Source organism: Lithobates pipiens, unplaced genomic scaffold, assembly GCF_037356315.1.
Source record: "Lithobates pipiens isolate NorthernLeopardFrog02 unplaced genomic scaffold, aLitPip1_a1.2 Scaffold_23, whole genome shotgun sequence".
NCBI lineage: Eukaryota > Metazoa > Chordata > Amphibia > Anura > Ranidae > Lithobates > Lithobates pipiens.
The window spans coordinates 97050882-97339239 of NW_027507785.1; the positions used below are offsets into that span (position 1 = coordinate 97050882).

Below are 288358 nucleotides of genomic sequence, written 5' to 3' on the forward strand. Positions count from 1 at the left end.
GTTTCGGGATGAGCCTAGTTAACCTGGTCGCCAAGACCTTCGCCAAAATTTTTACATCCGTACTCAGTAAGGAAATGGTTCTAATAGAGAATGTATACAACTCGGGTAGTAACACCTTTCCATAGTGTCTATAGGTCTCTTTCCTGGAAGAACGTCAGGACCAGGAGACTTCTAGCCTGCCATCTCCCTTGTGGCCTGCTGCAAGTCCTCTAATGTTATTGGCAGGTCCAGTTCATCTCTGTTCACCCTTTCCCCCTCCCCAAAGGATTTCTGCCTCTGAAAAAGTTGTGTATTCTCTGCTTTCCTAATCATTAATGTCCTGTAGATCTGTTTTTCCTCTGCCCAAACCCTAAGAGTTTCAAGGGTCGGATTATTCACATTATGCTCTTCCATGATTACTACCCTCTCTCCGACCACCCCTTTCCCAATCCTTGGCTAGTTTAATTTTTGACACTTGTTGTATCAGTATTCCACAAAGGAAGGCCTTCAAGGTGTCCCAGATTACTTTTACCAGGGCAGTTCCTCTATTCAAGTCAGCAAACTCTCTCAAATCTGCTAACACTTCATCTGGGTCACCCATAAATTCCATCCAAAAAGGGCATATTTTCCACTCCCTGGGTCGAGAACTCTCCCTCACCTCTATTGATACTTTCACCGGGGAGTGGTCAGAAAGACCTCTCTGCATGTAAATTACATTTTTTACCACCTGTAGTGCCTCCTCGTTCCCCAGAACCATATCAAGAGGGGAGTGTGTCCTGGATCATCAACTGTAACACCCGTCAGTGTCCCATGGGGAAACCTATCCATCTTCCGGTTCAAAACCGTATTAAAATCACCCATGGCAATAACTGGCACACCAGAACAAACTCCACTAACCTGAACAAAATTAAAGTGTCAAAAGGATGAGGAACATATACAGCATCTCAAAAAGTGAGTACATCCCTCACATTTTGTAAATATTTTATTATATCTTTTCATGTGACAACACTGAAGAATTGATACTTTGCTACAATGTAAAGTAGTGAGTCTACAGCTTGTATAATAGTGTAAATTTGCTGTCCCCTCAAAATAACTCAACACACTTTAATGTCTAAACCGCTGGAAACAAAAGTGAGTACACCCCTAAGTGAAAATGTCCAAATTAGGCCCAAAGTGTCAATAATTTGTGTGGCCACCAATATTTTCCAGCACTACCTTAACCCTCTTGGGCATGGATTTCACCAGAGCTTCACAAATTGCCACTGGAGTCCTCTCCCACTGCTCCATGACAACATCACAGAGCTGGTGGATGTTAGAGACCTTGTGCTCCTCCACCTTCCATTTGAGGATGCCCCACAGATGCTTAATAGGGTTTAGGTCTGAAGACATGCTTGGCCAGTCCATCACCTTTACCCTCAGCTTCTTTAGCAAGGCAGTGGTCAACTTGGAGGTGTGTTTGGGGTTGTTATCATGTTGGAATACTGCCCTGCGGGCCCAGTCTCTGAAGGGAGGGGATCATGCTCTGCTTCAGTATGTCACAGTACATGTTTGCATTCATGGTTCCCTCAATGAACTGTAGCTCCCCAGTGCTGGCAGCACTCATGCATCCCCAGGCTATGATACTCCCAGCACCATGATTGACTGTAGGCAAGACACACTCGTCTTTGTAATCCTCACCTGGTTGCCGCCACACACGCTTGACACCATCTGAATCAAATAAGTTTATCTTGGTCTCATCAGACCACAGGTCATGGTTCCAGTAATCCATGTCCTTAGTCTGCTTGTCTTCAGCAAACTGTTTGCGGGCTTTCTTGTGCATCATCTTTAGAAGAGTCTTCCTTCTGGGACAACAGTCATGCAGACCAGTTTGATAGTGTGCAGCGTTTGGTCTAAGCACTGACAGGCTGATCCCCCCCCCCCCCCATCAACCTCTGCAGCAATGCTGGCAGTACTCATACATCTATTTCCCAAAGACAACCTCTGGATATGATGCTGAGCACGTGCACTCAACTTAATTGGTCAACCATGGCGAGGCCTGTTCAGAGTGGAACCTGTCCTGGTAAACCACTGTATGGTCTTGGCTACCATGCTGCAACTCAGTTTCAGGGTCTTAACAATCTTCTTATAGCCTAGGCCAGTGATGGCAAACCTTGGCACCCCAGATGTTTTGGAACTACATTTCCCATGATGCTCCACTACACTGCAGAGTGCCAGAGCATCATGGGAAATGTAGTTCCAAAACATCTGGAGTGCCAAGGTTCGCCATCACTGGCCTAGGCCATCTTTATTGTAGAGCAACAATTCTTTTTTTTCAGATCCCCAGGGAGTTATTTGCCATGAGGTGCCATGTTGAACTTCCAGTGACCAGTATGAGAGAGTGAGAGTGATGACACCAAACTTAACACACCTGCTCCCCATTCACACCTGAGACCTTATAACACTAATCACTAGTCACATGACACCGGGGAGGGAAAATGGCTAATTGGACAATTTGGACATTTTCACTTAGGGGTGTACTCATTTTTGTTGCCAGCAGTTTAGACATTTATGGCAGTGTGTTGAATTATTTTGAGGGGACAGTAAATTTACACTGTTATACAAGCTGTACACTCACTACTTTACATTGTAGCAAAGTGTTATTTCTTCAGTATTGACACATGAAGAGATATAATAAAATATTTACAAAAATGTGAGGGGTGTACTCACTTTTGTGAGATACTGTAAATTGGCTAGCACGTAGGTTCTGTTCTCTATAGTGCAATGCAAAAAACTATATAGCGTCCCAGTTCATCAGTCTTAATTTGCTTGCAGGTGAACATACCAGACCTGATCAGAATACTCACCTCCCTGGAGTAGGAGGTGTGAACTGAGTGGTACTGGGTTCAAAATTCACCCCATCCAGTTGTGGTATAGAAACATGGGTAAGGTGCATCCCCTCTAGGCAGAGTAATCCCACCCCATATATTTTTGCTACGGAAAGAACTGCTGTCCTTTTGGTGGGATCTCCCAACCCCCAGACATTCCAAGAACATATAATACATTTTTTTACCTGCATGGGATTAACAATTTAACCACTTGACCACTGGGCTCTTAAACCCCCTTAATAACCAGACCAATTTTCAGCTTTCGGTGCTCTCACATTTTGAATGACAATTACTCAGTCATGCAACACTGTACCTATATTCACACAAATAGAGCTTTCGTTTGGTGGTATTTAATCACCGCTGGGTTTTATATTTTTTGTGCTATAAAAGAAAAAAGAACGGAAATTCTGTAAAAAAAAAAGAATTTTCTTTGTTTCTGTTATAACATTTAGCAGATTACCGGTAGTAATTTTTCTTCATAAATTTTTGCCAAAATTTATACTACTACATATCTTTGGCAAAAATAAGTACAAATTGGTGGATATTATTTGGTCTTTGTGAAAGTTATAGAGTCCACAAGCTATGGTACCAATATCTGAAAATGTATCACCCCTGAAGTACTGCTGGCCTATCTCATTTCTTGAGACCCTAACATGCCAGAAAAGTACAAATACCCCCCAAATGACCCATTTTTGGAAAGGAGACATTCCAAGGTATTTAGTAAGAGGCATGATGAGTTTTTTGAAGTTTCCCACAATTCTTTGCAATATCAAGATTTTTTTTTTCCTTTTTTTCCCCCACAGAATTGTCATATTATAAGGTTATTTCTCACACACAGCATATGCATACCACAAATTACACCCCAAAATACATTCTGCTATTACTCCCGAGTATGGCGATACCACATGTGTGAGACTTTTACACAGTGTGGCCACATACAGAGACCCAACATGCAGGGAGCACCATCAGACGTTCTGGAGCACCCAGGCCAATTCTGACATTTCTATCCTACATGTAAAAATCATAATTTATTTGCTAGAAAATTACATAGAACATTATATATGTTTTTTTAGCAAAGACCATAGAGAATACAATGGTGGCTGTTGCAACTTTATATCTTGCACGATATTTGCGCAGCAATTTTTCGAACGCGTTTATTTTGTAAAAAAAAATGTTTTGTGCTTTAAAAAAAAACCAGTAAAGATAGCCCAATGTTTTTGCATAATGTAAAAGATGAAGTTACGCCGAGTAAATAGATACCTAACATGTCACCCTTCAAAATTGCGCACGCACGTGGAATGGTGCCAAATGTCGCTACTTAAAAATTCCTATAGGCGACGCTTTCACTTTTTTTTACTGGTTACATATTTTGAGTTACAGAGAAGGTCTAGGGCCAAAATTATTGCTCTCGCTCTAACGTTCACAGCAATACCTCACATGTGTGGTTTGAACACCGTTTTCATATGTGGGTGGGACTTACGTATGCGTTCGCTTCTGCATGCAAGCACATGGGGACAGGGGCGCTTTAAAAAAAAAAAATTATTGTTCATTTTACTTTATTTATTTTTGTTTGACACTTTTTACCCCAAAAATAGAATGCAAACATCCCTTGTAAGAGGAATATGGCATGACAGGCCCGCTTTACAGTGAGATATAGGGTCAATAAGACCCCACATCTCACCTCTAGACTGGGAAGCCTGAAATAAAATTTTTTTTTAAAAATGATTCTGGCTTCGATTGTATTGGCGAGTCGGTAGATGCACCGAAGGGTGGCGGGAGGGGGGGATGTCCCCTCTCGCCTCCCTTAAGAACGATCAAGCAGCAGAACAGCCGCTGTGATCATTCTTATGGTGTAGGGAATAGCTGGCTGAAAAAGCTGATATCTGAATGATGCCTGTAGCTACCTACTAGTGCTACCCCTGGTGCTGTCGCCTGTCCTTGACCTTGGCTTTTCCTCACTGCTCCAGCCCCGGCATGTGTCTTAGGTTGCACCTATGGGTTATGGCAAATCTCTCTAGTTTGGATGCCGCCTGGTTCCCCTTCACACTTCGGTGTGGCTGGGTACTAGAGCTGGTACTGTCCTGTTGTGCAGGGTCTTCCCCCCGCCTCTTCATCATTGCTATGTATCAGCAGAGGCTTAGGAGGAGAGCAGTATTCATACTCAAGAAAAAGGTGGGAGAGAAAACAAAACCGTCAGTAACACCCAAGAGTAATCCAGGTGGAGCCCCCTTAATTCCCCCCTCAAATACAGAAGGGAACAGAAATATCCTGGAAACCATTAACTAGATATCCACTAAATGTCCACGGGTGTCATTGTAGACCAGTCCCACCTCTTCTAGTAAGTAATTTATGAATGCTGGACTCATGTTTAGCCTTGAGGACTCTCCCCTCGTTGGTCAGCGTCCTGGCTGTGCAAGCTCCACCTTCCACGCTGCACCGGGGTATCTGTGGTGTCCCAACAATGTTGGTAGAGGGTACTGCGGGTACTGTGGGTGCATCGGCAGCTCTCCTCTCTCTCTGGTTCTTCGATCCTACTGTGAGTAACGGTTCCCCTAGCAGAACAGCTGAGTGTCAGGGCTGCTAAGCCGAGGGTAAGCCGCCCTTCATCTCTAAATGGGCACCAGCAGCTGACAGGATCTCTTCTGGAGCTATGGCGGGGCTGAATCACACACGGCTGCCCTCTAGAGCATCCAATCACACCCCCCACATCCCTCAACTTAGTTTGTTTTTGACCAGACTTCTACTTTAAAGCTTGTAGCTCAAAAAAAGGACCTGCAATTTTTTAAGTTTCAAGACTTCCTGTGTTCAGTAAGCAGTAGTGCAGCCCCTTGGCAGGAAAACTGTAAAGCTAGCAGCGATCACTGTAGTAGCAGTGTCTATTACAGTGATTTCCAGCTTGCACTGGGGTTTTGCCAAGCATGGCCCATACATACTTACACTGGTTCAAGCTGAACCAATGTAACTATGCAAAAGATCCTGTCCACCTGTGGATACCACTGATATTTACTCTTCTACAGAGAAAAGTTGGTTGAAAAGCTTCAAAACTTCAGGGTGCGTCAACTACCTAGTCACCCTCTGTGCACTGTGGTTCTTCTCGCCAGCTGCTATGTTGCTACTGCACACAGTAATATCTTAGGGTCAAGTTGTGGGCAGGGTCTACCGCGGTTGTGCACGAAGGGTAACACCTTGCCCGAAGGTGTCCTCACTAAAGCCTGGGACCGTAGAGAATTGAACAGTAAGGCAGTCCCTGATTCAGAGATAAGCCACTTGTGAGAGTTCTCCCTGTATGATGCCACGTCCCAAGTAACTACACACTTAAAGCTGTAGTATGTTTTGCATTAGGAGGGATGTGCCTTCGCCCACTACCCCAGTCCAGCATACCTCCGTTACCTTCTTGCACAACACCCAGTAACAGAATGGAGTCCCACTGAGCACATAATGGGTCCCATGCCTGCTCATTAATCCTTTCCTTCCTGTACCTAGTGATCGGGCCTTAGATCTCCGTAATCCTAGTCTGCTCCCGGTGACCAGAGGAGATGGACAGCTAGGGAGAGAGTCAGTGCACCGGCCTTCTACCCAGCTACCACGCCAAACAGCTGGTTGCTGTAGCTGTTATTCCTTTTGGTTATCCATGACAACTATCCTCCTCTTCTCTGCCTTGCGGGTTAACCTTTGGTAGTGATATCACACATATGCCATAGTGCTTTTATAGACCCAGGTTCTTTATGAATACGCCAAGACCCAACATGCACCCCTTGAATAACTTCAGGCCAGGCTCATGGCAGTTGAAACAACTTTACTGTAAATTCTGCATGTGGCATGCAACAGGATAAGGCTTCCTTTCCCTAACTAACTCTGAATGTGGCTGCCCCAGCATACCTGCACAGGTAAAGTCCTTGTGGGTGAAGTCCATAATTGGAGAGTCCAGAATGAAAGTGCCCATTGTTAGGGGGTCCCAAAGAGTCAGTGTTCCTGTAGGTGGATCACAGGTCCCATCGATCTTCTTCAATTGATCCCGTCCTGTCCACTCTCCTGGGACCTGAACCTTTCCCCTTTTATATTGTAAAGGAGGGAGGCCAAATACCAAAAAGCCTATAGACTTACCCAGGGATTGCGGCAAAACATTTACCTCTTCCCCCTGGCTTTGGCAGGCAAACTGGCTAACTAAAGACAGTAGGCAATCTGCCTACAAACAGACGAAACCAGAGCGGGCACTAATGAACCAGGCATCCAACGCACCTGGAAGTGTGTTAGATGCAGAAGATCTTACAGCCAGCTTTCTTTTGTAAGAGAATGAAGGTTGGCTGCATGGATGGTGGTGCAGGTAACTAACAATTTAATTCACAGGGAGCACTTATTTTAACAAATCCAACAGGTCTCCATAAACCTTACACAAACTACAGTCAGTAAAAAATTATTTGATTGCCACGACATGGTTGCAAATTTTAATATTTGATTTTGGGATGGATGGAAGTGAATGTGATTCTGAACAGGAATCAAGTTCACAGTTAGACTTTCAATCAGATAAGAAATGAGAAAACATTTCCATCTTCCTCTTTCCTTTTTTCTCGTCACTGCTGTCGGAAACCCACAAAATGCAGTTGAAAATAAAGAATTATAGCTACATATATTTTCCCTGTAACAAAGCCAAAAGTGTGAATTAAAAGAGACTTGCTAGTCTGATACTTGATCATTGTTCTATATCTTTTCTCAGTTTTCAAGTGGATGTGAACATTGTCAGTTTTCAGAGGCATGCCTTCAAGGTCATAGCAATAAATATTCTTTGTGATATATAAGGATACTGTACAGGATTTTGTATTCACTATAACAAACAAAGAGTGTGTTCTCATTTGTCTTGACTCATGGAGAAATAACTAAAATAAAAGACAAATGATAAATGCAGTTACCCAGAAAAATGTATGTCTATTGGCAAGTAACTGATAACACAACCCTCGGGCGCAACATGCCAGGGCAGGCTTTTGTGAAGAACCCTATTCTGCCCATGTTTGCATGGTGCACTCCCTGGACACAGATTGGTTGGTCGTGATGTTTGCAGTGAACTTCTGGCACTTTTAATTCGTATTTGATCTGACTACAACAGGATTACTACTTATTTTACAGACAGCTACTACTATGATGGTCTATGTAGGCTTTTCTTTTACTTTAGATCAGCCTTTCTCAACCTTTTCAACACAGGGGAACCCAATAAAATAACTTTCGGGTCGCAAGGAACCCCTGCCTAAAAGTTACTATACTGTATCTACTCATGATACATTAGTGTGATTGTCAGTAGGAAGAATGCTCCTCACACTTGTGGTCATTGGGCAGAATTACCCCCTTACAGACAGCTAAAAAGATAGCTAAAAAAGACTGAAGTCTAATGCCGCGTACACACGACCAGACTTTTCGAGGGACTAAGTCTGACAGACTTTCGACGGAGTTCTGACGGAGTTCTGACAGAGTTCTGACGGACTTTCCGAATGAACGGACTTGGCCACACACAATCACACCAAAGTCCGACGGATTCGAACGTGATGACGTATGACTGGACTAGAATAAGGAAGTTCATAGCCAGTAGCCAATAGCTGCCCTAGCGTCGGTTTTAGTCTGTCAGACTAGCACACACACGAGCGGATTTCTCAGTAGGAACTGGGTCCGGCAGAGTTCTGTCGGAAAAATTTGAAACATGTTCCATTTCTAAAGTCTGTCAGACTTTTGCAAATCAAAAGTCCGCTGCAGCCCACACACGTTCGAATAGTCTGCCGGAATCATTCCGTCAGACTTTTGATGTTGAAAAGTCTGGTCGTGTGTACTCGGCATAAGAAATCTTTTTGCTTTTGGATACTTTGCACCTCCAAAGACTGGACCTTATACCTTGCTATTACTACACCATGTATCTCATCATCGTTCCATACACTACTTTTTCAGTAATGTTTAACATCACTGTTTAAAAGGCAAGAATGCGTGGCAGCCAATCAGATGTGATCTCAGGGAAGCATAAAGCTGGCCATACATTATACAATTTCTGTACAATCTCTTTTAGATATACCTTCAACAATGTAGTGCAAGGGCCTGCCTAATTGGATACAAACTGTTGTTTAGGTCTAACCTTATATTTTATGTTTTTTGGTAAATCAAAAGGAAAACTGTAAAAAAAAAAAGATTATATAATGTATGGCCAGCTTTACTTCAGGCCTAAGTTATTGAATGATAAATCAGTGCGGTTGTGATAAAATCTTATCTCCGTGTAGGCCTTTGTTGCTTGTCACTCTGTCACTTGCACTGTCTGGCTCTATATTTCTGTCTAGGTAGCTTCTCCTTACTGGTGGTAGCGTGCCTGGGTGAAAGGGAAGCCCTGAGCAGGTAGAATCTTGGATGGGGGACTTTGCTGCTTTTTCTCACTTGTGATGGGGCAACAAAGTGCTTCTGGGGAGGGATCGATTCCATAGAGCCTAGCAGAGCCTTTCTCAGGCTGCCTACTATGTGGCTAGTGATCCTACTGCTGAAGATTTGAGGAAATCTAAGAGGTTGCCTGTTTGTGCCTATGGAATGACTTCCAAGATGTTGCTCCTATCACTAGAAATCGGGATTCAGAAGCGTTTGGCTCCCTGGTGCCCAGCCTGCTGCCCTGGGGCTACACACGGCCCTGTGGTACTCTTTGTTTGGCCCTCAGGGCCGCTGCAGACACAGATCTGTGTTTCCTTATTGTGCTGCTATAGTGGTGAATTCTTTCAGTCTAATGTAATATGTCTCCTGTCCATGACTATTTACTGAAGCATATCCCCAGTCTCCAACAACTTCTACAGCAGTAGCAGTAGTAGCAGTAGTATGTCCTTAGTCCCTGACCATCTCTTGTATCATGTTCTCAGTCCCTGACCATCTCTTGTATCATGTCCACAGTCTCTGACCAACTCTTGTATCATGTCCTCAATCTCTGACCATCTCTTCTGTCATGTCTGCAGTCTCTGAACATCTCTTTTTGATAATGTGTGCAGTCTCCGACCATCTCTTGTATAATGTTTGTAGTCTCTGACCTTCATTTATATAATGTTTGTCTCTGAACATCTTTCATATCACGTCTGCAGTCTCTTATTATCTCTTGTTTTATGTCTGCAGTCTCTGATCATCTCTTGTATCATGTCTGCAGTCTCAGACCATCTCTTGCATCATGTCCTCAGTCCCTGACCATCTCTTGTATCATGTCCTCAGTCCCTGACCATCTCTTGTATCATGTCCACAGTCTCTGACCAACTCTTGTATCATATCCTCAGTCTCTTCTGTCATGTCTGTAGTCTCTGAACATCTCTTTTTGATCATGTCTGCAGTCTCCGACCATCTCTTGTATAATTTTTGTATTCTCTGACCATCTCTTGTATAATGTTTGCAGTCTCTGACCATCTCCTGTATCATGTCTGCAGTCTCTTACCTTCTCTTGTATCATGTCTTCAATTTATGCCCATCTCTTGTATCACGTCTGGAGTCTCTGCCCATCTCTTGTATCATGTCTGCAGTCTCTAAGGATCTCTTGTATCACGTGTACAGTGTCTGACCATCTCTTATATCATGTCTGCAGTCTCTAACCATCTCTTGTATCATGTCTGCAGTCTCTGACCATCTCTTGTATCATGTCCACAGTCTCTGACTATCTCTTGTATGATATCATAAAACAGTGAAAACACAGGGCTTCCTCCACTATCTCAGTGATATGGAGCTTTTAAATCTTCAAATAATAAAAACACTTCAGAAATGTCAGTAATTTCAATAACCATAGTAATTCAATTAACCTCGCTGGTGGTATTATTATTTCAGATTTTTGATGCTCAAAGCAGTACAATGTTTTTCATGGAAATTTGGTGTTTTATATTGTAGGCATGTAATTCTTAGGAATCTAGCAAGAAAAAACACCTATATGGGAGTCTGAAAAAGCTGTACACCTTGATACAAGTAATGGAAAGATTCGAACAAATTCCCCATGGGGCTTTTTAGCAGCAATGAGAAACAGATGCAGTGGTAAAAAATAATTGATGATTTTATTATCAACCAGATGATCAAACTTCAAAGGTACAAGAGTTTAAAATATGAGCTCTGGTGTACATATAAGCGAACAACGTGGTGCTATTATTTTATGCAACCAATTGTTTTATATATGATTCCCTGTCATCATAGACTAAACATCCATTTGATGTATGGAAATGCCACAGTGCATTTCGACCTTGGGAAATTATGGTCTTCTTCAGGGGATTTCTCACATTTCTGTGGATACATCAAGGGGACAAATTTCAGCAATTCAATAAACTAATACATTCTAATACTGATACATTACGGGTGTCAAACATAAGCTATATTTACCCTTTCCACCAAGTAAATTCGCTTGAACCAGAGACTTCCCTTAAAAGCCAAACCTTCTCCCTGAAGGTAGTCCCAGACACCGGGTCACAGGCTTGCAAGTGGTAACAAGTCATTGGGCCCCCACAAATTTCCATGCAAAACATTATACCACTTTGAGCATCAAAAATCTGAAATAATCATACCGCCAGGGAGGTTAATTGAATTAACTGGGGTTATAGAAATTACTGAATTTTCTGAAGTGTTTATATTATTTTAAGATTTATAAGCTCCATAGCGCTGAAATAGTGGAGGAAGCCCTGTGTTTTCACATGTGATTGCACTTGTTTGTATGATTTGTTTGTTTGACTTGCTCATTACTTCCGTAATGTTATCGAGATTGGCAATCTGTGCTCTGAGGATGCTGCACATGCGCCCTGTGTTTATGGGGCTTTAGACTACCTCAGCTCCCAGGACAGACAACCCTTCTGGCCCTGGTCCCACACATAGCATATACCATCGTAATTTGTCTTATGTAAGTACCCAGGACTGGAACTCCTGTCCTCTCCTGCTGTTCTCAGCTTAACATTAGACTTAATTATATTAAGTTTTTTATAGATAACTTATAGCATCCGCCCCTGAGGAAGTGTTTATACATGAAATGCGTCAGCCATTCAGGATATAGCTATATGCCCTAATAAGATTCATTAAGATACCATCCTTTATCATCTTTATACAATTTATATTTTTTTCATTGAATAATGCTATGTGCTGCCAAGCTGACGTGTATATACATGAATTTATACAATTTTAAATTTATGCATCATCGGAGAGAGATATATTGCAACATCGGAGAGAGAGGACAGGCCACATCCCGTGACAAACAGGTGATGTCAGAGTCACCTATATGGTCTTGTGGATGTTGAACCATATGTACAGTTTGAAAGATTGTATCACTGATCATCTGATGTGTTGCCACCTATAGAAATGGGAGGACAGGCCAAAAGATATTTAGATCGGAGTAGAGCAACTTCTACAATCCACAGTCAGAGCCAGCACATTCCAGTCCTGTTCGCCCTGACTAGGGGCAAAATAGAGCTTCTGTCCTCCTCTGATACATATAGCGTGATATATCTTTGATCAATGTCAGGATATTTGGATGCATGGTGAACAGCCCTGAAGAAGCAGTAAGCTAGTCTGCGAAACACGTCGGCATCTGTTCAAGTTTCTTAAAAATGAGTATTAATCTTGGTCATCGGTTTTATGACTAAATATTGTTACCATTTTAAGTTGTATCCTTTGTAATAAATTATCTATTTTTTACATTTTCCCTTGTGGTTGTGCTTACCTTATGACAGAAATACGCATCCTCAAAAATCCCATTAATCCATGAGGAACAGATTCTGATCTGGAATTACACTATATATCTTATTGCTGCCATCTGTTACCAACTACCTGAACACACTTTGAGGACATCTCAAGCTGCCAATGGAGTTCCAGCCTGTAGGAAAACAAAGCCCAGGCATCAGTACAAGCGCTTGAGACTTCTGTCATGGAAGTCCGTGATATCTGGTAAGTGTAGCATCAATAAACGAAGACTCCGATCTTTGTAAAAAGAGAGGCAGGTTAACTGGGTGAGTGTCCGTCTATCAGAGTGATGGAGGGACACAGGATTTTAGGATTACACAAAGATATCAAGGTGTTGTATAAAGAAGCATTTTTAAATGTTAGTTGTCTGTTCGTTTTCAATGCATTGGAACTTTTATATTGGAGATAGTTCATTTATAAAGAAGTGACTCTCACATTTGATAGCTGAAACTTTGGTTCATTTAAGTGGAACTTCACTCACTCAATCAACATTGACAACTTTTATTATTGGAAAGTACCGTATATACTCGAGTATAGGCCGACCCGAATATAAGCCGAGGCCCCCAATTTACCCCCAAAAAACTGGAAAAAATTATTGACTCGTGTATAAGCCGAGGGTGAGACATGCCTGTCCATCCCTGTGTGTCCGTCCATCCCTGTGGGTCCATCCATCCCTGTGTGTGTGTCCATCCATCCGTGTGTGTGTGTGTGTGTGTGTGTGTGTGTGTCCATGCATCCGTGTGTGTGTGTGTGTGTGTGTCCATGCATCCGTGTGTGTGTGTGTGTGTGTCCATGCATCCGTGTGTGTGTGTGTGTGTGTCCATGCATCCGTGTGTGTGTGTGTGTGTGTGTGTGTGTGTGTGTGTGTGTGTGTGTGTGTGTCCGTGCAGCCTACCTGTGTCCAGCCTGCCTGTGTCCGTCCAGCCTGTGTCCGTCCAGCCTGCGTCCCGTCCAGCCTGCGTCCCGTCCAGCCTGCGTCCCGTCCAGCCTGCGTCCCGTCCCGGCCCGGCCCGTCCCGTCCCGTCCCGAGCCGAGCCTCCGTCCTTCAGCTCTTCGTCGGCGGCCATTCTAGGATTCAAAAGCCGCGCCTCCGTCGGTGATAGGGGGAACACTCAATTTCCCACTGACTGCTGTTCCGCCTATCGGATGTCCGTGATAGGCAGAACACTGAATTTCCCAGCAGCCTGTGTTCCGCCTATCACGGACATCGTCTCATCCTCGTCCGTAGTACGAGGATGAGACGATGTCCGTGATAGGCGGAACACAGGCTGCTGGGAAATTCAGTGTTCCGCCTATCACAGGCGAAGGCGGAGGCGGAGGCGCGGCGTTTGAATGTTAGAATGGCCGCTGTCTGTCTGCTCGATACGCTGATCGAGCAGGCAGACAGCGATGACTCGAGTATAAGCCGAGGGGGGCACTTTCAGCCTCAAAAAAGAGGCTGAAAATCTCGGCTTATACTCGAGTATATACGGTATATCATATTTACTTTTTTTTTTACATTTCTTCAGTTACTTCCTGGTTTCCAGGCCTAGGTCAAATGATGTTATACATCCTAGGACTTATGCCTTTTTGTCCCATGTAATAGATGGAGGATTCCATACAAGCTGATGTGGAATTAGGTGTCTAGATCCAGAGTCTGAGGGGAACGATTGAAGGTCTGCTGCCTTTGGAATTGAAATCAGCTTTAGGACACAGATGAGCGTGTTTTGAGTGTGTTGGAGGTGAGCAGGTTATTTCACCTGGTGGGGGATGAGCACAAGTCACAAGCACACCTACCTGCCTTTATGCTTGAGCTAAGGTCAGATGGATTCCAGGAAGTAAATGCTTGATGAAACATATTGAGTATTGCATATTAAAAATTAATTAAATAGTGTTTTCGGTTTGTGGTGCTCAGATATAGTTTAGTTCCACTTTAAAGTTAGTGTACTGTGAGCTGTAGATATGTCGATTAATTACATTTTCTGAAAATTAAACAAAGGTTTGGATAGGCTACTCTAGATGCAAAGAAGAAAACCAGAGAGAAATCTCATGCAAATATAATGGGATTTTAAACTGAGTCTGTGAATAAGGCGAGCACCAACAACATCAGATTTAAAAAAAATTTATAGTTTATTACATAGTATCAAAAATTCATAATAAAAAACCCATAATTGTATTACATAATAAATAATAAATAGACATCCATAGGAACAAGATCAAACATCCATAGGAACAAGAGAATACAATAATATTTTATTGTATTCTCTTGTTCCTATGGATGTTTGATAATATATAATAATGGCCTATTCATATATATTTATATATTTAATATTTTATAAAATATAGATGAAATCAATGATATGTGCATAAACCCCGATGAAGCAATCGGCGAAACATGTCGGTTTCCCTGCCTGTCAACGATTCTTTGAGTTCAGATGTTAAGCATCATTGTATTGTCTATTTATTATTTATTATGTAAAACAATTATGTGTTTTTTATTATGAATTTTATGTAATTAATGTAATAAACTATACATTTTTTTAAAATCTGATGTTGTTGGTGCTCGCCTTATTCACAGACTTATTGTCTAAATTTAAAATCCCATTATATTTGCATGAGATTTCTCTCTTATTTTCTTCTTTGAATTTGATACCAGGGATGTAAGACTTTGTCTGTACCAGAAATTATCCAATTTTTTATATATTTACATAGGCTACTCTAGATGATTATTTAAGATATGGAACTGTTTCTTTTGAACGGAGACACTACACTGCCCTTATGGAGGATGGCCACAGCTAGAAATGCTTGGGGTAGGGAGGGGGAGCTTAAAGTAATTTCTTAACAAAATAAAGCATGGAGAAATGGATGGATGGGGGAGTTTACTTTGAATATTGAGGCCTCGTGCCCACGGACGTTTTTACAGCCGCTTTTTTGAGCGTTTTTTGCAGCTTAAAAATGCCTCTCCATGTTAGCCTATGGCCCCATGCCCACCATGGCGTTTTTGAGCTGTAAATACTCCAGGACTAGTGTGTTCTGAGACATCAGACGCCGGCAAAAAGTGTTAAATGCGATTTAACAAGGATTAGCGCTTTGTTAAGCCTCATCCGGCGTTTCTGTCTCTATTCAAAATCAATGGTTCCCTATGGGAGCCCTTTGATTTGAATAGAGGTCGCACTAGAAGTCGGATCAAGAGGATTCAACTTGCGGTGCGACTTGTGTGCTGAGAATCTTTAGGGGGGAACCCAACTAAAATTTTTTAAATATTTGCATGAGGTTCCCCTCCTCAAGACGATACCAGACCCTTCGGTATGCAGCTTAAGGGGAACCCCCCCCCGCACCAAATAAAAAATGGAATGGGGGTCCCCCCAAGATTCATACCACACCCTTATCCAAACATGCTGCCTGGCAGGTCAGGAAAGGGGGGGCGAGCCCTCAACATGGGGGGGTTGTTGCTTTGGGGCAGGGGGGCCATGCGCCCCCCAACCCAAAGCACCTTGTCCCTATGTTGATGATTTTTTTTTCAGAATGATACTTGCCTAGGTGGATACAGTATTGGTCCGATGCTCTAATTGTCCCCCGCTGGGTCTAGCAGTGAGAATCGAGCGATAGAAAAAACACATGTTATATACCATTGTAATGTATTTTACATATATTTATTCCATTAAAACATCCTAACATATAATCAAAACTCAACTAGTCAAATGCCTCATTTAAAGTCCCAAACTTCCTTTTTGTTTACTTGAACCAGGGATGGAGGCATATATATATATATATATATATGTGCTTCATATAAAATACCAAAACTCCCCATATTCTATGTGTTTGTATGGTTTGTTTACAAGGCTGATGATGGAGAAGCGAGTTTACATGTGGGGTATTGCTTGGTAAATCCCGCCATGTGTAGGCAAGTGTGGTCGTTTTTTGGGGGGTTTTTTGGTGTGTTTTTTTTTGGTGTGTGATTGTTTTTCAGGGGTTGGGTTTGGCCCCTTAGTTCCAGTGAGGGAAACTATTTAGGTTTCAGCATACCAGGACATTTTGGACAATTTCATGCTCCCAACTTTGTGGGAACAATTTGGGGATGACCCCTTCCTGTTCCAACATGACTGCGCACCAGTGCACAAAGCAAGGTCCATAAAGACATGGCTGAACGACTTTGGGGTGGAGGAACTTGACTGGCCTGCACAGAGTCCTAACCTCAAACCCATAGAACACCTTTGGGATGAATTAGAGTGGAGACTGTGAGTCAGGCCTTTTCCTCCATCATCAGTGTGGACAGCCTTCCCAGAAGAATTGTTGTTATAGCTGCAAGAGGTGGGCCAACTCAATATTGAACCCTACAGACTAATAGGGGATGCCATTATAGTTCATGTGCATGTAAGCCAGGTGCCCCTATACTTTTGGTAATATAGTGTAGTTTAGTTCCACTTCAGCTAAGGGCAGATGGATTCCAGGACATAAATGTTACATGAATGATCTGCCCTTAAGATGGTTGCCGTTAGAAATGCGTGGGGTTAATTTCTCTGCACAATAAAGCATAGAGACATGTATGGATCAAGGAGTAGTTTGCTTTGAGTATTAAAATTAATTGCAAATCGATGTGTGCAGGATCAGCACAATGGGGAGATGCCCTTGTAAACAAGGCATTTCCCCATTCTGCATAGTGACATGACAGCGATCACTGCTCCCTGTCATCGGTAGCAGTGATCGCTGTCAGATCAGTGGTAGCCCATCCCCCCCACAGTTAGAATCACTCCCTAGGACACACTTAACTCCTTGATCACCCCCTTGTGTTAAATCCCTTCCCTGCCAGTGTAATTTACACAGTAATCAGTGCATTTTTATAACACTGATAACTGTATAAATGACAATGGTTCCAAAATAGTGTCAAAAGTGTCCGATATGTCCGCTATAACATCACAGTCATGATAAAAATCGTAGATCGCTGCCATTACTAATAAAAAAAATGGCAAAAATCTATCCCCTATTTTCTAGATACTATAACTTTTGCACAAACCAATTAATATATGCTTATTGTGATTTTTTTTTACACAAAAATATGTAGAAGAATACATATTGGCCTAAACTTAGAAAGAAATTCGTTTTTTATATATATTTTTGGGGGATATTTATTATAGCAAAAAGTTAAAAATATTGCTTTTTTTCCAAAATTGACGCTCGTTTTTTGTTTTTTTAGCGCAAAAAATAAAAATTGCAGAGGTGATCAAATACCACCAAAAGAAAGCTTTATTTGTGGGAAAAAAAACGACCGCGCAATTGTCAGTTTAAGCTCTGCACTGCCGTATCGCAAAAAAGTGCTCTGGTTGGGAATCCTTCTGGGGCTGAAGTGGTTAAAACAACAAGGGCAGGAGATTTAATAGATGGAAAGATGAAAAAATGCCTGAAGGTCTGCTTTAAAGCGGGTGTTCTGCCATTTTTTTTTTTTTAAGTCAGCAGCTACAAATACTGCAGCTGCTGACTTTTAAAATATGGACACTCGCCTGTCCAGCGTGCCTGCGAGGTCTGCGAAGCTGATCTATCGATTGGCTCTCGGGTGCTGCCGCCGCCATCTTCGGTATGGGAATCAGGAAGTGAAGCTGGTTCCCTACTGTGCATGCGTGAGTCGCGTTGCACAATACGGACAGTACCTGCTGTCTCTGGGATCCGTGTGTTTCCCAGCAGACAGCAGGGAAGGGACAGGAAGTAGCGTAAATACCCGCAGATTCTGTGGCTACCTATGCCCGGAAGTGGGTGCAAATACCTGTATTATACAGGTATCTGCACCCCCCTGAAAGGTGCCAACTGTGGCACCGGAGGGAGGGAGGTTTCCGATGAGCGGAAGTTCCACTTTAGGGTGGAGCTCCGCTTTAATTACATCAACTCCACTGTACTACATCAACACTGTAGCTGCTGACTTTTAATAAGGACACTTACCTGTCCAGCGAGCCCATGATGTTGGGCGCCCCGATCCATCCATCGGATTGGGTGCCGGTGGCAAAGTTCTTAATGAAGGGAAACAGGTAGTGGAGCTTTGCGGCTTTACTGCCCGTTACCTACTGCACATGTGTGAGCTGTGCGGCGTTTTGTGAATGGCCCCCGTTGTTTTCTGGGACACACACATGTCCCAGAAGACAACGGGGCAGCTCGCCGAAGAGGAGGAAGCGCTGTGGAATAGGAAGAGGCAGATTAGGAAGACTAGTCTAGCAACAGGGGTTTCTGGTAAGTAAATTTTTTAAAATTTTTTTCAAATTTTTTTTTATATATTTTTTTGTGAATGTTAATGTCATTTTTGTTTTGTTTAGGGTGGCCTTCCACTTCAAAGCGGTTGTATAGTCTTTTTTTTTACTTTTACCTACAGGTAAGCCTATAATAAGGTTTACCTGTAGGTAAAAAAAATATCTCCTACACCTATATGGTTTAGGAGATATTTCCCCTCGCAATGAACCACGGTACCCGGAAGACACGCCGAGGGAACATGTCAGCTCCCTCGGCTTGGATCGGGTGAGATGTCGGGGCCTCGTTCTAAGGTAAGTATTTCATAATGAGCTAGAATGCGGTACATACTAGCTCATTATGCCTTTTGCCTTACAGGTCTGGAAAAAAAAATGTCAGTGGGTTTACTCCCGCTTTAACTTTATTTTGTAAACACATTCCTATCATTTAAAATGGAGTTCCAGGCTTTTTATGTTTATTAAAAGTCAGCCGCTACAAAAAGTGTAGTTGCTGACTTTTAATAAACAGACACTTACCTGTTCCACGGTCCAGCGATGTGGGCGAACGGTGCTTCGCTCCTCTCCCCTCCATTGCCACTCTGGGCACTCGGCCATAACAGCTTTTGGCTTCACGGCTGGGCACGCACGGAGCATGCACGAGTCAAGCTGCTCTCCTGGAGTGGACAGGCGATCTCCTGGGACCTGTCACGTGTCCCAGGAGATTGTTTAGAAGGAGGGGCTGCCTAAGGCTAAAGGAGGAGTCGCCTTGGCGGTCCCTGGGCGGAAGGAGGACATGGGACAGGAAGTTCTCCTCCTAATAAAGCCCCCACTCCCCCCCAAACAAATGACATGCCAAATGTGGCATGTAAGAGGGCGAGGAGTGCTTAAAGCGGAAGTTCCATTTTTGGGTGGAACTCCGCTTTAAAGAGGAAGTAAACCCTGATGGGTTTACTTCCTCTTTGTCTCCCTGCAAAGGTAAAGCACAATTGACTTCTATGCATTGCATACTAGTCCATTATGTGTCACTTGCCTGACACAGGAGCCAGCGATGTCACCACTGTCCCCTGTAGCACGAAGCATCCATCTTCTTCCGGGTATTGCTGCTCCGGCGCTGTGAGTGGCCGGAGCAGCGATGACATCACTCCCGCGCATTTGCGCACGGGACCCGCCACTAACGGCATATCGCCGTTAGCAGCGGCATTCTCAGTGGGCCTGCACGCCGCTGTCTACGGTGCATGTGCCGTAGACAACAGTGCCTGTCTTTTTGCAAATATCTCCTAAACCGTGTGGGTTTAGGAGATATTTCATGGACCTACAGGTAAACCTTAATCTAGGCTTACATGTAGGTCAAAGTGGTCTGTAAGGGTTTACAACTACTTTAATGGTAGGGCTCAGTTTCAGGTATCCTTATTTACCATAAGGACCGATGTGAGTGCAGGGCCGATGCTACCACTAGGCAAACTAGGCAGCTGCCTAGGGCGCACTGCTGCCTAGGGGCGCCCGACCACTGGTTTTCCTCTGTGTCTGCAGGCTGCAGCTTGTAACTAACTCAGTCTCAGGCAGCTGCTTCGTCTGACTGGTAGTGTAATTTGAGGTGCAGCACTAGAGCCAGCACTAGAGGAAGCAGAGCCGATGCTTCCGGTATAGCGCCACCTCCTGTCACACGAGCACGGCAAAGGGAGTGGAGTGAGGGGTGGAGCCAATGGGGGGCAGTAAAATGAGGTTTCGCCTAGGGTGTCAAAAATCCTTGCACCAGCCCTGTGTGAGTGTGTGATGTACAATGTACAGGGATAGGGACAATTGTAGACAATCACTCAGGTTGAACTGGATAGACTTGTGTCTTTATTCAACCTTATTAACTATGTAACCATAAAGGTATTCAGCTCACAGCATGCTTGACCCCCTACCCATGATCATCACTCACAGGCTGCTGATGAATTGCCTTCTTATTACCCACCCAGCAAACCTGTGCTGGAGACTGGCAACCTTTTATTGTTCCCTATACAGCTTGATAAATGAGAACCTCTCCACTTGTGTAATGAAAGAGAGTAAAGAGTCTTCTCCATCTGTAAAGCCAGTCTGAGTCTCAGGATCCTCCGATGAAGGATGTTTGATTTACACAAAAGGGGTCCCCCCAAGGCAGAAGATGATGAAGCATCAGAAGCCAGTCCAGCGTGCCTTCTTCTAATTGGCCTGTAGAGGGCACCCGCGAGCAGCGGCTCCCTGCAGCACATATAATACAGCGCACACTCACAGCTCTTCGCTTCCAGCCGCTCAGACTTGAGCAAATATTTCACTCCTTTAACTGTTTCTGTCCGCTGCAGATTAGAGATTAATGAGATAGCAGGAGGAGATCTGGGCCAGCTTGTCATTATGCGTTCAGAAGATTGATGCTTCATTAAACCTCTTGCAGGAGAAGAGGAAGCCCAGGGGCAAGGCAGACAGGCATCTCCACTCATTCTTACCTGCTTGCTCCCCTTCCTATGTGTGCCTGCCATTGAATGAGGACATGCAGCCAGCAACAGCCTCAGTACTGGATCTGTCAAGGACTGTTCTGATCACAGAGGAGAAAAACAATTCCTACAACAGCACAGGTAAGGCTTGTCACCCATGCCTTGCCTTGTCCCCCCCCCACCAACCCTCCTCTATTGGAATCTGTGCACCATATGGCTAATCAGACCCCCAAATAAGTGACACTTGTTAGTTTGCCTGGCCTGGTACAGTTTGTGCATCCAGTAGAATAATGAGTTACATTGTAGCTTTAATCCCTTTAATAAGGAGTGCATGTACTGGAGGTGTTAATAATATAATTAGCGCTTAAGCTTTTAATGCTGCTCCAGTCTTTTAATTAGATACAGTAGTGTGCACTTATTTGCTAGGGTTGCACTTTAGTCTCATGATTGCAATCTTATACAGGTATTTGCTGAGCAATAAAAAGACTTGATTTTTGGTAGTGCGGTCCCAGAAGTCCTCAATCCGGCAGTCTTGTTAAAAGAGACTTTTGTCTGGGAAATAGTGAAAGTGATATATTTCCCTGTGGGGTTGATAGGATCTATTCCATCCCCATACTGACAGCTTGGTTCTGGGCTTTTAAATAACAATGGAAAGGGGGGGGGGGGGGGGGGGCGCGAGTGCAATGAGACTCCGTTGGTAATTATCCCATGCTTTTTAGAGATGAGGTTAATGAAAGATTTGTGCGGAGTAATTAGGAGAAGTTATACTGTCTAGAAAATAAAGGCTTTATTGAAATGAGAGTTGAGATTTTGACATTGTGAACCTGAATTGTACTTGCTGACAATAGATGGTTGCTATAGTTACCGGTTACAAATTTGTATATTGATACATACAAATATTTTTAGGTGGTAAGTGCAGCTTTTTAAAACAGTTTGATGGTACTTTTATTAGCCAAGACTAATGCCGCGCACACACGACCGGACTTTCCGGCAGACTAGGTCCGACGGTCTTCCCGATGGACTTTCGGTGGAGTTCCGACGGACTTTCCGAACGGACTTGCCCACACACGAAAGTCCTTTTGTTTTGAACGTAATGGCGTAAGATGGGACTAAAAAAGGAAGTTCAATATTCAGTAGCCAATGGCTTCGCTCGTATTTGGTCCGTTAGACCAGCATACAGACGAACGGTTTTCCCGATAGGAATTGAGTCCATCGGACAGATTTGAAACATGTTCTATTTCTAGGTCCATCGGATTTTTTAAACAAACAATTAGATTAGCCCACACACGATCGGATTGTCCGACGGACTGATTCCGTCGGACCTAGTCTGCCGGAAAGACCGATCGTGTGTATGCGGCATTAGACTTTAGGTGGAAAAGTGCTTCACTGATGGTGAAAGAACTAACATATTTTTTTAATTGAAAGGGGGGTTTACTCTTGGTATGGGAAACGAACCCCCATTTGAGAACTCTGAGTGCATTGATACAAAGGCAAACCATTGGGTACAACACACTAGAAGCAGTATTAGTACTAATACCTCACCGCTTTAAAGGGGTCAGTTGTCCAAAACTTCAAAAGAAACTTTTCTTTTTCCCCTGTACAATTTTTTCTTTCCCCTTTTACATTGTCCACTGGGTTGTCCTCAAAAAAACGTACTCGTAGGACCAGCAAACCCATTGTTGGCTGGTGTAATCAGCCAATCCAACACAGCATGCTAGCCCTGCTCCAACATCTTCTCTTCTTACGCCATCAGGGTGCCAGTTGTCTCTTCCTGGTTTTTGCAGCTGGCCCCCTGATGATATGGCACGGTGCATGCCTTGAGTGTCCCAGATAGCTTTGGTTCAGGGGGAACATCATTCCTGCTTGGCCAGAATGTATAAAGTATAGTGCTAGGTCCCATAATTGAAGGTAAATAAGAATATTAATTAAAAAATATATATGCTTGTTTAACAGGAGGGGAGGAGATTATGTAGAGTCCCCAAATAGGTTGAGGTCCACTTTCAGGTTTTGCCAAATTCTGGAGAGTTAAACTCCAGTTTAATGCTTCTGTTTTACTGGTAAGGTCTCAGTGCTTCAGTTTCTTGGTCTGCACACCTGCTGTAGCCTTTCTCAGGGAGTCCTAGTCTCCCTGTTGGATTTGTTATTTATTACATGATGGAAAATTTATCAGGAGGAGCTGGAACACAATGTAAGGATGGGTTGCAACAACCCCAACTCACAGTATTCAAGACACATTAGAAGCCAGGGGCTGACTCAGCCCACCCTACTAAAAATTTTAATATCAATTTCGGGTAGACCGACCCTTTACATTTTTATTTGTAGTGGTCTAAAGATACAACTACCTAAAAGATGATTGTTGCAGGTATGTTCAAATAGCCAACCTGACCTCTGGATATTCCACTAGGCAGACTGGGAGGGTAACTCCACTGTTGTGGGAAATTTTTTTTTGCAAATAAATGAAAATGAATATATCATATACAATTGCAACACAAGTCATATTGTAATTGAATGTTATTAAAAAAATAACTTTGCTTTTCAATCTACAACTCTGTAATTTTCTATTAAAATTCAATGAAGTATGGCTACCTGGAGGAGTTCTTTACAAAAAATGTGTACAGAACGCCCCCCAGATATAATTTCCTGTTTTTTTGATTGGCCTACTAAGTTTTCCAGAAGTCTGCATTACGATTCAAATCAGATTTTGGCATCACCTTCAACAAAAATTGTATTTTTTATGAGATACTCCCAAAGAGAAATCACATCTAAAGGGATGCAGACCCTGCAATTTGTCTCATTAGAGCCCTGCAGGTGAAGCAGGTCATTGACAGTTATTATTATTATTATTATTATTATTATTAATAACAAATTCAATTCAATTAAATACAAAAGTACAGTTACTCCTTAACCGTTTGACTTTGACCAATTGCTGTTATTCCTCAGAGATCCCGAAGCTAGAAGTGTATGCGTTGGACATGAAATGGACATGCAGCCATTAATAGTCATCTTTTTGTGATCATAAATCATTAAAGCTTAGATGCCCAGCCCATATGTAGTAGCATCAGTATTCATCTCTTCACTTGTTGATAATTCAATGATTAATTGTTCAAATTGAGAGCAATGTCTGAGAACTAGAAGCACATACACGTACCCATTCCTAGTTCTCTGGTGCAAAATTAATTAATGATTTTATTGCACAGCACAAATTGCATGAGAGCTGAAAGGTGTATTGTGGTAATGAAGTGGTTATGCTACAAAATTATTGTACTGCTAACTCCTATCTTGTGTCTATGGCTACCTTATGTTCATACTACTTGATCAACTCTATGACTTGTTTAAAAATGTGACTTTCCAGAGACTTCATCAACTGGGGTTAACTATTTAGAAAAAAGAGAGAGAAAAAAAAAGGCTTTAGATAAAATAGAACATTAAACTCCATCTAGGTCTCATCATGATTACTCTATGTCAAGAATATGCCATGTTGCAATATTGTAGTATTGGTAAAATTGGGCAATTCTTAATTATGTGGCACAGTTCTTATTTGGTTACTTTCCTTTATAAAACATTCAGGGTAGTTACTGCCCAAAATAGCTTTGAATGGTTTCATGTGACAATTTCAATTAATAAGTTGTCCACAAGTAATTATGAGACTAGGCATCTAATACTTTCAAATTGGAACTTCAGATGATACATTGAAATGAAATTCTGACTGTAATATTGGTTACACTGCTGCCGAGTGCTTTCAATGTCGAGGATGATTTTTGAATTGACTATAGCATTGACCTAATGCATATTCTTCTCATGGCTCATCAAGCTTTCTTTAAGGGTTGATTGCTTCCTAAGCAAAGAAACCATAGTAAGTGACCCAAGTAATTTTAATTTCCAATGGTAAATGAATTTGAATGCCCAGTTTTGGTGCTATGTATAGGGAGAACTGCTTTATGTTGATCTTTAAGGCTGGATTCACATATGAACCGCATCCGTCTCACAGCAGTGGTCTGGTGTGTCCTGGTTCACAGTTTCAGGTCCAATTTCAGCCTGAATTTTGGGCTGAATTCGGACCTAAAACAGACCAAAAGACACACAGCGTTTTTGTGCAAAACGCACCGGACCCGCTGCAGAGATATGTGAACCGGCTCCGAAGAGAGGCGATCAAAATCCCCTGCTATTGCGAAAAGGATGCGTTAAAAAAGGGAAGTTTTAAGGGTATATGTAAATGCTATATTGTTTTACTGTATGTATAATTTTGCTTACTTTTAAATAAAAAATCTTTATTTTAAAAATAAGCATGTATTACAGGGTGCACCCAGATCACTGGAGTCACACACAACATTATAGATGTTCTATTTGCTTTCTGACTCTCTGCCTTTAATTGAAACCCTGCATGACACTGTAAAGAGCAGGGAGAAATATTGAACAAAGGAGGGATACATCATTTATTGGACTTATTCAGCTATGTGTAAATGTGAGCTTGAGCTATTGGGGTGTGTAAAGCAGTTTTTTTCATTAGTTAAGATTAGTCTGGTAAACATTTGGAAAAGGGTACACAGGTCCAGCTGCTGTCTGACAATAAATATGAGATATCCATGTGCAATTACACTACTTTTAGAAATTCCATTAATGAAAAAATAGCTCTGAACATAATAAAAATGTATACAGTATGCCTCGAAAAACACTATATATTCCATTTAGGGTGTGATTTGCTAATTTATACAACTCAACTGTGTATCCAGGAATATTGAAGTTGGACTCCCAGATAGTTCTGTAGACATAAGGTTCAATTTACAAAGCTTACACACCAGGATAAGGATACAAATATAAAATATATGTACCGGTATATATTTTAAGCTGAGTCCAATGAGATTTGAAATTAACAGTCATGTGGCTGAAATGTATATCCTTATCCTTGTGTTGAAGCTTGGTTAATTGAGCCTATAGTAAGGTAATGAACAAAATGCACAGTTAAGTGAGCCAAATCGGTCAATCTATTGATCAGTCAATCAATCCATTAGTCAGCCAAACAAAATTGATCCACTACCTATTTGTCTACAGGAAACTTGATCTGGTTGGTTAACATGGATTTTTATTTTGTACACATTATCCTTGTTTTTTTAATTGCCTTAATAAACAAGTTATTTTTCATTGAGAGGACTCTAGAGGAGAATTTGTGATATGTTAAAGGTATAAAAGAAGGTTTTGTATGAATGTCCTTGTATATTCACGACCTTCTAATATGCCTTCATTAGTATCTATTCAGGCGGCAGCACTAGGGGAATGTTATTTGTAATTTACTAGTTGTTGAGAGAAAATGATTACATATTTTTATTATATGAAATAATGTTTTTTGCCTTTAAAGGTACACTTTCCTATACATGGAGATATCTCACTTGATATTTTTAGTAGTTGATATATAGAGGTTGATTTGTTAAAACTGTAGAGTACAAAATATGGTGCAGCTGTACATGGTAACTTTAGCTTGTTCAATTAAGCTTTGAAAAAAAACATGGAAGCTGATTGGCTACCATGCACAGCTGCACCAGATTTTGCACTCTCCGGTTTTAGTAAATCAACCCCATAGTGTACCAAATAACTGGCAGTGTAAAATATGTGACCAAATATCCAATACTCAGGAGAGTGGGTAGACAATTTTGGTGGACAGCCCTGCCCTGCAAAATTACGCGCTTTCCTGATACACACAGAAACGTGTTACCCTTTGGCAGACATTTGGTGGGGCCATCAATTCATAATGGGACCCACACAACGGCTAACACGAGTTTTCACGCAAAAAAAACAAAAACAAAAAATGGTGCCAAATTTTTGCAAAAGGGTGGACTTTTGCATGTTTCCCATGTGAATTGCGGCTCTTTGAAGTTAATTGGCTGCCCTACACATGATACATGGGAACGCATGCGCACTTTATCGCACATACATGTTGTGAACTGCTCTTTGAACAGACAAGTAATATTGTGCAAACTCAAGTTACAGAAATTTATTTTAAACATTTTGATTTTCAAATATGTACACTTTACACATATTAATTTCACTCTAACATTATTATTAGATCCAGAAAACATAGGCAAGCATAAATTGGGGGGGTCGCTGTATTCCCAGAGTTCCCCCTTGCCCAGCATTGCTATTTCTAGCATTGCTCATTGATTCACAAAGTGTTGTGATCTTCACAGGTTCCAGAGCTGATGACGTGTGTCACATAGATTTTATATGCTATACGCTGATATATTGCATATAAATGTATACATGGAAATCCCCCTGTGAACATACTATTGTCACCAGAGATATGACAGAATATTTTTGTATAATATAGAGGTACCTTTGATAAGCAGCATGGGGAGGCTTTTCTATAACTAGACCATGAAAACACCTTTGTCATTGAGCTATGTTTAAAATTCTCACGTTTCATATCTCATGTGGGAAATGCATGTCAGCAACCAGCTGGACCCTATAGATAAGTACAGCTGTGAACAGATACATATGATATACTAGCACACCCAAGAACTGTGAGTGGGAGCTCTGGATTATTGAAATCTGTTATAACCACAGTCTTTATTTACGTGTTATTGGTGATAATCCAACCATGTCACTTCCACCCAGTCAAGCTTTGCTATTCTATAACATGGTGCAATCCATCCTGTTTCTCATTACAGTGCTATGTAAAACAGAGCTTTCAGAACTGTTGTTTCCTTCAGGCTTCCCATTGTATCTAACTATCTAGAAAGATTTAAAGAGTAAGTATATATTTACACATATTTCCCATAAAGGTCTCTATGCACCACAATGTTGCCAATGTATTAAAAAGCTGTGCTCCATTGCCAAAACCAGGGGTCTCCAGTCTTTCTAAACAAAGGGCCAGTTCACTGTCCTTCAGGCTTAAGGGAAGCCAGAACGTGGCCAGTGTTTTTATGGAAAATTACACTTTATCTGTGGCAGCAACCAATGTTCCATTTTAGTGGGAGGAAGAGTGCCTTATTGTTGGTGTCAAGGGAAGAATGGTGCCCCATCATTGGTGTTAATGGAAGGAAGAGTGTCCCATCATTGGTATTAGTGGCAAGAATAGTGCTCCTTCATTGGTGTCAGTAGGAGGAAGGGTGCCTCCTATCTGTGGGAAAAATAGTGCCCCATTGTTGGTTTCAGAAAAATGCCCAACTCTTCACCTCTTGACACTATTGTCCTCTACGCCCATCCTGCATATAGAAGGGTGCACCCAGCGTAAGATGCATGGCCCTGAAAATCCACGAATGAGCACTCCCATCCTCTCTTCCCCACCTGCACAGCGCAGTTTTTTCTGATTTACTCTCACAAAAAAAACCATAGCTGCAAGAGAGCAAAGGCTGCACATATATGAGTGGGGAGGAAGGCCGGGAGTGCTTGTTTGTGGATTTTCGGGACTATGTATCTGGCGCTGAGTGTGTCCTGCCCTCTGCAAAACAGATGAAGAGGACAATGGTATCAGCAGCTGAAGAGGTGGGCATTTTTCACAGCGTTTTATATATTTTAATATAATTCAGACACTGTGGTGCATGAGGACCTTTTTGGGGAAATGTATGTATAAGTGAAATAACTCTTTAGGGTCGGCTCACACCAGAGCTGCTGTGGTTCATTGGGTTGTGTTGGCCAGCATAACCACAATGTAATAGCAAGGGAAATAACTTTTGGATTAGTTCCGTTTTTTTCACATCTATGCCCTGCATTGGCTGGCTTGTGCTAAACTGGAACATGCATCATTTTTGTGCAACGCAAAGGCAATGCTATACAGTGCATCCAACTGAAACGCAATGTGACTGCACATGATTGCGCAGTACAAATACAATTTAAAAAAAGTATATACAAATAAAGTTTAATAAAGTATTTCCCTTTCTGGCCGCCATCTTTCTGAGGTGATATGATGTCTCATGAGGACATAATTACGAAGCTCAAAAATTGCATTCAAACAGGTAAACGCATCCCAAACCCATCAGGAGTGCACATCAATACTTTACAGTAATGCACTTTTACACGTCTCAGCACTGATGCCGTAATGCTTGCACAGCAGTGTGAACCGGCCCTTAATGTTTGCATTTGATATTGTAGAGAAGAGAAGTAATATTTTAAACTTAGTAAATGCAGCAAAATGTACTATTTTTTAACAAGTTTGTAAAGTATCCTCTATGGAAAGTTCATATTTTGCCTGTGGTCATGGTTGAACTGTAGAAACCTGTTTCACGCTGCATCCATTGGAATGCTGACCTTATCTCTAATATAGTTTGGTCTAATAGGTGGGAACCAGCAAGGAAGGCTGTCGGGTAGAGTGGATGCTGAGAGGTGAACAAAGTGGAAGCATTTAAAAGGATACTAAAGTGATTTTTCGGAAAGTACATATTCTCAGTTAATGTAAAATTTACCTGAAAGGTGAACAGCAATGCTTTACATTTATCATGCAGACATATAGAACTTTTTATATAAATCTGTCCACTTTATTTGTGAAAGCAGTACAAGATAAATGGACGAGGTAGAGTGCATGCTACATAGATACATAGTTAATCTGGTTGAAAAAAGTCCATCTAGTTCAACCAATAAAAGAGAGAAAAAAAAAAAAGAAGATTTTAAAATACTACATCTATAAAATCCCATACCTGCAGTTGATCCAGAGGAAGGCAAAAAAACAAACAGCAAAGTTTAATCCAATCTCCTACAGCAGGGTAAAAAAATCCTTCCTGATTCCACAAGAGACAATCGGATATTCCCTGGATCAACTTTACCGATAAATGTTAGTATCCCGTTATATTATATACATTTAGGAAACAATCCAGTCCTTTTTAAAGCAATCTACTGAGCTGGACAGAACCAGCTCTTGAGGCAGTCTATTCCACATTTTCACAGCCTACACTTGCTTCAAAACAAGGCTTAGGACAGGCTTTGTTGAAGCTCTCTGAATGCCAGTCAAAGCTCCTGTCACTCAAAAAAAATGGTTAGTTTACACCTCCTTTTGCCTGGCACTTTGATGAGGCTTCGGTGGGGCTTCAGTGAGGCTTGGTGGAGCTTTGATGGGGCTTTGGTGAGGCTTCGTGATGCTTTGTGGGGCTTCGATGAGGCTTTAATGGGGCTTCAGTGGGGCTTCAAGTAAGCTTTACCATAGACATCTATGGATGCTTTGAAGACACTTTGAAGCACCACTGAAGCTACATGGGGTAAATTTTTGAAGCAATGCCGAAGCAAAGCAAAAGCAGGTGTAAACAAGACTGTAAGCTAGCCATTTTATTTAGTGACAGCATTCAGAGAGCTTTAACAAAGCCTGTCCGATGCCTTGTTTTGAGGCAAGTGTAAACTAGCCGTTCATGTGTGTTGAAGCCAAAGTTAGTGGAAATGAGCCCTTACTGTGAAGAAACCTTTCCGTATTTGGAGATTAAATCTCTTCTCCTCCAGACATAAAGTGTGCCCTCTTGTCCTCTGTGATGACGTTAAAGTGAATAACCCAACATCAAGTTTACTATATGGACTACTTATGTAATTTATACATGTTGATCATATCCCCCTTAAAGAGGAAGTAAACCCTGATGAGTTTACTTCCTCTTTCATTCCCTGCAAAGGCAAAGCATAATGGACTACTATGCATCGCATAGTAGTCCATTATGTGTCACTTACCTGACACAGGAGCCAGCGATGTCACCGCTGTCCCCTGTAGTCCGGCGCATCCATCTTCTCGGTGGGGTCTCGCAGCTCCGCCGCTGTCATTCGGCGAAGCCGCGATGACGTCACTCCTGCGCATGCGCACGGGACCCAACACGTGCGGCAGCTCTGTCGCTGAAAATGCCGCGCTCAGTGCGCCTGCGCGCCGATGTCTACGGCGCATGTACCGTAGACAGCGGTGGCTGTCTTTGGGCAAATATCTCCAAAACCGTATAGGTTTTAGGAGATATTTCCTGGACCTACAGTTAAGCCTTAATCTAGGCTTACCTGTAGGTCAAAGTGTGTTGTAAGGGTTTACAACCACTTTAATCTCCTCTTCTCAAGAGAGAATAAATTCAGTCGCTCTAACTGCGAATCGCTATCCTTTACTGTATGCACCATATGAGAGCCAGAACTGTAAATTGCAGTGCTGGAGATTTGGCACTCACTGTACTGTTGGTGATGAGGGAAACTAATGCCGCATACACACGATCGGAATTCCGGCCAGAAAAAGACCGTTGAGAGCTTTTTGCATTGGAAAATGCGACCGTGTGTATGCTCCATCGGAATTTAGCTGTCCGAATTTCCGCCAGCCAAAAATTGATAGCATTTACCCAATTTTCCCGACGGAAAAACTTTCTATCGGTAATTCCGATCGTGTGTATGCATTTACGACACGCCAAAAGTCACGCATGCTCAGATTCAACTACGAGACAGAAGCTATTGGCTACTGGCTATTGAACTTCCTTTTTCTAGTCCCGTCGTACGTGTTGTACGTCACCGCGTTATAAACGATCGGAATTTGATGTGACCGTGTGTAGGCAAGACAGCTTGAGCCGAATTCCGTCGGGAAAACCATCAGAGCTTTTTCCGACGAGAATTCCAATTGTGTGTACGCGGCATAAGAGTTCTAACTAATGCAGAGCCACCATCCAAACATGGGACACACATAATTAGAGGTTATTTGTTGGTACATAGAAAATGTGCAAAAATAATCTTTTTTCCCAAAGTTCAGCTTCAAGGGCCCATTCACACGAGTGCAAAGGACCATACATTGGCATAAACTGAGTGTCCAGGGTCTGCTCATTCGTCCCCTGTATGAATAAAACCAAGCTTTACCCTGTGTTGAGGTGCACTGTTGAATGCTGGTTCACCTGTGTGCCGGAGGTCCATTCCTTCAGTTCAGATGAGTTTCCATGCGTGAAGGTGTGCAGCAGGCCTAAAACCAAACACTAGGCAGATATATGAAAAAATGTTTTTTAGCACAGATATGTGTTCAATAATACATTATTAAATATATATTTATATCAAATGAATATACTATAAGTATCAGTTTCTGTCTTCATAGACAATGGGGTTGATTTACTAAAACTGGAGAGTGCAAAATCTGGTGCAGCTGTGCTAGTAGCCAATCAGCTTCTAACGTCAGTTTGTGCAGTTAAGCTTTGACAGAAAAACCTGGGAGCTGATTAGTTTCTATGCAGAGCTGCACTCTCCAGATTTTGCGCTCTCCAATTTTAGTAAATCAAACCCCATTATATAGTATCTACAGACATTAGATGCCTGTTGTCTGATACTTGCAGTTCCAGCAGTTTTGGACAACAATGTATCTGTCTACAGCAGGGGTCTCCAAACTTTATAAACCCATTTTACTGTCCTTTAGACTTTAGGGGGACCGGACTGTGGCCATTGGCTGTAGAAATGGACCTAGCGTCAGTCGGAGTAAACGGTGCATCTTCAGTATTTGGGGGAGGAATAGTGCCCCATTGTTGGTTTCAGTTGGAAGAATAGTGCCCCATTGTTGGTGTCAGTGCAGGAATAGTGCTTGTTGTTGATGTCAGTAGCAAGAATTATGCTATGTTGGTGTCAGTGGGAGGAAAAATGCCTCAAGGACCAGATAAAGGCAAGCAAAGGGCTGCATCCGGCCACCCGAGCTGAAGTTTGGAGACCACTGATATACAAGATAAAAGTTTATCTAGGACCATTGCCTCTAGAGAAAACCAAGAGTCCTTCACGTCTGACATTTTAGGTTAATACCATATTCTTTTGTATTTGGTTTATTGTAAAGGTTTGTATGAACATTAGATTATTAGATTATCTTTATAATTGCGTTGTGGTAATGCAAGTGGGTTTAGGCTCAATTCACATCTATACATGTTGCTTTTGAGCATTTCTGCTTTTTTGCTTTGTTCTCCACGTTTCTTTACCACCATTTTGCCATTATTTTGGTATTGTGCTTTTTATGCTTTTTTTTTGGGGGAAAATTTGTTGTTGGGCAGATTTAAAACCTCAAATCGGGTTAAAAATAGCACTACTTGCTTTTCTTCAGCTTCTCCATTGAAGTCTATTGAGCAAAAAAAAAAATAATTGTGCGTTCCAAAAAGTCCCTGACCCTTTACAAATATGCAGAGGCACAAAATGCATTGATGTAAACGTGTTCCATAGGAACCCATGTTAAAAGAAATGTCCTGCATTTCTGCAAAAAGCATGGAAAAACAAATTGGTGTGAATGGAGCCTTAAAGCGGAATTCCAGCCATGTTTGTGTTTATTAAAATTCAGCAGCTGCAAAAAGTGTATCCTCTGACTTTTAATAAACAAACATTCCCCTGTCCCATGATCCAGCGATCCATCTCCCCAGTTCCAACATTACAAGTGTGGGCACCCGGCTGTGACAGCTTGCAGCTTCACAGCCGGGTGCGCGCTGTGCATGCATGAGTCACGCTGCGCCTCCTCAATGGCCGGGCAGTCTTCTGGGACCTGTGATGTATCTCAGAAGATTGCAGGGAGGGAGGGAGAGAGGAGAACTTCCACTCGAGCTGCCTAGCAGAAGTGTGAGCTGTGTAGTTGTGAAAACTAGGTACCTGCTCCCCCTACCCCCCCCCCCCCCTTCCCAAAAAAAAATGACATGCCAAATGTGGCATGTAAGGGGGTGAGGAGTGCATAAAGTGGAACTTCCACTTTTGGGTCGAACTCTGCTTTAATGTGTATTGTGTTATGCAGCCCATTTATATTGAATAGCCTGCCAAAGCTCTGTAACACATTTATACCGGACTTGCAACATTTAAAACAACTGATGGTTCGCAACTCTGCTTTTTTTGTGTGCTATAACACAAGTGTGTTACGTTGTATTAGATGCATTGTCGTGCCATTTGAAATGAATACTGAAAGGAATATTTTTACTGATACGTTTTTTGGTCTCCCTGGAATATAAGCAATCTTGGATGTATACCAGGATTCCTAGGCGCCAGGTCGCCAGGGCGACTAGAAACTGCATCCTGATGCCTGGGATTCTGTGAGCCCATTCGCTGTTGGCACCAGGCACAGGAATGTACAATTCCTATCACCTGATGCCTGGGACATTTAGTTCTGGGTGCCAGGCAGGTAGTATTTTTTAACATTTAGCCCTGCTGCAGGAAAGCAACAGGCTTTACTTGTCGGATGAAAGCATTCGGGTGGCTGTGCTGCGGACCCAAATGCTTCCACACACCCCGCGCGCCCCCTCTGCTATGTATCCCAGGCTCTGCTTGCCCATCTGAGTGCCTAGGACTGGCATAGAAGGTGCCGCCAGGTCTCTTCCCCTTCTTGCTTCCTCCCCATTGACAGCTTCCCTGGCCATTATGGCTGGGAAAGAATGTAATGCAGTACGATATGCAAGTTACATCCAAGCACATAAAATGCCCCCCCCCCCCAAATAAATTGAGGCCCCCACCACATTATATATATATATATATATATATATATATATATATATATATATACGCACGTACAAAAGTAAACTCACGCATTGGAGCACCTATACCTAAAACTGTTAATTGAGATCCACGTTACATATCGCCATGCATGCTGGATTGAGGAAATAATGCTAGCACCAGACCTCCTTCATAATGCTAAATAAAGCTTTGATAGTTAAAAAAAAAAACCCACCCAACTTTTTTAGCTGGCCCCTAGATTCAAAGCAAATTTGTCAAGCCCTGGTGCATAGAGTAGTCACATACAGTACATATACAAGGTGTATTTAGTGCTATGGATGCTATTGCTGGGTCAGAACCACATTTGAAGTAACGGACTTCCTGCTGGTGCTCTAAGACACTGAGTTGTGTTACATATCCTTGTGAAGGTCATACTTTTGTTTATGTGTTACAGATGAAAAGCCAAGCATATCTTCTGTTCAGACAGGTCGTGTTATTTTGTAACTCTTCACAGTTATAGTTTAAACTTTACAGAGAAAAAAAATCATTAAATCAGTGTTTTCTATCACTTCTGAAAGTGGGAAAGCATTTTACCCTTGAAAAGATTAAGTGTATGTAAACCTTACAATGCATTTCTGTTATTTGATGCCTGCAGTGCATCCTGGTGTGAACAAGCTCTTAGCATTGTTCCCAGATATTTTGTACCCCGATATGTTATGGAGAAGAGGAGAGAGAGAGTTGTTCTGTAGTTCTGTCTTGGGAAATGTGTTACTTCTTGGATCACCAGGTGGAAATGAAGGCAAAGCCTGAAAAATAAAAAATAATGCAGCCACTACATCTATAAACTGGTAGACTGGTACAGCTGCATTATTTTTATTTTATTTAATACATTTTTTGTTCTTGAAATTAGTTACACTTACACTGGACTAGTTTACACTTGCTTTAAAACAAGGCTTAGGACACACTTTATTAAAGCTCTCTGAATGCCAGTCAAAGCTCCTGTCACTAAATAAAATGGTTAGCTTACAGTCCTGTTTACATTTTGCTTTTGCTTGGTGCTTCGGTGGGGCTTCGATGAGGCTTCGGTGGGGCTTCGATGAGGCTTCGGTGGGGCTTCAATGAGGCTTCGGTGGGGCTTCAATGAGGTTTCGGTGGGGCTTCGATGGGGCTTTGGTGGGGGTTAAGTGGGGCATCAAGCAAGCTTCACCATAGACTTTTATAGAGGCTTTGAAGACATTTTGAAGCACCACTAAAGCTACATGGGGTATAATTTTTGAAGCGAAGTCGAAGCAAACCAAACCAAAAGCAAGGTGTAAACAGGACTGTAAGCTAACCATTTTAGTTAGTGACAGGAGCTTTGACTAGCGTTCAGAGAGCTTTAACAAAGCCTGTCCTAAGCCTTGTTTTGAAGCAAGTGTAAACTAGCCGTTAGGCCCTATTCACACCTGAGCATTTTGTAGCGTGAAGCCTGAAGCTACAAAACGCAGGAGGGGGGCAAAAAATCTATTGTTATCTATGGAGATGGTTCACATCTCCACTCCAAAATGCCGGAAGCCAGAAGCTCCAAAACACCTGAAGCTCTGGAACTTTTTTTTAAGCAGATTTGGTTGTTTTTCTGCTTTTTATATTGGTGATCTTTTGACATGTACAAAATCACGGCAAAAACGTGTCAAATTGTGGCAAATCATGGTATAATCTGGCGACTTTCTGCCTGAAAACGCTACACTCAGGTGTGAATGGGGCATAAATATGTGTTGAAGCCAAAGCAAGTGTAATTTTTATAGATATTTTTATAGATATTAACAAATGAAGAGCTGAGTAGACAACAAAGGGCACATTAAAAGGATTGCCCCAATTTTTTTCTCCTCAATGCAGTGACCCTAACGTTTGTCCCAATGCCTGCTACACACTATGAAAATTATCGGACGAGTGATCGTCGTTTTTTTTTTCATGCTAGTCTCATATCAAAAATGAAGAGTTTACTAAAGTGACAAGCATTCTAATATGACAGAATAAAAATATGGAAGTGATGTAATTTATTGTATTTAACAACAACTGTACTGATTAAATGAACGTTGTATGATCTGGTATCCAACAAGAAAAAAAGTTTTTTGTCCTTGTCCCATCGGATAATATCGGATGAACTGTCATGATTGGCTCTTGAAAGCTATGTACTAACAATCATATTATCATATGATTGCTTTGAAAGCGGTATTTTTCGTACGATTTTTTGATCATGTGTACGGTCCATAAGACTATTCCTAACCGTAGCTTAAAGTGTGAGTCAAGGCAAAATTATAAAAAATACATTATCGGTACATCTGATACACAAGCACATTTCCTCATGTTGTATACCTTTAAAAATGCTTAAACCAGTGTTTCTCAAAATCTTCAGTCAAGGCACCCTTTAAAATTATGCACAATCTTGAAGCACCCCATTCTAAAATGTAAGAAACAAAACTAATAGTTTTACATAATGCAGCAAGAACCACACATTTAGGACACCCAAAGTTAGAGGTGATTTCTTCTTCCAAAGCAAATACAGCTTTGCGCACTGGTACTGACTAGTATTCCAATGTTTCTCCCCTCCCTCAGTTTCTCTCCCTCATTCTGCTAATGTGACCCCCAGTGCTGATGGAGTAGGGCAGGGGATGGGCAAACAAGGATGCTGTGCAAGCAAGGGTGCTGTAGAGTAGGGCAGGGATGGGCAAACAAGGATGCTGTTTGCCCATCCCCTGAGCCCAGTGTCATCCTTAGCAACCGATGATGTCATTGCTTGTTAGGACTCTGGCGGCTGGAAGGTTGTAATGGTGCACAATGGAAATCTGTAGCTTTGTGTAACTAAAAAGGCCTCATCTTTACAATTTTTGGGCAGTTTTTATGCTTTTGCATAAAAACTGCCCAAAAAGATGAAGAATCCTGAAGGCACCCCATGAAAAAGGGTGGCTTAAAGTACAGAAAAATTCTTGTTGTTCTGTAGCCCTGCCCGGTGAAGGACAAAACTTCACCTGTCCTTGTTCACATGCAAATATCTATTTCTCTCCCAGGAAAATCATACTTGCCGGTACTTTGACTTTAAAAAACCTGGTCAAACACTGTAGGCAGGGAAGGGACTCTTGGGAGATGTAGTTCTGGGGGGGGGGGGCTTGTGCCTATGTAAAATGGAAATTTACTCCCCTGTGGTACATTTACAAGCCCCATGAGTGGCAGCTGTTTTTGTAACTTTTTTACTTTAAGTTTAATCCTACCTCTCCTGAACAAGTGAAAATCTGCAAACGTTTGAAACATTGGACAGCAGCACCCCACCCATCCATATAATACATTTTCCAGCCCAAGCATTACCCCATACCTACAATAAGGAATGTGGGAGGAAGAGAGCAAGAGAGCCACACCGTTTAAAAGTAAATTAAGCAGGTTTTTTTGAATGTCAACAAATTTAAAATGTTTTTTTAAAGGCACAAGGTTTTTACCTTCATGCACTCTATGCATGAAGGTAAAAAAACCTTCTGTGTGCAGCAGCCCCGCCAGCCCTCCCTATTACTCACCTGAACCCCCTCTTGATCCAGTGATATCCACAGAAACCTTGGCTCTCTGGGGACTCACACTCTTAAATGGCTTTTGGCAGCAGCAGAGCCATTGGCTCCTGCTGCTGTCAATCACAGCCAGTGAGCCAATCAGGAGATGGAGGGGGCAGGGCCAAACCACAGCTCAGTGTGTGAATGGACACAGAAACCCCTGATTCGGGAGGGCGTCTGCTTGGGTTCCCTCAGAAAGCTTCTTGCTCTGGGGGCACTGGCAGCAAGGAGAGGCCAGGAGTGCTGGCATGGGACTCAAGAAAAGGAGGACCTGGGCTGCTCTTTGCATAACCACTGCACAGAGCAGCTAAGTATTACATGTTTGTTATTTTAATGCAAAAACAAAAAACAAAAAAAAAACAAGGGTTTAGTAACACTTTAAATGTAAGTAGCCAATGTGCTTCTGTGTTTGCTGGTCCCTTTCATCGGGGCTTGTGGCAGTGAAGAACCCTTGACCCAGAAAGGAAGGTAACTGGACCCGAAAAGGCGGATGTAGTTATTGTGAAGCATGTGTGCATGGCTTACTCTGGTCACAGTTTGATAGCCTCCAGGCCCCAAAATTTTGAGGACAAGAGTTTTAACTAACGTTCAGTGCTTCCTCAACACCTTTATCTTTGGAACTACATGCTTGGAAACCTACATTGCAACTTTTATATAGAAATTATTTGGGGATCAGAACTATATGTAGATATTAAAGATAATAAACAAAAAATATTAGTGAAGTGACCTCTATGATTTATGAACTTTTGTTGGGCATATATACAGAACTTCGGTGCTCAATTAGTGCAAGGTTTTGTAAAAGCCAACTTACTGTTTCTTCATTACTTATTTCTATCCTGTCACGTTACCGCCAGCTTCTTCTTTATTTTAGTGCAGATCGATCAGTTCTGGCACCCAACCAGAGGAAATAGCATGAGGCAAGTTAAGCCTGACAATAAACTGAACACATGAAATAGCAGCGGCGCCGGGTGGCCTTTACGATGTCTGTTAAATTTTTCACCAGCTAAAGATGCTTTTGTCACTCTCTCAGCTGAGGTTTTAATCTAATATTCATTAGGAGTAACTGCCTTATTGTATAAAGATATTTATGCCAATATCTTGTTATCTCGGAAACAGCCATTGTCAAAGTAAGGTCAGCGAGGGAATGAGCTACTACAACATTACTCCGGTAATTTTATTATGCTAAAATTGACCTTTTTAGGTGGCGCGCATGAACAGTATTATTGCTGTGTATTCCACTTGTTACAGTTTCTGCATGGACATGGTGAAAAATTAATGATGGAATAGATTGGAGAGTGCATTGGTCAGCATGATAAAGGTTTACAAAGATATTTCCAGTTTCAGTGCTAATCAGGTTCACTATCAGCCATGCAAAAAATATTTACAACTCACCGTTAAAAGAGAAGTATGGGATTTCCAAATAACGCACATACCTTCTCACTTAGGTGGATGCAACATTGGTCTGATGTTGCATCTATCCCCTGCCACCTCCAAGACCGAGAACTGAACGATAAAATTCTCGGATTGCAAAGAGCAGAGAGACGGTGACTGTCAGTCACTGGCTCGCTGCTCTGCCCCTTCAAGGCTCACTGGAGTGCCGGACTGTGCAGCGGGCGGGAGCAGCTGGCTCAAGCTCTCAGAGGCATGCCGAGAGGCTAAAACAGCTACTGGCCAGGCACCTGGGTAAATCCTGACATTTAAGTCGGAATCCCTCCAGAGCCTGGAGCAGCTGAGTGAAGTCAGCTGACAGTTGACTTTAGCCCGCTGTCAGCTGAATCTGGGTCACAGGAATGCAGAACTATGTGCACTCCTGTGACCCACAGAAGAAGTAGGGTGTCCCTAATCCTTAGCCTAATCCTGCCTTCAATTTGGTTGCTAAATGCAATGTTTTGGCATGGATTGGTTGTTTAGGGCTCAAGGATTCGGTTGTTTAGGGCCCAGCGTTTATCGCACATGGAGATTTTCCATCTTGTCTGGGTGATTCTTCCCTCTTCTTGACAAGAACAAGGAAGGAAGAACTTTACCATGTGTGTGCTGCTTACACCCATTAGCCATGTCACTCAGTTTACTGTGGCAGATAACAGCACTTTTGAGGGCAAGCAAATATTTCCTTACCTTAAAGTGGTTGTACATCTCTGAAATAAAAAATGAAAAAGCATATCCTTCCATAGTGTGTACTTGCCTTAATCCAAAGCAGTGATGTCTGGCTGCTCTCTCCTTCCTCTACTATCTGCATAAATCGCTTCTGACAGTTAATACTGACACCAGGCAATCCCAGCGTATACAGCCCACCCCCTCCAGCACACAGTAGATGATTGACAGCCTCGGATTTGCAGGTTTACCTATGACACTGTTTGGGGAGGGCGAGTCCATTTAGATTACACTCAGATCCTTGTACCATGCTATGCAGCATGTGACATCAGAGCAAAGACATGCTGTCTAAATTCTGTACTTTGAATGGCTGTAGAGGAGAGAGGGCTGCAGATTAACATGTGCAGCTATGTGCAAGGTTTTGTTTCATCTGAGGCTAGTCACGTCAATGTGTATATGTAGGAGTTTACAACCACTTTAAATTCTAAGTGAGATATCTACCTGTCTGTGGCAAGCCTTACTGTTGTAGAACATCTTTCAAAGTAGTTTAAAGTTTAAATCTGGCCATAGACGTTTCGAATCATGTATGCAGGCTGATTGTATCCAGGTCAATCCATCGATTGACTTAGGTACATCCAGTATGTCAGATTTTTGCATGAACTTGCAACTTTGCATGGAGCTACCCTGTTTCCCCTAAAATAAGACCTAGTGTGATTGTCGGTGATAGCTGCAATAAAAGCCCTACCCCCCAAATAAGCCCTAGTTAAAGTCCTTGTAGGTCTTCTTTTCAGGGTAGGGCTTATTTTTGAGGAAACAGAGTAGGGCTTATTTGGGTGGTAGGGCTTATATTGCAGCCAACACCGACAATCACGCTAGGTCTTATTTTAGGGGAAACAGGGTAGCTCCCTGGGAGGGATTCCCCATCAACACTAAATGTGCTAGTAAAGGAAATCAAGCGATTTTCTTTCCTGCAATCCATAAACTATGGCCTGCTTTTGTTAAAGGTGGTCTGGAAAATAGCTAATTGGTTTACTAAATATACAAATTGAGGTCTATTTCCTTCCACCAATATAGATTCACAAGTACATTCATTCCATAGATCCAACAACCAGGGGAGCACCTTTACCAAAAAAAAACGAATCAATAAAAAACAGAATGACTTGATAATTTTGGTCCTGATGATGACATTGTATTTGTGCAATGGAATCATCACTCATTGTTCTTGTGCATGTGGACATTTCTGGGGACCCCTGCTAAGCCTTTACAGCTGCTATTTAAGGTCCCTCTCAGTGCTGATAGGAGTTGAAGCTTAAGCCTTGTGTATTGCCAGGGGCTGAAGTACTTCTACACTACCTATAGCAGGGTTTCCCAACCAGGGTTCCATGGATCCCTAGGGATCCCCCAGAGGTTGCTAGGGGTTCCTTGAGCAATTTCTGCCTCTCAGATACGTTCCTACTGATACCATTGATCTTTTTAGCTACCTAAAAGTGGGTGATTCTTCCCAATGACCCCCCAGTGTAAGGAGCATTCTTCCCACTGACCATCACACTAATGTATCATGAGTTGTAGATATAGTCATTTTTAGTAGGTGTTTCCCGAGACTGGAAAGTAATTTCAATGGTTCCTCAGTGTTGGAAAGGTTGAGAAAGGCTGACCTATAGCCAGCATAGTTATCCATTGCCAAACGATATTGAAAAAGTTCATAACAGTTTATGAATTGGGTTTGGGTTGGCAGCACCAGAGCTGCCAAATAGATTGTCTTTTTTTTTTTTTTGCCTGTTCATTTATGGTCATTTTTGGCTAAATACAGCAAAGCAGCTGAGGTTGAGAGGGCTGTTGTTTGGGTACAGTACAGAGGAAGGGGAAGGGTCTCTGTAGCTTGTAACTGATGAACTTACAGTCCAGTGGACACCCTTCATGTAAACTATATATGGTGCCTACAGCAGTGCCTTCATTTAAGGATTTAACATCACTATAGCAATGCCACGAAGGCATAGAAAAGTAGGTGGGACCTGTAAAATAGGGTCAGAATCACCAATGTGTGATTATGGCAGACATGTCCCTCAGGCCGCGTACACACGGGCAGACTGTTCGCCCAACTTTGTCCGCTGAACAGTGTTTCAGCGGACAGTCCGCTCGTGTGTGGGCTTCAGCGGACAGTTTCAGCGGACAGTCTGACGAACAAAGTTTTTCGGAATTCCCGTAAGACAGTCCGCTGAAACTTGGTTTCAGCGGACAGTCCGCTCGTGTGTAGGCTTGTTCGACAAACTAAGTTTCGCGCATGCTCAGAAAGGATTTACACGGCGAAGGTTGCATTGCAGTGTATTGGACGTCGAATTTCTCGTCCCGTCGTACGTGCCGTTCACGTCATCGCGCACGCTTTCAGCGGACTGTTCGTTCATCGTGTGTGGTCAAGTCCGTTCATGCAAATTTTGAGCGGACTGTTTGTCGGATTGTTTGACAAACAAAGTTGGGCGAACAGTCCGCCCGTGTGTATGCGGCCTCAGTTTTATTAATAAACCAATTTTCTTTTTCATTTTATTATGGATTTTGGTTTTGTGTCTCAAATCTGTGCTACATAAAGTTTGCCTCCCCACACTCCCTCCACTCATCATCACAATGCCTTGTTTTATGTGATAACTTTACTTCTTGTAGAAAACATACTGCATATCCATTGCTATTCACCTGGAATGTTATTTTGCTTTTCCTATTTACGACATCCCATTTTGGTAGTTTAGTAGTGACAGCTTGTCCCATGCCTGGGTCATAAACCAAAAATATGGGTAATGATTTGTATACATGATCACTTTCATGTCTCCCTGGAGATACAAAGAAAGCCACGCTTTGCAGTTGTGTACAGAGCTGAGCTTCTGCGGCACATAGAGAAATGAGCCTCAGAAGTACGTGGAGAAATGAGCCTCAGAAGTACGTGGAGAAATGAGCCTCAGAAGTACATAGAGAAATGAGCCTTGAAGACAAACGGAGAAATGAGCCTTGGATGTACATAGAGAAATGGTCCTCAGGGGTACACAAAAAATGAACCACGGAGGTACCTAGAAAAATGAGCCTTGGAGGAGCTTAGATAAGTGAACCTGGAACGTATATAAAGAAGTGAGCTTCAAAAGTTCATGAAGACATGCTGCGAAAACCCTACTCTTATAAAATCAACAGTTGTATAGTCCTAAAGATACATAGAGAAATGTACCTCAGGCACAGAACATCATAATCCAATAGTCAAATAGAGAAAATAAATATGTTGCTTCATGGAAATGTAGAGTAAATCTTTGCTTTTCCCATGCAAGGTGTAGCAACAGGTTCATATTAAAAGAGATGTAACAAACATTTATACTTACCTAGGTGGATGCAGTGATCCGATGTTGCATCTGTCCCCCACCAGCTCTGCAGTGAGAATTGAGCAATCAAACACCACTGATGGTTCAGTTCTCCCCCTCTGCTCTGAACAGAGAGTGATGACTGTCAGTCACCGGCTCTCCGCTCTCCCCTCCAGTGCTCATTGGAGCGCTGGGCTGTGAAGGGGAAGGGATGGGCTGGCTCAGGCTCTCGGCAGATTGCTGAGAGGCTGAGCCAGGTGCCGGTCCAGGCTTTTTTCCAGGATATTTCCTGAGCCTGGACTGGCTGAGTGACGTCAGCCGACAGCAGGCTTCAACCCACTGGTAGATGAAAACCTGTCACAGGAGTGCAGAACAAAGGATCCAAAAAAAGTTATGGCTTTTAATGAGGGCCAAAAAGCAACTTTTGCTTGCCTTACCCTTGTTTCCCTGCTCTGCCATGAAAAACTGAGAACTGGATGTCTTCTCTTCTATATTTGTGTACAGTGCTGGGTGCTGCAACAGTTGGTCACCAAGCACCAGGGCTGTTAAATGAAATGGAGCAGAGGGAGTGATGCTTTCTGTACCTGGAAGTAATGGCTAATTTTTCATCACTTACATTGGCTCAATGCAGTGGTACAGCAGCAACGAGAAGGCAAATACAGTAGGAAAAATAATTGTTTGATCCCCTGCAGATTTTGTAAGTTTGCCCACTTACAAAAAAGTGAAGGGTCTATAATTTTTTTTATCATAGGTGTATTTTAAATGATAGATGTGATGGGAGTCACTTTGGACGGGGGGGTTCATGGAACCCAGCTTACCTTAGAGAGGTTGGGAAACCCCTGTCTCAGCTCCCCAAGTCTCTCTTATGTGTAAGGCGCCCTGTGTCTATTAGGGGCACAGGGTGACCTGAGAAACCCAGGCTGGTCTGACCTGAACGGGGAAATGCTTGTTTACATCAACATTTCCCCGTTATTCCTCTCTGTGAGATGATCACAGGTATCCCCGCGGACATCGAGTCAGCGGGACCCACAATCACACTCATGGAACTCGAGGCAGGGTCGCGCACGTGACCACACGACAAATCTAAAGGGACGTACCTGTACGCCCATTTGCCTGTCCGTGCCATTCTGCCGACGTAAATGTTTGTGTGGCTGTCGGCAAGCGATTAAGAAAAACTCTACTAAATTTACATTTAAAGAAGAAACCCAGGTGTGGCATTTTTTACATCGTTACATGCTTGGGCCAATGTAACTATGCATATACTATACCTGTTGGATCCCTCCAGAAGCTGGAGAAACTCTGAGGTGGGTATTAAGGAGCGCTCAGTACATACGTTTATATCACTCTGAGGCCTTTAGGAAATGTTTATTAGTTAAGAACATCAAATACAGTCAATGTGTTTTTAGCGAAAGGCCTCCCCCTTCCTTAGGGATTAAACAGTGAATGTTATTAGAGTCATGATGAGATAATATAAGAGACCTATGTTAGGTATTGATAAAGACTGTGAAATCTTAATAGCACTATGAACTGCTATTATGAACTGTACTATGAACAGGATTTCCTGCCAGCAGTTCAGATTTGACAGTCTTTATTAAGATATACCATAGGTCTTCCAATGCATCTTATTGTTATTCTAATAACATTCATTGCTCAAGCCCTGAGGATGGGAGAGGCCTTACCCCTAAAATATTTGGCTGTATATGATGTTTTTACCAATAAACATTTCAAAAAGGCCTCTGTTGCACTGTTGTATTAGGTGCTCCCCTATTCCCGCCTCAGTGTTTATCATCTGCTGAGTGCTCTTTTTGTCGGGATCAGAAAAGTAACAGCCTAAAACCAGAACAAGGTCAACCTACACTATATCTGTGTTACATATCAGGCTTCTTTGCCCTTGTACACATGTTCGGAGATTCCGACAACCAAATCCGTCGGATCCGACAGATTTTGTCCGAAACTGTTGCCTACACATGGTCGGACAAAGTTGTTGGAAAATCCAACGTGATGACGTTATTTCGTTACGACAGGACTACGTTCACACTAGTAGCCAATAGCTTTGGTGTAGGAATTTGATCTGAGCATGCGTGGCACTTTGTCCGATCGGAATTCACTACACATGATCGGAGTATGTCCGATCGGAGCATTTTGTCTGAAAAGTTTACCAACAAGTTGGAAAACTTGGTCCATCGGATACTCCGACGGAAACAGTCCGATGTAGACCTCACACAGTCGGAATATCCGACAAAACGGTCCGATCGGACACATTCCGTCGGAATCTCCGACCGCGTGTACAAGGGCTTAGAAGGAAGACGCACTCCATTGTTCCATCCATCCAAAAGAAGCTTCACTTCTATTGGTCCAGCATGATCACACACACAGTAGATATTTACAAGCTGGAAATCACTGTATTAGACCCCCCGCTACTCTTGTGATCTCCACTTGCTTTTAGGTCCCATGCCGAACCCTGTATTCTGAACATAGGAGGTTGGCTACTTGGCACAGATGCCATTCAGAGATCGGCTTGCATTTCCTCAATGAATGCAAAGCATTCTCTGGTTGGATTATGTGGAAAGGGGGGCGGTGACATCACGTCAACTAGGGACATTTTTTTGCCAGCAGCCACACAAAGCAAAGTATACATTTTAGGTGGAGTTGGCCTTCAAAATGTAAAACATCCAAATGTGTTCATCAATGAATATATAGGGTTATATATAATCAGTGTGCGGCCTTACTAAAAGATAATTTAGTTAACAGTTAACTGTAATAATAGCATGAGAAAACGACAGAAGGTACATTGAGTAAACTTGTTTATGAGAGAAAAACCTCATCTGACTGAATCCTAAAAAAAATCCTTGTTAAAACGTGTTTCCAATGTCTGAAGCCAGCAATAGCAATCATGATTAGTTAAAAGCCTTCCAATAATTTATATTTGTCAAGGCTTGTAAAAAAAATATGCCTAACTTTACTCCTGAACACTTCTGTAGGAGGGATAATTGTAACATTTATCAGTTCCCAACAGAGGATTCATTTGCTTAGTCATGTCTTGTTTTGAATGTTGGTGATGTATCTTGTGTGACAGATGCTTGTGCATTTAACTGTTTAAGCATTAAGTAATATAGTAGCAAAAACAATGGCATAATAAATTAAAAGTATAATGGATTTTTTAGTAAGACTGAGGCGTTTTTCATGAGCTTTTGGGCTACAAATAGCACCTGAAAAACAGCTCCCCTGCAGTCTCAGTGTGAAAGCCTGAGTGCTTTCATACTGAGGCGATGCGCTGGCAGGACATTCAAAAAACGACTGCAAGCAGCATCTTTAGAGCGGTGAAGGAGCCCTTTTTTTTTTACACCGCTCCTAAACCGCCCCTACCCATTGAAATGAATGAGCAGCGCCACAGAACCCTGACACTTTGCGGATCATCTTAACTCTTTTTTGGCTGCTAGTGGGGGGTTAAAACCTCAGCAAAAACTATGGTAAAGTGTCACTTAAAATGGCGGCGTTTTACAGTCAATGCCCGCCCGCTCCAGTGTGAAAGAAGCCTAAGTCCTGGTTCACACATATGCGATGCGGGAACCAGTGCAATTCCAGTGCGGCAGTGGCAGCTGGTGCTCAATATTTTGGCTGGCAAACCCACACAGTATTGACTCCCTGGCCAATTGGGGCTTCTTGATTGGCCCGGGAGGTGAATCAGAAAGACAATAGCGAATATCTGTCACACAAGTGAGTGGGCTCTGGGCACAGTGCTCTGCGCCCAGAGTCCACCCTTTTTTGATGCCAATTAGAGCCTCAGGCTCTAATTATGTGCTTCAAAAAAAGAAAAACCCCAATAAATAATAAATAAATTGTGCAGCCTTTACCAAAGTTAAATAATGCCTGTAGGTCTAGGCCATTTATGTACCTCCTGAAGCCTGGCCGAACAACTCTCAGAAATGGCATCATCCTGTCCTTCCTTGTTACTAGGAGGTTGCTAAGACACTCTCAGCTGATTTAAACCCTCTTAAATTGGCTCTTTTTCCCCTGTTGCAGTAGCTCTGAGCTCAGCATAGCTGTGATGGGGGAAGATAGGGAACCACACATGTGCGGGGGGTTTGAAAGCTCTCTCCTGTGATGGTGGGGGTTAGCAGTAACGGCTGGGAATGTCTTAGCAAAGTCCTAACAACAAGGCAGGAGAGGATGATGCCATATCTGGGAATTTTTCAGCCTGACTTTGGGAGGTACGTAAATGGCCTACACCTATGGCAAGTCCATTATCCAACAAGCTGCACAGTTTGGTTTTATCTACAGATGTCCTTAATCTGCATAGGTAGTTTTTTGGTAAAGGCAAATTAACCCTTTAAGGAAACCTGTGCTAACAGAACGTTGCAGGCTGTGCCTACTGATGTGCTTCTGATAATGCTAGATAGCTTTCTGTTAGGCTGCATAACAAGTCCATGTAGTGCCCAGCCATACGTGCACAATCCAGCAACCAAGCAATCTTAATATAAAAGATTGTTTTACAAATATACACACATTGAACACATGTGCATGCTTATTCCTTTTGGCCGGAAGCATCCTGCAAACATTACTGGCGCCAGCCTTACGTGAAAGAATACAATAGCAGTCAGGAAATCCAGCCCAGCCAATCAACTGTCCCCATAGGAAGTCCCTCCTGAGGGATTCCTGCAGTGCTTGAAAGGACTTTCAGATGTGTTATCACTATGAAAAGGTAATAGTCTAGATAGATTATGAAAATATTACCTTGGATCTAAGGGCACTTGTCATTGTTGAGGGGGGCAGAGTCAGGAACTGGTGGGTCACTTTTAGTGTTCCTGTAAATAGTAGACAATGGGAAAATAGATGCCGTTGGAAAAGAGAGACACCAATGTTTTGGGAGTCAGAATCAAGAACTGGCATGGCACATATTTTACTAAAGATCCTCACAATATATAAAATCAATGCCTGATCCAATGGTATAAGGCCAGAGCTTCTGGTCTGTAGGCATCTTCAGCATTTATTTTGGACATAATAGATAATGGTAAAACAGGTACTGCATTAAGGCATAGAATTTCATTGTTTGATCCAAGGCCAGATTGGGAAACTGTTCTCTGGGTCTATAGGAACCTTTAGTATTTCTGTTGAACATAATAACAATAAAAAGGTACTACATCCTCTTAACCCAAGAATTATAACACATCAGTAGGTGATTCAGACTAGTAGCATCCTATCATTGCAGACAACTTTGGGTATGTTTGGCATCTTGCCTTACTCTATACAGTTTTCTTAATCCAAATTCTTACTTGGGCTCTTTAGCTAAAAAAAGGATCCCCTGGCAATGGCTAGAAATTACAAAAACAATAACGGTTGTTATATCTACTTGATTTCACAAGCTACCTCCTTCCCCCAAACACACCTACCCGGGGAACCAACTGCAGTGTGTTTCCAGGTTGAACAGCACCCAGCACCATTCAACTAAATTCCTGTGAGCCCAGGGTGCCTTGGCAGGCTTGGGTTTACATACACTTTAAAGGAAACTAGTACTGAGAAAGTACAAGGCCATTGCTGACCTCTTCTTCTGAAAATACTTGTTCCCCTGGCTGGCATACTGATCCCATTGACTTCCATAATTTCTTTGTCTAGACTTTGGCTGGCCATAGATCAGAGGTGTCACTAAAAACTTGAAAATCTTGAAAAATCTCGGGCTAGAACCCATAGCAGTGAAGTAAAGAAAGGCATAAGCTTGGGCGGGCATACACATGTATTTTATATATATATATATATATATATATATACAGTATACAGAGAGAGAGATCCTCCACTTAAATCAGGGTCCCCAGAGCCCCCCTCATTGCATCAGGGTCCTCAGAGAGCCTCTCCTTACATCAGGGTCACCAGAGAGCCTCCCCTTACATCAGGGTCCCCAGAGAGCCTCCCCTTACATCAGGGTCCCCGGAGAGCCCCCCTTACATCAGGGCTCCTGGAGATCCCCCCTTACATCAGGGGGCCCCTATAGAGCCCCCCTTACATCAGAGTGCCCCCGTAGAGCCCCCCTTACATCAGGGTGCCCCGTAGAGCCCCCCTTAAATCAGGGTCCCCAGAGAGCCCCTCCTTACATCAGGGTCCCCAGAGAGCCTCCCTGCTTACATCAGGGTCCCCAGATCCCCCTCATTACATCAGGGTCCCCAGAGAGCCCCCCCTTACATTGGGGTCCCCAGAGAGTCCCCTTACATCAGGGTCCCCAGAGAGTCTCCCCTTATATTGAGGGCCCACAGAGAGCCCCCCCTTACATCAGGGTCACCAGAGAGCCCCCCTTACATCAGGATCCCCAGAAAGCCTCCCCTTAGATCATGGCCCCCAGATAGCCCCTCCTTACAACAGGGTCCCCAGAGAGCCTCCCCTTACATCAGGGTCCCCAGATAGCCCCCCCTTACAACAGGGTCCCCAGAGAGCCCCCCTTACAACAGGGTCCCCAGAGAGCCCCCCCTACATCAGGGTCCCCAGAGAGACCCCCTACATCAGGGTCCCCAGATAGCCCCCAACTTACATCAGGGTCCCCATATAGACCCTCCTTACATCAGGGTCCCCAGAGAGCCCCAGTGTATATGCTCTTTCGCATAGGTAGCCAGGGGGTTAGTAAAAAACAGGCCATGGAGCTGCAGATTTAAAGCCCCCTGACCACCCCAATAAATTCCACCATTACAGCTGGACAGGGCTGTAAACATGATGCAGCTGCAGCTATTTTACCATGGCTAGCAGAGTCTGACAGATGGCAGTGCCTGACAAACACCCAATGAAGTCAAAGAGAGCATGTCACAACCACAAGCCAAACAATCGGCTTGTGATTGAGGTGCAGTTTTTATTTTATACAAGAATATAAAAACAAAAAAGACAAACATTCAGGAGGCAGCGGGATCACCTCATATATGCCTGGCTCACAAGCTGGAAATAAATACTGGCAGTGGCAGTAATTTGGGGGGGAGGAGGGGGGCTAAGAGGATACTGTATGTCCTAGGGGGCGTTTTGAGAGGATAGAGGACTTGTGCTTGGGGGGGGGGGGGGTGGATACTTTGTGCCATGCCCACAGTCTCTGCCCACCTCTTGTGCCATGCCTGCGGTCTCTACCAACCTCTTTTGCCATGCCTGCAGTCTCTGCCCACCTTTTGTGCCATTCCCGCAGTCTCTGTCCATCTCTTGTGCCATTCCCACAGTCTCTGGCCATCTCTCTCTCTTGTGACATGCCTGCAGTCTGTGCTCAGCTCTTGTGACATGCCCGCAGTCTCTGCCCACCTCATGTGCCATGCCCACAGTCTCTGCTTACCTCTTGTGCCATGCCCACCATCTCTGCCCACCTCTTGTGCAATGCCCAAAGTCTGTGCCCACCTCTTGTGCCATGCATGCAGTCTCTGCCCATCTCTTGTGCCGTGTCTGTGGTTTCTGACCGTCTGTCTCTTGTGCCATGCCCACAGTCTCTGCCCACCTCTTGTGCCATGCCTACAGTCTCTGCCCACCTCTTGTGCCATGCACGCAGTCTCTGCTCATCTCTTGTGCCATGTCTTTAGTCTCGGACTGTCTCTCTCTTATGCCATGCTCACAGTCTCTGCCCACCTCTTGTGCCATGCCGGAAGTCTCTGCCCATCTCTTGTGCCATGTGGGGAAGGGGGTTTGTATTTTGGAGGGGGGGTGGCAGGAGGACGGTTGGTGGGGGGGGGGGGCATCAAAATGCATCTTCGCCTAAATAGATAAAATTCCTTACACCGGCCCTGTCTGGCTGCTGTACTGCTTTCTGATCCACCGAAGATTGCTTTTCAGAGGGTGGTACATGCTGCTGTCCATTTAAAAGAGCCCTACGGCATAGGTCATAATTATGTTACCATCCAAAAGTGGAATTTCTGCAAGGAATTTATGGAGAGTCAACACCTGATGGAGAAGCAGGAAGATTGGCATGCGTTTTCTGTGTTGTTCTTTGGATTCCATTAAATAGGTTCATCCATATGTGTCACATTTTTACCACCTGTGTGTGGCCCTGCATTGGCCGCACTCGTTTTTAGCAGGCAGCAGCTGTTGCTGAACAGTGATTGTGTACACGTATGAATTGTCAGCTGCTGCAAAAGTTGTTGAATTTTATTATTGACACAGTCAGCCCAAGCAGACAGAGGGATTACTCTGAGCAATAAACTCATTAGCCAAATTCCACTCTGATTTCACTGAGGTTTCCAAGGAGGAATTGGAGGAATTATATCGGGTCTGTCAAAACTACCAAACTTTCCTCCAGAAACTCTGAGACAATGTTGTTTTCTACAGGACGTGACATGATATTATTGTTTTACCATAAAGCCGTATGCATATGGCAAAAAAAAAAAAAACAGCCTTTAGAAACAGTTTGTATTTTTTATGATAAACGCATCTTAGAAGCCCGTTCACACCAGAAACCCATGTTCCGTGTGTGTTTCCTGCACAAAAACGCACTACACTTGCAATTGGCAGTGGGTGTCAGTGTTAACAACAACACCCCATAGGCAGTTCACCAGCACAGTGCGTTTGCCTGCAGCAGCAGGTCACATTGTACAGTAGTGCTATACAATCCAGTTGCTGTGTGTTTTTTAAAGTAGCATGCACTTCTTTTGGTTTGGCCAGGCGCTATTTCAGCCAATTCTGATGAATGAGCTAAAATTGCACTGCACTCGGATCGCATGTGTATTGCGCAAGAATGAACTGTGCTTTCCTGCTGGATTCTGAGCACCACAAACCAAAAACACTATTTAATACATTTTTAATATTCAGAACAAACTCACCCATCTATCCATTCATCTATGTCTCTGTGTTTTATTTTGACAACTATCTGTGCCTATCCATGCCACCTATCAGTGCCCATCAGTGCTACCTATCAATGCCCACCAGTGCTACCTATCAATGCCCATCAGTGCTCCCTATCAGTGTCCATCAGTGCTGCCTATCAATGCCCATCAGTGCTGCCTATCAATGCCCATCAGTGCTGCCTATCAGTGCCCATCAGTGCTGCATATCAGTGCAGCCTATCCATGCCCATCAGTGCAGCCTATCAGTTCCCATCAGTACCGTCTATCAGAACTCATCAGTGCAGCCTATCAGTGCCTCATAGCAGTGCAGCATATCAGTGCAGCCTCACCAGTGCCACCTCATCAGTGATGCCTCATCAGTGCCCAACAATGCAGCATCCTCAGTGCACATCAGTGAAGTAGAAAATTTACTTATGTGCAAAATTGTATAGTAGAAACTAAGAAAAAAATCATAATGATAACAATTTCATATGGGTAAAGTGTTACATGAACAAAGCAATTGTTATTTAAAGTGCGACAGCGCTGAAAGCTGAAGATTGGCCCGAGCAAGAATAGGGTGAAAGTGCCCAGTAGGAAAGTGGTTAATATGCCGTGTGCATGAAGCCTAAAACAGACACTGCAGAAGACAAATATGAATGTAAGTATTTGGACTTTAATATTTTTTCAATTTAAAGGGCCAGGTCACACGGCAGTGATATTTTATTTACAGGTGGGCCCCGTCAGCCCTTGCCATCTTATGTGTCCTGGTTACTCCAACAGTAAGATCTCACTTTCTGGCCACCTGTGTGTTCCAGTTCCTACTGGTAATGTAAGAAGGCTTGGGTTCTGCTCCCCAGCCACGGGAGAGGCGTGTTTCACCCCCTAGTTGGCCTAATCGCTGAGGCTAGTCAGGGTCCTGTGTCTGATAGGTTGCCATTTTTCAATAGAATATTGCAGCCTAACAAGCTGTTTTATACGATCTGCACCAGCTCATTACCTATCATGTTGGCTGGTATCAGTAATAGGAGCATTAGAGCGGTACTTTTTTTGTTTGTCTACATTTCAGCTCCTTCTGTTACATTTTACATAAAAATGAAATTAACCATGGAGAGTAGAACCCCTCATAATGGGCAAACCCAGGAATTAAAGCAGTATTAAGCCCCCATTCTCACTAATGCGTTTTTTCATATGTTTCCTGTCATACTGCTCGATAATGGAAATTCCATTATTCCCTTTAGTGGCCAATTGTCTTCAATGGGGAGCAGCTGCAGTGAATTTTTTGAAAAGGTGGCGGCGTTTCTTTGGACATAAGAATTGGTAAGCTGCAATATAAAACCCAATGGTTTTTGGTTTAATACCACTTTCAGTGGAGACTGGAGAGATCTCACCAATAGCGCCCCAGAGAGATAATTGGCAGTTTTCTCTTCACCAGCTACTAAAAAAATAAATTTGACCGTAGATGGTAGAAACCTTCAGAATGAGCGGACTCATTAGAAAATAAAGTGAAGAGATCTCATTGACAGAGTCATGCAGAGATAACTTCCAGTGCCACACTATGTAAATATTCACCTCCTCAGTGATATCATGTATAGGCCATGAAATGGAAGAAGGCAAAAACACAAAGCATAATCAAGTAAAAGTATGGGTTTATTATTAAAACAGATGGATACTTACAAAAGGAAGAAAAAGTAATGGAAACTCAGCTGACATCAGCCTGCTAAGCCCCAACCGATGCGTTTCGTTACTAAAAGAAGTCAGGGGCCGGTGCGTCACTTTGACTGAATTGATGATCTAGACCAGCCTTTCTCAACCTTTTCAACACAGAGGAACCCTTGAAATAGTTCTCCAGTCTCTGGGAACCCCTGATAAAAATGAGAAATCTGCAACTTATGATACATTAGTGTGATGGTCAGTGGAAATAATGGTCCCTACACTTGTGGTCATTGGGAAGAATTGCCTCCTTACAGATAGCTAAAAAGATCAATGGTGTCAGTGGGAACTTATCCAAAAGGCAGAAATGGACCAATGCTGAAGGAACCCCTACCAACCTCTGGAGAAACCCAGGGTTCCACGGAAGTCTTTTTGAGAATCACTGATCTAGAGGGTAAGGATAGATATTGAAGGACTAATGCCGTGTACACACAATCTGAGTTTTCGTCTGAAAAATCTTGCATGGTTTTTCCGATGGAATTCCGCTCAAGCTTGTCTTGCATACACACGGTCACACAAAAGTTCTCTGAACTTTCAACCATCAAGAACATGGTGACCTACAACACTATGATGAGCCGAGGAAATTAAGTTCAATGCTTCCGAGCATGCGTCGAATTGTTTCCGAGCATGCACAGGAATTTTGCGTGTCGGAATTGCTACAGTCGATCGGAATTTCCGATCAGAACTTTGTCCATTGGAAAAAATAGAGAACATGCTCTCAGTCTTTTTCTGCAAGCAATTCTGCCAGCAAAAGTCCGATGGAGCATACACAAGGTCGCAATTTCCGACCAAAACCTCACATCAGACTTTTTTGCTGGCGGAATTTCCGATTGTGTGTACAGGCCATTAGAGTTGTCGCAGGAGGACCTACATTTTGGTGCTGCATGGCACTCTATTACACAATTGAAATGTGAGCACATTGACTAGCTTTATAGTGAGTTTTGTTTGGACATACTACACTATATGTTTTGCTTTTTGGTCATTTTTTGAGTGTCTCCAGCGGGTATAGAAGGATGAGGATTAATCTGCAGAATTATATTGCACTTATGGAAGAAAGGAGAAACGGAGACAGGACGCATTCTATCTTTCAGGCATGCACTTTATTCTGATTCATAAATGAAGAGACTCTCATTTTATTTGGTGAAGACCATTGTGAGAGCATTTTGATTAATTTTTAAGGACATTTTCAAAGGCTGGTTGTTGAATATACAGTATATATATTCCTGCTATGGAGCAGAGGTAATCCAGCAGCAAATTTTTAGTCCTAGTGTTCTGATATTTTGTAAATATATTCTTTAGCCTTTATTTGCCGATTCAATAATTTTGATCGATTCGTACATCAGTCAGATGATAAACTCGAAGCATGCAAGGTGACCATTAGAAGAGGAAGTTAAAGCAGTTCTTCTCCGTGTTTGAAATAATTAAAAATCGGCAGCTACAAAGTACTGTTGCTGTTGAATTTCAATAAAAGGACATTCCCTATCCATGGGATCCAACTCCATCCTCACCTAAACCAATTTTTTTGCCATTCTTCAGGTAGCCAGAGTCTTTGCAGCTTGTCAGGCATCTTCCCACTGCACATACATGAGCCACACTGTGCTTTGTGAATGGTCTTGCAGCCTTCTGGGACCTGTGACGTGTCCCAGAAGGTTGTGGTCGGGGGTGGGGGAGAACTTCCGGTGGATCCCCTTCCAAAAAAGAAGTGGGAGTGGGTACCTGTCAAAACCAGGTAGCCACTCCCACCCCCCAAAAAAAGTGCCAAAAATAGAAGAGTTGGGGGGAGAAGGGCATAAAGCGGAATTTCCCCTTGGGGGGAAGCTTTGCTTTAATAGAGATAGAAAATACAGTAGAAAGTAACAAGAGAAAAGGAAGGAGGGAGAACGGAGGAAGTGAGAAGGGAGGGAAAGGGGTTTTGGGATCGGGATACCCAAAACCCTCTCTGGGGGTGACACCTATACCAAATCTCTTAGCTCAGAGTTGTTAGGAGGTGTCTGTTGAAAGTAGGTAGGAGGAAGGTTAGTATACTTTTCACACATTGGCTTCAATGATATGTCTGAGGACTTTTTGTACATAAGGTTGTCCACCTGCTTTGGAAAATGACAGAGTAAATGTTTGAATAGGGATAATTCATTTTTTTCAGCCAAACATTTTTCTTGCCACAAAAAACAATGCTTGACATACATGTGTATTATCTTTTTTGCAAAAAAAAAAGTATTTTTGCGAAATTCTGCTAGCAGTGATCAGGGGTTTTGCCATATTGTGCAAGTAAGCACCACATACAGCAATTGCACCTGGTGGCAGATTAAGGGCCCGTATCTATGGGCTTTTGTGTCAATGGCATCAATTTGAGACACTTCTAAGATAATACAGAATTCATTGACAGGTGCAGTTCACCTACAACTGACATTCTGACCTACTTCAAGCAGGTCAAATACATTCCCAAAAACCTGTATGAAGGTTTAAAACCCAGTTGAAATCAAACAAAAGCCTGTTGACACAGTTCTTTACTTGCCACAGTGCCCCCTCCAGGGATGCAACAGCCTCAATCTCCCTCATCGCTCCATTAACGTTGCTGATGTCTTCGACCAATCTACATTTGGGTTGATGATCTAACTCACATGCCTGTACACAAAAATTAACGTTATTGTGATGTCTCGTTTTTTGTTTTTAAATAACAAACATGTTAAACTTACCTGCTCTGTGCAGTGGGTTTGCACAGAGCAGCCCAGATCCTCTTCTCAGGTGCCTCTTCTGTGCTCATTTCCCCTCCCTCCTGTCCAGTGCCCTCACAGCAAGCAGCTTGCTATGGTGGCACCCGAGCCAAGCTGCAGCTCCCTGTGTTCTTTCAGACACAGAGCTGCGGTTCCTCCTCCCCCCTCTCCTGATTGGCTAACTGACTTGGATTGACAACAGCGGGAGTCATTGATGCCGCTGCTGTGGCTCAGCCAATCAGGAGGGAGAGGGACTCACAGACGTCGCTGGACAGAGATGGTGCTCAGGTAAGTATTAGGTGGGCTGAAGGGGGCTGCTGCACACAGAAGGCTTTGTATCATAATGCATAAAATACTTCTGACTTCACAACCCCTTTATTTATTCTGAGAATGTACACTAGGCATGCTAACAATGTACTCTGAGCTGCACATGCATGGCTCAGTGTACATTTGTTAGAAAAATTGTTGGCTGGTATAAGGGACATTTTTTTTGCAGAAAAGATAAACATAGGGGGGAATTGGCAAAGAGTTATGGAAACACACGCAAGCCCCTTTGCTGTCTAGGAGCGTTCAGTTCTCTGTTTTGCTGTGTCTGTGACAGTCAGCATAGAGAACAGAGAGCTCAGAACGGAAGGAGAAAGGTTGTTAACTCTGCAAGCTCTGCTCGTGTAGTGTAATCACTGCATGAGCAGAGAGGGGGTTTGTCAGCTGTCTGTAGGAATCTGCGGCAGTTTTCTATATGGAAAACCGCTGCTTTCCCTCTGTTAAATAGGTACAGACCTGTGCTAGTTGCTATTTCATTCTGAAAGCTGGCGTGGGTGGCACAGATGGATCTGAAACAGGTCTATCTGCTTAGTTATTACATTTAAAAAAAATCCCAACCAGCAGCAGTGTTTGTGTTTGAAGTCTTTAGCACCACTTTAAAAAGTACATAATAGATAATGCCAGTTAGTATTGTGCTAAAGCTTGTGTGCGAACCATTGTTCAGTTATTTTAAGATGGATAAGTTGACATGTGAAAAGATTGTTTGCCTACTGAAAACTGATAAAACATTCCAGCTCTTCCGATCAATTTTTATGGTGATGTCTATTTCGAATGAGCCAGCATTGTTAGAGCAACCTTTATCTTGAAATGGTTCATTTCATTATTTGGAATAAAATAAACCTGAATTGACATAAAATGTAAGTTAACAGTACTGAAATATGTCACTTTACAGTGTTCATTAAATCCTATGCTAGGTTTCAAAGGACTGTCCCATTCCTATTGCATCCCAAGCCCTTTGTACTGTGAAGTCTGAAATAAAGCCCTTCTTTTTCCAGCACTTAACCTCACCTTCTGTCAATAAGGTGTATTACTTGAACTCCACAGGGACCCAAGAATTGAGATAAAGCTAAATCTCGCTAATTTTCTAAATGAATGTACAAAAATTCTTAGTGCATTCGATGACTTAAAGGGGTAGTAAAGGCAGAAGTTTTTTTATCGTAATGCATTCTATGCTTTAAGTTAAAAAGCCTTCTTGTGTGCAGCAGCTTCCCCAGCACCCCCTAATACTTACCTGAGGTCCATCTCTGTCCAGCGATGTCCACGAGTATCTCAGTCATCTGAGAGTCTCCTTCCTGATTGGCTGAGAAACAGGACTGGCGCCATTAGCTCCTGCTGCCAATCAAAGTCAGCTAGCCAATCAGGGGAGAGAAGGGGCAGGACTGGGTTGGGAGTCTGTGTCTGAATGGACACAGGGAGCTGTGACTCAGCTTGGGTGCACCCATAGCAAGCTGCTTGCTGTGTGGACACTCAACAGGAGGGAGGGGCCAGGATTACAGAAGAGGAACCTGGGAAGAGGAGGATCCGGCCTGCTCTGTCCACTGCAACAGAGCAGGTAAGTATGACATGTTTCTTATTTTTATAGGAAAAAAAGAGACTTTACAATCACTTTAACAAATGTAGGTTGAAAGTACTTTAAAAGTTGCTTTCTTTTAACATTTGATTTTAATGGACTTTCTGAAATGGAAACCACATACGCTGTTAGGGCTCATTTACACCTGAAGTTGGGGGTGGTAAAACCAGGTGGTTGAGCCGTGGTTTTACAAATCCCAGCTGCCCACCTAACAAACAACCGTTCATGGATGTACACATACCTCCTCAACAACCCTTCCCCCTCGGAGAAGGAAATGATCACCAGGTGAGGCACTGTGGAATGATGAGTGCTGGCAATTAACCAACAGCTGAGCACTGAAAAGGGAGGGCTGAGCCCAGCCCTGACAATAGCATATTATAATGTACATATAGGACTATGTAATGTACAGTATTGTAAATAGCAGTGATGGTGAACATTGGCACCCCAGATGTTATGGAACTACATTTCCCATGATGCTCAACTACACTGCAGAGTGCAAGAGCATCATGGGAAATGTAGTTCCAAAACATCTGGGGTGCCAGTACTCAGAGCAGACCCTGTCCAAATTAGCTATGCCCCTATGGGGCATCCAAGCAGGCTCATTCCCAAGCCATTGCTCTGTATGTCCATTCACGCACAGAGCGTGGCTTGGCCCCATCGCCTCTCTCTCTCCTCATTGGTTAGCTAGCTGTGATTGACAGTAGCGGGAGCCAAAGGCTACTGCTGCTGTCTCAGCCAATGAGGAGTGAGAGACCTGGGAGAGCCGAGGCTCTCGTGCACAATGCTGGATCGAGATCAGGCTCTGTGTATAAAGTGTGGCAGCTCCGGTGGTTGGGGAGGGAGGTTAGGATTCAGTACACTGAAAAAGGAATGTCCAATGTGGACACTCCTTCCCCAGGCATACATGGACAAATTCATGTGTGTGTGTGTGTCTGGGTACATGAATTGGGTGCAAGCACTTTTGGTGCTGCTTTACAAAGGAATTCTACAACACCCTTTATGATTTGCCTCGAGTACCTCATGCATTGCTGGTCGATGCCAGTAAAAAGGTCAATGGCAATACTCTGTTTCCCTGAAAATAAGAACTAGCGTGATTGTCGGTGATGACTGCAATATAAGCCCTACCTCCCAAATAAGCCCTAGTTAAGGCCCTTCTAGGTCTTATTTTCAGGGTAGGGCTTATTTTCGGGGAAACAGGGTAGGATTCCTTCCCCTAAAGGTTGTGGTTATCAGTGGAGAACCTTATACAAGAATTAGTAGTCAGTGCAATATGTTTTTTATTAAAATCAGCTGTTCATTTTTAAAAAGCATCTATTCTGTGATAGAATGCAATCTTGCCTACATTTACAGATAATTTCTGTTTCTAATCACAGAAAATAATGTCTCAAAAGAAAACTTAATACTAAATGAAATATCTTTTTGTGACGTTTATTAAATTGGGAAATAAACATAAGTTTGTATTCTAAATGTTGTTCCTCAATAAACAGTAATATATGAGGCCCACAAAAAACATTAATAGACAATAAAAACTGAAATAACTTTTATGCAAAGAAAGAATTTATGGTGCAGCTGGCATGTGCTGAAAGCCTGGGACAAATATTTCAAACCTGGAAATGTCCATTGAAATCAGGGACTGCTGGTAACAATGGGCATTAGCATCTCTTTATGTGACTAGACCAGGATGACTAGAGGAACAAAGAAGCTCATTGTGCACCAAATCAGTGTCCACATTGGACATTCCTTTTTCAGTGTACTCAATCCTAACCTCCCTCCCCAACCACTGGAGCTGCCACACTTTATACACAGAGCCCAGTCCAGCATTGTGCACGAGAGCCTTGGCTCTGTCACGTCTCTCCCTCCTATTGAGCATCTGTGGGGCATCCTCAAAGAAGGTGGTGGAGCGCAAGGTCTCTAACATCCACCAGCTCCGTGATGTCATCATAGAGGAGTGGAAGAGGACTCCAGTGGCAACCTGTGAAGCTCTGGTGAACTCCATGCCCAAGAGGGTTAAAGCAGTGCTTGAAAATAATGGTGGTCACACAAAATATTGACACTTTGGGCCCAATTTGGACATTTTCACTTAGGGGTGTACTCACTTTTGTTGCCAGCGGTTTAGACATTAATGGCTGTGTGTTGAGTTATTTTGAGGGGACAGCAAATTTACACTGTTATACAAGCTGTACACTCACTAGGTTACATTGTAGCAAAGTGTCATTTCTTCAGTGTTGTCACATGAAAAGATATAACAAAAATGTGAGGGGTGTACTCACTTTTGTGAGATACTGTATTTCAGTCAGTTCTTCATAATGAAATTAAATCTAGAGAAATATGCTCAACAAGGACACAGAGCTGTAAAAAGTGGCAAATTGTTCCCAATGTCCACTATTCAAAAAAAAAAAAAAATGGTGGTTGGAGATACACTTTAAACACTTCAATACCAGGCACTTAAACACCTTCCTGCCCAGACCAATTTTGAGCTTTCAGCGCTGTCGCACTTTGAGTGACAATTGCGCGGTCGTGCTACACTTTAATCCCCTCTGCGGTTTTTATTTTATTTTATTTTTATTTTTTGCTAAACAAATAAAAAAATACCGAAAATGTTGAAAAAAAAAATTATTTTTTGTTTCAGTTTCAAAACTTTGTAAATAAGTAAGTTTTCTCCTTCACTGATGGGCACTGATGGGGTTACACTGATGGGCAATGATAAGGTGGCACTGATGGGCACCGATGAGGTGGCACCAATGAAGTGGCACTGATGAGGTGGCATTGATGGACACTGATATGTGGCACTGATAGGCGGCACTGATGGGCACTGATAGGCGGCACTGATGGGTGGCACTGATGGGTGACACAGATGGGCACTGATAGGTGGCACAAATTGGCACTGATAGCTGGCACGGATTGGCATGGATGGGCGGCACGGATGGGCATGGGTAGGCGGCACAGGTGGGCATGGGTAGGCGGCACAGATGGGCATGGGTAGGCGGCACAGATGGGCATGGGTAGGCAGCATAGATGGGCATGGATGGGCACTGATAGGTGGCACAGATGGGAACTGATAGGCATACTAGCTCATTATGCCTTAGTCTTGCAGGTTGTTTTTTTTTACAACCATTTTAACAGCCCTTACTTGACTTTACCCTTATGCCCTGTACACACGATTGGACATTCTGACGACAAAATCCATCGGAATTCTCAAACTTTCTGTGTCGGAAATTCCAACAGAAATAGTCCGATGGAGCCTATACACGATCGGAATTTCTGACATCACAATCCGATCGCACATTTTCTGTCGGAAATTCTGACTGTGTGTACAGGGCATTAGGGCCTGTTCACACCATAGAAATGCAGTCTGGATGTGCTCTAGATGATTTTTTGCATGCGTGTTTTTGATGCGTTCCAGTGCATTTTTGATGTGTTTTTGGTGCGTTTTTGATGCAGTCCAGTGCATTTCCTCCCCCCCTTTTTTTTCCTTAACCGTAAGGGCCAGTTCACACCATAGAAATGCAGTCCGGGTGCGCTCCAGATGCTTTTTTGCATGTGCGTTTTTGATGCATTCCAGTGCGTTTTTGATGCAGTCCAGTGCATTCCCCCCCCCTTTTTTTTTCTTTAACGTTAAATAAGAACATGGGTGTTCCAGTGCGTTTTTGGTGCATTTAGTTGCGTTCCGGTGCATTCCGTGAGTTTTTGATGCTTTTTACATCGTTCCAGTACAGTCCAGTGCAGGAAAAATGCAGCATGTTCTACTTTTTTTTTCTGGAACTGGAATGCACTGATACTACAAGCACTGGTGTGTCATTGAAAACCATATAACCTACTTTCTATGTGTTTTTGATACAGAAAAAAATCATATGGTGTGAACTGGCCCTTAGGGTGATAACCTGACTGCAGAACTGCTTTTTCAATAACCTGCAATACTATACAAATACTTTTCAAAAAACATACCATACTGTACAGTAAGAGGCAACATGCTGTTTGTAAAGTGCACAAAGTAAAAAAAAAGTGCACGCTAACCGAGTTGCAGAGAGTCTTGTCACTCTTCTCATGAGCATACGTTCTTTCGCTGGATTTCCTGGTTTCCACACAGCCAGACACGGGATCAAAATAACGATTTAAGAAACTGCAATTTGCAAGTTTAGTGATTTGGAGCTGCCCCCCCCCAACAGTGCTTCGCTAGGTAATAGCCGACAAGTATCCTATAGTGGATCTGGCCCTTGGATGAATAGGTAGGCGAGTCTGTATAGACTGGACAAACAGGTATCTCCTATGTCAAGGATGATGAAAAGCCTAGCTGTGCCAACTGTAACTACAATCATCAGAGCTGCTTTTTGAAGCACAGAATCGATCAACTGTCCTGCTGTGTTTTATTTTGATGAATGGATCGCACATAGGTTTACCGCTTTAAAATGCTGCTACTGACACCAAGAAATGTTGTTTCATATAAGCGCTTTATATAAGTGTTTTATATTTTTTATCCAGCTACAAGCAGCAAATAATCACGGTTACTAAAATGCTAGTGAAGTTGCATAGTGTATGGCCAGGCTAGGATTACATGTATTTCCTTTTGTCTTCCTCCTTTGAAATCATATAGCTATCAGTCCAGAGAGAAAGTTAGATGCTGCGATACCCATTAAAGTGGACCTTTAATTACTGTGCAAGTCTGTATTAATATATTATAACAACAATCAACATATTTATTTAAAAAAAATTGGAACTGGCCAGAAAGGGATTTTTTTGACGCAATTGTCCAGCTTAACAACTTCAGCCCCGGACCAATTTGCTGGGCAAAGACCAGACCACTTTTTGGGATTCGGCACTGCGCCGCTTTAACTGACAATTGCGCGGTCATGCGACATGGCTCCCAAAGAAAACTGACATCCTTTTTTTCCCACAAATAGAGCTTTCTTTTGGTGGTATTTGATCACCTCTGCGTTTTTTATTTCTTGCGCTATAAACAAAAAAAGAGCGACAATTGTGAAAAAATGCATTATTTTTAAAATTTTTCTATAATAAATATCCCCCAAAAATATATAAAAAAAACATTTTTTTTCCTCAGTTTAGGCTGATACGTTTTCCCCTACATATTTTTAGTAAACAAAAAAAATCACAATAAGTGTTTATTGATTGGTTTGTGCAAAAGTTATAGCGTTTACAAAAAAGGGGATAGTTTTATGGCATTTTTATTAATATTTTTTTTTTACTGGTAATAGCAGCGATCAGCGATTTTTATCATGACTGCGACATTATGGCGGACACATCGGACATTTTTGGGACTATTGTCATTTATACAGAAATCAGTGCTATACAAATGCACTGATTCCTGTGTAAATGACACTGGCAGTGAATGGGTTAACCACTAGGTGGCAGTGTAGGGGTTAAGAGTGTCCTGGGGCGTGTTTATAACTGTGAGGGGGGGGGGCGTGGCTGTGTGTGACACATCACTGATCTCTGCTCTGATAACAGGGAGCTGTGATCAGTGTACTGTCACTAGGCAGAACGGGGAGATGCTTGTTTACATTAGCATCTACCCGTTCTTCCTCCCTGTGAGACGATCGTGGGTATCCCCGCGGCGATCGAGTCCACGGGACCCGCAATCGGACTCACGGAGGCCCCGACTGGCGCGCACGCGAAAGCACGTGGTAAATTTAAAGGGATGTGCAGTTACACCCATTCTGCTGGCGCACATCCCGGTTATTGTCAAATAACGTCCGCAGGAGGGATCTCTCATCCTCGGCAGGCGTCATATGAGATTCTGGGCTTTCCGGTCGTCTAGGGGGCACGTGCACGTGAGGCCACCACGTCACTCGGGAGCCGGTGTGTGTGCCCGCCGGGCACCTGCGATTGCCGGTAACAGAGCCAGGAAGTGGATCTGTGTGTTTTGCTGTCAGGGGAGAGGAGACTGATCATGTGTTCCCAGTACAGAGGAACACTGATCGGTCTCCTCCCCTTGTGAGTCCCCTCCCCCTACAGTTAGAATCACACCCTAGGTAACACAGTAACCCCTTGATCGCCCCCTAATGTTAACCCCTTCCCTGCCAGTGACATTTTTACAGTAATTAGTGCATTTTTACAGCACTGATCACTATATAAATTAAATGATAAGTGAATGGTCCCAAAAAAGTGTCAAAAGTGTCTGATGTGTCTGCCCAATGTCACAGTCACAAATAAAAACGCAGATGGCTGCCATTACTAGAAAAAAAAGAAGAAAGCGCAAACCAATCAATATGCACTTATTGCGATTTTTTTTTTGGACCAAAAATATGTAGAAGAATATATATTGGCCTAAACTGAGGAGAAATTATTATAATTTTTTGTATTTTTTTTTCAAATTGGGATATTTATTATAGGAAAAGGTAAAAAAAAGTTGTTGTTTTTTTCAAACTTGTCACTCTTCTTTTGTTTATAGCACAAGAAATAAAAACCACAGATGTTATCAAATACCACCAAAAGAAAGCACCATTTGTGGGAGAAAAATGATAAACATTTCATTTGGATACAGTGTTGCATGACCGCGCAATTGTAATTTAAAACTGAAAATGGGCCTGGGTAGGAAGGGGGTGAAAATGCCCTGTATTGAAGTGGTTAAACATGTACTGCAATGCATGTGAACTAAAAATCCCTGTTTTTGTGCAGTTTGTTAAAACAGAATTTTTAGTGTTAACATGTGGTCACACCCCTTTAGCAGCTGATGGGTTATATATGTATAAGCTACTGACATTTAAACACAGTTATCTTATTTCTATAACTTTAAGTAAAGGGCCTTACATATGAGTGGTCCAATCAGATCCTCCTGTCAGTGTTTCAGGTGGATCTGATCAGAACATCACTTCCGCCCATAGGTCTTAAAGGGACATTTTTTTTTTTCAAATGGCATTACATTTTTTTTTTCACTATATTGCATTTTAGTGTAAATATGAGATCGGAGGTCTTTTTGACCCCAGATCTCACATTTAAAAGGTCCTGTCACGCTTTGTTTCTATTATAAGGGATGTTTACATTCCTTGTAATAGGAATAAAAGTAACACTTTTTTTTTTAAAGAACAGTGTAAAAATTAGGGCTCATACTGATTAAAATTTTTGGGTTCGATTAATCAATTTTTTTAAATTGATTAATCGACTCATTTATATTAATTATAACGCACATACAGATCCAAATACTTTTAGCTGATCTCTTTGCATTGCAACTCTGCATTAGTCAGTGATAAATGTGGTATACACTATATACAATCACACGACACTAGTTAGTTTCCACAATCCATGACTTAAAGTGGTGTTGCCACCAAAAAAATAAAACTACTTAAAATTCTTAAAAAAATAAAATAAAAAAAATAATTGGCAAAAAAAAATATTTTTACTCACCTCTAAATACCGGTTGCTAGGGGGTCCCTCGTAGTCTGCCTTCTTCATTGCCCGGGCTGGTGACATCACTTCCCCTCGCGCCGCACATTCACCTGGGACCTGTCATGTGTCCCAGGTGACTGTACGGCGTATCACGGCGCCCTTCGCCGCTCGCGCATGCGCAGTGGGTGCCCGGCTGTGAAGCCACAGCCGGGTGCCCACAGTATGCATGACGGCGCCGCGAGCGGAGCGGGGAGCGAGGGGGGGCTTCGTTCCCCCGCATCGCTGGACCCTGGGGCAGGTAAGTGTCCGATTATTAAAAGCCAGCAGCTGCAGTATTTGTAGCTGCTGACTTTTAATTTTTTTTTTTTAGGGGGTACCCCACTTTAACTTCACAGTTCACACAAATACGTTTTAAATTCAAACTGTAGCACTGACGTAAGTCATTTTTTTCCCACAGTAGCGTGACAATCCCTCCACCTCCGGTCTAACTAATCACTCTCACCTTTTGGCATGGACCCCTGAGCAAACAGGTGGTCATGCAAGCGGGTATCAAAAGGGTTAACACGGAGCATAAACTTCTCTCATGTCTCCTTAGATCTCAGCAAGGACGCCAGGTCATGGGTAGAAAGAAAAGATCTAAGTGCTCACCGCTTAAGTATAAGATTTAATTTTTGTGTTCAAACACAAACTACTCACATAAAGATGATAAAAACACAGCATGTAAAGCCGACAATCGTGTTAGTTCCGTAGGGCAGCAGCGGGTGACGTTGTGAGTAGCTCTTCCCCCGTACGCGTTACGTTCAATCAGAACTTTGACATCACCGGACTCCTCCCCTCTTCCCTTCCTAAGCAGACGGAGGCACTTGGGGAAGGGGAGAGGAGCCCGGTGACGTCAATCTCCGACGGAACTCCCTGTAGACCCGGAAGCCAGCGGAGAGGTGAGTACCGATCAAAAGAATTTTGATCCATCAAAAAAAAAAAATAACGATTAATTGAGGAATTAATTTTTAATTTCCACAGCCCTAGTAAAAATAAAAGGTAAAATAAATAAGAATAATAAAAAAAATATTTTAAACGCACCCTGTCCCGCCGAGTTTGTGTGCAAATGCGAACACACACGTGAGTAGCACCTGTATATGAAAACGGTGTTTAAACCACATATTTGAGGTATCGCCACGATCGTTAGAGCAAGAGCAACAATTCTAGCCCTAGACCTTCTCTGTAACTCAAAACATGCAACCTGTAGAATTTTTTAAACGTCGCCTATGGAGATTTTTAAGGGTAAAAGTTTGTCGCCATTCCACGAGCAGGCAAAATTTTGAAGCGTGACATGTTGAGTATCAATATACGCAGCATAACATTATCTTTCACCATATAAAATTTTTTTACTGTCGTCTTATTTTTTTAAATAAAGAAAAAATCCCCAAAAAGTGCGCTTGTAAGACCGCTGCTCAAATACGGTGTGACAGAAAGTATTGCAACGACTGCCATTTTATTCTCTAGGGTGTTAGAAAAAAATATATGTAATGTTTGGGGGTTCTAAGTAATTTTCTAGCAAAACGTTTTTAACTTGTAAACACCAAATGTCAGAAAGAGGCTCGGTCCTAAAGTGGTTAAAAGAGTCAGCAGCATGCAAAATATGGTGTGACTTTTCTCGAAGCGTAAGATTAAAAGAGAGCTTTTCACACTAACATTTAATGTCTGCTATGCTATCATCCAAAGGATCTTATCCTAAAAACACTGCATGTGTGACAGGATCTGAGCATTCCCTGTTGACTTCCACACTGTGGTGATGCCATGTTCATTGGCTTAAGAGTTGGCATGCTGTGATTTTCAATTAAAAAAGAGCACAAGCATGAAAACTGCTTGTGTGGCTTTGCCTTTGGCTAGGATCAGATGAGACATTTAAATTCTGGGAAATATTTAAATACGAAATTGTGTACAAGTTTTACATGGAGCTGATCTCTGCATCATCTCAGTATGGAAATTAGGAATTGCTTGGATCCTGTCAGTCAAATGGACTGTAGTTTAGTAGTGTCGTTTTTAATGTGGTTGTAAATGCAGAAGGTTTTTTTTTAATTCTATGCAGTAAGGTAAAAAAAATCTTCTGCATGCAGCTTCCCCTGCAGCCCCTCCTAAATACATACCTGAGTCCGATCTTGATCCAGCGATATGCTCAGAGCCAATGACAAGGGAGCGTGGGTGGGGGCCGAGCCCAGCTCTGTCTCTCTTAAGAACATACAGGGCAGGGCAAGCAAGCAGCTTTTTATAAGGGTTCCGGTGTCCTATCACATTGTGTCCGCTGTGTACTGCACAGATTCCGAAAATAGCCGAAGATGAACGGCGCCTGCACCGTGAGTCCAGGTTCTAGCCCCACCATCCAAGTGGACATAGAGTTGGAATAAAAAGAGCCGAGCGCAGCAAGGCCGTGCCTGAAGCGTGGCGAGCGGCCCTCTAATATTTGCAGCCCTATGTCCACGTGGATGGTGGGGCTAGCACCTCCACTCACGGTGCAGGCGCCGTTCATCTTCAGAGATTTTCCCAATCTCCTTCTGCTCCGTACAGCGCAGGACCCAAAAAGAGGTGGATCAGGTCTGCTTTGTACAAAACAATTGCACAGAGCAGGTATGTATAACATGTTGCTCCACAGTATTTCTGAATATTTCTGAACATATTTTGAATATTTCTGAATGTTATTGAATATTTCTGAATATTCTTGAAAGTTCAAAAAATAAACTCTGATAAAAAAAAAAAAAAGTATAGCATGTTTGCTCTTTTAACTGCTTAACCGATATACGTCGGAATGGCACGGCTGGGCACAGGCACGTACAGGTAATTTGCCCTTTAAGTGTCCAGCTGTGGGTCGTGTGCACGCCGCCGGCGGCGCACTAGCGACCCGGTCCTGAGCTCCGTGACCGTGGCCATGGGACCCACAATCGGGTCACAGAGCTGAAGAACGAGGAGAGGTAAGTGTAAACAAACCTCTCCTCGTGCTTCCTACTGAGGCTGTCACTGATCGCCTGTTCCCTGTCATAGGGAAAGACTATCAGTGACGTCAAACACCAAGCCACGCCCCCCCTACAGTAAAAAACACACACACACTCTTAACCCCTACACTGCCCCCTAGTGGTTAACCCCTTCACCGCCAGTGACATTTTTACAGTAATCAGTGCATTTTCAATTGTACTGATCGCTGTAATAATGACAATGGTCCCAAAAATTGTCCGATGTGTCCACCATAATGTCGCAGTCACAATAAAAATCGCTGATCGCCGCCATAACTAGTAAAAAAAAAATATTAAAATGCCATAAAACTATCCCCTATTTTGTAGACGCTATAATTTTTGTGCAAACCAATCAATAAACGCTTATTGCGATTTTTTTTTTACCAAAAATATGTAGAAGAATACGTATCGGCCTAAACTGATGAAAAAAAATTTTTTTTTGTTTTTTTTATATATTTTGAGGGATATTTATATTTATTATAGCAAAAAGTAAAAAATATTGCATTTTTTTCAAAATTGTCACTCTATTTTTGTTTATAGCGCAAAAAATAAAAACCGCAGAGGTGATCAAATACCACCAAACGAAAGCTGTATTTGTGGGAAAAAATGGATGCCAATTTTGTTTGGGAGCCACGTCGCAAAACCGCGCAATTGTCAGTTAAAGCGACGCAGTGCCGAACCGCAAAAAGGGGCTTGGTCCTTTAGCTGCAAAATGGTCCAGGGCTTAAGTGGAAAAGAAAAAAAAGGTTAAGGCTGGATTCACATATGAGCATGCAGCGTCTCACAGCAGGAGTCCAGTGCGTCCTCAGTCACCGTTTCATGTCTGATTGAAGACCGAATTTTTGGCTGAATTCAGACCTGAAAGAGGCGGACAGGGCTCCTGTGCAATAGCACTGGAGCTGCATAGAGAGCCGGTCACAATCTCCTGCTGTGTGCATGGGATGCGGGCAAACCCACATTCAATTCACACTAGTGTAAACCCAGCCTTAATATTACGTTAATTATAGTATATTTCCAGCCCAAACTATTTTTTTGTTCTGGATAGTGGCTAGGGATTTGAACCTTTGTTAGGCCCCTTTCACACTAACGTTCCGTTCAGGCCCGCCTGTCAGTTTTTCAGGCGGACCTGAACGGATGCTCCATAGAGCTCTATGGAGTGTCGGATGTCAGCGGTGTCATGTCTGCTGACATCCGACCCACTCCGATTCGAAAAAGTGTGACGGAGGAAAAAGCTATTTTTCCATCCGTCATCGGATCAGATCGGGTGATGACGGACACTGCGGTCCATCGTCACCCGATCTCCCATAGGGGAGAGCGGCGCTGTGACAGGTTCGTCCCTGCGCAGTGTGCAGAGACGAACCTGTCATCTTCCTGCTCAGCGGGGATCGGCGGAGCGATCCCCGCTGAGCAAGCGGATATCCATGGGGCGGATCACCACTGATCCGCCCCATGTGAAAGGACCCTTAGACTCTTACTGCTAAGACCGGGGCGCAGCTAGATTGGTTTACTCTCACTAAGGCCTCATGCCTACAGGCGTCTGGGTCATGCAACTTCATTTTGGATGTATTTCCTTGCCGGTGACTCACAGGTACTACATACAGCAGCCAATAAAAATGTGTGGCTGTAAGCCCTTGTACACACGGTTGGAGATTCCGTTGGAATCTTTCCTATTGGACCATTTTGTCGGATATTCCGACTGTGTGTGGTCTGCATCGGACTGTTTCCATCGGAATATCCGACGGACCAACTTTTCCAACTTGCCGGTAAAATTTTCCGACAAAATGCTCCGATCGGACATACTCCGATCGTGTGTAGCCTACTCCGACGGACAAAGTGCCACGCATGCTCAGATCAAATTCCTAGACCAAAGCTATTGGCTACTAGCCTGAACGTAGTCCCGTTGTAACGAAATAACGTCATCCCGTTATGTACAATCGGATTTTCCGACAACTTGGTCTGACCGCGTGTATGCAACATCACTTCCGGACCTCTTCCGGAATTAATCTGTCTGAATAACTCCGACGGATTTGGTTGTCGGAATCTCCGACCGTGTGTACAAGGGCTAAGTGTGTATATACCGGTGCATGCATTTAGGGTCATACTTACATATGCAGACGCATGTTTATACCCACATACAGTAAGGCTCCCAGGTTGGGAAAAATGCCTGAATTTCATGTTGTATGGCCGCAGGCATCCGAGTGCATAAGGCCTTACCGTCACAGTTACAATGTTTTCATAAGACAGAAAGTAAAAAAAAAAAAAATTATAACAGGGACAGAGATGGTAAAAAAAAAAGAAGACTGGGATTTTAGTCTTTCCCTAATCTACAAAAACACAAAAACAAAAACAAAATCATCTTTTATTGTTGTCTGTGCTGCTGTTGAATATTTTCTCTTACTTGTCAAGAGAAAGGGAAATCTCTCTAACAAAGCCTCGGATTTCAGCGAAACCTGGCAGGGGATCTAATCCTTCCTCACTTTATCCAAAGCTTAAAAAAATAACTGGCTGGATAAACACTTTTTTAAAAAGTTGTCAATTTCAACTCAATTGTAGAAGAAGAAATATCCACCTCTAGCCAACTTTTACCCCATCCTTCAAGAAGTTTTTACACATCTGTCACCCCTCCAGCTGAAGTAGCTTTACCACTACAAGATGGGATACTATAATAAATTGTTCCCTATTAGCAATTCTGATAGACACACCAGTGTAGTTTCTTTATTTCCCTTCTATTTAGGTAGATGGGAAAATCACGACTTTACTCCAAAAAAATAAAAAATGTTGAGTCATGAAATAAGGGAGCCGAGAACATCTAACATCTGGTGTAGAACTAATTAAGAAAGGGAATTTTCACAGACAGAGCTGTTTATTTTATGGAATGAACCTCTTGTGGCTCTGGAGGGTTTTCTAGGTGGTAACTCAATTTACCTTGAAATGTAATGCAAGTTGAATGAGCAAATCAGCTGTTTACTGGGGTCCGTAGCTTGGGTGGGAAGAAGATATTTGTCACGCTTTACAAACACGAGCCTGTTTCCCGGAGTTTACTTTGTTTTTTAACACTTGAGAAGAAATGCAGTACTTTACATGAAGCTAAATGTGGTCCTTGTATGATGAGAGAGGGTTAAAGGCTGGTCTGTGTAGCCTACAGCTATCAGATTCTTTCTTCAAATTTTCTAGTATGTAAACTAGAAAAGAGAAAATTTGATTGAGATGTGATGCATATTAAATCAAATTCATTGAACTACACTTAAGGGATAATTAAAGCAACACCATTTAAAAGTTTGGTCTGTCAACACTGAAATAGCGGTGTTGTTAGAAGCTGTTGTGTTAACACAAAAAACATCATATGCTAACTAACTAACTAGATATATTGGTAGTTGTTATCTTACCACCCCACCACGAGTTAAGTCACATCCATCTTTTCACTTTTTTCCAATAGCCACCTCCTGAATTCTCTTCCAAGGTGTGGATGACGGAACGTCAAAGCTGAGAACCTTAAAGTGGTTGTAAACCCTCCCCTACAACTTTGTCCCATGTGAATCAGCATAAAAACCCCTAATGAAACACTGTGTGTAGATATCTCCTTACTTGCTTAGTATTGTTGTAATCCTTTTTGTTCTTTAGAATGACGTCACTGAGCATGCCCAGATCTCCCCTGATTTACGGCACACTCTCTATAGCCGCGTACACACGGGCGGATTGTATGGCCTACTTAGTCTGCCGAAACACATTTCAGCGGACAGCCCGCTCGTGTGTGGGCTTCAGCTGACTTTTTCAGCGTGCAGTCTGGCGTACTAAGTATTTCGGTATTTCCGTAATATTGTCCGTCATACTTTGGTTTCAGCGGACAATCCGCTCGTGAGTAGGCTAGTTCGACGGACTAAGAATGGCGCATGCTCAGAAAGGATTTACATGGCGGAAGGTTGCATTGCTGTGTATTGGACTTCCTATTTTTAGTCCCGTCGTACGTGCTGTACACGTCATCGCGCAAGCTTTCAATGGACTGTTTGGCTATCCGTGTGTGGTCAAGTCCGTTCATTCGAAAGTATGACGGACTGTCCGTCGGATTGTATGACGGACTAAGTAGGCCATACATTCCGCCCGTGTGTACGTGGCCTATGTCTTATCTATCAGTTATCAGGACTTCCTACGGCACAGCACTGAACTCCCAGGCGGCTGCTAATCACTCAGAGCTTCCTGCTACACACCATGTGACCATGTGACCTCACATACAGTGTAAAGCAGGGAATGGGACAGCAGTACTGCAGTCTTATCAGCTGAAGCTGATAGGACTCATACAGGCAAACACTAGGTAATCAGCACAAGTAAATACTATGAAATAAACAAATCAGCTATGAACAGGGAAGCAGGGCTGCCATAGAAACGTTGGATTGAGAAGGAGGCTTGGTTAACAGTACAGGAAGTGCTCAATGTAAGGGCGGAAATACACTCCAATGTGGACTCAGAAAACAATACTTAAGATCGAGCTGCCTAACCCCTGGAAACAAGTTTTTTTAAAGTTTCTTTAAACGGTAAGTAATATGCGATTTGGGCTGGATTACAGTGGCTATAGTTTGATAATTACTTATTATAATGGACTAAATTAAAAGATGCATCAGAGTGGGAGAGTTTACTTCCTCTATAATTACCATGTTGACACTTCATAGTTCTGGAGTCCCTGTGGTAACTAAACAACAGGGTCATTATCATCTTTACTATACTGGATTTCCCCCATTACAGAGTTATTAATGATAGGGGGAAAACATTTTTAAAAACCTTTCTAATCTAGGACCAAGAGGTCCTCCTAAAGAATTTATATACACTGCCTTTTAGAATACCTGTTTATCTAAAGGCAAAGCTTTTTCTTAAAGTGAATGTAAACCTCATAAAGTAGAGTATAATTCCTATAATTTTATATCATTTGAGCCCAATCTTGCCACAAAGAGTTAATCCAGCTCTCAGCAATCGTCTTTTATTGTTCAGTGAGATAAATCTTGACAAACAGAGAAAAACTTTGTCAAATCCTCCCCCTTGCTGTGAGTGACAGGTGATTTACATATCTCATGCACTAGCCTAAGAGACATGCATTATTTTTTAATTCCCTCCCACCCCTTTCTTCTGCTGCTCTGCCAGGATTGGATGTTCCCCACCTCAGCATAATCTCGTGCTTCCTGGTCTGCACATGCGCAGGAGTAACATGAGCGCGCTCTCCTTTCATCACAGAACGCGCTCTGTCACTCCTGCACATGCACGCGAGTCTCCCCTGGTGCGAGGACCTAATTGTGGTTTAAAAGCATGCTTGAACTGAAGATAGCAAAATACTGTAAGTGGGAGTTAGGCAGCTGCAGGGGCAGACTGACAACTCATGGGGCCCCTGGGCAATAGGAGTTTATGGGGCCCCCAGGCAATCAGAGATTATGGGGCCACACAGTATACACACACAGTCTACAATCACACAGTATACACATACATGTACACACAGAATACACAGACATGTTTCTATTGGCTGAGAAGGTACTGGAGAGGTGAGGCAGCTATAATCTCAAAATTTTTAGACCAAAAGGATGTCGGTAAGGGACATTTCAGAGACAGCTGTAAAAAAAAAACACAGATTTTTATATACTGTCCCTGGTTTTACTGAGGCTGGCAACCCTGATGGGGCCCCCTTTGGCTTGGGCAGTGCCCGAGTGGCCAAATGGTCAGTCCGCCCCTGGGCAGCTGGTATATAGATTTCAACCCATCAAAGAACATCAGAACTCCATTACGCACAACAACTTGTGAATACCAAATCTGGTCCTTAAGAAATGATCTGGATAGTTGCATATGTGGAGATTTCAGGCCCCTATAAACTAAATGAATTACAGCTTCATAGGAGCCACTATTCGCTGCCTTCAAAGACAGTGCCACGTTGTCAAACAAAGTGATTAGCAAACAATGAGCAAAACCAGTTGACCAGCTAAAAAAGTAAAAAAGTATATATATATATATATATATATATAAGTTTGGCACTGCTAGTCCTCCTTCCATCCAAGGCTGGTGCAGGGCTGTGAGTTTAATCCTTGGGGTACCCCCTGGCAGAAAAATGAGCTATAAGCCTATTTAAGTTCTTAAAGAAAACAAAATATTTCAGTGGGAACTCCTGACCTGCTGACAACTGTCTCAATTGGCCTTTCCCCTCACTTTGGAGAAAGCTGGCCATGTCAATTTTTTCCATACAGGTTGAACAAAAAAAAAAAATACTAACACATTCCACCCACCAGGACATTGAATTCTGATAGTGGCACCTGATACTGTCAGAATAAACTGATCAGCAGCTGCTCATTGAGGAAAATTTTGTAACATGTTCCTTTGACAGAAGTCGAACAAGCGATCAACTTTTGTCAAGCAGGTTCTGTCACACACTGATATTTGGCTGGACCCTGCTGAACTGGCCAAATTTTGATTTGTTTATAGTCAACTTTGCTTTCACTTTCTGCTGTGTCCAGGGGCGGACTGGCCATTCAGCTACTCGGGCACTGCCCGAGGGCCCCAGGCCACTAGGGGGCCCCATCAGGGTTGCCAGCCTCAGTAAAACCAGGGACGGTATATAAAAATCTGTGGGTTTTTTTTACATCTGTCTCTGAAATGTCCCTTACCGACATCATTTTCATCTAAAAATCCCAAGATTATAGCTGCCCCACCCCTCCAGTACCTTCTCAGCCAATAGAAACATGTCTGTGTATACTGTGTGTACATGTATGTAGGGCTGCAACTAACGATTATTTTCATAATCGATTAGTTGACCGATTATTGTGTCGATTAATCGATTAATCGGTTAATGACCTTAAAAAAAAAAAGTGTGGTGTATAATTTAGTTAATATGTAAAGTTTAAAAAAAAGGCAATTTATTTTTAAATATCTCTATATGCAGTGGTAAATATAAATAACCAACTATATGGTTAGGGAGCAAAATATCTAATCCACTCTGAGAATGACAGAAGAGATATACTGTATATATTAGAGGGGATATATACTGTATCTAATATTAGAGGAGATATACCGTATATACTATTGAAGATATACTGTATATACTATTAGAGGATATATACTGTATATACTATTAGAGGATATATACTTTATATACTATTAGAGGATATATACTGTATATACTATTAGAGGAGAGATATACTGTATATACTATTAGAGGAGAGATATAATGTATATACTATATATACTATTATAGGCTATATACTGTATATACTTTTAGAGGAGAGGTACTGTATATACTATTAGAGGAGAGATATACTATATATACCATTAGAAGAGATATACTATATATACCATTAGAGGAGAGATATAGTGTATATACTATTAGAGGAGAGATATAGTGTATATACTATTAGAGGAGAGATATAGTGTATATACTATTAAAGGGTCAATCTGGTAAATATCATCAGACTCATTAACTTTAACCCCATTTTGTTACTGGCCGATTAATCAATTATGAAAATAGTAATCGATTAATTTCATAATCGATTAGTTGTCGATTAATCGATTAGTTGTTTCAGCCCTACATATATGTGTATACTGTGTGATTGTATACTGTGTGTGTGTGTGTGTGTGTTTTTGTATACTGTGTGGCCCCATAATCTCTGATTGCTTGGGGGGCCCCATAATCTCCTATTGCCCGGGGGGGCCCCATGAGTTGTCAGTCCGCCCCTGGCTGTGTCATTGGGACAAAAACTTACAAAGAAAATAACTGACAGATGTATTTCCTACTCTATTAAATAATGTGGTTAGATATATTCTTTTTGCGAGATATGTGAGAATAGGGTCAGTGGGTGGTGCTAGTACATGAATCAAGCTCCCTGATTTTGCGCATACAGGACCCAGGGCTCCTTGTTTGATCCTTGAAAATGTTAGAATAAGTTACAGCCCAGCAATTTCATTTCCCATCAGCTCACAAAAGCTGAGTTGACATGAAGAACAAAAAAAATAAAAAATCTAAATCAAAAAGTGTGGTTATTTTTCTGTTTGACTGGTTTTTTTTTATTTTCTCTTCAGCTATTCAGCTTCAGCACGTTCAATTTCAAAGCTGTCATCATCACAAATCAAGTGTGTTTTCCTGTATCTTATTTTTGTATTTCATTTATGCTTCAATTGTCATCTTGAGTGCTTCTGATTAGTTTGCACAGTACTCTATTTACTTAAAAATGCATTTTTTTTTTCTATTCTGCACTGCTGGTATATTCATGGTATTTTTTTTTTCAAAGAAAGCATAACATATTTTGCCCTACTTTACATTCCATATGAAAGTCGGAATACCCCATAGATGAAAGATTTTGAAAGTATAAATTGTATTGATTATTTTGTGCCTTTGTATGTTGTGAGACATTCCTTTGGTCAGCATATCTGCTATTGTTCCACACATGTAATGAATCAATTGACAAAACTATGTCACATCATTCTACCTGCAAGAGTGGAGATTGTTACTATAGAAACTACAATCAGGCTTAGAATAAAGTGATTGAGTGTGCGTCGTCTGACTGGGAACTTGTTGGAAAAGCCCACAGCGTTGCCCTTAGAACACCTCTGTCCAAACAACAAGAGCTATAAATATGAATGCGCATGGCGAGCGTTGTTTAACCACTTAGGCCCCGGACCGATTTGCAGCCAAAGGACCAGGCCCCTTTTTGCGATTCGGCACTGCGTCACTTTAACTGACAATTGCGTGGTCGTGGCTCCCAAACAAAATTGGCGTCCTTTTTTCACTACAAATAGAGCTTTCTTTTGGTGGTATTTGATCACCTCTGCGGTTTTTATTTTTTGCGCTATAAACAAAAATAGAGCGACAATTTTAAAAAAAATTCAATATTTTTTACTTTTTGCTATAATAAATATCCCCCCAAAAATATATACCAAAAACATTTTTTCCCTCAGTTTAGGCCGATACGTATTCTTCTACATATTTTTGGTTAAAAAAAAATCACAATTAGCGATTATTGATTGGTTTGTGCAAAAGTTATAGCATTTACAAAATAGGGGATAGTTTTATAGTATTTTTATAATTTTTTTTTTTTACTAGTAATATCGGCGATCGGCGATTTTTATTGTGACTGCGACATTATGGAGGACACATCGGACATTTTTGACACATTTTTGGGACCATTGTCATTTATACAGAAATCAGTGCTATTTAAATGCACTGATTCCTGTGTAAATGACACTAGCAGTGAAGGAGTTAACCACTAGGGGGCGGGGAGGGGCTAAGTGTGTGTGTGTTTTTTAACTGTAGGGGGCGTGGCTTGGCATCTGACATCACTGATCATCTTTCCCTATAACAGTGAACAGACGATCAGTGGCAGGCTTAGTAGGAAGGACAAGGAGAGGTTTGTTTACACAGACCTCTCCTCGTTCTTCAGCTCTGTGACCCGATCGTGGCACACCAGCGGCGATCGGTCCTGTTGCCAGGTCATTACTGGAATATTTAAAAAAGATCATCATTATAATTTGTTGTTAAAGTGCAGTCCTCTGTGGGACAAAATCTAGTACCTTTCCCATGTTGCAAAATGCTTTCTAACCATAGTTATAAGGTCACACCGGCCCCCTTCCCCTCTTGCCATGGCCAATCCAACAACAACTTTGAAGGAGAAGGCTGATTCATATGTGTAGAGTGCCTCGTCTGAACATTTTCCACAGGGAAGCAGCGGCAGGAGAAATGCAGAAGCAGGGGAACGTGTCAGTCTCTGCATTCCTTTTGCCATTGCTTGTCTGAGGAAAGTGTTGACAGCAGGGACAAACTGTATTTGTAAATCATCCGTGTCCTTCAAAACTGTTGTAGAATCAACCATAGCAGGGGAGGAGGATAGGATGCACCTTATAACTAGGTTATAAAGCAAAGTGCCACATGTACGTTGTCCCATAGGGTAGTGGTCATCAACGCTGTCCTCAGGGCCAACTAGCAGGCCAGGTTTTATGTATGACCTTGGGGAGATGCAGACTAGAATACTGAAATCACTCAGCAGCAAATTATATCACCTTTGCTATATTTCCGTTATTCTGTAAACCTGGCCTGTTAGTGGGCCCTGAGGACAGGGTTGATGATCACTGCCATAGGGGACAGAAGTCTTCTTTAGCACCTATCTCTGGGGAAAGTAAAAATCTTCCCCATTTGCCCCTACACTGCAAGGGTTAAAGAGGAAGTAAAGAGAAAGTAAACCCTGATGATGACCTCTTTAATTCCCTGCAAAGGTAAAGCATGATGGACTACTATGCATCACAGACACAGGAGCCAGCGAAGTCACCGCTATCCCCTTGTGTACGGAGCCTCCATCTTCTTGGTGGGTCTCGCTGCTCCGGCACTGTCATTCGACGGAGCCGCAATGACGTCACTCCCACGCATGGGAGCCGCCACTCACGGCATATCGCTGTTAACAGTGGTGCCTGTCTTTTGGCAAATATCTCCTAAACCGTGTAGGTTTAGGAGATATTTCTTGGACCTACAGGTAAGCCTTAATCTAGGATTACCTGTAGGTCAAAGTGGTTTGTAAGGGTTTACAACCACTTTAAATGCTCGTTTAGGAAAAAGCAGTTTTACTTACCTGATACCGGTGTGAACCAGCCACCCAGGAGACATGACATTTTGCCTTGTCTTGCAGTGGAGGTACGATGGGACTGCACTGGAATAGTTGCCCAACGCAGTCCCACCACACCTGGTGTGAAAGGACCCTCAATGAAGGCGTTTACGTTCCTTACCAACCATTAGACCAGCCTTTGTCAACCTTTTCAACACAGAGGAAGCCTTGAAATAATTCTCTGGTCTCAAAGAACCCCTGCTAAAAATGAGAAACCTACACATCATGATACATTAGTGTGATGGTCAGGGGGAAGAATGGTCCTTACTCTTGTGGTCATTGGGAAGAAATACCTCCTTACAGTTAGCTAAAAAGATCAATAGTGTCAGTGGGAACTTATCTTATCTGAAATTGCCCATTACTGAAGGAACCCCTAGCAACCTCTGGAGGAACCCTGGTTGAGAGTCACTGCATTAGACAATATGGTCCTAAGTCAGATGCTCACTGTGTGTTAGTGGCCACATCCCTGTGGTCAGCAATTGGAACCTCAAGAGAGTTCGAGAATTAGAAGGCAATAATGAATGCAAAAACATAAGCAAGTGTCTCATCAGATGTTAAAAAGACAGACTGCTTAACGGCTTTCCCTGAGCCATTTAAGTAAATTGTGCCATGCGTTTGGGGACAGGTAAATCTGTTTTATTGTCTCTAAATTGCTTTCAAGGCGGTTAATCTGGAGTTGGATTTCTTTGCAAGATTTTCTATACACAATAAAAAGCAGACACCGAAAAATATTTAGTAAAAATTTTGACTTGTACATGTCGTACCCATTCTTCCTAATATTACATTGTGATTATATCGTGCTATCGTATATTATGTGTAACATATTTAACTGTCTTCTAATTCTAGTCTTGTCAACTAATACCTGTCTTGAGTTCTGTAAATTCTTTGATTGTCAAATTTAAACCCATAACTTATTACGAAATAAAGTTTTAACAATTTTTGTAAGCCTCCCATATCATTGGAGATAAAGACGTGTTGAACTGAGCAATATCTTTTTTTTTGTAGCAATCTGCTGCCACTCTTACAGTCGCCCTAAAGCTGAACTAAAGCTTCAGCTAAAGCTACTCTTATAGTAGCCCTAAAGCTGAACTAAAGCTTTATATCCTTTATAGCAAAGGAAGCTTCCATCATAGCCTTTGATCTGCACTTTCAATGGTGCTACAGTACATATATGATCAGTTATGATACCAGCTGTTTGATGGCTTGACAGTTCAGTTGAGAGCACAAACAGTTGTGACTGTTATTTATTCATGGCTTTCCTTGAATGTAACTGTTTTGGAAAACTGTTAAATCGATGGGTTTAGTTCTGCTTTGATCTCAATTTTGTCTCATCTTGTCTCATGGATTCTGTACTTAGCCAGTATATGAGAGTATTCTAAATGCTTAAAAAAAACTCCCGTCCTTTTCAGCCAAGGAAGCTGCCATCTTAGCCTCTGCTTGATCTGCAACTGCCAAGTTGCTGCACATGTGATCAGTTATAACTCCAGCCATTTAATTGTTTGACAGTTTGGTTGAAAGCACAAGCAAATGTGACAATTAGCATTCCGGGAATGTCACCGTTTTTTGAAACTGTTAAATTAATTGGTTTAGTTCATCTTTAAAGTGATTCCTAGGCAGAGATTAAAGAAGGCATGGCAACTATAAAATTGCATGCAGTTATTCTAACCTGCCAATTTAACAAATACATCTGTAATGAGATCATTGCTCTTAAAATCATAATCTGTGTATCCATATAGGAAATATTCCTGTCATGTCTATTCTATCTCCTTATAACAGAGAGAATACCGTACTTCTCTCAGACACCTGTTATTACAGCTATAGAGCTTTTTAGGATTCAGCTGCAACTGGCAGGTTATTTTACTTATACAGTCAGATATAATAATGATCAATGGATATATTGGGCTTAATTTTTGATCCTCCAGAGCTGAATGGTAAGGATTTTACTACTTTTTACAAGGAGGTTGTGGACATCCTCCTATTACATGAAGAAATCAAAAGCTGATGGCAAATTTCATTTTTAAATGAAAATTCATTATTTGCAATTCAGAGGATGGTTATTCTGTTTTACCACTTTATCTCTATGATTATGTCTGAAATCTACAACCCGCTGGCTCCTTCCTCACTGTGTTTTTTTTTTAGTTTAGTCATTGCTATTGTCTATTCTATTGTGGACGGTGTTTAGCAAGAACACCTTTACTGGTTCCTCTTGATTAGAGCACAGCAGGATCCTTTGCCCTTCCGCAGCATATTCTACACAATACAATCCATATTTGCAGCAGGTCCGTGGTACAGCAGGGTTCCTCCTAACTAAAATGAAATGTTTGTGTACAGTAGGGTTATGCTTTCTTTGTGAGCAGTGTTAATTAAATCATACTTGTACATTCCGTAGGCAGTATCCATCAGTATCTTCTGGCACCAAAAATGTTTTATTAGGATAATGTGTACATTAATACATGTACAGGTTGCTCAAGTGTACAGCAATATTGAGCAAAGTGCAAAAAAGTATTTATGCAAACAATCACAGCAATTATAGAAGAAAGAAACATCATATATTCAACATCACCCAGATACACATGCATATACAGTGAGGGAAAAAAGTATTTGATCCCCTGCTGATTTTGTACGTTTGCTCACTGAGAAAGAAATGATCAGTCTATAATTTTAATGGTAGATTTATTTTAACAGTGAGAGACAGAACAACAACAAAAAAATCCATAAAAATGCATTTAAAAAAAATGTATAAATTGATTTGTATATTAATGAATGAAATAAGTATTTGACCCCTTTGCAAAACATGACTTAGTACTTGGTGGCAAAACCCTTGTTGGCAATCAAAGAGGTAAGACGTTTCTTGTATTTGGCCACCAGGTTGGCACACATCTCAGGAGGGATTTTGTCCCACTCCTCCTTGCAAATCCTCTACAAGGCATTAAGGTTTTGAGGCTGATGTTTGGTAACTTGAACTTTTAGCTCCCGCCACATACTTTTTATGGGATTAAGCCTCTTTCATACTGGGGCGGTGTGGGAGTTGGCAGTAAAGCGGCGCTATTTTTAGTGCCGCTTTACCTGTCGTTATAGGCCGATAGCGCGGTGGTTTTAACCCCTGCTAGCCGCCGAAAAAGGGTTAAAACCGCCCGCAAAGTGCTGCTGCAGTGGCGCTTTGCCGGTGGTATAGCTGCGCTGCCCCATTGATTTCAATGGGTAGGAGTGGTGAAGGAGCGGTGAATACACCGCTCCTTCACCGCTCCAAAGATGCTTGCTAGCAGGACTTTTTTTACCGTCCTGCTAGCACACTGCTCCAGTGTGAAAGTCCTCCGGCTGTTACACTGGAGTGAAAGGGGCCATTTTTTTTTTCAGATGCTATACAGGCGCTATTTTTAGCACTGTATTGCCTGAAGAACGCTTCAGTGGGAAAGGGGCCTTCAGGTCTGGAGACTGGCTAGGCCACTCCAGGACCTTAATGTACTTCTTTATGAGCCACTCCTTTGTTGCCTTTGTCATGTGTTTTGGGTCATTATTATGCTGGAATACCCATCCGTGACCCACTTTCAATGCCCTGGCTGAGAGAAGGAGGTTCTCATCCAATATTTGATGGTACATGACCATCGTTTCTTTGATGTGGTGAAGTTGTCCTGTCCCTTTAGCAGAAAAACACCCCCAAAGCATAATGTTTTCACCTCCATGTTTGACGGAGGGGATGGTGTTCTTGGGGTCATAAGCAGCATTCCTCCTCCTCCAGACCTGATGCCAAAGAGCTCAATTTTGGTCTCATCTGACCACAATACGTTCACCCAGTTCTCCTCTGACTCATTCAGATGTTCATTAGTAAACTTCAGACGGGCTTGCACATACGTTTTCTTGAGAGGGGGGGGCCTTGTGGCCGCTGCAGGATTTCAGTCTTTTGAGGTCGTAGTGTGTTACCAATTATTTTCTTGGTGAGTATGGTCCCAGCTGCCTTGAGATCATTGACAAGATGTAGTTCTGAGCTGATTCCTCACCGTTTTCATGATCATTGAAACTCCACGAGGTGAGATCTTGCATGAAGTCCCAGACAGAGGGAGATTGACAGTTATTCACCCTTTCACCAAGCTGCTTGGCGATGATCTTGTAGCCCATTCCAGCCTTTTGTAGGTCTACAATCTTGTCCCTGACATCCTTGGACAGCTCTTTAGGCTGAATTCACACCTATGCATTTTTGGTGCTTTTTGCATTTTTCAGATTAGCACTAAAGAACGTGTTCCATAGGAAACCATTTTAAATGGACTGTAGTGCAAATCTTTAAAGTGCAAAAAGCACCAAAAATGCATTGATGTGAATCCAGCCTTAGACCCCATACACACTATTAGATTTTCTGCAGATTGTTGTCTTCAGATTTACCAAAACCATGTAGCGCAAGGGCCTGTCTGATTGCATACAAATTGAAACTCTTATGCCACGTACGCATGATCAGAATTTTGGTTGGAAAAAGCTCTGATGGTTTTCCCGATGGAATTCCGACAGGATTTTGCTCAAGCTGTCTTGAATACACATGGTCACACCAAATTCCAACCGCCAAGAATGTGATGACGTACAACACGTATGACGGGACTAGAAAAAGGAAGTTCAATGGCCAGTAGCCAATAGTTCCATCTCGTAGTTGAATCTGAGCATATGTGAGTTTTTGCTCATCGGAATTGCATACACACGAACGCATTTTCGAATAGGAACTTTTTCCGACTGAAAAATTGAGAGCATCCTCTCAATATTTTGTTGGCTGAAATTCGGCCAGCAAAAGTCAGATGGAGCATACACGATCGCATTTTCCGACCAAAAGCTCTCATCGGTTTTTTGCTGGCTGTATTTCCGATCATGTGTATGTGGCATTAAGGTTTGACCTCATATTATATTCTTTTGGTAAATCTGAAGACAAAAATCTGCAGAAAATATAATAGTGTGTGTGGGGTCTTAGTCATGGTGGAGAGATTGGAATCTGATTGATTGCTTCTGTGGACAGGTGTCTTTTATACCTTTAAGAGAGTGCTCATAATCTCAGCTCATTAACTATACAGAATACAGCTGGGAGACAGAAATCTTACTGATTGATAGGAGGATCAAATACTTATTTAATTTATTAAAATGCATATTATCTTATACGAAATGTATTTCTCTGGATATTTTTGTTGTTATTCTGCCATCCAGTTCGCTAAAATCAGATGTATGGCGATACGTTCAACCCTCCGTCTGGCGGATCAGATCAGATGAGATCTGATGAAAACGGACATGCTGTCCATTTTTGTCTGATGTTCCCATAGGAATCAGCGGGGCTCTGACAGGTCCCTCCCCGCTCAGTGAGACTCTGCAAGGGCATTTGCTCCAGAGCTAAGTAAATGAAAAGCAACAAAAAGAAACCCAATCAAATGCAAGGAAATAAATAAAAAAAAATTTTGCTTGCACGTGATTGGATGCTGGAAGACAGCAAATCTTCCCCTCATTTATGAAATTCCCTTGCAGAATTCACAGTCTATCTGACTTTTGTAAATCAACAACAAAGTGTTCAATATGTCCACCTCGTATTACATGTAGGTAACCTGTAAACCTTGGGGGCAGTAACCTTTATGGAAACTATGAAGACATCAGTATCTTTTTTAGGAAGGAGTCCTACAATCATACCAAAAGTAATGAGGACCAGAGGGATCACCAGATACGTCATCTAAAAATAAAAGCAGAACATTAGATGATGCAGGTCAAAACACTTTAATGAGTAAAAAGGATAAAATCGTACTTACAATGAAGTGACTTGATTGGGGCAATGGGCATATCGCCAAGATTAATCAGGTCACACTAAGATACCAAAACACCACCGATAAGTTGCAGGCAATAAGATGAAGTAAGCCATGATGGATATCCTGAGGTGGACACAGGGAGAACCACAAGGAAAAGAAATACAAAAATGTTCTAAGATGGTGCAGGAAGGGCCTGGAATTTGTAACATTGAAGATACAGTTCCTCCACTACACTGAAATGCTTTGGGGCCATGGCCGTCTTCAAAGTAACTCTGAAATTTGGTCCCTTTCCTGCCCCAGTTTGGAACTTTTCATGGTTTTGATGGATCTCCCAGTGTCCACTTCAAAGTATTCATCTTGCCATGCTTCCTCTCCCGCTCGCATCCTAGTATTCTTTTGCATTTGTTGGTGTGACTTGGTGTTCCTCTGGATGATTTGTTTTGATGATATGCACTAATCAAATCACTTCAGTGAAAATGCAATGTTGTCCTTTTTACTCTTTAAAATGGTTTTACCTGCACTATCCAGTACACTCTGTTTCTGCATTTATTTTTGCATGCATATTTGGCCATTGGAGGTATATACAGAGATGCAAGAATACTCTGAGCTGCCTTGGTACCATTGAGGCGCTAGACAGGTAAATGAAGATAAGATACTTAATTTACACTGTCCCCATCTGGATGGGTCCCTCCATGGGATGAGCAATCTTCCAACATCAAGTTCTAAAGACAATTCTTCAATACAGGACCTACCACACAAAGGTCCGCGTTTTCAATTGTCCAGCACCACCTGACACACTGCCTAAATTTCAAAAGTGTCTTCTTGACCAGAGGTGATGATATCGTTGGTGATCTCATACTAGGTTGAATGGTGCCTTGAAATCAGTGGTGTTTTTTTCTTTGGGGCACAAACGAGCTGTTTCTTCAGTGTGCATGGGCAGATGACATCAGCACATGCTGATACAGTGGATATCTCCTAAACTGTGCATGTTTAGGAGATATCCACGGTACCTACAGGTGACCTTTATTATAGGCTTACCTGTAGTGCAAAGTGGTGTGTAAGGGCTTACAACCACTTTAAGCGTTGGCAATAAAACCTGGAAGCTGATTGGTTTCTATGCAGAAGTGAGACTGATTTTGCACTCTCCAAGTTTAGTAAATAAACCCCATTGTGTCTTATAAAACAGACTAAGGGCCACTTTAGAATTGAGCATCAGCTATGAACCGCAGCCTATCTTTGAGGTTTTCTATAGTATTCCCTGTACTCAGTTCATCTAACACCAAAATTGTCCTGTACAGTAAAAACTGATTGCCGCTCTGCTGAACATGAGAATATTTCAGGCATTATACTTTAAACAAGTTACTAAGAGCAACACATGTTATCACAGTTGTTGCCATGGCAACCCATGCCTTTAATATAGTAAAGTAATTGAAACGCTAGTTGGTGTGGAAGAGCAATCAGCATATTTAGGGACTAAAATCTTGAATTGTAATGAACCAATACATTTAAACTGACATTTAGATGTTCTCACTAGTTATTTTATTATAATAATACAGCAGCGCAAGCCATTTTTACTTGCGCTGTCAGGGATGGAGCAGAATCCTATCCTATGTTTTCTATAGAAAAAAACTCCAGGGAGCTTTATCTGTAGTTTAAAATATTTGCAACATTACTCCATTGTAACACAAGAAATACTAAATTGTAGAAGAAAATCGCGCACAAATTGCCACCGTGCCCAGCGGGTGACAACTGCAGGAAAGCGGGTCAGCCCAGAGGAGTGATGGAACAGAATGAGGATTATAATGTAGATATGATACTCTAGGTTCCTTTTAATGCAAAACAACATGACTTCACCATATACTGATTGAGCCATTTGAGTCTATACAAGTTTCTCACAGCAAGCGACCAGGAGCATTTGTGACATGTCAGGAATGCACAGGGAGCAATAGATTGTTGACATTGATCTGTAAGAGACAGCATGGTACCCCTTCCTGGACATGTGCTAGATTTTCATTCCTGCGTTTGGCTACACATGCTACCCAAACAAAACACACAGGATGTCTAAAAGCAGAAAAAAAAAACATGGCTCCCATAATGCCAAGCTCTACTCCTGCATATACTGCACTTATATCAGTCACAGGAATTACCAGGCATTGTAAACATACAGCCCTATTTAATAAGAGGTTGTTTTCTATAGTGCAGTAAACCATTTAGACCACTCACTTTAGACTCTTGAACATAGGCGGCAAAAATGACAGGTTTTAGGCATTTTTTTTTTTTTACTGATCTAAATACAGTCTATTGTTTTTAATGAGCCTGTACACACTGATGCCGCATACACATGACCGGTTTTCCAGTCGGAATAAACTCCGAAGGTTTTTCCGACGGAGTTCCGCTGAAACTGTCTTGCGTACACACGATCACACCAAAATCCGATCGTCAAGAATGCTGTGACGTACAACATGTATGACGGTACTACAAAAAGGAAGTTCAATAGCCTGTAGCCAATAGCCTCCGAGCTTCAGAGCATGCATGGTTTTTGGCCCGTCGGAACAGCATATAGACGAGCGGTTTTCCAGATAAGAATTGGTTCCGTCAGAAATATTAAAACATCCTATTTCTAGGTCCGTCAAAATAAAAAATAAAAAAAGAAGTTAGATGAGGCATACACACGATCGGAATATACAATGAAAAACTTCCGTCTGACTTTTTCTGTAGAAAACATTCGCTCGTGTGTACGCGGCATGATGTGTAAACTTGTGTTGCGTATAGATTAGCAAAAAATAAAAAATAAATTACAAAAGTATGTAAGTCTGTATTGCTGATCAGTATTATACACATGTATACATGCATACATTATACCCCCTTGACAACAAAACAGCTAGAAAAATGTAAGGCCGCGTACACACGGGCGGACTGTTCGCCCAACTTTGTCCGCTGAACAGTGTTTGGGCGGACAGTCCGCTCGTGTGTGGGCTTTCAGCGGACAGTTTCAGCGGACAGTTGGACGGACAAGGTTTTTCGGAATTTCCGAAAAACTGTCCGCTGAAACCTTGTTTGAGCGAACAGTCCGCCCGTGTGTAGGCTTGTTCGTCAAACAAAGTTGCGCGCATGCTCAGAAAGGATTTTCACGCCGAAAGCTATAATGCAGTGTATAGGACGTCGTATTTTTCGTCCCGTCGTACGTGCTGTTCACGTCATCGCGCACGGTTTCAGCAAACTGTTCGTTCGTCGTGTGTGGGCATGTCCGTCCATGCTAATTTTGAGCGGACTGTTTGCTGAAACTGTTGGACGGACAAAGTTGGGCGAACAGTCTGCGCGTGTGTACGCGGCCTTATACTTGTGCACACATACATGCAATTAAGGCTACATTCACTCAGATTAAAAAAAAAAAGTTTTTTGTTTACAGATCTGAATGCAGGTGCATTGTTGTCAATGGAGACATACACACAGGTGTATAAACGTGCTGCTTTCAGATCCATAAAAAAAAAAAATCCAAAAATATATGTCTGAGGACATGCAATTTACGCATGTATAGGTGTATACATAGATGGAAAAAGTGCATTCTGGTATTAGAAAAAAAAAAAGCAAGAAGATTTTAACTAACATTTTACTCATTCAAAAACAAAATTAAAAATCCTTACAAATGCATAAAGGTAGTCTAAGTGCATTTATGTGCACGTGAATGCATGTATATACGCATGTACTATACAGCCCATCCTCACGTTTTCACACAGGAACTTTGTACCAGGCATATCTAATGTTCATACATCAGTACTGGGTGCAAAAACCCTAATATGTAAAAGATGGAATCCAATTTGCACAAAAAAATAAGTCTTGAATTTAAAGAAGTGATAGTCAGTGAGAGTGTCATGTATTAGTGAGCTAAAGGTGCAGAGTCACCAGTGCTCCAAAAATAAATAAGTGCTCCTGTGAGGCCCCAAAATATCAGTTTCTTATGCCTTATGTGACAGTGTCTGCACAATAAACATATGAAATATATTGGTTTGGAGTGCTGGTGACTTTGAATGTTTGCATCTAGTTCTGGCTTGGCACCATTCATAGCTTTTTTCTTCAAGCACCCATTATTACAAGGTCAGCACAAGTACTGTGAATGGGATGGCACTGGTCATGCGGTGGGAGTGATTAGATTCTTGCTTAGCAGACAGAGGTAGTGCTGAGTGTTGGGTAGGAGGCTGTGTCATGGCACGCTACATCTTATGGCCTCAGCAAGAAGAAAAGGATGAGAGTGCTGTGGATAATTCCATAGACACCTTACAGAGTTGTCATCCTTTCTCAGGAAGTGGTCCAGAAGCACTTTTTCTGGCAGGATCACCAGGTATGAAAAAGACAATTAAAAGGAAAAAGAACATGGCACTATGTTGCATGGTACTTATAGGCGTGTGCAGGGGGTATGCCGGGTGTGCCTTGGCACACCCTAATTACCCCTGTGCAGCATAGATTCCCCCTGCTGCCTGAGCCCGTGTCATTTATCATCCGCTTCCTTTTTTGAACGAGCACAGTGAGAGATTGGTTTAGATCACTCACTGTGTTCATTCTTAACCAGTGACGTTGGTGTCACCTGGTGCAGTAAAACATGGTGTCACCCCCCACCCCCCAGGGAATGGATGGAGCTGGGATGGAATCTAGGGATTGGATGGAGTCGGGATGGAATCTGGAAAATGGATGGAGCCGGAATGTGATCAGGGGGGTGGATGGAGCTGGAATAGGATCGGTGGGATGGATGGAGCCAGGATGGAATTAAGGGAATGGATGGCGCTGGGATAGGATCGGGTTGTGAATGGAGCCGGGATAGGGTTGGTGGATGAAGCTAGGATGGGACGGGGGATGGATGGAGCTGGGATGGGATGGAGCAGTAGATGTAGCAGGAATGGGATCGGTTTGATGGATGGAGCTGGGATGGGATTGGATAGGGGGTGGGGGGTGTATGGAGCTAGTATGAGGGTTGGATGGAGCAGGGATGGGATCGGGGAGATGGATGAAGCTGGGATGGGATCGGGGGGGTGGATTGGGATGGGATAATGGATGGAGCAGGGATGGGATCGGGGGATGGATGGAGCTGGGATGGGGGAATGGATGGAGCAGGGATGAGATCAGGCGATGGATGATATGGGGATGGCATGGGGGTGAATGGAGCAGGGAGGGGATCAGGGGGATGGATGGATGGAGCTAGGATGGGGGGTGGATGAAGCAGGGATGGGATTGGTGATAGCGGATGGATGGAGCAAGGATGGGGTGAGGCATGGATGGAGTAGGAATAGGATTGGGGGGGTGGATGGAGCAGGGATGGGATTGGGGGGATGGATGGAGCTGGAATGGGGGGTGGATGGAGCAGGGATGGGATCGGGGGATGGATTGAGCTGCGATGGGATGGGGGTGGATGGAGCAGGGATAGGATCAGTGGTATGGATGGAGTTGGGATGGGATGGGGAGTGGATGGAATCGGGGGTGAATGGAGCAGGGATGGGATCGGGGGGTGGATGGATGGATGGGTGGAGCTGGGTTGGGATGGGGGATGGATGGGATTGGGGTGGATGGAGCAGGAATGGGATGGGGAGTGGATGGAGCAGGGATGGAATCAGGGGGTGAATGGAGCAGGGATGGGATTGGGGGATGGATGGAGCTGGGTTAGGATGAGGGTGGATGGAGCAGGGATGGGGGGGTGAGGGATGGATGGGATCGGGGGGTGGATGAAGCTGGGATGGGATTTTGGGGGGTTAGATGATATGAGGTAGGGGGTACTTTCAGAGGGGAGACGAATTATGCTGGGGGGGTTTAAGTTCAAATCTGCCCCCGTCCTTATAACCCAAAACAAAGCACCCCCAGCACATATCTTCAACCTCCCCTCACTAAAATGACTCTTCTGGCAGCATAGATGTCCCCCCTCCTCTGCAATACCTCAGCCTCGGGCAGGTGCTGTAGTGCACTGTCCCTCTTCCCCCTCCTCAGCCGAGCGGCTATAGTCCAGTCTGCGGTGAGTGCAGTCAGCAAGGAGAGGGCACCTCTGTCTTTGCCTCACTCCCTCCTCCACCACTCTCCCTGCTTATCGCATGCAGCTGAGGTGATCTGGAAGGGAAGGAGGGAGCTGCGGTGCTGTCAGCCTGGTGTTACCCTCTGGCGGATGTCACTCGGGTGCAGACCGCACCCCCCTCCTAGAGATGCCACCATTCTTAACTGAAGCCTAGTAAACTGTGTTTACTAGGCTTCGGTTTGTGAATGAAGAGGAAGCCACACAGCAGAGAGCATTTCCCATTCAATCGCTGTCCAGTGCAGCTGACGCTGCATAGAAAGTTTACAAAAGTGAGACATCAGGGGTCTGCTTAGACTCCTGATATTTCACCAAAGCCCCCAGTGGGGCTCCTAAAAAAATTGTAAATAAAAAGCACTGTAAAAAAATAATAAAAATAAAAACTACTGACACTGCCCAGCTGACACCAATTTCTGCCCTGCTGACACAATCCACTGCCCTACTGACACTGTCCACATTTTAAAATGTTTGTTTACATTTTTAAGTGTGGATATATATATATATATATATATATATATATATATATATATATATATATATATATTACACACACACACACACACACAAACAAGCATGTGACACCCTAATGCAATAGTCTGCACCCACCCATGATGGTACTGCAGACATTTCCCAGTTTTCACATTTCTAGTTCATTTGAACTAGACTTTACAAACACTTTTACAGAAGCATGGAAAACACATTTACGTGCTTCAGGTGAGCCTTGAAACAAAGTTAAACAGGATGTTGTGGCAGAAGAGCAGAACCATGACCACGAGCATCCGCTATGAAACTTTTTTTTAACACATACCTATTTACAGGGTAGGAGCTCAACAATGCAGATGCTGCTATTTAGAAAAACTGATGTCCTGGTGCATTTATTTAAATTGTAAGTAAACAATAAACTTCTACTTTTTTGCTCCCTTTTGGTCAGTTATACATCATTGAAAGCATTGTGTTATATCTATTCGCTAAGTATAACTCTTCCTTAGCTTTCCTGAATAAAATTTTTTAAAAAAAATTAACTATATTAATGCTCTAGGGGCACTATGATATCAATACAGAAAGATAGAGTAGATCAGGGGTCTCCAAACTTTCTAAACAAAGGGCCAATTTACTTTCCTTCAGACTTTAGAGGGGCCAGACTGTGGCCATTGGAAATATACATTTTTCTGGTATCAGTGGGAGGAATAGTGCCCCATTGTTGGTGGCAATGGAGAAATAGTACCCCATTGGTGGCAATGTAAAACTAGTATCCCATTGCTGGTGTCAGTGGGAGAAATAGTGCCCCATTGTTGGTGTCAGTGGGAGAATTTAGTGCCCCATTGTTGGTGGCAATGGAGAAATAGTACCCCATTGTTGGTGGCAATGTAGAAATAGTACCCCATTGTTGGTGTCAATGGGAGAAATGGTGCCCCATTGTTGGTGTCAGTGGGAGAAATAGTACCCCATTGCTGGTGTCAGCGGGAAAAATAGTGCCCCATTGTTGGTGTCAGTGGGAGAAATAGTGCCCCATTGTTGGTGTCAGTTGGAGAAATAGTGCCCCACTATTGGTGTAAGTGGGAGAAATAGTGTCCCATTGTTGGTGTGAATAGCAGGTATTATGCCCCATTGTTGGTGTCATTAGGAGGAATAGTGTCTTGTATCAGTAGGAGTAAAAATTCCCCAAGGGCCAGATAAAGGCAAGCAAAGAGCCACATCTGGCCCCCAGGCCGCAGTTTAAAGGCCAGGTGTAGATGATAACAGGAAGCTCCATGTTGCCTATGACGAGGCACAGAAGATGGGATCAATATTGGTAGCATTTAAAAAATGAGTACAATTATAGTGCAGCCTCCAAACTTTTCTAACTTACCCAGTTTTGAAATAAAATATAAATGACTTCCAAAATAAAACACACTATAAAGATTACAAATAGCACAGAAATTGCCCAGGATACGTGGTCTTTTTATAAATGCCCATGTTTTTTTTGTTACCACATGGAGAGAATTGATGCAGGGTCCCTTTTTTTAAGTAAAAAAAATAAACTCTTTAATTCCAAAGAGAACGAATGACCTAGTTATGATCTATCTGCAGCGCTTCATAGAACTGCTGTGCAATGTATTATGGCTCTAGTTTATATTCATGTGGGATGTTTATGGGAGCTGGAGTATAGAACAAGTGCTGCAGACAGTTCTGTCTTATAAAGTGGTACTGTCTCATCCTTTATTAACAGGTCCATTTTTTTTTGTATATATATATATATATTTCATTTCTCTGACCCTATAAACCTTGCAAAATACGCACGTCTTTGGAAAATATTCAGGAGGTCCCAAAAGGGGAAGAAATCAGTGGTTTAATTTATTTGAAATGTAGAAAAAAAAGTGAAAAGACAGTTGCTGCTCGTTGCATTGAGATGATTTAATTCTTTAGCTCCTACCAGAAGATGTACAATGCTTGGTGTAGGCAGCACCCGAATTCATATCTTTTGACAGCCCCCAATAATGGAGTCGTGAAAGGCTTACTGAAACCAAGTATGTGCCGCTTAATATGGATTAATGTAGTGTTTGATTAGATAGGGGCAAGGTTTACAATGGATGTGTGAGGAAAGAAATGTTGGCTGGTGGTGGTCCTGGGTAAATGGTGGTGATGGTTCCGGGTCTTAAATAAAATAAATATGACGCCAACTCAAATAAAGTGCTAATGTAGACAAAGAATAATCAATAATCAATCAAATCCTTATTCGTCCACTCATATATGTGCAAAAAAAATGCAACTACAAAAAAAAAGTAATTCCTTGGTTCTATTACTCAAAAAAAGTACATGTGCAAAACATCTAAAAGGGATAAAAAAAATAAAAAATAAAAGTGTTGATAGTAGATGTGTACCAATCAAGTGCAGGGAAAACATCAATTCTTATAACATGTATTCATATAAGCTTCCACCATCCGCAATCCACCAATAGTGTGCCCCAGACTCTCACCTCAAATGAAGACTCCAGCGGGTCTAGTAGAGCTTCGGGTAAATGAGCTATGAGTAAGCGCTGTTTGTAGCGTGAAACGCGTCAGCAACTTTGTCCAAAAATCCTTTTTTGTTCCCTTTTTGCTGTGATGTTTTGTTCAATGGAGTTTTGCATTTGCACTTGAAGAAATAAAAGCATCTAATTTTTACACAATCCGGAGTGCGGCTATCCAGAGTTTCGTTCTGTTTCTACACACAGAGCTTCGGGTAAATTATAATCCTTAATGGCGATTTCCGCTCCACTCTTCTCCTAAAAGCACCAGACCAGGCAAAAGTATAAGCAGTGGTTGGGGGTAAATACATAAAAGCAGTGTTCCCCCGCTGTGCAAAATAAGTCCTCCTTCATCTCCTCCACTCTTCTCCATTCCAGTCTCATGCATGACGTGTATAGAAATCTCCATACACTTTATACACACTGCAGAAATCTCCCTCATATTATTTCTTCTAATAGAACATTTTAGGCATATAGAGGTTGGCTATTTTCTCTACTGGTCCAATGTTCCTTAACTCTTGTACTCCTATTTTTTCTGGATCGAATGTCACATTTGCCCTCCACACTCGTCCCGTGTGGATGGACGATCATCCACACAGAGATATACATAGACTATGATAACTTCTCTATCTAGATAGATTGGCAGTCCAGATCAATTTAAGGCTTCATCAATTTTTTAAACAAACAGCCGTACTTGTGTAGTGGCTTTATCCACTCCTCCTTTTTCTTGTCCATTATTTGTTACCTATGACGGATAAAGATATACTTACCAATCCCACCTGGATCATTTAAAGTGCTCTCAATTTAGGCAGAGTCTGAATCTGTGTTGGTGACTTACCCCCCACGAGCACCCCAGGCTTTTTCTCCATCAGGCCGACCATTAATGTTTCACAGTATATAGATAATTTGAGGTATAATACGAGGCCCTGATGTAGCGGGTTATCCCACGAAACGCGTAGGCCATCTACCCAGATTTTATAGTCAGGATAATACCCTGGATAACCTTACTGTAACAATGCTTTTAAACTGGTTTTTGGTAATCTTTTAAAATTAATTATATGTATGTATAGAATAAAGATCTGTTTATATTTTTTATATAATATCTCTATGGTTTATGTTTTCATTAGACCCTGCAAGGTACATGTAAAGTCCAACTTTATTTTGTTCTAGTATAGTATTTATTCATTCTGGGATGGTACCTTTGTTGGGTCATAATTGTCTCACACTCATCCCCTGTACCCCTTTATCCTTAATTTGTGGTCATTTGAGAGAATCACCCTAAGCCCTTGTACACACGGTCGGAGATTCTGACGGAATGTTTCCTATCGGACCTTCTTGTCGGATATTCCGACTGTGTGTGGTCTGCATCGGACTGTTTCCGTCGGAATATCCGACGGACCAACTTTTCCAACTTGCCGGTAAAATTTTCAGACAAAATGCTCCGATCGGACATACTCCGATCATGTGTAGCCTATTCCGACAGACAAAGTGCCAAACATGCTCAGATCAAATTCCTAGACCAAAGCTATTGGCTACTAGCCTGAACGTAGGCCCGTCCTAACGAAAAATAACGTCATCACGTTATGCACAATCAGATTTTCCGACAACTGAGTCCGACCGTGTGTATGCAACATCAATTCTGGACCTCTTGCGGAATTAATCCGTCGGAATAACTCAGACTGATTTGGTTGTCGGAATCTCCGACCGTGTGTACAAGGGCTTACAGGTAGTTCCTGATAGAGAGGTACAGGCATCTGCTGACCCAATGAGGCCTGGCTTTTTTGGCAGTGGAGGAGGCGGTGAAGGAACCATAATGTTAGGAAGGGTCCTTGTGCTTTGGGACCCTATGCTATTTGGTTGACTTTTGTTAACTTTATGTACCTTATACTGGATTTATATAATTACAGAGCAGTTTCTCAACCTTTGTAATATCTAGTAACCCTTGAAATAACTTTCAGGCTTAGGGACCCCCTGCTTATAATTATTAAATTGACAGATCATGGTACATGAGTGTGATGGTCAGTGGAAAGAAAGTTCCTTACATTAGTTATTTGGGAGAATCCACCCTTAAGATAGTTAAAAAGATCATTGTTGATAGGGGTTACTCATCTGAGAGGCAGAAAATGTTCATTGCTTAAAAAACCCCAGGCAACCCCTGGAGGAACCCTAGGATTCTGTGGAACACTGGTTGAGAAAGGCTGCTATAGAGCATTCATATTTATTTTATGTATAGCATATATTTTATATACAGTATCTCACAAAAGTGAGTACATCCCTCACATTTTTGTAAATATTTTATTCTATCTTTTCATGTGACAACACTGAAGAAATTACACTTTGCTACAATGTAACGTAGTGAGTGTACAGCTTGTATAACATTGTAAATTTGCTGTCCCCTCAAAATAACTAAACACACAGCCATTAATGTCTAAACCGCTGGCAACAAAAGTGAGTACACCCCTGAAAATGTCCAAATTGGGCCCAAAGTGTCAATATTTTCTGTGGCCACCATTATTTCCCAGCACTGCCTTAACCCTCTTGGCCATCGAGTTCACCAGAGTGCCACAGGTTGCCACTGGAGTCCTCTTCCACTCCTCCATGACGACATCACGGAGCTGGTGGATGTTAGAGACCTTGCGCTCCTCCACCTTCCATTTGAGGATGCCCCACAGATGCTCAATATGGTTTAGGTCAGGAGACATGCTTGGCAAGTCCATCACCTTTACCCTCAGCTTATTTAGCAAGGCAGTGGTCTTCTTGAAGGTGTGTTTGGGGTAGTTATGTTGGAATACTGCCTTGCGGCCCAGTCTCTGAAGGGAAGGGATCATGCTCTGCTTTAGTATTTCACAGTACATGTTGGCATTCATGGTTCCCTCAATGAACTGTATCTCCCCAGTGCTGGCAGCACTGATGCACCCCCAGACCATGATACTCCCACCACCATGCTTGACTGTAGACAACACACACTTGTCTTTGTACTCCTTACCCCGTTGCTGCCACACACGCTTGACACCATCTGAAACAAATAAGTTTATCTTGGTCTAATCAGACCACAGGACACGGTTCAGTAATCCATGTCCTTAGTCTGCTTGTCTTCAGCAAACTGTTTGCTTCCTTCTGGGACGACAGCCATGCAGACCAATTTGATGAAGTGTACGGCGTATGGTCTGAGCACTGACAGGTTGACCCCCCACCCCTTCAACCTCTGCAGCAATGCTGGCAGCACTCATATGTCTATTTCCCAAAGACAACCTCTGGATATGTAGCTGAGCACGTGTTCTCAATTTCTTTGGTTGACCATGGCGAGGCCTGTTCTGTTCTGAGTGGAACCTGTACTGTTAAACTGCTGTATAGTCTTGGCCACCGTGCTGCAGCTCAGTTTCAGGTTCTTGCCAATCTTCTTATAGCCTAGGCCATCTTTATGTAGAGCAACAATTATTTTTTTTTAGATCCTCAGAGAGTTCTTTGCCATGGGGTGCCATGTTGAACTTCCAGTGACCAGTATGAGAAAGTGAGAGGGATAACACCAAATTTAACACACCTGCTCCCCATTCACACCTGAGACCTTGTAACACTAATTAGTCACATGACATTGGGGAGGGAAAATGGGCCCAATTTGGACATTTTCACTTAGGGGTGTTCTCACTTTTGTTGCCAGCGGTTTAGACAACTGTTATATAAGCTGTACACTCACTACTTTATATTGTAGCAAAGTGTAATTTCTTCAGTGTTGTATTTAGTCACATGACATTGGGGAGGGAAAATGGGCCCAATTTGGACATTTTCACTTAGGGGTGTTCTCACTTTTGTTGCCAGCGGTTTAGACAACTGTTATACAAGCTGTACACTCACTACTTTATATTGTAGCAAAGTGTCATTTCTTCAGTGTTGTCACATGAAAAGATATAATAAAATATTTACAAAAATGTGAAGGGTGTACTCACTTTTGTGAGATACTGTACATTGACTAGCCGTATTGTTGTTACTGCAGATTTCCTTTTGTTTTTTGTTTTTTTTGGCATGGAACCTCACTGTTTAAAAGGCCAGCGACAAACTACATGCAGTTGACAGCCTACTTTTGAAATCCAAGAAAGGCAGTCCTCATATTTATATCCTAACATGTTTATTGTAACAAACAATTTTAACATCTAAACCCCATATTTATTTTCATTATTTTGATTAGAATTTTGGGCTTCCAAAACAGTCAATATCACATTGATTTAATATACTGCATATTGGAAGATTTTTTTTTCCAGCCGTTAGAAATATCTTTAAATGACATTAGCGTGTGAGTCAGTCCTCATGTCTGACAATACTTAGTACTCCTAGTGACGCTCAGTTCTTTTAGGGTAGTGTGGGGTCAGTGTTGGAATTGCTGTGCAGAAGCTTAGTACACAACATTATTTGCAAAACTTGCATTCCTGATACTGACAAAAGTCCCAAAATCTTATCAGTATTCATCACATTGTGGTGTGATGTAAAACTCGCAGTGCTGACACAATCAGTTTTCATTACAATGGGGAAAAAACACTATTTACATTTTACTTGTACGGATGTTGACCTTTTAGGTCTTGTCTGAAAAGTCCCTCCTGGAAAAGGAAAGACCACACTAAGTATAGTAATTAAAACAATAAAAGTACTTGCTACTCAAAGTGGAATTCCAAATAAACCCTAACTACTGTTAAAACTGTACTCTCCCCCTTCTAGCATCTATACTTATTAACCTGTGTAGGAAAGATGTATATACTTACCTACTTTCAAGACACTCCGGTCTGGTCATCAAATCCTGCTCCCCTGTGTCAGCCAGCGCTGCTGCAGGGGAGACGAGGGAGCACCAACAGTGGATGAGCCATTGAAGCCTATGGGTGATATCACTGCTTAGAGCTTTACTAGCCATTGACATACAATTTCTCCCCTGCAGCCACCACTGGCTAACACAGGGGCGATCCTGTGACTGAATGGCCTAAAAATAGAAAAGTAGATGCATCTTTCTTACACAGGTTAGTAAGCATAGGAGTTAGAAGGGGGAGGGGACAGTTTTAGGAGTAGTTAATTCCAGAATTCCACTTTAATTTCATTTTGTATTACAGTTAAACCTTGGTTTGAGAGTAACTATATTTTAACCATTTCAGCCCCAGAAGAATTTACCCCCTTCCTGACCAGAGCACTTCTTTAAATTCAGCACTGCTACGCTTTAACTAACAATTGCACGGTCATGCGACGTGTCTCCCAAACAAAATTGATGTCCTTTTTTTCTCACAAATAGAGCTTTCTTTCGGTGGTATTTGATCACACCTGTGATTATTTTTTGCTCTATAAACAAGAAGAGAGCGTCAATTTTGAAAAAAAAAACGCATTATTTTTTACATTTTGCTATAATAAATATCCCCCAAAAATATATAGGAACATTTTTTTTTTCCTCAGTTTAGACCGATACGTATTCTTCTACATATTTTTTGAAAAAAAAAAAAATCGCAATAAGTGATTATTGATTGGTTTGCGCAAAAGTTATAGCGTCTACAAAATAGGGGATAGTTTTATGGCATTTTTATTCATTTCTTTTTTTTAAATGGTGGCGATCAGCAATTTTTATTGTGACTGTGACATTATGGCGGACACTTCGGACATTTTTGAGACCATTGCCATTTATACAGCAATCGGTGCTATACAAATGCACTGATTCCTGCGTAAATGACACTGGCAGTGAAGGGGTTAACCACTAGGTGGCAGTGTAAGGGTTAAGTGTGTCCTGGGGTGTGTTTCTAACTGTGGGGGGTGCAGCTGTGTGTGACACATCACTGATCTTTCAATCACAGGGAGCAGAGATCAGTGACACTGTCACTAGGCAGAACTGGGAGATGCTTGTTTACATTAGCATCTCCCCGTTCTTCCTCCCCGTGAGGCGATCATGGGTATCCCCGCGGTGATCGAGTCTGCGGGACCCGCGACCCGACTCATGGAGCTTACCGCGCGCTGGTCACCTCTTAAAGGTTCGTGATTCTGCCTGTACGAGCCCTTCTGCCAATGTATATCGGCGTGAGGCGGTCGGCAAGCGGTTAAATACATTTTGACTTGATAAACAATCGATGTCTTGATATACAAGTAGCGTCATGTCATAACTGAGTATAAAGGCGAAGAGAGGCGCCTCTAAGCGTAGCAATATGGTTACATTTAATGAAGGTACAACATTGCTACACTTAGAGGTGTCTCTCTTCTCTTTTATACTCTGTAGCTCCTGCTGGATTTTGCTTCTAATCCCCTTGTGGAGGTTTCCATTTGTGGATGGACATTTTATTGAAACAGGAAATTATGGTATTCACAGGATCTCCAGGCAAGAAACTTTGCAACAGATGCCCAAAAATGATTAGCTTAGGAAAGCTGTATACAGTAAAGCAGGGGTGCCCAACCTTTTCACTGTCCTGGGCCACATTGGAAGAAGAGGAATTTTCTTGGGTCATACATAAAATATATTAACAACAAAGCCGGCCATAGACGGTTCCAATCTCAGCTGGTATCGGCCAAGATTCGAACCATGAATGGGCAGGCTGATTGTACCCAAGTCGATCCATTGATCAACTTGGGTACAACCAGCATGTTAGATTTTTCATGCAATTATTGCCAGTGGCTCCCCACACCCCTGTCGGGAGAACACCATAGCCCAGTGGAAGGCATTCTCCCATAAACGCTGACCGTTGAAAAGTTGAAAATAAAGAAAAGTTTTCTAAAAAGTGAAGTACTGCATCTACCACATATAAAGACTAGTAAGCTGTAATAACTTACATTCTTGGTTTAGATCAGGGGTGTCCAACCCATGGCCTGAGAGAGTTCAGCATGCGGCCCGGGCATGTCTGGAGGAATGCCCTGCAAGAACAGAAGCCACGGTTACTGTCAGGGACATACAGGCACAGGCACATATGGAGGGACCCAGGGGGTGCCATATATGCATAGAGGTCACAGCGGCCAGCACAGAGTCCAGGATCAGGCACAGCTGAAGGGATGCCATTGGTGCCGGTTTTGTAAAAGCAGCAGCAACAGCAAATGCAAACAGCAAATGGCAAGGACTCCACATAGCACCGGGCAAGTAAATGCCACATAGCTGTATCAGGGGAGTGTTGGGGTGGGCTGTGCCTCCCCCAGATTTCAGTTACGCCCCCCAAAACCAGCTGCCAACAACCTCCCCTCTACCTTCCAACTGAGCACATACCAGGGTTGCCACCGTCATTAAATTCAAGGACAGTTTGTAAAATCCATGATTTTTATATTTGTCTATAAATGTCAGTCAGCCTGCATGTCAGTAATGTATATTCCCAGACAGATGTAAAAATCATGGATTTTACAAACTGTCTGCGAAGTTAGGTTCACACTACTGCGATTGGTTGTGGGTGAAGGAATCACAGCTGTTCCCGCATCAGCAACCACCCTGTGGCCAAAATGCATTGCTGTTTACAGACACGCGGGGGGTACCAGTCATTCTTAGTGCATCTGAAAACCCAGCGTGTTTTCAGATGCAGGAACTGCGAGGAATCGCATTGGTGCAAAAGTACCATGTGATTTTCCGGCCACTGCATTTTAAAAATGGTGCAAGAACCTTTTTCCTGCATGAAATGCGGGCACAGCTGCCCATTAAAATGAATGTGCTACTGCGCCCGAGCAAATGCAGCCCAAAACAATTCATCTTCTTCCAATGTGGCCCAGGAAGATCAAAAGGTTGGACACAACTGGTTTAGATAAACTTTAAGGAAGTGTGTTATTGCTACATTTTAATGGTTTTACCAAGAAAACCTCTAAGCCGGTGTTGCAATTATTTAAAGCAAGTAAACACTACAGTGCTATGTTGTAACAACCGTAAAGCAGAAGGCTCCTAGGCAGAAGACCCCCACCCCTGCACACCAGAGCATGTGTGAAAGTTCTTGATAATACATCAGTACAGGGCTTATTTAGTAACATAGTTTAAAGATCATTGATGTGCTAATTCCCAGGTTTAATTAATAGTCAGAATTTAGGTTTTAGAATTGTATTGTATTACCTAGTAGCACTGAGTACAGTGAGCACAAAAACATAGAGCACATACTACTGGTAGAGGTTATTGATGGACACAATGTATGATGGATTCTAAGACACATACTGTATGATAACATACATTAGTCATTATCATACCCCAGAAACAGGATGTAGCTGCTGCTGCAGAAGTATGGTGCAACATTTAGCAACAAGGTGTAAAGCAGTGGCTCCTTCTGATCTCCCAGGAGATGGCGGGTCAGCAAACCCATATTGCGGGTTCCCGACCCGCCATCACTGAGCATCACTGTGAAGAATGAAGCTGGCACTAGAGGAAGCAGAGCCGATGCTTCCTGTATAGTGCCAGCCCCAGTCAGAGGCAGAGTGATACCAAATGTACTCCCCCTGTGACAGGAGCGATACAGGAAGCATCGGATCTGCTCTCCACTGCAGCCATATGCTTCTTCCAGCGCCAGCTCCTATCACACTGATGCTTGAGGATGGCGGGTTGGGAACCCATGATCTGGGACAGCAGCCACCAGGGATACCCGCCAGTAGTACCCGCCAGCAGTACCAGCCAGCAGTACCAGCCAGCAGTACCCACCAGTACTACCAGTCAGTAGTACCCGCTGGAGTACCTGCCCTGGAGAACAGGCAGCAGCAGACACCAGCCATGCCTGCCATAGGGCAGCATCAGGCGCCAGTCATAGCCACCTGGGGGACAGCAGCAACCACCAGCCATACCTGCAGGAATCCTGAGGAAGAAGTGAAGATCTAAGTCAGCTGAGGTACATGTAAACCACAGTACATGAGTGTGAAAGCAGCCTTAGGCCCCTTTCACAGGTCCAATCGGGTCCGCCTGTCCGTTTTTCGCGGACCCAAACGGACTATCCATTCACCTCTATAGAGCAGCAGATGTGAACTTACAGGTTAACAGTTTATATTAACTAAAATAATTGCATTTCCATGTTTTGTGTGCTGTGGGAGACAAGATATAGAGAATGCATGGTCCTGGGTTTAGTAACACTTTACGGATGGCTATTAAGTAAACATTAACAACCTCAATACACAAACAGATACAAGTGCAGCTAGGGGATTGGCTAGTAATCACAGTCTCTCCTGATCCAGCTTTACAAAGCTGTATATCCAACGCACATACGGAGCAAAGGATCAAGAGACTTTATTTTAAACAGCACAATACAGCAGAATGAAAGCCTTGGTACATTTTTGAAGCTTAGTGATAAAGGTATGTAGCTTTATTCAGATTCAGAATACTTTATTAATCCAAAGGGAAAGACTAATTCCATAACACAAAACGCATCAAGCTTTCTTCCCGTTATAATGTGCCCATTTATTTAAAGTATGTTCAGGACTTTACACCATTAGCAGACTACTTCTGTATGTTCTAGACCCTGTATTCACTTTTAGGGTCGGTTCACACAGGGGCGACCCGTCAGGTGACTTAGCCGCCTGACAAGTCGCGTCCCGCTCTATGCAATGGCACCGTTCTAATCGGAGCGACTCAAGTCGCTCCGACTTAGAAAAAGGTTCCTGTACGACTTTTGGGGCGACTTGCATTGACTTCTATACAGAAGTCATTTCACAAGCCGCCGCTAAAGTCGGATCCCGGTCGCCTGAGGCAGTCGCGCTGCAAGTCGTGCTGCCTCAGTGTGAACGGGCTCTTAGTGCATTGCTGGAATCTAGAGAAAAAAAATATATATCTACAGTGCATGTCTGAATAGTCTTTAAAGAGGAAGTAAACCCTGATAAGTTTACTTCCTCTTTGTTTCCCTTCCAAGGGAAAACATAATGGGCTACTATGCATCACATTATGTGTCACTTACCTGACATAGGAGCCTGTGATGTCACCGATGTCCCCTCTTCCACGAAGCGTCCATCTTCCTTCCGGGTATCGCTGCTCCGGCGCTGTGAGTGGCCAGCGCAGCGATGACGTCACTCCGGTGCCCGGTTTTTGTAAAATATCTCCTTAACCGTGTAGATTAAGGAGATATTTCTTGCACCTACAACTAAGCCTTGATCTAGGCTTACCTGTAGGTTAAAGTGGTTTACAACCACTTTAAAAGAGAAGTATGGCCAAAGCTTTTTTGGCCATGTTTCTTTTTTTGTCTCAAGGGTATACTTACTTTCATTCTCCTGTGACCCAGAGTTATTTGATAGCGGAATATTACCCACTATCAGCTGACAGGACAGAGATGAGCTAAGCTCTGATAGAATCCCAACAATATTGTCAGTATACATATACATATATATACAGTTGGAATCAGCCACTTCCGCCACCTCTTCAGTTTTGTGCTTCAGTGATTGTTGAAAGCAAAGCGGAGAGCAATGCCTACAGCAGACTGAGACTCCAGCGGTCATGTGATCGTAGCTCAGTTCTTGTAAGTAGGAAGGTTTGTTCTTTACATATCCCAGACTTCTCCTTTATTTTATCATTAAAGCAGTATTAAACCCAAAAGCAAACCTTTATTATACATACCGGTAGTTACATTGTTACATAGTTAGTCAGGTTGAAAAAAGACACAAGTCCATCTAGTTCAACCTTAAAAAAAATAAAAACAATTATAATAAAATAAAAAATATCATACAATCCCTTATACCAAATCCTATACCCACAATTGATCCAGATTATGTTGCAGTTTACCAATTTTTTGATGTGAGGGCTGCTTTTGTTTTTCCGTTTTAGGCTTTATTTATTTTTTATTTTCCTCTGGTATTCCAGCCAGCAAGTCTGTCGTTTTTCAAAGTCTCCAGCAGAATATATCAGTTTACCTGGATGAGACAAACCACTTAACACTTGCAGGGGTTATTAAAATAATCAGCTTTTATTTATTCATGCAAAACCTTTATCCCAAACGGACCAAAACTGCTGTAACTGCTTAAAAAATTTGAGCTTGGGTTTGGATTACATTTGTTAATGGTTCTAAATCTGCAAAAAACATTTAACAGTCCCCTCCCCCCGCAGACTGACAATGATGCTGTCTGCTGTGCCTACTCTTCTCATTCCTCCAGAGCTGTTTTTCACCAATACAGGAGGTGTGTTACTGACAAGATCAGCAAGTGAATACAGAAATCTGATGCAGCCACTGCATCTAATGACTGGTAAACTGCAATATATTATATTTTTGGTTTTTGGATTTATTAGTGCTTTAAGTGGTACTCATGCCCGTGATTATGACTCCCCTGTATGTGATAAACAGATATGTCTATCGTCATAAGGGAATTTTCTTCTTTTTTATAGATTAAAAAAATATCTATAAATAAAATAATGTGGGTGGCGCAGTGGCTGTGTGCCTAATACTGAGTGCCTTGCTTTTATTCCAACAAAAAACAGTAACAGTTTGGAGCTGTATGTTCTATAAAAACCGACTCTCTGGTCTTAACTACAGAAAAACAAAATGCTAAATGCAGATATTACATAGCAGTTGGACAGTTTAAACTAATCTGAATTCTTTTTATTTTTCCACAATAAACTGCCATTTTTACAAGTGTCAGACAACTGATATGCCAGTGAAATGCAATGTAGTTATATATTGTCATAATTTGTTTTCATTTTTTGCACTCAGTTGTACTGATAATGGCAAATTAAACAAATTAGTTAATTGAATAATTGGTGTACACAAAAAACATGCACCTTCAGACTAAATATCAGCCCCCATTCCAGCACCTTCAAATATCAGATCAGTCCCAATTTATGCACTATTAGATGAGCCCCGATGAGTGTACCTTTAGACATCAAATCACTCCCAACACCGGCTCCTTCACACTTCAGATCAACCCCAATTCTTGCACCTTCAGACCTCAGATCAGTTCCGGCTAACGCACCTTCACATATCAGATCAACCCCAAGTCTTGCACCTTCAGACCTCAGATCAGTTCCGGCTAACGCACCTTCACATATCAGATCAACCCCAAGTCTTGCACCTTCAGACCTCAGATCAGTCCTGGCTAACGCACCTTCACATATCAGATCAACCCCAAGTCTTGCACCTTCAGACCTCAGATCAGTCCCAGCTAACGCACCTTCACATATCAGATCAACCCCAAGTCTTGCACCTTCAGACCTCAGATCAGTCCCGGTTAACGCACCTTCACATATCAGATCATTCCCAATCCTTGCACCTTCAGGCCTCAGATCAGTCCCAGCTAACGCACCTTCACACATAAGATCAGCCCCAATTCCAACACCTTCAGATGTCAGATCAGTCCCGGTTTACGCACCTTCAGACGTCAGGTCAGCACCATTTTCTACTCCATCATACTTTAGATAAGTCCTAATTACTGCACCTGCAGACCTCGGATCAGGCTCAATTGATGCACCTTCAGATATCAGATCAGCTCTAACATTTGTACCTTCAGATCTCATATCAATCCCAATGCCTGCACCTTCAGACCTCAGATCAGCCCCAATGCTTGCACATCAATGTCCTTAGCTGGTAGTTGGAAATCACTTTCAGTAACATCAGGGAGATGGTTTTGCCATGGGTTAGGCTTTGTGCTTGACAGCCTAGTCATTTCCTGTCATTTCCTCTCTTATTTATCTTTGCTCACCTCTGTACTCCCCACCCCTTCCCAAACACCTGTACCACTATTGCAGTCCCTCCAGGCCAGTTCCACCACTGCACCCCCTACACCTCTTCCACCACTATACCCCACACTCCTGTTGCACTATTGCAAAACCCTGTACATCTGTTCCACCACCACTGCACCACCCTTGCACCTGTTCTACTGCCACTAAACTGTGCCTGCACACCTGTTCCGCTACCACTGTAACCCCTGGAATACCTTGTTTCACTACCATTACGCTGTCAGCCTACCTCTTCCCCACTCTAACCTCACACACTGGTTGCACAAAACTGTCCCCTCTTCCTTAAAAGGAAAATAGATCCTACCACATAATATGGCCGCGACAAGGGGAAGGGAGGGTGGGAAGTTCCACTGTTGATCCTCTTCAAATGACTGGCCCCGAACCCCACGGACTAACTCTTTATATAGGGACCCCCTGGAATATTCTGGGTCGCATGATCCTAAATGACCTATCCTGAACCCCAATTTGTTCCAGGGGTCGCATGACCCTAGTTGACCTATCCTAGTTCAAAAGGCTCAAGAATTCTAGAAAATTCCAGGTCAGCTGACCTTGGAAAACCAATCACAGTCTTTTCCGCTATTTTACCACAGCAGGGAGCCTGTAAACTGCTCCTACCACAATCCCATAAGGAAAAGGGGGGCCTTAAGACAGGTTTACCCCTTTTTTTCCCATATTCTTTTGAGGGCTGTCAGTCAAAAAAGTGACTAAATTTTAATGGTACCCATAGACCCATAGACCTCCATATCATCTGTTGAGATCCATATGGTTAATAATACAGGCTGTACAATTTTCAAGGGTGAACAGCACTGTAGGTAGAAAAGAGGTCGTAAGCCTTGTAGAAAAAAAATACACTTAAAGTGGGGTCCCCTTGTACTGCAAGGGTTAAATGCTAATTATTTATAGGGTAGAGGAAGATGCTTAATTACTTACCCTGATTCCCCACTCCAGTCAGCTTCAGCACTGTCCTCTTCTTCCTGGTGTTTCGGGTTGTAAGAAGTCCCTCTGCATCATCACGTAAAATGCAGGACTATTAACCCTGCATTGTAAATAGAAGAGGTGAGCACACTATGCGGCTGAGAGCGCCTTAGAGAGGAGAAATTTTTGGTTGCATGGATGAAGGACGCCTGTTGAAACCAGGAATAAGGTAAGTATTACTCTTACTGTATGCCTTGGACTTATCGAGCATTTAACCATTTGCAGTGTGAAAGCCCCACTGCCAGAATATTTTTTCACAGCCTGGGGCTCAGCTTTAAAGATGTACATACAGTATTGTTAAATTCTAGTAAGGCAGAACCTGAATGGAAATTGTTCTTTGGGCACTTCAGAGAGTTGCTGAATATGCCAGAACCAAATAAATAAAATTAACAAATCCTTGGACGGTTTCACCATTCTGCAAAACTTTTAACAGGTGTAGCTTGAGATGTTTAATAAAACATCAGTTTTCTTTGCTGTTATCTGGAAAGGAGCTGGAATTTGTCTGATCACCCAGATTCCAGAGGATTGTTGTACTTTCTTAGGAAACCTATAGAGAGAAATGTTATAGTTCATAAATGTTTCATGTATTTTACTCAAACTGAATGATAAACATATAAATTCTGAATGTTTATGGTATAAATAGTTGGTACATCATAGTGCTACTGTATTAGTAAAAGTGACACACGGGCCAACAAAAAAAAACATAACCAAGGTAAATACATAAATGAATAACTGTAATGGAAATTGTAGGAACTTTAGATGAAATTAAATGCAAAAATAAAAGACACATGTTAATGCAACTCTGTATTTATGGTTTTATTATATTGTAACATACATCAATCAGCTGTGACAGAGGATAGCATAGTCCGGACCAATAGGAGGATCAGATTGATAGAAGCTTCCCCCAGAAAAGCCACTAGTGATGGCCGAACGGTTCGCCCGGCGGTCGCTTCGCGGCGAATTTCCGACATTCGCGGTCCGCACGTTCGAACGCCTTTTTCCGTCGTTCGCCGCGGCGGACTTACGTGTTTAATGTATACAAGAACTTTAACCTTTGGTGACACGTTTATCATGTGATACAGGACAGCCAATTGAGACATGACAGCACATGGACACTTGTACATTCCCCCTAACCTATAAATACACCCGATCCGGTGGCCATTTTACATTCTTTCTTCTGTTACGATAGGGACAGGTTCCTGTGTGGAGTAGGGAGAGATAAACCACTAGCTATTTGGTACACAAAAGTTCTTTTCAGGACTGGTATAGGTGTTAGGTGTTGATAGGTTTGCTGTGCTGCTGATTCTTGCAGCAGCCTGAGTGTCTTTTGTTAGTTTAGAGAAAGGGAAAGGACGGTGTATGCTACAGGGACAGCCAGATTAGTCTTTCATCATCATCATCATCATCATCATCATTAGCTGTTACTATCAAGGTCCACAAAAGAGCTGTTCCAGTAACCACTAATCGTTCTCTTTTTTTGCCAATTTGTATAGGGACAGGAAGGAAGCAGTGTTGTCAGGCAGTGAGGGTAATTTTAAAGACTTGCTGTTATTATTAGTTCCACAAAGGTTCTTTTCAGGACTGGTATCAGTGGTACAGTAATAGGCTTGTACATGTATAATATTCTTTCTTCCAAATATAGAAAGGATATTATACTTGACTGCTGCCCTTCTGCTGCAGTCTGCTAAACATTCACAACTCACTTGTTCCACAAAAGTTCTTATAAGGACTGGTAACTTGGTATAGGGTGCTACGGTACATAGGCTTGAGTGCGGTACAGTCTGCTGTTCTGTAAGGACCGCTATCGGTCCACAATAGATAGGGTTGACGTGCACCACTGCTGACCGCTGCCCTATACTGCAGCAGTCCTTCAGCGGTATAGGGACTGACGTACAGTCTGCTAATCACTAACACACAACCTGCTTGTTCCACAAAAGTTCTTATAAGGACTGGTAACTTGGTATAGGGTGCTACGGTACATAGGCTTGAGTGCGGTACAGTCTGCTGTTCTGTAAGGACCGCTATCGGTCCACAATAGATAGGGTTGACGTGCACCACTGCTGACCGCTGCCCTATACTGCAGCAGTCCTTCAGCGGTATAGGGACTGACGTACAGTCTGCTAAACACTAATACACAACCTGCTTGGTCCACAAAAGTTCTTATAAGGACTGGTAACTTGGTATAGGGTGCTACGGTACATAGGCTTGAGTGCGGTACAGTCTGCTGTTCTGTAAGGACCGCTATAGGTCCACAATAGATAGGGTTGACGTGCACCACTGCTGACCGCTCACCTATACTGCAGCAGTCCTTCAGCGGTATAGGGACTGACGTACAGTCTGCTAATCACTAACACACAACCTGCTTGTTCCACAAAAGTTCTTATAAGGACTGGTAACTTGGTATAGGGTGCTACGGTACATAGGCTTGAGTGCGGTACAGTCTGCTGTTCTGTAAGGACCGCTATCGGTCCACAATAGATAGGGTTGACGTGCACCACTGCTGACCGCTGCCCTATACTGCAGCAGTCCTTCAGCGGTATAGGGACTGACGTACAGTCTGCTAAACACTAATACACAACCTGCTTGGTCCACAAAAGTTCTTATAAGGACTGGTAACTTGGTATAGGGTGCTACGGTACATAGGCTTGAGTGCGGTACAGTCTGCTGTTCTGTAAGGACCGCTATCGGTCCACAATAGATAGGGTTGACGTGCACCACTGCTGACCGCTGCCCTATACTGCAGCAGTCCTTCAGCGGTATAGGGACTGACATACAGTCTGCTAAACACTAATACACAACCTGCTTGGTCCACAAAAGTTCTTATAAGGACTGGTAACTTGGTATAGGGTGCTACGGTACATAGGCTTGAGTGCGGTACAGTCTGCTGTTCTGTAAGGACCGCTATCGGTCCACAATAGATAGGGTTGACGTGCACCACTGCTGACCGCTGCCCTATACTGCAGCAGTCCTTCAGCGGTATAGGGACTGACGTACAGTCTGCTAAACACTAATACACAACCTGCTTGGTCCACAAAAGTTCTTATAAGGACTGGTAACTTGGTATAGGGTGCTACGGTACATAGGCTTGAGTGCGGTACAGTCTGCTGTTCTGTAAGGACCGCTATCGGTCCACAATAGATAGGGTTGACGTGCACCACTGCTGACCGCTGCCCTATACTGCAGCAGTCCTTCAGCGGTATAGGGACTGACGTACAGTCTGCTAAACACGAATACACAACCTGCTTGGTCCACAAAAGTTCTTATAAGGACTGGTAACTTGGTATAGGGTGCTACGGTACATAGGCTTGAGTGCGGTACAGTCTGCTGTTCTGTAAGGACCGCTATCGGTCCACAATAGATAGGGTTGACGTGCACCACTGCTGACCGCTCACCTATACTGCAGCAGTCCTTCAGCGGTATAGGGACTGACGTACAGTCTGCTAATCACTAACACACAACCTGCTTGTTCCACAAAAGTTCTTATAAGGACTGGTAACTTGGTATAGGGTGCTACGGTACATAGGCTTGAGTGCGGTACAGTCTGCTGTTCTGTAAGGACCGCTATCGGTCCACAATAGATAGGGTTGACGTGCACCACTGCTGACCGCTGCCCTATACTGCAGCAGTCCTTCAGCGGTATAGGGACTGACGTACAGTCTGCTAAACACTAATACACAACCTGCTTGGTCCACAAAAGTTCTTATAAGGACTGGTAACTTGGTATAGGGTGCTACGGTACATAGGCTTGAGTGCGGTACAGTCTGCTGTTCTGTAAGGACCGCTATCGGTCCACAATAGATAGGGTTGACGTGCACCACTGCTGACCGCTGCCCTATACTGCAGCAGTCCTTCAGCGGTATAGGGACTGACATACAGTCTGCTAAACACTAATACACAACCTGCTTGGTCCACAAAAGTTCTTATAAGGACTGGTAACTTGGTATAGGGTGCTACGGTACATAGGCTTGAGTGCGGTACAGTCTGCTGTTCTGTAAGGACCGCTATCGGTCCACAATAGATAGGGTTGACGTGCACCACTGCTGACCGCTGCCCTATACTGCAGCAGTCCTTCATCGGTATAGGGACTAAGAGTTTTGTCACAGGGTCATTTAAAAAATGACAGGCAGAGGAAGAGGCAGGCCCTTCCGCAGGGGTGGTAGGGGTAGGGCAGGAGCAACAGGCTTGAGCCAAAGTGGGAAGTTGCAGAAGGTGCGTTCAATTACTTTAAAGGATGCACCAGACTTGGTTGAGTGGCTCGCTCAGCCTTACTCTTCTGCACCCTCCTCATCCTCTCGATCTGCACCCTCTTCTTCACTCTCTGCTATGTGCACCCCCAAAGACACTACCACCAACAACACGACCACCACCACCACCACCACATACCTTCCGCTTGAGTCACTGGAATTATTTTCCGATCCATATCAAGAGGACATTTCTGATGCGCAGCCACTCTTGGTATTGGATCAGGAAGAGGAGGTAGCAACAAGCGCTACTCAGCAGTCTGACGCCAGTACCCAGATCAGCCCAAGGAGGAGGTTGGTCCCCGGTGTTGCTGCCTACTCCGAGATCTCTACTTATAGCGGTGGGGAAGGTGACGTTGATGATGACGTGTCTAGTGATGTCACGTGGGTGCCCACAAGAGAGGAAGAGGAGGGGAGTTCAGAGGGAGATATGGACCAGCAGATAGGGAGGAGAAGCAGCAATGACTTACATTGCACAGCAGGGACAAAGCAGACTGCAAATGTATCAGGAGCGAGTCATCGACCATGTACGGTCACATCTGGCGCTCCCAGGACACCGGCACATGGCTCCGCAGTGTGGGCTTTTTTTAACGTGTCCGCTGCTGACAATAGCGTTGCCATCTGCAATCTTTGCAGTCAACGCGTTAGTCGCGGTAAGCCCAATACTCACCTAGGGACGACCGCCTTAAGAAGGCACATGAGCAGCCATCACCGAGCCCAGTGGGAGCAACGGAACACACAAAGCCACACTGCAGGCTCTCACCGTCCAGCCTCGTCTTCTACTTCTCCTTCTCCTCTCTCCTCACAATTGTCCTCCACTCCACCTTCCATCACGCCAAGCTCACATTTTTCTGCAAAAAGGCAGGCTTCCGTGGGCCTAATGTTTGAGCGTAAAAAAATGATGACGCCGGATAACCCTCTTGCCCAACGGTTGGCGGCTGGCTTGTCAGAACTCATAGCCCGCCAACTACTGCCATATAAACTGGTGGACTCGGAGGCCTTTCGCAAATTTGTGGCCATTGGAACACCACAATGGAAGGTCCCAGGAAGGAAGTATTTCTCAGAGAAGGGCATCCCAGAGCTATATGGCCATGTTCAGCGGCAAGTGAATGTATCTCTGGCACACAGTGTCGGTGCCAAGATACATCTGACCACAGACACGTGGTCTAGCAAACACGGGCAGGGAAGGTATATCAGTTTTACTGCCCACTGGGTGAACCTTCTGACGGCCGTCAAGCATGTAACCCGTGGCACCCGTGTAGATTTGGTTTTACCGCCACGGATTGCATGCAGGCCTGACTCTTCTTCTCCTCCTCCTACTCCATCCTCCTCCCTCTCCTCCTCAGCTGCCTCCTCCTTTTCCGCTGCTAGCGTCTCTTCCACTGCACCGCCCAAGCTCCCCAGAACCTATTCCACATGCCAGGTGAGACGTTGCCATGCCGTGCTGCGTCTGTTGTGCCTGGAAGCAAAGAGCCACACTGGCCCGGCACTCCTTTCAGCTTTGCGTTCACAGGCAGATGAGTGGCTAACACCGCTCAATTTGACAGTTGGTAAAGTGGTGTGTGACAACGGTGCCAATCTGCTTAGCGCATTGAAACAGGGCAAAATCACGCACGTGCCGTGCATGGCACACGTCTTAAACTTGGTCGTGCAGCGATTCCTTGTCAAATACCCTGGGGTCCAGGACATCTTGCGGCAGGCAAGGAAAATCTCGGCCCATTTCAGAAGATCTTACACGGCCATGGCTCGCCTTGCTGACATTCAGCGGCGACACCATCTGCCGGTCAGACGTCTTATTTGCGATTGCCCGACGCGATGGAACTCAACCTTCTATATGCTTGATAGGCTGCTCCAGCAGAAACGTGCAGTTAACGTCTACCTGTATGAACTCTGCGAAAGAAACGGTTCTGGGGAGCTGGGTTTTTTTTCACCGCGCCAGTGGCTGCTCATGCGCGACACATGCAGACTTCTGCGGCCATTTGAGGAGATCACCAAACTGGTCAGTCGCAGCCATGGCGCCATCAGTGACATGGTACCTTATGCCTTCTTTCTGGAGCGTGCATTGCGTCGTGTCATTGATCAGGCTGTGGAGGAGCAGGAGCGGGAAGATGAGGAAGTCGCAATGCTGGATGAATTCCCAGGGGGGGCTACTCTATCTGAGACAAGTCAACAACAGGAGTCTGATGAGGAGTCAGAGGAGGATGGTGCCGGGGCGGATGAGCAGGAGCAAGAAGAGCATGCTTTAAACCTTTCTGGGATCCCTGTTGTGCGAGGATGGGGAGAGGAGAATGAAGAGGACGACATTATCCTGGATGATGAGCAGGAGCCAGGCCACCACACCGCTTCCACTTTAGTGCAAATGGGGGCCTTCATGCTCCAGTGTTTTAATAGGGACCCCCGTATAAAAAGCATGAGGGTCAAGGACCAGTACTGGGTGGCAACGTACTTAGACCCCCGGTACAAACACAAAATGGCGGAAATGTTACCGCCGTCGCAGAGGGCTGTCAGAATGCAGCACTTCCAGGCCTTGCTTCGAGAAATGCTGCATTCTGCTTTTGCGTGCGCTGGCAGAGGAGCAATTCCCACTCCCAGAGAAGGATTTGCGGGTACCAATCCAACAGCGCCTGCAAGAAGAGGCCGGTTTGAAGATGTGTTGGTGACTTCGGATATGAGGTCATTCTTTCAGCCGACCCATCGACAGGTGTCATCCGGATCCAGCATCAGGGAACGCCTAGACCGTCAGGTGTCCGACTACATTGGGTTAACGGCCGATGTGGACGCTCTGAGGAGTGATGAACCCCTAGACTACTGGGTGGGCAGGCTTGACCTCTGGCCAGAGCTTGCCCAATTTGCAATCGAACTGTTGGCTTGCCCCTCATCCAGTGTCCTGTCCGAAAGGACGTTCAGCGCAGCAGGGGGGATTGTGACCGATAAGCGTACTCGCCTAGCTCACCACAGTGTTAACTACCTCACATTTCTAAAAATGAATGAGGCATGGATCTCGGAGGAATTCAACACATGTGACCAGTAGACCATGTATATGTCTATAAACTATTTTTTTAATCAAGCACACAGACCTTCTTAATTCATTTGGCTCACTTCCTTGACCCAAAAAAGCACACCGTACTATATGCCCCTACCCTCCTCTTTGAAGAGGTTGAGCGGTGTCATATTTCTACTGGGGCTGCTTATGATATCCCTGTGCTGTGCTGACTTCCTCCTGGGGGTTCTTATTATGAAGGGATCACACTATCCCTGTGCTGTGCTGACTTCCTCCTGGGGGTTCTTATTATGAGGGGATCACACCATCCCTGTGCTGTGCTGACTTCCTCCTGGGGCTGCTTACGGTGCTGCTGTCAGTGCTGTATGTCACGGTGCTGCTGTCAGCGCTGTATGTCACGGTGCTGCTGTCAGCGCTGTATGTCACGGTGCTGCTGTCAGCGCTGTATGTCACGGTGCTGCTGTCAGCGCTGTATGTCACGGTGCTGCTGTCAGCGCTGTATGTCACGGTGCTGCTGTCAGCGCTGTATGTCACGGTGCTGCTGTCAGCGCTGTATGTCACGGTGCTGCTGTCAGCGCTGTATGTCACGGTGCTGCTGTCAGCGCTGTATGTCACGGTGCTGCTGTCAGCGCTGTATGTCACGGTGCTGCTGTCAGCGCTGTATGTCACGGTGCTGCTGTCAGTGCTCTGTATTACGGTGCTGCTGTCAGATGCCTCTATCACGGTGCATGTGTCATTCCGGTATGTCACGCTGCTGGTGATCATCTCCTGCACCCTCTTCTTTGCCTACCCTGGTCCCTGACCTTCCCTCTCCTCCATTGCCTTCATTAGCTCCATAGTCCTGAATTGTTAGAACAATTTCCCAAATAAAATAAAAATGCTTGTAGTTATCGATCCCAAATTCACCTCATACATGTATTATGTCATTGTCCAGATGGTGGGACTACGTTTTACCCCCTAATAATTACCACGTGGCCGCAAATTCGACATGAAGGTTTGCAAAGTTCGCCTCCCATTGAAGTCAATGGGGCCCGCGGCGAACGTTCGGTTTCGCGAACGTTTGGGTCCGTTCGCATTTCGCGTTCGCGAAACGTCCCGTCGGAAGTTCGTCCATCACTAAAAGCCACTACTAGCTTCAGTTCCTGGACTGCCAAGCCCTTGGCCAGATCTTCTGAGATTCCCTTGAGCACAGAGTCTACATTTTCTGTCCAGGCTTCCATAGCCTTGGATGTAGCCGCGAGGGCCAAGGTGGGTTTGCAAGCCAAAACGGCTAGCCCTTAGATTCTCTTGAGGTCTTGGTCTATTCTCCTCTCAAGCCCGTCCTTGAAGGACACAGTGTCCTCTAAAGGAAGAGTGACGTGTTTGGCCAGTCGCATTAAAGAGGAAGTAAACCCTGATGAGTTTACTTCCTCTTTCATTCACTGCAAAGGCAAAGCATAATGGACTACTATGCATCGCATAGTAGTCCATTATGTGTCACTTACCTGACACAGGAGCGATCGAAGTCACCGCTGTCCCCTGTAGTCTGCCGCATCCATCTTGTTGGTGGGGTCTCGCAGCTCCGCCGCTGTCATTCGGCGAAGCCGCGATGACGTCACTCCCGCGCATGCGCACAGGAGCCGACACGTGCGGCAGCTCCGTCGCTGAGAATGCCGCGCTCAGTGCACCTGCGCGCCACTGTTTACGGCGCATGCGCCGTAGACAGCGCTGCCTGTTTTCGGGCAAATATCTCCTAAACCATTTAGGTTTAGGAGATATTGCTTGGACCTACAGGTAAGCCTTAATCTAGGCTTACCTGTAGGTCAAAGTGGTTTGTAAGGGTTTACAACCACTTTAATGCTGCATCTACAAGACGGGCTTTTTCCAGATATTTCCCTTCCTCTGCCTTGAAGGGGTATAACCTGGAGGTTTTTCTTGACATAGAAGTCTTCTTGTCTATCTTGCTCCACTCCTCGTCAATGATATCCTTCAATTCGGAAAGGAGCGGGAAGTTGGAACATTTCTTCCCCAGGTGCTTAAAGAACTTTCTTTGCTTACCCGGAGGAGTGGAAGGATCTTCCCACTTAAGACCCTCTTTGACCACCTTAATTTGTGGGGAAACAAGGGTGAAGCTGAAGCCATCATTATGTGCCCACAACAGTGTTACCCTAATATGCTCCAGTATTTCTAGCCGTGGCCATCTTGAGTAAGGGCAGAGGATTTATGTAGCATTTATTTCCTGGAATCCATCTGCCCTTAGCTCAAGCATGCAGGCAGGAGGGTGTGCTTAGCTGAGAAAACCCCTCCTCCAGATGAAAAAAGAAAATTCCCATGAAGACTCCTGGGAAGTATGACATCATTTTGGCCTAGGCCGGAAACCTGGAGGCAACTGAAGAAATGTAAAACTCTAAGGACTTATGAGTGTATTTCAAGCAGGTTTCATTTTCTGCAGTTTGTTTCCTTCATCGGAAACATCAGCAACACGCTCAGAAAAATAATCCTCATATGACTTCCTTTTCTATAGTTTATCTGTGTTTTTTTGTGAGCACTTGTTTTAAAAGATTATTGTAATGTTTACCTTTTTGATGTGACATTTTTATATGCCTGCAATTTAAATTTTTTTATTCTTTTGACTCACAATAAATGGTTCACTCATTTCTGCATCTGACAATAATTTAAGTTATAAAGCACTTTATGATTGGGGGGCAATCCTCACGCTGTGCTCCAAGATTTCCATGACCAAATTTCTTGTTCTCCCCCCTGTGATAAAAACTATATTGGGGTCTTTTTTATATACTTTTTGGCATGTTAATAAGGTGGTGTTCATATCTGTATATATGAACTGTACAGATCATATTGTGGTGACTTTAGCAATCCTCACCCAAACCTTAACGCCACAAAAAACAAAAATAAAAAAAACACATGGCAAAGTAATCAGATCCACTTTTGACACTGTAAGCAGATATTTTTTTCTTTTACTAAAGTTTTTACCAAATTAACAGCTTTTTTTTTTAGAACGAAGGGTTCTCATATTTTGTGATTTGGTGATTTCCAGAATAATATCAATTCAAGTAGTAGAATTAGAAGCCACACTCATAGAAAGACCCCTTTTACACTGGAGGCGTTTTTCAGGCGCTTTAGCGCTAAAAATAGCACATGTAAAGCGCCTGAAAAAAGCCTCATCTGCAATCCCAGTGTGAAAGCCTGACTGCTTTCACACTGGGGCACTGGGCTGGCAGGACGTCTAAGTCTTGCAAGCAGCTTGTTTAAGGCTCTTTAAAGCACCCCTGCCCATTGAAATCAATGGGCAGCGCCGCCAAAGTGCCTGCAAAGCAAGGCAGCAGTGGTGCTTTTAACCCTTTATTCAGTCGCTAGCGCCCAACGGTAAAGTACCGCTAAAACTAGCAGCGCTTTTTCCACCAACGCCCCCACACTGGCAGTGCGAAAGGGCTCTTAAGTGAGGGTCGGGCAAGGTTAAAGGGGCTGTAAACCTCAGACATAAAATATGAACAAAGCATATCCCTCTATAAATTGTGTACTTGCCTCAATTAAGAGCACTTCTGCCTGCTGCTTTGTTCCTCTTCTATCGGCATGAATTACTTCTAACAAGTTTTCCTGATACTAAGAGAAATAAAGGTGACAGGGGAGGGATCTCCAGCTGATTGACAGCCTGAGCTCTGTTCCTGTGCAAAGGGAGGTGTGTCCTTTTCCTCCAATCAGCTCTCAAAGCTCTCCTCACCAAACTCTGTAGTGTGTGACTTCAGCTCTCCATCCCCCTTTTTTTTTTCTTAACGCTCAGACAGGCTTTATAAATTCTAGGCTTTGAACAGATGTAGAGATATAAACAGGCACAAAGTATGTAGGAAGATTTGTTTCATCTCTGTGTTCTGAGAGGCCAGTCACTTCACTGTTTATATGTGAGGGTTTACAATCACGTTAAGTGGCAAAAAAGAAAATGTAAAAAAACCAACACTTTTTTTTTACACCCCCTACTTTATATGAAAAAATTGTTTTCAATTATAGTCACAAAATGTAGCAAATAATATTAATGGTGAAAAAAGAAGTAGAGACAATACAGTGATCAGGAGTATGTCATATGCAGGCCAGAAACAATGTTATCTGTAAACTACTAACCCCCTACCTCCCATGAAATGAAGATGAAGACAGGAAGACATATTTAAAGTTCATCCTGGGTGACAAGCATTGCTCTCTCCATATACAGTGGTGTGAAAAAGTGTTTGCCCCCTTCCTCATTTCCTGTTCCTTTGCATGTTTGTCACACTTAAGTGTTTCGGAACATCAAACCAATTTAAACAATAGTCAAGGACAACACAAGTAAACACAAAATGCAATTTGTAAATGAAGGTGTTTATTATTAAAGGTGAAAAAAAATCCAAACCATCAAGGCCCTGTGTGAAAAAGTGATTGCCCCCCTTGTTAAAACATACTATAACTGTGGTTGTCCACACCTGAGTTCAATTTCTCTAGCCACACCCAGGCCTGATTATTGCCACACCTGTTCCCAATCAAGGCATCACTTAAATAGGAGCTGCTTGACACAGTAAGGTCCACCAGAAGATCCTTAAAAGCTACACATCATGCCGAGACCCAAAGAAATTCAGGAACAATTGAGAAAGAAAGTAATTGAGATCTATCAGTCTGGAAAGGGTTATAAAGCCATTTCCAAAGCTTTGGGAATCCAGCGAACCACAGTGAGAGCCATTATCCACAAATGGCGAAGACATGGAACAGTGGTGAACCTTCCCAGGAGTGACCGGCCGCCCAAAATTACCCCAAGAGCGCAGCGACGACTCATCCAAGAGGTCACAAAAGACCCCACAACAACGTCCAAGGAACTGCAGGCCTCACTTGCCTCAGTTAAGGTCAGCGTTCATGCCTCCACCATCAGGAAAAGACTGGGCAAAAATGGCCTGCATGGCAGAGTTCCAAGGAGAAAACCACTGCTGAGCAAAAAGAACATCAAAGCTCGTCTCAATTTCTCCACAACACATCTTGATGATCCCCAAGACTTTTGGGACAACATTCTGTGGACCGATGAGACAAAAGTGGAACTCTTTGGAAGGTGTGTGTCCAAGTATATCTGGCGTAGAAGGAACACTGCATTTCATAAAAAGAACATTATACCAACAGTAAAATATGGTGGTGGTAGTGTGATGGTCTGGGGCTGTTTTGCTGCTTCAGGACCTGGAAGACTTGCCGTGATAAAAGGAACTATGAATTCTGCTGTCTACCAAGAGATCCTGAAGGAGAATGTCCGACCATCTGTTCGTGTACTCAAGCTGAAACGAACTTGGGTTCTGCAGCAGGACAATGATCCTAAACACACCAGCAAGTCCACCACCGAATGGCTGAAGAAAAACAAAATGAAGACTTTGGAGTGGCCTAGACAAAGTCCTGACCTGAATCCTATTGAGATGTTGTGGTATGACCTTAAAAAGGCCGTTCATGCTCGAAAACCCTCTAATGTAACTGAATTAGGACAATTCTGCAAAGATGAGTGGGCCAAAATTCCTCCAGGACGCTGTAAAAGCCTCATTGAACGTTATCGCAAACGCTTGGTTGCAGTTGTTGCTGCTAAGGGTGGCCCAACCAGTTATTAGGTCTAGGGGGCAATCACTTTTTCACACAGGGCCATGATGGTTTGGATTTTTTTTCACCTTTAATAATAAACACCTTCATTTACAAATTGCATTTTGTGTTTACTTGTGTTGTCCTTGACTATTGTTTAAATTGGTTTGATGTTCCGAAACACTTAAGTGTGACAAACATGCAAAGGAACAGGAAATGAGGAAGGGGGCAAACACTTTTTCACACCACTGTATACAGTGTAGGGGTGAGTGTAGCCACACTAGAACAGGAAGTGTGCTATTTGCAGAATTATCAAGTAGTAGTAAGGAGAAAAAAGCATGAAAAAATAAAATGAATGCAGTCACCGCATAAAATCACCGGTAAGCTGCAATATATTACAACTTCGATCCCCCCCCCCCCCCCCCCCCCAAAAAAACTGAGATGCTGTACAAAATCTACATAAAAACAGAATGCAATGTTTTGCAAGTCTCATAAACCCATATTTTGTTCATAATAGAATATAGAAAACATAACAAATGTTTAAACTGAGAAAATTTACCATTTTAATAAAATAAAGAAAGGTCATTTTGAAATTGATGGCAGCAACACATCTCAAAAAAGCTGGGACAGGGCAACAAAAATCTGGCAAAATAAGTGGTACTAACAAGAAAGAGCTGGAAGAACTTTTTGCAACTAATTGGGTTAATTGGCAATAGGCCAGTAGAAATGAAAATGAAGACATATTTGAAGTTCAGCCTGGGTGACAAGCATTGCTCTCTCCATATACACAGTGGAGGGGTGAGTGTAGCCACCCTAGGACAGCAAGTGTGCTATTCACAGAGTTACCAAGTGATAGTAAGAAAAAAAGGAAACAAATGCAGTCACCACATCTAAGGACTGGTAAGCAACAATATATTAAAAATGTGGCTTGGGATTTAGAGATGCTTACCAATAACATCCAATAAGAAACTTATCATAGATATATGTATACATAGTCGGTGGTCTGGCATTACAGTAACTCAGTAACGGGTTCAGGAAGGCTGAGAGCATTCTACCCTGTTTCCCTGAAAATAAGACCTAGCGTGATTGTCGGTGATGGCTGCAATATAAGCCCTACCCCCCAAATAAGTAGCACCAATAGCAGACTCTGCTTGTCTTGCCAAAGTTCGGAAGTTGCTACGTGACCAATAGGATGCACTAAATAGCGAGTACAGGACAGGACCAGTGCCAAGAGGTGCTGGTATGTAGTGCCATTCTGCCACAAACAAAAATGCCAGTATGTGTAAAAAATAAGATCGGAGAGGAGAGAGAGAACAGAAGGAAAACATATAAGAAAGCTAAAATTATTAAATATATTTATTTTAAGTGTTATTAAAATTATATAGAAAAACAAGCCGATTTCATGGACAGGTTTATTTAGATGCAGTTAAAAAAGAAAAGGTTGTCTTGTGATTGTGACTCTTACCAGAGTTTTATGATTGTCACTTCCCCTAAAATTACTTTTATAATTTACAGACAAATGAAAGAGGAACCTCGGTTGTTGTGGTTTACTACAGTTGTGTTGTTTTCATGAAAAGTACATTATGATGGTAACTTACTGAATCTTGCACCCTGTTAAAGTTCAGCTAACCTTGAAATGTGAAAGAAGGCATCAGGTGAGATTTTTTTTTTTTTGATTTGTCCCTGTGCCAAAAAAAACCTTCTTTAGTTTCCTATCAACAATAGTATGAAATGAAACAAATAGTAATAATGGGCAAAAAAAAAAAAAAAAGACAGTGCAGTGGTCTGAAGTATGTAATGTATAGGCCACCGACAATAAAATGGAGATGAAGAGGGGATGACATGTTTAAAGTGGTTGTAAAGGCAGATTTTTTTTTTTTATCTTAATGCATCCTATGCATTAAATAAAAAAAACCTTCTGTGTGCAGCAGCCCCCCTAATACTTACCTGAGCCCCATCTCGATCCAGTGATGTTGCACAAGAGACTTGGCTGTCCGGGACTCTCCCTCCTGATTGGCTCAGACACCCAGCGGGAGCCATTGGTGCTGTCAAAGTCAGTGAACCAATGAGGAGAGAGAGTAGGTGAGGCAGAGCCGCGGCTCTGTGTCTGAATGCACGCACAGAGCAGCGGCTCGGTTCAGGTGCCCCCAGAGTAAGCTGCTTGCTGTTGGGGCACTTGGCAGAATGTAGGGGCCAGGAGCGCCAGCAAGGGACCCAAGAAGAGGAGGATCTGGGCTGCTCTGTGCAAAACCACTGCACAGAGGAGGTAAGTATAACATTATTGTTATTTTTAAACAAAAAACAAAACAAAACAAGACTTTAGTATCACTTTATAGTTCAGACTGGGTAACGATCACTGCTCTCGCTATATGTACAGTGACAAAGTGAGCATAGCCACCCTAGGACAGGAATTGGGTTATTGTCAGGATTACCAGGTGACAGTAAATGAAATAAGGCTGAAAAAAGAAAATTAATGCAGCCACCACATCTAAATAATGGTAAGCTGCAATATATTAGATATTTGTTTGGTTGTTTAGATACGCTTTAACCAATACCATCCAATAAGCAATCTATCATAGATAAATATATGTATATACAGTATGTATGTATACTCTATAGAGACTGGGTGCAGGTAATTGTTGGTGTGGCTAAAAGTGGACATGGCCAATCAAGTGTGAGTTGTTTCATGCATGGGGCTTGTAGTGTTAAACCTTTCCCTCTTTGCTTTGCTATATTTGAGACAGAATGGAGCCTGGGGCTATGCTGAAGGGAACGTGGACATTAATAAGCCCCATCGTTCCTATGAGAGGAAGTAATAATTACCCCTGCATTGGGGTCAGTGACAGTAATAGTAACTTCTAGCATTGGGGTCAGTGGCTGCAATAAAAATCTCCAGTATTGCTGTCAGTGGCATTAGTATTTAACTTGTGGCTCCATTGGTGGTCAGTGGCATTCATAATTTAACCTTTCTATTGGTGGTCACTTGGAGTGCCAAATGCTAGATTTGCTGAGCAACCAATAGAACACTTTGTAGCTCCTACTGAATAGAAAGTACAGGATCTAACCAGTGCCAGGAGGTGCGGGTATGCAGTTAATGGCATGTATTGGTACAAACAAAAGACACCTGTATATATTTGAAATGGTTGTGAAGTTATTATCTTATGACAGTCACTTATCATAACAAATGAGCAGAGAGAAGAGAGGGAAGGAAAACATACAGCAAATGCTTGAATGTGTTATCAAAAAAAAATATTGAAAATACACCAATTTAATTGACAGGATTATATAGATGCAATTAAAAAAGGTTGTCATATGATTCTGACTCTAACCAGAGGCATTGAGCCTTCCCTTAATCTTAGTTTTATGATTTACTGTATATTCAAATGAAAGAGGAACTTTGGTTGCTGCGGTTTACTACATTTTCCATATGTGCTATTTTCATAAAGATATATTTTGATGGTGACTTACTGTATATTGCCAAAGTCAAAGTTGAAATAAACGTGAAATGTAAAAATTGTACCAGGTGAGATTTTTTTGGCAAAAAAAAAACTTTGTCTCTTTCTGAAAAAAACTCTTTGTCTGAAATAAAGAAAAGGAATGCAGCACCAACATCTAGGGAGTGGTAAACTGCAATATGTTAGATTTTTGTTTTTAGGTTTTAATACACTTAAAGTGGATGTAAACCCGATTCATGAAATTTGAGCTGGGCATATATATCTGCAGTGTTTTGTTATCTCTCTACAAAGCCCTAAGTCCCGTGGCTTTCTCCTGCGCCATTCTTCTGTTACCAGCACTGTCTCACAGTGTATGGCAAGAATCCACACCCACAGGTGAATCAAGAAGAAACAATTCTAACACGATGTTCACTTTCTAAACAGTATATAAAGCTGAAGACAGCAAATATAATTGCAAAACTTATGTAAAGAGATTTGTTTAATCCCTGTGTATCATCTGATGATGTTCACTTCACTGGGTATATGTGAGGCATTACATCCACTCTAAATCATAATTTTCTGTTTTTCAATATAGCCAGATTTCCACACATCACCAATTTAACTTTTAGTTTTGATTGGCAGCTACTTTTGAAAGTGCAGTGATCCTTTATACTTAGTGCACCTTTAATAAGTCAGCCATCATCTAGAGGAGGTATATAGCCCTTGTCATTGGCAGAAAGAGATCAATTAAAGTGATTGTAAAGGGAAAAAAATATTAAACAAATGATTACAAACATGTTATACTTATCTGCTCTGTACAATGATTTTGTACAGAGCAGCCCGGTCCTTTTCTTCTTGGGTCCCCCGTCTTTGGGCTCCTCCCCTTTGCCAAATTCCCCTGTAGCAAGCCAGTTGCTGTGGGGGCACTCATGTGTGCTTGCTCCAGAGCCGGCTTTTTATGTTCATAAGACACCGGGATGCCCCCGCCTCTCTGGCTGTGATTGACAGTAGCGGGAGCCAATGGCTTCTGTTCCTGCATCTCAGACAATCAGGAGGGAGAGACCTGGGAGAGCCTCTGGTTTCGTTCACATACCTGGATCGAGATCGGCTAAGGTATGTGTTAGGGGGCGAGGGAGGTAAAAAAACCTTCAGCCTTTAGAACCACTTTAACCATAAAAAATGTCAGCACTTTCCTGGAAAACATCTATCCATCTTTGTATAAATTTCAGAAGCGGAAAATTCCAAAATCTTTCCAGTTTGGCTGATGAGTGCATATGAAGTATGTGCTTTAAAAGCAATGGTGGCTGGTGCTCAATATTTTGGGGGAGGTGCGGCAAACAAACCTGCCCCCTCATTCGCATCACTGCCACAACCGCCCCCTCCCCCCCCCCCCGCAGGAGACAAACGGGAAGGAGGCACCGAACAGAGGCCTTACCTTAGGAGCTTCTCCTCCCAGCCGAACAGGAAGCAGGTCCTGAGACCCGATTGGCCGGGAGTCCTAAGACTCCCTAGCCAATCGGGTCTCAGGACCCACTTCCTGATTGGCTGGGAGGAGAATCAGGAAGACAATAGTGAATAATAATTCACTATTGTCACACAACTGGGGGGTCTAGGGGTCAGGCGCAGTGCTCTGCGCTCTGAACCCACCCTTTTTTTAAGCCAATTAGAGACTCAGGCTCTAATCACGTGCTTCAAAAAAGAAAAGCCTCATTTGAAATCCATGCATCCGGTGCCCTGCATGTAGATTAGGGCCCGGGCGCATGGATTAGGGGGGCAGCGCCTCTGCACCCCTCATGGATGGGCCGCCACTGGTTAAATACTAAAAGAAGAACTTCACTCCCTCTACTTTTTTCTATTTCCCCAGGTTCTTATTAGAAAGCATACTTACCCCCCCCCCCCTCATTAAATCCAGTATGGCCTTCCTGCAGTATGCTGCTTCTGTGCCACAAGCCAGGTCCTGTACCACCATCGTCTTTTCCTACATCATTGGGAGCTGGCTGTCTCTTCCTGCTTCTTGATGCTGACCCTAAAATGAATGGCTATCAGGTCCACCATCCAACACTATGTGTTCCTACTCCTAAAGGCTCCTGGATTATGTAGTTAGAATACCCCAGGAGGCTACAGGAACCTAAGGCAAGCCTGAAGGTGGGGAGGTTGCAGGGGGAAAAAAGTCAATAATGTGTGTGGAAGTCTGCTTTGGTCACATCAGACAGAATACATTTGTTTGCCTTCACAAGCTCTTCAGACAATCCTGTATCACCCTCTTGGGGTCTGCAACATACCTTTATTGTTACTAGGAATTATTGAGTTGTCAGAATTTTTTTTAGCTTTTCTCACTTATTTTCATTAATGGCACTACAGTTTATGTGTGAAGCTTGGAGGCATGCTGGAAAATAGCCAGGATCTGAAATAATCGTGAAATGCAGAACAAATTACAAATTTCCCTATTGGAATGAAACCAGTGGATTAAAGTATATCTGACACAAACCTGGCAAATTCAAGCTGATTGTATGATGAAAAAAATACTTAAAGTGATATTAAACTTAATACTACATACTGTTTAATTTACATTATCCTTTCTATTTCTGTATGTGGATTAATTATTTTAAATAAAAGTACCTTTTTTCTAATTGATATACAGTATGACTCTATAGTAGCATGAGCTGCTCAGGTGTGATAGTGAGGAAATGCTCAGCATAGAAACTCACTGAGAACTGAGCATGTGCAGAATTGGCTCCACAGCTGCAAAATCCCTAGCTGAATTGGGGACATGAACAGAAGGTGGAGATAGAGAGCAGCAGAATCAACCAGGTTTTGTGCAAAATACAGAAAATAAATCTCATAGTGACCGAGTGAGTATGAACAGCATGTAATACAGCATTTATTTACAGTTTTTATGATGTGGGTTTAGTGACACTTTTAGTGTCCAAAAACCCAAATTTATGTATCTCAGAAAATTTGAATATTATATAAGACCAGTAAAAAAAAAAAAGTTTTTTTAATACAGAAATGTTGGCTTACTGAAAAGTAAGTCTATGTATGGTATCGTATGCACTCAATACTTGGTCGGTAGTCCTTTTGCATGAATTACTGCATCAATGCAGTGTGGCATGGAGGCAATCAGCCTGTGGCACTGCTGAGGTGTCATGGAAGCCCAGGTTGCTTTGATAGTGGCCTTCAGCTGGTGTCTCTCATCTTCCTCTTGACAATATCCCACAGGTTCTTTGTGGGGTTTAGGTCAGGCGAGATTTCTGGCAAATCAAGCACCTACCTTTCTTTCCGGAATGATGGAATCCTCTTTTTTTCCAGCAACATTTTGAACCGAGTTGGCCCATTGGCATGACCCATTGTGTAAATCTGATGCAGCCTCTCACCTTATGGTTTGCTACAAAGTTGCAGTGTTGCAGTCTGACTTGTCTGACGTGATGTCAGAGGAAGGCTGGGTCACCCGTTTACATCACTGTGTGGCCCCGCCCTCAGCTATATAACAGCTATCATCGCAAAGAGGCTTCAGTCAGTGGGAGCCTCCCATAGAGGTGGGGTATTTGCGTTTTTTTTTTTATCTGGGTCATTGGACACTGTGATCGAAGATGAATGGACATCGCGGGACAGGTTTGTACCCAATACCCATTCACATGGGGGGGGCGGGATTTGGGGGTCCACTTGTTAAAGTGAATGTAAACCCAAATTTTTTTTTATTATGTCATGAGTATAAGATTTCCTATCATTTGAGCCCAGTCTTGCCACAAAGAGTTAATCCATCTCTGAGCAATCATCCTTTATTGTTCAGCCAGATAAATCTTGACAAATGAGGAAAACTTTGTCAAATCCTCCCCCTTGCTTTGAGTGACAGGTGATTTACATATCTCGTGCACTAGCCAAAGAGACATGCATTATTTTTTAATTCTCTCCCACTCCTTTCTTCTGCTGCTCTGCCAGAATTGGATGTTCCACACCTCCAGCATGATTTGGCATGCTGAAGTCATGTGGTTACTTTCCTGTCTTTTCACTGGGTGTTAGAGATTATAGCAGAAGTTCAGTGTAAGTTCACAGGAGACTATGCATATTGACAAGGGGAGTGTTGAGGTGGGTGGGGAGTCTACTGACATCACAACTCCACCCACTGAGCTCCAGACAACAGACCCACCCACAGAATCTGCAGTTTTTCGGGTCTCATAGCAGACAGAGGGTAGACATTTGACAGGTAAAGATACATGCAGGAGGCATGTATATCCTTATAGATAACCCCTATGGTAGTAGTTTAGAAAGGATGACATTGGGTTTACATCCACTTTAAAGGGGCTTCCAGATTCCGATAAGCCCCCCCATCCACAGACCCCCACAACCACCGGGCAAGGGTTGTGGGGATGAGGCCCTTGTCCCCATCAACATGGGGACAAGGTGCTTTGGGGGATCCCTAAGCATCCTCCCCATGTTGAGGGCATGTGGCCTGGTAGAGTTCAGGAGAGGGGGCACTCTCTTATCCCCCCTTTTCCTGCAGTCTTCCAGGTTGCATGCTCAGATAAGGGTCTGGTATGGATTTTGGGGGGGGACCCATGCCATTTTTATTTTATTTTGATGCAGGGTTCCTTTTAAAATCCATACTACACATGAAGGGCCTGGTATGGATTTTGGGGGGACCCCACCCCATTTGCAGGGTTCCCCTTAATCTCCATACCAGACCTAAAGGGCCTGGTATGAATTTTGGATGCACTGCTTTACAGGCATACTAAGGACATACCCTGGGGCAGGACCCAGGTCCCCATACACTTTTTATGGCAATAACTTGCATATAAGCCTTTAAAAAATCATGTATTTATGTCCCTGGGGCAGTACCTATGTCCCCATGCTTTTTTTTTTTCAATGATTTTTATCTATATTGCCAGGATCCGACAATTTATTACAGCCGCAAGCAGTTTTAAATTAGATTTTTTCCTTTAGAAATGTCATTTTGCTGTGGTATTGTTCTAAACACGGGAAAGATGTGCTACTTTATAAGCATACTAAGAAAACCCCCAGCCACAATATTTAAAGGAATATTTCATTTTTAGTATTTCACTTTAAACATTATTGAAATCACTGGTCCTGAAAAAATGGCAGTTTTAAAAACTTTTTTTGCATTGATACATGTCCCCTGGGGCAGGACCCGAGTCCTCATACACTTTTTATGGCAATAACTTGCATATAAGCCTTTACATTTATCACTTTTGGTTTTTCATGTTAGTGTCCCATAGACTTTAACGGTGGTCTGTGGCTTTCGAATTTGCCGAGAAGACCACATAATGTTCGGCTAACAGGCGAACGAACACCCGATGTTCGAGTCGAACTTACGTTCGTCTCGAACATCGAACTCATCCCTAATTGTGACATGAATGTATTCATACATTCTTGTAAAGTTACTGAATGTTACACTTTCAGTTGTCTATATTCCTGGACTTGTTGTCTGGTTTGTACGTCTTTTTTTATTCATATATTCAGTTTTATCTATTTTACTTTAAAAAAATTATAGTATAATTCTCCAAAGGTTATTTGTTGAGCAAAACAGTGCGTGAAAACTATTTAGAGACTGACAACAACTTTCTGTAAAGGATATTGTTCATCCCTGTTGGAACATGAAGAAAATGAGTGTTAAATGGCAACAAAGCTTTCTAAGTAGGCAAAAATCGAAAGGTAAAATTGATGTTTCCTGCAGGGTGTCCATTTTCTTCAGGGATACGTGTTTCTGTGTATACAGCTCTTTATCCGATTCTTCTCCAACTAATTTTCTTATGTGGTTTACAGCATAATAACTGAGTGTGTCCATATTTATGTGGTTACGGGGTCTGTAGGTGACCCTTTGTGGTTTGGCATGGTGTCTACTCTGGGTTTATTATAGGACAGGACAGAACTATTACATTCAGCTTATGATTTCCTCGTGACCCATTTGTATTTCAATTATTCTTTTGTTCAGCTCTGTTAATGTAGTTAATTGTGATCTTATGTGTAATAACCTGTGACATATCAAAGTGGGAAAAGAGCCCTTGAATCCTTTTAATGATGTAATGGAAAGTAATGTGTCCTTGTAATTAACACCTCTGCACCATTTCACATACCAAGGTTATTTTTGTATAAAGGATTCCCCTCTTGAATTTTGAGATACTTATGGACCATTTCCTTCAGTTTTCAGGTTTTCATGCCATCTCTCAACCTAGATGTGGTCTCTACTTTTGTTTGTCTTTGATCTTGGTGGGCAGGCAGTACGAGCTCCAGGGTCACAACTGTTGTGGATTACAGCACATCGAAAGTCTCAAATCTCAAAAAGCACCCGTTTGGGCTTGTTTGCCTGAAGATATTTAGAAGATAATGCATATTTGTTGTTTTGCCAGTAGATCCATAACATAGTTACATAGTTAGTCAGGTTGAAAAAAGACACAAGTCCATCAAGTTCAACCAAAAAACAAAAATACAATCCCATACACACAAACCTACACCCACAGTTGATGCAAAGGAAGGCAAAAAACCCCAGCAAAGCATGCTCCAATTTGCTATAGCAGGGGAACAAATTCCTTCCCGATCCAATGATGAGCAGTTCTGGTTGAGCTGCTTATTGCAGTATATGGCAACTGTGAAGAGGTTGTTCTTTATCTTTCCCATTTCCATAAAGTAGAGGGAGGAAGAAACAAAAACTATGCACTTTCATCACTGTCAGATATGGCCCAGGTATCGTGGCAATCACCAGTACTCTGCTGACTCCATTGAGAACAGATAAGTGTCTTCAGAGATCTGCACATCACTGGGCAGCCTTATTGATATTTATTTTTTATGTTCTTTTCCTACTTGTGTGCACAATTCCCCACTGGTCTTGTATACAGTTTTTAACTTTGTTTTTGTTCTGAATTAGTTGATGTTCCCCATTTGGTTTCATGCTGGTTACAGCTCAGTTGCATCTTTTAAATAAAATTCCTAATCTCTGTCCTTCCTGCATCCTGTACATCAGGGGTCGCCAACCACCGGTTCACGGCTCACTACTGGCCATGGCTCTTCTGCAGTTTAACCACATTATAATTAGAATTAGAACCACCCCATTAACCACCATAGAATTGTAAAGGGGAGGAATATAGCAGGCCAGAACAAGGTATTGCTTGCCATATAAAGCACAGTGCAGAAAGATGAACCTGCCCTGAGGATCCGTTTGTACTGAGATGATTACAAGTTGGGTTGTTTTAGCTATTAAAATGGATACGCCATGGGAGTATGGAGTGTGGGTGGCATGGTATGTCCACCCTATCCATGGGCGTTTAAGTGCAAGTTGGAGTTGGCCAGTGACATGTGTCTCCACCAAAACTGCAGTATCTTCCCTGTAAGATTTGAGACAGCCAAACACTGCTGGGTAAGGAATTTTGCAGGAGAAATGGTGGATCAGTCCCCAGAGCAAGGTCACCCAGACAATAAAGAGGCGCATACAATCCAAAGTGTCTTAATGACAGAGTGTACCATGCATACTTACATCTGGTGCAGCATATTACATTACAAATAAGTAACAATATCCAAAATGTGTATAGTCTCCTTTCCCCCATCCAGCCCTAAGCTTCCCCAATTTAGCTGGAGCATAATACCCGTAACTTGTGCAGAGCTGTCTTGACAACAAGCTAACTAAAAGAACAGACAGATCCGCATCAGCCATACTATCACCCATGAGGGTCTCCTGAGAGTATGGGTGATAGTCCACTAACTAACTAACTAAGCGGGGCGAACATTCGCTGGAGAAGGACCCAGCGGTAGGACTTGTGTCTTGTGCACAGTTTATCAGTGTTCGTTGCAAGTTGAAAGTGTCTGTGAGCTCACTCACGGTAAAAAGAGAAAAGGGGCGTGGCCTGGACATGGCGGAGTAGAGACGTGCATCGTTAGAGCTCCCGGCCGTCTCCCACCTTATCTGAAGACGTCTGCCTGTTTACCGCATTATGCCCTCCTCGAAAAAGCGGGCCGTGCAGAGGTAGAGCATGCCTACTAAACCGCCTCTTCCCCCGCCGCAAACGGGTGATATTGAGCGTCTTTTTCAGCTCTCCCAGCTCCGCTCTCCGGACCCTGTCATGGCGGCGCCACGTGACTCTGGAAGCGGAGGCCGCGCTGCCTGCGCTTCCCCGGACCTTGACTCAGAGGCCTCCGCTTCGGTCCCCCTGCTGGGCACCCCCTTGGATTTCCACCGGGAAGACACTGACACTCCGAGAGTAGCGGTGCCGACGCTCCGGCTGCTGCTACACTCCCTCCCTACCAAGTCGGACATTACCACACTTATTGGAGCGGTGGAAGCTGCCCACCGCAAGGAGATAGCCCTTGTCCGGGAGGAGGTGAAAGTACTGGCTACCAGAGTGACGGGCGGCGAAACGTCCTTAGCGGCCCTGGAAGACCGGGTGGCAGCTTTGGAGGACGCTCGGAACACACAGGCGGAAGCGCTGCTGGTACAACAATTGAGACTGGAAGAGATTGAGGACCGCAGTCGCAGGAACAATTTGCGGCTGCGGGGCCTCCCGGAGGCGACGGGACCGGAGGACCTGGAGGACACGGTGGCGGCAATATTCCGGGGCATCCCTGGGGTAGATCTGCCGCCTCGCCTGGAGTTTGACAGGGTTCATAGAGCCCTTGGCCCGCAATCGACGGACCCCGACAGACCACGAGATATAGTCTGTCGACTACACCACTACCTGCACAAGGAAGAGGTCCTGCGGAAGTCATGGGAGGCCCCTGCAGTGGAGTTTGACGGCGTGGAACTGAAGATTTTACCGGACATTTCCCGCGCTAGACTGCAGAGGCGAGCCCTGTTGAAGCCTCTTTTGGAGTTGGCTCGTCGCAAGGGAGCGACTTACCAATGGGGCTACCCCCTATCGGTCACGTTCCACAGGGACCAACGTTCCTTCACCCTCCGCCACCCTGGCTCTTTACCGGACTTGTTTGATTTTTTGGAAGTGGACCCCATTACCCTCCCGAACTGGTTGGCCCCTCTGCCCCGTGCCCGAGGTGCGGATGCAGGTCCTGGACGCCGGGGAGGCCTACCACCCAGACAGCAGGGGGCCCGTCGGAGGCCCAGGGCGCCCTCTCCGGAGATCTCCAGGGAACTGTGAGGTAATTTTTTTTTTCTTTTTTGACTCCCCCCCCCCCTTGCTGCAGCTGCTGCCGCTGATACCCTGGACGGCCCGTTTCCCTCTGTCTCCCCGGTAGCTGGCCGGGTCTGGATGGCTCTCCCCTGTTAGCTGGTTGCAGCCGTGTTGGTGGTTATGGCTCTCCCCCCCGTCTCTCCGGACCGCGCGCTGCGGCGGTGGCCCACTGCATATCCCCGAACTACTCTGCGGCTCCCCCTCCACTGATACACAAATTCCTGGACGCTGCCTGTTCTGGGGGGTTGATTGACATTGTTGAGTCCTCCCTGCCCCTGGCTTTGGATCTTGGAGTCCCCTGGGTGCCCCAGACTCTGCTGTTGTTTGGACTTCGGGGGTCCTTCCCCCGCCCCGCCCGCCATCCCGTTATCCCTGGACTGTTTTTGGTTTAATACCCCCGTTACACTGCTCTTTGCTGCCTTCCCTCACCTGTGCAGTGGGTCTTGCGGTGGAGAGGTCTGCTCATCTGCCTGACACCCTCGAGTGAACTGTTTTTTTTTTGTTTTTTGTTTTTTGTGTAGCACCATGGGGGTCGTGCGGAACTGTTGCTCTGTGGGGGATCATGTATTGTTTGGATAAGGGTTCTGGGCCTTGCGGGGGGGGTGGGTGGGGGGCTGACGGATCCCCCCCTGGTGTTGCTGTGGATACGCTTTACCGGGAGTATCTGATGGGCCATGTTACACCCTTGTCTGATGGTTGTGGGGCAGGGACTTCGTGGGGAGGAGGTTGATTGCTATAGACGGGGGGATTGGGGCTGTGTTTTTCATGTGGGGGCGAGACTGAGGATACGCGGCATCCATGCCTATGCCCGGGTTGGCACAGCTGGGGCCTTGTATTTCTCGGGTAGGCTGCACGTTGTGGGCCCTCATGTTTTGTTTTCCTATACTGGGGGGTTGTGGGGGTGCTCATCTGTCGGCGCCTCGCAGGCGCTACACGGCTTTGGTACCTGGATGCGATTTCGTATGGGCTAGGCCGTGTATCGCCTGAGTTTGGTTTACCTTTCTAACCACTGTGGGTATTTCACTGGTTTATGTTCTTACCATCGATCTGTGGGTCTCCTGTGGGTTGTTTACTGTTTTGCCAATTTTTGTTTTCTTGCTTTTAATGTGTTCAACTTTCTTTGGAGTTATGCCTTATGCAATGGTGGTGCTACGAGGTGGGAGGCGGGCTTGGGGGGCTGGATATTGCTTTCCTTGCCCGGTTCGCTCCCCCCCATAGGCTAGCATGTTTTGCTAGAGGGTATGTTTACCCTCGAAGCACTGTATGCACATAACTAATTTAATCTTTGCTGGAGACGTAGGGCGCTAGGCCCGGTTTCCGATAACTGTTCTAATTCTTTGCATTCTTGTCTTTTCTTCCTTTCTTCTTCTCTTTATTTCTCCTTTTGATCCCCCCCCCTCCCCCATTTCCCCTCTGCCTTTCCCTCACCCACCCTTCCCCCCCTCCTTGCCGACTTCTGTCCCTCCGGCATCCTCTCCTGTTCCCCTGGTCTCATCATGGCCTCACCGCGCCTCCGACTTTTATCGCTTAACGCGAAGGGCCTCAATACACCCGAAAAGCGGCGTATCCTACTGGCGGACCTGAAAAGGCTGCACACGGATATCGCCTTTATACAAGAAACGCATTTTAAATCCCAGGCACTACCATACCTCCGCAATAGACACTACCCGTTTGCATACCACTCTGTCAATCCTATGGCCAAGTCAAAAGGGGTCTCCATTCTTCTCTCCCACAAACTTCCGTGGAGGCATCAAGCCTCTCTGATAGACACTGCTGGCCGTTATGTTTTCCTGAAGGGATTCATTGGCTCAATTCAAGTGACTCTGGCAACTATCTATACACCTAATGAACTACAGGCCACTTTTGTGGAGGGAATTATGGAGAAACTACAGGGCTTTAGAGCCGGTCAGTTATTATTGGGTGGAGACTTTAATGTTCCCTTATCGCCATCTGTAGACACCTCGGCTGGTCGTACCTCACTGCCGGTCAGTCAGCTCAAACGGGTTGCGAAAGCGCTCCACAACTCCCAACTGATTGATGTCTGGAGACTCCAGCACTCTAGCGAGCGGGACTATACATTTTACTCCTCTGTACATAAGGTTTACACCCGCATTGACTATTTCATGATCCCTCACTCCCAACTACATGCTGTGGAGCACTCTTCCATCGGAAACAGGACTTGGTCGGACCACGCACCGATTTTTTTGATTTATAGACTATCTGATACCCCGCCTCTGGCGACCAAATTTTGGCGCCTCAATGAAAGTTTACTGCAGATCCCAGAAGTTCTGGAAGATGTGACCACGACACTGAGTCATTATCTCCTGGAGAATGCTCTCCCGGACTGTGATCCGGGGGTGCTCTGGGAAGCCCACAAGACCGTGGTCAGGGGGGTGCTTATTAAACATGGGGCACGGATTAAACGGGAACGCACTAAACTTTTGGACCAACTATTGGAGAAACTACACATAGCAGAAGCCCGACATAAACATGCCCCGGGATGCCCCTTATCCCCTCTTTTGTTTGCGTTATCCCTGGAACCCTTTCTAGCCTTGGTCAGGCTCAACCCTGATATACAAGGGGTGCGAGTTGGACAGTCACAGCATAAGATTTCAGCCTATGCTGATGACATGCTTTTTACGCTGACTAACCCAGGGATATCGTTACCAAACTTGCTCCGGGAATTTGAGAAATATGGGAGGTTCTCCAACATGAAAATAAATTTTACCAAATCGGAAGCGATGGGTCTTCTGTTATCTCCCCGCTTACTGTCTGATCTGCAATCCACTTTCCTATTTAAGTGGACGTCCACCACCCTGACGTATCTCGGGACTAACATCCCCTCGGACTTATCGGACCTCTTTGCACGAAATTTCCCCCCTCTCCTGGCTAGGGTGAGGCTGCTCCTGGACTCATGGCAGAAGGGGTTCCATTCTTGGTTTGGCAGGTGCAATCTGTTGAAAATGTGCATTTTGCCCAAATTTTTGTACCTCTTTCAGGCGTTGCCGATTAAAATCCCGCCCACGTATTTTAAACAAGTACAGGCGTTGTTTACCCGTTTTGTCTGGGCCCAGAGGCGACCTCGGATACCTCGATCCCAACTCTCTCTGCCGAAACATTATGGGGGGTTAGCACTCCCAGATGTTAAACAGTACTACTCTGCTGTCCACTTGGGTAGGATTTTGGACTGGGGTCGCAATCTTGGTGCTAAACTATGGGCGCAAATTGAACAACAACAGAGCTCTATTCCATTGAGGTCGGCTCTCTGGTGCCACAAAGCACTGCCACGAGCGATGAAATCCCACCCCCTAATAGGCAACACGATCTATCAAGGCGCAAAGGCGGCGCTGAAACAGTCCCTGATGACAACAGAGTCACCATTGACTCCGATCCTAGGTAATCCCTGCTTTCCACCGGGTCTATCACAGGCACAATTTCGACCGTTACGGGACAACAATCTCTCTACGGCCTCTCAGTTTGTACTACGGGGTAACTGGACTTCCATCCCGGATCTTATGGACCCTTTCGGTCCGTATCGTCTGGATTTCTGGAACGCCTGTCGCCTCCACCATTTTCTCCATTTTCTCCCGAACCCCCCAGGCTATACCAGACCACTCACCGCTTTTGAGGAATACTGTTCTGACACTGAACCGACCTCCCGAACCCTTTCTAAAATGTACGTTCTACTCAATACACCTGCACAACCACCACATATCGCCGGTCTCACTAAATGGGAAACGGACCTGGGCTGCACCTTTACACAAAAACAAGTTAACAACATACTGCGGTTCACTCTGCGGTCCTCGATTTGCACCAAAATGCAAGAGACAAACTATAAAATTCTGGTCCGGTGGTACTTGATGCCTAGTCGCCTTCACACCATCTACCCTGACACGTCTGAGTGTTGCTGGCGCTGTTGTGAAGGACGGGGCACACTTTTTCATGTTTTCTGGTCCTGCCCTAAACTGTCGGAGTTTTGGGCCGCGGTCCGGTCCATCTCTCAAAAATTTACCGAATGGCGAATCCCTAATGATCCAGCCTTTTTCCTACTGCATGTTTCGGATTTACCCCCTAAGAAATACGCGCGGTCGATACTACGTCACTTAACGAACGCGGCCAAGTCCTGCATCCCCTTGCTCTGGAAACAGCAAACACCGCCTTCGGCGGCGATGTGGATAAAGAAGGTGGAGGATATAAATAAACTGGAAGACCTGGTGCTTACGGCCCAGGATCGACAAGAGACGTATCGAAAGACTTGGTCTCTCTGGAACGCATTTGTGTACTCAGATGAGGGCAAAGCTCTATTGGGCCGTTGATTCTATTGCTACTGGTACCTGGCGGCCGAGTAGGTGATGCCAATCCCACCCCGCCCCCCCCCCATACCCATCGCCCCCTACCCTTGACCTTTCCTCTTCCCCCCCCCCCCCCTCTCTCTCCGCTCTCTCTCTTGGCCGCAGCTCCGAACCTGCTCCTGATGACCTTATGCCGAGGCGCTAGGTTAGGCCTCGGCATGATTGTTTCCTATGAAGAGGCGGGGGCACCCTGATTGGTCCTGGCCAGGGGGGTTCAGCCCCCTGCGGCTAGTAGATAGGACATTTTTTGCTGATCATTTATATGTTCCCGGGCTAATATCTGTACGGCATGTTTGTGAGGCTGCGACCTCTTTTTTCCTTTGTTATATCTGTTACTGTTTGTTTTGGGGCTCTCCCCATGTGTGTCTTTGACGCTCAAAATATTAATAAAGTGATATTTGCAAAAAAAAAAAAAGAGAAAAGGAAAAATAATTTTGGGAGAAGGGAAAAGAAAACAAAATGATTAAAAAAAAGTTCCCTTTCCCTTTTTGTTTCAGTATATTATCACAGGTACAATGTGATAAATAAGTGCGGTAGTAGGAGACTTGTTCACCCGTTGGTAAAGTCATGTATCATGTGCCCAGCATGATGATGATGTCATAGGGCCAGTGGTTCAGACAAATACAGGAGGGGAGAACGGGCCTCAAGATACGTGAGCGAAGTGTACACTGCTGCTAAAGTCTGGGGGGAGCCGTTCAATACAGGGGATAGAGTGCAGGGGGAAAGACCGCGTGTATAGTTCCGAGGCTGTGGCACTGGGTGGGACAAGTAATCGTGGTGGAACCGGGTATGGAAGGGCTTACCCACATTAGGTGTCAGATGGGGGTCTCCATTAGGCGGGACGATTTCTCTACGTGTTTTGCTGATCCAGCCAGGCCAAAGCAAGTGCTAGGTCTTCAAAAAAATGGTCTCGGAGAAGGACAAAGACAAAAATCTGCAGAAAATCTGATAGTGTGTATGGGGCTTAAGTCTTTCTGATAAAGAAACATCTAAACCTGCGTAAAGAGGAGCTCCAGTCTTTTTTGTATTCATTAAAAGTCAGCAGCTATAAAAACTGTAGCTGCTGACTTTTAATAAACACAAACCTGCCCCAGGATCCAGCGATGTGCTCAAATGAGCTGTCGCTTCTCCTCTCCTCTCCTGAGCCGGCATTTCAACATTTCAACTAGACGACCTAAGCGGAAATGGACATGTCAAAACTAGGTATCCGCCCCCCCCCCCCCCCCACACAAAAAAAATTACATGCTAAATGTGGCAGTAGAGGTGGTATTTAAAGCGGAACTTTCCCTTTTGGGTGGAAATCCGGTTTAAAATATATTAACACATAGCTACTATTATTTACATTGGTGTGTCCAATAATTTTGCTGCCAGTTTCATCTGTACTTCTCTGGATCTGTCTTATTAATTCCCCAACTTGCCTTCCTCCTTTGTTGCGGCTCCATTAACTAGCAGGGTAACTATGGAGCCATCGCAAAGTGCACACTCCCCACTGCTGCACAAGAGCCCCTGTGACCTGCCCACTTTTCCATCCACAGACTATGATTGACAGTTAATGCAAGAAGGAAGGCTGCTACAGTCGAAATGCGTTAGCCTGATATGAGTTGTGTGTTAGAAATTATATAGCCAATAAAGGTCTGCATTTTATGGATTATGGAGTGGGTGGTATGAACTTAAAGAGCTAATATACATTTAAATAAAAAGCATACTTTTAATAATAGGATTTAATATTCCTTTAAGGGGTGTTGTTATAAAAACAAAATTTGCATAGTTATTTGTCCAGCGAAACTGCTAGTATACAGTATTTGTTCTGTATAAATGTGACACAATCAAATGTTCTTCCTGTACAGGTCGAACCTCATTCATAAAAAATAAGTTATTTGGGAATGTACTGCAATATGGCCACTAAAGGGAGCTGAGGATCATAGAAAATAAGTATGTATTTCCTGTGATCACCAGCTCCATCTAGTGGATGAATTGTCCCATGAATGAATGAATTGCCCCATTCACATAGAACAAACGTACCAAAAGTTTCGCTGGACAAATAGCTTTGTTCTTTGTTTTTTTTTTTATAAATACACCCCCTACGTTTTTGTATTCATTTCAAATATTTCAGGGTTCAGCCATCCAAGTTTTATTTAAATTCTAATAACAAATGCTGTTCCTAATTACGAGTATTGCTTATCAGGGACATAGGGCCCCATTGGTTAGCGGCAACCTTGCCTGCCAGTGAGTCTGATCCTTCACTCTTTTCTGTAAACGGGTGTACCCCTTTACCCCTGTTTATCTGTCAGGCAGTGACATATATTTAACTTTGTTCTGTGTCACAAAGTAAAAGGCATTAGCTCCCCCTGCTGCTCAAAAGTAGTAGTGCAACAGAATAAAACCTGCCTCTGACCATTTCTTAATTGTATCACTGCATGTAAAATTCTGTCTCATCTTCATAGTTACATAGTTAGTAAGGTTGAATAAAGACACCAGTCCATCCTGAGTGAGTGTCTACAATTGTCCCTATCCCTGTACATTGCACACTCACATAGGTCCCTACCCTCAGGGAGCCCACGATCCAAGGTCCCCATTCATATATTATGGTCAATTTTGGACAGAAGCCAATTAACCTACCTGCATTTCTTTGGAGTGTGGGAGGAAACCGACGCAGGCACAGGGAGAACATGCAAACTCCAGGCAGGTGGTGTCGTGGTTGGGATTTGAACCAGCGACCCTTCTTACTGCTAGGTAAGAGTGCTAACCACACACCACTGTGCTGCCCTCACCTTCATTGCTTATCTGTTACAAACCTGTGAACATCTGTCTGAATTTTCTGCCCAGGATTGCAGGGTCAGGGGTTGCAAATACAGAAAAACTGTCAGATATACTTTGCTAAATGAGGGGCCACATAAGAAACTGGAGGACTGAACCAATAGGCTGACCCTAATTCTGCTTATTTTTAACATTTATAAAAAGCAGTAATTAATACGGTTTTGATTAGCTGCTACTGGTAAGAACACATGCTATAATAAGGCTATGGAAATGGGGAGTAGTTCAAAAATAGCCATCATAAATAGTAAAAAACACCAATCATTATACCCATTTTAAATTTTTATTACCTGTGAAGTGGAGCACGGGACCTGGCAATGTCTCCCTACAAGTCCTCATCTACATCAGATCCTTGTTGCCCACCTACCATGGTCCCACCTACCATGATCCACCCAAGTCATTTAAGGGGTGGCACCACCCCTTCCACATGGACGAAGTCACTCAGAAAGGGCAAAAGTGTAACTGCCACCATCTTGGCGAGTGGTGGACCAACGAGGGTGGAAGCACAGCCTTCATCTTGTTGACTGCCTGGCCTGGATCCAGGGAACCCATACTCCTCCCCCAGAGCCATGGAGCAATGTCACAAGCTCTGGGGGGGCAGAAGTTTGGGCACTGACATTTCTTGTAGACGCCTGTTCTCCAACACATTAGTGTGAAGGTGACACGTTTTCACGTATATAAATTGAAAAAATAAAAAATAACAGTCGCCTTCAAAATAAAAAGCAATGCAGTTATATCGCGTGCATGGTGTACACTTATTTACAAAAGGCTTAATGTGGCCCTAAGGGCCGTAAAATGCCCAGGTCTGTTATAGGTAGAAGTCATTGTTTGATCCAACCATAAATATTCAGATTAGACAATGTTAAGCTTATGGCTGTAGGATCGATATAAGGACCACCTTGTAGAATTTCTGGCAACCAATACACCAACCTGATCTCCATGAGTTGAGGAGAAAATCCGCAAAACTTTTCATTATGTCCTTTGTTTTCTTCGTATGTCATCTGTCTCATTTTTTACTTGGCAAATGGCAAACCTAAAGTAATACAATTAGGAAAACAGCAGGGTGTCTAATATTGTGTTATAGGGATTGTGTTTCAGGGGAACATACGGGCAGATCATCTTTAGAACAACAAAAAAAGTCAAATAAAAATGACCCTGCAGCTATTGCTGTCTCTGTATACAGTCCCTGCTGTGTGATACAAAATTTCTGAACAGTATCCAAGCGCTGTTTAGTAGCGTCATTGAGGCCGGGTTCACACTATTGCTAATTGGATGCGAGATCCCCACATCCAAATCGCAATGGCAGGAGATTGTGACCCGCCCTCTATGGAGCCGGTTCACATATCTCCAATGCGGCTCCGGTGCGAATTTTCACAAGATGAAACGCACCAAAAGATCTTTTGGTGCGTTTCAGGTCCAAATTCAACCCAAAATTCGGGCTGAAATCGGACCGTAAATGGTGAACCAGGATGCACAGGACTCCTGCTGTGGGCCACATCGGCATTAGGTGTGAACTGAGCCTGAGAAATACAATGTAATCACATGATTGTTATATTGTATTTACTGTTTCATTCATGTGCACAGGGTGGTCTTTGATCTGCATAATATGTCATATAATTCAACCTCACAATTTTAAAACAATTAGTTATGCCTAAATAGCCCTTAAGAATACTTTACCCCAACATTTCATATTCCTGATCTGTATCTCTTATACCATGTATTTTTATGAAAAAGTAACCTGTTCTCTTTGTATTGCTTCTGCTGACATGCTACAAACCCCATCCCCCCCCCCCTCCGATTGCACAGCCATTCACAGGGAGGACTAGTGTGATGTTGTTTCTCCTCCCCTGACTCTCTAAGCTCCTTTTGCAACCTTCGAACAGAGTGTATTTGATCACTTATAGAAAAATGAAGGTATTTATAATATTTCTTTTTATATGTATATACACATGTTTGCATTTTATTTCTATTTTAAACCAAATAGTGTGTCTAACAAGATACGGGTTCACATATACTTTAATAACTCCCCCCCCCCCCCCCCCCTTAGATATTTATATTATTTTTTAACCATTAATATTTTAGCTTTTCTCATTCCATTTGTTTGCTAATTTTTTTGTGCTGTATTAAAAAAATGTGCAAAATAAAAGAAAAAAAAAATAAACTTTATTATAATTGTAAAAAAAACTTTCCAATACCTTGTACCCAAAACATAATTTTAAAGCCATTATAAACAGGAGAAATAATAGAATAACATGTGCATTTTATTACACTAACACTGGTTGAAATAGGAAAAAAACTTTTGTTTTATTAGATCTTTTTTGTCTATAGATTGCATAAAGAAAATGTACTGTACTTATCTCTTATCTTTAAAGTGGAAATCTAGTCAAATACTAACTATACTTAAACCTGCTCCCACCTCCATTCTAAGCCTATTCTAACTACTCTGTAGAGAAAATATGTCTACACTTACCTACTCTGAGGGTGCTCCGGTACCGGTCACATGATCTCTCCAGTGGCCGGCAATGACTGCAGAGCCTGGGCAGTGAGGTAGTTATGGGACATCCATTTTTGGCTATCCCTCCTCTACACTGAAGCCACCACTGGATGCCGATAATGTGACTGGATTGGAATAGGTAAGTATACACACCTTTCCTTTACAGGGTATATAGATTAGGCTTAGAATGGGGGTGAGACCAGGTTTAAGTATAGTTAGTATCCAACTGGACTTCAAGTTTAAGTAATGACAAACGTACAGTGCCTTGAAAAAGTATTCATACCCCCTGAAATTTTCCACATTTTGAATTGAATTGCTGTTCACGGACGCTCTCCATCCAATCTGACAGAGCTTGAGCTATTTAGCAAAGAAGAATGGGCAAAAATGTCCTTCTCTCTAGATGTGCAAAGTTGGTAGAGACATCCCCAAAAAGACTTGCAGCTGTAATTGCAGTAAAAGGCGGCTCTACAAAGTATTGACTCAGGGGGGCTGAATACAAACGCACACCACACATATTTATTTGTAAAAAAACAATAAAAACAATCATTTTCCTTCCACTTCACAATTATGTGCCACTTTGTGTTGGTCTATCACATAAAATCCCAATAAAATACATTTACGTTTTTGGTTGTAACATGACCAAATGTGGAAGATTTCAAGGGGCATGAATGTTTTTTCAAGGCACTGTATAACCAAATAAATAGGCTTATACCAGAAATTAAAAAATTGGTTTGGGCCATAAGGATTATTTCTCCCCCCCCCCCCCCCAATATGGATTGTTTCCCCCATTTCAGCCAACCATAGTATGGGTCACGTAGCACGAGCCTCAACATTTGCCCAGCCATGATCACCAGGCTGGTGTGTCCTCTAACATTAGTTGCTGCTGAAAGTGGGGCCAAAAGATGGTTTGAAGCTTATGCGGAGAGGGTGAAAGGGGGTCTAGAAAGCAGGTATAGCAGCCACACTGCTCCTTTTTGGTTGCCATTCTATTGACTATCTCGAAATGGGGGAGAAGAGGGGGTGTACTTTGGTATCTTTGCCTTGGGTGCTAACAGACCTTTTCTTGGTTATCAGTGGCAGCTTCCATATCTCACTCATAGCAGGTTTCCTTTAAAAACAAAAGGATATCTCAGCAATGAAACAGTAGTCACAGCAATGTACTAGTCACAGCACATTGCCTTTTTCTGTAGTAAAAAAAAAAAAAATTTAAGAAAAAAAGGATCAGTGAATTTACAGATTGCTTTATAGACACTTTCTGCTCTGTGTAGCATGAAACTGCGAAGGATTATTTAGGGCTGACCTCTTATTTATGGCCTACATGCTCAGCCTCCTGTCTATTGATTATTTGAAATGCAGGCAATCATTGTAGCTGTTCTTTGTGCTTGTTTCTAGGTCAGTGTAAAAAGATTGTGGCGCCCGAGTCAGGCTCGTACCATATTGTACACGGCAATGGCTCGTCAGTCGGGACTGTTATTATGTTCCAGTGCTCCTCTTCCTATCAGCTGGTCGGAGAAGGGCTCACAACCTGTGTCTGGAAGGGGAATAGTACCTTATGGACATCTGGAGCACCAACCTGTAAACGTAAGAAAAATTTCTTTACTTTCCCATTTTTTTTATAGTAATTATTTTACCAACATGCAGTGAAAAATGAGGATGAGTGGTTAGCAAGGCTGCTTTGCCACTGTAGGGTTTTCGGTTATAGTTAAAGTCCAGGTAGGTGCATAATTTTATGGAGAAACAAAGTGTGGAATGGAGTATGGATTAAACATACAATAATGGACTGATTCAGAGTATCATCCGGGCATACAGTAGCTCACATAAGTGAGTACACCCCTCACATTTATGTAAGTATATTATTATATCTTTTCACGTGACAACACTGAAGAAATTACACTTTTCTACAATGTAAAGTAGTGAGTGTACAGCTTGTATAACAGTGTAAATTTGCTGTCCCCTCAAAATAACATACAGCCATTAATGTCTAAACCGCTGGCAACAAAAGTGAGTACACCCCTAAGTGAAAATTGGGCCCAATTTTCCCTCCCCGGTACCATGTGACTCCTTAGTGTTACAAGGTCTCAGGTGTGAATGGGGAGCAGGTGTGGTAAATTTGGTGGTATTGCTCTCAATCTCTCATACTGGTCACTTGAAGGTCAACATGCCATCTCATGGCAAAGAACTCTCTGAGGATCTTAAAAAAAGAATTGCTGCTCTACATAAAGATAGCCTAGGCTATAAGAAGATTGCCAAGACCCTGAAACTGAGCTGCAGCACTGTGGCCAAGACCATACAGCGGTTTAACAGGACAGGTTCCACTCAGAATAGGCCTCGCCATGGTCGACCAAAGAAGTTAAGTGCACATGCTCAGTGTCATATCCATAGGTTAAGATAAGATAATGCACAAGAAAGCCCGCAAACAGTTTGCTGAAGACAAGCAGACTAAGGACATGGATTACTGGAACCATGTCCTGTGGTCTGATGAGACCAAGTTAAACATGGTTTAGATGATGTGAAGTTTGTGTGGAGGCAACCAGGAGAAGAGTACAAAGGCAAGTGTGTCTTGCCTACAGTCAAGCATGGTGGTGGGAGTGTCATGGTCTGGGGCTGCATGAGTGCTGCCAGCACTGGGGAGCTACAGTTCATTGAGAGAACCATGAATGTCAACATGTACTGTGACACACTGAAGCAGAGCATGATCCCCTCCCTTCAGAAACTGGGCCGCAGGGCAGTATTCTAACCTGATAACGACCCCAAACACACTTTCAAGATGACCACTGCCTTGCTAAAGAAGATGAGACAACGAACATTTTCCTTTGGAAAGTCCAACTGTGTGTACGCAGCACGAGTCACAATACAATATGTATAAAGACTGAATCGTTACCGGTTCTTCATATGGTTTCCCTTATGCCATGTACACATGATCGGAATTTTGGTCGGAAAAAGCTCTCATGGTTTTCCAGACGGAATTCCGACGGGATTTAGCTCAAGCTGTCTTGCATACACACGGTCACACCAAATTCCGACCGTCAAGAACGCAGTGACGTACAACAAGTACGACGGGACTAGAAAAAGGAAGTTCAATAGCCAGTAGCCAATAGCTTCCATCTCGTAGTTGAATCTGAGCATGCGTGAGTTTTTGCGTGTCAGAATTGCATACACACGATCAGAATTTCTGATAGACAGTTTTTCAGTTGGAAAAATTAGAACATGCTCTCAAATTTTTGCTGATGGGAATTTGGCCAGCTAAATTCTGATGGAGCACACATTTTCCGATGAAAAGCTCTCATCTGTCTTTTGCTGGCCGAAATTCCGATCGTGCTTATGCGGCATAATAGTCCAAATGCTTATAGCTAAAAATCTCTACATGGTATATATTTATTTGGAATAAAAATAGATCTTACAGATTGAGCGCAATGGGAAAAAAATCCTATATGACAGGTATCTATGTATAAGCTTCCTTTGTTTAGTGCACAGACATTCCCGTGGATCTCCTGGTAACTGCTTTAGGTAGCTAAAGAGTGTTTTTGCATTTTGTGGACACATTATTATTTCTATATGTTTACCCTGCACACCTACTCCTCATTTTTATCTGATATTTATACTTCATAAACCATGCCCCTAGTGCCTGAAAGATGAGACTGTCAGAGATTTAGTCTCTTAAACCCTAGGAGATATAGTAGACTGACGCTCTTTGCCTTCTCTCTTTTCTCCATTTTATGTGAACAGCAGCCAGTTCAGGTACTTCCATTATTACCCTGACATGAAGTTTCATTTGATGCAAAGGGAATGATGGGAAATAAAAGGTAATGCAACCCAAAATGTCCTGTACTAAGTAGATTACTGTGTACATTGGAGGGAGATTACATTTTCAGTCTAAAGCCTGGTACACACCAGTAGTTTCTTTTTCATTCAACCCGCTGATCCAAAATAAACTGACAGCTCAGATGGAGCCGCTATACTAACTATTTGATGTTAGCACAGCATGCTCCCCTGCTGTTATATTGTGTTCTGACAGGGAGACCACCCCCCGCCAGAACACCCCACCCAATGGCTGAGAGGGATGATCGGAAGCTGATCAGCAGACCTTTTTTGGCTAGTGTGTACTAGGCTTAAAGTGGTTGTAAATCCAAGGAAAGAAAACCTGCAAGACAAAGGCATAATGAGCTAGTATGCATAGCATACTAGCTCATTATGAATTACTTACCTGTGTTCGAAGCCCCCGTAGCTGTCCTCATACATCTCTGCGGTGGCCGACATCGCTCCCGGGGGTTACTTCCGGGTATCACAGGCTCCGGCGCACTGAGATTGGCCGGAGCCATGATGGCGTCACATGCGGTAACGGCAAACACGTCACATGTACGTGCCGTTGCTTTCATTTTCTTCAGTGCGCATGTGCTGATGACGTTGGCACATGCAAATACAGCTGATATCTCCTAAACCGTTAAGGTTTAGGAGATATCCAGGGTAGCTATAATAAGGCTTACCTGTAGCGAAAAGTGTGTTGTAAGGGTTTACAACCACTTTAAGGGTCCTTACACAAGGTACTAATGTATGAATGCCGTATCTTCCTGGCAGAAAGTTCATGCACAAAAAACAGGAGTATGGTCCGTATAGTGCGCCAGTTTACATGCAAATCCAAAAAATTCAAGATATAATATAATCTGTAATTCAAGAGGAAGATTTACAAACATACACACGTGTGTGCCTAAATAACTGACCAGTAACATAATTTTTTCTTTTTTTTTTTTATTGATCTAAACACTTCATTAGTTTGCTGATATTTGGGTGTCTATGTGTATAGGCCCATTAAAAGCAATGAGTTGCATTCAGATTAGTAAAAAAAAATGCCTGAGGCTGGGTTCACATATGAGCTGCAATGCGGCTCACACCAGGGGTCCGGTGCGTCCTGGTTCATTGTTTCAGGTCCGATTTCAGCCAAAATTTTGGGCTCAATTTGGACCTAAAACGGAGCAAAAGACACGCAAATCACACCGGACCTGCTGCAGAGATATGTGAAGCAGCTCCAGAGAGAGCTGGTCAAAATCTCCTTCTATTGTAAATTGGATGTGGTTTGGATGCGGAGAATCCACATCCAATTCGCAATGGTGTCAACCCAGCCTCAGAGTCTAAAAAACATGAAACTTTTGGCTCCCGTGCGCAAGAGTCTTTGCATATTAGATAGATTTTTCTATTGAGGCTGGGTTCACATTGCAGCGATGCGGGAACACCGCAAATCCGCGGCGGGTTCTGGCATCGCATGCCTCCCGGCGGCAGTTCACACTGCCCTATGCGAACTGCTGGGAGTGTCAGTGAAACGTGAATGACACCCCAGATCAGTTCACATATCGCAGTGCGATCTGAAACCTTGGACAGGAATCGGATTGCATGGTGTGAACACCCATGCGATCTGATTCTGCTGCGGACCAAAAAAAGGGTCCTGTGCGAGTTTGGGCCGGGTGCGATACGAATTCAGCCATACTATCTGTATGGCTGAACTCGCATCGCACAGAGATCGGATGTGATTTGTACTGCGGTGCGGTGCGAATCACATCCGGTTCTCGTAACCTCTGCAGTGTGAACCCAGCCTAATATAGTATATACTTGTCATCTTCAAAAATAAACTATGTCATATTCAAATTTAAATTAATGTCAATTTTTTATGTAGCAGTTTAATTAAACATGAGGGGGATCAGAGAGAGATGTTTATTCTAATTTGCTGACTCATCAGCTCTCTTCCATCTGTCTTCGCTGACTCGAGCGCACGACACAGGAAGGTTAAAATAAAAAGCCGTGAATTATAAAGCAGCTCAAATAATCTGCATAACAAACTATACTGCCTACAGTGCCTTGAAAAAGTATTCATACCCCTTGACATTTTCAACATTTTGTTATATTACAACCAAAAACCTAAATGTATTTTATTGGGATTTTATGTGATAGACCAACACAAAGTGGCACATAATTGTGAAATGGAAGGAAATTAATAAATGGTTTTCATTTCTTTTTTTTTTTACAAATAAATGTGAAAAGTGCTGCATGCATTTGTATTCAGGCCCCCTGAGTCAATACTTTATAGAATTACATTTCTCTGCAATTACAGCTGCAAGGATTTTTGGGGATGTCTCTACCAGCTTTGCACATCTAGAGCGTGTTATTTTTGCCCATTCTTCTTTGCAAAATAACTCAAGCTCTGTCAGATTGGATGGAGATAGTCTGTGAACAGCAATTTTCAAGTCTTGCCACAGATTCTCAATGGGATTTAGGTCTGGACTTTGACTGGGCCATTCTAACACATCAATATGCTTTGATCTAAACCATTCCATTGTAGCTCTGGCTGTATGTTTTCCTGCTGGAAGGTGAACCTCTGCCCTGGTCTCAAGTCTTTTACAGACTCTTAACAGGTTTTCTTCTTATGCCGCGTACACACGACCAGACTTTTCAACATCAAAAGTCTGACGGAATGATTCCGGCAGACTATTTGAACTTGTGTGGGCTGCAGCGGACTTTTGATTTGCAAAAGTCTGACAGACTTTAGAAATGGAACATGTTTCAAATTTTTCCGACAGAACTCTGCCAGACCCAGAAATCCGCTCAAGTGTGTGCTAGTCTGACGGACTAAAACCGACGCTAGGGCAGCTATTGGCTACTGGCTATGAACTTCCTAATTCTAGTCCAGTCATACGTCATCACGTTTGAATCCGTCGGACTTTGGTGTGATTGTGTGTGGCCAAGTCCGTTCATTCGGAAAGTCCATCAGAACTCTGTCAGAACTCCGTCAGAACTCCGTCGAAAGTCTGCCGGACTTACGTCTGGTCGTGTGTACGCGGCATAAGATTGCCTTGTATTTGGCTCCATACATCTACCCATCAGCTCTGACCCACTTCCCTGTCCCTGCTGAAGAAAAGCATCCCCATAACATGATGCTGCCATCACCATGTTTCATGAGGGGGATGGTGTGCTCAGAGTGATGTGCAATGTTAGTTTTGCACAACACATGGCTTGTGCTTTTAGGCCACAAAGTTCAATTTTGGTCTCATCTGACCAGAGCACCTTCTTCCACATGTTTTTCTGCGTCCCCCACATGGCTTCTCCCAAACTGCAAACGGGACTTCTTTTGGCTTTTTCTGGAAAACTACACGTAAATGAATTTTAGTGCACACAAACAAAATATAATACTTATTTTTTTTGGTAAAATATAAAAGATGATGTTGCATCCAGTAAATAGATACCAAACATGTAAAGATTAAAAAATTGTGCAGTCTTGAAATAGTGACAAATTGCCTATTATCCATGGGTAACACTTTAAAAGCTTCTACAAGTTACCAGTTTAGAGTGAGCTTAGGCACTAGAATTATTGCTCTCACTCTGATGTTTGCCGCAATACCCCACATGTGTGATACATGATGCTTACATATCTATTTGGGACCTACGTGCACATCTGCATGAACACAGGGGGACGTGGTGCTTTTATTTTACATTTATTTTACATTTATTTTACTTTTATTTTTATTCAGCTTTATTTCTATCACAAGGGGTGCACAAGACCGCTTGTGATAGCTTTGGGCAGCGACAGGTGTTTTTTATGGAGAGATCAGGGGTCCCCGATACCTCCTCTGCCTTCCAAGGCAGCCGATCAAACAGATCTCTGTTTGATCAGCTACTTCCCTGTCTGTACTGTCCATGGAAACATAGCACTGATACTAGAAGTAACGGAATTCTGGTCTCTTCTGGCTTCATTCATCACAGAGGAGGTCAGGAAATGGAAGTGCCTGGGAACAAATGGTGGGGGGGAGGTTGGTCTTTCAAGCCCTGTAAGGGAGATGGGTGGCTGTAGATCTAGCCATGATCCTGGTATAACCACTTCCAGTCCAGGACCATGGGCGTAGCATAAGGGGTTACAGCAGTCACAATCGCAACCCCACCCTTAGCTCCAGGGGGCCCCTGCAGCCTCCGTCATATTATATCCTCCACAAAATCCAGCTCTGATCTGCCCTAGGGCCCCACAGCCACACTATAGTACTGGGCTTCTACTTTGCCTTCCACATTCCACACCCCTCTGTTCCCACTGGCTGGGGAGAAGCTGTGAGTCATTTCCTGAATGGAGAGGAGCATGAGGTGAGAACAGCCAGGGATGGGGAAGTGTCTGTGCTGTGTGTTGGCAACATGGAATGGTAACTGAGCTCAGCGAGGCAAGAGGAGGAGAGTGTCATCCTGTAGCCACGATGGTACCGATGTCACTGGTGAGGTATGACACTGCTCAGTGTCTCCTAGTCACCAGCTGGGATTCTCTGTACCCCCAACACCCCCACCCGGGGATGTCTACTTACACCACTTCCTTGACAACTGGGGAAAAGAGACACACCTCTGGGAGGTGACCTTCCCCCAACACCTGCCAACACTGACAGAGAAACCTTCAGAAATTGCTAAAAGAAATCCCTTAACACCTCCTCGGGCGGCCCCTGAAGGGCTGCAGGCTCCAGATTTTGTGTCACATGGCTTTTCCCTCCCAGATCTAAGTTGCCCCCCCCCAAACCTCCTGATCACCCCCTCCACCCTGCATGCTATGCCCAGCTGCTGAGCTCCTTTCCCATTACAGCACTTTATACTGTTCCTCCTCCGCAAGGCTGAAATCACATTCCTTTACATTACAGCCAGTTAGCCATGATCTGCACAGGGTGTATCTGCCTATTGCAACTACACTGCCATTCCGACCAGAGAATTTCATGGGTCAGAAGGGCAACATAAAAGCCAGATACACCCTGTAAAGACTGGCAGCCTGTTTGTAAAGGAATGTGATTTCAGCCTTATGTAATGTGTGTGTGTGTGTGTGTGTGTGTGTGGGAATGTGATTTCAGCCCTATGTAATGTGTGTGTGTGTGTGTGTGTGTGGGGGGGGGGGTGTATACAGTGCTGGGATGGGAAAGGAGCTCTGCCAAGTGACCTGCCTGGGGTCCCTGTCCTCTGATTCTCCAGCGCTGATGCAGTGATCCCTGTCCTCTGCTTCTCCAGCAGTAATCCCTGTCCTCTGCTGTAAAGAGGAACTCTGGGAACACAAAACCCTTAAGCCACTTTGATGTAGCTGTACGCACGTTGGAAGTAGTGGCGGGGGGCAGGTCAACTTTTGCATTGGGGCCCACAAGCTTCAAGCTACGCCTCTGTCCAGGACTATATACAGTACATATGCTGGATGGGAAGTTGTTAAAGGATTAAAGGGAATAAAAGGTACAATATACATTAACGTAAAATAAATCTCTCTCCCACTCACCCCTTTAAACCTGACCATCTTTTTTAATTACTTAAAGTGGAACTAAACTCCTAAATGTACTCACCTCTACCTTCCAGATATGTGGTGGTTACATCCTCTCCTGGTCGCTGTCATCTTCTTCCTGGGTGCTGGGGTTTCAGCCTCTTGATTGGTCAACAGAGGGTGACTTGGTGATGTGCATGGAAGTCAGTCATTCTGGCACAGCCATAGAAAACTGTGAGCAGGCAGGTAAGTGTGTATTATTGTAGAGAAGACATAGCATGCTCACAGTTTTCATCCAGTTAAGTTTAGCTCCACTTTAAATACAATGACTGACCTCAGATCATTGTAACCCATTTTTAGGCTGAATATATTTTTATTGTTAATTTTCAGCATATAGCAAAATAATTGTGGGTACAGAATAAAGAAGGGGATGAAAGTGAGGTGTAACCTTCTTCAAAAACATACAAAATCAACACAATAAGAAGAGCTCCGTGCATCAATGAAGGACTGGGGTGACACGGTGCTAACCACAGACATAAAAGCAATACATTTGCCGTGAGGGGATGGGGTCCTGATGAATAAGAAGAGGCACAAGGTAAGAGAGAAGGGGGAGTTGTTGGTGAAATATCCTGATTTGGTTACCATGAATGTTTGTCTCGTAGTTTTGCAACCAGTTTTTTTTTTGGCCACATTTAGCCCTTGTACACACGGTCGGACATTCCGACAGAAAATGTCAGATCGGACAGTGTTGTCGGATAATCCGACCGTGTGTGGGCTTTATCTGACTTTTTCTGTCGGAATGTCCGACCAACAAAGTTTGAGAGCTGGATATAAAAAGTTTACGACAACATGATCCGATCGGACTTTGTTCCGATCGTTTGTAGAGAATTCCGATCGGACAAAGTGCCATGCATGCTCAGATCAAATTCCTAGACCAAAGCTATTGGCTACTCGCCTGAACGTAGTCCCGGCGTAACGAAACGATTGGATTTTCCGACAACTTTGTCCGACCGTGTGTATGCAACACCAGTTTCGGACAAAATCCGATGGATTTTGTTGTCGGAATGTTCGACCGTGTGTACAAGGGCTTAGTCCACATAGACATGCAAGATGATGCATGCACACTAGAAGCCATTTGGGAGTTAAACAGCCATTTCACACATTTAAACATACAGCATCTATTGAATGCGGCAAGGTACTTGCATATGAACAAGGCAGTTATCTGTGGGGAAAAAAAAAATGTATTTTCATTATGTAACGAGCAACCTTGATATTTCAAAGAAGAAGATTGCATTATGTTTAGGCCTGTAAGCGGTGCACAATAAAGATGTTTAGTTTTTTTTTAAACAAATTAACTTTTCTAGTTTTATTTGTCTTGCTGTTCATTGGCATGCAAAATCATTTAATAAGGCCTAAATAGGAGACAAGAGGTGTGCATAAGACTAAGTAAGACAGCTGTAGTCTAGGAAACTGAAAATAAGAGAAGAGGAAACAGATGAAGAAGATTGAACCCTCCCAGGGTGCTGCAGGTTCAAGAAAGTTGTTGAGTTAAGCATAATTACCCAGTGATTCCTGGCAGAGAGTGTGAGAGCTCTTATCATACCCAACATTATGGTAGATTTCTGTGTGATTCACCCTCCTCTGAATATGTGACAGCACTAGTGCTTATCTGGAGGCTGCTCAGGGCACTCAATATTACACACTTACATAGCTGGTCGGGTGACTCTATTATTTTGTGGTTCAGCAACTAAGTTATTTTTTTCATCTTTGTGGCTTTTTCTATTATCTTTCCTCCTCCACTCCATCAATTTTAAAGCAGTATAGTACAGATTAGTTGGACAAATGTATAAATCCTTTAGCAGATATAATACAGTAGTAAACATTTATGTATTCTTCCAATTTAAAGTGATTGTAAATGCTTGTTTTTTTTTATTAGAATAACAAACATGTTATACTTACCTGCTTTGTGTAATGTTTTTTCACAAAGCAGCCCCGATCGTCCTCTTCTCAGGTCCTCCGCCAGCACTAATGACTCCTTTCCCCCACCAAGTGCCCCCATAGCAAGCCAATTGTTATAGGGGCACTCGTGCGGGCTCACTTCAAAGCCCCGCTCTGTGTGTCTGTTGCTGGCTCTCTCCCTCCGCACTGGCTGTGATTGACAGCAGCAGAAGCCAATGGTGTCTGCTGCTCTGTCTGAGCCAATGAGGAAGGAGAGAGCCTCTGTTCTTGTGCATATTGCTGCATCAAGATTGGGCTCAGGTAAGTATAAGGGGGTGGGAGGGGGGGGGGGGGCTTGGAGGTAGATGCATGCAGACCTGCTTTATTTTTTTTACCTTAATGCAGAGAATGCATTAAGGTAAAAAAAAAATCTGCCTTTAGAACCAATTTAAAGCCATAGGGTAACCACTTTGAATGTGAGACAGTAATCTCTTACTTGAGTAACATCCACACCCCTTAGCACTTGTACTAAGGGTGTGGCTGTTACTCAGCTCTGCCAGCACAGAACACTGCAGTGTGAGACCAGGAAGCGGCATTTCACAACCAAACAATGCAAGGGTTCAAGATTATGGAAGTCGTGAGTCATTTTTAGTAAAGCTTAAAGGCTAACTTCACTTTCATGGGAAGAAGTATAGCAAATAAAAAAATAATAGAGCATATACAATAGCTGCACAAGCCATGTTGTAATTTAAGGTTATTAAAAATGAAGTTTCCTTTTAAGTCTGAAGCCACTGTCATTTTTAATGCAATATGGCAACTTGGAGGCATTCTGTACGTCTTTGGTGTACGGAATGTCCCCAGAAATGTCATCGCCTGCTTGTGTGATTGGCTCACTGATTTACCCAGATATTTGCACTAAGATACAAGTCAGATTTTAGGCATCCTCTGCCATAAGAATTTCAGAACATTGAGACTTCACCAACTGATTATAAGGAAACAATGGCTTCTTTTCAGAATCTTTAGAGGACATCGAGAAACAAACAGTTTATTCAGATCAAAAAGATAAGATTCTGCACAATGTTTGGTAAAATGCTTCCAATGTACATTGATCACCCAGAAGGGAGTTTTTACCACCATTTTTATAAAGCTTAATTTCCTGATCCTTGTCTGTCTGAGTTCTCATTGGTCCAAAAATTGAGAGTGATGTGCCTGATTTTTATTAAATCGATTGGCTGTGTCCTTTCTGACGTATTTTATGGAGATACTTTAACTTTAACTACTTCCATTCTATTTTCACACCCTTCCTGCCCAGGCCAATTTTCAGCTTTCAGCGCTGTCACATTTTGAATGACCATTGCATGGTCATGCGACAACGTACCCAAATTTATTTTGAACATTTTTTTCCCCACAAATAGAAATTTCTTTTGGCGGTATTTGATCACCTCTGCGGTTTTTATTTTTTGCGCTATAAACAAAAAAAGAGTGACAATTAAAAAAAAAAAAACAATATTTATTTATTTATTTATATTTTATTTATTTTTTTAGCTATTTTTTTCCTCAGTTTAGACCTATATGTATTCTTCTACATATCTTTGGTAAAAAAAAAAAAAAATCGCAATAAGCGTATATTGATTGGATTGTGCAAAAGTTATAGCATCTACAAAATAGGGGATAGAATTATGGCATTTTTATTATTATTTTTTTTACTAGTAATGGCGGTGATCTGCAATTTTTATCATGTCTGCGATATTGCGGCAGACATATCGGACACTTTTGACACTATTTTGGGACCAGTGACATTTATACAGCGATCAGTGCTATAAAATGCATTGATTACTGTATAAATGTGACTGCCACGGAAAGGGTTAACACTAGGGGGTGATCAAAGGGTTAACTGTGTGTCCTAGGGATTGATTCTAACTGTAGGGGGAGGGGACTCACAAGAGGAGGAGACCGATCGGTGTTCCTCTGTAATGGGAACACATGGATAGGTCTCCTCTCACCTGACAGGATGTAGATCTATGTGTTTACACACACAGATCCACGTTCCTGCTCTGTGACGAGCAATCGCAGGTGCCCGGCGGACATCGCGGCCATCGGGCACGCGCATCAGGTCCCAAGTGATGCGGTGGCCCATGCTCTCCACAATGCAGGGAATCCCAGGACGTCATGTGACGCCCGCCTGGAGGGACGGAGGGTTCCTGCGGGCGTCATATGACTATAAAGCGGTGGGGAAGTAGTTAAAGTCTCCAGAAATGCTTTACCATATATAGTATGTATATGTATCAACCGCCCCACATACGATCAGGTACAGAAAGTATCTCCTTTTTAGTGACTGTCATGTAAAACTACGCAGACTGCCAAACTGCAGCAGTGTAAAATTCCTTAAGCCTTCATTATACATTTATATTTATCACCACAGGCTATTTGGCTGACTTCTTCCAATTAATATCCATCAGAGGCAGCCATGAACATAAGAAATATAAAAATAGGACCCTACTTAAGTGGTGCCTTAAATACAATGTCAGCTTTGAATGGCATCCAGACGTTAAAATAATTCCTCACTTTGAAGCTAAACATCAGCTCTGCCAGGGGAAGAAAGAGGACCCTGTACAATAGCTTAATGATGAAATGGCTCTTGCATTTGGAATCCGTGACTATAATTTATTTCCTGTTTTACAGCTCTATCAAAATATGAGACATTTGGATTTAAAGTGGCGGTCATTGCCTCTATTGTGAGCTGCGCCATCATCCTGCTCATGTCGATGGCATTTTTGGTTTGCTGTCTCGTGAAATGTGTGAAGAAAAGTGAAAAGAGAAGATCCAAAAGGTAAGCTAGAGCAACTGCCACGGGCATATGAGGTCAGAGGGCCCCACACATACCTGCCACTCTCCCTATTTACCAGCTGTGCATTAGAATAGCATTTCTCCAAATTGTGTTGTCACCCAAACTTCTGATGGAGACTACATGTGGCTGTATCTACACAGGCATTGCCCACCATTGAGACCTGCCATGCAGCCATTGCTGGAGGCAAGCAAAAGGGGCTGCAGAAGATGCAAAAATGATACAAAAATATATATATATTTTTAAATAAAAAAACACAAGGACATGTTATATGATGCACAGTTATTTAGCAAACTAAATGCAATTCAGGTAGGGTTTACATCTAGTCAGACACAGCATGAAAAGAACCCATCTGACCTTGTCCTTAATCAGGGATACATATGATTTACAGAGCTCCTGGGGCTGGCTGAAGTAAGATCAGGTAAGATGGTAAGGTACAGATGGAGCTGCTGTCAATCAGACCAGTACCTGTGCAAATCACATCTCTGATTAAAGAGATTATCTGAAAAGCCTGATACCAGCTTTGCATTGCCACTCCACAGCTTACCAAAAACATTAACTCTGAAAAATTTGGATGTCACAATATATTTATTTATTTATTTATTTTTGGTGGGATTTCACCTCAATTCCTGTAAAGTCACTAAGACAAGAAATGAGGGAAAACCTCTTCAGTAACTTGTGCACCAAATTCAGGTCGTTTTAAAATGTGCCACTCTTACATTGTGGTGCATTGAATGTGTCAAAATCAAAAGAAATGACCAACAGCGCGTATCTTATGAAAGCAGAGCTAAATAATACCAACTCTCCTATAGTAAACAGAGAGAGAGAAACGGGCGCAGAAAGATTTTGGTTAAGTGTCTCTCAAGCAAGTACATGAATTTGTTGCATCTTGAAACACTTTTAGCCCTTGTACACACAGTCGGAAATTCCGCCGGAAACGGTCCGATCAGATTATATTGTCGGAAAATCCGATCGTGTGTGGGATCTATCGGACTTTTTCCGTCGGTAATTCCGATGGAAAAAAATTTGAGAGCAGGATCTCAAATTTTCCAACAACAAAATCTGATCTGACTTTTTCCCATCGTTTGTAGAGAATTCCGATCGGACAAAGTGCCACGCATGCTCAGATCAAACTACGAGAGCAAAGCTATTGGCTACTAGGCTGAACGTAGTCTCGTTGGAACGAACGAACGAACGCCATCACGTTTCGAATGATCGGATTTTCTGACAACTTTGTCCGACCGTGTGTATGCAACACCAGTTTCCGAATTTTTTCTGAAGGATTTTGTGGTCGGAATTTCCGACCGTTTGTACAAGGGCTAAGAATGCATGAGAGACACTGTTGCAAAATCTGTCTGTGCCAGTCTTTATGAATTCCAGGGATCATACCTTATTTATTGCAAAGTGTTTTTGGCACCCTTTTACACAATATGGAATATACTTTTTCAGATACTTCAATTTAGTTACATTTCAAGAGAAAATTTAGTGCTTTTAGTTGACTTAGATCAGCCGTTCTCAACCTTTTCAACACAGAGGTCATTACACTTGTGGTCATTGGTCATTGGGAAGAATTACCTCCTTACAGATAGCTAAAAATATCAATGGTGCCAGTGGGAACTTATCTAAGAGGCAGAAATTGTCGAATGCTGGAGGAACCCATAGCAACCTTTGGAGGAGCCCTAGTTGAGAATCACTGACTTAGATAGTTAAATTGTTACCAAACTCAGGACCCTGCATTTACTATATCTGGACTCCCACAGAACATGGAAATGCAATTATTTAGTAAATATAAACTGCTAAATATCTTTTTCTCATCAGCAGTTAGAGCTTCTATTAGTGTCTGTTTAAATCTTGTAGGAGGAGTTTTCATTCTCCCCTGATTGTCCTTTGAGAATGCAGGACCCCTGACCCTCTGTCTGGACAGTGCTGATTGGCCCTGTGCTTATCACATGCATTCTCCCAAGAAAAAAAAAACTCTATAAATACACACCAAACTGAGCATGAGCAGAGTGCCTCCAAAGCGCTGTACTATCAGTAGATAGATTGGGGACAGTGGAAGAAGTGGAGGATCAGATAAGACAGGATCAAACAGCCTTTTTTACATGCTGCAGATGATTAACCCATTAGGTTCTACAGTGGGTATAACAAGCATGCTTTACTGCATATAAAGATTGATTTAACTGTTGTGGGTTTAATAATACTTTAAGGCCTCATGCCTTGCAATCAGTATTAAAATGAGTCCAGCTCCTTGGAGTCAGCGTGGCAATTTATAGGATCAGAGTTGACATGCTGAGCCCAGTGTTCCTGTTATACCCTTGGTACCAGAATAGCTTTCATTGTGAAAATCTTTCATTTGAAAGTTACCCAGCGCTGTGAATTAACCATTGCTGAGTCAAGAGTATATCTAGAATAATTTGCATATTCTGCTGGCTTTGTGCCCCTGAAATGCTTACAGCTTCACGTATTCACCTTTTCATCTTTCTCTTCTATTTGCTGGCTGTCAGCATAATTATCTTAAAATAGAAATGCCTCTTATTAAGAATCTCTGGAATATCGTATAACGGAAACATGTGGATTGTGAAACTACTATAATAAGTGGACTTGCCATTATTATTCACACTTCATTTTAATGGAATAGACACACAATCAAAAACCACATTACATTATTATTTTTAGTAAAAATTTAATACTTTTATTGTCATTAGTTAAAAATACTGTTGGATGTATTTTCATGAATTATTGCATATGAATTATTTTACTTATTAAATTATTGTCATTAAACTAAAAAATCTGTTCCTTAGCCTACTCCTGTGAACTACAGCTAAGTCAAAGATCACATAGTCTCTGGTCATCATAAACATTGTGAACTTTTCATGTTAAGCAAGACTGCATAGAGTCCTTTGATTTCAAGCAGATCCTGCAATAGGATGGGTGTCATTGATCAATAAGCAGAGATACAAATAAGGAGGATGAATAACCAAGCTGCATTTTTACAGAAAATGTCAAGATTTTCATGTAACTACCCTAGTAGCTTCCTTTGCCTGAATCTAATAGCAGGTTTGACACGTAGCAGTTAGTGAAGGTAGCCTCTGCTCATGCAATTTTTCATCATAGCTTCAGTTGTCATGTTTGTGATATGTTTAGTAACTATTCCAGTGATGGTCTGAAGTTTTTTGGGGGGGTTCTGAACCACTACCCATCCTGGCCAATTCTGGCACTTCAATCCTATATGTAAAAATCATATATTTTTTTTCTAGGAAATTACTCAGAACCCCCAAACAATATATATGTTTTTTTAGCAGAAACTCTAGGGAATAAAATGCCGGTTGTTGCGATTTTTTATATCACACGGTATTTTGTGCAGCGATTTTTCAAACTTTTTTGGGGGGAAAAAAACTGTTTCATGAATTAAAAAAAAACAGTTAAGTTAGCTAAATTTTTTTGTATAATGTGAAAGATTGTGTTATGCCGAGTAAATAGATACCTTAGGCTACTTTCACACTGGGTGCTGGCAGGCGCTGGCGGTAAAGCGCCGCTATATTTAGCAGCGCTTTACCATCATTTTAGCGGCGGTAACCACAATGACCACTGTGGCAGCCAGTCACAGTAGTCACATGATCGAGAAGTCCACTTTACTTCCCGACATTCAGACCCAGACCCAGTGGGGCTAGAAAAGTAGAAGTACATAGAACACAAACAGCATGCCAACTTCAATAATGTACTCTTGCATTAGTCTTTTCTAAGTTGATCACAGGACAGAGCTCGTACATCATCATCATTTGTGTGCATCCAGGAAAAAATGATCATTTAGTTTACTTCTGGCTACAAGCCAGTGTCCTCAGAAATTCCCAAATAGGAATGAGGTTTGGCTTTTGGCTGAAAAGTTTGCAGGTGTGCCACTAGAAATAAGGAACCACCTATATTGTGTGCCAATAATTTTTAGGAATGGATAACCCAGGGATGAGCTCACAGAAGCCATACTTTCAATGTGTACTGAAACTCTGGAAATTCTGCATAGGGAGAGAGATTTTTATATATATTTTTTTTTAATTCTGGTATTGGTGTATGTCCCCCATGGCAGAACTTTCCATGCCTTTTGTTTGACAATAGCTTACTTATTTGCCTTACCAATAGCCAGAGCTGAATCACAATATCTGTCCTTAGACTTCAATGGGATTCATTAAAAAGTTCTTGAACTTCGAGTGAGATTTGTAAAACTGTTCATGAACCTAGCCGCAGCAGACTCGCTCATCGCTGCTCACAAATACAGTCAAGAGGAAGAGGGCGGTGGTGTTTAATATTGCTTCTTGTTGTTCTGTACAGAAATGGTACATATGAGTTACAAATCCTTCACCCCCAAGTAATTAATTTGTTCTGACACCTGGAAAAGAGACGTCGATTAGACTTCACTTTAATCGGCCCGGGGAACATTATGTTTTCACTCGGCTTAAATTGAAATTGTGTTATAGTTAATTAAGTGGAAAGTATAAACTAAAAATAAATGGAGAAGGCAAAGCAAAGGAGAAGAAAAGACACAGGGAATTATCATCAAAACATAGTTTTCTAACATGTTGGGGAAAATTAAATTCACTCAATACCATTCATATTCAAAGTAAAAAAAAGAAAAAGAAAGCTGTTCAGTGTTTAATTCTGGATTTGTTCAGTTGTTTGATTGTATTAATGCTATAGAATTTTTCATTTATTTTATCATCTTCTACTTTAGAGGAAATTGAATTAGGGAACCTGTGTATATGAAAGGTTATAGAATGACAGTTCACAGATGACACTAATTCCCCAGCAAAAGAAAGCTAATTAATACCCGTTTATAATATTTCATTAAAAATAAAAGTCTTATTTTGCATTCATTTTCCAATATGTGGGAAAGCCAAACTCCAGGGTGCTATTGTATATTGTGATCTCTACTCTAATCTGTTGAGTTGAGCTGTTGTTCAGTGCACACATATATTAGGTTTGCAGCAGTCCTATGACTCTAGACCTTGCATGTTATTGCATCTTGGACAAGTTTCTTGGAACAGAAATATACAAATGCACGCCAAAATTTTCACACATTTGTTTGTAAAAAAAAATTGAAAACCATTTATCATTTTCCTACCACTTCACAATTATGTGCAACTTTGTGTTGGTCTATCACATAAAATCCCAATAAAATAAATATAGGTTTTTGGTTGTAAAATTACAAAATGTGGAAAATTTCAAGGGGTATGAATACTTGTTCAAGGCACTGTAGCAGTAGTTCCTCAACTAGATAATAATATAATATATAGAAGATATCAAATGTAAATAAAAGTTATTAGACCTCATTCACACCCGAGCATTTTCAAAGCTCCTAAATGCTCAACATCCAAAATCCCAAGCTTTTCCATTGTGCCGATGAAGCATATAGCTCAAAAAAAAAAAGTACATGAGCTTAATTTTGAACTTCAAGCCTTGTCCCCAATAGTCTTCAATAGGACAACCTGAAAAAGCATGAAAATGGTGGGGAAACGTTTGTATTGTACATCTTTCCCTAGTAACTAGCTTTCAATAATAAAAAAAAAACACTCAAGACACAGATACCTGCAAAAATGCTTGAAAACCCCTGTACAAGCACTTAAAAAAACATGTAAAAGGATCAAAGATACTGAGCTTTAGAGTGATTTCAGCCTTAGTAAAAAAATAAATAATACAATTAAAAATATGACCTTAAAAGTTGACATCAATAAAAACAAAGTCAAGCTCAGCATTACGTTTTGAGATATGTCTTCATTAGGGTAGTTTCTAATTGATATGAAAGTCTTGTGCAAAACAGAATTTTTTATATTCTGTTTATTACTTCCATTAGCCAGCATAATGAATGTTGTTATAGCAATATTCATAAAACACCATTAGAGAATGTGGCATTCAAATGAACAAGTTGCAGCTGATTAGTTTCTTAATCAGAGTATTATATCCCTCCGTTCCACTGAGCATCCTAAAAAGCCAGTTTAGCATCCCTCATAGGGTAATAATAATAGCCCAAATGATGGCTCAAGGGATGTGTGGACCAGGACTGGGTTTTTCCTTCATACATCAGGTTATGTAAGAGGGGAATTGTGTGATAGAAAAAAATGAAACATGTAAGGAATCAGCATTTGCATGTGAGGCCATTAGAACCTATAAAAGCTGGTTGCCTTCCTCTGCAGTACGTGCAATTAGGCAACATTTGCATTTAAAAGTAACTTCAGCATAATTAATACAAACATTAACTGCCAACCTCTATTTCTCATGCAGTGGAAGAAATTCTAATATGCAGCCGATCGCCTTATGTCATCACAAACTATGTAAAATACAGAATGTCACCAGTCCCCCCAAGAAGTTCCATTCACCATTTATTCTAAATGGTTATGTCACATGGTTCATGCTAATGTTTCAGGGCATCACTGGCTTCCTCTGCCAAGGCAACATGTTGCCTTGACTAAGGGACTTTGCAAGGCCCCAAAACACTCCACATAATATCACTGTAAAATAAAGTTGGGGGGGGGGGGGTGGTTGAGTGTAATGGGATTAACCTTCCTTCTGGACTATCCTTTCCAAAACATGTTCTCCAAAAACTGTCCCTCAGCACTACTGTTGAATCTTTCCAGTTATTTTGAGCTGTACTCCCTGTTCCTGTAATTTTATGAATGGAATTATTTGCTGCAGTGGAAGTCTATGTGGATGGACAATCCAGCATGGCTTACACCTAACTCTGGGTTGCTCACAAGAAACCTAATTTAGGGTGATGCCATCATCCTTCCATTGAGATTGTGGGTAATGCTGAATAGCCTAAATCGCATGAGATGATGCACCAGAACAGGGTAGAAGCATCTTTTTTTTGGGGGGGTTTTTTACTACTTAGCATCTCAGGAGATTTCTTCAAAAAGATTGGGACATCAGGCCCTGCAATACGGAAGCCATGTGTAAGGTAAGTATTTTTTCAAACTTTTTTTCCCACCTGTTTCCCTTTTCTGCAGCATTTTGGCACTGGGGGTGACTTCAGTAAATAGAGTGCAAGGTTCTCTTTAAAAAGTGTCCAGCTACCAGATACTTTAGGGACCATAGAGACTTAATTCCTCTTTTATGGTGCTGCCCAAAGTTACATCTATACTGGACAGGTTGGGAAAAGGTCGCTGCTCACAGGTGCAATCGGTAACACTCCAAGGTTGCTTCTGTGAGGAGAGGTGCATACCCTGCCACTGCAGCTGAAATCGTGAAACAGAGAAACATCAGATCGGCAGCACACCCACACAGGGAGTAAAGTAGAAAGTCTTTATTGAAGCATACATATAATAAAAACACTGGATGGGTACAGGCAGGGGAAATGCAGGTAGGTTGACACTTTTTGTACTATAGCAGTTCTTTGTCAAAACCACAACATTGCAAAAGCTACAATCTCTTTTATAACACACAAATCACATGACAGCACACTGTCATGTACAGGTTAGCATCCAGGTGGATCTTAAACCATGTCTACTGAGTGTTCTAGATTAGCTTCCAATTGAAGATACTTCTAAACAGGCTATTGCTAGAGCTTTCTTTCTGGCAAATTAACCAATTCTCAGGCATTGGAAGGCAGTTGACCCTCCCACACTGACAGAGTGGATTAACCAAATGGGGAATACCCTGCATTTGGAGAGGTATATCTTCCAACATAGAGGGTGCCCAAGCAAATAAAAAAAAAAATATTGCCCCCCAGTGGTTAGATACCCATGGGCTTTTGGACAGACTACGTATTTAAAACTGTTGCTATTGTGGATAAGTACTTTTATACTGGATTTATATTCCGGCACTGTTGTTATTTCTCTGAATGGAATACATATACCTCTCAATGGTGGAAAGTGGAACTATAACATTATTGTTGTTGACTTGTATTATCTGGAACCTGTACTAGTTGTTCTGTTTGCTCTTTTCTCAATAAACGTTTTTGAGATAAAAAAAAAAAGACTCAAAGCATTGTACAACTCATAAAATGCTGTCCCCTACAGCAACCAATGAGACGTATACTTTGCCAGTATGAATATTAAAAACTGAAATTCAGTTGTTTCCCATGGCCTATTGTACTTTGGACTTACAACAGAATCCACAAGAGAGATGAGGAAATGGTAAGGAGCACTAGGGCTTTGTGACACCCAAGGAGTAAATAGTTGACTATACACACAAGTAAATATAAAATCAAGTGTTTATTGGGAAGGTTTAAAAAGTCCCCTCTATACGAAAGTAGCAAAAATGACTGAACATTAAAAACACGTGACATACATGTACAGAATACAATACATCCCAGTAGATATAATGGATAGTACATTTGTCACGTGGCACCAACGCATCGGTCAAGGTGGTCATCTTCAGGGGATTGCCCTTGGATAGCACAGTAAAAGATTCTCTAGAGTAAACATACATGATATGTATACTGTGTATCCTACTGTAAACATATTGAAAAAAGCATATACAGATTCAAATATACATACAAACTTACTTACATGGCTAATAAAATACACAGCATGTAGTTGACTGGTAATGCCAGAGATCTTCCATGGTGGAGATGGAGCATTGGAAACACACAGAGGGAAAGGTTTCCAACATGGTTTCATTTCCACTTCCGATTCCGGCTGTGACGCCATTTCCGGTTTCTGGTCCAGACATCACTTCCAGAAGAATGATCCCGAGACTGAGAGGGCGGGGGATGAGGGAGAGATTGCCTCTCCTACCAGCCAGCTATTCCCACAGCTGTTGAAGATTATGTTTTGGCGCTATTTGACATTCCTTCTGGCTCCAGATCCTGCTTGCTGTTCTACTAAGCTCATCTCTGGCTCCCTGACGTTTTGGCTTGTTTGACTATCCGTTACCGTTCCTGAACTCTGGCTATGTTTTGACTAAGTTTACTCTGTTTATATATATATCACTTTATTTTTATTTCCACAGAAATATGCTTATAATTCTATATGCAAATTCTTTTTAGGTATAATATTCTTACTTTCTGGCTGATATCCCTTGTGCTTGGGATACATGGGCTGACAGTGTTCTCCTTTCCCTCTGTGTCTTTCCAATGCTCCATCTCCACCCTCCGGGAACACCAGTCAACTGCATCCTGTGTATTTAAAGCGGAAGTGAACCCATCCATAAAACAGTTTAATTTTCGGCACGTGCTGGAAATGTAACACACCCATTGCTTGTGCTCTCAACCAAACTGTCAAACCATCCAATGGCTGGTGTCATAACTGATCACATGTGCAGAATCCTGGCAGTTGTAGATTAAATTGAGGCAAAGATGGCAGCTTCCTTGGCTGAAAATGATAGGGTGGTTTACTTACACTTTAATTAGCCATGTAGGTTTGTATATATATATATATATATTTGAATCTGTATATGCTTTTTTCAATATGTTTACAGTTGGATATACAGGATACATATGTTGTATGTTTACTCTAGAGAATTCTTTACTGTGCTATCCAAGGGCAATCCCCTGAAGGTGACCACCTTGGTCGAAATGTGTTGTGCCACTTGGCAAACACACTATCCATTATATATACTGGGATATATTGTATTCTGTACATGATGTTTTTAATGTTCAGTCATTTTTGCTACTTTCATGTAGAGAGGACTTTTTAAACCTTCCGAATAAACACTTGATTTTATATTTACTTGTGTGTATAGTCAACTATTTACTCCTTGGGTGTCACAAAGGCCCGGTGCTCCTCACCATTTCCCTATCTCCCTTGTGGATTCTGTTGTATATCAATTGTGGCTGACACCCACCATTGGCGAATTTTTGGCTGTATGTGGGATATGTATTTATAGCACTTTGGACTTAATTTATTCTCTTTTCATTGCCAACCACATAATGACAAGTGCACTTTAAATTACACCTATTTAGCGGAGTGAGAATGTGTTTCTTTTTCTATGAATCATGTACGCATCGTACAAATCGAACCACAGCACTTATTTTCTATCAAATACATTGTAGCATAGGTGTCTTCTCAAATAATAATGTTGTGACTGGGAAAACAGAAAAAAAGCTTGTACGTGATCAAAATGTCTTCATGTTAATAATCGCAGCCCCAGAAAATCAAAATGTAACATTTGTAGATGTTACCAATAGTGATGGACGAACTTCCGACGGGACGTTTCGCGAACGCGAAACGCGAACGGACACAAACGTTCGCGAAAACGACCGTTCGCCGCGGGCTCCATTGACTTCAATGGGAGGCGAATTTCGCAAACCTTTAGGTCGAATTTGCGGCCACGGGGTAATTATTAGGGGGTAGCACGTAGTCCCACCACCTGGACAATAGCATAATACATGTATGAGGTGAATTTGGGATCGATAACTACAAGCATTTTTTTTTTATTTGGGAAATTGTTCTGACAATTCAGGACTATGGAGCTAATGAAGGCAATGGAGGAGAGGGAAGGTCAGGGACCAGGGTAGGCAAACAAGAGGGTGCAGGAGATACAGAGCACTGACAGCAGCACCGTAATACAGAGCACTGACATCAGCACCGTGACATACAGCGCTGACAGCAGCTCCGTGACATACAGCGCTGACAGCAGCTCCGTGACATACAGCGCTGACAGCAGCTCCGTGACATACAGCGCTGACAGCAGCTCCGTGACATACAGCGCTGACAGCAGCTCCGTGACATACAGCGCTGACAGCAGCACCGTGACATACAGCGCTGACAGCAGCTCCGTGACATACAGCGCTGACAGCAGCTCCGTGACATACAGCGCTGACAGCAGCTCCGTGACATACAGCACTGACAGCAGCTCCGTGACATACAGCGCTGACAGCAGCTCCGTGACATACAGCGCTGACAGCAGCACCGTGACATACAGCGCTGACAGCAGCTCCGTGACATACAGCGCTGACAGCAGCTCCGTGACATACAGCGCTGACAGCAGCTCCGTGACATACAGCGCTGACAGCAGCTCCGTGACATACAGCGCTGACAGCAGCTCCGTGACATACAGCGCTGACAGCAGCTCCGTGACATACAGCGCTGACAGCAGCTCCGTGACATACAGCGCTGACAGCAGCACCGTAAGCAGCCCCAGGAGGAAGTCAGCACAGCACAGGGATGGTGTGATCCCCTCATAATAAGAACCCCCAGGAGGAAGTCAGCACAGCACAGGGATGGTGGGAGCCCCTCATAATAAGAACACCCAGGAGGAAGTCAGCACAGCACAGGGATGGTGGGAACCCCTCATAATAAGCAGCCCCAGTAGAAATATGACACCGCTCAACCTCTTCAAAGAGGAGGGTAGGGGCATATAGTACGGTGTGCTTTTTTGGGTCAGGGAAGTGAGCCAAATGAATTAAGAAGGTCTGTGTGCTTGATTCCAAAAATTGTTTATAGACATATACATGGTCTACTGATCACATGTGTTGAATTCCTCCGAGATCCATGCCTCATTCATTTTTAGAAATGTGAGGTAGTTAACACTGTGGTGAGCTAGGCGAGTACGCTTATCGGTCACAATCCCCCCTGCTGCGCTGAACGTCCTTTCGGACAGGACACTGGATGAGGGGCAAGCCAACAGTTCGATTGCAAATTGGGCAAGCTCTGGCCAGAGGTCAAGCCTGCCCACCCAGTAGTCTAGGGGTTCATCACTCCTCAGAGCGTCCACATCGGCCGTTAACCCAATGTAGTCGGACACCTGACGGTCTAGGCGTTCCCTGATGCTGGATCCGGATGACACCTGTCGATGGGTCGGCTGAAAGAATGACCTCATATCCGAAGTCACCAACACATCTTCAAACCGGCCTCTTCTTGCAGGCGCTGTTGGATTGGTACCCGCAAATCCTTCTCTGGGAGTGGGAATTGCTCCTCTGCCAGCGCACGCAAAAGCAGAATGCAGCATTTCTCGAAGCAAGGCCTGGAAGTGCTGCATTCTGACAGCCCTCTGCGACGGCGGTAACATTTCCGCCATTTTGTGTTTGTACCGGGGGTCTAAGTACGTTGCCACCCAGTACTGGTCCTTGACCCTCATGCTTTTTATACGGGGGTCCCTATTAAAACACTGGAGCATGAAGGCCCCCATTTGCACTAAAGTGGAAGCGGTGTGGTGGCCTGGCTCCTGCTCATCATCCAGGATAATGTCGTCCTCTTCATTCTCCTCTCCCCATCCTCGCACAACAGGGATCCCAGAAAGGTTTAAAGCATGCTCTTCTTGCTCCTGCTCATCCGCCCCGGCACCATCCTCCTCTGACTCCTCATCAGACTCCTGTTGTTGACTTGTCTCAGATAGAGTAGCCCCCCCTGGGAATTCATCCAGCATTGCGACTTCCTCATCTTCCCGCTCCTGCTCCTCCACAGCCTGATCAATGACACGACGCAATGCACGCTCCAGAAAGAAGGCATAAGGTACCATGTCACTGATGGCGCCATGGCTGCGACTGACCAGTTTGGTGATCTCCTCAAATGGCCGCAGAAGTCTGCATGTGTCGCGCATGAGCAGCCACTGGCGCGGTGAAAAAAAACCCAGCTCCCCAGAACCGTTTCTTTCGCAGAGTTCATACAGGTAGACGTTAACTGCACGTTTCTGCTGGAGCAGCCTATCAAGCATATAGAAGGTTGAGTTCCATCGCGTCGGGCAATCGCAAATAAGACGTCTGACCGGCAGATGGTGTCGCCGCTGAATGTCAGCAAGGCGAGCCATGGCCGTGTAAGATCTTCTGAAATGGGCCGAGATTTTCCTTGCCTGCCGCAAGATGTCCTGGACCCCAGGGTATTTGACAAGGAATCGCTGCACGACCAAGTTTAAGACGTGTGCCATGCACGGCACGTGCGTGATTTTGCCCTGTTTCAATGCGCTAAGCAGATTGGCACCGTTGTCACACACCACTTTACCAACTGTCAAATTGAGCGGTGTTAGCCACTCATCTGCCTGTGAACGCAAAGCTGAAAGGAGTGCCGGGCCAGTGTGGCTCTTTGCTTCCAGGCACAACAGACGCAGCACGGCATGGCAACGTCTCACCTGGCATGTGGAATAGGTTCTGGGGAGCTTGGGCGGTGCAGTGGAAGAGACGCTAGCAGCGGAAAAGGAGGAGGCAGCTGAGGAGGAGAGGGAGGAGGATGGAGTAGGAGGAGGAGAAGAAGAGTCAGGCCTGCATGCAATCCGTGGCGGTAAAACCAAATCTACACGGGTGCCACGGGTTACATGCTTGACGGCCGTCAGAAGGTTCACCCAGTGGGCAGTAAAACTGATATACCTTCCCTGCCCGTGTTTGCTAGACCACGTGTCTGTGGTCAGATGTATCTTGGCACCGACACTGTGTGCCAGAGATACATTCACTTGCCGCTGAACATGGCCATATAGCTCTGGGATGCCCTTCTCTGAGAAATACTTCCTTCCTGGGACCTTCCATTGTGGTGTTCCAATGGCCACAAATTTGCGAAAGGCCTCCGAGTCCACCAGTTTATATGGCAGTAGTTGGCGGGCTATGAGTTCTGACAAGCCAGCCGCCAACCGTTGGGCAAGAGGGTTATCCGGCGTCATCATTTTTTTACGCTCAAACATTAGGCCCACGGAAGCCTGCCTTTTTGCAGAAAAATGTGAGCTTGGCGTGATGGAAGGTGGAGTGGAGGACAATTGTGAGGAGAGAGGAGAAGGAGAAGTAGAAGACGAGGCTGGACGGTGAGAGCCTGCAGTGTGGCTTTGTGTGTTCCGTTGCTCCCACTGGGCTCGGTGATGGCTGCTCATGTGCCTTCTTAAGGCGGTCGTCCCTAGGTGAGTATTGGGCTTACCGCGACTAACGCGTTGACTGCAAAGATTGCAGATGGCAACGCTATTGTCAGCAGCGGACACGTTAAAAAAAGCCCACACTGCGGAGCCATGTGCCGGTGTCCTGGGAGCGCCAGATGTGACCGTACATGGTCGATGACTCGCTCCTGATACATTTGCAGTCTGCTTTGTCCCTGCTGTGCAATGTAAGTCATTGCTGCTTCTCCTCCCTATCTGCTGGTCCATATCTCCCTCTGAACTCCCCTCCTCTTCCTCTCTTGTGGGCACCCACGTGACATCACTAGACACGTCATCATCAACGTCACCTTCCCCACCGCTATAAGTAGAGTAGGCAGCAACACCGGGGACCAACCTCCTCCTTGGGCTGATCTGGGTACTGGCGTCAGACTGCTGAGTAGCGCTTGTTGCTACCTCCTCTTCCTGATCCAATACCAAGAGTGGCTGCGCATCAGAAATGTCCTCTTGATATGGATCGGAAAATAATTCCAGTGACTCAAGCGGAAGGTATGTGGTGGTGGTGGTGGTGGTCGTGTTGTTGGTGGTAGTGTCTTTGGGGGTGCACATAGCAGAGAGTGAAGAAGAGGGTGCAGATCGAGAGGATGAGGAGGGTGCAGAAGAGTAAGGCTGAGCGAGCCACTCAACCAAGTCTGGTGCATCCTTTAAAGTAATTGAACGCACCTTCTGCAACTTCCCACTTTGGCTCAAGCCTGTTGCTCCTGCCCTACCCCTACCACCCCTGCGGAAGGGCCTGCCTCTTCCTCTGCATGTCATTTTTTAAATGACCCTGTGACAAAACTCTTAGTCCCTATACCGCTGAAGGACTGCTGCAGTATAGGTGAGCGGTCAGCAGTGGTGCACGTCAACCCTATCTATTGTGGACCTATAGCGGTCCTTACAGAACAGCAGACTGTACCACACTCAAGCCTATGTACCGTAGCACCCTATACCAAGTTACCAGTCCTTATAAGAACTTTTGTGGAACAAGCAGGTTGTGTGTTAGTGATTAGCAGACTGTACGTCAGTCCCTATACCGCTGAAGGACTGCTGCAGTATAGGTGAGCGGTCAGCAGTGGTGCACGTCAACCCTATCTATTGTGGACCGATAGCGGTCCTTACAGAACAGCAGACTGTACCGCACTCAAGCCTATGTACCGTAGCACCCTATACCAAGTTACCAGTCCTTATAAGAACTTTTGTGGACCAAGCAGGTTGTGTATTAGTGTTTAGCAGACTGTACGTCAGTCCCTATACCGCTGAAGGACTGCTGCAGTATAGGGCAGCGGTCAGCAGTGGTGCACGTCAACCCTATCTATTGTGGACCGATAGCGGTCCTTACAGAACAGCAGACTGTACCGCACTCAAGCCTATGTACCGTAGCACCCTATACCAAGTTACCAGTCCTTATAAGAACTTTTGTGGAACAAGCAGGTTGTGTGTTAGTGATTAGCAGACTGTACGTCAGTCCCTATACCGCTGAAGGACTGCTGCAGTATAGGGCAGCGGTCAGCAGTGGTGCACGTCAACCCTATCTATTGTGGACCGATAGCGGTCCTTACAGAACAGCAGACTGTACCGCACTCAAGCCTATGTACCGTAGCACCCTATACCAAGTTACCAGTCCTTATAAGAACTTTTGTGGAACAAGCAGGTTGTGTGTTAGTGTTTAGCAGACTGTACGTCAGTCCCTATACCGCTGAAGGACTGCTGCAGTATAGGGCAGCGGTCAGCAGTGGTGCACGTCAACCCTATCTATTGTGGACCGATAGCGGTCCTTACAGAACAGCAGACTGTACCGCACTCAAGCCTATGTACCGTAGCACCCTATACCAAGTTACCAGTCCTTATAAGAACTTTTGTGGAACAAGCAGGTTGTGTGTTAGTGATTAGCAGACTGTACGTCAGTCCCTATACCGCTGAAGGACTGCTGCAGTATAGGGCAGCGGTCAGCAGTGGTGCACGTCAACCCTATCTATTGTGGACCGATAGCGGTCCTTACAGAACAGCAGACTGTACCGCACTCAAGCCTATGTACCGTAGCACCCTATACCAAGTTACCAGTCCTTATAAGAACTTTTGTGGAACAAGCAGGTTGTGTGTTAGTGTTTAGCAGACTGTACGTCAGTCCCTATACCGCTGAAGGACTGCTGCAGTATAGGTGAGCGGTCAGCAGTGGTGCACGTCAACCCTATCTATTGTGGACCGATAGCGGTCCTTACAGAACAGCAGACTGTACCGCACTCAAGCCTATGTACCGTAGCACCCTATACCAAGTTACCAGTCCTTATAAGAACTTTTGTGGACCAAGCAGGTTGTGTATTAGTGTTTAGCAGACTGTACGTCAGTCCCTATACCGCTGAAGGACTGCTGCAGTATAGGGCAGCGGTCAGCAGTGGTGCACGTCAACCCTATCTATTGTGGACCGATAGCGGTCCTTACAGAACAGCAGACTGTACCGCACTCAAGCCTATGTACCGTAGCACCCTATACCAAGTTACCAGTCCTTATAAGAACTTTTGTGGACCAAGCAGGTTGTGTATTAGTGTTTAGCAGACTGTACGTCAGTCCCTATACCGCTGAAGGACTGCTGCAGTATAGGGCAGCGGTCAGCAGTGGTGCACGTCAACCCTATCTATTGTGGACCGATAGCGGTCCTTACAGAACAGCAGACTGTACCGCACTCAAGCCTATGTACCGTAGCACCCTATACCAAGTTACCAGTCCTTATAAGAACTTTTGTGGACCAAGCAGGTTGTGTATTAGTGTTTAGCAGACTGTACGTCAGTCCCTATACCGCTGAAGGACTGCTGCAGTATAGGGCAGCGGTCAGCAGTGGTGCACGTCAACCCTATCTATTGTGGACCGATAGCGGTCCTTACAGAACAGCAGACTGTACCGCACTCAAGCCTATGTACCGTAGCACCCTATACCAAGTTACCAGTCCTTATAAGAACTTTTGTGGAACAAGCAGGTTGTGTGTTAGTGATTAGCAGACTGTACGTCAGTCCCTATACCGCTGAAGGACTGCTGCAGTATAGGGCAGCGGTCAGCAGTGGTGCACGTCAACCCTATCTATTGTGGACCGATAGCGGTCCTTACAGAACAGCAGACTGTACCGCACTCAAGCCTATGTACCGTAGCACCCTATACCAAGTTACCAGTCCTTATAAGAACTTTTGTGGAACAAGCAGGTTGTGTGTTAGTGATTAGCAGACTGTACGTCAGTCCCTATACCGCTGAAGGACTGCTGCAGTATAGGTGAGCGGTCAGCAGTGGTGCACGTCAACCCTATCTATTGTGGACCGATAGCGGTCCTTACAGAACAGCAGACTGTACCGCACTCAAGCCTATGTACCGTAGCACCCTATACCAAGTTACCAGTCCTTATAAGAACTTTTGTGGACCAAGCAGGTTGTGTATTAGTGTTTAGCAGACTGTACGTCAGTCCCTATACCGCTGAAGGACTGCTGCAGTATAGGGCAGCGGTCAGCAGTGGTGCACGTCAACCCTATCTATTGTGGACCGATAGCGGTCCTTACAGAACAGCAGACTGTACCGCACTCAAGCCTATGTACCGTAGCACCCTATACCAAGTTACCAGTCCTTATAAGAACTTTTGTGGACCAAGCAGGTTGTGTATTAGTGTTTAGCAGACTGTACGTCAGTCCCTATACCGCTGAAGGACTGCTGCAGTATAGGGCAGCGGTCAGCAGTGGTGCACGTCAACCCTATCTATTGTGGACCGATAGCGGTCCTTACAGAACAGCAGACTGTACCGCACTCAAGCCTATGTACCGTAGCACCCTATACCAAGTTACCAGTCCTTATAAGAACTTTTGTGGAACAAGCAGGTTGTGTGTTAGTGATTAGCAGACTGTACGTCAGTCCCTATACCGCTGAAGGACTGCTGCAGTATAGGGCAGCGGTCAGCAGTGGTGCACGTCAACCCTATCTATTGTGGACCGATAGCGGTCCTTACAGAACAGCAGACTGTACCGCACTCAAGCCTATGTACCGTAGCACCCTATACCAAGTTACCAGTCCTTATAAGAACTTTTGTGGAACAAGTGAGTTGTGAATGTTTAGCAGACTGCAGCAGAAGGGCAGCAGTCAAGTATAATATCCTTTCTATATTTGGAAGAAAGAATATTATACATGTACAAGCCTATTACTGTACCACTGATACCAGTCCTGAAAAGAACCTTTGTGGAACTAATAATAACAGCAAGTCTTTAAAATTACCCTCACTGCCTGACAACACTGCTTCCTTCCTGTCCCTATACAAATTGGCAAAAAAAGAGAACGATTAGTGGTTACTGGAACAGCTCTTTTGTGGACCTTGATAGTAACAGCTAATGATGATGATGATGATGATGATGATGAAAGACTAATCTGGCTGTCCCTGTAGCATACACCGTCCTTTCCCTTTCTCTAAACTAACAAAAGACACTCAGGCTGCTGCAAGAATCAGCAGCACAGCAAACCTATCAACACCTAACACCTATACCAGTCCTGAAAAGAACTTTTGTGTACCAAATAGCTAGTGGTTTATCTCTCCCTACTCCACACAGGAACCTGTCCCTATCGTAACAGAAGAAAGAATGTAAAATGGCCACCGGATCGGGTGTATTTATAGGTTAGGGGGAATGTACAAGTGTCCATGTGCTGTCATGTCTCAATTGGCTGTCCTGTATCACATGATAAACGTGTCACCAAAGGTTAAAGTTCTTGTATACATTAAACACGTAAGTCCGCCGCGGCGAACGACGGAAAAAGGCGTTCGAACGTGCGGACCGCGAATGTCGGAAATTCGCCGCGAAACGACCGCCGGGCGAACCGTTCGGCCATCACTAGTTACCAAGAATATGACATGGGAACGAAGCTTGTGCTGTGATGTGTTGGGAAGAGACAGTACATTGAGGATATGCATATTGCGTGGCTGTGCCTCCCTACATTGATCTAATCTTTTGTAATTTCCCATTGTGCAGAGACAAGGTCGTATGGCATCAATTAGAATGCGAGGAACTGGAGAACATGCAGGCGGCATATTTCGCAATGAAAGGGGGAAATAACAACAACAACAAGCCAGCGAGGCGGCCGAGAATCGACGAATGGCTTAATATGGTTTATGAGAACCAAGGGTTTTGTAGGTGAGCTTTAAATAAAACCGTCTATTGTTGTGCAGCTCTTTGTATATTTCCAATGATTTATACACACAAGTCCTTCCTTTTACTAGAAAAGAGGCATATTTAATATGTTGGCGCATAGAATAATTAAAAATTAGAAGTCTAAAGAGCTGTTAGTATATATTAAGAAATATGAAAAACTGCAATCAGAACTGAAGATATTTCAGACAGATAGGATATTAGCACTGTGGGGGTGGGGGGGAACCTCTACATACAGCTGAATTACTTTCTGGTAAGTGAAGTGTGGGCAATATCAAGTATTTCTGGGCATTTTTTACCACTTCAGCCCTGGAAGGATTTACCCCCTTAATGACCAGGCCATTTTTGGCAAAACAGCGCTGCGTCGCTTTAACTGACAATTGCGTGGTTGTGCAACATTGTTTCCAAACAAAATTGATGTCATTTTTTCCCCCCAAAAAATAGAGCTCTCTTTCGGTGGTATTTGATCACCTCAGCGTTTTTTATTTTTTGCGCTATAAACAAAGAGCAACAATTTTGAAAAAAAAAAATTGCATTGCAAGATCCTTCCTTGCCTCTCATCATTCACGTCATTTAATATCTAGTAGACTTGTGCACAACGGAAAATTTTGTTTAGTTTCGGTTCGTTGTCATTCGTAAAATACATCATTTCGTTCTGTTATATTCGTTATGTTACATTAATACGTTTTCGTATTAATAAGTGTCGAATTCATTCATTCGTATTCGTTGAAATTCGCTATTTATGTATGTATAGACATTCGTCATAATGATTCGTAGTTTATTGAATCTTTTAACACACACAATGACAACGTCTCTTTTCCTCGGCTCAAATACAATACAACACCCTTCTCACTCAAAATCAAACTTCGCACAAAATTAATTAGCTGATTGGACTATAAGATTTACTTTGAGCTGACCTTTTGTTTCATTAGATCTTTAAAGAATTACCGAATCATGTTGAATTCATTCGAATTCATTTGTTATATTTCTTTCGTATTCGTTGTTATTCGTTATTTTTTTATTCGGACATTCGGATGCATCCGAATGTCCGAAAGATGCAAGATTCGGGCGAATTTCGATTCGTTACGAAACTAATTGCACAAGCCTAACATCTAGTATGCTGTGACTCCCATCTTGGTACACCTTACACCCAGCCCGAACTATATGGGCTGGGTGTAACAAGATGTCCGCTGCTGGCTTGCAGCAGCCAAGTGCAAGGTGTACCAAGATGGGCGTCGTGACCTTTACCCTCTGACGGAGACACTTTCTGTACCGAATGTAACAGCTCCGGTAAACGCTTTGGACAGAATATGCGGCGGCACCCTGCATCCCTGCCCAGCCAGTTTAGCCCCCTGTTTCACTGCTGCCAGATCGATCTCTGCTCTGCCTTCTCCGCACGTCCACTTCCGGATAGGCATTGGGAACATTTGTACGCGCAAATGCTCGGTACTAGTATCGGTATCGGGACAACCCTATATATATATATATATATATATATATATATATATACACCCATACACCTGCCACTTTATAAGGTACAACTGTTCATTTTCTTGGTAACACAAATTGCTAATCAGCCAATCACATCGCAGCAACTCAATGCATTAAGGCATCTAGACATGGTGAAGATGACTTGCTGAAATTCAAACTTAGCATGAATGAGGAAGAAAGGGGATTTAAGTTACTTTCAACGTGGCTTGGTTGTTGGTGCCAGATGGGCTCCTCTGAGTATTTCAAAAACTGCTCATCTAATGGGATTGTCACGCACAACCATCTCTAAGGTCTACAGAGAACGGTCCGAAAAAAAGAAAATATCCAGTGAACGGCAGTTGTGTGGATGAAAATGCCTTGATGTCGGAAGTCAGAGGAGAATGGGCAGACTGGTTCAAGATAGAAAGGCATCAGTAACTCAAATAACCACTCATTACAGCCAAGGTGTGCAGATATCATCTCTGAATGCACAACACTTCGAACCTTGAAGCAGATGGGCTACAGCAGCATAATATCACACCAGGTGCTGCTCTGTCAGCTAAGAATAGGAAACTGAAGCTACAGTTTGCACAGGCTCACCAAAATTGGACAACAGAAGATTGGAAAAAACGTTGCCTAGTTTGATGATGAGTCTCGATTTCAGCTGTGACATTCAGATGGTAGGGTCAGAATTTGGTGTAAACAACATGAATGGATGGATCCGTCCTGCCTTGTATGAAAGGTTCAGGCTGGTGGTGGTGTAATGGTGTGGGGGATATTTTTTTGGCACACTTTGGGCTACTTAGTACCAATTGAGCATTGTTTAAACGCCACGGCCTACCTGAGTACTGTTTTTGACCATGTCCATCCCTTTAGGACTACAGTGTACCCATCTTCTATATGGCTACTTCCAGCAGGATAATGCACCATGTCACAAAGCTCAGATCATCTCACCACTGGTTTCTTGAACATGACAATGAGTTTACTGTACTCCAATGGCCTTCACAGTCACCAGATCTCAATCCAATAGAGCACCTTTGGGATGTGGTGGAATGGGAGATTCACATCACGGATGTGCAGCCGACAAATCTGCAGCAACTGCGTGAAGCTATCATGTCAATATGGGCCATAATCTCTGAGGAATGTTTCCAACACCTTGTTGAATCTATGCCACGAAGAATTAAGGCAGTTCTTAAGGCAAAAGGGGGTCCAACCCCTTAGGTAGCAGCAAGGTACACCAAATTAGACTATTGTGTTCTGATCCATCACATATAATTCAGATTAAAAAACATTGAACTAAAGGCTGTAATGTAACAAAATAGGTACAAAGCCAAGGGGGTGAATAATTTTGCAAGGCACTGCACAGTATATATACAGGCAATTTTAGTTTTTGTTCAGGTATTTACCAAAACATATTCAAGCTATAGTTATATAATGGATATGGGATGAAAGTGGGATTACAGCTCTTAGCCCCTGTACACACGGTCGGAGATTTCCACAACCAAATCCGTCGGATTTTGCCCGTTGGATTTTGTCCGACGGATCTTGTCTGAAACTGTTGCATACACACGATCGGACAAAGTTGGCGAAAAAATCCGATCTTTCAGAACGTGATGACATAATTTCGTTACGATGGGACTACGTTCAGGCTAGTAGCCAATAGCTTTGATGTAGGAATTTGATCTGAGCATGTGTGGCACTTGGTCCGATCAAAATTCTCTACACATGATCGGAGTATGTCCGACCAGCCGAGTTGGTCGGGAAATATTTCCAACATGTTGAAAAATTGGGTCCGACGGATATTCAGACGGAATCAGTCCGATGCATACCACACACAGTCGGATTATCCGACAACACGGTCCGACAGGACACATTCCGACGGATTCTCCGACCGTGTGTACAAGGGCTAAGGAATAGCCAACCCCCCTTTTTCAAGGGACCAAACGTCCTCCCAGAGTCTTGATCCCGAGCGCCCCCCCCCGGCGCGCACCCGGGAACATCCGTGACCGGACCCAGTGCATCACGGATCATGGCCGCTGATAGCGGCTGTTTACCACGTGATCGCTGCGTCAAATGACGGAGCAGTCACTTATAAACAAACCAGCGTCACGTCATGGTGCCAGTTCCTCCCTCCCCTCTCTGTACTGATCGGTACAGTGAGAGGGGAGAGGGAGAGAGTTGGCAGCAGTGCTGTGGGCTGGATGTGTAGTGCCCACAGCGCTGCTCAGTGACAATAATCTGCAGTACTCTACCCATACTCTGCAACACTGTGCAATACTCTGCAACACTGCAATAATCTGCCAATACTCGCCAATACTCTGCAATAAATTTTAAAAGAAACAAAGAATAGTTTTCTACTGAATTTTTCATCTTTTTTGATTAATAGCGCAAAAAACAAATAAACTGAGCAGTAATTAAATACCATCAAAAGAAAGCTGTGAAAAAAAAAAGAACAAACACGTCATTTGGGTACAGTGTTGCATGACTGAGTAATTGTCATTCAAAGTGTGAGAGCACCGAAAGCTGAAAATTGTTCTGGTTAGGAAGGGGGTTTAAGTGCCCAGTGGTCAAGTGGGTAAGGCTTCAAAAACTAAACAAATCTATTAGAGAGATAGCAGCAACATTAGGAGTGGCCAAAAATCAACAGTTTGGTACATTCTGAGGGAAGAAGAGACAAATAAAGAGACAAAATAAAAAACAGGGGTGAGGGAAAAGAAAATGAAGTCAAGGGTAAGGGAAGGGGGAAATTTAAATGGTGGTGGGGGAAAGAATGAGAAGGAGAAAAGGAGAAGGGTAAAGGAGGGATCGGAAAGGAACTGTGAGGTTCAGTTCCTAAGGGAGTTGGAAATCTTCACTCAATAAATTGTAGCTGTGTTTACATTAAATACTTAATCATGCACAAATGAAATAAACAGGAATTGGCTCTGTACATGATTGAGCATAATGAATGACGATTTTCAGCTCCTTTAGTCAATCAGCCTCACTGTCTGATAGGGGTAGTTAAGGACAGGCGTTGAAAATTACTGGTTTATTAGGGTTTCACTGCACCATTGTGATTAAAGGAACAAGCTTTACTGTTTGCAAATTAGTGGAACACAGATGTGAATGAGTTGACATTTTGGACCTGGCCTAAAGTGATTGTAAACCCTTATTTTAAAAAGAACAAAAAAAAAAACATGTTGTACTTACCTGCTCTATGCAATGGTTTTGCACAGAGCAGCCCTGATCCTCCACTTTTTGGATCCCCTGCTGGCCCTCCTGCCCCCCCCCCCCCCATTAAAGCAAGATGTTTACTATGTGGTCACCTGTGCAGGCTTGCTTATAAGCTGGCTCTGTGCTCCCTCCTCAATGGCTGTAATTGACAGGAGCCAATTGAGAGTAGCTGCTCTCATGCATATCGCTGGATCAGGCTCAGGTAAAGATAAGAGTGGCTGGCAGTGAGAGCTGCACTTAGAATGCAGACGATGCATTAAAGTAAACACCTTCAGCCTTTAGAACTGCTTTGAGTGTTTTTTTTTTTTTTCATTAAGCCAGCAGGACAAATTCCTGCAACTACAGCTGATTGGCTGCAAGCAGTCCAATTCAACAGGAGCCGATCTAACAATCGGCTTCTGTCTAACAGGGAAGGCTACATGCAGATTTCTTGCTGAACCACAAACTTTAATAGACGTATGGAGCAGGGAGAATCACTATGGACATAAATAGCCTGCTTCTCTTACCAGTTCACATGAGTGTGTGTTCTCTTTGAAAGTGATCCCTTAAAGTGGTTGTAAACCATTACAACCAACTTTGACCTACAAGTAAGCCTAGATTAAGGCTTACCTGTAGGTCCAAGAAATATCTTTGCCGAAAGACAGGCACTGCTATCTAGGGTGCATGCGCCGCAGACAGCGGCGCGCAGGCGCACTGAGCGCTCCGCGATAAACGGCGATATGCCGCGAGTGGCGGCTCCCGTGCGCATTCGCCGAATGACAGCGGCGGAGCAGGAGATCCTCCAAGAAGATGGATGCTCCGGACTACAGGGGACAGCGGTGACTTCGCTGGCTCCTGTGTCAGGTAAGTGACACATAATGGACTACTATGCGATGCATAGTAGTCCATTATGCTTTACCTTTGCAGGGAATCAAAGAGGAAGTAAACTCATCAGGGTTTACTTCCTCTTTAAATCAGTGGTTATCAACTCCTGTCCTCAGAACCCACTAACAGGCCAGGTTTGCAAGATAACTGAAATACATCACAGGTGATATCATTTTCTGCTCAGTGATTGCAGTATTCTAGTCTGCATCTCCCCAAGGTAATACATAAAACCTGGCCTGTTAGTGGACCCTGAGGACAGGGTTGATAACCACTGCTTTAAATGATCAGCTAAACGTACACTCCATTTCAGCATGCTGCTTTTGTGCCTTATACAACGTATGTCAAAAATGTGAAATAAGTAACTTGTGTTTTACAATTCCACAAATAAATCAGTTCACTAAAGCATGAAAAGTACTATGCATAGCCCTAAAAACATCTGAGAAAATAACATTTTCATTTTAGGTATGTCACCACTTAGTTGGCAAACATTTAGACACTGGAGCACAAACCACATTTGTAATCGGAGTCTTCAAGTGGGAAATGCAATATTACTTAAGAAACAAGGCCTGAGGTGTGCCATGGCCTGGATGGTCAGTATGCCTGAAAAGAGGGCATACCCTGAATGTAAGAATAAGAAAAATACTATGAGTATGAGTGAATAACCTGGGGGAAACGGGTGGGTGGGCACCTAGAAAACCCCAACCCTGGCCCTGACAGAGGAGGAGGGTTATATAGTCTCCGACTCCTCCCACAAATACAGGCTGGCCTACAGCCAGCCTTCTAACTTTTAATCGGAGTCTTCAAGTGGGAAATGCAATATTACTTAAGAAACAAGGCCTGAGGTGTGCCATGGCCTGGATGGTCAGTATGCCTGAAAAGAGGGCAAAAAGACACCAGTTTAGGTGGGAGAGAGAAGGTAGAGATCCCATCCCTAAAATGACGTATGCCCAAACGCCAACCGTAAGTAACCGGTAAGTATCCGCTGTGAGAGTAGAACCCACCGACTCCAGACCTGGAGATGAGAAGGAACCTCCTTAGAGCCTGCAAGCTACGCAAACCCAATTGAACGTCCCGTGAAGGATAGGATGAGCCTGATGCCCAAGGTGACCCGGACATGAGAATGAACTGCTATGAATGAGAGGATACGTGGGGAAAAGAGAGCAAGGGCTGACCCGAAGAACCCCTACAACACACACCAGAAGAAGCACCGTGAAAACACCCCTTCCCATACCTGGTAGGAGGATGTGAGAGGGTGAGTGGCAAAAATACCAGTGATAGGAGAGGAAACCTGGCTGCCTGATGGATGTGATGGAGTAGATGCCATGGCAAGCATCATCAACATGGCGACACCAAGACAAACTGGTCCCACCGGATGTGAGCAGGTCATGCTACTGCCCGAGACCTCCCAACCGAGACCGAATCCTGAACCGAGGAAGGAGAAACAGACTCCAACCCAGGGGAATAAGTCCCATAGCATGAACCAGCCATGCCCAAAGTGACTAAAGCACCCCCCTCCCCACCTGGAACAAACCGGGGAGGAGCAAAGATGACTGGACCGACGTCCCTGAGCAGTACTCCAGGCAACCTCCTAGACAAGAGATCGGAGCTGAGAGTGGAATCCAGAATGGTGACGACGTCGCCCAACCTACCACCTAAGGACCGTGGCTTGGACACACCCTTAGAGTATGAATCCCAGGGCGGTAACCAGGGCCTCTATGCAACAGGATGTCCACTAAAGAAAATTGTTGTCTGCTTCCAACCTGAGGGTGCGCCCAGTGGCGAAAAGACATCTGTACGTGAGTGCAGGCATGGTTGATATTGGTATGGATGCCAAGACGGCCCAACCTGAAAACGTAACTAGAAGGAAAGACAGACAACCAGACATGAGAACAACAACAACGCCCCTCTGCCGACCTAAGAATGAGAACATGGCAGAAAAGTCAAGACCACAGCGCATGAATGAACCTAATGATGAACCCCCCCCCCCCGTGTGTGAGTTGAGAAATAGTGAGTTAACCCGAGTAACCTGCAGCGCAGAGACAGGTAATTAACAGAAACTCAGGCCTAGAGTACCCACAGACCGTGGTGGGTAGACGTACAGGTGTGGTGAATGAACATGCATCGTATGACGTATGGTATACAGGCGAGAAGATTGTGGTCAACAATCATTAATAACGAAACCTCAGCCCGTATGGATCTGTAGACGTGACAGATCCCGATGTGCGAGCCCTAGCTAACTGACCCCGGTACAAACATGAACACAGATACGATAAGACATGACAATGAATGCAGACAAACCTAACCAGAATATGTCATAAGTGAACGCCCTTCTGCGAACTCTGAAGCCAAACACAGAGGTTGAAACACCATGACAGAACCACTGAACAGAAACACTCTGACAGAAATACTGACAGAAAAATGTCACGACAATGCCATGACAGAAATGCTAAAAGTTAACCTAGGTAGAACAATGACTGAAATCCTGGGGCAGAACGCTATGACAGACATGCTGGCAGGACGCTATGACAGAACTCCAGGGGCAGAACACTGACAGATAACCTGGGGCGGAACACTATGACAGACATGCCGGGCAGAATGATATGACAGGAACCCAGGGGCAAACCACTATGACCGCCATGCTGGACAGAGCGCTATGACGGAAATACTGGACCGAACGCTATGACGGAAATACTGGACCGAACGCTATGACGGAAATACTGGACTAAATGCTGTGACCGAACCTGGACAGAACGCTATGACAGGAAAGCTAGAAAGAATGCTATGACCGAGAATGCTGGACCAATCGCTATGACAGAATTGCTGGGCCGAACATTATGACAGAAAATGCTGGGCCGAACGTATGACAGAAAATGCTGGGCTGAACGTATGACAGAAAATGCTGGGCCGAACGTAATGACAGAAAATGCTGGGCCGAACGTAATGACAGAAAATGCTGGGCCGAACGTAATGACAGAAAATGCTGGGCCGAACGTAATGACAGAAAATGCTGGGCCGAACGTAATGACAGAAAATGCTGAACAGAACGCTGTGACAGAAAACTGGACTAATGCTATAACCAAAACCTGGACAGAACGCTATGACAGGAAAGCTAGATCGAATGCTATGACAGAAATGCTGGACCGAACGCTGTGACAGAAATGCTGGACCGAACGCTGTGACAGAAATGCTGGACCGAACGCTGTGACAGAAATGCTGGACCGAACGCTGTGACAGAAATGCTGGACCGAACGCTGTGACAGAAATGCTGGACCGAACGCTGTGACAGAAATGCTGGACCGAACGCTGTGACAGAAATGCTGGACCGAACACTATGACAGAAAATGCTGAACAGAACGCTGTGACAGAAAAACTGGACTGAATGCTGACCGAAACCTGGACAGAACGCTGTGACAGGAAAGCTAGATGGAACGCTTATGACAGAAATGCTGGGCCGAACGCTATGACAGAAAATGCTGAACAGAACGCTGTGACAAAAACTGGACTGAATGCTATGACCGAAACCTGGACAGAACGCTGTGACAGAAATGCTGGACAGAACGCTATGACAGGAAAGCTAGACGGAACGCTATGACAGAAATGCTGGGCCGAACGCTATGACAGAAAATGCTGAACAGAATGCTGTGACAAAACCTGGACTGAATGCTATGACCGAAACCTGGACAGAACGCTGTGACCGAAATGCTTGACAGAACGCTATGACAGGAAAGCTGGGTCGAATGTTATGACAGAAAATGCTGGGCAGAACGCTGTGACAGAAAATGCTGGGCAGAACGCTGTGACAGAAAATGCTGGGCAGAACGCTGTGACAGAAAATGCTGGGCAGAACGCTGTGACAGAAAATGCTGGGCAGAACGCTGTGACAGAAAATGCTGGGCAGAACGCTGTGACAGAAAATGCTGGGCAGAACGCTGTGACAGAAAATGCTGGGCAGAACGTTGTGACAGAAAATGCTGGGCAGAACGCTGTGACAGAAAATGCTGGGCAGAACGCTGTGACAGAAAATGCTGGGCAGAACGCTGTGACAGAAAATGCTGGGCAGAACGCTGTGACAGAAAATGCTGGGCAGAACGCTGTGACAGAAAAATGCTGGGCAGAACGCTGTGACAGAAAAATGCTGGGCAGAACGCTGTGACAGAAAAATGCTGGGCAGAACGCTGTGACAGAAAAATGCTGGGCAGAACGCTGTGACAGAAAATGCTGGGCAGAAAATGCAGGGCAGAACGCTGTGACAGAACGTTGTGACAGAAATGCTGGATAGCCCGCTGTGACAGAAAATCGCAGGCAGAACGCTGTGACAGAAAATCGCAGGCAGAACGCTGTGACAGAAAATCGCAGGCAGAACGCTGTGACAGAAAATCGCAGGCAGAACGCTGTGACAGAAAATCGCTGGCAGAACGCTGTGACAGAAAAACGCTGGCAGAACGCTGTGACAGAAAAACGCTGGCAGAACGCTGTGACAGAAAAACGCTGGCAGAACGCTGTGACAGAAAAAACGCTGGCAGAACGCTGTGACAGAAAAAACGCTGGCAGAACGCTGTGACAGAAAAAACGCTGGCAGAACGCTATGACAGAAAACGCTGGCAGAACGCTATGACAGAAAACGCTGGCAGAACGCTATGACAGAAAACGCTGGCAGAACGCTATGACAGAAAACGCTGGAAAAAACGCTATAACAGAAAACGCTGGCAAAACACTATAACAGAATGCTATGACAGAAAATTGCTGATGGAAGCTACAATTACCTCCCCCCCCCCCCCCACGGGAAAAACCGGTGGGAAGGGCGGACTGCACGCAGGAGAGCTGAGGGAGGGGAGAATGTGGGCGAAGGACGGCCGATCAACCCCCTCCCCCCGGCATATGTGAGGGGCCGAATACCCCCCCCCCCCCGAGAATCGGCCGATCATCATCATCATTGTCATTTTTTACGTGAGGGGGGAGAGAGCCGGCGCGGCCGATGGCTGGACGCATGGGGAGTGGGCGGGCAGGGAGAGTGCAGCCATTCACCAGGAAGGAAGGACGCATCCCGCTGCCTCCGGCATGAGCGCGCCCAGGTGGAGCTGGGAACTGACTGGGGACATGGCAAGGTGGAAGGATGGCCGAACGTCCCCCGCTCCCCCGGCCTGAGCGCCGGGAAGAGCGGGCGGGCCGCATGCCAGCCCCACGGAGCTATGGGGATATGATAGCAGGCGGATGGATGGCCGGATGAAACCCCCGTTCCCCCGGCATGAGCGCCGGGAACAACGGGCGGGCTGCGCGCCAGCCCCACGGAGCTGTGGGGAGATTTGGAAAGGAGGACGGATGGCCAGATGAACGCCCACTCCCCCCGGCATGAGAGCCGGGAAAAGCGTGCTGGGCGCACGCTGGCCACACGGCACTGAGGGGAGACTGAGAAAAGCAAGCGGGCCCCCCCTTCCCTCCCTAGCATGAGTGCCACGGGAACCGGGTGGGCTGCACGCTAGCCTGATGTAGCAGAGACCGACGGGGCGGGCGGGTGGACGGAGCAACATGTGGGGAGAGAGGAGCTGGGGCGGCCGATCGTCGATCACCCCCCCCCTCGCCCCACACTGGAAGAAACAGGCGGCTGGACATGGCAAATGTGGGGAGAGAGAGGAGCCGACCGATAACACCCCCCCCCTCTCCCCACACTGGAAGAAACAGGCGGCTTGACATGGCAAACGTGGGGAGAGAGAGGAGCCGGGCCGATCGAGCCCCCCCCCCTCCCCACACTGGCAGAAACGGCGGGTGGACAGAGCAAACATGTGGGGAGAGAGGAGCTGGGGCGGCCGAACGCCGCTCACCCCCCCTCTCCCCACACTGGAACAGGACAGGGGAACGCACCCCCTCTCCACCAGCATGAATGTAGCGAAGCGAGTGGTGGGGGATAGATGGACAGCCCTTCCCCCATGAGCTGCCTCCACCTAGAAAACCCCAACCCTGGCCCTGACAGAGGAGGAGGGTTATATAGTCTCCGACTCCTCCCACAAATACAGGCTGGCCTACAGCCAGCCTTCTAACTTGTTAAAGAGGAACTGCGGTCTGCTCACATAATTTGTAAAAAAACAAACATCTTTGACATTCTGAAACTTCCCTCCAACCACTTTGCATATTATTTTATATATACTGTGAATCTGTACTTGCCAAATATACTGCAAATATCTCCCTCCACTGTGTCCGGCTGCAACCATTTTAAAGGTGGGCAACTGAAGCTGCTGCCTGTTCACTTCCTGAATTTACACAGACACACACCTCCAGCTCTGTAGCTCTCATTGGCCCTCTTATGGCAAACTCTCACCAGAGTAAGAGCTGTGCATGATGTCATAAGCCTAGGCTTATTACTAGACAAGAAACAGGAAGTGGGCTGTATAAGGTATTTACTGGCAGAAAAAAAAAATTGTTTTACTATCCAAAGTTAAAACAGGGGCAGAAGATTTAATAGATGGAAAGTTGAAAAAATTACTGAAGTTCCGCTTTAAAGAATAAGCCATATGTACACTATCATTGTTAGACCAATCTCAACCAGCATTACAGAAAATGCTGTAGATGATGCCTTGGTAGTGCGTAAATGGAACAGGTAATGTTAATTTTCCTTAGTAAATTAGACTTTTTATGTAATTCCATAGATGGAAATGCCATTTATACTAGAAGTTTGGTTACAAGGGGACTAATGTGACCAAAAGAACGAGTAATATTTCTGGACAAAGATTGATAGCTATCACGTATTAGTAGGGCTACCACAAACATCTATTCCCTATCTAGGCTTTGGAAAACCCAATCTAAAATCAGTTCATTAGTGTAAGCCACCTACTCTGCTATGTGGTTGGCTCCAGAACTATGAAGATAGTGATACCATCAAATGGGAGGTCAATCAGTTTATAGGAACCCCTAGCAACCTCTGGAGGAATCCTAGTGTTCCCCCGGACCCTGCTTGAGAATGGCTGATCTAAACCAACCAATCAGGTATTGGTAATCTGTTTATCAGTTATAAATTTGGCTCCTGTAGCCAATTTAGACAATATGACTTGCAGCGAGTTTTGTAAACAAGACTTTCTAAATGGCAATGTATTATATATTTAGCGGTGTACTGTAGGTGTGTGACACCTCAAGCTGTCATCTCCTTTGTGAAGTACGACACAAGAAAATGTTGTCTTTAATCTTTGTGCTGAACGCTGACAGTTGTTTCTTTTCGGTTTATTATTTATGTTCCATCCACTGACATACAGTAAGTGCGATTAAATATATAGATTTATTATTCATGCACTGGATTGTGGCAGTTTAACAATTTTCAATGATGTTGCTTTCCTATTAGCAACAAACAAAGTAGTTAACCACTTCAATACCGGGCACTTAAACACCTTCCTGCCCAGACCAATTTTGAGCTTTCAGCGCTGTCGCATTTTGAATGACAATTGCGCAGTCATGCTACACGGTACCCAAATGAAATTTTTATCATTTTTTTCCCATAAATAGAGCTTTCTTTTGGTGGTATTTGATCACCTCTACGGTTTTTATTTTTTGCGCTACAAATAAAAAAATAGGGATAATTTTGAAAAAAAATATGTTTTTTTTGTTTCAGTTTCAAAACTTTGTAAATAAGTACGTTTTCTCCTTCACTAATGGACACTGATAAGGCGGCACTGATGGGCACCAATGATGTGACACCAATGATGTGGCACCAATGAAGTGACACTGATGGACACTGATATGTGGCACTGATAGGTGGCACTGATGGGCACTGATAGGCGGCACTGATGGGCACTGATAGGTGGCACAAATTGGCGCTGATAGCTGGCACAGATTGGCATGGATGGGCGGCACAGATGGGCATGGATAGGCGGCACAGATGGGCATGGGTGGGCACTGATAGGTGGCACGGATGGGCACTGATAGGCGGCACAGGTGGGCACTGATAGGCGGCACAGGTGGGCACTCATAGGCAGCATTGTATTATGTTATACTGTACTAATGGATGCCAATCAGTGCCAAACAATAATGCATGCCAATCAGTGATGCCCATTGTGGGCACTGATTGGCATCCATTATGGGCACTGATTGGCATCCATTGTGGCACTGACTGGCATCCCTGGTGGTCTAGGGAGGATTACCTTTTGCTGGGCATCCCTGGTGGTCTGGTGGCGTCCCTGGTGGTCCAGTGTCGGCATCCTCGGGGGGGCTGTGCTGATAATCGATCAGCACAGACCCCCCCCTTGTCAGAGGAGCAGCCAATCGGCTCTCCTCTACTCGCGTCTGACAGACGCGAATGAGGAAAAGCCGATCACCGGCTCTTCCTATTTACACTGTGATCAGCCGTGATTGGACACGGCTGATCACGTGGTAAAGAGTCTCCGTCGGAGACTCTTTACCGAGATCGTAGTTGCCGGGTGTCAGACTGACACCCCGCAACAACGATCGCCGCGATGCGCGCCCCCCGGGGGCGAGCAGCGGCTCATAATCCTGATCACATCATATGATGTCCCATCGGGATTATGCAACCACTTTGCCACCGTCAATTGGCTATAGGGCGGGCGGCAAGTGGTTAAAGAGGAACTTCAGTCCCCTTTATCTCTGGCCCTGTTCCCCCTCCAGCGCCCGCCATCTTTGCTAGTCTAGCATGTGCACCAATGTACCAAATGGCTCTGCCAGGACCTGCAACCCCATGCACATCTGTGTACACATGAGGTTTGTAGACATGTGCAGACATGCTGAGTGTTGGGATGCACAGAATCTGGGAGGCAAATGTCAAGAAAGAAGTGCTGCTTTGGAAATTTAAGAAAGGAAGATTGGGGGTGGGGCGAAAATTTGGGGTGAAGGTTCCTTTTAAAGATGAACTCCAGGATAAGTAAATGTTGTCAAAATATAAATATATTCTTCCTTAAATCTTGGTGTGCTTTGTGTATTTCTTCCAGATCTGTGCAGTAATCCAGTGTGAAGCTTTGCTTTAAGGTTTAATAACCTTCCCCTCATGTTTAGAGAGATCCTCCCCAATGAGTTTAAAGCGGTGTTGCCACCAAAAAATAAAAAATAGTTTAAAATTCTTAAAAAAATAAATAAATAAATTGGAAATTTTTTTTTTTACTTCACTCTAAATGCCTGTTGCTAGGGTGTCCCTCGTAGTCTGCCTTCTTCAATGCCCGGGCTGGTGACATCACTTCCCCTCGTGCCGCACAGTCACCTGGGACCTGTCATGTGTCTCAGATGAATATGTAGCATATCACGGTGCCCTGCGCCGCTCACACATGCACAGTGGGTGCCCGGCTGTGAAGCCACAGCCGGGGTGTCCGCAGTAAGAATGACGGTGCCGCGAGCGGAGCGGGAAACGAGGGGGGGGGGGCTTTGTTCCCTGATCCTCCAAGTGTTTCCCATTCCTCCTTTTCTGTTAACATTCAAATGATCCTGACAAAGAAGGCTCAGGAGACCACTGTACCTAAATCAGAAGAATGAAGCAGTGAGGAGCAGCACTGACTGATTATTACAATATTGTCCCAGTCATGCTTGCATTTTTCTTGCTTAGTGTATAGCAGTGACATCAGACTGCTGATTCGGCATCTCTTGTCAGAGGCTTTGGTATGTGTTAAAAGCAATGATGAAACAGAGAACACTTGGGGCCTCCGGAGGCATTGAGGAGAGCATTGGGAGATCATAGGGATAAAGTGGAATTTTATTAGGATATACAGGTAAGCTGGCCATACACACATAGATTTCTTTCCTTCAGGCTGCACAAAAGAAATCTAACTCCCTGTACATACGACCGGTTTTTTCCATCGGAATAAACTCTGAAGGTTTTTCCGACGGAGTTACGACAGAATTCCGCTAAAACTGTCTTGCGTACACATGATCACACCAAAGTCCGATTGTCAAGAACGCTGTGACATACAACACGTACGATGGGACTAGAAAAAGGAAGTTCAATAGCCAGTAGCCAATAGCTTCCGTCTCCTACTTGCTTCAGAGCATGCGTCGTTTTTGGTCCGTCGGAACAGCTTACAGACGAGCGGTTTTCCCGATAGGAATTGGTCCCGTCGGAAATATTTAGAACATGTTCTATTTCTAGGTCCATCAGAATTTTCGAAAAAAAAAAAGTCAGATGATACACACGATCGGAATATACGATGAAAAGCTTCCGTTTCCAGACTTTTTCTGTCGGACATTCCGCTCGTGTGTATGCGGCATAACAGATTCTCCCAAACATACTAAAGAACACTGATGGACGAATCTTCCCTACCAGCTATTGTATTGTGACAGCCAGCTCCCAGTGTGCATTAGCTGCGGCCATATGCATTTCTCCATGCACACTACAAATCCCCTAGTCCATAATCTACAGCAGTGGTCATCAACCCTGTCCTCAGGGCCCACTAACAGGCCAGGTTTGGGGAGATGCAGACTAGAATACTGCAATCACTGAGAAGCAATTGCTATCACCTGTGATGTATTTCAGTTATCTTGCAAACCTGGCCTGTTGGTGGGCCCTGAGGACAGGGTTGATGACAACTGATCTATAGTACAGAAGTGAGCAAAAGAGGGTGGCTACTTTCCTACTGTATATACAATGGGACCATGGAGAACAAACGTAGCCACCCTCTAATAGGACTTCAGGTCACAGCAGCTGAAAAAAAATATAGAGATTTGGAGGGGGCTGAGAGAAAAAGAAGGTATTTCATGGGTTAAGTATACATACTTGAACATACTTTTTTTAACCACTTCAGCCCCGAAAGGATTTACCCCCTTCCTGACCAGAGCACTTTTTGCGATTTGGCACTGTGTCGCTTTAACTGACAATTGAGCGGTCATGCGACGTTGCACCCAAACAAAATTGATGTCCCTTTTTCCCCACAACTAGAGATTTCTTTTGGTGGTAATTGATCACCTCTGCGGGTTTTATTTTTTGCGCTATAAACAAAAAAAGAGTGAACATTTTTTTTTATATTTTTTACTTTTTAAAATAGTGAATCTCTAGCGCTTGCCTGGTGTCAATGGTGCATAACTATAGTGGGAACTGTATGTCAAAAACTAGAGCACAAAATATAAATATATATAAAAGCTGAAATTGCAGCTCAATCTATAAAGTGTACAAGTGCACTAAACATGGACAAACAAAATGATGATAAGCACAACCTCTAAAAGTGATAATACAAGTAGCAAGTAAAACACGTGATACGCTAAAAAGATGATGAACAAATAATAACTAATAATGATCCAAAATACAATAAAGCAATAAAATAAAGTGAAAAGTGCTGGATGTTCAAAAATTAAAGTCCAAACACATCAAGCCAGAATGAATCCTGGATAAACAAAAACTTCTTGGAAAACTAATAAAGTGCTTCTTGGAAAGTGCTTCTTAAAGGATCCTCCTTAAACAATGAGCTCACAGAGCGCTTACCTTATCGGTAGCTGAAATGGGCATATAGAACTCCCGGGAGTCCAGATGGCTCAAAGACAATCGTCCAGCCAGCCCTCAATCCGTGGCTCAAACGATGATCCATGGGATAAGTGGCAGTGTCAACAATAGCTCATACACACACAGATTGCACATGTATTAAGGAGAAAAGGAGAAGCCTCTCATAGTCTAACTAGTATAATAATGGATTTATTAAATTAAAAGCCAAATGGGCGCTTACATGCAACGAAAAAATCATGGGGAAATATCAAAACTTATGTTTGTAGGCTTCAGCGTCACTTCCGGTCACACGCAATCGTCCTGCATGTAAAGGCTAACCTTAAAGGCTAACCTTTAAGAAAATAATAATAAATGAACATATTTTTGCTGGAAAGAATTTGCATTTTTTTTCTTTCTGATGAGCTTGCAGAACATTGTACTTCAAGTAGGTGCACGGGTGCAATGTTAGATGCTTGCAGACACTGCATCTAGCTTTCCTGCTTGTACATCCATACACAAGTTACAAAGCTGGAGGGAGCGTCAATGAATTACAAGTGCACTCATCAGCACCCTCGCAGTTCATTGAGAACTACAAGCCATCTGCAATGGTGGTAGATGGGACTTGCAGTTGATTCATTCACAGATCCCTCTGAATGATTGACTCGGCTGTGTGAGCAGAGGCCCGCACAGCCATGCTATTTTTGAAAAGTGACAGCGGGTGCAGAAAGAAGATCCACCACCCACTGTCAATGGGACGAATCAAGGTGGCGCAGGGGCAGACCTGGAGCATGTTATACATTACCTAAATATTGGTGTAATGTGTAACAAGCTTCAAAAGGTGAACCAACCAATCCTTTAAACCAGACTTTAGTGTCACAGTTTGTAAATTGCAAACAATGCATTCTTTTTTGTGCAGTTAATGAACCCAGTTTTCTAAAGGCCAATATGTGTTAGCACAGTTTGTCTACTGCCTATGCCTTCTGAGACTGACAAGGCGTCTAGTCTCCAATTGGGCAGTCAAGCCAAAATGTTTTTCTCTGTTGGCATCCAGTTTCTACAACCAATCCCCATATTATAGAAGAGGTGTAGTTGCAGCGAGGTGGATGCTCATAGTTAATATTATCTTGCTGGATGCAGGGGTGGCTGTTTGAATCTGGAGACCGTGGAGCATCATCAAGGGCTTTAGTCAGTAAATAAATATCAGGACGTATAAAGGCCAGCATTGCTGGCTGTAAAACAAAACCAAGGAAAGTTCCCAGCTCAACTTGCCAGCCAGCCTGCAACAAACTGAATGAACCTGTTCAACAGGGGTTTAGTTAGCACACATTTGTAAATACATGCATAAGCTGTGGAGGCCGTGACAATGCACCCTGTTATTATCCACAGTCCTAACGCTATACATTTTTAGAGCCTCCATAGTAGGCAGAGGGTGGGTGAGCCTGGAAGTAACCCACCCCTCCTTAAAGGCACAGGGGCGCACTGGACACCCAGCATATAGCACAATGGCAGCAAAGGTGTCCAGTGCGTCCCCTCACCCATACTCCAACAGTACAAACAAATGGCCACTGCCCCCACCTATAACTGACCTTAGCAGCAAGGAACACATGGAAGGGCAACGCATGTAAAACAAAACCAAGGAAACTTCCCAGCTCAATTTACCAGCCAGCCTATGATTTTTTTTTGCTTTTGTTTTTAAAAGTGTTGCCCTTCCATGTGTTCCTTGTTGTGAAGGCCAGTTATAGGTGCGGCAGGGGCCATTTGTTTGTACTGTCAGCACTGCTGGCTCATCAAGATCAAGGGTAATAAATTATAATTAGAGTTTTGCAGAAGTCTCCTAATTTCACAGCATGCTTCTTTTTTTTTTTTTCATCTAACTGTACTTAACCTTTGGTCTTGGCTGCTGACAATGACTCTGACATCAGATAAAAGATTTTTGAAACTTAGCAATAGATTGTGCTTGATAATGAGAGGTGGCATTTATGAAACTACTCCACCTTTTCCTGTATCTCAGACACAGACAGATGTAGAGCTTTATGCATCATAAAATTTAGTTTTGAGCTGATATGTTTATAATCATTGAGGAACCACTAACGCAGATGTGCGGATATAATACATATTGCAAATGATACTCTTTATATGATAACAGCAAACATCCTTCATAGCATTTTTTTTTACTTGACACAGTTTGCAATGCTTTTAATCAGAAATGCAGATGAAATCCTGAAAATTCTTAATAGCATACTAGAGGCAGATTTAGAGCGGAAACCAAACAAACAGCAAAATACACCATTGGGATATATACGTGGAAGATTTTACCTGCTAAAGACTTGTAATGCCGTGTACACATGGTCGGACTTTCCGGCAGAAAAAGTCTGACGGAATCTTTTCATCGGATATTCCAATTGTGTGTGGGCCTCATTTAAAAAATTCTGATGGACCTAGAAATAGAACATGTTTTAAATCTTTCCGATGGAACCAATTCCTATCGGGAAAACCGTTCGTCTGTATGCTGTTCCGACGGACCAAAAAACGCATGGGCAGCTATTGGCTACTGGCTATTGAACTTCCTTTTTCTAGTCCCATCGTACGTGTTGTATGTCACTGTGTTCTAGAAAATCGGACTTTGGTGTGATCATGTGTAGGCAAGACCGTTTCAGCGGAACTCCGTCGGAAAAAAACCGAGTTTATTCTGAAGGAAAAACCGGTTGTGTGTATGCGGCATAACTCTAGTCAGCCAATCTTGTGGTTCATGCCCCCTGTCAGAAAATATGGCCTGGTCCCTTTTCTCTTCTGATATTGAAGCTTGATCCTTTTTTACAACCTCCTGATTGGACAATGATAGAGAATCACCACAATAGTTAGATCATCTCTGCTCAATTTGCTCTTTCTGGCTGTCCACAAGCTCCTAATTTAGGTTGCATTCACACCTCAGCAGAAAGATTTACCAGCATTTTTTTTGTATGCATATACAAGCGTTTTAGAAGCCTACTTAAAGCATTTTACTTGTGTGTTCAAGCTTCAAGTGTTTTTGTTTCAGCCAACTAAAAGCAGCTGCAGAAATGAGACCAGTTCACATAAGCTTAAAAATGCCTAAAGACGCTTGCATCTCAGGTTTTCAGGAGTTCCAGTTCAAGTCTATGGGGCAAAAAAAATGCCCAGTTTTGCCTCAAAAGTAGCTCATGTAGCTTTTGGAGGGTCAGTCTTTGAGAGGCAGACAACAGAGCATTCCGTTATGAACAGCCACCATAAAAAATTTTTTATGTGAAATGTTTTTGAGCTTTGAGCTACAAAAAACATAGGTATGAATAACTGTCATGAGCAGTGCAATAGAGGTAATCAGAACATGGCTGGTTCACCCTCTACAAGTCCAAACAAAGGGCCATTCCATGCAAAAGTGATTTTTCATTTATAGGTGGGATCGAATTGGCAGAGTCCCCTGTTGCATCCTATGCCCCATACACACGATCGGATTTTCCGACAACAAATGTTGGATGTGAGCTTGTTGGCTGAAAGTCCGACCATGTGTATGCTCCATCGAACATTTGTTGTCAGACTTTCCGCCACAAAATGTTGGCTAGCAGGTTCTCAAATTTTCCTGCAAAAAAACTTTGTTGTCTGATTTTTTGATCGTGTGTACACAAGTCCGTCGTACAAAAGTTCACGCATGCTCGGAATCAAGTACGAGCTGGAATCGCCCGGTCTTGTAAAACTAGCATTCATAATGGAGATGTCACATACGTCTTGTACATCACTATGTTCGTAATTGTTGGCCAACATTTGTGTGACCGTGTGTATGCAAGACAAGTTGGAGCAAACATCCTTTGAACAAAAATCCACAGTTTTGTTGTCGGAAAATCCGATTGTGTGTACGGGACATTTATTTGGAAATAAAGTATCTAGGTTTCACTCCAAGTCATGAAAAACGAACAACAGTTAGCATTTTATTTTATTTACTTGAACAGAAAGCATCACAAAACAAGTGAAAACCACAATATAACTTTATATACAAATTGAGTGCATAGCCATTCAGCGAGTAAGATATTAGGATACTAGCATATATACAGGGGAATTCCATAAAGCTTTATCAACACTTTCCAGTTATAGTTGCCATTAGCACTACCTGACGCTAATTCAGTCAAGCTCTTGACCAGTTTCTGTAGTGATATCAATGCTAGCACCAAATTCCGGTAGTTCTAACTACTGGCACTTTAAGTACCTGTCCAATATCAGTGACACATTTATACAGAATTACCGCCAGTTTTCAGAGTAATTAATGGAGAAGTACAGCCAAAGCTCATTTGACTGTACCCTTCCTATGGATCACAGGAGTGCAGTTCGTTCTCACTGAAGCTCGCTCTCGACTGATGCCACAGAGCTGGTCCAGACTTGGGAAAGATCGCAACAATGAAGTCGGAAACCGCCCACATATGTGGACCGGTACCCGGCTCAGCCTCTCAGCAATTCACTTAGAGCCTGAGCCAGCTGTTCCCACTCCCTCCACAGCCAGGACAGTAAAAAAATGTCCTGCTAGCAGCATCTTTGGAGCGGTGAAGGAGCGGTGTGTATATCGCTCCCTCACCACTCCTGCCCATTGAAATCAATGGGGCAGTGCGACTATACCGCCGGCAAAGCCCTGCTGCAGCAGCGCTTTTCAGTGGTTTTAACCCTTTCTCATCCACTAGCAGGGGGGTAAAACCGCCCCCACTAGTGGCCGAATACCACCGCTAAAACAACGGTGAATCAGCGCAGTTTTACCACCGCACCACTCCCGCCCTAGTGTGAAAAGGGCCTTAGTTGTATCTGTCTATTTGCAGTCTTCTCTTTTCTACATCCATTTAAAGTTCTGAATTTATAGGCATGTCTGAGAATTCTGAAAAAAAACGGGGCAGAGAGCTGAAGTTACATTCTGCAGAGCTCAGGAAAGAGAGCTCTGAGAGCTGATTGGGGAAAAGAGACACCCTCCCACGCACACACACACAGCTCATAGGAACAGAGCTGAGTCTGTCAATCAGTTGCAGGTTCCTCCCGTCACCATTTTTCTCTTGGTGTCTCTTGCAAAACTTGTCAAAAGTGATTAATGTTCCTTCAAGAATGCAGAACAATTGTAATGCACACACTGTTTGCAGCAAGATTACTTATCATGCGCAAATGGAAAGTCCCAAACATTGCAGATTCAAAATTCAACTTGCTTTAGTCAAAGACTAGCAATATAGTTCCACTCTGAAGAATAATACCGTAACAAACTTCAATACTGCATGGAAACCCTGGCTACAAATTCAAAATTAGAATAAACAACCTGCCCCAAAAGGACAATATTGACTCGATGGATTGTATTCCACTGTTTACTCTTGAATCTACCTTAAGGCAAAAATTTTACTCTGCTGAAGGTCCCCCATCACCATTTTTATTTTGGCATCAGGAGAAATTGTCAGAAGTAATTCATGTGGATAGCAGAAGAATAAAGCAGCAGACAGAAAATGCACTTAGTGCTTTCACTTTCTAATTGTTAAGTTAACACTATTAAGAGATATGCTTTGCTTATATTTCATGTCTGAGGTGTACAACCACTTTACCAATGTTAAATGTGTATTAGTTTCCATTAAACCGCTTCTATTTGTCCTGTTTTTTCTTCACTGCAGGTGCCAAGATGTATGGCGAAAGGACCGCACGCCACACAGTTCTAGAGAAGGGCATTGTGGGTTTTGTGCCAGTAAAGAACGATCCGGCAGACATTTTGTTCCAGGCTGCAGTGTTGCCATACAAACTGTAAGCGGAGTGCATGTTGTAGAAGTTTATGGACATGAAAAAGACCCTCAGAGGAGACTTGAGCCACATGTACCCGAGTAAGGATTATTGAGACTGCCAGCCTATTGGGACTTCTATTTAATGTTACAAGTCTGTGCCTTATTTACAAATGGAATATGGACCTGACAGTGTTTCCTGTAAAATTTCAGCAAGTTTCATCTGATTCATCATAAGGAATATTCTACTCGGGGACACCACCTTCAGCTGCCACAGCCAATGAATGATAACATTTTTATTTTACACTGGCTGGTTACCTGCAATTTAAAATTTTACATTGACATGACTAAAATAGACTTTTACCATTTACAGTTGAGAGGTAAAAGACTACATGGACTTGTTTCTTGCAATGAAGGATTGAAGGCATTAAAAACAGCTCCAACAATGGCGGATACTTCAGTTTTGGGTTATTAGCAGTATGTTGAATCACCCTCTGGCTTCTAGTATCAGAGACTCCAGTGGCCTGCCAAGATTTCTTTGCTATGGTTGTGTGCCTGTCCCTTCTTTCTGATATTAATAAGCCATTATTAGTTTGCCTCTGTGGTCACCATTTTTTTAATTATGGCAAATCCATCACAGAAGTTGGCACAGTTATTTGGCTTTGTATTTCCCAAAACAGTTGGATGTACAGTAACTGAGAATTGTCCACTAGATTCCCTCTTATAAATTGGAAGCCAGTATGTGTTCAAACTTCACAGCAACCTCACCAAAAGGAAGTAAAGTTCAGGCAAATGTTGGCATTTCTTTTTATTATTTTTAGTTTTTCTTGTTATCTTTTTCTAATTATTCTGTGTTAGTTGTCTATATATGTAATGCTGGGCTGTCACAAGGTGCCTCGTGTATGAATGAACTTGAAGGAACAAACGTCAGTTCTCCGCAGCTACATTTTCTCATCTACTACTCTCACAATGTGAATAATTATTTGCAACTAAAAAACTAATTTTTTTATTTGTTTTCATACATGAGGTACAAAAGTATATCTAAAGCCAAAACTTTTATCCTTCACATTCAGTCACAGTGATCGTGGTCACCAGGGCAGCTAGAGAGGGTAAATCTCCCTAATAAGACCACAGACATACAAAAAAAAAAAAAAAAACACAGGAGGTTGACCATTCCATACTTCATCCACAACTAAAGTAAAAGCTTTGGCCTTAGATACACTTTAATAATGTAGTGAAAAGAGCAGTGACTATGTGCAAAGTGCTTTAACCCATAACAGCCAACCAAGATCTTGTTTTCGGAGATTAGCAAAAGATTCTGATTGGCTGCTACAGGCTTAAGCACAGCACTCTGGGCTTGGCTGTATCCCATGTTTGCCAGCTCAGACTCTAGAGTGGTTCCAGCAATTGATCTCCGAATCCAAGAATGCTCCAAAGCCTAAACAGACCTTCAGCTCTTCTGAAACCCCTGCCCTGGCACCAGAGATGTTGAAAAAATTATTATGCCAGCTCTAAACTTCCAAAACAGCAGCTTTGCTACAGCTAAATATTAGTTCTGGAGCTGCTAAAGAAATACAAAAGGAAAGAGATGAATTACTTTCTTCATATTTTTATTTTTAAATAAATTGCTAGTTACGGCATTTGAAAACCATTTCATAAATGTTAATTGTTTTCTTTATGAAAGATGTACATCATTTTTAGATACAAATTTAAAAGTTAAACAAAAAAAAATAAAAAAATTACTATGTTAATAAATCCAGACAGAAAGGTCAAAATTCTAAGTTGTATGAATTATTTTAACTGTGATAGTTATTTTATCTCATGAATTTTTTTCATCAAAATACTCAATTCACATATATATCACATTATAGTGGAATCGTGATTTTTGTCACATGGAATATTTATTTAACCATTTTTAGCCTTTATTTCTCATTAACTTATTTCTTATCTTATGAAGTATCGTTTGTTTTCTTTTATCTCCAGACAGTTAAAATTACCGAATTTCAAGTTGTCCTCAAAGACACATCACAGAACCTCCCAATTAACATCAGTCAGAAGTTATTGTTTTTTTTTTAAAGTGTATGTCCAGGGCAAAAAAAACTTTTTCACCCGATTCATCATAGGGAGCTTTTACTTGGGGGTGCCACCTACCAATCATAAAAATGAACATGCATTAGTGATTTGACCCAATAATCTTTTTTCAGTGATCTGGGTATACATTTGCTTACCAGGGATAATAAATCCTTGTTAATAAATTATAATATATTAATTATTTTCAGATATCGTGCACATAAAATTTGGATAAGTAACTTCTAAAAATTGCAGATGTCTTCATATGGAGATGTTTTGGGAGAATCTTTGCACTAAGATTATAAAGTCAACTATCAAATAAACAAGAGAATACATGCAAGTCTTACAGTTATTTAGAACTTTTAATTTAAATACACAATTTCCCATAAAATAAATTGCTTAGTGGTATATGTTATTTTGAATATATGACAGCCATGTAAGTTGCATTGACAAGAACAGCAGCAGATAGTCTGTTCCAGATTTAATATCCAAAATCAACTCAATTTTTTCATTCCCACTCAAGCTATGGCAATTCTGATTCAGCTCTTGAAGCTCAAATTCAGCTCTGGAGCTAATCTAAATAAAGATGAGCTCTACTTTGGCAGAGTGTATGGGAAGGTTGCTGCCTGTCATTACTTGACATCAGAGCACAGGAGACAGTTTTCAAAGTCAAGCAGCTAACAAATGAGTAACTATAAGACTTCAGGTGAACTCTGACTCTATGAATGCCTTACCGAAGTTTCCACCCTAACAGGTTTAATTTAAAGAGTAACTGCACTGTTACAAATGTGAACAGTATTTACAAAATAATATCAAAAAGAAAATGTTTTACGTGGACTTTTTAGGTGTCCAAAAGAGTAATGCAAAAATACGTAAATATAAAATGTTAGCGGAAACGTTAACGCCCATCTAAAACTAGACAGAGGCCAGCTAAAAAGTGTACAATACACATACCTGTACATCAAGAGTTTTTTTTTTAAATATACTGTAGAGCAGGGGTCTCAAACTGGCAGCCCTCCAGCTGTTGCGAAACTACAAGTCCCATCGTGCCTCTGCCTATGGAAGTCATGGTTGTAACTGTCAGCCCTGCAATGCCTCATGGGACTTGTAGTTTTGCAGCAGCTGGAGGGCCGCCAGTTTGAGACCCCTGCTGTAGAGACTACTATATATCAGAATAGAGTTGAACATTACAACATTATAAAAGTGTAGATAGGAGGGCATGAGCTCTTAACACACTACAATGTTCATTGGGCTCATGACTGTGGTTCCTCAACATGTTTTGCAGGATAAAATACCTGCTTCTTCAGGAGGATAGGTAGTCTCTAAATCAAATAAGTGTAGTTCAAGACTGCTCCCAAATAAAGTACTCCTGTATGATGGCCAGACCTCACACACGGGGAAGGCCTAATGAATTATTTGGGATGGCTAGACACAAGTGCCTAGCATGTACGGATGCCTGGGACACAAGAGATTCCCACCAATCTCACAGCATCAAAGCATAAAGCCAACCTTGAAGGGGCTAGCCAAATATATGGCGAGGCCAAAGGAGCTGAGAAAACCTAGCACAAAAGGATACATTAGTCTAAAACCAATATATGATCTTCCCAAATAATTAGAAGGGCCCCATAAGGGGTAAGTGCTTCCTATATAAATTTGATCAAACAGGGGAGGGGGTGACCAAAGATGATCCTGCCGTGACATCAAATTGGGCAAAATAAGGATGGCCTCCTCTGTGCAGTGTAAACAAAAACCGCTGCTTTACAAAATTATAAAAATTATAATTATTCTAAAAAATGTAAAGCTTAACTCTTTGCGAAAAATGTGTGCCCCAGCAGTTTATGAAAACAAAAATGCAGTTCTGGCAACTCACCTCCTTTCCAGCACTTTGTCCAGAGCCATCCAACCAAAAAGACTGAGCAGATCCCTTAAGTGCAGTATGTAATGGATCAACCTCTGAGAGGGATTCACCCAGCACCCTGTACTTACATACAATGCAATTATGTAGCGTGTGGCACTGATGCCCACCTTGGGCAGGGTCCAAACAGGAAGAGAACCCTCCTGCATGTCACACAACAAGCCTGAAGACATCTAATGATGGTAAGTATAAAAAAAGACATAAAATAGCTGGGATGGCCTTCCGGGGAAGGTCGAAATACTGGGTGTCGGGAAGGGGGAGCGCCGAGTAGGGCTTATCCCAAGTCTCTGTTGTAATCAGTCACCTTTTCTACAGCAGTTCTCTACTGTGCTTTTCGGAGACACAGAGGTGGACTCTGTATTGGTTTCCTAATTTTTCATTGTAAGCCAATAAAACAACATAGTATCTCTCTGAACAGCTCTAGAGGTGAGATAGAGTGTCTCTGCAAAATAGGGAGCTAATGTAAAAACAAATATGACAGTACAAGCTGCAAGGTCTGACAGCATTGGTTGCACTAATTAATGGTATGCATTTCTGTTGACTTTTAAGAGATAATGCATTAACCATTTAAAGTACATTGAAAGCCCAAAACAAACATGTTATATATTGCAGTTTAACAGGCCCTAGATGAGGTGCCTGTATTAGTTTGCTTTTGGTCAGGGTTTTCCCACTTATATATCTAGATAATACTGCAATTCCTGTCCTTGGACTTCAAACTTGTTTTCCTTGGTTAATTTTCGTTACACAGGATTATTGGTTTAGACAAGAAAGATGGCATTGTTTTTACTTCTAGTTCACCTCACAGGAAGTGAAATGGACAGTGCATTCACGGACAGAGCGACAGAAAATTTCTGTACTTTAAAAAAATAATAATAACAATAATAAAAAAAAGGCTGAAAAATGGAAAAAAAAAAAAAAACTATTGTAGCCAACAAATCTAAGGACTGGTAAGCTGTACGCAATATTGCAATTTTAAAAGGTGCAGTTCTTTAAAAAAAAAAAACAGCCTTCATAATTTACAAAACTTTTTCTATCTTCCATGGAAAATTAATAGAATAAAAATAATAATAAAAGTGACTAATTGTTTTACCACAATTGTACCAGCAAACAAGACCATGGCCTGTGCAATAGAGAGGTCGCCAGTAAATACTGCTTAGGGTGTCAAAGCCTGCAAAAATGTAAATCCGGCACCATTCAAGGTATTTCCCCTTTGTGCATTGTTTTTCATTATTGGTACAGGTTTAATACAGTATAATTGTATAAAGTATCCTTCTGCTCTTACAGTTCATTATTGCAGTGGATGCAAAGGGAAATGTTTAATCATTACAAATTTCAACCTAAACTGGTTGCTATGACATGTTACAAACAGTTCTTATTTTTAGATATTTCACAGTTCAGGAGGAAAAAAATGAGTAATTCATGGTCAAGGGAAGAAAGAAGGAATCTTTATGTGCAAATCACTGCACCATTCTAAATTCTGGATATGTAGAAACTTCTAACATTTTTTTTGTTCTTTTGAATACTGGACTTATTTAACAAGAGAAGTGATGATGTGCGAATGACAGTAGCCCACAGCAATCAGATTTTGTCTTTCATCAGATTACCACAGAACAATGAAATATGATTGCCTTCTGATGATTAGCAATTGATTGACTGCTTGTAAAAGGCATCTCCAAGTTAGATGATCAAGTAAGGATCAGTGGAGCGAGGTGGGGAGTAGGGAGGTTGGCATGGTAGTTACACTCAACTTTGTGTCTCATATCCTTGATAGTTTTAACATCTTGCACTTCCAGAGTGTTCCACATTTTACTTGTAAGGGTCTGGTTTCTAAAAAAAAAAGACACAAAGCACAAGCCCCAAAAATGTTTCTGACACTTCTACCAAGTGGATTTTGGTACTGAGTACAGGGCAAGTCCTATCATAAGGCCCTTGAATGCATTTCTCATGTTTGCCTCTGGCCCCTGGATAAGATTTTTTACTTTCCTTTCTGGTCCCTAATGAGGTTCTCACTTTCTGTTTAGGCCCCTGAAAGAATGTTTCTGGCCATTGGATGACATTTTTACCTTATCTTCTAGCCCTGGATAAGGTTTTCCCCTTCACTTGCTCCCAGTGAGGTTTTTACCATGTCACCGACCCTTAGCTGATGTCCTCACCTTCCCTGCTGGTCCCTGGATAAGGTTTTTACCTTCTATTCTGGCCCCTGGCTGAGCTCTTCACCTTCCCTTCTATACCAAGCATGAAGTTCTCATCTTGCCTTCCAGCCCCTGAATGAGGTTCTCGAATTCCCCTGTGACCTCTAGATGAGTGGTCCCTGCATGAGACCTTGTCCTCTGGGCCCTGGATATTATTTCCTCCTTGCCCTCTGGCTTCACCTTCTGCCTGCTAGTATCAAATAAAATCAGTTTGCACCCTACCACCATTTCTTCAATACACACGTAGCAAAAAACAGCTTCAATTCTGAGGGGCAAAGCCTAGCATAATTCTACATGCCATGGTTGGGTTTGTCATTTCAGTGCTGCCATTTGTGGCACAAAGTGGAAAATTCTAATTACAGGTATTATTTGCTCTTGGATGGCTTTGGAAATTAAAGTACCGTATAAAGTTACTGGTATTTGATGAAAACTGCCATGTTCTATAAATATACATTTTCAAAGGTCTTCTCTCTGGACCTCCAGAGAATCATGATCAAAGCTTCACATGAAAGCCACTCAGTATAAATTAATTGCATTTTCTTCATGTGACATGTATGTATTGTATATTATGATAAAGTTAATTCACTGGGACATTGTTTTTCTAAATTGTTAAAAGCATATTTTTGCACATGTTCATTGGGCAGTCTTAATAAAAATACATTTTTAAGAAAACAATGCTACATTTCAGCTGTCTCTTTTATATTTTGCATTTGCCTTAACAGTGTACTGTACATATATTTTTTAAGGGCATTTTTTTTTTTTAGAATTGATGACTTCAAATTAAGAGATGCATATACTGTATGTTATTATTGACCATACAAGCAGGATAGTGGTGATTAAAATGGGTTATGATGCTTTTTTGCTTTGTATTGCCTTTTTTCCTTGATGTATATGTATTTATTTGACAGCTCAGTAGCTACTTTTATAAAATCAGCATTGATTACATCATTCTATCTTTAGGGCTAATTCTCACTAGTCTGGATGGTAAAATGCAGTGTGGGAATTTGTCAGTTTGAGGTCCAGCAGGGAGTGGTGCAATACATGTTTTAGCGCATTGCACTGCTTACCTTTTTCTTTTTTTAATTTTATTTGCAGTGTCACATTGGGGTTTATTTACGAAAGTCTGGAGGGTGAAAAATCTGATGCAGCTCTGCATAAAAACCAATCAGCTTCCAGGTTTTATTGTCAAACTTTAATTGGACAGCTTGAAATTAGCAGCTGATTGGCTACTATGCACAGCTGCACCACTCTTTAGTTTTAGTAAATCAACCCCAAAGTGACACTTCATTCATGTCTCCACATTGTGCTGTGCATCCTGCTGCAGTGTGGTGTCTTTTAGTGCGCTGTGAAGAAATGCAGACATCCTGCATTTTTCCCCACTGCACTACACCTCACATTACATCACACTAGCATTGTGGTGTAAACAGGGCACATAGAAAAGTGCCCTTACAGAGACTGGCGTTTATCCATTGTGAAAATGGCAGCCCCTGCACATAGCGCGCGCAAGCCCTAAAGAGGTATTAAATCTGCGTGCATTCCAGGCATTTGTCCCTGAGCACATACTGCCATAAACATAAGTACCACTTGGTGCACTGTCCAGCCATGCAGAGTTTTACAAGTTGCCAGCAGTGGGGCTGGACAGTGCACCTGGGCCTCCTAGCTGCACCAAAACACCAGGATCTCATGTATCAGGGCTAAATGTCTGATATGCATTGGGCCTTATCTAGAACCAAAATATCATTCTTGTTTTGAACAGAATAGGGAAACCCCTGTATCTGTGTCCCACTGGGTAGATTTCTCTTTGCTTCCTGTCCTATAGACACATTAGAAAGTGAGAGGGAATGTATCCAAAGTAAAGGAAATCCTTTCTTAGAAAGTTGTCACTAGGGATGAGCCGAACACTCCCCCCTCCCCGGTTCGCAGCAGAACATGCAAACAGAAAAAAATGTGTTCGAACACCGTTAAAGTCTATGGGACACGAAAAAAAAAGTACTAATTTTAAAGGCTTATATGTAATTTATTGTCATAAAAAGTGTTTGGGGACCTGGGTCCTGCCCTAGGGGACATGTATCAATGCAAAAAAAAAAGTTTTAAAAATGGCTGTTTTTTGGGAGCATTGATTTTAATAATGCTTAAAGTGGAAAAATAAAAATATAATATTCCTTTAAACATCGTGCCTGGGGGGTGTCTATAGTATGCCTGTAAAGTGGCGCAGTTTTCCGTGTTTAGAACAATACCACACCAAAATGACATTTCTAAAGGAAAAAAAGTCATTTAAAACTGCTTGCGGCTTTAATGTATTGTCGGGTCCCAGCAATATAGATGAAAATCATTGAAAAAAACGGCATGTGCCCCCCCCCCCCCAGTCCATTACCAGGCCCTTTGGGTCTGGTATGGATATTATGGGGAACCCTGCACCCAAATAAAAAAAATGGTATGGGGGTCCCCCACACCCTATATACTCAGCAGTATATATATTTTAATACGGCCTGCCCTATATACAGTACTCTGCAGAAAATTGGGCCTTAGGTGTTGGTGGTACCAGAACACTGTAAGCTCTCACATTTACTCTTGGTGAGCACAGGAACAAGCCCTGCTTTGAAATACGATATCAAAAATTTTAATTAAATGCCCCTGTTAAACAGGGGCAGAAAAATTGGGCCTTTGGTAGTGGTGGTGATGGTACCAGAACACTGTAAGCCCTCATAGTCAATCTTGTTGGGCGCAGGAACGGGCCCTGCTGTGAAATATTATATCAAGATTTGGAATTACATGCCCCTGTTAAACAGGGGCAGAAAAATTGGGCCTTGGGTGGTGGTGGTGCCACAACACTGTAACCCTTCACAGATACTCTTGTTAGGCTCAGGATTGGACCCTGCTGTGAAATATTATATAAAAAATTGTAATTACTTGCCTCTGTTAAACATTGAGGAGGAATAGGACAGTCAGCATAGGCAGTCTTCAAGGGATCCCACATTCATAGAAAATTCAATCAGTTACATCAGCATCAGGTGCTTGATAGCTGCTGTTTCAAGACAGACTCACATTCATAAAAATGAATCAATCAACAGAGTCTGTGGACAGGCACATTCTATGATCTGTTACAAATCCTCCAGCAGCACTGAATGTACATTCAGTAAGAACGCTGGATGCAGGACAGGCCAGTAGCTTAATTACATATTGAGCAAGTTCTGGCCAGTGGTCCATCTACAAGACCCAGTAACCCAGTGGATGTTCTGTTGGAAAGGTCTCCAAGTTTGCTCTTGCCCCTAGATATTCCTGCACCACAAAATGCAGATGCTGGCGATGGTTGCTTGAACCAATCAGAGCTTGGCGCTGAGAACTGAAAAATTGTTTAAAGGCATTAGTCAGCCGGCCACCTTCTCCACCGCTCTTCTTCAGACTGAACGAAGCCTCAGCAACACATTGTCCAGCACCAGGAAATTGTAACCTCCCAGGGTCTGGAAATGCATTGCACAAACCTTTCTTCAAGACCTCCTGAAGATGTTTCATCCTCTGCTCCCTCTGCAAAGGCAGGATGAGTTCTGCAACCTTACCCTTGTAACATGGCTCAAGAAGGGTTGCCAGCCAGTAATGATCCCTCTCCTTGATATCACAAATCCTAGGTTCCTTTTGCATGCTTTCCAGAATCAGGGAGGCCATGCAGCGTAAGTTTGCAGAGGCATTCGATTATGAGTCCTCTGGGCCAGTAAGGATCACGTGATCCATAACAACCTCCTCCCAGCCACGTACAACTCCTTGGGTTTCTGGGGACTGAAAACCATTCCTTGAAGACTGCTGCTGAGTGTTATCCTCCACGTCCATGCTGACACAATCCTCCTCCTCCTCCCCTTCTTCCTGTGTGTTTGTCAGGCCTACCTGAATACTATCTGGATAAAGAGGTCCTTGAGAGGTAAGGAAGTCCTCCTCTTCCTCCCACTGTTCTGCCTCAAGTGCCCTGTCCATTATTCTGCAAAGCGTGTGCTCCAACAGGAAGAGAAGATGGACAGTGTCACTGATGCATGCATTGTCACTGCTCACCATCCTCGTGGCCTTCTCAAATGGTGACAGGACAGCGCATGCGTTCTTGATCAATAGCCACTGGCATAGCAAAAAGAAGCAAAGCTCCCCTGACTCTGTCCTGGTGCCAAACTCACACAGGTACTCATTGATGGCCCTCTGCTGCAGCCACTGCAGCATTGCCAACATTGAGTTGGTGGACATGTTACAAATGAGGCGGTTGGTGGGGAGGTTTTATACCCTTTGAATGTCGGCCAGACGAGCACTGGCATTGTATGACCAGTAGAAATGGGCACAGACTTTTCTGGCCTGCCTCAAGATCTCAGTCTTGTAAGCCTGGGTACCTGCTCAAGAACCGCTGCACCACCAATTTCAGGACATGTGCCAAACATGGAACATGGGTCAAGTGTCCCTGTCAGAAGACGGAGAGAAGGTTGGTGCCATTGTCGCATACAACCATTCCTGGCTGAAGCTGGCTTTTTTTTTGCCTGAGTACTTGCGTAGCCCCTTGAATGCTTACGGAGCACCGCTGGTTCAGGGGACAAATCTGCAGAAGAGGCCACAGAGAAGAAGAAAAGGACGGGGTGGAGGAGAGAGCTGTGGCAGAATCACCACTAGCATTTTGGAGGCGTGGTGGCGGAACAAGCTCCAACAATACTGAACCCTGTCCTGCATCCTTCCCAGCTGCCAGCAGAGTTACCTAGTGCGCCGTGAAGGAAAGGTAATGTCCCTGTCCATGTCCAGGTAATATGCACCTTACTGCTGACCGCCCTGTCCAACAAGGCCAAAACATTGCCTTCCACATGCCGTTAGAGAGACTGGAATGGCCTTCCATAAAAAGAAATGGCATTTTGGAACCTGCCACTGAGGTACAGCACATTCCACAAATTCACAAAAGAGGGCAGAGTCTACCAGCTGAAAAGGCAGCAGTTGCAGTGCTAGCTATTTGGCCAAGCTAGCATTCAGACGTTGAGCATGTGGATGACTGGCACCGAATTTCTTTTTACGGTTCAGCTACTGGGGTAGGGAAATTTGCCTGCTAATCAGATGGTGGTGTACTGCTAGCAGATTGGCTGCAAGTACTTGGGACACCTATTGCTATACCTTCATTCCTCTCACTGCAGGTTTTTGAGAGGACTGGAGGTATAGTGGGGTTGGAGATCCCAGGTGAGGAGCAAGGAGAGGTCCGCCTTTTTCTTTGATGTGGGTCTTTCAAGTGCTGTTGCCAACGGATTGCATGGCAGGTCATCATATGTCTGGTAAAGCATTTGGTGCCCAAGGTAGCTGCTGTCCTGGCCACGCTTGATCCGCTTCAGACATAGGTTGCAAACAGCAAATGTGCGATCTGTTGCACACGTGTCCAAAAAGGCCCACAGGAACTTTTTAAAGTAAGCAGGGAGTCGGCAGCAGGGCTGCCATTAAGCTCCCCCCTAGAGGACATCCTGCCTCATTGGAGTTGTGCCCCTCCTCCTCTCAGGCACCCAAGTACAATCAGTGGCCTCATCATCCCCTCCCTCCTTGTCACTGGAGCAAACTAGGCAGTATGCTGCAGCTAGGGGAACATGACTTCCAGTTTCTTGTCCTTCCTGGGCACTCTCTCTCTCTAGGCTCATGTTACTCCCTTCCTCAACCTGGGAACCAACATTGGTGCCTTCAAATCGCTGTGTATCCCCCAGCAGCATGTACCCAACACTGTGGTCGAATAGTTCTGGGGACGCCTCCATGCATGATGGTGGGGCTACAGAAGATGTGACTGTTGACAAGGAGCAGGTGGAATAGGCTGCTTTGGCAGCTGCTTTGGAAGGCAAACTAGTCTGCCTGGGTGACAAAGGATGAGGACGGCTTTGTTATCCACTACACCAACTCTTCTGCATGTTTTGGCGTCATAACATGGCCAGTAGCAAAAAAATTTAAAAAAGGACAAGCGTGCCCTGCGGCCACCTGCAGAGAATGCACCATGTCCATGACTAGCACTGTTGACTGTAGACACAGAGGCTGCTTACCCTCTTTTAGTGGCCTGTGAGTGTCTGCCTCTTCTTGGTGGCATTCCGCACATGATGTATATTTTATTTTGCAACACCACACTACACTGTATTAGATACTGTGTACACCACAAGTGTAGTAGAAAATGTACACGCTATATTAGATACTGTGTACACCGCCTGCACTGTATTAACAACTGTACTATGGCTGCACTATATTGTGTACTGTGTAGACCACTAGAAGTGTAGTAGAAAATGTACACACTGTATTAGATACTGTGTACACCACCAGAAATGTAGTAGAAACTGTACTATGGCTGCACTGTATTGTGTACTGTGTACACCACCAGAAGTGTAGTAGAAACTGTACACACTGTATTAGATACTGTGTACACCGCCTGCACTGTATTAACAACTGTACTACGGCTAGCCGGCTGCATTGTATTGTGTACTGTGTACACCACCAGAAGTGTAGTAGAAACTGCATACAGTGTATTAGATACTGTGTACACTACCTGCACTGTATTAGCAACTGTACTACAGCTGCACTGTATTTTATACTGTGTACACCACCAGAAGTGTAGTAGAAACTGTACACGCTGTATTAGATACTGTGTACAGCGCCTGAAGTGTATTCGAAACAGTACACCACAGAATGCACTGTAGATATAGGCTACAATGGATGCAGAGTATATATATATATATATATATATATATATATATATATATATACTCTGCATCCATATATATATATATATATATGCAGTATCTCACAAAAGTGAGTACACCCTTTTATTTTGTTATGTCTTTGTGACAACACTGAAAAAATGACACTTTGCTGCAATGAAAAGTAGTGAGTGTACAGTTTGTATAACAGTGTAAATGTGCTGTTCCTTCAAAATAACGTAACATACAGCCATTAATGTCTAAACTGCTGGTAACAAAAGTGAGTACGCCCCTAAGTGAAAATGTCCAAATTGGGTCCAAAGTGTCAATGTTTTGTGTGGCCGCCGTTATTTTCCAGCGCTGCCTCAGCCTTCTTGGGCATGGAGTTATGGAGTCTAATGGACACAGAGAGGGCCTCTGTTAGAATGTTAGAAAGAGCCCCCTGACATACTACAGGAGACGATCAGACTGCAGACATGATACAAGAGATGGTCAGAGACTGCAGAAATAATACAAGAGATCAATGCAGCCTCATCAGTGCCCATAGAATGCAGCCTACTAGTTCACACCAAATGCAGCCTTACCAGTGCCCATCAATTGCAGCCTTATCAGTACCCACCAATTTCAGCATTATCAGTGCCCACCAATTGCAGCCTGCCAGTGCCCACCAATTGCGGCCTACCAGTGCCCACCAATTGCAGCCTATCAGTGCCACCAATTGTAGCCTACCAGTGCCCAAAAATTGTAGCCTACCAGTGCCCACCAACTGCAGCCTACCATTGTCCATAGATGGATCACACAGATCAGTGATCTCCTGCTGTCACCGAGCTTGGATTCAAACTCGCGGGCTCCTATGATACACGTCACACTGATTCAATTTCATGCATTGGATCAGTGTGCCGTCTATTACAAGAGCTCGGTCTAGGAGGCGGGACTTTGTTACAGGCATTTCAGAAGCTCAGTGTGGTATGTGTGACCAGGGCTGATGCAAGGATTTTTGTCTACACAGGAAAAGGTATATTTTGGTGCACCCCATTGTACTCCCACCACTCCCTCCCTTCCACAATGAAATTTCCCTGAAATTTCCCTTTACATAAAAGTCCCCTACATTTCCACCTCACAATCAAGGTTCTCAGTGCCCCTCTTACATCAGAGTCAGCAAAGTTCACAAATCACAGCAGCCCTTTCCCGTGTGATCAGCTGTGTTCAATCACCCCATCAGTACCCATCAATGCTGTCTCATCAATGCCACCTATCAGTGCAGTCTATCAGTGGCCATCAGTGCAGCCTATCAGTGCCCATCAATGCAGCCACATCGGTGCAGCCACATCAGTGCCCATCAGTGCAGCCAGTGAAGGAGAAAAATTACTTATTTGCAAAATGTTATAATAGAAACTAAGAAACTTTTTTTTTTTAAACATTCTTTTTTCATTTGTTTTTCAAATAAAATAAAAAAAACAGGAGGTGGTCAAATACCACCAAAAGAAAGCTCTATTTGTGTGAAAAAAAGATAACTTCATATGGGTACAGTGTTGCAATTGTCAGTCAAAGTGTGATAGTGCTGAAATCTAAAAATTGGCCTGGGCAGTAAGGGGGTGTAAGTGCCCGGTATTGAAGTGTTTAATACATGTACCTTCCACAGTCCTAGCACAATAAATAATATGAATAAAACATACACTTCATCTGCTTACCACAAAACATGACCTCCTTAACTTATGAGGTGACATGCGTTTGTCATCTGCTGGATATTTGCAGCCACTTTGCTCAAAGATCAACACTGCAGGTAGCAACACTTTCTTCCAAGAGTGTCCTTTCACCACTCCGTCTGCTCCGGTACTAGGTATAGGTACTCCGCAAGCAGCTCCACCTGGTCTGGTACCAGGTAATCTGCTTGCCCAGTTTGGTATAGTTTGTTATCAGGACAAATTTTTTTTTAACAAATATTACCAGGACAATTAAACAATTTGTTGCTTTATCCTAGTAAAATTTGATGTCAGTACATTACTTTTAATGAAGCAGCGCAGAATATCCTGGTAATGCACTATACAGGGAGTCCCCGAGTTACGAACAGGTTAGGGAATGCCTGTTTGTTTTTAAGTCGATTTTGTTCGTAATTCGGACGTGCATGCGCAGAATGGCGTTTTCTGATGCCGCCTGCCGTTCGTAAGTAGGAGTTGTTCGCAAGTCGGAGATTCGTAACTCTGGGACTCCCTGTAGTGTGCTTTATCAGATTCAGTGTGAGCGGGGGGGGGGGGGGGGGGGCTAAGAGGAAACATTTTTTTTGGTAAACAGATGGTATGTCTTGGTACTACGCTGATCCCACTCCTGTACCTGCTGGTACCTCCTCCTGGTATTACTCAGCTCCTCCCCCTCATTTCACATGCCACCAGTTCAGCGGCAATTGTCATCTTTGTGCTGGACTGGTGGGCTGGAGCCTACTGTCTGGAGGGAGCTGTTTACTCTTTCCTGTGAAGACCAAAAGTTTAGGAAAGCAGCACTGAGAGCACAGGAGCGAACAGCACTGAAAGTTGTAAAGGCCAGTGTTGTGGTAAAAATGTTAACAAATAGTTTGCTAGTGAATGTTTATTTTAGATTTCTCAATCTGTTAGGCCAGACATATACGGAGCAAATTTCTTTCCTGCAAGCACTGAGGCGGGGGTTTGGGAATGGGCAATAGAAGCTGTCCCTGCTGGGACAACACAGTGATTATTGTGATACAGTGATACAGTGATAAGAGCCAATAACACTAATTGCATGTAAAATCTGGCAGGCTGGTTGTATCCAAGTTGATCAATCGATTAACTTGGGTACATTCAGGCTTCCCATACATGGTTCATGGTTCAAACTGTCTATGGCCAGCTTTAACCACTTAAGGACCACCCCACGTACATACACTGCAGCGGAGTAGCCCTTTAGCATGAAATTATGTACCTGGACACAGCAGGAGCCAATCAGCAGGTCCGTCAAACATGATGTCTGCCGGGACTCGCCAATCATTCCCGAGGCAGACAGAACTGCAGTCTGCCTATGTAAACAAGGCAGAAAGAGGTGTAAGGGAATTGAGTGTGAGGTAATGCCAACATCCTTGAATACAGAAAGAGAGAATATGCAACTGGTACAATAGGAACCGCCCCCTTTGACTTTAAAAGCAGAAAAGGAGTAATGAAGTATATAAAAGGCAACCAAGTACCATTTTTTGAAATACAAAAAATACATTTTATCGTCAAAGAACAGTCATTTTTAAAAATATGCAAAGTACACCAATTGAATTCATTGTGTACTCCCTTGGGAGCTGCTAGTATAGTTCATTACAGTACTGCTGGTTTAACCCCTGCTTCTTCTACCCCACTCGAGTAACAACAGACACAGTTCAACAGTTGAACAAGGAGCATTTATTTCGTTTGCTGAAGCATGTTGTATATCGGTGATGCAAGGAAGTATAGGCTGCCTCTCCTTCTTGTTCCATATGAGTAGATAGAAACCTTTCCCTTGGCGAACTGGCCAATGCCCCTCTGAAAGACATTTTGGTACTACTGAAATGCTGGAAGTCCCAGGCCTCCCCTGCCTCTCTTGCCTCCTGCCATTCCTTCCCAGGCCAGTTCAGGAAAGTCTAGGCACCCCCCCCCCGTCTACTCCGTCTGCTTGGCAGCTACTTCCCGGTTCCTGTGCAATGATCCATCCCAGCCGGGATGCCTGGTTTCTTTTCCCAGGGTTTCTGGTGTAGCTTGTAGAGTTGAACCATCCAGCTCGGAGGTCTCTGAACCCACAAGCCTTTACGGTTAGGTTCCTGCTCTCCAGCTCTGGGGCCTTGGACACCCCAGGCCTTTGAGCCTGCTCCTGATGGTCACATTGTGCAGCCTCTCTCGACTTAGTCCCTTCCCATCTCCCCCAGGAAGCATGTGACCTCAGTATATATGTCTGTCCTGCCCCTGCCCATACAAATTAATGATTGGGCCAGAGCCATATACACTGCCTGCTCTTCAGTTCCTGCCCCGCCTTCCTTCCAGAACATTTTCCTGGAGAAGCAAGGGAGGTCTTCCAGGTTGAAGAACAGGTGGTCACACCCCCCTCTATACTACTGCTCCTCCCAAACCCAGATCAAACCCATCAGGCCTAAACAAGAAACAGTAAGGCACTGGCAATTTCTCCTGACATTAACCTGTTAGCACCCACCTAAAGGTGGTGGGCGCTACATATATATATATATATATATATATATATATATATATATATATATCTCAAACCCAAGGCTAATAATCTAGGCGCTGCCAGAGTCAAGCGGAGGTCAGTCTATAAAGATTTGTAGCATACATCCTGACATGTTTCGGAAATTTTTATTGGTACATATTTTCCTTCATCGGGGAGATTTACTTTGGGTGACTTTATATTTACCTGCAACATACATATAATGCATAATATGTGTGCAGTAATATAAAAACAAGTAGTATTATATAATAAATTTGTACAATATTTTGGGATAGAAGGTACTTACATACAGATTCATTGGAATAACAAGGAAAAAATATAAAAACAGTAACGTATAGTCCACGTTGGCTGGGAGAGCTCAGAAAGACCAGCAGGTGTGCAGCTGCGCAATCCAGTACCGGCCAATGCTTCATACACACAAGAGACTCCCTGGGATATGACCAGCAAGAAGCACTATCTGAAAAACCCTAGGTAAATAAACAGGAAGGTTTTATTAACTTCTAGAGTTTTTAATATAAGAGCACAGAAACTGTGCTAACATAGCAAATATAGCCTCGAATTGCCTAGAAAATATTGAAGTAATATAAAAAAATAAATAAAAAGTATTGAAGTATTAAAGTGGATTGCACTATAAGTAGAATTTTGGGACTGCATATTCAGCATCATCAATCAATTATTTGATGTTCACATTATTGATTTGTGAATTAGTGTGATACACGGACACTTTTTGATAATATTGATTATTTTTTCAGCATATTGCACTTTATTGGTATTTATTTGCACAATATTCATTGTGTGTGTGCACATTTATTTCAGCTGCTTTGCAAGTGTTTGCACTTTATATCACTATTTGCACTTTATTACATAAGCTATGAATTATTGATTTTCACTATCGATTTTTATTGTATTTAGAAATATTAGAAGTAAGGTAGCGCCACATAATATTATTTATTAATAGGAAGGTTTTATTAACTTCTAGATAGAGTTTTTAATATAAGAGCACAGAAACTGTGTTAACTTAGCAAATATAGCCCCGAATTGCCTAGAAAATATTGAAGTAAATTTTACCTTTCACTGTGTTGGTAAGTATGCTGTGTAGACAGCAGAGCGGCAGTCCTCAGACTGAGAGAACGCCAACTGTGGATAAGCACTTTAAATAGTGAATGAGTATGTGGGAAACCCAATCAGCACAAGCTGATTGCATAATGCTGGTTGCTCCGCCCCATCAGCTGTAAAACAAAACAACTGGGGCAGGAACTCAAAGTGTCTCTCTGACACAGAGGTGCATGGTGTAGCCCCGTCCCAAGGGATGTGATGATGCAACGCGCTACCACGTCACCAGCGTGAAGTCTCCACTCGTGTAATGGGGATACAGGCAGCAGGGACACGTAGGGGCTCCCCTCTGTGCAAAGGCCCAAGTAGGGATCCGGAAGGACCTCTGTCATCCGCCAGCCATGCACAGTAGGAGCCCACCCGCCAGGCATGTGCCATACATAGCACAGCCCCAGAAACTCGCCACCCACTATCTAGTGACCAAATAGAGCAATAGCAGCCAACATGTTTACAAAGAAAATTAAACAAGGACAAAAACAAATGGGGAAAAAAGGGGAACATATAACAAAAATAAAACAAACTTGAAACCATAACCAAAACAACAAAGAAAAATAAAGAATAAATTCAATACACATACATGGCAGTTAAATATTAGGTGGACATGATTAACAAAGGACTAGATCATCCATATTACAATAAAGATAATGATCATGACCGTATACTAATAAAGTTGTATTCACAGACAATTGATAGGGGGATATGTATATTGAATACAATCCTAACAAAAAGAAAAAAAGCTCTATGGAAGAGAATTTATAATCCAGTGACTTATTGGGACCTGATCATGTAATGGCCCAAGAGATTAAATCTGCATGAAATGAAGAGTGAAAATGTGGCCAAGGATGGTACATTAAAAACTTGTCAAAAAAGGAAAGAGACAAGGGAAAAGAGAGGGACTATAGATTAAATTCACAACCCCCTGAGACAAAGCCTGGAAGAAAAGACTTAAAGTTAAATTGAGGCCAGGTGGTGAAGTGGCCTGTAAATTGAATATCCACCTCAATTCGCACTGGAGGAGGAGCTTATTGTAAACAAGGCAGATCGCTGTTCTGTGACAGGAGAAAACAGAGATCTTGTGTTTCTGCTAAACAGGAACACAGATCTCTGTCTTCTTATGCCCTGTACACACGGTCGGACTTTTGTCGGAAAATCCGATCGTGTGTGGGCTCCGTCAGACCTTTTCTGTTGGAATTTCCGACACACAAAGTTTGAGAGCTGGATCTAAAATTTTCCAACAACAAAATCCGATTGTTTAAATTCTGATCATGTATAGACAATTCCGACGGAGAAAGTGCCACGCATGTCCAGAATAAATTACGAAACGAAAGCTATTGGCTACTGGCCTCTTTATAGTCCCGATGTATGTGGTTTAGGTCACCTTGTTCTGAACGATCGGATTTTCTGACAACTTTGTGCGACCGTGTGTATGCAAGACAAGTTTGGGCCAAAATCCGTCGGAAAAAATCCAACAGATTTTGTCATCGGAATGTCCGACCGTGTGTACAAGGCATTACAGTTAAAGCATCCCCCACAAATAGAAAGTGCCCCCTAGGGACATATTTAACCCTTTGATTGCCCCTGATGTTAATCCCTTCCCTGCCAGTGTCATTAGTACAGTAACAGTGAATATGTTTTTAGCACTGATCACTGTATTAGTGTCACTGGTCCCCAAAAAGTGTCAAAAGTGTCACTTAGTGTCTAATATGTCCGCCACAGTGTTGCAGTGCCGCTATAAGTCGCTGATCGCCACCTTTACCAGTTAAAAAAATAAAATTATAAAAATTTCATAAAAATATCAAATGGTTTGTAGATGATATAACTTTTGCGCAAACCAATCAATATACGCTTATTGAGATTTTTATTATGAAAAATATGTAGCAGAATCCATATTGGCCTAATATGATTTTTTTATTTTAAAATTGTCTGTCTTTTTTTGTTAATAGCGCAAAAAATAAAAACCGCAGAGGTGATTAAATACCACTAAAAGAAAGCTATATTTGTGGGGGAAAAAATGGCATACATTTTCTTTGGCTACAGTGTTGCACGACCACGCAATTGTCAGTTAAAATAATGCAGTGACGCAAGAAATAGCATGGTCATGAAGGGGGTAAAACCTTCTGGGGCTGAAGTGGTTAAGCTGAAAAAAACTTTGAGGGTTTAATACTTCACTAATTCTTTGCCATAGGCCTAAATGATTTAGATTTTTTTTTTTTCATAACAATGCACGCAAAATCAAACAGGAGACACACGTTAAGTAGTTTTTCCTTCACTATATATTTACAACAACAATTTTGTTTGTGTTTCAATTGGAGTTCTTTTTGAATGTACCTTCACACATTCATCATATTTGATGTTGTAAATGCTCATTTAATTGTTTTCATTTAAACCTATTAAATAGATTTCCATTTTTATCTGTAAGACCAAAGTCATTTTTAAGCAGACCACAGAATCTATAAGCATCTTCCATCTTGGCAGGAAATATAAGTTAGCGGCTCTGTCCCTTGTTCTTCTCTGTCTTGTTTCTGGCAAATCATCAAATTTTTCTGAATGCAAACTTTAAACAGATTAGAAATAATCCTTCGGTATCGCTGGGGTGTCTGCCAAAAGCATATGAAATTCCACATATCTAATTAATAAAAAAAAAAAACCTATGATACCATGTCATTATAAAGAACCTTCTACCAAAGTGTGCAAGGCTGGTATTTATCTAACAAATATATAGCAAATTTCTTTAGCCGCAATCATTAAAGCAGGCCTGTACAATATATAACAAAATTCAGCTTTGTGTTACATTCTTTCTTTTTTTTCTATAAATAAATGCTAACTATAGCTTGAAACAAAGCAGAATTGTATGCTCCTTCTGGTGACTGGTCATGTGACCAATGCCAAGGCATTATGTGGTCTTATCTGAATGGGAGAAGCACTGTTCAGGTAGATCATCTGTAGCTTATTCTGTGTAAGCTACATGTTCCAACACAAAGGTCTCATGACTATGGCTAGTTTGAGGCTTAAAGTAGAAGTCCACCCTAATACTAAAATCCCTGTATCTACAGACATCCACAATCGAACGCTAACCTATCTAGCCCTATAAAGAAGAAATCAGTATACATACCTTTTTTTAATTCTGATCCGACCCGATCCCACGCTGAGCTGTCAGCAGTGGCTTTGCTGTGGAGTCGGGCGCAGAGGACACATCCGACAAAGGAAGCCCCATAGTAAGTATATTGGTGATATCACTCCCCATTCATTTCACAGCCGTTGTTCGCTGTGTCCTCTGCAGAGCTTCCACCATTGGAGAATGTATGTATACTGATTTCTTCTTTACAAGGCTAGATAGGTTAGTGTTGGATTGTGGATGTCTGTAGATGCTGGGATTTTAGTGTTAGGGTGGACTTACACTTTAAAATGTCCTAGCGTAGAGTTCCTCACACAGGAAGCCACGGGTGGGACGTACAGAAGGCCATGGAAGTGAATGTCTGTATGTTGCTGCATTTGGCGTAGACATGACCGCTGATTGCTCTGCTCTTGGTCTGCTCGTCACCCATGCTCCGCCCTATTTTTAGGCTTCATTCTCACAAGGCGGATCCGCTGCCTCGGAGTCCGCCTCTGTCCGCCAGCTCAGCGGGAGATCTCTCCATTGATCCCCGCTGAGCCGGCGGATGGCAGGTCCCTCTCTGCTCACTGAGCGGGGAGGGGCTTGTCGAGCGCTGCTAGTTACTATGGAGAGATTGGATGAAAACGGACAGCATGTCCATTTTCATCAGATCTCACCCGATCCGATCCGCCAGGGATGAATGTGAACGTAGGGGCATCCGTCTGATTTTTGCGGATCGGATGTCAGCTGACATGTCACCACTGACATACGTCGCTCCATAGACTAGCTTGGAGCGCCCGTTCTGGTCCGCCATCAAAACTGACAGGCGGACCTGAATGGTCTGACAGTGTGAAAGGGGTCTTAGAGAGTGGAGAAGAGTAGAACAGCAGACGCTGTCTGATATCTCTGAATCCCTGAAAAGGAAAAAGACTTGATTTGACCTCTGTAATATGTAGCTCTTATCAATAAGGTGAGCACAAATCTGGAGTGGAGCACAGGGTGGAAGGGTATTTATGTTTTGCGGTGGAGTGAACTGCAGATTGATGAGGATTGATGTATTGGTACACAGAAGAATTGTTTTCACATACATTTTTCAGCATGTGGGTCTCAAAAATGTATTGGTTTATACACGTTCAGACACTTGATTGATTGTTTTACAGAAAATTGCTTTATACACCAAAATGGTTACACGCTAACACGGATTATTATTTGTCTATTTACGTGTTCATTTAGTTACAAATAGCACTGCACTTATATATATATATATATATACATCTCACAAAACTGAGCACACCCCTCACATTTTTGTAAATATTTTATTATATCTTTTCATGTGACAACACTGAAGAAATGACACTTTGCTACAATGTAAAGTAGTGAGTGTACAGCTTGCATAACAGTGTCAATTTGATGTCACCTCAAAATAACTCAACAAACAGCCATTAATGTCTAAACCACTGGAAACAAAAGTGAGTACACCCCTAAGTGAAAATATCCAAATTGGGCCCAATTTGCCATTTTGCCTCCCCGATGTCATGTAACTCATTAGTGTTACAAGGTCTCAGGTGTGACTGGAGAGCAGGTGTGTTAAATTTGGTTTTATCGCTCTCACTTTATCATACAGGTTACTGGAAGTTCAACATGGCACCTCATGGCAAAGAACTCTCTGAATATCTGAAAAAAATAATTGTTGCTCCACATAAAGATAGCCTAGGCTATAAGAAGATTGCCAAGACCCTGAAACTGAGCTGCAGCACAGTGGCCAAGACCATACAGTGGTTTAACAGGACAGGTTCAGCTCAAAACAGGCCTCGACCAAAGAAGTTGAGTGCACGTGCTAAGCGTCATATGCAGAGTTGTCTTTGTGAAATAGACATATGAGTGCTGCCAGGTTGAAGGGGTGGGGGGGGGGGTCAGCCTGTCAGTGTTCAGACCATATGCTGCACTCTGCATCAAATTGGTCTGCATAGCTGTCATCCCAGAAGATGATGCACAAGAAAGCCCACAAACAGTTTACTAAAGGCAAGCAGACTAAGGACATGGATTACTGGAACCATGTCCTGTGGTCTGATGAGACCAAGATAAACTTATTTGGTTCAGATGGTGTCAAGCGTGTGTGGCGGCAACCAGGTGAGGAGTTCAAAGACAAGTGTGCCTGCAGTCAAGCATGGTGATGGGAGTGTCATGGTCTGGGGCAGCATGAGTGCTGCCAGCACTGGAGAGCTACAGTTCATTGAGGGAACCATGAATGCCAACATGTACTGTGACATACTGAAGCAGAGCATGATCCCTTCCCTTCAGAGACTGGGCCGTAGGGCAGTATTCCAACATAGTAACGACCCCAAACACACCTATAGAGAAAACCAATGCCTTGCTAAAGAAGCTGAGGGTAAAGGTGATGAACTGGCCAAGCATGTCTCCAGACCTAAACCCTAAAGAGCATCTGTGGAGCATCTTCAAACAAAGGTGGAAGAGCGCAAGGTCTCTAACATCCACCAGCTCTGTGATGTCATTATGGAGGAGTGGAAGAAAGCTTCAGTGGCAACCTATGAAGCTCTGGTGAACTCCATGCCCAAGAGGGTTAGGGCAGTGCTGGAAAAATAATGGTGGTCACACAAAATATTGACACTCTGGACCCAATTTGGACATTTTCACTTAGGGGTGTACTTACTTTACTTTTGTTGCCAGTGGTTTAGACATTAATGGTTGTGTGTTGAGCTATTTTGAGGGGATAGCAAATTTACACTGTTATACAAGCTGTACACTCACTACTTTACATTGTAGCAAAGTGTCATTTGTTTTATGTTAATGTATGAAGCACACATTACTGTGAGCAAGCTACCGCATAATTAGCTGAGGTAGTTAGGAATAGATGTGCAAAATAAGTATTTTCACACGTCAACGTTTGACATGGAGGCAGGAGCATATGCATGGATCCAAATGCAAATCCTGTGCGATATGATCCATTCACTCACTCCTGCCCACATGTCAAACTTTGACATGCAACAGGGCGTGTGGCAGTGCTGCGTGTGCATTCACATCTATGTGCTGCCTGCACGCAGCTCCGAGGTTGATATAAATGCATCTGCCAGTGGCTCTGCACAGAGGACGGCAATAATCTACCATCTGAATGAGCACTAAAAGTCTCTAACTTTTGCCAATGTACAGTAGCTGCCTCCTTGTGACCAAGGAAACCATATAGGAACTGCGTTCCTCTCGACCTTTCTCTTGACCATTGCTGCTGCGGACGAGCGCCGCCTGCAGTGAAGAAAGATAGATAGACTGCACCTGCCTAAAAGCCCTTTGTTGGTGACAGGGAAAAGGGGAAGGTACTGAATATGTAAACTAAAAACTCATATAAGCTTTAATATTGTAAAGTATTTAAAAAAATTATAATTTCCAATATTTATAAACCTGCAGCTTTCATTAAATAATACCTGATGATCATGCCATGGTAGTTCTTGTTTAGGCACCTCGTGTTCTGTCCTTGTCTCCCAAAAGTGTTGTCACCCTTGTCTCCCAAAAGTGCTCCTGTGTTGTCACCCTGTCGCATTAGCTTTTGATGGAGACTACAAGTGAGTACTTAAAAACATTATACTTGCACAGTCCTCTCTTGTCATAATCAGGAAACCCTGAGAAATACCATGTAGCCATGGTGGAAGTGCACAAAGGTAGACAGAAAGTGGCAGCAAAGAGGCTGCAAGAGATCAGCAGCACTGAAAGGCAACAAAGGCTAAAAAACTTTTTTTGATAGGCTCTATTTTATTTTAAAATTGCCAGTTGTTTATGATCCACAGTGATTTAGCTACCTTTGTTTTGTGTTTTCGTGTATAGAAATGTATATATATATTATATATATATATATATATATATATATATATATATATATATATATATATATATATATATATATATATATATTTTTTTTTTTTTTTTTTTTTTTTACTTTACGGCAGGCTCATGAACATCAGTGTATCTGAATTGCTGTATGCTACCTACCTTACCATAATTTTCAACTCCCACCCAAGGATGCAGCAGTTATAGTAGTGTAGTATTCTTATTACTAATGGAAGTAAATAGAACCCATTCATGTCTTTCTACACTAAACATACGTCATAAAAATAATTATTTTGACTCTAAATGTCCAGAAATAAAACCAATTAATTACCATCCCCAAAGGCGTTATTTCCATGTTTTGCTAAGAAACCTATAGTGGTTTTGTGATAATTTTGTAAAAAAAAACATGTATTACATGGTACACCCATGACACTGGCTTTGCACTACATTATGTTTTGTTTAACCACCTGACATCCGCGATATGGCCGAATGATGGCCACAGTGCAGATGTGAATTCCCGGGAGGCCGTCATATGACGGCCTCCCCTGTGCACGCTCCCTGCGATCAGAGACTCGGGTGATCACGGATCTGAGTAAGGGGCCGACCCCGGCCCCTTACCATGTGATCAGCTGTCAGCCAATGACAGCTGATCACATGATCAAAACAAAAGCTCGGTGATCGCTTTTATTTTCTCCCCACGCTGACAGTGGAGGAAAAAAAAAAGCTGATCACCGGCTCACCTTAAAGAGACATTGGTCCCAAAACGGAAGAGGCAATTATGCCTCATAATTGGAACCTAAAAGTGCCCACAAGTGCCACCTATCAATACCCACCAGTGGTGCCAATCAGTGCCACATAGAAGTGCTGCCTATCGGTGTAACCAATCAGTGTCCATCACTGCCACCAATCAGTGCCCATCACTGCCATCTATCGGTGCCCATCACTGCTGCCTCATCAGCATACATCAATGGCGGACAAAAATTACCCGTTTTAAAATTTTATAATAAAATAAAATAAAAACTATTTTTTTTTATTTGGTCTTTTTACATTTTTTTTAACAAAAAATAAAAAACGCAGAGGTGATCAAATACCACCAAACGAAAGCTCTATCTGGGGGAAAAAAATTATAAAAATGTAATTTTGGTAAAGTGTTGCGCAATTGTCATTCAAAGTGAATCAGCACTGAAAGCTGAAAATTATTCTGGAAAGGAGGGGGGTTTAAGCGGTTAAAAGAGAGAGCACGGTGGTGGCTCCTTCCTTTTGGGCTGTCTCACTAAATTAAATAAGTCACTGATTCAGCTGTGTGTGTAATCTGACACTGCACTATGCCTGCCCGTTCTACCCCCTCCTCCATTCACAGAAGCTGTGTTATAGCTTTCATAATTGAAAAGCCTATGAATGGAGGACAGGCAAATTAATGAAAGGTCCTCCTCCATTCATGGATGACTTTTCATTGATGGAAGTTATAGTGTCTATGGATGGAGGAGGAAGGCGGAGAAGGCGAGCATGAATGGCACTGTTGACGAATACCTATGGCAGGTCCAGCACTCAACCCCCGCAGCACCTGCACTCCAAGGACTGCATTTAAATGGCAAAAAGATTGTTTTTTAAAAATGATAATGATCCTGATGCAATTTATTCCTGCATACTTGTAAAGTTACTGAAAGGTCTACATTAAAATTGAACGAGGGCTCATTTAGACTTGAGGTTGGAGAGATGTTAAAAACATGTGGTTGAGCCCCCTTTAAGCTGCAATGGCAGTGGTTGGGGGTGTTCACATGCCGCAGTCATGATTCTTCCCCTTACACCTGTGGCAAAAACTATCCCCCACTGTGTCTGGTGGGTAGTACTGCGGCCGGAAAATGACCCTTTAAAACTAATGGGGAAGCGCCAATGTCAGGATCTAGGCTTGAACCTGGGATCTCTTCTGTGTCTGGCAGTGAATCTTCCAATTGAGCTATCTGGGATAGTTACATAGTTAGTAAGGTTGAATAAAGACACCAGTCCATCCAGTTCAACCTGAGTGAGTGTCTACAATTGTCCCTATCCCTGTACATTGCACACTCACATCAGTCCCTACCCTCAAGGAGCCCACAATCCAAGGTCCCCATTCATATACTAGGGCCAATTTTGGACAGAAGCCAATTAACCTACCTGCATGTCTTTGGAGTGTGGGAGGAAACTGGAGTGCCCAGAGGAAACCCATGCAGGCACAGGGAGACCATGCAAACTCCAGAAAGGGAGTGTCGTGGTTGGGATTTGAACCAGTGACCATATTTATTGCTAGGTGAGAGTGCTAACCACTACACCACTGTGTCACCCCATTCTGGATGCTGGACAACTCCCTGCCTGATCTATTGGACAATCCTATCTGATCCATTGGACAACCCTACCTTGAGTCTTGATTACTGTTGAACTTTGAACTCCTTGCTCCTCCCATGGACTTCCTATATAAGCCTTGTCTCAGCGCTTCCTCTTTGCCAAGTTATTGTTCCTTCTCAGCCAGTGCCTTGCTCTTGTCTTCCCTGCTGCCGTCCGTATTTGCTACCACTCGTGATTGACCCTTGGCTTGTTCCTCGACTACTCTATTGCCTGATCCCAACCAACAACTACTCGTTACCGACCTTTTGGCTTGTTTACTGACCATGCTGCTGTTTAATAGACATGTGCATTCGTTTTCCTCTGAATGCATTTTCGTCCGAATTTCAGGTATTTTCGTTTTCGTTTTGACAAACGATAACGAAAGCACAGAATCCGAAAAATGAAAGATCCGACATAAATAAATGCTTTATTTTCGTTTTCGTTGTTACAACAGTTTGATATAGAATAGGAGATTCAACGTGACTCTGACAATAACAATCTGTGTCTATAGAACCTGTGATCGAATGTGCCTAACCTTACCTCTATTAGTCCAAGATTATATAGAGAAAATATTCGACAGAGAAAAAAGATTTGACAGAGAGAAAAGATTCTGCAAGTTACTGTCCTAAAAAGTGTTTGGGGACCCGGGTCCTGCCCCAGGGGACATGTATCAATGCAAAAAAAAGTTTTAAAAACTGCAGTTTTTTCGGGAGCAGTGATTTTAATAATGATTAAAGTGAAAAAATAAAGTGTAATATTCCTTTAAATTTCGTACCTGGGGGGTGTCTATAGTATGCCTGTGAAGGGGCGCACGTTTCTGGTGCTTAGAACTGTCCCTGCACAAAGTGTCATTTATGCAGGAAAAAAAGTCCTTTAAAATCACCCGCAGCTATTATGAATTGTCGGCTCCGTAATACAGAGAACACATTGAAAGTCATTGATAAAAAAAAAAAAAATAAAAAAAAAAAAGCGTGGAGGTCCCCCAAATTCAATTACCAGGCCCTTCAGGTCTGGTATGGATATTAAGGGGAACCCTGTGTCAAATGTAAAAAAAAAATTGACGCGGGGTTCCCCCTAAATAACCATACCAGACCCTTCAGGTCTGGTATGGATATTAAGGGGAACCCCGCGTCAAATTTTAAAAAAAATTGACGTGGGGGTCCCCCTAAAAATCCATCTGAGCATGCAACCTGGCAGGCCGCAGGAAAAGAGGGCGGGACGAGAGAGCGCCCCCCCTCCTGAACAGTACCAGGCCACATGCCCTCAACATTGGGAGGATGCTTTGGGGGTCTGTGACCCCTCAAAGCACCATGTCCCCATGTTGATGGGGACAAGGGCCTCATCCCCACAACCCTGGCCGGTGGTTGTGGGGGTCTGCGGGTGGGGGGCTTATCAGAATCTGGAAGCCCCCTTTAACAAGGGGACACCCAGATCCCGGCCCCCCCTGTTTGGAATGGTAAGGGGGTAAAAAAGTACCCCTACCATTTCACAAAGAAAGTGTAAAAAATAGTTAAATAAGACAAACACAGGCAGGTTTCCGTTACATCAGAGGGGGGCGGGGTCACCCATACGTCACTGGGGAAGCCCGGGTTTCCCCTTGTGTCAGAGGGGCCGGGGTCAGGTGACGGGTGGCCCCGCCCTCCGCATATAACAAACGTCAGGCCGCCGGGATCCCTGCAGTGTCTCCTCTGTGGAGACAGAAGATGGATGGATTCGCTGCGCTGGATCAGATCAGCCATCGCTGGACCCCGGAGAGATGATCATCCGTCGCTGGATAGCAAGAGTGGATTACCACCGCTGGAATCTTTTTTTTAATTTTTTGTTATTTTTAATAAAGGAATTTTTCAAAAGTGTGTTTGTCTTATTTAACTATTTTTTGCACTTTCTTTGTGAAATTGTAGGGGTACTTTTGTACCCCCTTACCATTTCAAACAGGGGGGGCCGGGATCTGGGGGTCCCCTTGTTAAAGGGGGCTTACAGATTCTGATAAGCCCCCCACCCGCAGACCCCCACAACCACTGGCCAGAGTTGTGGGGATGAGGCCCTTGTCCCCATCAACATGGGGACATGGTGCTTTGAGGGGTCACAGACCCCCAAAGCATCCTCCCAATTTTGAGGGCATGTGGCCTGGTACGGTTCAGGAGGGAGGGGGGGCGCTCTCTCGTCCCCCCCTCTTTTCCTGCGGCCTGCCAGGTTGCGTGCTAGGATAAAGGGTCTGGTATAGATTTTTAGGGGGACCCCCACGTCAATTTTTTTTTAAATTTGACGCAAGGTTTCCCCTTAATATCCATACCAGACCTGAAGGGTCTGGTATGGATATTTAGGGGGAACCCCACATAAAAAAAAATTATTTGACGCAGGGTTCCCCTTAATATCCATAGCAGACCTGAAGGGCCTGGTAATTGAATTTGGGGGACCCCCACGCTTTTTTATTTATTTATTTTTTTAATCAATGACTTTCAATGAGTGTTCTCTGTATTACGGAACTGACAATTCATAATAGCTGCGAGTGATTTAAAAGGACTTTTTTTCCTGCATAAATGACACTTTGTGCAGGGACAGTTCTAAGCACCAGAAACATGCGCCCCTTCACAGGCATACTATAGACACCCCCCAGGTACGAAATTTAAAGGAATATTACACTTTTATTGCTTCACTTTAACCGGCTAGTACTTAGATTCCGCACCTCAGGTGAGCCTGTGTCATCTGCCAGAGTGACTGCCTGTGTACCTATCCTGCTGTTCGGTGGTAGTCCTGCAATTGCTATAACGGTTGGTCTTCAAGCCCAACACCTGATCGTGACAGCCACAAACACTTGCAACTACATGCAATGTGGCATTTACAGGATTAATGCAGACAGTGTGGAGGCATTATTACCACCATGTCAAATGTCTCTGACCACAGCTCACTTTTCAGAAGTAAAGCAATTAAACATAGCCTAAAGGAGTCCAGAGCTTTACCTGTTAGCTGCTAATTGTCAAGTATTCATATGCAAAATTTCAGCTTTACCTAACAAAATATTTTCAATCTAAATATAATTAAATAAACCAAAAAATACACAAAATAAAATGACTTTCCCTTTCATCACAGAAAAGCAGAATATAGTACCAATAATGAGGATTCATTAAAAACCCCAATACAATGGATTGCGGGCATACGAGGAATGCTCCTACTGAGAGAAGTGTGAGTTACTGTGAGACCATACAATAATGTCCTATTGTCCAGCACTATGATTGCTCTTACGTAAGGAGCAAATTGTGTGGAATAGATTAAAAAGTACTGACCCCTTGAGTATCACTGCATTTTGGCACAATTACCGCTACAATAATGGACAAGTGAATATGAACAGAGCGTACTCATTATAGGTGCATGAATAGCAAGCAATAAAAGGAATAAATGGCTTATTTTAGTGCCTATTTTCTGACAATTACATGTATGATTCCATGTGGATATTAATTCTAGGCTTTATTGAGTTTTAATGTGTCTGTGCTGATATAGACTAGGAAAATGCTCATGTAACCTTGCAGTGTAATTTCACTTTTGAGTAAGTTTTCGGTGATAAGCTAGCAAATATCAAACTGTTCATTGAACAGAAATTAATTTGAATAGTTCGCTGCTTGCGCAACAAAACATCCATCAGTGGGCTTCTGTATTTTTCACCTTCAATCTAATTAGTTTCCTTTTTTGTTCTTTTTTTTTTCTTTGATAATGTGTGACCACTTAAGTTTGTTGAAAATTATTATTGTCAGTTGTAATAATTTTTTTAAATTAAGTTATTTAAAAAAATGCAACTATGTTGTTAACTTGTCTCTTGATGTTGGGCTTCCACAGGCCTGTTCTGGTTGTAAACCCTTACAGACCACTATGACCTACAGGTAAGCCTAGATTAAGGCTTACCTGTAGGTCCAAGAAATATCTCCTAAACCTACACGGTTTAGGAGATATTTGCAAAAAGACAGGCACCGCTGTCTACAGTGCATGCACCGGAGACAGCGGTGTGCAGGCGCACTGAGCATGCCGCTGCTAACGGCGATATGCCGTTAGTGGCGGCTCCTATGCGTATGCGGCTCTGGCCAATCACAGCACTGGAGCCATGATACCCGGAAAAAAGATGGAGGCTCCGTGGAAGAGGAGACAGCGTTGACATTGCAGGCTCCTGTGTCAGGTAAGTGACACATAATGGGCTACTATGCGATGCATAGTAGACCATTATGCTTTACCTTTGCAGGGAAACAAAGAAGAAGTGAAGCCATCAGGGTTTACTTCTTTTTTAATACTCGGTTCATACTTATGCGATGCAAACTGATGCGATTTCACAGTGCAATTTGTGTTTTGATAGGTGCAAACTTAATTCAATTACTGAGAGGTATGGGTATAGCTGGAGATTAAATTTGCACCATACCTGCACTAAACTCGCACAGGACCCTTTTTTTAAGTGTTTCAAAATCATACCGCATCAATGTGAACTGCCTTCGTACAAAACAACGTTTTTTCAGATAACATCTAATAATTTCAGAGCACATCAGATTTGCATCACTGTGAACCAACCCGGAGAATGGAGACTTGAACTATAGAATGCATACATGGGATATAGCTTACTGGCCCTTGGTTTCAGATTGACATCCAGGGAGTATTGTAGTGTCCCAGGCAATTTCACTGTAAAAAAAAAGCCTTGTTGGTATTCTGGTGGGCTAGACCAAGGGTCTCCAAACTTTCTAAACAAAGAGACAGTTTACTGTCCTTTAGAGTTTAGGGGGCCAGTCTGAGTAGATCATGTCCTAGTGTAGAAGCAAACCCTACCTCACTGGTGTCAGTGGGAGGAAATGTACCCCATCGGTGTCAGTGGATGGAATAGTGAATGGTATAATGTCAGTTTCAGTAATTATGTACCATTTAATATAGTGCTTATGCAATCAGTGCTGCCCTAATACAAATAAAATATAATACTGTGTACATGTAATACTGTGGACCCACTGAAGAAGCCTGTCAGTGAAATGGCCAAAGAAGGACTGGCAATTCCGCCCAAGACAATCATGGCCACCATGGTGTACAGTGTGACTAATGTGGGCAGTACTTCCTACTTGTAACCTGAACAGATCACATGACTTACTTCCTGGTCTATTTAAGCCTGCTGCTGAAGTTGCTCATTGCTGGATTATCTTCAGCTTCTCCGTCACAGCATAATCCAGCCAACATGTCAGAGGCCAACGGAGGTGGTCACACTCAAGCAGTACAAAGATTGCAGGAAGGCTACTTCCAGCTGGAAGGATGTCTACAGCATTTGACTGGGCCACCTGCCCAGGTGGATCAAGCTCTACCCTCCACCAGTTCTGCAACTGCTGCACCAGCTCAAGAACGCCCCACCACTACCCATACAGTGGTGGTCCCTCCACCTGAATCATGGGTACCAACTCCCGAACGATTCTCAGGGGAAACGGTTTAGATCATTCAAGAATGCTTGCCTGTTGTACTTGGCCCTAAAACAAAGGATTTTATCTCTTGAGACTATTAAAGTAAGGTTCATTGTCTCATTGCTAACAGGTAAAACCCCAGGCTTGCACTCACAGCTTATTGAAACAAAAGAACCCAGTCATCAATTCTGTGGACTTGTTTTTTGATTCTATGGCCCAATTATATGGTGACCCATAGTGGGTAGCCACTGCTGAAGCTGCCCTACATACTCTGCAATAAGGAAGGTGCCCTGTGGAGGACTATACAGTAGACTTACGTAATTGGTCCGCTGACACGGAAAGGAAGGAGGCATCCTTAAAATATCAGTATCGTCAGGGCCTGTTAGAATCCCTCAAGGATGAATTGGCTAGAATAGAGTCTCCTGCCACCCTGGAAGGCCTTATTCAGATTGCTGATAAACTTGACAGGCACCTGCGGGAGCATCGTTCCAAAACAGCCCAAGCCTTAAGACCCACTTGGATGTTACCCAAGGTTCCTTCATCTCTAGCAACCATGCCTCCCTCTGCATCCACTTAGGAAGTTGAACCTATGCAGATAGGCCTAGTCCACTCAGCTCTGACCCCTGAAGAGAAACTTCCTGGCCGGCAAGCTAATCTTTGCCTTTACTGTGGCGGAACTGGACATTTCTTACGCAACTGCCCCATAAGACCCTGTAAGTCTCTTCCACGTATGCCTTTATATTCTCAGATGGCAGGATCTTCCTCCTCTCATCTTGTCCTTCCTGTCTCCCTGCAGGTAGCAGAAGAAAAGTTTCAGCTTCTGGCAATAATTGATTCAGAAACCTGCAGCTGTTTTCTGGACTTGACTTTGGCAATGAAACTTGGCATTCCCCTACAGAACAAAACAACAACTGACAGTTCATCTAGCTGATGGCTCCCTGCCCAGCTCTAGGCTTGTCACCCAAGAGACTACATCTCTTTTCTCCTTGACGGAATCCGATCACCAAGAATTTCTTTGCTTTGATGTTCTGAGCTCACCTATGTTATCGGTCATTCTAGGTATCCCATAGCTACAGACGTACCATCCACAGAACGACTGGTCTAAAGGAGAAGTTCTATTTCCCTCTTCACAATGTCATCAGCACTGTCTCACGCCCATGCATAATAAGTCTGCTAACTGCTTGACTGTCCAGCACCCATAAGGATATTGTCAGGAACGGTGTTGTTGCTGGGATCGCCTGCTGGTGTCACTGTTGCTTTTGCCATCAAAGGTTGCAGTTCTGGTGGTCACCAGCGGGTGTCTCCCAGCAAACAGACATTCTAATAATCCAGCTGCACCTGAAGTGGTATGGCTTGGAAGTATATAAGCCCGCCCTTCACTGAGGCTCATTGCTTCAGAATCCTTCCTGCTAGCCTTGTCCCTGCCTGACCTGTTGCCTGAGACCTGTTCCTGATTTGCTTCCTATCCTGGACTCTGTTCCCTATACCTGTGACTTGTCCCCTGTTCCCTGCCTTGGCTCCCCTTCCTCTTCCTCCACCTGGCCTCCTGTTCCCCTTGTCTCTCATCCCTGCCTTGTTATATATGTGTTCCCTTTCCATGTATATAGTTAGTTAGTTAGTTAGTTTAGGGTTTTGGGGTTTGCTGTGTATTATTTGTGTTCTTGCTTGTTTATGGTTTGCTGTGTATTATTCGTGTTCTTGCTTGTTTATGGTTTGCTGTGTTTGTTTGGTTTGCACGTGTGTCTTTTTCCTTAATAAATATTTATATTTTCACTTACCTTTCGAGCCTCATTCCTTAGTGCAGCCCATTGATCTGTTTACTTTGTGCTGGATGCCTGTGTTAGGCATCCCTTCCATGACAGAATTCTGAAGCCATACTAACAGATCGGCTGCACTTGGGAATAGGATCTGGACACTTGCTATTGCCAAGAAAAAATGCATCTGGAAGATATCCTGTATCTTTCGCTTCTGGCAACAGATGACAGAGATTTTTGTCATCAGACATTAGGTGAATACACTAGAGAGCAACTGCTGGAATGTATCCGTATAGCCCATGTTTTTGTTGATCAGGGCAGTTTTCTGTTTGAGGACGTACAGCCATTGATTCGGATCTGTACAGAGTTGGCCCTGTCTGATGTCCCTAGTGGAGGTGATGACTATACACCCCCTTTTAGTGCAGCTCAGGTAGAGTCTTTGGTGTGGCTGTTGGAAGATGACTCGGCCTTTTTCTTTGAGCAATACTCAGCTTGTCCTCAACAGGTGCTTGCAGCATGTATTGATTCAGTGCAGTCTCTGGTCAGACAAACCATGTCCAAACCAGATTTTGTGCAACCATTATTACAGGCCTGGTCTAGCTTGTTGTACTCAGCTTCTGTCCGCTCCCAACCACCCATTTCTGTGTCCAGATACCAGCCTGCTGGGATATCTTCCTCTCTATTACCCCCAACAACCACAATTTCTGACCAATACACCCTGCTACCAATGAAGTACCAGTACCCTGTTTCCTCCTGCTGTACCTACCCAGCCTTTAACCCCTCTGCTACTTCTCAGCTGCCTTCATCAGTTCCATTGAATCTCCCCTCAAGATCTGCTCCCTCTGTTTTACCATCCTTCCACTCTTCGCTCTTACCAGCTGCATCCACTACCTACAGCCCTGTACCCACATACAAATCTTCAGTTGCTAAAACCAAAAAGAAACGGAAGTTTTTCCCAACCCATACCATTCTGTCATCACCCACTTCTGCCTCCACGCCTGATGTTCCAATGCCTGCTGTTCAGCCTGTTGTGCCAGTGTCTCTGCCTGTTGTCCAGCCTGCTGCCCCGGCCTTCCAGCCTGACGCCTTCCAGCCTGATGCCCCGGCCTTGCAGTCTGATGCCTTGCAGTCTGATGCCCCGGCCTTGCAGTCTGATGCCTTGCAGTCTGATGCCCCGGCCTTGCAGTCTGATGCCTTGCAGTCTGATGTCCCGGCCTTGCAGTCTGATGTCCCGGCCTTGCAGCCTGATGTCCCGGCCTTGCAGCCTGATGTCCCGGCCTTGCAGTCTGATGTCCCGGCCTTGCAGTCTGATGTCCCGGCCTTGCAGTCTGATGTCCCGGCCTTGCAGTCTGATATCCCGACCTTCCAGCCTGATGCCTTGCAGTCTGATGTCCCGGCCTTGCAGTCTGATGTCCCGGCCTTGCAGTCTGATGTCCCGGCCTTGCAGTCTGGTGCCTTGCAGTCTGATGTCCCGGCCTTCCAGCCTGATGCCTTGCAGTCTGATGTCCCGGCCTTCCAGTCTGATGCCTTCCAGTCTGATGTCCCGGCCTTCCAGTCTGGTGCCTTGCAGTCTGATGTCCCGGCCTTCCAGTCTGGTGCCTTGCAGTCTGATGTCCCGGCCTTCCAGTCTGGTGCCTTGCAGTCTGATGTCCCGGCCTTCCAGTCTGATGCCTTCCAGTCTGATGTCCCGGCCTTCCAGTCTGATGCCTTCCAGTCTGATGTCCCGGCCTTCCAGTCTGATGCCTTCCAGTCTGATGTCCCGGCCTTCCAGTCTGATGCCTTCCAGTCTGATGTCCCGGCCTTCCAGTCTGATGCCTTGCAGTCTGCTGTCCCGGCCTTCCAGTCTGATGCCTTGCAGTCTGCTGTCCCGGCCTTCCAGTCTGATGCCTTGCAGTCTGCTGTCCCGGCCTTCCAGTCTGATGCCTTGCAGTCTGCTGTCCCGGCCTTCCAGTCTGATGCCTTGCAGTCTGCTGTCCCGGCCTTCCAGTCTGATGCCTTGCAGTCTGCTGTCCCGGCCTTCCAGTCTGATGCCTTGCAGTCTGCTGTCCCGGCCTTCCAGTCTGATGCCTTGCAGTCTGATGTCCCGGCCTTCCAGTCTGATGCCTTGCAGTCTGATGTCCCGGCCTTCCAGTCCGATGCCTTGCAGTCTGATGTCCCGGCCTTCCAGTCCGATGCCTTGCAGTCTGATGTCCCGGCCTTCCAGTCCGATGCCTTGCAGTCTGATGTCCCGGCCTTCCAGTCCGATGCCTTGCAGTCTGATGTCCCGGCCTTCCAGTCCGATGCCTTGCAGTCTGATGTCCTGGCCTTCCAGTCCAATGCCTTGAAGTCTGATGTCCCGGCCTTCCAGTCCGATGCCTTGCAGTCTGATGTCCCGGCCTTCCAGTCCGATGCCTTGCAGTCTGATGTCCCGGCCTTCCAGTCCGATGCCTTGCAGTCTGATGTCCCGGCCTTCCAGCCTGATGACCCGGAGCTCGCTGCCCAGCCTGATGACCCGGAGCTCGCTGCCCAGCCTGATGACCCGGAGCTCGCTGCCCAGCCTGATGACCCGGAGCTCGCTGCCAAGCCTTCTGCCCAGGCTGATGACCCGATGCTTGCTGCCCAGCCTGATGACCTGGAGCCTGCTGCCCGGCCCGATGACCCGAAGCAAGTTGCCCAGCCTGTTTTTATTTCCAGATCTAAACTTCCAGACCCTGGTGGTGGGATACATGTTCCATTGTCGGACTTGGGTGGCATGCCTCCCAGTAGGTTAAGAGACTCTGGCCGGAGAGAGCAAAGAAGTCAGCAATCACAGGGGATACTTTTCTGGACTTTTCCCCATTTACATGCACTGACAGGTCAAGGGCAGAATGGAGTGTCCGGAGGCCACTCCTTAGGGGGGGGAACTGTCAGGAACGGTGTTGTTGCTGGGATCGCCTGCTGGTGTCACTGTTGCTTTTGCCATCAAAGGTTGCAGTTCTGGTGGTCACCAGCGGGTGTCTCCCAGCAAACAGACATTCTAATAATCCAGCTGCACCTGAAGTGGTATGGCTTGGAAGTATATAAGCCCGCCCTTCACTGAGGCTCATTGCTTCAGAATCCTTCCTGCTAGCCTTGTCCCTGCCTGACCTGTTGCCTGAGACCTGTTCCTGATTTGCTTCCTATCCTGGACTCTGTTCCCTATACCTGTGACTTGTCCCCTGATCCCTGCCTTGGCTCCCCTTCCGCTTCCTCCACCTGGCCTCCTGTTCCCCTTGTCTCTCATCCCTGCCTTGTTATATATGTGTTCCCTTTCCATGTATATAGTTAGTTAGTTAGTTAGTTTAGGGTTTTGGGGTTTGCTGTGTATTATTTGTGTTCTTGCTTGTTTATGGTTTGCTGTGTATTATTCGTGTTCTTGCTTGTTTATGGTTTGCTGTGTTTGTTTGGTTTGCACGTGTGTCTTTTTCCTTAATAAATATTTATATTTTCACTTACCTTTCGAGCCTCATTCCTTAGTGCAGCCCATTGATCTGTTTACTTTGTGCTGGATGCCTGTGTTAGGCATCCCTTCCATGACAGATATACCATTAGTCTATCGAGGATTCTTGGATGTCTTCGACAAGAAGAATGCCAATGCCCTTCCACCTTATCGGCCATATGATTGCCCAATCGAGCGCCTTCCATGTTCTGAAATACCCTTTGACTGCATATTTACTCTCTCTGAAAGGGACTTGAAACACTACGGGAGTACCTTGATGAGAACTTGGAAAATTGATTCATCCGGCCATCTTCCTCTCCTGCCTGGGCCGGCATATTTTTTGTGGAAAAAAAAAGATAAAACCGTCAGACCATGTGTGGATTACAGGAAGCTGAATAAAATCACTATTAAAAAACGTTACCCGTCCCTCTTATTCCAGAGCTTTTTCAGAGGTTCCGTAATGCCTGTGTCTTCACGAAGACAATCTTCAAGGTGCCTACAACCTGATCCGCATTTGCGAAGGTGACGAATGGAAGATGGCATTCAGAACACAATTCAGAACTTGTTTAATAATAATGAAAAAAGGTAAACAGAGTAAACGTAGTCAAAACAAAGCCAGAGTTCAGGACTCGGAACGAATAGTCAGACAAGCCAAAACGTCAGGGAGCCAGAGATGAGCGTATTAGAATAGCAAGCAGGATCTGGAGCCAGAAGTCAGCCAAGCAAGTCTAACAGGAACACAGGAGAGCGTCTTCAGAGATGTGACCAAGGTGAAGGCAGAGATCATCTGGGCTGGATGGCTTAAGTAGGCAGGACTGACGAGCAGGGTATCATCAATAAGTGAGTCACTGTGGAGAGATAAGAGCTGGCAATTAGCTGACAGCTGAGCGGCCAGCTTAGAGAAGGAAGGGCTGAGCCCAGCCCTGACATATATGTGCTCTCGCACTCACCAGTTATTATGCCCAAGCTATTATTCCAAAAGTTACATTCTTGATTTATAAGATTCATCTCACTTAAGGGTAGATGTAAACTGAAATTAACAACATTGAAAAGTCCAAAAACAGATGCTAGATTGGCACTCCCGGATATTTGTTTATACTGCCTAACAAGCCAGCTGAAGAATTTAAGGACATGGGTGACACAAGAACAAAGAGATGGAGTGGAAAGACACTTATTAAAAATATTACAGACTGAGAATCTAATGATAGGACTAGAAGCTAAAACTACTTGTCTACCCAGAGTGAACATACCTATGGTGACCCTGGCTAGGGCAGTGTGGAGAGAGGTTAAAAAGCTAACAGGGTTTAGGGATACTCACTTAGAGGTCCCTATGTGGAATAATCCATCTTTAGAACGCTTAAAGGCTATTTTCCGGTAGTACGTTTTGGAGACAGAGGGGAATAGTCACACTGAAACGGATACATGATCATAGAACACTGTATTCATTTGAATATTTAAGTCAGGAATGATATCCCTCATAAGTTTTTTAAAAAAATATCTGCAGTTAGGACATATGGTCCAGGCCCAATTTGGTCGACACAAACCTAAAGTATCAAAATATCCATTAATAGGGATGTTATGATTGTAGGGACCAAAAGGTTTAATATCAGTATTGTATTCTGGATTGTTGAGGGCTAAGCTGTGTGGTACTCCACTTAAAATAAGAGATAGGTGGCAGGCTGTCCTCCCCAGTGTGACAGAGGAGAAATGGAGTAGGATCTGCTCCTCACATTTGTGAGTTTATTCCACTATTAATAATAATTTAATTCAGCTATATATAATACATCAAACATATCTTACGCATCAAAGATTGTATAGAATGGGACGAATTACCTCATCTGATTGTATAAGTATCAGGGCTGGGCTCAGTCCTTCCTTCTCTGAGCTGACCGCTCAGCTGTCAGCTAATTGCCAGCTCCTATCTCTCCAGTCACCTGTTTATGATATCCTGCTCGCCAGTCCTGCTCACCTAAGCTGTCCAGCCCAGTTGATCTCTGCCTTCACCTTGGTCAACATCACAGAGACTTTCTCCTGCACTCCTGTTAAAGACTTGCTTGGCTGACATGCCTTATGGCTCCAGATCCTGCTTGCAGTTCCACTACGCTGATTCCTGGCTTCCTGACTTTCTGGCTTGTCTGACTATCCCCTCCGGTTACCGAACTTTGGCTGTTTTGACTATGTTTGTTCTATTTACTTTTATTATTAAACAAGTGGGATCTAACTGTACTTCTGTCTCGGTCTGATTCATGGTTTCTGACAATAAGATGTCACCAGATAGAGGCAGATTTTGTACATGTGATGTGGGAAAGTCCTGAAATTGCTGAATGTTGAAAAGAGGTGACGGATAAACTATCTATTGTTACCCACAGGCTAGTGCCATATACTTTAGAAGTTGTTTATTAGGAATATTGGATGTGGAAGAATGGTCAGGGTAAAGCAGGATCATGCAACAAGAAACATTATCTACACCGCGTAAACAAATAGCTCTGGGATGGAAGCAATTATCAACCCCATTAATAAATCAATGGATTAGAGCAGTTAATCAGATATTACCGTATGAAAAAATTATGTATGAAGTATTATAAAATATGGGATAAGTGGTGCGATTCCCCTGTGACTCTGGATGTAAAGTAAATGTAAAGCACACTATTGGAAACAAATGGAAGATAAATGTTAATTTAGTTGTTTGGAGCGTGACATCAACCTGTGGGTGAATAAAGGTTATAGTGTTGAAATTGTATTAGGCTTGCAATGCATGATGTATGAAACAGCATGGAATGATATATACTGGAAATAATATGTATATATTTTATTGCAAATTTATGTAATAAAAAGTTTGGGGAAAAAAGTGGGAAGTTGACCTGGCTGATAATGGACTATCTTATTCTGCAGAGGACTGAGGACATCAATTATCATCATGTACCCTTCCAGCAGTATTGATAGACAGAACATTATGTACATGTTCAAATTGGACATTGCTCTTCTCCATTTTAGTTACTGTAAATATGACAACCCACACCCTGAGTAATTTATGAGAATTAATTAATGTTAAAAAGTGGTCATGCTGCAAATAACATAAATAATTAATTGTTCTTATTTTGCAACATATATTAGAGCCCAGCTGAAACCTCATACCTGTTTATCTCTTTATAAACATATACCACCATGTACTGAATTATGTGTTATCATTTTTGCTTTGGAATGTATTAAAATACCTTTCATGCACTTCTACTCCAATGTTACAGTATATGCTGGTATAGATGATTAATGGCCACACCCCACACCATCAGAAGTGTGGGTTCAGTCCCAACCCGCAGGCTAGTTGTCATTGCTTGGCCAATGAGCTGCGGGCAGGAGATTCCCCACCCTGTAGCTGACATACACAAATGGACAGGGATGCTCATGATATCATTGAACTAATATGTGCACATGGTCAAACTGGGTCAATGTCATTGACCTAATATGGCCATGTTAGGTCAGTGATGTCACAAGCATTCCCGCCCCTTTGTGTATGTCAGCTTCAAGGCAGGGAATCTCCTGCCCACAGCTCATTGGTCCAGCAAAGACAGTTAACTTCTGGGTTCAGACTGAACACAAGCTCACCCCTATTCTCCAGTACAGTTAATGTGCTGTAGAGCTGCACAATTCTGGCCAAAATGAGAATCACAATTTTTTTTGTTTAGAATAAAAAGATCACGATTCTCTCATGATTCTCACGGCGTAAAATTTTTTTAATTGATTAAAGTGTAATTTTTTCCCAAAAAAATGCATTTGAATGACTGCTGCGCAAATACAGTGCGACATAAAATATTGCAACAACCACCATTTTATTCTCTAGGGCAGTGATTCTCAACCAGGGTTCCTCCAGAGGTTGCTAGGGGTTCCTTCAGCATTGAGCAATTTCTGCCTCTCAGATAAGTTCCCACTGACACCATTGATCTTTTTAGCTATAAGGAGGTAATTCTTCCCAAATCCCACAAGTGTAAGTAAAATTCTTCTCACTGACCATCACACTAATTTATCATGAGTTGTAGATTTCTTATTTTTAGCAGGGGTTCCTCGAGACCGGAGAACTATTTCAAGGGTTCCTCTGTGTGGAAAGGTTGAGAAAGGCTGCTCTAGGGTCTCTACTAAAAAAAAAAAAAGCTGTCCAACTGATTTCAATGGGCAGGAGCGGTATACACACCGCTCCTTCACCGCTCCAAAGATGCTGCTAGCAGGACTTTTTTTACCGTCCTGCCAGCGCACCGCTCCAGTTTGAAAGCCCTTGTAGCACCTGCAAAGCGCCCCAGTGTGAAAGGGGTCTAAGATTAAACTTTAAGTTTCAGAGTGAGCTGAGCGGTGTGGTCAAACTCTACAGTCTATTGGACTTTTGCAGTCATATTTAAGTATTCGGTAGAACTGCTGTAACAAGAAAGAAAAGGAAGGACTATGATCACAGAGGTTGTTCATAAAACATTTATTTGGCTAAATATCTATTTCAGTGACTTCAGTTGGGCTTTAAATGAAGTCTTCTCTGGTTGATGTGGAGAACTGTGCTATTTTTCTGTACACAGTGTTTATGCACTTTAGTCCCTAGCCTGTGTCAACACCAAATTACCCTCCTGCTTTCCACCCATTTTAAATCTACTCTTTGTATATGTAACCTCTCTTTTAAACAGGTACCTGGAGTTTATAGATAAATTAATGGAAATGCCTAGTGTGCAAAATCCTATTTAAATGTATGAATGATTTTTTTATGCTGGCTGGTGGTCACATTTAAGTAGCTGCCATGCCCTGAAGAAATATATGAAAAATAAAAAATATTCCTATTTCCTCTGCTAATGCCTAGAGGGAAAACCTGAATAATCGTTGCATAGACCCAGCTAGTGACCAGAATGCTTGCTAATTTATAGCCTGCAATCTACAGTAAATGCAAATGTTTCTCAGTGCTGAAAGTGCATCTGTTGTGTGCAAGCCAGTTTGCTATTAAACAGTGGTTGAAGGTTAACACTTGGCATATTTAAAGAGTCAGTCTACCCAAAACTGACATTTGATTTGACATTTTTTTTAATATTTCTTGGGGACTCTATTTGTGAGATCTCTGCACTGAGTTCCTGGGTTTGCACCCCCACCTGCAGTGGCCAATATGAGTAGGTTCCTACCTTCTTTATTGCTAAAGTGAAGGTTAAAGTAGGTTCACACCACGTTTTTTTTTTACATGTTGTGCAGTCAGATTGTATACCAAGTAAAGAACATGGAATGTTTTTTTGGTTTATTTCCATAATGTGTGTGCTGCTTCAACTGCACATTGGCGAGCTGGAATGCTCTTCTCGCACAGGGAGCAGCAGGCGGGGGTCTCCAGCAGTCTAACACACTCCTGGAGAGTGCTTCAATCAACAATACCCTAACCCCCCTCAAACAGCGTTTTTAATTGGAGCACTTTGCAGAGGTAGTGTTGAATCAGTGGAAGCCTGGGGATTGAGAGCTATAAGCCACATACAGTGCATCCGGAAAGTATTCACAGTGCTTTACTTTTTCCACATTTTGTTATGTTACAGCCTTATTCTAAAATGAATTAAAGTCATTATTTTCCTCAAATTTCTACAAACACTACCCCATAATGAGAACGTGAAAGAAGTTTGTTTGAAATCTTTGCACATTTTTTAAAATGAAAAAAATCACATGTACATAAGTATTTACAGCCTTTGCCATGACGCTCAAAATTGAGCTCAGGTGCATCCTGTTTCCACTAACTATCCTTGAGATGTTTCTTCAATTTGATTGGTGTCCACCTTTGGTAAATTCAGTTGATTGGACATGATTTGGAAAGGCACACACCTGTCTATATAAGGTCCCACAGTTAACAGTTCATGTTAGAGCACAAACCAAGCCATGAAGTCCAAAGAATTGTCTGTAGATCTCTGAGACAGGATTGTATCACGGCACAGATCTAGGGAAGGGTAAAGAAAAAATTCTGCAGCATTGAAGGTCCCAATGAGCACAGTGGCCTCCATCACCTGTAAATGGAAGAAGTTTGGAACCACTAGGACTCTTCCTAGAGTGGGTCACCTGGCCAAACTGAGTGACCGGAGAGAGGGGCCTTAGTCAGTGAGGTGACCAAGAACCCGATGGTCACTCTGACAGAGCTCCAGCGTTTCTCTGCGGAGAGGAGAGAACCTTCCAGAAGAACAACCATTTCTGCAGCACTCCACCAATCAGACCTGTATGGTAGAGTGGCCAGATGGAATCCACTTCTCAGTAAAAAGCACATGATAGACTGCCTGGAGTTTGCCAAAAGGCATCTGAAGTACTCTCAGACCGTGAGCAACAAAATTCTCTGGTCTGATAAAAAAGATTGAACTCTTTGGCCTGAATGGCAAGTGTCATGTCTGGAGGAAACCAGGCATCGCTCATCACCTAGCCAATACTTTCTCTACAGTGAAGTATGGTGGTGGCAGCATCATGCTGTGTTTTTTTTTCAGCAGCAGGAACTGGGAGACTAGTCAGGATCGAAAACCTGCTTCAGAATGCTCTGGGGCAAAGGTTCATCTTCCAACAGGACAACGACCCCAAGTATATAGCCAAGATAACAAAGGAGTGGCTACGGGACAACTCTGTGAATGTCCTTGAGTGTCCCAGCCAGAGCCCAGATTTGAACCCGATTGCATATCTCTGGAGAGATCTAAAAATGGCTGTGTGCTGAAGCTTCCCAACCAACCTGATGAAGCTTGAGAGGTCCTTCAAAGAAAAATGGGAGAAGCTGTCCAAAAATAGGTGTGCCAAGCTTGTAGCATCATACTCAAAAAGACTCGAGGCTGTAATTGGTGCCAAAGGTGCTTCAACAAAGTATTGAGAAAAGGCTGTGAATACTTATGTACATGGGATTTTTTTTATTTATTTTTAATACATTTGCAAAGATTTCAAACAAACTTCTTTTAGGTTGTCATTATGGGGTATTGTTTGTAGAATGTTGAGGAAAATTAATAATTTAATCCATTATGGAATAAGGCTGTAACATAACAAAATGTGGAAAAAGTGAAGTGCTGTGAATACTTTCCCAAATGCACTGTAAAATGTTGGGGGATTGAGAGCTAGAAGCCATACAAAGTGTTGGCTTCTTGCTTTCATAGCTGAGAATGTTTCTTATCACATCATGGGGAATCATGGGGCGTGGCCTGGAGTGAAATGGAGTAGGACACATGTAGTGAGTGCTCCGCTTGTCCATACTCCTGTAACAGCCATCCTGCATAAATCCTGCCAATCCTGCCCAGTTTCTGTTCTCCAGAACATCTGCTTCACTCCCTGTACGATTTTTGGAGCCTTCCGCCTGATCAGGACGCTGCTTGGGGCCGCTCTAGTAAGATTTCCCCGCCCGGGGGCTGCCCTTGCAAGTTTCCCTGACCTGCCTGACCACCCGGAAACTGATTTTTACCTGCCATGGACACCGGATTGCCTGTGGCCGGCAGTGAGGTGCCCATTTGTCCTGTAGCAGTCGGTGGGACAGTTCGCGGTTCCAGTCTGGTCCCCGGAGTGTCGGCCATCTTGCTCCACCCTGCGGCGGCCCCTACAAGTCTTTCTAGCCTGCCTGACTGCCCCAAGACCAACATCTACTTGCCACTGCCATTAGGTCACCTACAAACACTTATACAGCACCTCTTTAACCTGCAGCAGCTAGTGGGACAGCCCGTGGATCTGGCCTGGGCCTTGGAACAGTGGCCATCTTGCTCCACTCACAGTGGATCTGTGCAGGTAATACCTGACCACCCTGAGCCCAGTTGTCTCCTGCTGCAGCCACTGTTTATAGCCCCATTTGCGACACTCTAAAACTGCCGCGGGAGGGGATATCGAAGGTCCGGCCCAGTAAACAGCGGCCATGTTGGTATACCCCGGAACACCCCAGACCATTTCTGGAACATGTCTCCACCTAAAAAAACTTCTGAGGCTGCTAAAAAGCTTGCCAAGTACTGCCGTCTTGAGGAGGACCACCAGGCCAAAGATGGCGCTGGTGCCCCCTTGGACACGGAACATTCTGTGACAGCCACTAACATCATGGGGAATCATGCTAATGGATATTGATATAAAGATTGCGTGTGGGAAGGGGTTAAAGGAAATGTATTATTTTATATTTCTATATTAGATATATTATATACACTCACCAGCCACTTTATTAGGTACACCTTACTAGTACCGGGTTGGATCCTCTTTTGTCTTCAGAATTTCCTTAATTCTTCATGGCATAGATTCAAGAAGGTGTTGGAAACATTATTCAGAGATTTTGGTCCATAGTGACATGATAACATCACGCAGTTGCTCCAGATTTGTTGGCTGCACATCCATGATGTGAATCTCCCTTTCCACCACACCACAAAGGTGTTCTATTGGATTGAGATCTGGTGACTGCGGAGGCCACTGGAGTACAGTAAACTCATTGTCATGTTCAAGAAACCAGTGGTGAGATGATTTGAGCTTTGTGACATGGTGCATTATCCTGCTGGAAATAGCCATCAGAAGCTCAGTACACTGTAGTCATAAAGGGATGGACATGGTCAGCAACAATACTCAGGTAGGCCATGGCATTTAAATGATGCTCAACTGGTACTAAGGGGCTCGAAAATATCCCCCACACCATTACTCCACCACGCAAACAAAAAAGATGAAAGGAGCCCAGAAGTGAAAAGGAGAACAGAGCAGAAAGAAAACAGAAGGAACAGGTTGGGGGGTCCTACAGGATACATCCACGTGTCCACAGCTAAAAGCTACATGGGTTTCTCCAGTTGAAGGTAAGTCCACCTAACTTCATCTCAAGTGTCTAATGCAGATTGATACAGACCGAGCCCCGTGCACCCCCCCCCCCCAGTTGGAGAGGGAGGGGGTGAGGAGCTCATAAATGCTCTGTCCGTTCCCCCCCCTTTATTCCCCCCACCCCACCTCTTCCACCTCACTTTTTTTTGGCCCTCTTCCACTCCCTACTGGTTCTTTTCCCTCCTCCTTCCCTCTTACAGACCTTTACGTGGCAATAACAAAGCTTCCTACTTTGACAAAGCCTACTCCTTGGATGCCTTCCACTTGTATCACTCTTGATCCACACTGCTCATCCAATACAGGCATACCCCACTTTTAAGCATGCAATGGGGTTTATTTACTAAATCAGGCTCACTTTTGCATATTAACCAATGAGCTTCTAACCCCAGCTTGTTCAATTATGCTTTGGTATTAAAACCTGGAAACTCATTGGTTTCTATGCAGAAATGAGCCTGATTTTGCGCTTTCCAGCTTTAGTAAATAAACCCCATTGTGTACTTAAAAGTGGGGTATGCCTGTATACCACATACAGATGCTCCTATTTAGGGAGCACATTCATTTGGCTTGCTATTATCTACTCATCTATAACACCTCAAATATCTCTCTGATGTTCTATTTTTTTAATCATCTTTATGCTACCAATTTATATAATATGGCTATTATATTTCTCAAACAATATAAATAAATCTCAAAAAAAGTCAAGAGAGATATTGCTTGTTGTTTGCAATGGGTCACTTTACTCTCCATAGTGCTTTGTTTTAAAGGACTTTATCTGCAACAAAAAGACAGGTACAGTTTAGGCTCAAAGACAGCTTTCGAGCAATTGTCCTTCTGAGCTCCACCCCAGCTGCCCTTATCCAACCATGACCCAGATTCTTCTCCTTAGAACTTGAAATAGCTTTTTCTTTCCATATTTCAGCTCTTTTTGGCAACAGCCTGAAGCCATCCAATCTCTGCCTGAGATTTAATTGAATGCAAAGAAGAGTATCTTCTGGTTTCTATCTGCATGTGACAGCACAGGTCACACAAAGGTTTCATGAGAATGTCTTGATCCAAGCATTGTCTGACCCTGCTCTCTGCCATTGTTAATGAGCTTGGACTATGCTGGCAATCTCAAAATGCAGAAAACTCAAGCGTGAGCTTTAAAAAATTAGTCACGGAAACAGCTTGAGGTACGTCCGAAGGTCCTAAATATTGCATTAAAAGTCAGTTTTTCTAAATGTCAGTTTACCCAGCAAGACCAGTTTCCTACATCTGAAGATGATAAAATATTCACAAGTTCAGATCTCTAAAATAAGTCAGCATGGGCCCAGGCTTTACACAGAACAGTCGGGAGCTTGAAGGTCAAAACTACCACCAAGAGGAGTCTGAAATGTGGTCTATTTATCTGTTGGTAACGTCTCAGCACACAGAATTCATACTAAATGATAATGTCACATAGCTTTGTGACGCTATGACTGTATTGTCACATTTATGAACATAATGATACATTTCCCAACCCTCTAGGTAGCTGATATGTACTTAAAAATCCTATTGAGTATGATATGGCTTTTTATTTTTTTCTTACAAAATTCGCCATGGTTTATGTGAGCAACAGAGTAAAAATGTATATTGTTATTTTAAGATAGCTGATTACATTGTTGCAATGCATAAAAACCAAATTGAATGCATTTCTTGTGTTGGAGAGATATACTAGCATGGTGCTTTATAGATATATTACAAGTGTAAGTACCAGGAACGTATTTGGATTTTCTTCTTTTTACTCCATAGTGCAACCAGAATGTATTCCAGCTCTAAAATTACCTGGGGGCCTGTGCTGCATCTTCAAGCCCATCCTAACTTTTAGCCCTTGTACACACGGTTGGACATTCCGACGGAAAAATGTCCGATCGGACCGTGTTGTCAGATAATCCGACTGTGTGTAGGCTCCATCGGACTGTTTCCGTCGGCATATCCGACGGACAAAGTTTTAAAGCTGGGCTATAAAACTTTGCGGCAACATGATCCGATTGGATTTTGTCCGATTGTGTGTAGAGAATTCCGATCGGACAAAGTGCCACGCATGCTCAGATCAAATTCCTCGACCAAAGCTATTGGCTACTAGCCTGAACGTAGTCCTGTCCTAACGAAATAACGTCATCATATTACTTACGATCGGATTTTCCGACAACTTTGTCCAACCGTGTATATGCAACACAAGTTTCGGACAAAATCCTGATGGATTTTGTTGTCGGAATGTCCGACCGTGTGTACAAGGGCAAAGAGGAACTGCAGTCTGCACACATAATTTGTAATAAAAACATCTTTGCCATTCTGAATCTTCCCTCCAACCACTTTGCATATTATTTTATATATATACTGCGATTCTGTACTTGCCAAAAAAAAAAGTGTAGCGCTATATTGCAATACATAAATACAAATATATGTGAAACATAAATGTATATAGAGTGCTAATTATCAACCATGTGTGATAAGTGAGTCCACCAAGGAAACAACAACAAGAAAAGTTCAATATCAGTATTCTTGTGACTATTTCACAAAGGTTCAATATCAGTATTCTAGTGACTATTCCACAAACACTCTCCAAAGTGGGAATTCAATTTCAGTCCAAGTGAAAATGTATTCCAATAGACAGGTGTAGAAATCCAGCTATTAAGTGAGACCCTTGAAGGATAGAGAAAACACCACCACCAACGTGATTATGAAGGAGGCTTACCGGTTGATGTTGACTTAGCGGGGCTTACGCCTCCCAAGTCACAATAGGCTTTATGAGATTAAACCAACCCAGTAAGGATAGCAGGTCCTCTGTCTCGTCTCCGGTATCAGACCGTCAGACCCTCAATGGCAAGTGATTAATGATTTCCAGAAACATCAAACAGAAGGCAGAAACTTGGTATCATACACAGGGACCATGCAAATAAAAAACTAGCATAGCATGATACCGTTTAAAAGGAAACATTTAATGTAAAAAATTGAACACTTACATTTCAGTAGACCATGATCAGCATATGAACATATAGAAAGCAATGTCTGCAAGAAAGTCCAACCGCCGCGAGTCGTCATCTGGGATGTGGGTGTGCCAAATATGCTGCAGAAATCTCCCTCCACTGAGTCTGCTGCAACCATTTTAACTGTGGGCAGCTGAAGCTGCTGCTTGTTCACTTCCTGGATTTACACAGACACACACCTCCAGCTCTGCATCTCTCATTGGCCCTCTTATGACTCGCCCTTCCTGGCAAACTGTCACAAGAGTGAGAGAGAGAGCTGTGCATGATGTCATAAGCCTAGGCTTTTTATCAGACATGAAACAGGAAGTGGGCTGTATAAGGTATTTACTAGCAGAAAAAAAATGTTTTACTATCCAAAATTAAAACAACAAGGGCAGAAGATTTAATAGATGGAAAGATGAAAAAATTACTGAAGTTCCGCTTTAACCACTTCAGCCTCGGAAGAATTGGCTGCTCACTGACCAGGCTATTTTTTGCGATACGGCACTACGTCACTTTAACTGACAATTGCGTGGTCTTGCGACGCTGTACCCAAAAATATTAACTTATTTTTTTCCCACAAATAGAGCTTTCGTTTGGTGGTATTTGATCACCGCTGTGGTTTTTATTTTTTGCACTATAAACAAAAAAATGCGTCAATTTTGAAAAAAAGTAATAGTGGTGAATATGTCGTGCTAAACCAAATATATAAACAGTGCAAACTTGTGAGTGAGATTAATCAGACAAAAAATAAGTGAGAAAAAGTCCACATAGAGGTAAATGAAACACCAAATGTCCATCTAGACACGTAGGTGAATACACAGGATGTCACACAGCCCCGAAAGTCATCAAACTGTAGGCGTCTTCAAAAAAAACATCAAGGTTCATATACGCTTACCAGAGATGTTGGACTCGGCTATCATAAGAGTGTGACATCCTGTGTATTCACCTACGTGTCTAGATGGACATTTGGTGTTTTATTTACCTCTATGTGGACTTTTTTTCACTTATTTTTTGTCTGATTAATCTCACTCACAAGTTTGCACTGTTTATATGTTTGGTTTAGCGCTACATATTCACCACTATTACTGATTTGAATTTTTGTCACATTCCGTGCAGCTGCTTTTTTCTTGATTCAGTTTTATTTTCTAGGAAAGGCGCAATAATTGTTTGTATTTCACAATTTTGAAAAAAACACAATATTTTGTGCTTTTTGCTGTAATAAATAGCCCCAATCTTTTTTTTTTTTAAAAAGCTAATTTTTTCCTCAGTTTAGGCCTGCAATTTTTATCGAGACTGCAACATTCTGACGGACACATCGGACAATTTTAACACATTTTTGGGACGATTGACAATTATACAGCGATCGGTGCTATAAAAATGCACTGATTACTGTATAAATGTCACTGGCAGGGAAGGAGTTAACACTAGGGGGCGATCAAGGGGTTAACTGTGTTCCCTATGTGTGTGTTCTAACTGTGGGGGATGGGACTGACTATAGGAGATGAGAGATCATGGTTCCCAGCTTGTAGGAACTCACAATCTCTCTCCTCTCCTCACAGAACTGGGATGTGTGTGTTTACACACGTCCATGTTCTTCCTTTTGTGCTCGCGATCGCTCGTGGCCGATAATCATCGCACCCCCACTGTGCAGCGGGCACACGCGCCCCTGCTATCCCGCTTAAAGGGACCAATGTATAACTACGACGGTTCACGGGATCGTGCCGACCTGCCGCAGTATAATGACGGTGGCTGGTCGGTAAGTGGTTAAACCTAAGCTAAAATTAAAATCAGCACAATGGACATACCTTACAGTCAGTAGGATGTGTCCCTTGTACTGATTATCCCCCCACCCAACTGGCCAGTGCAGCAGGGGTTAGCTATCACAGTTTTCATCAATAAAGCCTGACTATGCCTTTCATTTCCGCCCAGCTATGCCATTTATACATGTAGCTTACTACAGCTTCTACGAATAGAACTGGATCTATTAACAACTTCCAGATCACCCCATAGCAGATATAGTGCTACAGGGTGGCCCTCCTCTGCAGAATCACATATATATACTGTATATGTGATTCTGCACTTACGCCTAAGGGGAGCACGCACGGCGCTGGCGGGCCACTTCTGCTGTGATTACTCACAGCACAAGCTGATCTGTGGGCGCTGGGCACTGGATATCCCACCGGCACCCGCCGATCATTGGGCAGAGACACAGAACGGAGCTCTGCCTATGTAAACAAGGCAAATCTCCTTTCTGACACGGAAGAAGGGTTGGATTTTGTGTTCCTGCAAAGCAAGTAATAAATCCATCACTTCCCCTATTAAAAGCAGCAGATACAGTAAACAAAAACATTGGTTAGGCACACATTTAACCCTTTGATCACCCTAGATGTTTAACCCTTCCCCAGCCAGTGTCATTAGTACAGTGACAGTGCATATTTTAAGCACTGATCACTGTATCAGTGTCACTGGTTCCCACAAAGTGTCATTTAGTGTCCGATTGTCCACTGCAATATCACAGTCCCGCTATAAGTCGCTAAACAATGCCATTAGTAGTATAAAAAATAAATAAATACAAATTCCAGTATATATACTATAGTTTGTAGATGCTATAACTTTTGCGCAAACCAATCAATGTACACTTATTAGGATTTTTTACCAAAAATATGCAGCAGAATACATATTGGCCTAAATGTATGCATAAATTAGCTTTTTAAAATTGATTTTGTATTGGGTGTGTTTTATAGCAAAAAGTTAAAAATATTTTTTTTTCAAAATTTTATTTTTTGTTTATAGCGCATAACAATAAAAAAAGCAGTGGTGATCAAATACCACCAAAAAAAAAGCTCTATTTGTGGGGAAAAAAATTGACATACTTTTTTTTGGGTACAGTGTTGCACGACTGTACTATTGTCAGTCAAAGTAACAGTGCCGTATCACAAACAAATGGCCTGGTCATGAAAGGGGTAACTCTTCCGCTGGTCAAGTGGTTAATGGAGAGGGCAGAGATACCAGTCATATGCCCATCGACTTATCATATGCCCATCCTGTACATAAGGTATAAAAACTTTTTTTTAAAAAGGTAAAAGTATTATGCTATGGGGCTTTCATTGCAGTGTGTTCACAAATACAGGGTATATGCATCTAATGGATTTTATGCATGTTATTTACCTGCAAAAGCCCCTGCTATGTAGACATCTAAAAGCCCTAGGATTACTGCCATCTTGGATGTGATGCCAGCAGCTCCAGCAGGGAGAGGTGGGTGAGATGAGCCAGCACACACAGTAATAAGAAATGCCCAGAAGAGGGGAGGGCTCTGATGGGCAAGGAAGGAGGGTTGTGCCAGTTAATTAGCTCTACCTGGAGTAGTCAAATTCCCAAGCAACTTCAAAAGCACATTGCAGGCAAATAAAAAAATCTATTTATGGAAAAATACTGCAAGTAGGCATGTAAAATAAAAAAAAATGTTTGTAGGTTCATAAGTTGATAACAGAGTTAAGTTTATAAGTTGACAACAGAGTTTCTTTAGTCTTGGTTCACACTACTGCGATGCGACTTTGACACCATTTACAGTGCGAGTTTGTGATGCAGCTTTGCATATTCTATGGGGCCAAGTTGCACTGTAAATTGCGCCAAAGCAGTGAAGGAACCTTTTCCAAATTTGCACAGTTCTGAATCCCATTGATTAGAATGGGCACCATTGAAAACATTGATTTTCCTTGCCATGCGATTCTGTGTGACTCAAATTGCATCAGAAGTCGCACTAGTGTAACCAGTTCTAAGTGTATGTCTGCAACTACCCTGTCAACAGGGTGACAATACTGCTGCTTGATTTCACTGCAGAACACATAGCTCTGTTCCCTGGTTAAAGGAAGTGAAAAATATGGAGTTAAAGTGATACTAAATTTTTTAAATAACACAGGTTATACTTACCTGCTCTGTGCAGTGGTTTTGCACAGAGCATCCCAGATCCTTCACTTCTCGGGTCCCTCTTCAGCGCTCCTGGCCCCTCCTTCCTGTTAAGTGCCCCCACAGCAAGCAGCTTGCTATGAGGGTACCTGAGCCGAGCCACAGCTTGGTGTGCCCATTCAGACATGGAGCCTCAGCTTGGCCCCATCCCTTCTCTCTCCTCATTGGCTCTCTGACTTTAATTGACAGCAGCGGGGGGCCAATGGCGCTTCGCTGCTGTATCAGCCAATGAGAAGGGAGAGTCCTGGACAGCTGAGTCTCTTGAGCAACATCGCTGGATCGAGATTGGGGCTCAGGTAAGTATTAGGGGTGCTGCTGCACATTGAAGTCTTTCTAACTTAATACATAGAATGCATTAAGATAAAAAAAAAAATTCTCTCTTTATAACCACTAATTTATTAAAAGAAAATAGACTGTGCACTTTGCAAGTATAGTCACTTCAAATGAGATGAAGCTTCACTTTGCAAAGAATACGCAATCACATGCATGGATTAAAAAAAAAAAAAAAAAACAGCATTTTTCTCTGCACGTGATTGGATGGGGGAAGTCAGCAGTTTCCCCTCATTTACTAAGCTCTGGAGCAACTGCACTTGCAAAATGCACAGTCTACTAGTAAATCAACCCCAATGTATCTACTGGCAGGATAAACAGGTCATAATGCTAATAAGAGACTGCAGCATATATGTAATTTGGATTTTGCCAATAGTTTTACTTTTAATGGCTCCAATCCTGAGGCTCTTAGTTAGACCAAGGACATTTTACTCACTGTTAGAACACGGGCCTCTGTGAAAACTTTCTGATGCTTCAAATGAGATGAGAAGAGCGCACCAAACAGATGGAATGCAGATCTGTGTTGTGTGTATCTGAGACATTTCATTACCTGGATGACAGCTGGTGTGTACGTGAAAGAGCGTAACACGCAATTAGAACAGCATTTTAACAATCAGAATGCAGAGATGACAAGCGGCGTAAATCCAGAGGAGATAACTGGCTCTTGTTTTGCATCTCTCTACAAATTAATCATTTGCATTTCAATAGCATCATCCTCCATTAATCATAGATCACCGTGTACACAATACACACATCATATCTGATTGAATACAAACATTCTGCACTTCCAATTAGAACTTGACTGATGGAAATGACACATTATCAAAACCATGGCAAAGGAACTATTTAAATGGAAGCTTCATTGTTTTTTAGATCGTCTTAAAAGTATTGTTTAAGGTTATAATAAAAAGATGGAAAAGTTTGTTAAACTGTTCAGTCAGTCTTAAAAGTTTTGTGAATTGGAGAACAATGCCTAGCTCATGAGGGAATGATACATAGCGGCAGGCCTGTACATTTTACATACCGTATATACTCGAGTATAAGCCGAGATTTTCAGCCTCTTTTTTGAGGCTGAAAGTGCCCCCCTCGGCTTATACTCGAGTCATCGCTGTCTGCCCGCTCGATCAGCGTGTCGAGCAGACAGACATCGGCCATTCTATAGTTCAAAAGCCGCGCCTCCGGCTCCGCCTTCGCCTGTGATAGGCGGAACACTGAATTTCCCAGCAGCCTGTGTTCCGCCTATCACGGACATCGTATCATCCTCGTACTACGGACGAGGATGATACGATGTACGTGATAGGCGGAACACAGGCTGCTGGGAAATTCAGTGTTCCGCCTATCACAGGCGAAGGCGGCGGCGCAGCTTTTGAATTTTACAATGGCCGCCGAGGCGCCGACGAACGAAGAGGGCACGGGACGGAGGCAAGGCAAGGCACGGCACGGGACGGGACGGGACGGAGGCAAGGCACGGCGGCGAGGCACGGAGGCAAGGAGGCTCGGCACGGGACGGAGGCTCGGGACAAAGGCTCGGGACACAGGTAGGCTGGACACACACACACACACACACACACACACACACACACACACACACACACACACACACGGATGGATACACACACACACAGGGATGGATGGATGGATGGAGACACACACACACAGGGATGGATGGATGGATGGATGGAGACACACACACACAGGGATGGATGGATGGATGGACACACACACACACAGGGATGGATGGACGGACACACAGGGATGGACGGACACACAGGGAAGGACGGACACACAGGGATGGACGGACACACACACAGGGATGGACAGGCATGTCTTACCCTCGGCTTATACACGAGTCAATAAGTTTGCCAGTTTTTTTGGGGGTAAATTGGGGGCCTCGGCTTATATTCGGGTCGGCCTATACTCGAGTATATACGGTAGTTAGTAAGGTTGAATAAAGACACCAGTCCATCCTGAGCGAGTGTGGGGCATGTCTACAAGTGTCCCTATCCCTGTACATTGTGTCTCATTAAGATGCTCATCTATTATATTATTATTTATTTAAGGTACCCATGTAGCACAGTCAATTTACACAGCACTCCACACATACACATTGGTCCCTACCCTCAAGGAGCCCACAATCCAAGGTCCCCGACTCACATTCATATACTATGGCCAATTTTGGACAGAAGCCAATTAACCTAGCCGACCTGTGAGTATAGATCTCCTTTTTTTCCCTATGAGGTCTTTTCTCCCTTAAGGGCCGGTTCACACAGCGGGCGATGCGAGGCGACACGACTCGCCTCGCCTCGCTCCCGCAAGTCGCCCCCGTTCTGTACAATGGAACCGTTCTGAGAGGAGCGACTCGAGTCGCTCCGACTCAGAAAAAAGGTTCCTGTACTACTTCTGGACGACTTCGGGGGCGACTTGCATTGACTTCTATACAGAAGTCATCTGCAAGTCGCCGCTGAGGTCGCCGCAGGTCGCGGCCAGGCAAGTCGGAGACGCCTCGCCGCGCCTGCAGTGTGAACCGGCCCTTAAAAAGGGGTAGAACATATTTACTAAAATTTACATCTATTTATAGTTACAGTTTACTTCTGTACACAACTCCTGATGAATGGCATATAGCCATGAAACGCGTCGAGTTTCCATGGGGTGCTCAGTCAAGTCTGGCTCATTACTTATTCAGTGGCCCATATATATCTTTCATACATTCAAAATTTATTGAGTACTATGTAACTATTAATGTGTATGTGTACTTATCTTATAGAAGCTCTTTTGCATATGGTGTACCAATGCCTGCTAATATGAAAAACCTTGTATTACATTCATCAATGTTTACTATCTCTCATGTGCTGCCAAGCTGACATATATGTATCCATTATGTTTATACCATGTGTGCATGTATGTATATATGAAAAAACTTTTTTAATAGTGTTACAAATAAAAATGTTTACTAAATACTCTACCTCGACAAGTCAATTGCCTCATTTAAAGTCCCACATTCCCTTTTTATGTACATTAACCTACCAGCATGTCTTTGGACTGTGGGGGGAAACTGGAGAACCTGGCAGAAACCCACGCAGGAACAGGGAGGCTCCAGGTAGGTAGTGTCACTGTTGGGATTCAAACCAGCGACCCTTTTTACTGCTAGGTGAGAGTGCTACCCACTACGCCACTGTGCCACCAATTTTAGTGATCCTGTATGATAGGCCTGAAAATATCATATGCAAGTCAAGAAGACACAGTTAGATCAGGACATGGAACAACTGACTGGTTCAAAATTGAGAAAGGGGTGCTGCAAGGATGTACAGTGCCTTGAAAAAGTATTCGCACACCCTGAAATTTGACACATTTTGTCATGTTACAACTAAAATCATAAATGTTTTTTTTTATTGGGCTTTTATGTGATAGACCAACACAAAGTAGTACATAATTGTGAAGTTGAAGGAAAGTGATAAATGGTTTTTAATTTTTTTTACAAATAAATATCTGAAAAGTGTGACGTGCATTTGTATTCAGCCCTCTTCACTTTGCTACCCCTAACTAAAATCCAGTGGAACCAATTTCCTCCAGAAATCACCTAATTAGTAAATAGAGTCCACTTGGGTGTAATTTAATCTCATTATAAATACAGGTGTTCTTTAAAACCCGCAGAGGTTTGTTAGAGAACCGTAGTGAACAAAAAGCATCATGAAGGCCAAGGAACACAACAGACAGGTTAGGTAAAACGTTGTGGAGAAGTTTAATGCAGGGTTAGGTTATAAAAAAATATCCCAAGCTTTTAAACATCTCAGGGAGCACTGTTCAATCTATCATCTGAAAATGGAAATGGCACAACTGCAAACCTACGAAGACATGGCCATCAACCTAAACTAACAGGCAAGGAGAACATTAATCAGAGAAGCAGCCAAGAGGCCCAAGGAGGAGCTTCAGAGATTCACAGCTCAGGTGGAAGGATCTGTCCACAGGACAATTATTAGTCGTGCTCTCCACAAATCTGGCCTTTATGGAAGAGTGGCAAGAAGATAGCCTTTGTTGAAAGAAGCCATAAGAAGTCCTGTTTGCAGTTTGCGAGAAGCCATGTGGGGGACACAGCAAACATGTGGAAGAAGGTGCTCTGGTCAGATGAGACAAAAATTCAACTTTTTGGCCTAAAAGCAAAACACAGGGTATGGTGGAAAATTAACACTATACATCACCCTGAACACACCATCCCCGCTGTGAAACATAGTGGTGGCAACATCATGTTGTTTTTCTTCTGGCAGGGACAGGGAAGCTAGTCAGAGTTGATGGGAAGATGGATGGAGCCAAATACAGGTCAATCTTAGAAGAAAACGTGTTAGTCTGCAAAAGACTTGAGACTGGGGTGGAGGTTCACCTTCCAGCAGGACAACGACCTTAAACATACAGCCAGAGCTACAATGGAATGGTTTAGATCAGGGGTCACCAAACTTTTTCAATAAAAGGCCAGTTTACTGTCCTTCAGGCTTTAGGAGGGCTGTACTATGGTCAGTGTGAGTAAAAAATGTCCCGGCATCAGTGGGAGTAAACAATGCCCCATCGATGAGGTCAGTGGGAGGAACAGTGCCCCAATCGATGGGGTCAGTGGGAGGAATAGTGCCCCATCATTGGTCTTAGCAGGAGGAATAGTGCCCAATGGCCAGACAGAGGCAAGCAGAGGGCCACATCTGGCCCCCGGGCCGCAGTTTGGAGACCACTGGTTTAGATCAAAGCATAGCCATGTGTTAGAATGGCCCAGTCAGAGTCCACACCTAAATCCAATTGAGAATCTGTGGCAAGACCTGAAAATTGCTGTTCACAGATGCTCTACATCCAATCTGACAGAGCTTGAGCTATTTTCCAAAGAAGAACGGGCATATATTTTACTCTCTAGATGTGCAAAGCTGGAAGAGACATACCCAAAAAGACTTGCAGCTGTAATTGCAGCGAAAAGTGGTTCTACAAGTTATTGACTCAGGGGGGCTGAATACAAATGCACATATTTATTTGTAAAAAAAAAAATTGAAAACCATTTATCATTTTCCTTGCACTTCACAATTATGTGCCAGTTTGTTTTCATCTATCACATAAAATCCCAATAAATTACATTTAAGTTTTTGGTTGCAACGTAACAAAATGTGGAAAATTTCAAGGGGTATGAACAAGTTTTTTAAGGCACTGTATATTGTCACCCTACTTATATATAATAAACATATAATAGTTATATGCAGAGTACATCATGCGAAATGCCAGGATCGATGAATCTCAAGCTGGAATTAAAATCGTCGGGGTAAATATCAACAACCTGAGATATGTAGACGATACCACGCTAATGGCAGAAAGTGAAGAAAAATTAAAGAGTCTCTTAATGAAAGTAAAAGAGGAGAGCACAAAAGGGGTCCTGAAATTGAACATTAAGAAACAGATCATGGCAACCGGTCCCATCACCCCTTGGCAAATAGAAAGAGAAGAAATGGAAACAGTGATAGATTTTTCTTCCTAGGCTCCAAGATCATGGCAGACGGTGACTGTACAAAAACAGCAAATTCTCCTGCGCTCTGGTTTCTTGGTCTTTAAATGTGATATAAACAGTTTGAAATGGTGTAGTCACTACGTCTTGCAGCCCTCCTTTAGAACATTGGGTGTTCAAATACTAAAAAGAGAGAATACAAAGAAGGGGAAGGCACACTGACCTAGTGCATTACCATAAAACAGCTTTATTTAAAATTTAATCAAATAGCAAAATGGCTACTCACAAACGAGTATTGATCACAGGCAAAATCGATACAAATAAATCCATCGCACCAAGCGTTTGGCGACTCCAGACCAGATGTCCGAGGAATTTGATGAGTACCTCTACGGAAATGGCTAACGCGTTTCGGGAGTGACCCCCTTTCTTCAGAGCCAAAGAGGGCTATGGTCCATAGCCCTCTTTGGCTCTGAAGAAAGGGGGGTCACTCCCGAAACGCGTTAGCCATTTCCGTAGAGGTACTCATCAAATTCCTCGGACAACTGGTCTGGAGTTGCCAAACGTTTGGTGCGATGGATTTATTTGTATCGATTTTGCCTGTGATCAATACTCGTTTGTGAGTAGCCATTTTTCTATTTGATTCAATTTTAAATAAAGCTGTTTTATGGTAATGCACTAGGTTAGTGCGCCTTCCCCTTCTTTGTAGACAGTGACTGTAGCCATGAAATTGAGAGACGCTTGCTTCTTGGGAGGAAAGCAATGGCAATCCTAGACAACATTATAAAAAGTCATCACCCTACTGACAAAATGCCATATAGTCAAAGCTATGGTATTCCCAGTAGTAACCTATGGCTGTGAAAGTTGTACCATAAGGAAGGCTGAAAGTATTAATGCTTTTGAACTATGGTAATGAAGAAGACTCTTGAAAGTACCTTGGAAGGCATGAAGATCAAACCAGTCAATCTTGAAGGAAATCAACCCTGCATATTCACTGGAAGAACAGATCTTGAAGTTGAAACTCAAATACTTTGGCCACCTAATGCGAAGAGAGGACTCATTTTTAAAAGACCCTGATGCTGGGAAACATGGAAGGAAAAATGAGAAAAGGACGACAGAAAACAAGATGGATAGACAGCATCATCTAAACAATGAACATGAAATTAAGAAAGCTCATGGATGCAGTGGAGGAGAGAAAAGCCTGGTGTGCTATGGTACATGAGGTCACGAAGAGTCGGACATGACTAAGTGACTGAACAACAACAATGATAAGGCACTTAGGCACTTATGCTAACCTCTACCACAATGCTAACCCTGATCAACAAAAGAAAGTGAAGGAAGTTTCCTCAACCATCAGGAGACATTTGAAGCCCATAATAAGAATAATTATTTACATTGCTTTTCTCTGCTTTGTAACTTCACGAGGCACAATTTACTTTAAGGCCTAGTTTAAACTTGCGGTTGTGGGTGGTAAAACCAGGAGATTGAGCTGTGTTTTTACAGCTCCCTAAGATGCAAAGGCAGCCTTACGGTTGTATGCTGCAGTCACAATTGTTTGCATCGTGGCACAGCAAAAATGATCCACTTCATCACGTTTGATGGAAACTACCACCTGCTGAGCATGATCTATTCTTGTGAATGGAGCCAAAGTGTAACCACATGCAATGCACCTAGCTGCAACACGGTGGTGCAGACTTTTAAAGCCCATGTATGGCTGAGAGGCAGTAAAAGCAGGTTTAGCTAGGGTTTCCTCCCAAGCCACCCACCTAAACACAGAAATGCAGCCGCTCAGGTCTGTAACCATTCCACCCGCCTGATATTTTGATTTGTGACCCCAACAAAAATGAAATGGCATGTCATATTTAGCAGGTGGTACTGCTGCTGAACATGACTCGCTTTAAGTTCAATGTATGCAGCTGGGGAGAGCAGTGGGTCAGCATTTTTAGGGTTAAAGCTGGCGGTGAGGAGGTGGCATGTCTCCCCCTTATCACCTATCAAATGCACTCCATGAAGTGATCTACAGCAAATTGCTTTTCAGAGAGGCGGCAGTATAGTTACACATATGAACAAGCTCTTAGGGGTTAAAACAGGCCATGAGGCGGTGACATAACAGCTTCTCACTGCCTGTCAAATGCCCCCTGAAATCAATTCATTGCTAATCGCTCTTCAGAGGGTTACCACTAGTATAAATGAGCTCTAAATAATCCCATACCTAGAAAAGAACTACTGAGACTGTTCACTACCTCAATTTTCCCAGTGAATAAATAACTAAGTTTATCTTGTTAGTGTTTAGACAGTGCTTAGGACCCTCCTATGTGACAGTGCTCATGCATGGCAAATGAGGAAAGGGGCAAATAAGTGAACCCACTGCTTTGCCCTACATGGTCAAAGCACAAGTGCGTTTTAAATCTAGTCAATGCAGCAAATATATTTTACAGATTGGGCTAACAGACAGGTTTGCACTGCATATTTAAATAGGAAATAAAAATAAAGAAAGGATGATTACCACTCCATGTCACAATCTCTCTGATCTGCAGTTCTATTAAAGTATTTGTTAACCCCCCAAAAAATAGATCCTGTTCCCTTAAAGCATGTTATACAGCACAGTATTTGTGCTGTGTAATTTGGCCCCTTCTATCACCTTAAAGCATGGCTGCTCCTTCCTGGCTATACCCTCTGCCCTATAAACTGACCACAGTAAATCATGTCTGCTGAGCCCTGACACAGAGGTCAGTTTAAGTGCCTTTATCATCAGCAGCCCTGCTCTCTGCTCTTCCACAGTCCTGCTCTCTGTAGCACTTGTGTTGTGTAATTTGGCCCCTTCTATCACCTAAAAACCTGGCTGCTCCTTACTTTCTATACCCTCCGCCCTATAAACAGACCATGGTATAGCATGGCTGCTGAGCCCTGACACCGAGGCCAGTTTGAGTGCCTTCATCATCTGCAGAGATGCTCTCTGCTCTCCTGTATCCTCCTTCCCCTCCCTGCCTATCAGCTCTGTCCACGCCACGATCCTCCCCTCCTGCTGCTCTCATATCTGTACTATGATCATCCCATCCCCTATGTTATATAAAGCTATGCGCCCCTGTGCCTTTACTGTATAAAAAAAAGATGCTGATTATACTGTATATCAGAGCATTTCCCAGCACTCATGCAAAGCCTCGGCTCTCTCTCCTCCCCAAGGAGTCACTCTGATATATGGTATAATGGACCCAGGGGCACATAGCTTTATATAACAGAGGGGATGGGGTGATCATAGTGCAGTAAGTTAACAACCACCATGTTACATACACTGGTTTTCAGTGAAAAGGTGGTTTGGACAGCACAGAAATGTCCAAGGTTAGATCAGGCACTTGATTTGACAGAGTTGAGACAGTAATGGAGAACCCTCCAGTTGCCAACATCTGAACACAACTGCAGCAGTGGGACACATGCTGTTTGTCATACAGTGACATTCAGGCAAAGTAGGCCAATTAGCAGCTCTCATTATACAAATCCTGCACATTATATGAACACAAAACAAATATACAAACAGTAATATATTGCAGCTTACCATTTCTTAGATGTAGTGGCCGCATTAAATGGGTAGTAAACTAAAAAAAAGAAATATATTGCAGCTTACCAATCATTAGATGTGGTGGCTGCTTTAGTTTTCTTTTTAGTATATTCAGTAAACATATGTGCTGCTATTTTTGCACAAAAGCCAATAAATTATCTGCATAAATGTCTGCCTTCACCTTATAACTCTCATAAGTGCATAAGTGACTTAAATAAATATATATATGAGTGTAGCGGTATACATTAAATAACATCTCATCAGTGCCACAATAATTATAAATGGACACTAATATGGAATGCAAAAAAAAATGTCCCCAAGTGCATCAGTCTTTATGCCTCTTCCTTTATTTCACCCAATGTGCTCATAAACTCTTGCAAATGTGTTTACTCTTCCAACGCCTCCACCTTCAGTGCTCCACCAATACCATTTGCGCTCTCTCACCTGGTATATATGGCACACATAAAATGCAAGATCAAAAACAGCATAAGTCTCCTTTAAGTAGATCATCTATCCCCAGTGGATTATGTTACTTGTACTTGTACTCCTCTCCTCCAAATCACAGCATCAAGAGAAAAAAGAAACACTCCATAGTGCTTCACATCACCTTCTATATTGCACAAAAAATCCTGAAAAATCATGAATGAAGAAGTTGAAATCGAAATCTATGTTTAATCTGTTTAGGGTTAAGGTTCTCAACTCATATATCCACCAGGATTCTTTTCTATGAGCTCTCTGATATTATTACTTCTAATAATACTTATAATAATAATGGAGGCCACTCTTTATTATAAACAAATGAAAAATGTTCAGATATGATGTATTTTTAAAAACAATGCTAATAATATATACATGCTCTTTTATATGCCACTGCAGGATCCTATTTGTCCATCCCATATAGTGTAGTCCACAAGAGCACTGAAGTCCATAGACTACCCCTTCAGTAGAGCACAATATAAAATCATGTATCCTATATTTTTTGGTGGTAATATGTGACCTAAACAATTGCTTTTTCTTCTTTTTTTTCCCCTGACCCTTCAGCAACTGTAACAGCAGCCACATGCATAAAACCCTTTACCATGAAAAAATGTAAACTGCTTCTGAACTGGAGTGTCTATCACACTGCTGACCAGTTTATCTCTTAGGGTGGGGGCCCTTTCGGTTTGTCTGAAATAACAGACCTGAAATACTTATGCTTCTTTAGTATGGGCCAGTGCCTTCTGATTATAATTTTTTTATACTGAACACTATAACTCAATATTAGAGCTGTCTGAAAATCTTTCCCACTACAATTTCTATTTTAATCTTTAATAAGATCTTCCATATTAATTTCCTGTACCTTGCCAATTTCCATCAATTCACAAATTCTGCATCATATCCCTTGTCAATAAATATGCAGACCAATCTCTCAGTTTGATGATCAAAATCCTCTTCCTTGGTACAATTCTTAATTTGCATAAATTGCCCCCCTTGAGATGATGATCAACCATGGCCCAAAAAGACATCATATTGTATATAGGCATTACCATCTGCTTTGGAATAATGTCCTTGTTAAGACCTTCCCATCTTGCTTAATAACTTCCAGGTCCAAAAAATATATTTTATCTCTGCTGATCTCCCACATTCATTTTATATTTCTCTCATTAATCTATAAATGCCTGTAAACTGTTGTGGTCCCTTCATTTGATGTAATGTACCATGTCTGTTATTTAAATGACTGTATAACTTATGGAAATATTATTTCTTTTTTTTTTCCTTCAAGAAAGCACTCCTGATTGTTAAAAAAAATAAAAATGTCCCCTTCCCATAAAACAATCAAATCATCAATAAATATCCTCTATAATTTGTGCTGTGGAGGTCTATCTTTCAAGATTAATCCCCCTCCCAACTTTGCCATATATACATTAACAATGATGGGCACAAATCTGGCTCCCAAAGCAACTCTGTTACTTTGATTGTACAATTTACTTTCATACCAGATATAATTATAACACAATAAAAATTCCAAGAATTTCAAACTAAACCTCTTTTGCTTACTATCCAACCTTTCATATTTATCCAGGTCCATTGCACTGCCTGAATCTTCCCCTAATGATCAATATTTGTTTATAATGATGCTATATTAGCTGTAGCAAATATTGTATTTTCTTTATATTTACAGTGTTGTGCAAATGTTTTTGGCAGGTGTCAAGACATGCTGTAAGAATGCTTTTAAAAAATATACATTTTTAATTGTTTATTTTTATCAATTTACAAAATGTAAAGTGAGTGAACATAAGAAAAATCAAAATCAAATCAATATTTGGTGTGATTACCCTTTGGCTTCAAACCAACATCAATTCTTACACTTGCACAAAATTCAGGAATTCGGAAGATTAGAGGTGTAAGATTAACCAATTACCCCAAGCAGTTGCTAATGTCTATCAGCTTCATATGTAGGTGGAAACACGGTTATTAACTGAAACAGAAACAGCTTTGTAGGAGGCTTAAAACTGGGTGAAATAAAATGAATAAATTACAGCGCTCGCAGTAGTGCAAATAATGTATCAATAAATACAGTGAAACCAATTCATAAGTAGGTGCATGTCCATATATTGGTGAATCATGTGCTCCAATTTATAAAGTGCAATCTTGCTCCCAAACTTGAAGTGCGCCACACTCCCTCCTGTGTCCCCACTCACCAGATGGAATGGACCCCCAGCGTTTCAGTCTAGGGGTCGTTCAGGCTTAGAGTATTGGCCAGGGATGGCAAATTCACATTACGATACCAGGAAGATGTCCAGTGCTCAGGACAATCAAGTGTGGATCATAGTGCCCAAAATGACATAAAGGAAGGGGACTATAGTGAAGTACTGCTTGGTATTTATTGCACAGATAAAAAAAGGTACTTACAAAATGTAGGTTAAAACAAGCATGCGTTTAGCAAAGGATTGCAATGGGAAGCGCCACTACTGGCATGCGTTGCACCAAAAACCGGAAGTGACGTCATGCAGACTTGAAACATTGCATCAAAGCATTTCGCCCTCCCACAGGGAGTCAGCAAGGACCTCCTTTCCGGTTAGAAGAGCCGTCCTTATATACAAGAAAATGGTCACCTCCCCCTAGTCAGCCAATCAAATACCGCATGGCGGACATTTTGTTGGTTGGACATACATGTCTCCTCGACCATAGTTTGATTCCCATAAGGGAGACTGGTGGCCATTATATTGGTTTGATATCCATTCCTCACTTAGTGAAGCTGGTTCCCATGGTTATAATGATTGATCCGAAGGGTGTCACTCCAAATTAAACATGTCACTCCAAATGAAACAACAATACCCTTCTCTTTCTGATGATCTGTCCATTCTGGGTCTTCCCTGATTTGGACATCTCCTATTCCATAAAAAGGTCCCAAAGTTTCCATTTTAGCATAATCACCCTGCCAAGGTCCAAATCTATTCCTTGTAGGTAGAGGCTCATATTGTGTAGAAGCTCTCCTGTATCTAGGTCTTTGAGGTTTTGGTCTGTATTGGCTATGCCAGTCATAGCCATAATCCACCTTACCCATTACAGGGCCTCCTCGGTTCAAACCTCATCTAATTTTCCACCCTTCCCTTAGACCTAACTCCAAAATTTCTCTTGGCACCGTCCCAGTCCTATACATATCAGCTTCCTTAGGTGTTACCTGCACTGCATTTATATCCTTCTCTAGAGTGGCATTTACTGAAATAGGTTCATTACTTTTTAATTTACTTTGCCATTTCAATACCTGTTGGTTTTTATAGTCATTCATATACCTCTGGGATCTATGTTTCTTTATTATTCTATTCTCTTGATACTGACTTTCCATACTTTTATTTATCTCATTAGACTAATTAGTAAATTCTGATTAATCCTTGGAGGGTTCCATTTTTTTAAATTCTTGTATTTGTATTTCCTCCTTTTGTTTTCTTTTTATAAGGAATTGTAAAACTTCCCTTCCTTTGTTACTGAAGAAAGAGTACCAGCCCTTTGAGGGATTCCTCATCCACCAAACCATCAAATAGGTGTGAGAGAATAATGTGTAACCAATAAACCTATGTGCTGATATTTTTACACAAAACCCAATAAATTATCTGCGTAAACAGCTGCCCACACCTTATAACACTCACATATGTGCATGAAGACTTAAATAAAAATGTAAATTGGTACCACAATGAATATAAATGAAAACCAATGCATCATAAACAGTGGATTATGCCACGGTCGAGTATTCAGCATCTATATTGGTCTTCAGTAATCTGAGGGTCGAGGGAGAGCATTTGTAAAAGATCTAATAGTAAATGGCGATGCTAATAAACAGAATGGACAACTGTAAAATGGAGCTGGCTTCCAATGACATTCCCCCTGGGGAAGTCACGTGTCCTGGTAACAAAACACATAGGGGACAGGGCTCATTGGATGACGTCATCATGCACAGCAAAACCAGGAAGTGCGGTATCTTTATAGCTAGCCGGAGCTGAATACTGGAAATGTCTTTAATATTGTTGCTTTTACATGTGGGTGCACTGCATGCACTGGAAAAATGTGAGTAGTATTTTATGAGTGGCATGAATACGTTTTATTAAAAGGTGAAGCACTAGGGAGTGTTTGTTTTTCTCGTGATGCTGTGAGTCAGAGGAAAGGAGTACAATTTGCATAATCCACGGTGATAGAGGATTCCATTTAAAGGAAACTTATACTATTTTGAACTTACATTTTATATGGGTCATATACAGTATATCAGGTGAGAGCTCAACCATTGTTGGCGGAGGAGTGGAAGAATGAACACATTTGCAAGATGTTATGGGTACACTGCGTAGTATAAAGGAAGAAGCATAAAGACTAATGCACTTGGGACGTTTTTTTGCATGATATATTAGTGTTCATTTATAATTATTGTGGCACTGATAAGATGTTATTTAATATATGGCGCTATGCCAACTTACATTTTGTTTACATTTTTAGGATTTTTTTTCTCACTGTTTCCACCTGGTGATCTGGCCAGTAACACACCTTCTGTATTATGCCGCGTACACACGACCAGACTTAGGTCCGACAGACTTTCGACGGAGTAATGACGGAGTTCTGACAGAGTTCTGACGGACTTTCCGAATGAACGGACTTGGCCACACACAATCATGTCCATTTTGTTCCATTTCTAAAGTCTGTCAGACTTTTGCAAATCAAAAGTCCGCTGCAGCCCACACACGATCGAATAGTCTGCCGGAATCATTCCGTCTGACTTTTGATGTTGAAAAGTCTGGTCGTGTGTACGCGGCATTAGAGTACTCCCACTCTGGATGAATGAGCACGGGGGGCTATTTTTACAATTTACCAAAACAGATATAACAAAATGTGTTTCAGCTGTGTACTTCACAGACCAAAGGGGAGCAAAACATAAGAAAATAAGTTTATTGTCAGGACGTATATACCCTGCAACAGAGAATGTGTCTTGATTTGGGTACAGATGGAGCCATAGGCTTCTGGCAGGTAAGCATAACACATTTTTTTTTTTAAATAACAAAAGTTGCCGCACTAAGCATTCAAAATAAAGTAAAAGAATAAACATATGTCCATAAAGTGAAACAGTTCATGCTGTTCTCCATGATAAAAAAGAAACAGGTGGTTGCAAATAAAATTTCCTGATAAGTGTCCAATTTAGGTAAACGTAAGTGCCGATCACCCAGGAGCACCTCCACCGTAAATCACATAGAATGCCTCCTTACCGCAAACCTAGACTCCAAATTATAGGTCTAGACAAACTTAGTATGTAAGCACAGCTGATCTGATCAGCTCCCTCTGTTATGCTGAAGGGAATAGTGTCATGGCTAATGGTAAGGGCACTTTGTATCAAAGCCCAAAGCAAAGAGATAAAAACACCCACATAGTGTAAATCTGTATAACAATTTAGTAGAAGACTATAATGCTAAAAACTCACAGAAATCCAGGTAAAATCCAGCATGTAATGATCACAAGTTCCTGGGAACCGGTCCACATGTAAACAAGTTTGGCGTGCATGGTAACATCACAGACATGGACTCCGCCACGACTGTTACTGTTTAGACCAAACTTTTCTTTGCAGAACTTATCCTGGCTTAAATAAAGCCTTTTTTTGTAATGCTGCTACTGTGAAGGTGAGTGGCTGAGGCAAGTTCAGATCAACACTGAGAGTGGAAGAAGGACCCAACATCTCAGCAGCTACATAGCAGTCAGTGCATTATATTATGGCATTGTCCTGGATATTCTGGCCCTCTTTACAGAGTGATGACCACATCAAGAATTATAAGCCAAGTTAGTACAACGGACCCAGTCACTGCTGGGTCCCTCTTGCTAGCTTTTGCCCAACCCCCCCCCCCCCCCCCCCCCCCAGTTCTTATTATGAATTTTAACTTTGGAAAAGTTCATAGCCTTTTATTTATTAGCACAGGCAGTCCCTGGGTTACAAATAATATTATGTACCGTATTTGCCGGCGTATAAGATGACTGGGCGTATAAGACGACCCCCTATTTTTCAAGTGAAAACATAGGTTTTGGGCAATACTCGCAGTATAAGACTACCCCCCTTCTGAGGCAACACCATTTTAAAAAAACATTAGAACGATTAAAAAAAACAAAGCAAGAATGCCAACTACTCATCTGCCATGCTGTGTTATGTCATAAAGTAAATCAAACAATAATAACACAAACAGAGATCTATTGAATGCCACAACTCTGGAAAGTAGAATTTTTCACTAACCAAACCTATACCACTTTTGGGTTACACTCTATGGGAATTGTCCACCAAAATGCATTTAATAACCCCCCTGTCATATGTCCCAGATTTACCTGTCCCTCTTGGGTGTCTGGGACCTCAAAGGCAAATAGCAGGATGTATAGTAGTAGGAGATCAGTGAATGGATTTACCCAGGGAAGTATGGTGAGTGGTGTATTATTTTAATGAATACAACGCCTGCTTGGATTGGCAGAGGCTGTAGCATCATCAGCCCTTGCCTCTCTCTCTCTCTCTCAAAGCCAATCCGAGCAGGCTACTCTATGTAGCCTGTTCGGATTGGCAGAGGTTGTTACTCCAATCCAAGCAGGCTCTGTATTCATTAATAGAATACATCGCTCGCTGGGATTGAATGAATGAATGAATTAAATATTTGTATAGCGCACAATGCGAACTGAATCGCCTCTAGGCACTGTGGCGAGCTTTGATCATCTGCTAAAAGAGGAAGGTCTTGAGTTTTTTCCTAAAAGCCAGGCTCAACGACGTATACTGTTTGCAGCTGAAGCCACATACAGTATTAGCAGACATTTGGGGGCTGATATCCATCGGGCAGCATTGTATACCTGTATACCCGGCGTATAAGACGACCCCCGATTTTTGGGCATTTTTTTTAAGTGTAAAAGGTAGTCTTATACGCCAGCAAATACAGTAGGTTTGTTCTTAAGTTGAATTTGTATGTAAGTTGGAGTAGGTACAGTTTTAAGTGTAACTCCATTTTTTTGGATAGCATAGGGAAGGGTTAAAGTGATTGTAAATGACTACTTTGTAAAACAATCCATTCAATTAACCACTCCGTGCCCGCGCTATAGCCAAAAGACGGCTACAGCGCGGACGCTAACTGCCAGGAGAGGGCATCCCTGGACATCCTCCTGTTTACTTCCCCTCTGCGTGCCACCGCGGGCACCCATCAGGGATGTTCTGTGCTGGCCATGTCCCTTGGACACAGCCAGTCACAGATTGCTGTAAATGGCCAATCACAGTAGCCGTTTACAGCAAGATCGGCGTGTCCAATGAGAGGTGATCTCATGTGTAAACATATGAGATCATCTCTCATCGCCGGCTCCCCTCCTCACACAGACAGCGTGTGAGGAGGGAGAGGTGAACCGCTGCAGCGGTTGGTGTAAAAAAAATAAAAATAAAAAATAAAGTGCCCATCTGTCCCCACTGCCACCTGTCCCCACTGCCATCTGCCCCCACTGCCACCTCTCCCCACTGCCATCTGCCCTCACTGCCACATGTCAGTGCCATCTGCCCCCAGTCCCACCTGTCAGTGCCATCTGCCCCCAGTGCCACCTGTCATCAGTGCCATCTGTCCCCAGTGCCACCTATCAGTGTCACGTATAAGTGCCATCTGTCCCCAGTGCCACGTATAAGTGCCATCTGTCCCCAGTGCCACCTGTCGTCAGTGCCACGTATAAGTGCCATCTGTCCCCAGTGCCACGTATAAGTGCCATCTGTCATCAGTGCCACGTATTAGTGCCATCTGTCATCAGTGCCACATCATTGCCACGTGTCATCAGTGCCACATAGTGCCATCTGTCATCAGTGCCACGTGTCATCAGTGTCACATAGTGTCACCAGTGCCACATATTAGTGCCATCTGTCATCACTGCCACGTAGCAGTGCATCTGTCAGTGCCACGTAGCAGTGCCATCTGTCATCAGTGCCACGTGTCAGTGTCACGTGCCATCTGTTATCAGTGTCACATGTCATCAATGCCAGGTATCAGTGCCATCTGTCATCAGGGTCATGTGTCATCAGTGCCACGTATTAGTGCCATCTGTCATCAGTGCCATGTGTCATCAGTGCCACGTATTAGTGCCATGTGTCATCAGTGCCACGTATAAGTGCCATCTGTCATCAGTGCCACGTGTCATCAGTGCCACATATTAATGGCATCTGTCATCAGTGCCACGTATCAGTGCCATCTGTCATCAGTGCCACGTCGGTGTCACGTGTCATTGTCCTGGTGCTCCAAGGCCTTCAAAAGTGTAATAGGTAGTCAACAAGTTAGATGTGTAATTTATGCTCCTAGAACATGTGACAGCGCTCCCTGCATTTTTGGCCTCTCTATGTGGCCACGCCATGGAAAAGTCCCACACATGTGGTATCGTAATACTCAGGAGGAGTAGCAGAATTAATTTTGGGGCATTATTTGTGGTATACACATGCCAAGTGAGAGAAATAACCTATTACAATGACAATTTTGTGGAAAAAAACTAAAATAAAAAATCTTAATTTTGCAAAGAATTGTGGGAAAAAATTACAACTTCAAAAAGCTCACCATGCCTCTTACTAAATACCTTGGAATGTCTACTTTCAAAAAAGGGGTCATTTGGGGGGTATTTGTACTTTCCTGACTTGTTCGGGTCGCAAGAAATGAGATAGGCCACCAGTACATCAGATGTGATCAATTTTGTATGATTCGCACCACAGCTTGTAGACTCTCTAACTTTCACAAAGACCAAATAATATCCACTAATTTGGGTTATTTTTGCCAAAGATATGTAGCAGTATAAAGTGTGGCCAAAATTTCTGAAGAAAAACTAATAATGTTCAAAATTTTATCACAGAAACAAAGAAAAATTCGTTTTTTTCAAAATTTTCGGTCTTTTTTCATTTATAGAGCAAAAAATAAAAAAACAGAGGTGATCAAATACCACCAAAAGAAAGCTCTATTTGTGGGAAAAAAAGGACAAAAAATTCATTTGGGTACAGTGTTACATGACTGAGTAATTGTCATTCAAAGTGTGAGAGCACTGAAAGCTGAAAATTGGTCTGGGCAGGAGGGGGGTTTAAGTACCCAGTAGGCAAGTGATTAAAAATAGAAATGAAAGGCAAAACATTTGTGTATACATATAAAAAAAAAACATTATAAATACCTTTTTTCACCCCTTTTTTTTTATAAGTGATCACATTCCCTCTGTTCTCAGCCACATAAGAGCTGGAGGGAGCATCATTGGAGGAGAGCAGGTTAAGTTCCCGGCATAGCTAGAGAACTGACTATGATGTGCTCTCCTGCTTAGTGTGGTTGGTTTTTAATAGTAAAGCAGAGGGACTGGCAGGATCACCAGGGATTTCATACAAAGGAAGCAATACAAAGAGAACAAGATACTTTTTCATACAAGTACATGGTACAGAAGGCACATATCAGGACTATGAAATGTTGGGGTAAAGCTTTAACACCCCTGTAACATTTGTTTTGTTGTCTGTGTCCCTGTTCAGACGTTTCAGTTTACCTCACTTTCTGTCCCAGTGACAATTGGATTTTGAAAATTTTGAGTAGTCCTGGAAACAAGGATTGGTGATAAATCTTCAGTGGAGACACCTTTCTCCCATGATAACTCTTACAGGAGTTAATTTCCCTTCCTAGGGGTAGATTTCCTTTCGCTTCCTGTTGTCTCCCTCCGTTTGTAAGTATGGTATGTAAGTCAGATGTATGTAACTCAGGGGCTGCCTGTAATTGCCACATTTGATGTACAGGCAGTCCCCGAGTTACGAACAGGTTAGAGACTGCCTGTTTGTTCTTAAGTCGGAGTTGTTCATAATTTGGACACGCATGCACAGAACAGCATTTTCCGCTGTCTCTGATGTTTTCTGATGCCATTTTCTGATGTTTTCCGACGTGCTTGCTGGCGCCACCTGCCGTTCGTAAGTAGGAGTTGTTTGCAAGTCGGAGGTTCGTAACTGGGGGACCTCCTGTACTGATATTCAAGAATGTCTACAGGTTTAGTATTAAACTAGTTAGGATTTACCTCTAAAAACCTCTTGTTTTCCTTACACAAGCCAGCTCACACCATTAGTGCTTTCTCAGTGCTGCTAAAAGTAGCTGTTCAATGACAATAGGGTTGAGCTATTTAACCCACTGGGCAGCCAATGTTTCTGTGTTGTGAGCACTTTCACTGCATGCTCCCAGCAGAAAAACAAAGCTGTGGTCTGGTTTAAAAATCAATATCCAATTGCCAAATACATACATTTTTGCCTTTCACATAAGATCTACAGTAGCCGCAAACAGATGTCAGGTATATGAACAGATTCGTAATGTTGTACACATAAATCTTTCTGTAAAATATAACAGGACAGACATTTTCAGCCATAGTCCTGTAAATATGAGCATGTGTATTCCCTCTAACAGTGTTGTAAGTATGTGCACAATATGGCGGTCCTTTAACGTTTTGACTCTATACAATTCTTTTACATTTCTATTATACTTATACAGTTTTTACCTTATAGATATCAAGTTTGCTTCAACCCCTGAGAAAGTGAAAATGTGTTCACGAAACGCATCGGGTCAATAGGATGCATTCTTGTACTTATTTTGGACCTCTATCATGGAAAACCGTATTTTACTACAATATTATGTGTACAAGATTTCATTGGGTGGCACAGTGGTGTAGTGGGTCGCACTCTTGCCTAGCAGTAAAAAGGGTTGCTGGTTCGAATCCCAACCACAACACTACCTGCCTGGCGTTTGCATGTTCTCCCTGTGCCTGGGTTTCCTCCGGCTACTCCGGTTTCCTCCCAAACTCCAAAGACATGCTGGGAGGTTAACTGGCTTCTGTCTAAATTGGTCCTGGTATATGAATGTGAGTTAGGGACCTTAGATTGTAAGCTCCTTGAGGGTAGGGACTCATGTGAATATACAATGTATATGTAAAGTGCTGCGTAAATTGATGGCGATTGATAAGTACCTTAAATAATAATAATATACCTGACATCTGTTTGTGGCCACTGTAGGTCTGATGTGAACCAATAGATCTGTTATTTTTTATTTCATCAATACCAGTGTCACACCTTATTTAGAATCCCAAGGGCAAAAATGTCTGTATTCGATAGGGATGGAGGTGTGCCACGGGGTACACCAGGTCACACTTTATTATTTAAAATGTCCAATTGCCAATCCTTCCAGCCCCCTAGGCATTCAAAACTATTTAATGGGATGCCAGGGTGGGCGGTGATGAGTTAAGGTGTAGAAACTGTTCACTTTCTAGGTAAATTATAGTAAATAAAGTAGACCTGTATTCAGTTTGAATAACCAGTCATGTTAGAGGGAAAGTAAGATAATGTTGGCACTTAATTGGTTGAACACAACTACATCTTATTTACTACATTAAGTGAACATTCACTTAACTAAGTTAATAGTCTCTATTCCTTTAGTAAATCAACCCCATTATATGATTTCATGTGTATCTACTCTTATCCTTGCACAGATCAATACCATACTATATATCACATTATATAGAGCTTTCTCTTTTTGGGTTAGCCTAAACCCTTAGTGAATTATTACCCTATGTAAGTACATAAAGAGATGATAAGTCACTCTTATCTAGATAAATTACACAAGGCCCACAAAAAGGTCTAATTAGTAAGAAGTTATTACTAAAATCTTATAGCAATAAAGTATAAATTACAAGGCTGGGAATTAATATCCAAATGTGATAATAGGTGAGATTGCAGCCAATAAATCTAGCATTACTTTAAACAGTCTTACAAAATAATACAAGATATTTTGAATAGGCAAAAAAGGAATAAGAAGAATGTTAATGAAGTACTTTCAATTAAATTAGATATTATGAAGTATTATTTCACTGAAATAATATTGTAGTGGAGGAATGAATTAAGTAGTTTTAATTTCCATCTTTTCTGCACACAGGACGCTCATTAATAATAACAGCTCATAATGAAAACTCTGTGTATCTAGGATCGTACCCCACCCGTCTTCACTGGATCATAGCTGCAAGGAAACATCAAATCTGTTAGAGCCTAACTCTAGCCAAAACATCGGCCAAAACTTTTCTTCTTTGGGAAGCTTTTGATGATGTCCATGATCCTAGATTTCACTTCATCCCTTTGACTTGTAGATGTCACTATTTACAAATGTTATATGTATAATACTTTCTATACACTGTTCAAGTTTTTTCTTTGTTTCTATTCACTTTACGAGAGACACAGATACCTGACGTTACATGAACTGATACCTAAAAAAAGCACCTTATTACTACACTGCCTTCCAGACTATAGTGAACAATAAGATTGGTGATGAAGATGTCTCAGCAAACTGCACCGCTTCGTCCACACCGTGATGATCCTGCAGATCCTTTTACTGCTTGGATTTGTATGTTTGGGAATAACATATGTAGCACCCTCCTAGGTAGGTGCCAGCGAGTGTATATGGTTTTTGGGATTCTCTGCATAACAGGGAGACAGCTAGGTAGATGTATGTGCTGTCTGCTTAACAGAAAGCTGTGATTGTTTGCTAGAGTCTGCTCGGTGTGCTCTGGTGCTGCTCATGCTGTCTTGAGAGTTTCACACTGGTCCAATAGTAATGAGACATATTGGACAGTGGGTAAAAACCTGGTAGATGAGAGCATGGATGTTCATACAGCCTTGGCCAATTAGAAGGGGCTGTGCCCCAGGGAATGCTGGGTACCTGTATTTAAATCTGACGAGAGGTCCAGGTGTGGAGGAGGCTGCTGCCTCTCCCCAGCATAGTCTGCCATGTGGCCTTAGGTGGTCAACCTGAGGCCCTGAAACACTGAAGCTGCAACCCATGGTTCTTTCACAAGCTGACTGTGTGAGGATGTCCATGGATCCTGTCTGGTATCACGGAGGAAGGTGACCTGCGGCCAGGGCCTTGTGAGTACAGACCACCTAAAGGGATCGCTGAGACAGTGTGTTGCTGAAATCCCCCTCTTGGTCCTAGAAGTCAGCATGCTGGGTGTGTGAGCTAAAGGGGACACTGGCTAGTGTCTTGAAGAAGTGAAGTCTAGTAAATTCGTTCTGCTTCAAAGGGACTTGCTTCATTCTATACAGCCTGCTGCATAGTGCTACACAGCTACATAGTGTCTGCTACACAGGTCAATTGAGAAGTTGTCCTCGCTTGTGAATACTTAATTTGGAGTATCCTACTAATTCCCTTCTCCTATCCAAGTTCACAAAATAAAGCATAAAAACAAATCCCCTAGACTGGTTATTGGAGTTATTGTGTGCACTTGGGGGTGTGAAATACCATGTATCTGGCTGTTGATTAATCAGTGGGAGACCTGGGCGCAATAATCAAGTGGTTCCTTCAGGGGTAAGCGCTACACATACTTGCTGCTATTCATTCACTGCCTGGGATCAAGACAGCGTATTTTTAAAACTCTACCATCAACACATGACATTTAAACAGTAACACTACTTTTGATCTACATTTATCACCTCTAGTAGATCAATGTACATTGCAGGGATTTTAACAAGCTTTGTAGCAGATTTCTACCTTTTGTTACTCTGAAGAAATAGCTGTTTGTTTTACCATATATTATGCAGACTGAGACAATCACACAAGCAGGAAATTACATTTCTTGGGGTGGTCTTCCAGGTTGCAAGATTGCATTGAGTTTTACAGAAAATTTCAGCGTCTGTAGATTGAAAAGGAAAGGTAATTTATAATAAAACTAAATTACGTGGCTTGTGTAGAAATTGCATATGTTATTTTATTTTTTAGCCGCAATGGTTGTCTGTACTTGGAGTTTTCTCATTCGCAGAAAACTGAATGAGTGATGCAACAGTGTGAGCAGAGCCCTGCATGGCCATGCTGTTTTCAAAGCACCCAGACAATTGAGATAATGGAAGTTCACCTCTCCTAGTATCAGATGTCTCAACAACTAAATGGGTGCCGGTGTTCTGCCTAATAGAGTCCGGCCATCCATATGTGTCCGCTCCGTACTGCGCATGCGCAGTACGGAGCAGACGAAGCTTCGGAAAATCTCCGAAGCTGAACGGCGCCTGCGCCGTGAGTGGAGGAGGTAGCCCCACTATCCAAGCGGACATAGGGTTTAGAATTTTAGAGGGCCCCTCGCGGGCGAGCTTCTCTAGCCACGCTTCGGGCTCGGCCTCGCTGCGCTCGGCTCTTTTTTATTCTAACTCTATGTCCACTTGGATAGTGGGGATAGAACCTGGACTCAGTGCGCAGGCGCCGTTCGTCCTCGGCAATTTTCGGAATCTGTGCTCCTGTGTACTGCGCATGCGCAGTACGCAGAGGACAGCATCTGATGGAGGACCCTATTTGACAAGACACCGGCTCTGTTTGCAACAGGAACATGGAAACAAAAACTCTGGATAGCCGCACTGCAAATATTCACCTCTTATTGTGTAAAAACAAAATCCAAAAGCATCCATGGATAGGTAGAGTCCAACACACATAGCTAACACATTTCACACTGGTTATAGTGCTTACTCATAGCTAAAAATAAGCTATGAGTAAGCACTATAACCAGTGTGAAACATGTTAGCTGTGTGCGTTAGACTGTACCTATCCTTGGATGCTTTTGGATTTTGTTTTTACACAATAAAAGGTGAATATTTTGGGTGCGGCTATCCAGCATTTTTGTTTCCATGCTGTTTTCAAGTTGTGACAGATGGTGTGGGGAGAGGATTCCCCACCCACTGTCACTGGGGGGGGGGAGAAGGGGTGCATGCTGAACATGTTACACCCCAAATACAACTGTAACATGTAACATGATCAGAAAGGTGTACCTAGCCTTTAAGGATTTTAACAAAAAAGCTCAAGCTGTTCTCCAGTAGATGAGGGTTGCATTTTTGTGCATAATTGTGGGACGGGGTGGGGTGTTTGTTCATCGTCTACACAGTTTGTAATAAAGGGAGTCCCTCTTTTCCATCTCAAAAAGTTGAAAGATATGTTTTAGAAAACTTTTTTCAGCAAGCCTGCTGTTTAGCTTACAATGTCATCCTCTGGTTTCTGAAAAGGAGGATGGCCCCATTATCACTTTTTAAACAATTTCAGTATTGTATTAAAGTGGAACTCAATTGTATCTGAGCATCACAAATCAAAACCGCTATTTTATTCATTTTTGATATTTAAAGCAAGCCCACCCTTCCATCCATACATGTCTCCATGCTTTATTTTGTTGAGAAATCACTTTGAAAAACACCCCTCAGCATTACCATTTCAATCCTTTTTATTCGTTTTTCCACAAAAAGAAGAAAATATAAAAACCATGTCCAGTAGAATAGATACAAAGTTGTACAAAGAACATAGTAAGGTTAAGCTCATTACATTTTAAGAGAAGCTTATTGGCGCAATGAAACCCCCTAGCATTTCTAACCATGGTATTTCCTGGAATCCTTCAGCCCTTAGCACTTGCATGCAGGCAGGAAGGTGTGCTTAGCTAAGAAAGGCCCACCTCCTAAAAAAAATGCCATTAAAGACTCCTGGGATGTATAACATAATTTTGGCCTAAGCCAGAAAGCAAATGAAAGTGTAAGTTCACCTTTGCAGAAAATCTGTAGGGTGAACTTACATTAGAACCCCTTCCCCACCCCCCCACCCCCCCGGTCCCACTAACCTGGAGTCCGGCGATCCCCCACACTGACAGCTCGTTTGTCGCTGTACCGTTCCGGGGGATTCGAAATCCCCGCTGCTTTCTCTCCTCTTCACCCGTGGTGACAGGACCGCCCATGTGACAGAGCTCACCAATTAGAATGCTCCTAAACGTACCTCCTGACAAGGTACATTTTGGAGATTAAACTGTGGGGGATTTCTAAGCCCTCTGCCGGTGAGGCGGCGACCCCATGTGTCAGTGCGGGTGATCGCCATGCTCCAGGTCAGTGGCACTTGGTGGGGGGGGTGGTGAGGAGGGCATCCTGTGTAAGTTCACCTTACAGATTTTTCTGTAAAGGTGAACTTACCCCTCACATGTTACATAGTATAACTTTCTATCCATTTACTAATGCTAGCAGCATAAGCATTAAAAATAAGTCATGTTCATTTAGAGAGTTTAGTTTTGCTTTTAGAAAAGCTAGGAAATGTAATGATCCAAACATCCAAGCAGGAGATACGAGCTTTCTTTTGGTGGTATTTGATCACCCCTGAGGTTTTTATTTTTTGCGCTATAAACAAAAATAGAGTGACAATTTTGAAAAAAACACATTATTTTTTACTTTTTGTTATAATAAATATCCCTCAAAAATATATAAAAAAAAACATTTTTTCCCTCAGTTTAGGCTGATACATATTCTTCTACATATTTTTGGTAAAAAAAAAACGGAATAAGCGATTATTGATTGGTTTGTGCAAAAGTTATAGTGTTTACAAAATAGGGCATAGTTTTATGGCATTTTTATTAATAATTTTTTTTACTAGTAATGGCGGCGATCGGCGATTTTTATTGTGACTGTGACATTATGGTGGACACATCGGACATTTTTGACACATTTTTGGGACCATTGTCTTTTATACAGCAATCACTGCTATACAAATGCAGTGATTCCTGTGTAAATGACACTGGCAGTGAAGGGGTTAACCAGTGGGTGGCAGTTTAGGGGTTAAGTGTTCCTAGGAGTGCGTTACTAACTGTTGGGGGCTGGGCTTTAATTTAGTGAACACTGATCTCTGCTCCACTCACATGGAGCAGAGATCAGCGTCACTTGTTGCTAGGCAGAACGGGGAGATGCTGTATACAATGGCATCTCTCCGTTCAGCCGCCCCGTGAGACGATTGCGGGTATGCTCGCGACGATCGAGTTCGTGGGACCCGCGACTGGACTCACGGGGGTCCCGACCAGCACGCGAGCGCGCCGCCACCAGCGCGCTCACGATGGCAGGGTGGGATTAAAGATTGGACGTACCTGTACGCCAATATGCCTGCCTGTGCCATTCTGAAACTACATGAAATTACTAAATGAATGGTGTAGCAGTCACATGTTTACATTTTTATTAAAGACGTTGTTTTCCTTTGAAGCATAAATTCAGCTATCAGTTTCTTTAAAGCTGAACTCCAGGATAAAAAAATATTGTCCAAATACTAGAGGCATTTTTATTCTTATTTGAATCTTGATGGACTTTGTTTATATCTTCCAAATCTGTGCAGTAACCTAGCACGAAATGTTGCCTTTGTGTTGGAGCTTCCTGTAGTAAAGACTTGTCGCTGTTGCCCTGTCTCCTGTGTGCAGGGTGACTGGTCTTGTATCCACCCCCTCCTGTAGTTTTCTGCAGGCAACCTGTAGTGGGTGGGGTCTGCTGGGTCTCTCCTACAGCCCTGCTCTCTGCATAGGCTATCACAGCGATGAGTTCATTGTTACATTTGTATGGTAATAACTGTGTTGCAAAGGCATTTGGTGCACACAAAGTGGATTTATATCTCTTGTGGCTTTTAAAATAAAAAGTGCAGGTTGTTCCCCCCTTCTTTTTTCTCTCTCCCGCTTTTAACCATTTTTGTAGTTTTTCTTTGTGTTCTTTCTCTAAAGCCCCATACACACTATCAGATTTTCTTCAGATTTTTTCCTTCAGATTTACCAAAATTAATAATATGAGGTCAAACCTTAGGAATTTCAATTTGTATGCAATCAGGCAGGCCCTTGCACCAGAGGCGTACTAAGTAGGGGGCGGGGGGTGCGGGCCGCACCGGGTACTACACACTGGGGGGGTGTCAGGCCGGCACGCCCCTCCGCGATTATAGCAGTGCCAGCGTTGCGGGATTAGGCGGCAGCACACAGTGATAGCTCGCCTCTCCTCTCCCTGCCTGTGCCTATCGCTGTGATGCAACAAGGGGGAGGGGGTGTGCGGGGGTGCAGGGTGACACAGGTGCACCTTCCATCCCCTCCTCTCGCGGCCGCGGGCTGTCTGTCTGTGTGATCACTGATGTCACACAGGCAGGCACAGCCGAGCAGCCACCTCCCCCTCCTCTCTGTTTATGTGTAAACAGGGGGAGGGGATCTGCTGAGCATGTGCCACTGCGCCGCGCTGATCTGAGGTACTGAATGGGGGGGGGGGTCTGCACTGAATGGGGGCTATACTGAGGAAGGGGGGCTGCACTAAAGGGGGGCTGCACTGAATGGGGGCTGCACTGAATGGGGGGCTGCACTGAAGAGGGGGGCTGCACTGAAGAGGGGGGCTGCACTGAAGAGGGGGGCTGCAATGAACGCGGGGCTACACTGAAGAAGGGGGCTACAGTGAACAGGGGGCTACACTGAAGAAGGGGGCTGCACTGAAGAAGGGGGCTGCACTGAATAGGGGGCTACGGTGAAGAGGAGGGCTACACTGAACAGGGGGCTACACTGAAGAAGGGGGCTACACTGAAGAAGGGGGCTGCACTGAATGGGGGGCTACAGTGAAGAGGGGGCTGCACTGAATGGGGGGCTACAGTGAAGAGGGGGGCTGCACTGAATGGGGGCTACAGTGAAGAGGAGGGCTACACTGAACAGGGGGCTACACTGAAGAGGGGGGCTGCACTGAAGAGGGGGGCTGCACTGAAGAGGGGGGCTGCACTGAATGGGGAGCTGCACTGAATGGGGGGCTGCACTGAAGAGGGGGGCTGCATTGAAGAGGGGAGCTGCAATGAACGGGGGGCTACACTGAAGAAGGGGGCTGCACTGAAGAAGGGGGCTGCACTGAACGGGGGGCTACGGTGAAGAGGAGGGCTGCACTGAACAGGGGGCTACACTGAATGGGGGGCTACAGTGAAGAGGGGGGCTGCACTGAACGGGGGCTACACTGAAGAGGGGGGGCTACACTGAAGAGGGGGGGCTACACTGAAGAGGGGGGCTGCACTGAACGGGGGGCTACGGTGAAGAGGAGGGCTGCACTGAACAGGGGGCTACACTTAAGAAGGGGGCTACACTGAAGAAGGGGGCTGCACTGAAGAGGGGGGCTGCACTGAAGAGGGGGGCTGCACTGAATGGGGGCTACACTAAAGGGGGGGTTTGCACTGAAGGGGGGTCTGTGTAATGCAGGGGGTCCAGAGCTGCAGGGTGTTGTGTAATGTAAAGGGGTCCAGAGGATCAGGGTGTTGTGTAATGTAAAGGGGCCCAGAGGCGAAGGGGCTGTGTAATGTAAAGGGGCCCAGAGGTGCAGGGGGCTGTGTAATGTAAAGGGGCCAAGAGGCGAAGGGGGCTGTGTAATGTAAAGGGGCCCAGAGGTGCAGGGAGCTGTGTAATGTAAAGGGGCCCAGAGGTGCAGAGAGCTGTGTAATGTAAAGGGGCCCAGAGATACAGGGTGTTGTGTAATGTAAAGGGGTCCAGAGGTACAGGGTCTTGTGTAATGTACAGGGGTCCAGGGGGGTCCAGAGGTGCAGGGTGTTGTGTAATGTAAAGGGGTCCAGAGGTGCAGGATGTTGTGTAATGTAAAGGGATCCAGAGCTGCAGGTTGATGTGTAATGTAAAGGGGTCCAGAGATGCAGGGTGCTATGTAATGTAAAGGGGTCCAGAGGTTCAGGGTGCTATGCAATGTAAAGGGGTCCAGGAGGGCAGGGTGCTATATAATGTAAAGGGGTCCCCAGGTGCAGGATGCTGTGTAATATAAAGGGGTCCAGAGGTGCAGGGTGCTGTGTAATGTAAAGGGGTCTAGAGGTTCAGGGTGCTAAGTAATGTAAAGGGGTCCCAAGGTGCAGGGTGCTGTGTAATGTAAAGGGGTCCAGAGGTGCAGGGTGCTATGTAATGTAAAGAGGTCCAGAAGGGCAGGGTGCTATGTAATCTAAAGGGGCCCAGAGATGCAGGGTGCTGTGTAATGTAAAGGGGTCCAGAGGTGCAGTTGTGGAGAGGGGGTAGGCAGTAGTGACAAAGAGAAATTGAAGGATGCAGGGGGCACAGTGGGGTATTTTTTACATTTTAATGGGGGGGGGGGGGTGCCAAATGCTCTAGGTACGCCCCTGCCTTGCACTACATGGTTTTGGTAAATCTGAAAACAAAAATCAGCACAAAATCTGATAAGTGTGTATGGGGCTTAAGAGTTTCCTTGTACCCCTCTTTTGGGACCCCAGGAAGATTCACGTTCTTCTATTCGCAAATCTTAAAGCATCAACCCTTGAGATGTGTAACTGAACACAATTAACACAAGGAAAATCTCAATAAAACTTTATGGAATACAATAGATGCAGATTGCATTGCTCTACTCTACTGTTTGACTGTCCCCTGCAGATACACTGTTCCCACCAGGGCCAGGACAAGAGGTGGGCAAAAGGACAAGTTGCCCTGGGAATTGTGGCATAATGTAAGGTGTGGAGGGGGGAACAAGGAGATTGAGGGGGTTGTGTTAGAAGGGGGAATTTGGGAGGCTGCAGTGGGTAAGTATTCTCCTGGCAGATGACATTTGGGGGAGGTGCTAAGAGTGTTGATTTAGGGGGATTTGTGTTGAGAGGGGGAGAAAATTTGTGCTAGGAGGGGGGATTTGGGGTAACTTGTGCTGGGAGGGCAGGAGAAGATGTGTACTAGGAGGGCAAATATTAGAAGTAGATAATTTGTGCTAGGCAGTTATTTTTTTTTGGGGGGAGGGGGGTTGGGGATTTCAACAGGGGCAGTTTTGTACTGGGGGCAGGGAGAATTTATGCTTAGGGGGTAAGCATGCAGATTAGCGCTCAGTGTTTTTTGTGGGAAATTTTTGCTGACACATAATGCTCATACATCTTGGGGGGAGGCACAGTTTAGCAAGTTCACACTGTACTCTAGATGACCTTCTCCCAGCACTCATTCCCACCTGGTCATCTTCTAGGTTGAATGACAGCCAACATCATTCAACTCACTTTGAGTATGCCAAGGCTGTCAAGGACACACCCTCTGTGGGCACAGTCACACCAGGAGAACTGCAGAGAATGCTGCTGATATCATTAAGTGCGTTCCATTCTTTGTAGCTTTTAGGACCACCAGGTCTGATGCAGTAGGAGGAGGACCCCAGGACTTCGTATGACCGGCAATAAGAGAGCTGCGATAAAAGGCACACTGTGTGTGTATATATATATATATATATATATATATATATATATATATATATATACTGGTGGGAGTGTGGAGAAGGGGCTTGAAGGGTAAGCTAGAGACGTGTATAAACAATTTATATTAAACCTATCATTAATATTAAATTGATATAAAAAAAATACTAAGGATCAAAAAATGCTTCTTCAGAGCTCCTTCATGTGCAACGAGCCCAGACAAAAGATTGTATGGCCTCTTGCTACTAAAATAATTTTAAATGTTATACTTTATTAAGAATAAAAGTTTTTGCCTTTAGTTATGCTTTAAGTATAGTAAAAATATTACCCCTATTGCTATAAGACCAGCGTTTCCCTGTTTTTTTTTTGTTTGTTTTTTATATACATGTTAAAATTAACATTATTGACATTAAAATTTGCTTCCAAAATTATATATATTTTAAGCGGAGGTCCTTTAGATTAAAAAAATTGGAGTTCCAATTATTTATATTGCATGATATTTGTGCAAGCTGTGAAGCTCTGGTGAACTCCATGCCCAAGAGGGTTAAGGCAGTGCTGGAAAATAATGGTGCCCACACAAAATATTGACACTTTGGGCCCAATTTGGACATTTTCACTTAGGGATGTACTCATTTTTGTTGCCAGCAGTTTAGACATTAATGGCCGTGTGTTGCGTTATTTTGAGGGGACAGCAAATTTACACTGTTATATAAGCTGTACACTCACTACTTTACATTGTAGCAAAATAATTTCTTCAGTGTTGTCACATGAAAAGATATAATAAAATATTTACAAAAATGTGAGGGGTCTATTCACTTTTGTGTATACTGTACTGTATATAGGAAAACTACAAGGGTTGGACAAAAATATGGAAACACTACATTATTTGGAGGTGTGAAAGTGACAACATGTTTTGCGTTGAAAGCAGAAGTGATATAACATTCTTTAGCTTCCGCTGTGTGATGAGACACCTAGCTAAAGGTGGGAAAGCCTCACTTTTGTCATTCACTATGTGTGCGGCTGGTAATAAGGAGTCATGTCAGAGCTTACTGAGCTTCAAAGAGGGCAAATTGTTGGTGCCCGCTTAGCTGGTGCCTCTTTGACTAAAAGTTGCCAATTTATTTACGGTGTCGCGAAGTACAGCATCAAAGGTTATGACAGCATGTAGCTCCAGGAAACCGTCATCTGAGGTTTCCTGGAACGCAGTCTACATGGTCAACTGACCCAAAGAGACAAAAGGACATTGCACAGGATTGTGACTTGGATTTTTCCATGATGAGTGGTATCAGAGTCCATTATACACCATCCGAGACTTATATTTGTCGATTCCCAGGAGAATTCAGGCTGTCTTGGAGCCAAAGTCCAACACCATATTATTAGGTAACGATTTTGTTCTTTTACCATACTTATTTCCATAATTCTGTCCAACCCCTGTATGTTTTCAGTAAAAAATACACCACAATTAATTTTAGTGCACACAAATGCAATATTATTTTCATATTTTCCATTAAATACAATAGTGAAGACTATGCTGGGCTAATGAATACAAATACAGGGTATATCATTTTCTAAAAAATCATGTGCACTAGGAAACCACATAAATTATGGACAAAACTGTATGCATATTTGTGAACCATGCTGCTGACTAGGGATGAGCCGAACACCCCCCGGTTCGGTTTGCACCAGAACTTTCGAACGGACCCCAAATTCGAACGAACTTTAGAACCCCATTGAAGTCTATGGGACTCGAACGTTCAAAATGAAAAGTGCTAATTTTAACGGCTAATATGCAAGATACTATCCTAAAAAGGGTTTGGGGACCTGGCTCCTGCCCCAGGGGACATGGGTCAATGCCTAAAATATTTTTAAAAATGGCCGTTTTGGCGGGAGCACTGATTTTAATGACGATTAAAGTGAAAAAAAAAAAGTGAAATATTCCTTTAAATATGGTGCCTGGGGGGTGTCTGTAGTATGCCTGTGAAGTGCCACGTGTTTCTCGTGTTTAGAACAGTCCCTGCACAAAATGACATTAAACGGAAATAACACCATTTAAAACTGCTTGCGGTTTTAATGTTATATCTGGTTCCTGCAATATGGTTGAAAATCATTGAGAAAAATGGCATGGGTAGCCCTCCCTGCCCATTACCAGCCTATTTGGGTCTTGTACGCATATTAAGGGGAACCCTGTACCCATATTAAAAAAAGGAAATGCGTGTGGCCCCCAGGCCCTATATACTCAGAACAGCAGTATACAGGCGGTGCAAACAAGACAGGGACTGTGTAGGTTTGTTGTGTTAAGTTGAATCTGTTTGTAATTTTCAACTGGTACATTTTTAAAGTGTAGCTCCAGTCAAAAAAACTATTTTTAAGCTTTTTGGAAAACATAGGGAAGGGTTATCACCCCTGTATAATTTGTTTTGTCGCCCATCTTTTTTCATCTCACTTGCTGTTGTCTCCTTCCGTTTACAAGTAGGAGAAGTTTGTAAATTGGATGTTTGAAAGTAGGGGCCTGCCCTATATGCTCTGCAGAAATGGCGGAACAAGGTGTTGGTTTTGCCACAACATTCTAAGCCCTCAAAGTGACTCTTGGTGGGCGCTGCAGCGCCCTGCTGTGAACGATTATATCAAGAATTGTAATTACATGCCATTGTTGAACAGTGGTAGAAAAATTGACCTTTGGTGGTTGTGGTGCTGGTGCCACAACACTATAAGTCCTCACCGTTACTCTGGGTGGGCACAGGAAGGGGCCCTCCTGTGAAATATTATATCAAGAATTGTATTTACATGTCCCTGTTAAACAGGGGCAGAAAAATTTGGCCTTAGGCACTGCTGCTGGTGCCACCACACTGCAACCTCTGCCATATACTCTAGTTTTATTGCAGGAATTAGCCCTGCTGGAAAGGAATGCATCAAAAATTGTAATTAAACGCCCCTGTTAAACAGGGGCAGAAAAATTGGGCCTTAGGCACTGGTGCTGGTGCCACCACACTGCAACCTCTGCCATATACTCTAGTTTTATTGCAGGAATTAGCCCTGCTGCAAAGCATTGCATCAACAATTGTACTTAAACGCCCCTGTTAAACAGGGGCAGAAAAATTGGGCCTTAGGCACTGGTGCTGGTGCCACCACACTGCAACCTCTCCCATATACTCTTGTTTGATTGCAGGAATTAGCCCTGCTGCAAAGCATTGCATCAAAAATTGTACTTAAACGCCCCTGTTAAACAGGGGCAGAAAAATTGGGCTGATGGCATCAACCAGAACCAGAAATGTTCTTCCAACATATCAGCGGAGGAGGAAGAGGATAGACAATCAACATAACAGGACAGTCACTCAGCATCAGCATAGGCAGTCTTGAAGGGATGTGATATTTCAAAAAAAATTATTCTGTTACATCAGCTTCAGGTGCTTGGTAGCTGTGGGTGATCCAAGACTGATTCATCTTGATGAAGGTCAGTCGATCAACTGATTCGGTGGACAGGCGCACCCTGTGATCGGTAACAAAGCCACCAGCAGCACTGAAGGTGCGTTCCGAAAGAACGCTGGATGCAGGACAGGCCAGTAGCTCAATTGCATACTGTGCAAGCTCTGGCCAGTGATCCATCCTCAAGACCCAGTAAGCCAGAGGATTTTCGGTGGGAAAGGTGTCCAAGTCTGACCTTGCCCCTAGGTATTCCTGCACCATGTAAATCAGACGCTGGCGATGGGTGCTGGAACCGATCATACCTTGGGGCTGCGGACTAAAAAATTGTCTGAAAGCATCAGTCAGACGGCCACCTTCTCCACCGCTCCTTCTGACCGATGCCTCAGCAACACGTTGTCCAGGACCAGGAGTTTGTAACCTCCCAGTCTCTGGGAACGCGTTGCACAGACCTTTCTGCAAGGCCTCCCGGAGATGTCTCATCCTCTGCTCCCTCTGCGATGGCAAGATAAGGTCGGCAACCTTACCCTTGTACCGTGGATCAAGGAGAGTGGCCAGCCAGTAATGGTCCCTCTCCTTCCGCAGGCTTTGCAGGATCAGGGAGGCCATGCAGCGTAGGTTAGCTGAGGCATTCGGTCCGGAGTCCTCTGGGTCACTAAGGACAACATGATCCGCAGCTACCTCCTCCCAGCCACGTACAAGTCCACGTGTTTCTTGGGACTGTAAATCATCCCTACAAGACTGCTGCTGCTGCTGATGCTGAGTGCCAGCCTCCACCTCCATGCTGACACAATCATCCTCCTCCTCCTCTTCCTCCTCCTCATCCTCTTCCTGTGTGATGGGTGGCACAGCAGGAACACTGTTTGGATAAAGGGGGCCTTGAGAGGCAAGGAAGTCCTCCTCTTCTTGCCTCTGTTCTGCCTCAAGTGCCCTGTCCATTATTCCACGCAGCGTATGCTCCAAGAGGTGGACAAGAGGTACAGTGTCACTGATGCATGCACTGTCACTGCTCACCATCCTTGTGGCCTCCTCAAACGGTGACAGGACAGTGCATGCATCCCTGATCATGCCCCACTGACGTGGTGAGAAAAAACCGAGCTCCCCTGACCCTGTCCTGGTGCCGTAGTCGCACAGGTACTCATTGATGGCCCTCTGCTGCGTGTGCAGCCGCTGCAGCATGGCCAATGTTGAGTTCCATCTGGTGGGCATGTCACATATAAGGCGGTTCTTGGGCAGGTTCAACTCCTTTTGGAGCTCAGCCAGCCGAGCACAGGCATTAAATGATCGGCGGAAATGCACACAGACTTTCCTGGCCTGCTTCAGGACATCCTGTAAGCCGGGGTACCTGCCCAAGAACCACTGCACCACCAGGTTAAGGACGTGAGCTACACAGGGCACATGGGTCAGTTGTCCCTGTCGGAGGGCGGAGAGGAGGTTGGTGCCATTGTCGCAAACCACCATTCCTGGCTTAAGCTGGCGTGGCGTCAACCACCTCTCGGCCTGCCCCTGCAGAGCTGACAAAACATCCGCCCCAGTGTGGCTCCTGTCCCCCAAACAAACCAGCGCAAGCACGGCATGGCATCGTTTTGCCTGCGTATTTGCGTAGCCCCTGGAACGCCTACGGAGCACCGCTGGTTCTGAGGACAGAGCACTGGAAGAGGCCATGGAGGAGGAAGAAGAGGAGGGGGTGGAGGAGAGAGGTGTGTCACAACCAAT

General features: G+C 43.3%; 1 protein-coding gene across 1 annotated transcript; it reads left to right on the top strand.

The window, feature by feature from the left end:
* Positions 1-20976: 20976 nt before the first annotated feature.
* SUSD3 (sushi domain containing 3) lies at positions 20977-205639 on the top strand. Its single transcript, XM_077452089.1, has 5 exons — positions 20977-21318; positions 144365-144553; positions 156840-156987; positions 175749-175910; positions 198504-205639. Exons 1-5 carry the CDS (start codon positions 21234-21236, stop codon positions 198709-198711), a joined length of 792 nt encoding a protein of 263 aa, XP_077308215.1. The 5' UTR covers positions 20977-21233; the 3' UTR covers positions 198712-205639.
* The last annotated feature ends 82719 nt before the right edge of the window (positions 205640-288358 follow it).

What these genes read in the sequence shown, in the direction of transcription:
- SUSD3 (XM_077452089.1), top strand. Translation starts at nt 21,234, where the DNA reads ATGCAGCCAGCAACAGCCTCAGTACTGGATCTGTCAAGGACTGTTCTG. An exon ending in TGGAGCACCAACCTGTAAAC is followed by an intron (nt 144,554 to 156,839) that starts GTAAGAAAAATT and finishes CCTGTTTTACAG; the next exon opens with CTCTATCAAAATATGAGACA. An exon ending in GAGAACCAAGGGTTTTGTAG is followed by an intron (nt 175,911 to 198,503) that starts GTGAGCTTTAAA and finishes TCTTCACTGCAG; the next exon opens with GTGCCAAGATGTATGGCGAA.